At 24.9% G+C, this 239,685-nt stretch overlaps 29 protein-coding genes across 44 annotated transcripts; 13 read left to right on the forward strand and 16 right to left on the reverse strand.

Annotated features, from left to right (window-relative positions):
* Positions 1 to 343: 343 nt before the first annotated feature.
* Positions 344 to 3,790, reverse strand: LOC112593512 (protein ABHD11-like). The gene is made up of 4 exons (XM_025337921.1): positions 3,344 to 3,790; positions 2,152 to 2,325; positions 1,907 to 2,077; positions 344 to 840 (listed from the first exon to the last, which is right to left on the reverse strand). The coding sequence occupies exons 1-4, from the start codon at positions 3,581 to 3,583 to the stop codon at positions 517 to 519; spliced, it is 909 nt and encodes a 302-aa protein (XP_025193706.1). The 5' UTR covers positions 3,584 to 3,790; the 3' UTR covers positions 344 to 516.
* Positions 3,791 to 6,431: 2,641 nt separating this feature from the next.
* On the forward strand, positions 6,432 to 17,239 carry LOC112593511. The gene is made up of 27 exons (XM_025337920.1): positions 6,432 to 7,006; positions 7,521 to 7,628; positions 7,694 to 7,831; positions 8,740 to 8,826; positions 9,510 to 9,614; positions 9,698 to 9,853; positions 11,298 to 11,354; positions 11,422 to 11,526; positions 12,258 to 12,419; positions 12,484 to 12,576; positions 12,636 to 12,740; positions 12,819 to 12,983; positions 13,283 to 13,420; positions 13,513 to 13,602; positions 13,662 to 13,788; positions 13,877 to 13,934; positions 14,015 to 14,190; positions 14,250 to 14,439; positions 14,561 to 14,752; positions 14,819 to 14,929; positions 15,361 to 15,488; positions 15,561 to 15,741; positions 15,814 to 16,165; positions 16,230 to 16,340; positions 16,685 to 16,798; positions 16,866 to 16,946; positions 17,015 to 17,239. Exons 1-27 carry the CDS (start codon positions 6,908 to 6,910, stop codon positions 17,159 to 17,161), a joined length of 3,576 nt encoding a protein of 1,191 aa, XP_025193705.1. The 5' UTR covers positions 6,432 to 6,907; the 3' UTR covers positions 17,162 to 17,239.
* Positions 17,240 to 20,145: 2,906 nt separating this feature from the next.
* LOC112593611 (ribosome biogenesis protein NOP53) lies at positions 20,146 to 22,675 on the reverse strand. Its single transcript, XM_025338095.1, has 7 exons — positions 22,405 to 22,675; positions 22,147 to 22,305; positions 21,662 to 21,861; positions 21,266 to 21,576; positions 20,967 to 21,190; positions 20,616 to 20,882; positions 20,146 to 20,386 (listed from the first exon to the last, which is right to left on the reverse strand). Exons 1-7 carry the CDS (start codon positions 22,515 to 22,517, stop codon positions 20,305 to 20,307), a joined length of 1,356 nt encoding a protein of 451 aa, XP_025193880.1. The 5' UTR covers positions 22,518 to 22,675; the 3' UTR covers positions 20,146 to 20,304.
* Positions 22,676 to 24,969: 2,294 nt separating this feature from the next.
* On the reverse strand, positions 24,970 to 30,545 carry LOC112593768 (ecto-NOX disulfide-thiol exchanger 2). Its single transcript, XM_025338309.1, has 11 exons — positions 30,432 to 30,545; positions 30,209 to 30,371; positions 29,917 to 30,115; positions 29,509 to 29,857; positions 29,141 to 29,365; positions 28,857 to 29,069; positions 27,650 to 27,756; positions 26,968 to 27,090; positions 26,717 to 26,854; positions 26,085 to 26,229; positions 24,970 to 25,189 (listed from the first exon to the last, which is right to left on the reverse strand). The coding sequence occupies exons 1-11, from the start codon at positions 30,442 to 30,444 to the stop codon at positions 24,999 to 25,001; spliced, it is 1,866 nt and encodes a 621-aa protein (XP_025194094.1). The 5' UTR covers positions 30,445 to 30,545; the 3' UTR covers positions 24,970 to 24,998.
* Positions 30,546 to 33,282: 2,737 nt separating this feature from the next.
* Positions 33,283 to 35,258, forward strand: LOC112593691 (40S ribosomal protein S28). 3 transcript variants are annotated; one of them, XM_025338199.1, is made up of 3 exons: positions 33,283 to 33,423; positions 33,488 to 33,695; positions 35,145 to 35,258. In XM_025338199.1, exon 2 carries the CDS (start codon positions 33,497 to 33,499, stop codon positions 33,692 to 33,694), a length of 198 nt encoding a protein of 65 aa, XP_025193984.1. In that variant the 5' UTR covers positions 33,283 to 33,423; positions 33,488 to 33,496; the 3' UTR covers position 33,695; positions 35,145 to 35,258. The 3 variants fall into 3 exon arrangements, with proteins under 3 accessions (XP_025193984.1, XP_025193983.1, XP_025193982.1); XM_025338198.1 differs by having other exon boundaries at positions 33,284 to 33,426; positions 33,491 to 33,695; XM_025338197.1 differs by having other exon boundaries at positions 33,284 to 33,420; positions 33,485 to 33,695.
* Positions 35,259 to 35,946: 688 nt separating this feature from the next.
* Positions 35,947 to 38,371, reverse strand: LOC112593692 (translation initiation factor eIF-2B subunit beta). The gene is made up of 9 exons (XM_025338200.1): positions 38,041 to 38,371; positions 37,687 to 37,758; positions 37,506 to 37,592; positions 37,163 to 37,292; positions 36,920 to 37,068; positions 36,689 to 36,845; positions 36,436 to 36,630; positions 36,174 to 36,367; positions 35,947 to 36,108 (listed from the first exon to the last, which is right to left on the reverse strand). Exons 2-9 carry the CDS (start codon positions 37,752 to 37,754, stop codon positions 36,021 to 36,023), a joined length of 1,068 nt encoding a protein of 355 aa, XP_025193985.1. The 5' UTR covers positions 37,755 to 37,758; positions 38,041 to 38,371; the 3' UTR covers positions 35,947 to 36,020.
* A 2,047-nt stretch (positions 38,372 to 40,418) lies between these two features.
* LOC112593834 (39S ribosomal protein L51, mitochondrial) lies at positions 40,419 to 62,058 on the reverse strand. 2 transcript variants are annotated; one of them, XM_025338424.1, is made up of 2 exons: positions 61,979 to 62,058; positions 40,419 to 40,972 (listed from the first exon to the last, which is right to left on the reverse strand). In XM_025338424.1, exon 2 carries the CDS (start codon positions 40,963 to 40,965, stop codon positions 40,477 to 40,479), a length of 489 nt encoding a protein of 162 aa, XP_025194209.1. In that variant the 5' UTR covers positions 40,966 to 40,972; positions 61,979 to 62,058; the 3' UTR covers positions 40,419 to 40,476. The 2 variants fall into 2 exon arrangements, with proteins under 2 accessions (XP_025194209.1, XP_025194208.1); XM_025338423.1 differs by lacking the exon at positions 61,979 to 62,058 and adding an exon at positions 41,086 to 41,190.
* LOC112593832 (jouberin-like) lies at positions 42,666 to 50,542 on the forward strand. Of its 2 annotated transcripts, XM_025338419.1 has the most exons (15): positions 42,666 to 42,706; positions 42,764 to 42,862; positions 44,971 to 45,059; positions 46,223 to 46,293; positions 46,384 to 46,594; positions 46,765 to 46,862; positions 46,929 to 47,139; positions 47,205 to 47,472; positions 47,561 to 47,755; positions 47,830 to 48,037; positions 49,121 to 49,233; positions 49,290 to 49,522; positions 49,774 to 49,933; positions 50,005 to 50,261; positions 50,323 to 50,530. In XM_025338419.1, the coding sequence occupies exons 2-15, from the start codon at positions 42,776 to 42,778 to the stop codon at positions 50,528 to 50,530; spliced, it is 2,409 nt and encodes an 802-aa protein (XP_025194204.1). In that variant the 5' UTR covers positions 42,666 to 42,706; positions 42,764 to 42,775. The 2 variants fall into 2 exon arrangements, with proteins under 2 accessions (XP_025194204.1, XP_025194205.1); XM_025338420.1 differs by lacking the exon at positions 42,666 to 42,706 and having other exon boundaries at positions 42,776 to 42,862; positions 50,323 to 50,542.
* Positions 54,852 to 62,153, forward strand: LOC112593833 (serine protease Hayan-like). Of its 2 annotated transcripts, XM_025338421.1 has the most exons (7): positions 54,852 to 55,052; positions 59,865 to 60,845; positions 60,908 to 61,068; positions 61,128 to 61,234; positions 61,395 to 61,657; positions 61,744 to 61,910; positions 61,986 to 62,153. In XM_025338421.1, the coding sequence occupies exons 1-7, from the start codon at positions 54,980 to 54,982 to the stop codon at positions 62,151 to 62,153; spliced, it is 1,920 nt and encodes a 639-aa protein (XP_025194206.1). In that variant the 5' UTR covers positions 54,852 to 54,979. The 2 variants fall into 2 exon arrangements, with proteins under 2 accessions (XP_025194206.1, XP_025194207.1); XM_025338422.1 differs by lacking the exon at positions 61,986 to 62,153 and having other exon boundaries at positions 61,730 to 61,817.
* On the reverse strand, positions 62,060 to 67,073 carry LOC112593670 (palmitoyltransferase ZDHHC16). The gene is made up of 9 exons (XM_025338175.1): positions 67,063 to 67,073; positions 66,324 to 66,465; positions 66,045 to 66,236; positions 65,859 to 65,976; positions 64,854 to 65,035; positions 64,673 to 64,784; positions 64,424 to 64,616; positions 63,232 to 63,350; positions 62,060 to 62,149 (listed from the first exon to the last, which is right to left on the reverse strand). Exons 1-8 carry the CDS (start codon positions 67,071 to 67,073, stop codon positions 63,233 to 63,235), a joined length of 1,068 nt encoding a protein of 355 aa, XP_025193960.1. The 3' UTR covers positions 62,060 to 62,149; position 63,232.
* LOC112593620 (major facilitator superfamily domain-containing protein 10-like) lies at positions 67,011 to 69,713 on the forward strand. Its single transcript, XM_025338104.1, has 9 exons — positions 67,011 to 67,623; positions 67,686 to 67,789; positions 67,859 to 68,017; positions 68,366 to 68,548; positions 68,623 to 68,731; positions 68,829 to 69,049; positions 69,120 to 69,210; positions 69,277 to 69,414; positions 69,488 to 69,713. The coding sequence occupies exons 1-9, from the start codon at positions 67,401 to 67,403 to the stop codon at positions 69,595 to 69,597; spliced, it is 1,338 nt and encodes a 445-aa protein (XP_025193889.1). The 5' UTR covers positions 67,011 to 67,400; the 3' UTR covers positions 69,598 to 69,713.
* Positions 69,714 to 71,862: 2,149 nt separating this feature from the next.
* LOC112593638 (phospholipase DDHD2-like) lies at positions 71,863 to 81,906 on the reverse strand. Of its 5 annotated transcripts, none has more exons than XM_025338134.1 (14): positions 81,808 to 81,906; positions 76,216 to 76,455; positions 75,956 to 76,080; positions 75,760 to 75,886; positions 75,499 to 75,689; positions 75,254 to 75,430; positions 75,040 to 75,187; positions 74,500 to 74,738; positions 74,267 to 74,434; positions 73,950 to 74,109; positions 73,677 to 73,871; positions 73,474 to 73,619; positions 72,914 to 73,110; positions 71,863 to 72,240 (listed from the first exon to the last, which is right to left on the reverse strand). In XM_025338134.1, exons 1-14 carry the CDS (start codon positions 81,890 to 81,892, stop codon positions 72,030 to 72,032), a joined length of 2,409 nt encoding a protein of 802 aa, XP_025193919.1. In that variant the 5' UTR covers positions 81,893 to 81,906; the 3' UTR covers positions 71,863 to 72,029. The 5 variants fall into 5 exon arrangements, with proteins under 5 accessions (XP_025193919.1, XP_025193923.1, XP_025193922.1 ...); XM_025338138.1 differs by lacking the exon at positions 81,808 to 81,906 and adding an exon at positions 80,705 to 80,731; XM_025338137.1 differs by lacking the exon at positions 81,808 to 81,906 and adding an exon at positions 80,169 to 80,212.
* On the forward strand, positions 76,486 to 81,790 carry LOC112593639. Its single transcript, XM_025338140.1, has 8 exons — positions 76,486 to 76,828; positions 77,887 to 78,092; positions 78,158 to 78,281; positions 80,287 to 80,497; positions 80,694 to 80,841; positions 80,926 to 81,052; positions 81,252 to 81,428; positions 81,639 to 81,790. Exons 1-8 carry the CDS (start codon positions 76,645 to 76,647, stop codon positions 81,770 to 81,772), a joined length of 1,311 nt encoding a protein of 436 aa, XP_025193925.1. The 5' UTR covers positions 76,486 to 76,644; the 3' UTR covers positions 81,773 to 81,790.
* Positions 81,907 to 89,178: 7,272 nt separating the features above from the next.
* LOC112593750 (dipeptidyl peptidase 9) lies at positions 89,179 to 94,981 on the reverse strand. Its single transcript, XM_025338276.1, has 16 exons — positions 94,818 to 94,981; positions 94,155 to 94,646; positions 93,961 to 94,096; positions 93,761 to 93,904; positions 92,908 to 93,016; positions 92,661 to 92,837; positions 92,080 to 92,248; positions 91,851 to 92,010; positions 91,568 to 91,782; positions 91,320 to 91,455; positions 91,082 to 91,254; positions 90,905 to 91,024; positions 90,690 to 90,842; positions 90,466 to 90,608; positions 90,300 to 90,411; positions 89,179 to 89,291 (listed from the first exon to the last, which is right to left on the reverse strand). Exons 1-16 carry the CDS (start codon positions 94,836 to 94,838, stop codon positions 89,199 to 89,201), a joined length of 2,553 nt encoding a protein of 850 aa, XP_025194061.1. The 5' UTR covers positions 94,839 to 94,981; the 3' UTR covers positions 89,179 to 89,198.
* Positions 94,982 to 99,936: 4,955 nt separating this feature from the next.
* LOC112593707 (F-box/LRR-repeat protein 7-like) lies at positions 99,937 to 130,466 on the forward strand. Its single transcript, XM_025338224.1, has 5 exons — positions 99,937 to 100,237; positions 107,196 to 107,291; positions 116,593 to 117,321; positions 126,883 to 127,062; positions 128,937 to 130,466. The coding sequence occupies exons 3-5, from the start codon at positions 116,613 to 116,615 to the stop codon at positions 129,470 to 129,472; spliced, it is 1,425 nt and encodes a 474-aa protein (XP_025194009.1). The 5' UTR covers positions 99,937 to 100,237; positions 107,196 to 107,291; positions 116,593 to 116,612; the 3' UTR covers positions 129,473 to 130,466.
* A 1,244-nt stretch (positions 130,467 to 131,710) lies between these two features.
* LOC112593549 (25S rRNA (adenine(645)-N(1))-methyltransferase) lies at positions 131,711 to 133,305 on the reverse strand. The gene is made up of 4 exons (XM_025337994.1): positions 132,919 to 133,305; positions 132,661 to 132,822; positions 132,322 to 132,579; positions 131,711 to 131,930 (listed from the first exon to the last, which is right to left on the reverse strand). The coding sequence occupies exons 1-4, from the start codon at positions 133,278 to 133,280 to the stop codon at positions 131,711 to 131,713; spliced, it is 1,002 nt and encodes a 333-aa protein (XP_025193779.1). The 5' UTR covers positions 133,281 to 133,305.
* LOC112593551 (mediator of RNA polymerase II transcription subunit 21) lies at positions 133,275 to 135,486 on the reverse strand. Its single transcript, XM_025337997.1, has 4 exons — positions 135,308 to 135,486; positions 134,382 to 134,490; positions 134,226 to 134,326; positions 133,275 to 133,465 (listed from the first exon to the last, which is right to left on the reverse strand). Exons 1-4 carry the CDS (start codon positions 135,347 to 135,349, stop codon positions 133,298 to 133,300), a joined length of 420 nt encoding a protein of 139 aa, XP_025193782.1. The 5' UTR covers positions 135,350 to 135,486; the 3' UTR covers positions 133,275 to 133,297.
* Positions 135,487 to 135,644: 158 nt separating this feature from the next.
* Positions 135,645 to 138,594, forward strand: LOC112593550 (zinc finger CCCH domain-containing protein 11A-like). Of its 2 annotated transcripts, none has more exons than XM_025337996.1 (5): positions 135,645 to 135,980; positions 136,525 to 136,644; positions 137,119 to 137,238; positions 137,439 to 137,547; positions 137,960 to 138,594. In XM_025337996.1, the coding sequence occupies exons 2-5, from the start codon at positions 136,582 to 136,584 to the stop codon at positions 138,076 to 138,078; spliced, it is 411 nt and encodes a 136-aa protein (XP_025193781.1). In that variant the 5' UTR covers positions 135,645 to 135,980; positions 136,525 to 136,581; the 3' UTR covers positions 138,079 to 138,594. The 2 variants fall into 2 exon arrangements, with proteins under 2 accessions (XP_025193781.1, XP_025193780.1); XM_025337995.1 differs by having other exon boundaries at positions 135,651 to 135,980; positions 137,942 to 138,592.
* A 215-nt stretch (positions 138,595 to 138,809) lies between these two features.
* Positions 138,810 to 141,636, reverse strand: LOC112593548 (crossover junction endonuclease EME1-like). The gene is made up of 11 exons (XM_025337993.1): positions 141,427 to 141,636; positions 141,221 to 141,352; positions 140,721 to 140,774; positions 140,433 to 140,567; positions 140,219 to 140,362; positions 139,850 to 140,013; positions 139,729 to 139,764; positions 139,537 to 139,668; positions 139,247 to 139,445; positions 139,082 to 139,138; positions 138,810 to 138,989 (listed from the first exon to the last, which is right to left on the reverse strand). Exons 1-11 carry the CDS (start codon positions 141,574 to 141,576, stop codon positions 138,873 to 138,875), a joined length of 1,320 nt encoding a protein of 439 aa, XP_025193778.1. The 5' UTR covers positions 141,577 to 141,636; the 3' UTR covers positions 138,810 to 138,872.
* Positions 141,637 to 143,951: 2,315 nt separating this feature from the next.
* Positions 143,952 to 148,818, reverse strand: LOC112593696 (ubiquitin domain-containing protein 1). Its single transcript, XM_025338208.1, has 5 exons — positions 148,630 to 148,818; positions 147,535 to 147,771; positions 144,750 to 144,872; positions 144,524 to 144,642; positions 143,952 to 144,191 (listed from the first exon to the last, which is right to left on the reverse strand). Exons 1-5 carry the CDS (start codon positions 148,706 to 148,708, stop codon positions 144,045 to 144,047), a joined length of 705 nt encoding a protein of 234 aa, XP_025193993.1. The 5' UTR covers positions 148,709 to 148,818; the 3' UTR covers positions 143,952 to 144,044.
* A 256-nt stretch (positions 148,819 to 149,074) lies between these two features.
* On the forward strand, positions 149,075 to 156,584 carry LOC112593771 (MMS19 nucleotide excision repair protein homolog). Its single transcript, XM_025338314.1, has 18 exons — positions 149,075 to 149,300; positions 149,829 to 150,067; positions 150,134 to 150,278; positions 150,565 to 150,752; positions 150,828 to 150,983; positions 151,348 to 151,570; positions 151,637 to 151,749; positions 151,839 to 151,953; positions 152,303 to 152,596; positions 152,687 to 152,837; positions 152,930 to 153,124; positions 153,909 to 154,020; positions 154,415 to 154,583; positions 154,654 to 154,814; positions 154,873 to 154,985; positions 155,731 to 155,887; positions 156,073 to 156,318; positions 156,380 to 156,584. The coding sequence occupies exons 1-18, from the start codon at positions 149,219 to 149,221 to the stop codon at positions 156,491 to 156,493; spliced, it is 2,973 nt and encodes a 990-aa protein (XP_025194099.1). The 5' UTR covers positions 149,075 to 149,218; the 3' UTR covers positions 156,494 to 156,584.
* A 2,513-nt stretch (positions 156,585 to 159,097) lies between these two features.
* On the forward strand, positions 159,098 to 161,900 carry LOC112593513 (PRKCA-binding protein). The gene is made up of 9 exons (XM_025337922.1): positions 159,098 to 159,303; positions 159,697 to 159,828; positions 159,887 to 160,001; positions 160,112 to 160,240; positions 160,323 to 160,596; positions 160,690 to 160,823; positions 160,881 to 161,074; positions 161,179 to 161,473; positions 161,565 to 161,900. Exons 2-9 carry the CDS (start codon positions 159,782 to 159,784, stop codon positions 161,739 to 161,741), a joined length of 1,365 nt encoding a protein of 454 aa, XP_025193707.1. The 5' UTR covers positions 159,098 to 159,303; positions 159,697 to 159,781; the 3' UTR covers positions 161,742 to 161,900.
* A 501-nt stretch (positions 161,901 to 162,401) lies between these two features.
* Positions 162,402 to 163,796, reverse strand: LOC112593514 (periodic tryptophan protein 1 homolog). The gene is made up of 2 exons (XM_025337923.1): positions 163,165 to 163,796; positions 162,402 to 163,103 (listed from the first exon to the last, which is right to left on the reverse strand). The coding sequence occupies exons 1-2, from the start codon at positions 163,683 to 163,685 to the stop codon at positions 162,440 to 162,442; spliced, it is 1,185 nt and encodes a 394-aa protein (XP_025193708.1). The 5' UTR covers positions 163,686 to 163,796; the 3' UTR covers positions 162,402 to 162,439.
* Positions 163,797 to 165,958: 2,162 nt separating this feature from the next.
* Positions 165,959 to 173,863, reverse strand: LOC112593515 (ester hydrolase C11orf54 homolog). The gene is made up of 7 exons (XM_025337924.1): positions 173,617 to 173,863; positions 172,158 to 172,256; positions 171,379 to 171,554; positions 168,035 to 168,202; positions 166,684 to 166,780; positions 166,348 to 166,517; positions 165,959 to 166,266 (listed from the first exon to the last, which is right to left on the reverse strand). Exons 1-7 carry the CDS (start codon positions 173,717 to 173,719, stop codon positions 166,126 to 166,128), a joined length of 954 nt encoding a protein of 317 aa, XP_025193709.1. The 5' UTR covers positions 173,720 to 173,863; the 3' UTR covers positions 165,959 to 166,125.
* Positions 173,864 to 177,143: 3,280 nt separating this feature from the next.
* LOC112593577 (manganese-transporting ATPase 13A1) lies at positions 177,144 to 181,185 on the reverse strand. The gene has a single exon (XM_025338046.1). The coding sequence runs from the start codon at positions 180,600 to 180,602 to the stop codon at positions 177,165 to 177,167; it is 3,438 nt and encodes a 1,145-aa protein (XP_025193831.1). The 5' UTR covers positions 180,603 to 181,185; the 3' UTR covers positions 177,144 to 177,164.
* A 659-nt stretch (positions 181,186 to 181,844) lies between these two features.
* Positions 181,845 to 187,105, forward strand: LOC112593612 (guanylate kinase-associated protein mars). Its single transcript, XM_025338096.1, has 9 exons — positions 181,845 to 182,059; positions 182,554 to 182,636; positions 184,744 to 185,233; positions 185,371 to 185,461; positions 185,597 to 185,761; positions 185,853 to 186,006; positions 186,107 to 186,208; positions 186,302 to 186,559; positions 186,649 to 187,105. The coding sequence occupies exons 1-9, from the start codon at positions 182,046 to 182,048 to the stop codon at positions 186,930 to 186,932; spliced, it is 1,641 nt and encodes a 546-aa protein (XP_025193881.1). The 5' UTR covers positions 181,845 to 182,045; the 3' UTR covers positions 186,933 to 187,105.
* Positions 187,106 to 187,153: 48 nt separating this feature from the next.
* On the reverse strand, positions 187,154 to 218,219 carry LOC112593800 (FGGY carbohydrate kinase domain-containing protein). Of its 4 annotated transcripts, none has more exons than XM_025338349.1 (11): positions 217,715 to 218,219; positions 200,227 to 200,407; positions 199,717 to 199,828; positions 197,104 to 197,347; positions 195,787 to 195,914; positions 195,515 to 195,694; positions 194,689 to 194,890; positions 193,249 to 193,399; positions 191,414 to 191,488; positions 190,814 to 191,130; positions 187,154 to 187,291 (listed from the first exon to the last, which is right to left on the reverse strand). In XM_025338349.1, the coding sequence occupies exons 2-11, from the start codon at positions 200,398 to 200,400 to the stop codon at positions 187,207 to 187,209; spliced, it is 1,668 nt and encodes a 555-aa protein (XP_025194134.1). In that variant the 5' UTR covers positions 200,401 to 200,407; positions 217,715 to 218,219; the 3' UTR covers positions 187,154 to 187,206. The 4 variants fall into 4 exon arrangements, with proteins under 4 accessions (XP_025194134.1, XP_025194132.1, XP_025194131.1 ...); XM_025338347.1 differs by lacking the exon at positions 217,715 to 218,219 and adding an exon at positions 213,080 to 213,292; XM_025338346.1 differs by lacking the exon at positions 217,715 to 218,219 and adding an exon at positions 200,522 to 200,597 and having other exon boundaries at positions 193,249 to 193,396.
* Positions 206,264 to 210,477, forward strand: LOC112593802. Its single transcript, XM_025338353.1, has 2 exons — positions 206,264 to 206,441; positions 209,626 to 210,477. The coding sequence occupies exons 1-2, from the start codon at positions 206,382 to 206,384 to the stop codon at positions 210,169 to 210,171; spliced, it is 606 nt and encodes a 201-aa protein (XP_025194138.1). The 5' UTR covers positions 206,264 to 206,381; the 3' UTR covers positions 210,172 to 210,477.
* On the forward strand, positions 217,258 to 228,017 carry LOC112593801 (ecdysone 20-monooxygenase). 3 transcript variants are annotated; one of them, XM_025338350.1, is made up of 11 exons: positions 217,258 to 217,495; positions 221,256 to 221,390; positions 223,446 to 223,583; positions 224,514 to 224,712; positions 225,016 to 225,206; positions 225,294 to 225,489; positions 225,559 to 225,715; positions 227,197 to 227,363; positions 227,442 to 227,520; positions 227,595 to 227,792; positions 227,857 to 228,017. In XM_025338350.1, exons 2-11 carry the CDS (start codon positions 221,258 to 221,260, stop codon positions 227,962 to 227,964), a joined length of 1,566 nt encoding a protein of 521 aa, XP_025194135.1. In that variant the 5' UTR covers positions 217,258 to 217,495; positions 221,256 to 221,257; the 3' UTR covers positions 227,965 to 228,017. The 3 variants fall into 3 exon arrangements, with proteins under 3 accessions (XP_025194135.1, XP_025194136.1, XP_025194137.1); XM_025338351.1 differs by lacking the exon at positions 217,258 to 217,495 and adding an exon at positions 220,460 to 220,486; XM_025338352.1 differs by lacking the exon at positions 217,258 to 217,495 and adding an exon at positions 220,626 to 220,644.
* Positions 228,018 to 239,685: the final 11,668 nt, after the last annotated feature.

Here is a 239,685-nt window from a genome sequence, read left to right on the forward strand (position 1 = left end):
TAAGGTCATCAAATAGTGTAGGTTATAAATAATAATTATCATTTTTAAATTTACTTTAAAGGTTTTTATAAAATACAAATATGAAATTTTTACTGGAGCAATTACTACTCCTATCATACAATTTAAGGGAAATTAAAATAATAGAAAAAAAAAATGAAGTCATTCACTCACTTTTCTAGCTGTTGCCTGTTGATGGTGTATCCAAAATTACATTTTCTTATTTACTACATATCCACTATAAGTGATACAATTAGAATTATTTCATAATTTAGGTAAATTATACTTGTTTATTCCAAGAATAATATGGTTAACATGGACTACATACTATTTAATATAAACACTCTAAAAAATTTTTTTATTTTATTGTTTGAATAATTATCATAAAAAATGATATTTAACCCATAATTAGTTATCTGAAAATAGTTACACAGACAATCACATAGGGGCATATTAATACAAAGTTTGAATTTCTTTATATTTCCTAACCTGATAATGATATTTGTTAAAATTATATTTCTATACAGTAGCTAAAAATTGTGACACTAATTTTAAAAACTCCTGAGGTTTTTCAGCATGTAACCAATGACCGGCACCAGTTATATAATCAAATTTAACTAAAGGGAATATCTGTTTGATGGCTTCATGATCTGATGGTTTCAAGAAAAGTGAATTTCCGCCTCCAATGAAATATGTTGGCCCATTATATGTTGATTGCACAGGTGGAAACACAGCAAGCCCTTTTTTAAAATTAACATTGATAGATTCTAAATTTATCCGCCATTGATATTTTTTGTTCACTTCAATAAGATTGGTTAGGAGGAACTGTCGAAGTACTGGACTCTGTATAACATAAAACAAAATTTATTAATAAGTAAACAATAAATAGTTGTTAATATTAATATACTATATTATTTATCTCAATTTCAACTATTTTATACTAACTAACTGAGTTATACATCACTATATTAATCAAAACCCCATGCTAACAGCAACACAGAAAGAGTAATGTACACATACACAGCAGGTAACACATATCACTACAGAAAAATTAATATTTCAAATAATTCTTTAATTAATAATTTTTTTTAACTTTTTCATTAAATAAGTTATCTAAACATCAAACTCTAGAGTTTAAAATAAAAATCACATAAATTGGTTTGGTATAACTTTAGACAAAGCTATCCAAAGAAATCATCTCAAATTTTAATAATATTAAGGTTAAGATTATCATACATTAAATTTTAAATTCCAATCTTAAAATATTTTTAATAAAAATATTTATTTTCACGTCAACATTTAAAAAAACCTTAGATTTATTTCTGTAGCTGACTTGATGAAATTAAATAGTTTTTTCTTACTAATTGTTAAAAAAATTACAGTGAAAAAATAAAAATTAATTCAATGTATAGATAATAATATTATACTACATAAAAAAAAAAACTGCAACATGAGTTAAGTTTACTCATGTTAATTTAATATTTTTATAATATTTAGTAAACTAAAACATATTGTGAAATATCTTCCTTAAAAATCTATATCTCTTTGTGGTACTTAGTAGTTTAAAAAACATAAATACTAAAAATTGTTAGGACTAATATTATTTACACAGAGCTTTCTCTATTGCCGGTTAATCAGGCAAATAAATATAGTAAACAATTGCTTAATTATACCCAACAACCAATTTCATAATTCAACAAAGAATGAATAAATATTATATGTTTAGTATACTATATTTATAGTATATATATTATAATAATAATTAGCAGTATAGTTATTCATAATGATATAAATATACAATAAATAATTAAGACTAATATCATTTGAAAAATAGATAACCTTAAAGGCTTAAATAATTATTATTTGAACTGACTAATTAAAGATTGATTATAATTATAACTTAACATACCTCTATTGAACTTTTCATATGTTCATCTGCCAATTTCCGAACTTTTGATATAGGTCCATCAATATCTAAATTAACACCTCTTAAGACATCTATAATACTTTGAATATCACTCACTTCTTTGCTGTTAACTGGTGATATATCGACTGGTATTAGGGATTCCACGAGTTCTGGCTAAAAATATTTTGCTGTTTATTTTTTAGCTGGTATGTAATTAATACGTATAGTAATATTAAAACAAACCTTACATAGATGACTGCTAAGTACATCATTGTTCTGCCACCCATGCTATGACCAATTAATGAGGCTTTTTTCACACCTAAATCTTCCATTAAAAATTTAACATCTTCAACCATAAGCCGATATGATTGCTCTAAAGTATGTGGTGAGTCTCCGTGATTTCTTGAATCAACAGTAATTACCTTGAAACAAATTATAATTTAAGAACATTTTTTTATTTTATATTTATAAGAGATTTGTAATAATTATAAAGTCTTTAACATTAATAAAATACATATATTCTCGCATAAAATGTTATGGGTAAAAAAAATTAAAAATTTAAAGTAACAAACTAATAGGTAATTTTTTATTAATCTAGTAACTTAAATAATCATTATTTTTTAATATACCAAAATATTTCAATGCATCAAACAATAATTATAAAAAAAAAAAAAAGTAATAACAGGAAACAATTAACCATCATATAATATATTAAATTCATTAAATAAAATAAATTAAATAAGTAAATTAGATAACAGAAGTCGAGACAGAAGTATTAAGGAGATAAAAAAACAATGAATAGTTCTGCCTGAAAAAAAAATGATTTAACAACCAGTTATAATTCTGAAATTAGTTTTATATTTTGTTTGGCAATTTATGAATATAAAATAAATTTTTTTAACAAAAAGCAATAGTTTATATGAGGTGCTTGTATTAGGTATCTAACTAATAAAAACTAATTGAATATACAGTCACTGATTGTATTTCAAATTTAATCTAAGGTTAGTGTTTAACCTTTTTACTAACTTTTATTAATATTATATACATTTTTAATCTTTAATTCATTAAAATGTGTTAAGATGAGACTAAAAGAATAAATAATAATCATAATTGATAGCATTACAAGTCTAAACTTACAAAATTTTAAACTTAATAATTAGAGTTAATTTTAGATTTATAAAATGTTAAGACAAGAAATTTTTCAATAAATCTATATAAGCAAATAAAAACACAATATGACAAAATTTGATGGTAACTACTACATTTATATAAGTATCTAATTACTTATTAAATTAAAATGGTTAGTTAGTTATTTTAATACTGAAAATATAATTATAATATTTTATTATACAAAAATATTAATCATATTTTTTTAAACATACTGTAATTTTTTTTAAACCAATAGGTAGATATGCATTTTATAAAAATACAAATACATACTTTTCTGCGGGTCATATTGTGAAGGGATTTTGACAAACTGTTCCAATTGGACTTGCAACCAAACAGACCGTGCATGATGATGATGGGCGGTTTTTGTCCACCATCGGCAGCCGATTCGTATGATGTGAACGACATTTTTATGGGTTCCAGTTTGGTGCTCAACGATCGCCAACATTCCGAAGCCATTCGGCTTTCCTTAAACAAACATGTCCAGGGCAGTAAAGCCTTGGATTTGATCATAATGGTATCAGAGAAACTTCGGAGTGAACTCGATGCCGTACGGTCGACTATAGATGGATAGTGTGTAATTAAACAGGAAATCCAACCGGAAATTCGACGACGTCCAAAACGTCCAATTCAAAATATTGAAATGAATAATGAATATTAAATAAGATGATGTAATATCTTGTAAACTACCTATAATAAAATAATAATCGTAATTCGTAAGAACGCTATGAAAAACTGCTGTTAGATTAGAGATAAAAAAAATATGATAAAAGAATTTGCTGATTATGTCCAAACCTATTAATAGTCATGGTTTACTGATAGCTGAAAGCCGGTTTCGGTAGGGCCTTAGTTTCGGTGATTTACGAAATTTCATTCTAAATTTTTTCATGGATTCATCTGAGTGGTAGCGCAGTGCTCTCTACCAACGTTGTTTCAAAAAACCACCATTGATGGCCTCTTAATTTTCGCCAACACGTGGCGCTGCAGTATATAACTTTTGTTTTGAATTTGAAACCAATTTTACGAACTTAACACTTTTGAGTTCTGAGTTCTGACCAATATGAAATTTACTTTCCAGTATCTTGCAATAAACAACTAAATCGTCTTCATATTTATTTTACACATCGGTAGGTTATCTGAAAAAAAAGGACATCAGATAAAAAACCTTAGCGCAATAATATCTTTTTATTTCGGAGGAGAAGGTTCAGTTCCCTCAGCTCCTCTCTGGCTACGGCCACTGCAGTATACTATCGAGATTTTTTTATTATATCATGAATATATCACGTATACTCTGGTCTTTATGAATCTACAAAAAAATTAGTTATTGCGATTTCTATTTTTATTGAAAATCAAGTAAAATATAGTTTACCTACCTAACTACCTACATCATTATTTTCATATTATTATGAGAGCATATTATACACAATCATTCTTTACAATATATAGATTGTAAATTTTCAGTAATAAACAAAATGTATGATAAAAAATGTTCTTGCGATCGAAAGAAATGTTAATTAATTGCGTTAAAACTTAAATATAATTTCCCTTTTGCGATGAAACAAGTTTTTAGAGTGCTAAAGGAATACTAAATTTACAGCAATTATGGTAATATTATAGTGGACACAATCAAATTATAAATGTCTATAAGACTTATACCGATTCCTATCCGATATTTTTATTCATACGGAGACAAAGAGTTCTAATCAAAGTGTTAAAATTTATAATTTAACAAAGTAAAACCACGTATATTTTAACTAGTCACAATGTTAGGTAGGTACATAATGAATGTCTTACAAAAATACAACTTATACAATAAAATAGTTATTTTTCGGGTAATAACTGTAATACGAATTGCGATGGCGTCATATTTCACAAGAAAAATGTTTGTTCAATTCTCAACAAAAATTTAACAACTAACTTGTCGGATATTGGTTGAACTGCTCATATCTTACACAACGCAATGTAAACTTGTACAGATATTTTTCTAATCTACATTACATAATACAATTTTAGTATTTCATATTTCAAAATAATTCACTACTCATCCCATTCACCTAATTACCTTACTTTTAACTCATTACGAAGTAAAGCTTTTTTTTAAATTTGAGATAAATGTGCAGTGTCAGAGCAATCATCGGGGCGAGTGGGGCACGTGCCTCACAATTTTGGAGCCCCGTTATTTATAGTGTTCCCACCTGAATGAAACCAAAAAAAAATCAAGTTCACTTTTGAATTTTAATCATAAGTCTTATTATTACCCAACATACCCATACCCAAGTATCACAGTAAATTTAAGTTGACTTCTACCAGACTATTATTGTTGGATACGTTAAAAATACAATATTTGTTAAAACTAAAATGTTTGACATTTTTATCGTTGTTATCTGCTTATCGCATTTGATGTAGCCAATTATATATTTTTGGATTTTTGTATGATGTTGAAAAACTTTATGTCCCTGATTAAGAAATTTTAAATTGTTTCAAAAATTTGGAAATACGTTAGAGAATGACATAAAAGATTTAATTGATAAAATACTACACCGCTTCAAGTACTAAATGTCTATGTGAAATAAAAAAAACGAACGCATTTTCCAACTTGAATATTGCTTTACGAATCATGTTAACAATTCCGTTTACGTCAGATGGTACAGAGAGAATATTCTCAAAATTAAAACTTATTAAAACATCCTATTGACGAAGTATTAAATTACAACATAGGTACTTATTGGACTGTTTGAACTTGCTACAATTTGTATAGAAAAAGAACTTCCAAAACAACTAAATTAAGAAGATTTAATAAATGATTTTGCATCCAGAAAAGCTAGAAAAATTAAAGAATTATAACTGACAAATGACAATATTTTATTTTAACAATGTAATTTAAAGTATTATAAATTGTACAGCACACTAATTATTTTAAACTTCCTTTATAAATTAAAATTATTACTCATCTATTAATTATTAATCATTTAATAATATCTAAAAGTAGTTATTAATAATATTTTTTTTTTATATTTTATAATGACGACGATTAAGATAATACGTTTATTTTCTATGCAAATAATATGATAAATAATATATTTATCATTAATTGTTTTGATTTTATTTACATACCTATAATGTACAGTAATTATTTGTTTTAAAATCCATAAACAAAATTACCTTTTGAATTAATTCTTAAATTAATTTAGAATGGGGATGCAATGTATAAGATAGGAATGAGGGTCCCACATTTTTTACTTGACCCGAGCCCTATAAAACCTTGCGTCGGCACTGTAAATGTATGACACTATATAATTACTATAACTGTTTATAACACATTATGATAAGTGAGCATTTCCAATGCTCATACAGTCATACTTTGATACTTCGGACTTCGGAGTCAACATTCGTTAACATAGTATAGTTAACATAATTCATATTCTCGATTCCAGTACTCATCCATTTGCTTTCATGGCTGTTATGGTGTTTTGACTGTTTTCTTGTTCATTATCTCAATGAATTTAATTGATATTGTTATCAATGTTATCACCTACTATTACTGTTGCGCTTAGACCATATTGTATATTTGTATAATATGATCTAAGCTGTTACGGAACTTCGACAAATACTACTATAGAATGATACTATTACTGAGTAACTGAGTACTGGAAGTGTTTTGAACGTTAAATGTTAAATTAAATTTCTGTTAAATCAAATACTCACATTGTTTGCGTTATTAAATAATATCTTAAATTTTTACTTAGTATGAGTAGTATTGTTTTTTGATCCTTATAATTTATGCCAAAATAAGATTAATGATGATTGTTGATTGAATGTTTACGTATTACTCCAGCAATGGATAACAATACTTTTGATGTCAATCTTGAAGTCGACTACGACCAAGGATCGGTTAAAAATTTCGCGTCAACAAATAAAATCAGAGATGATTCTGTCGTGAGAAAATATTTTTAAAATTATTATAACAATAGTTGTCAATTATCAGATTTCATGGTTTTTGTAGTATGTTACTTTTATAAAAAAAAAATTGAATTAGTGTTGCTATTAGTTATATTAAGATAATTTTGTATGAAATTACAAAGATGTATACATCTTCAACTCTCGATTTTAATTTATACACAAATTATCTAGATATAAAAAATATTGAATTTACTTTATATGCTATAATTTTTAAAAATTGAAATTATTTTATTCATTATTCAGTTCATATTTTGTTATCCTTATTAAGCTTAACATATTATTTATTAGTTTATATGCTACATTATATAAATTAAATAACTTGCATGGTTATTTTCATATAAATTACAATTATTATTATTTAAATTAAATTTTAGGTATGTTTTATTATTGATTATTGTTAATACTAATTTATTATTGAATTTAAAAAGAACATATTACATAAAAAAAAATGATATTTTAAGTGTTACTAAGTTTTTTTTTCTGTTTTTAGGTAACATGTGGTAAATGCAAAAAACAAATGTTATATCAGGAGTATAATTTTAAACATCGTCAGATTCATTATGACCTCTGTTGGATTATGGGCGTTGAAGATGAAATTGTACACTTTAAATTTAAATATTTATAGATGATTTATAATTTTTTTAATACCATTGTATTTTATAGGATTTCACAGATACGTCAAAAGTTCAAGCAATATTAAAGAAATCTAAAATTAAGTCAAAATTTATATGTGAATGGTGTGATGCTGTTAAAATGACTATTTCTGGATTTGCCAACCATCTAAATAAATGTAAACATATTGTAAGTACTTCCCTAATATTATATTAAATTTATTCACGAATTAATTTAACAGGTAATATTTTTGTAACTTTTGAATAAAATGTTAAACTATTTTTAATAATATTATTTTTTGAGTAATAGAAAAAAAAATTTGCTATTATGTCATATTTTATTGGGCAATTTGCTGAAATTCTCATTGCTGATTCAGATTAATAATAAGTATTATATGACATTTCATTTAAGTAATTATAAAAACTAATTAACTTTTATTTACCAATTTTTATGTTTTTTTATTAATGTTATTTTATACTATTTAAATTTTAAGAGTAGTTTTTCCATGTTGAAAAGTTAAAGTTTAGTTTTTGTTTTTGTTTTACCTCTTGCTATATGTTATATATCTATTACTATAGGAACTATTTTAAACTATAGAGCTTGTTTTTACTTTTAATTTAACAAAGATACCTACAACAGCTTCTACAGCAATAGCTATTGGATTATTGATTTTAATTTATAATTTGACAATTACAACATAATAGCAAGGTATAAACACTTTATTTCCATGGTTTATTTTCTGTAGTTTTTTTTTTTTTTTTTGTTATCTTTTAAATTTGTTTTTATAGAGAAAAATAGTTTACTGACAGTTAACTGATACAACATATGACATTTTTACAAATAATTTAGAAAAACATTTGTTTTAAAAATGAATGGTTATTTTAAACATTATATATTTTTTACATAAAATTTTCACCAGAACAATTATTAGTAAACTTTTCACTCTTATTAACAACATAACCACATTTATTTAAAAATGTTCTTGAGTCATGATAAGTTTCAACTTATGTATTATAGTTCTATGGTATATAATATAAATATATATATTTTTTTACAATGTGTTGTATCAACATTTAAAAATTAATTTTCTTTTTTAGACTGTTTTGAATAAAAATAATAAAGTTTTGAACAAGACTAATGTTGGTCTTAGCACATCATCTATTACTCATGATAATGGCCCTGAGGTAAGTAATTAAATTAATATATATGTAACATAGCTAACAGAAATATTAACAATTTTTTATTAGCCTCTGCACCGATTTGTTATGTAGCGCAAGACTTAAGTAAAAAAAAATAGTAATAGTAGTGTTCAAACTGTTATTGAAATATTGATATTTATGATTTTTTCATTATATTTATTACAGTGAAATACCTTATTATGGTTATCCACTTTTCATACATTGTATCCATTCCATGTAGAATGTAATAAGTCAATAAGTGGATAATCTACTATACTACAAATACTTACATTTATGGCATCATTCATAATTTCTATAAGTAATGAAAATAAAAAAAAAATTGTGTTTAAATTAATTGAATGGTAGAATATATTTTCATTGTTAGTTTCTAAAAATAATGTTTTATTCTTGTAAAATGTGCTACTGTACACAATTATGATTACTAATTTTAATATCCTAACAGCGTCTTATGATTTATTAATAGTTTTCATAAGAATTAAATTAATATGTGTATTTTAATATTTGTATTTACGCTTTATACTAAAATATTATAGCTAATTGTTTTTTTTTTAGTGGTTACATACTTGTATCATAACTTGCTTCTGATTTAGGTGTTACAAAAATGTAGATAGAAGTAAATTCAAAAATATTATATTATTTATTTAAAACTTTTTGTCATTTATGTCTAGGTATCATGTGGTCGTTGCAGAGATAGTATGACATATGAAGAATACAAAAATAAACATAGACATACTCACTATAATTTATGTTGGTTAGAAGGAGAAGAAAAAATAGTATGTTAAAATATTACCTTTATTATTTAATTTAAAATTTATGTAAGCAAATGCTAAATAATTATAGAACATTTATTTTTTAGGACTTTTTAAATGAGAACAAATTAGTTGAATTACTCCATGAAATTTTTCCAAACTCTACTGCTAAAAAAAAGTTTGTATGTGAATGGTGCAAAGATATAAGAAGAGGTGTGGTAGACTTTGCTTCTCATGTAAAAAAATGTACCATTGAACAAATGGTAGGTAATATTTTTTTCAACTTTATTAACCACTTTTACTTATGAAATTTTATTTACATGGATATATTTTTGGGCTGGTTTCAGTTAAAAATTTGTAAAACATTTATTATAATGTGAAAAATGTGATGATATGTGCATAATCTAGCAGTTGTTTCAGTTCAAGTTTGGTAAACTCAACTTAACTTCACTGCTAGATCAAACTATAGAAACATTTTTATAAAAATAGCATTTTCTTCATACCTATTATAGACTATATGACTATAGGAATTATTATTTTTATATTAATATTATTATTATTATAGTATTTACATTAAGATGGTGTATGTTAATCATATGTTGACTAGTGAATTTCGACAAGAAAAACACGAAAATAATAAATTTAATAAAATATTTAAAAATACTTCTTATTTTTTCATTAGTTAAACCAAAAAAGGAAAGTCTCACATATTTTAAAAACGAAAAAAGCAAAAAAAATTGAAAATTAATACTACATACCAGTGGTTGGCAATAGGCGGCTCGTGGGCCAAATCCAGCCCATGAAGGAAAAATAATTGGACCACAAAAAAATATATTTTTTTTAATAATGCTGGTTTTCCACGCATAATATATGTTTTATCTATTTTATGATGTATTTATAGATTACGATGGTGTTTATCGTTTATTGCTGTTTACAATAATAGTTGCGATAACACAAAAATTATTAACTAATATCTGAGTTTTTACTTGCCCTCAAAATTTTTTTTGAAATTTTCTCGACCTTCATAGAATTTAATTGCCAACACTTGCTATATACTTTTAATGAATTTTCAAAACAGGTCAAAAAATTTCATAAAAATTTAAAGTGACTTATTTTAAATTCCATCAGTTTGAGTGAAATAAACATTACTATAGAAAAACTTATTTTTATTCTTTTACTAACAAATTTCTAGATGATGTTACTCAATTCTAAGTCTGTCAAACATACTATAAATCATTGCTTGTAATAAAATTTCTCATTTCACTTTTCAGCGGACTGACATATCCTGAAATATTACACTTCCTTCTCTATATCATCACAAAATAACTAGTTTCATGCAAATTTCGTTAATGTAAAACTGACATTTACGTTTTGTTTATGGCTCAAAAAAAAATTATTGGACAAATTGTAAATGTGTCAATTGATGATTACAATCATATATAATCTGTTTTACCCAATCTTTGATTAATGTATTTTATCCACACATCAAACATAACCAGATTTATAAATTAAGCTACTTGTTAAATTAAAAAAAAATCAATAATAATTGAAATTGTAGCAAATTTGAATTAGTTATATCGTTTTCTAAGTGCAAAACAATGTTTATAATTCTATATTTTCAGTGGAGTGAAGATATTGTCCTTAGTGTTTTATATAAAAATAGTTGTCACTTGTATTGGTTTTTTATTTAAAAATACCTTTTTTTAGCTTGTACATCCCCGGGTTTTAGATGAAGAAAAATTAAAAAATAAAAACAATTCCACGGTATGTATATTGTTTGTATATTTATTGGATTACAATTTTTAATTAAATTTTTTCCTCATTTATTAAGATAATTTGTGGTTGTTGTAATAAAAGCATGAAATTTGAGGAGTATGAAGACACACATAGTGCAACTCATAACAATCTATGCTGGATAATTGGTGATGAAAAACCAGTAAGTAATTTTTTTTCCAGTTGTTTATTTATTTAAGATAGTATGGTAATATAGTAATAAGTTACATCTAATAAATAATATTACTCTTCATAATATACATTTGTATATTTATTACTGTTTAGTAATTAATGAATGTATCATATTTTCTTTTTCTTTTTGAAACCATTAATAGGTTTAAATTTTAAAATAACTAACTAGTTAGGACAAATATTTTAATAGTCTTCATTTTTAATAAAATTATCATTATTTTTATATTTTTTTGACAAAAATGTATCTTATTTAAGTGGTTTTTTATTTAATTTGAATATTATTATATAATTATGTTTGTTAATTTTGTTGTTTTTAATAACAATGTATTATATAATGTATATTTCAGTAACTATAAAATTTCAAAATCAATTAAAATTGTTAGATTTCCCAACTCGTATTATTATTTTTATTTTCGAGGTCTTTTCCATTATCTGCCACCCATTTTATCTTGGCTTGCGCACAAACCACCTATTTTACTTACAATAGTATTCAGGTTACATGGATGAGTATTATACTGGCTATTCTTAAATCTTTGGGGTGTAACTCAATCTTCATGAAAAGTGATACTTTTGATTGTAAAGGGAAACATACACTGGTAGGTCTAGCAAATGTTCTTATATGGTAGATAACAGATAACAGAACAGATCTTTGGTTTATATTTACCTAAATAATTGAGATTAAACTTTTATTTTTATTTTTAGGATTTTGATGATGAGAATGTTGTACAACAATTACTACGAAAAAAATTACCAAAAAATGCTGCACGCCAAAAAAAAGTTAAATTCATTTGTGAATGGTGTCAAATAGAAAAAAAAAGTGTACCTGGTTTTGCTAGTCATGTTAAAAGATGTGAATCTAGACCGGTAAAACTGTTAAATTAATTAATTAAATATTAAATAAATATTATATTATTTATATTGGATATAGGATAAACTGGAACTTTTAAACGAAACAGAAAATGAAAATGATATAACTAAAAAATCTGGTAAAGAAATTACAAAAGAAAGTGACGATTCAATAGTAAGCAGATTATATTTAATTAAAATGTACATTTTCTAAATCATAAGTTTAATATTAAGGTAACTTGTGGCCGCTGTAAAGAAAAAATGACTCTTTATGAATATCGTACTAATCACTATTCTAAACATTTTAATTTATGTTGGATTGATGGTGAAGAAAAACTTGTAAGTATAGTTTGATTAAATAAACTATATTATAAAACTAATATAATTATAATCTGTTATATATATATTTTTTATTAGGATTTAGAAAACTATGATACTGTTTTGAATAAATTGAAACAATTCATACCTTTTAGTGCTGTTCGTAAACGCTCAGTTAAGTTGTGTTGTGAAGATTGTAAAACTATTAAAAAAAGTATTTCCGGATTTGCCAGCCATGTAATATTTTGCAATAAAGCTCCTAGTGTAAGTTATATTATTAATTTAATTAGTGCTCTAGAAAAATATTCAAATATATAATTGTAGTTTTATATATAAAAAATTAAATAATTGTTGTAATTTTACCATGTATTGATTATCTAAATATAAATCCATTTTAAAATACTTATTTTTAGACTGAGTTTAGTGAAGAATTCATGTACATTTTTTTTTTTTTAAAACCTATTAAAATAGCAATTCTTAAATTAAGCAAATATACAAAAATTTGCATAAAATAAACACCAAACATTTACTTTCTCTAAATAAAACAATAAATTATTTTTTAGGACATAACACAATTATTAATAAGATGTGAAGACTGTGGAAATAAAGTTAAACCATCATCATTAATAACTCACAAACAGAAAAATTGTAGAGGTGTGAACAACATAGAAAATGGTAATGACTTCAACATAAATGAAAATGTAAGCTGAAATGTAATTTTTCTAAATAGTAGTAACATTGAATAAATATAATAATGTATTTAATTATTGCTTATTATATTTTATTCTTTTAGTCTAAAAGAGATTACAAATTGCGGCGTAAAAGAAGACCCCCAAATGTGTTAAGTTTTCATCCAGATACTAAATATATTACTGAATATTATGTAAGATTTTTATTTTCATTTGATATAAAAAATATATTTCTTAAATAATTTTCTTATAGGACTTTATGTGTCGTTTGTGTGATTTTATTACGATTAGTGTCAATGATATTGTGGATCATATTTTGAAGGTTCATGATATTGTTTTAAATAATAAAAAAAAAGATAATTTAGACAATTATACAATTAGTAAGTTTTAATTTTTGTATTGAATTTAACATTTTATTATGCATTGATTCTTATGTTTAATACACTGTCATTATTTTTTTTTTAATAGATAAATATCAAGTGCACAGAAATATATACTTAAAGCCTTTATTAAACTATTATAATTTGTAAGATCAAAATCATAACTTAATTAGTAATAATCTATTATTTATTTATTAGTTATATTTAAATCACTTTTAATTTTTAGTTTCACAAAAACATTTTGGAAAGATGTTTGTCACAAAGACTTTAAATCTGATGCTTTGCTCTTAACAAATGATGAAGCATTGAAGTATATACCATCTATTCAACAATCTTGCAAAATATTAAATTCAAATGATGAACATATATGTGTTGATCTTTTCAAGTCTGTTTATGTTAACGGTACATTATTTAGAGTATAAGGTTTCAATATTTTTAAATAATTCTTAATTTATTTTTAGGTATGCATTGGCTGTTTACTGGTGGACCTAATTGGGCTATGTCATGGTGTCCTCTTCCAAAGGAAGTACAAACACAGTATTTGGCAATATCATGTCATCCTAAACCAGATCTAGAACATAAAGAGATGGATGTTTACAAATATCCATCTCTTGTGCAGTTATGGAAATTTGATTCATTGAATAATGTTATGTAAGCACTATTTAGTAGAGTTTTATTTTTAATTCTATTCAAGTTTATTATAATAATATAATCATATTATTTGATCATCAAAAATTATTGCTTCATACATATTTTTATGTTTCTTTTTTAGTAATAAATCCACTTCTTTTACACCACATATGTCCTATGGTATAGCTCATGAGTATGGTGCTGTATGGGATATGGCATGGTGTCCTTCTGGAGCTTATGAACCCCCCCAAAAAATAGGATTGTTGGCATTAAGTACATCTTGTGGAGATTGTCCTGTATTTGCTATGCCTTTTGTTGATGAAAACTCAGAAATGTATTATTTTAAATGGAGAAAAAATGTATTATTAAATAAAAACTAATATTAAATGAACCTATTTAGGTTATCTATTTACTTGGCCAAGCATATAGTAGCAAGAAATTTTGAATGTGAATGGATTGAAGGCGGTGTACAATGCACAAAAGTTTGTTGGCAAGCAGTTTCACCATTCAAGTAAAAACAACTTTTTTATGATTTTTTACATTATAATATATTTCATTAATATAACCTAACATTTGGTAAAAATTTTCAACAATAAATAGTAATTTACATCAAATCATATTTTTAACCGTGCATTTTGATATTCATGATAATTTATAAGAGAATATAAAATTTGATTTTTTTTCTAAACACTACCTTTTGAGTACTGATATTTCAATTATCTAAACTTAAAAATCGTATCATTTTATTCCATTATATTATATTATTGTGAAGTATATTTAGTTGATTATTTTACAATCAAAACAAGGAATTATTGAAAAAAAAATATTGTTAATTGGAGGTATGGTAAAGGAGTGTTGTATAGAGTTTACATTTTTCAAGTGTTGCAAAATCTTTTTAATTTAATCTGAAAATGCTATTACATTTTAACATTATTTTTTCAGAACTCTTATTTGTGGATATTCAAATGGTGTTGTGAGTGTGTTCCATATAAATTTTAAATCAATATTTTTAAATAATGATATACTTTATCCAAGTCATACTTTTATAGCAAGTAAAAGTAGTATAACAGGTTAGAAAATCATTTATAATTTTATACAAATAATCTAAATTGTTATTTAAAAAGCATATTTTCATTTTTAAGGTCTATCCATGAATTATTTTAATACTTCAATTTTGGCTACTTCAGCAACTGATGGAAATGTTACTTTATGGGATTTAAAGTCTACTGAAAACTCAATATTTCAAAAGAAATCTTATTGTCCATCTGACTGTACTTGGCTTCAACAGTGTTACACATTGGTATATTGTAGTAAAGTTGTAAAGTAAGTTATTTGGTTTCATAGTAATATTAATGATTATTAATTATTGGCTAATATTTATGTATTATTTAATAGCCCTGTATTCTCAAAAGTGCGGACTATTAATTTTTCAAACTGTGATGATGATGTTGAAGGTTATAATCCCGAGTTATATGTTTTAAAAAGTGTAATTAATAGAAATCAAATACTCGATAACTGTGATCTTGTAAAGAATGACGAAAAAATAAATTCTAATGATACTAATGAAAAAAAAGCTCTTAATGAATCCAATTTAAGTAGTGATGATGAATCATATAAATCTGTTGATTCAAGTACATACAGTGATCAAGATAAATCAAATAATGCAGGAAAATCTGGAGATATACCAAAAAATACAGACGAAGAAGATTTTTACGGTCCTGGTTTTTATCAAAAGAGTACTCATTGGGTTTGTAATAAAGTTTTGAATGAATTTTATGTATTATAATAATTAATATTATAAATTTTTTTAGTCTGTTTCTACTTCAGATTGGATGAATGTTATAGCAACTGGAAATGAAAATGGAGTTATTTATGAAAAATTGTTTCTTTCAGAAACTAATAGTATAAAAAAGGGAAACTCTGTAAGTTATAAAAAACTTAGTTACAATAATGTACTAATTATAATCTTAACATAAAAACAAATAACAACAATCACCTGTCTATATATATTAAATAATAAATTATGTAACTGAATATGTAGAAACACTACATCAGTTATATGATTCAAATAAAGACAAAATACCTATGTAAAAGCATTTTTTTTTTTTAGAAACCAAAAACAAAAAAAAATCTGAATTAATTAGAACTAATTAAGTTGAAAACTTTACTAAAAATATTTTTCAAGATATTATATATTAGTTTATATTTTGTACTAATCAATTTATTGTTTTGAACAGTAGTATATGATAATTATCTATGATTCCAGACAATACTTCAATTAATGGTAAGACAATTATCTAATGATAATACTCAATCAGAGTATTCTAATGGTTATCGTTTTAAAGAAACAATTGAAAAATTTGGACTTGAATCTAAACTTGTAAGTGTAAATTATTTATTTTAATACTTTAAATCCAAATTTTTAAAAGTATTTATTCTGTTGCTAGTTTCTTTCTGATGAAAATGTACCGAACAATCAAGATGATAGCAAACCTTTGTTAAGATACCCTCTTGACAATATAACCAAGGTTAAAATAAAAATAATTTATTGCTACAAATCATAATTATAATTAATAATAGTTTTCATTATTAACAGGTATCTTGGAACCAAAATTTTAATTCTTTTCGTTGGTTGGCGATTGGAACTCAAAGTGGTTTTACTCTTGTATCACCATCTCAAGCAATACCCAATAGTTGTATTGATTCATTTTATAAAATAGTTTTAACTCCTGTTAACGACTGATGATATGACTGATATTTCTATGTAACTTTTTTAGCTAAATTTTAATTTTTATGATTTATTATTAAAAAGAAATACCATTCAAAATATTTATTTTTTATTAGATCATAATTAATGTGAAATAAATTAAATGTATTTATAAAATATTGATGTGTAAAAATGAAGGTACTGATGCAATTATTAGATAAATTCACTTATTTTCATATTTATTATTTACTATCTAATTAACTGGTGCTTCAATCAGTTATTGAGTTAATTAATTTTATAATTATAAAACTATTTTTACTTTTTTATCTGTCACAATAACCAGGTATATTTTAAACATAAGTGCATAAAGAAAATGCTAGTTCTAAGTCCTCCTAAATCATGGAAATTTCCTTTAAAAATCATACAGAATATTATATTATAAAAATACAAAAAATAAAAATCTATATAAAAAAAAAATTATAGGTGATAACAATTAAAAAATTACAAAAAAAATTTTCATTCAACTATTTTTATAATATAAGTTCACAGTATTTTATTATTATATTATCCCCAAACTAGTTTCTAAATTTGAGATGACTGTTTTAAAAGACAGTTAAAAGAAACTATATATTAAAGAAAATATCTCAAAAAGTGTTTCCAAATATTTAAAAAATGATCTAATTGCTTCCACCAGTTTTTTTACTTACGAATAATCATTCTCTGCAATAAGAAGAATTAACAATCATGTCGCGCCGGGACAGCACGTACAATTATGAGCCGTTTGCTGCCACGACTCGCGGTGTGCTGAGGATAAAAGGGGTTACTCTAAGCAGTATAATATATACAATTATAAAAATACAGGGTAATAAAAAACATATATTTCACCACAATGATTAATATAATAATTGATTAAAAAAGGGCGCCCAAAAAAATTATCGAAATATCGTAAACACACATATTATATATAGATAAAAATAAAAAAGGGGAAACAGTATATAATTAGATTCACGTAACGTGATACACAATAATATTAAGAAATATGAAGTATAGACAACCAAAAGGACGACCTGGTAAATTCCGCACTTTCTTCCGGATATGAAAATATGATCGTTAGTCCACTGACGGATGATGCTGGTCCAAACGATGAAGTCCGTCACGTATATGGTACAACCAAAAAAAAAAAAAACCACCAAGGTTTATAGCGGCGGCACACAGCGACACGCACAAAATTATATATATAAGAAAACAATGTGAAGGAACAACCAACTAGGTTGCCTTCCAAAAAAAGGTTTTACGTCGCAACACGCATGCAGGCGACGGGGCACACACACAGATATGTACCGTCCGGTGGTTGCAAAAAGACACACTGACGACGTATAGTATTATATTATATTATATTAAAAGGTCGACGGGCAAAACCAGCCGGATCCATATCGGTCTCGCGACGATTATATCGCACATAAGATAATTATGAGACGATAGCGGAGTTTTGTGGCGGCGGGAGGGAAGATGTACGTTCTTCTGAACCGGCGGGCAATTAAAAAGATACCGAGTTCGAACAAATCATCTAAGATGCAATATGATACAGGAACTGTTTTATAAATTAGCAATTCTTAATATTGATAAATATATTCAGTGATCAAAATAAAAGTTATTTTACTTTTAGTATTAGAGTAGGTTTAATAAAATTTTCTAAGAACATATTGTATTTATTTAATTATAACAATATATTTTTTTATCATATATTAACTCATAACCTTCAAATTTAATTTTATCTTTCTGTTAATACTATAAAATAGCAAAAAAAAAAAAATTATTATATAAATAATTATTCTAAATTAAATCAAAAATGTAGTAGTGTATAGTAAAATTATAATAAAAAATATATAAGTTTACAAAAGTTAACAAGAAAACTATCAACTTGTTAACCATCTTCAATAATTAGTTTTGTTCATTTATTGGAAATAAAGGTACCTAAACATTTCCAAAGTTATGAAAAAAATTATTATTATCCCTAAAAGGAATAATCTGTTTAAACTGTATAGGAGTAATTGACCATTAAACTTTACTTCAATTCTATCAAATGCAATAAATAAGAAAGTAGAACACTAAGTACAAAGTATTTTTAAGATATTTTGAATTAAAAAAAAACCTTGAAATTTTAGGTAAAAATCTAATAATTTGTTACTATATAATATCCATCATGGGTGACTTATTAGCATTTGAATTAATACACCGAGTTAGTTGTACTATTTAAATTATGGTCTCCTCAAAGATTTGGCAAAATGTAATTTTTTGGAAGGTTCATTGTATGAAAACAATTTCTTTATTGTAGAGAATTCATAAATGTTAATTTTTAAATTGGTAATTTAAATTTATATGTCAGGTCTGAACATTTTTCTTTGTTAAGGGTAAACAGAAAAGAATCAACAAAACCTATTACATATAGATACCATAGAATATAGTTAGAGCTTTTTAGTGCTATTAAAATATCAAAGTAGGAACTTGTTTTTTCTCATTATTTATGCAAAATATAATGTACAATGCAATGAGTTGTACAAGTTCAAATATTTTTTTTTACAATAATTTTAATTATTTATTTTATTTTTATTTAATATAATTTTAAACTTGTTTCAACTTAATAAATAAGAATATTTTTTTTAGCATATTCATATTTAGTACATTTTTAATCAAAAATTGAATGATAAATTAGTTCATAAATACATAAATATTTCATACACTTTTAGTACATATAGTTAAACAGACTAAATTATAGTATAATAAGTATTATACTATGTATTATATTCCCAATCTTTTACACAATTTTATATCACCTTGAAAATAGTTAAAATTCATTTATTTTAGCTAGAAAAGATTGGTAAAATACACTATTGTATTATACAGTAGACATCATTTAATTTGTTCATTGGATAATCTAGACAAATTAAAACACTAAATCACATAACGATAAAAAAACTATTCTGCCTGATTTGTCTGGAATAAAAATCAACTACTGTACATCAAATAAAGAACAGTAAGGAAAACCTTTATTAGTAGTTATAACCAATATATTTAAATAAAATACTTATGTATGCAAGATTTTAACTTTCAATATAATAATAATGAATTATGACGCTAAAAATATATTATTATTTCTTCATCAATAATAAATCATTAAATTATACGCTATACTTTGCCAACATGTCTGGTGTTACTTTAAAAGCAGGATCCATAAATGCTTGTACCTTTTTCTTATTAATCCTAAAAAATAAAAATAATAATAACAGTTAATTAAATGATAAATAATAGATAAATTTTTAACACTATCAACGATCACTAAACATTTAATAAATCAATGGTGTCCTAATGGTCCCTTTAACATGATTTAATGTCCAATAACATGTCCATTGAATGTTAGTGAAGTATTAAATTATCAATATTTCATGTAAATTTTCAAAATTTTTAATTCTGAATAAGTTTGTTGACTTACTTAAGTTGTTTTTTACCAACTGATAATATATTACGCTTTTGTAAACTTTCAAAACAGTCTTTGAATATATTTCCTTGAGGTTCAGTTTCCCTGAGAGTACCTTTTAAATCTTTTGGTAATGCAAAAGCGTCTAGCGATTCTGTAAACTTGTTGGTTCCTAGACGCCTGGTGCTAACATTATTTATTTGTCTTTTTTGTAATCGTTTAAGCTTTTTTTTATTAGTTGAATTTTCCAATTCATCCAATTCTTCGTTAATATAACGTAATCTAAATATAAAAATGTACAGAATAGTATTATTTAACAATTTACCAATTTTTGTTTATAAATTTGGATATATATGAAAAACCTACCTATAAAGATCTGAAATTTTTTTCTTTTCAATTTTAGTATTCATACGTTGTCTTTCTTCATTACGTAATCGCCTCTGAATCTTACGTTTTTTAGTGGTCTTTTGATTATCCCTTGTAGTTGGTGGATTAATAGCTTTAAACTCAGAAGTGTCTTCAATTACTTCTTTAACTGAATTATCTGTAAAGCCAGGTAGACCTTCAGTTAATTCTTCAATTATCATTTGCTAAAAAAAAGTTAACAAATTAATACAATCATACTATTTAAATATTAAAATATTAATTTTATAAAATAAAATTACTTCATGTTTATCTTTAGAGACTTGTTTGAATAAGTTTCGTGTAACTCTATTGATATGAGCTTCATGCTTTATCAACTCTGTTTCTTTTTCAGCAATATTATTCAATAGTGAAACATGATCCTCAATTGTGGGATTGTATGAAAGACCCGGATGCGGACATTTCATATCTTCAACACTGCATGTACTTTGACTTGGATGAGACATTTTTTTATTACTTAATTTTGGAAGAACTTTAGCATTATGGTTTAATACTTCACTTGGCAACCATTTAATAACATTTTTTATAAGTTTTTCTTTTCTTTGTCCTGGTTCTATTAAAATACAAAAATATATATAAATATACTTATATATTATCAAAATTCATTTAATTAGGTTTGTAAAATGTAATAAACATACCTCTATAACTTGTCCATAAATCTTTATCAAAGACATCTTTAGATGAATTTTCTTTTAGCTGTAATGTTTTAACTTTAGACTTTAAAATTTTATTTAATTCCTTTGCTTCTTTTTTCTTAACAATAGCTTTCCTTAATGGTTTAATGTTCTTGTCAAAATCTTCATCCTTTTTATTGATCTTTTTGTATTTTTTAACATTTCTAAATATAAAAATTTCAAATAATTTAATTTAGATATTTTTATCTTAACATTTTAATAAAAACTAATAAAATAATTTTTTTTTTAATGAAAAATAATATGAGGCAATTTATGAGTGTAACAATGCTTAATTTATATATTTTATTTATTAATTAAAAAAATTTAGCTACATACATATTTAAATTAATTTCAATAACAAGGAATTTTTTTTAAAACCATAAAATGTTTTGAGATGTAATAAGCTATAACCCAATCCAAGATATTTTTTGTTGTAATTTCAAGTTTACCTTTGAGCAAGTGGTGGAACAGCAGATGTTGATTGTAAGCTTGATAGACATTTTAAAGGCGCGTTCAAAGATTTCTTTTTAGGCTTTAAAGATTTTTTTTTCTTTCCACTTGTATCAATATGAAACAACTCTTCGTCTTTTTTTTCACTGAATGGATCTCTTTATGAAAGAAATAAATTTAAAATAAATGATTTATGAGGATTTCAAATAATATAATTTCATTAATATGGTATCCTTTCGCCCTTGTGTCTTACATACCCTAATCGTTCTTCGAGTCTTTTCTCATCTAGATACGTGTCAACATCAGTCACGTCAATTTTCCTTCGCCAATCTCGTTTCAATCTTCTTCCTCCTTTTTTTTTTGTTTTCATCGCTAATATAATAGTTAAATTTAAGTTTGAAAAGAATTAATACGTATGAGAATTCAAACTAATGACTATATTATAATATGTGATACAGTTATAAAATATGAAATCATGAAAACATGAATATTGAACAGAGAACAATGAGCAGTGAGTTCGAGAATAAGATTCACGTGGTTTATCAACGATAAGTGATAACCACGTTATCATTATAAGAAAAATAAGTATTGTAGCATTTTATTTTTTTAGGTACATACCTCCTTTTTAATTTCTAATCATGGAGTACAAAATATTGTAATGAACGTGCTGCGGTTACGTGGTAATGACTTTAAAAGCAGCTATAATAAATATTAAATACCATTTATTAATAAAAATGGTAAAGCACGGATCGCAGACAGTAAATGATAATTTAATATCATGAACTATTTTCCTTGGGCTTAAGTGTAACGTTCTCTGATATCCTATACGCAATAGCAATACAACAAAGATATCATAGTCTGCGACTTACGCATTCCAGTTAAATCCAATATACAACAAGGGGAAGTCCGGAGTAAAGTACAACGATATTAATTATTATATTGCATAAATTTATAGATATGTCCATTGCCTGGTAATTGGTATGCCCTGTACCTACTCATCAATGTACGTCATAGAATCGTATAAGAAATGATTTAGGTATACTGGAATAATGCAACTCTTTTGGCGCAAACAACTACGCAATAGTTTTAACCAGAATCCAGATAGATGCATCTGAGCATAATTATTATAATCTAAAGGATTTAAATATTAGGTATCGTCGTCCGGTATTTATTTAGGTGGGTCATCTGGGCGCCATAAAATAGTGGGATCATCGCACGTACACATACATTTGGGGGCGCACAAACCATGGTGCAAATCGCTTGACCAGAAAGGTTTACACCAAGAGTAATGGGGAAAAGACCTATATTTATAAATAGAAGAGCCCAAAAGGCAAGAATGGGACTTTTTAGATGTGATTTGTTAGTGTTAGACCGAGCACTTTAAAGACAGTTTTTCAGAATTTTATTATCTGGACTATAAAGTTGTTCTAAATTAAATATACATTTAGAAAAATGTTCTAACTAAATACCTACTAATTTATTATAGTGCAAACTACTGCACACTTCAAAATACAGTTGTTTATACAAGGAACGTTACAATAGTCTTAATTCATAACTAATAATTGTCACAACCATAACCAAATAATATCAATATGTCAAAATAATCATTTTTGGACAATCACCCCGACCACTATGCTTAATTATATCACAGAATAAATTAATTTATATTTTATGCTTGTATAATTAAATTAATAAATAACAAGTAGCTAAATAAATGTATAGATTCAAATACTCAATGTAGTGTAGCCTATCAGTTCTGACTCTCACCATCATAATTTATGAGTACCTATTCTAAAATATTGGATTTGGATTTGAAATTGCACTTAAACCAAATTTCAGTTTTACCATATCCAGTTATAGTATAAAATAAAACCTATTTTTACACATAAGTAAAAATATTTAAATATATAATCTCAATAATTTTAATAGTCATAAAAATAATATTAATTTTAAAAAAGATAAACAGGTATATCAAAAAAAAAAAAAAATTAGTTTCATACTTACCTATATTTGTTTGTGAAATGTTTAATATTGATGATGTACCTACTAATGCAAAGAAGTACGGCTAACTGTGCTAGAAAGTTATATCACTAATATCACATCTAACAAACTCGATATATATGAAGCGCCTAGATCGAGAATGCTAAACATTCAATGATAGGCATTACTAATAAATTTATTTTAAGTTGTAATGAGCCACTATAAGAATAATTAATCTAATAATATCATCATGATTGAACTGAACAATTTATAATATTTATATTTATTGTAATTTCACATTAATATAATTTAAGTGATGCAAATACAAAAATGGTTTAACTTTTTAACTCAAAATCAGTTTACATATCAAATATTAATGAATAATGATATATACTAGGTGCTAAATTCTAAAACTAGGTTATGATAAAGCATATAAATTCATGTTTGAACCAAAACTCTGAATTATTAATACTTATAAGAACACTACAAGATAAATAATACTAGTTATATTAAAGTATATTGTATACAATTTAATAAAATAAAAGAGTGGACAAATAATCAATTTAATACAAAGTAATTAATAATTATATATTAAAATGTTTCGTAGAAATAATTTAATTTTACAATGTCAGTATGAAGAAAAAGATAATAATTAGCATAATATTATGTTAAATAACAATATAAATTAGTCGTATTATGTTTTTATAATTAGATTGAAGAAAATAATTGTGATTAAAAAGGAAGTTAATAATAACTAAAAGAATACATTACAAATTATAAGCAACTTTTTCATATAAATTATTTAAAACACAAATGCAAAAACAACAAATTATTACAAATTAAAATAAACAAGTACTTTATAATATCATAGTTAACTAAAATTGACTAATTTCCAAAGAGATATATCTTCATGTTGAAAATTTTCAAATAATATTTGGTTGGTGACTAGAAGATTTTCTATTTGTTGAGAAGTAACGTTTTTATCAATATTTTTGATATAGTTTACAACACTTTCAACACTTGTTCCAAAAGGATGAATACTTAAATATATTGCAATATGACCTATACACCAATAAAATACATTTTACATAAAAATAATCATTTAGATAAAAATATTTTTTGAAGATGAATCAAATTTAAATTTTTAAATTGTTCAAATTTAAGATGAATATTATTCAAACTTAGTCAAATCATAAACAAATAAAAAATAAAATAATTTAAATATTTATAAAGTTGTTAAGTTGTAATTAAACAATGTTCACATTTAACAAAAAAAAAAAAAAACAAAATTAATTTGCGTCATATTAGAATATTTTAAACTTGAAAGAATAATTTATGCTAAAACTATTCAAACTGTTTATGATATTTGAAGTTGAACTTAAATTTTTCTTAAAATTAATTGTTTAAAATGTTAAAAGTTTAACATGGAGATGGCAAACCTTTCTGTAAAATAAAATATTTAGGTTGAATTCTAATTTTCTTTTAACTAATTTGATGACCCTTATTTGTCTTGTTAAACCTAAAAAATTCCTACAAATTATATTCCATTGGACAATTATGCATATCATAGGTTTGTTATCCTTGGTTAAAGATATTTCAGGGTTTAAAAACCGACCTCTATTGTTTTTTATAAAAAATGAAGTCATTATCAGTCATACATTGATCAAAGCAACAATTCAACCTTAAATTAGTATTTTTAAAAAGAATTTATTTTCAAAATATGAACTTTGATTTTCAATTTACAGTCAATTTTACATTAAACACTCTATTCAAGCTAAGAACTATACTTAGAATTCTACCATGCTCATTATGGATTCATTTGATGGCAAGTGAATATATGGATAACTTTGTTGTTACATAACCAACCCTCGGAAGTTACTTCCAAGTATTTCTTAACTTGATAGGGTTTAAAATGCAGATTATTAATAATATTCTTTAAGTTAAAATTTTTACCTACCAAGTAATTTTATTTGATGATCAGAAAAATGATTTGATCCATTGTTCATTTCTTGTGTTTTATTGCTTAATATTAACTGATTATCAATTGAACTTGAATTGGACTTTTGAGCATCGGAACATTTTTCAGTAAGAACATTTAACTCCTATTAAATAATAATTTGATTATGCTTAAAGATCATATATTAATACATAATTTTTACTGTAAAAAACCTATCAACACAGATTTTAAAAATGAATAAAACATATTCTTTTTATAAATATTTAATTATTATTTTTAAAAAGGTTAAAAATGTATATAAAATAATTATTATTCAATTAGCAAATGAAATACTAATTACTAAATAATATGAATTACTAAACCCTAATAAATATTAAATTAGAAAGAAAAATTTTTATAAAAAAATAAGGTCAATAGAAATAAATAATAAAAAAAATTAAACATAAATCTTTGTAATTTGGTAAGTATTATAATATAAAACTTATAAAAAATAAAACTTCTTCGTTTCTAATAGAATATATAATTTGAAAATTTTGCATACAAACTATATTTAAATAAAATAAAAGTATTTGTTTTACTAAAAAGGAAAATAAATGTACCTACATTTAAAATAATTATATAGATATATTTACCTGCCGAGTAGATAATAACTGTTGTTGTAGATAATTTATTTGAATATCTTTTTGATCAGAAGTTTGTAAACTTGCTTTCATCATTCCAATTTCATTTTTATAAGCTTCCAATTCACATTTTAGATGATCATTTTCATCCTATAAAGAAAAATATGTAGGTAAATGTATAATGACTAGCAAATAATTATAATGAAACATAATTTATACACATTATACTTATAAAATAATATTTATAATAAAATGCAAATAACCTGTAACTGTATAGGATCAGTTTTTGTTTTTGTCTTTTTCAAATTGCTTTCATCATCAGATAGATCCATTTCATCTCCACCAATCATTTCATCTTCATCATCAATACCCAATTTGGATAGAGCCTAAATATTTAAAATAATTAATTAAATAATTTAAATATAAAATATTAGAAAAAAATTAATGGATTTTATGTATATACTTTTGTTGTAGCAGGTACATTACAAATTTGTAGGTAAAGATATATATTACGCGCGATCCCTAATTTCCACATCAATAATAAAAAACTCAAGGTAAACAAATAAAATATAACACCTACCTAAATTATTTGGTACAATACAAATTCCTGTTAATAATACTCGTAAAATATTACAGCACACAGTTTACAAAGACATGCAAATGAAAAATATTTTATATTTTATATTATCATGCATTAATATGAATAATAACTGCAAAATAATTCATTTCATCACACAATAAATTAATAATGTAATAATACTTATATATTTTAAGCGACAGCTATTATGTAAACAACATATTATAATAGTTAAGTGTTTAGTATGAATTGTAAATAAACAATATTCATATTTTATTATAGATAGGCAGTATACATTTTAGCTAACTAAATTAAGCAAAAGCTATTTTATTTCAGTGTTTGTCTGTTTTAGTTAGCATAAAACCTACCATTGCCTGCTTCTTCCATGTCTCAATGTTCTTTCGCTGCGCCTTTGTGAAATGATCCCAAACCTTCTTGTGTGACGCAGAAGTAAACACTTTCTCGATCTGGGTGACTTTATACAAGGACAATAACACAGGCGGTTAACATATTAAGAAAAAAAAGAGAAGGTTTTTATGAATCAGATATCTTTAGTTGTTACTTGTTGAATTTAAAATATATTACGCCATAGTATTGTAATCAATTTTGTTTAAAAATGAATATATACAGTAATTTTGTTAATAATTTATATCAATCAACTATGTTTAGAAAATTAATAACATTCATCATAATTTTAACAATTAATATTAAAGGTATAGAAATTATTTATTTTTTGAAAAAATTTAGATTTTAACAAACTAGAAAATTTACTTAAAAAGTAAAATAATTTATTAATCACTATCTAGATACATTTTTATTATCTTATTTTTTTATCTTTAAATTTACATTACAAGAAAAATGTTTATGTAATAAATAACTTGCATGTCTTTTAAAAAAAGTCATCATAGAATAGAAAATTATAAGAATAATGTGGATAAAATTGGAATACTTAATATATAAATAATTTTCTTACCACCATCAAAATACCTTAACATAATTAAAACCTTTGACCCCATATCATACTTACCTTTAATAATTGGGGAGTATAACAATAGTTTCTGAAATATACGTATATAATTTTTTTCAAATTGTATGGAAATAGACTACAAAAATGTAGTTCCAATATCCATTATTCACAAACCTTAATTCAACAACTATAGTTATTTTGTGTCTTAATTAAATCAATGTATTTATATTCATCATTACTTTAATATCATAGATGTACTAAATTTTATTTTTCAGTCATAAGCAATACTAACCTTTTTAAATGCACAATATGAAATCATAATATTTGTAATGTGAACCTTGAATATTTTAAGCTGAACCAAATAAAAAAAAACCAAATACCTGAATCTAATTATTATAAAAAAAAGAAAATTATGAAACCTGTCATGCAACTAAAAATAGCTCTTATTGTAATTGTTTTTTTTTTAGCTTGTTACAGGCTGTTATTTACTTTTTCTTCTTAGTTTTGACTCTTGTCATCAGTCGTTGTTCCAACAAGGTCAATGGTTAGAAGTTCTCTTACACCCAAAATATACTAGTATATTATTAAAATAATAAGAGAATACTTACATTGTAATAAAATTGCTTGCATGCGACGTTTAGTAAGGTCTTTTAGATTTTGTAGTTCTTCTTCAAATTGGTTTTTTTCTGATAGTAAACGCCTCACATGAGAATTGGTTGATTGAATTATTGAATAAAATATATTAACATTACGTTTGTTACAGTCTCCTCGTTCTAACCATGTAATAACTACTTGTACAGCATTTAAAAATGATGTATCAGCTATAAAATAATAAATATAAGTATTAATAATAAAAATTTTAATCAACTATAAAATCTTATTAAGTAATTACCCTTAATTTCTTCACTAACAGATAAAGCTTTAGCTTCAGTAAAATGTGGTATTAAAGGAGGAGATGGAGGAGGATTTGACCGAGTTTGTTGTAAACGCCTTTCTTCACGCATTAAATGTCTTTTTTTCATTTCCCATTCATACTGATCATCACGGGCTTGAGCATAATCTACATGTAAACGTGATGCAGATACCAGCTCTTGACCTTTCATCACTAATCGATATCCTAGGAATAATAAGTATATAATCATTAATATTTATAGTCATAAAGAATTTAATGAATATAATATATAATTAAAAAGAAAGAATAAATATTCATTGATGCCAAAGCCTAAAAAATAATCAATTAATGCAAATTAGTTGTTTTACCTGAGAGTTCTAATGCAAGGTCAACCGAGCATTCATTCTCAAAACGTATATGACAAAATTTTCTATTACTTAAACGAATTGTCAATATTTCTCCATAATTGGTAAAAATTGATTTCATAATGTCTTCAGTAATACTATCTGGTAAACCACCAACAAATACGGTTCGACAGCCTGGTGGCCTTTCTCTAGAAGTAGGCGTAGGAGCGTTTGCAGGAGGTGGGTATAATGTACACAGTTCTAATTGTATAATGCGTTTGTCTGTCTGAATAACATTGGAATCTGGCACTCTTGGTGTTGCATGATTAACAATCATTGAAGAAGGAGTTAGCATTCCACCCATGACACCATACTAAAAAAATTACTCATGAAATAGGTACTATCTTTTAAAAGATATAATTTTATACTAACTTGTCCCATAAACATTGCAGAATCCATAACATTTAATGGGTTAATTAAATTAAATGGGTTAAATTGAGGCATTATTTCATTCCATAAAGGAGATGTTCTAACTGGTACAGGAGGTTTATTGGAAGAAATATTTGCATCAATAGGCAAGTCTATTAAGGATGGTGGTTTATCTCCATGTATGTCAGTAAATTGCAAGTCACTGAAAATAATACAATAATAGTTAGCATAATATATAAGTTAAAATTGAACATTTTGTAGTAAAAAAATTATAATTATGACTTATGGTAAAAACCTTCTTAGATTTCTAGCTCGTTCAACTATTCTTTCCCATTGATCATCAGAATTAATTTTCTGGGCATCAGGTTGATCCCACCGTCCTCTTTTATTTTCATTTGGTCTATTTCGTTCATCTGTGCTTACAGCTTCTGTAATTTTTCTTCGAAAAACTGCATCATCTACATAAATAAAAAATATTAATTATCATACTTAACAATGTAGTAGGTAAATGTTCGTACAATATGAAGCCATTTTTCAAGACACTACATGAAGTGTAGTGAAAAAATTTAATTATTAGTAATGTATTGAAGGGCAAGTAGAAAAAATAATCATAGATATTAATGAACAATGGATAATTTGAATATTAGTTTGATTCAAACAAAATTATGTAAGAATAAACACAAGAGTAAAAATCAATAATTTATCAAAATAATTTTATAAGTACAATTAATTCCTTGATTCTTGTAAAATATATAAAATATAAATATCATAAAAGATCATATTATTATTATTAGTTATCTAATATCTATGTACTATGCTCCTCTGTCTACAATCATTTTGACTTTAGTTACTACTTTATGACATAAACATGATATATATATATCTAAATAGTTTTTTTTATCATATAACATGGAGGAAAAAGCAAAAATTAAAGTAGATGTTTATTTTTTTATTTAAAATTCTTTCACCATTAAAAAATATTGTTGAAACAGCATTAAAAGCTAATCAATTTCTTGTTGTCTTGTTTAAGAATGTATAATTATTAATTACAATCCTTAAAAGGATCGGAACAAACTTTAGAAACACACTGTTTAAATCTAAAATTATTATGATATAAGTTTAATAATATTTACCAAAATTACTCAAATTGGCACATGCTTTGTATAATTTAAAAAAGTAACATTTTTATTTTTATTATTACTAATAACTAGTATACAACTATGATAACTCAACTATTACATATTAAATGTAATAATATTAATCAGTATAATATATGAAGATACAGCAAGTCTTTAAAGTAAAAATTTTCTCAAGTTTTATAGCAAGTTCAGAATTATATTAAAATGGAATCGAGGTTGGAAGAAATATTTAGAATTTTATAAAAATTAGGCGTTTGATCTATAGATCAGGACAAAAAAATAAAATATAGTGTATATCACAGACGTTTTCATTTAAATAAAATGTACAGAGTGATAAATCATTTAAGCTAGAATGAGTGATTTGATAATAAAATGTAATTCATACGTAAACATTTAAATTGGATATAAAATTTATGTAAATTTAGGTTATTGAACAAGTTTTTTTAAAAATATCGGGTGAAATATTTCTATTTTTCGATTCAAAATCCACAGGAAAATTTTCCCAGTGAGTGGACCATATATTAAAAATATAACACTTAACATTTTTAGATAAAATGTCTGGTTTTTTTTATGTCTATATACACAATGAGTTATTAATAAAAATGCTTCAATTCCCAACTTTGAAGGATGATTTTTGATAAATAATTAGATCAAGTTTGTACTTTGGAGAGATCAACTTTGAAAAGATAACTTTTTTTAATAATCGGAAAAAACAACCAAAAAAAGAAAGAAAAATTGGATTTTTTAAACGTATCAGTTTTTGACTTAATTTATTTAATTATTTTGCTATAATTCAGTACTGAATGAATAACCGCAGAACTCGATATTGTCATTAGGTAAGTATTTACATTATCATTTTTTATAAATAGTAAAATTTTCAAAATATTTTGTCTCATTGAAGGTAATAGGTTGGATTTAGTTGACACTTTGAAAGGCTAAAAATGAAGTATTCATGATATTTTTAAAAGTAATCAGGAAAGACAGATATCCACAGATAATTTAAATTTTTCACCATGAAATTAAATACTAAAACGATGAATTTGATTTTTTACACAATATCGAAACATGTTTTACCTGTACTCATTTCGACTATATAATGTAGTTTATTTTACTTTCTCGCATACATATGTTTCTGATATATTGAAATTTAGGTAATTAAGGCAAGATAGGTACGACAACTTTTGGTTTATGCTGACCACATTTTTTCAGTGAGTTAAAATCTATATAATTATTGACAACAGATTACTGCAGTAATGTATCTATTTTGCCTAAGCCATACGCCGGATAATTTTTTTTAATGTTAGTGTGAAGTGTGTAAAACAATTTATATATTATTAATATTTATGTCTAATAGCTACTTCATATTTACTAATGTTTACCACGATTTTCAGTGTAATCTTAAACATATAAATTATTATTTTTTATTATATTTTTGAATATAATATAAGTAATCAGAACTCGAATTGGAATGGTGTGCAGGGGGCAGAGCTACTTTACTATTTTATTTTTTATTTGCGTATCCCAACTATTATTTTTAATGAAATGGGGAGATAGCGTAATCTAATGCCCATATTAATTGTTCATTAAATATGGATTTAAATAGTTAATTATACTGTAATTACAAAATAATTGTATTACGTGACAATTAATTGTAATAGTTCAATATTTAAGTGAAAATAAATTCATATGTTTATTACTACTAATCAGATCTGTTGGTATATATACGTAAAATATTCAATAGAAATGTAATATTTGAAAAAATCTAGTATAATTAAAGGGTCAGGGGGAAGCTTTTCATGAGGTTTTTGCATTTGGAACCCAGTTTTTAAACTATTAGATTGAGTTTCTCTACATCATTTTTCTTAATTCGAGCATTAAATACATAGAATAAAATAATACATTTTAATATAAATCACTGTTAATGTTAAATACATAATTTATTGTTTCATATAATATTTTGAATTACTCAGTACCCTTGATATGTTATACACGTTTTTGACGAATAAATTAGGTTGAAAACGAAAAGCCAAGCCTAAAAACATGATTGAAACATTGATACATTTTTATTTTGTAAAAGAAACTACATTCATAGGTTTGTTGAGAATCTAAAATGTAGTATTCGGTATTCTTGAAACGGCAACACTGAATAATGCAAGTCACACTAATTTTGTTTTATGGAGTTGTTATCTTTATAATTAACAATGATAAATTTTTTTATAGTTCCGTGTAAATGTGCGGTTCAGACAATTGTGTTTTGAGGTTATCATTCTATCTCTAGTCTATATTTTCAATATTTTGAATTTTGATTTCGGTTTTTTTGCTAAAACAATTTCAAATTCAAATATTTCTACTTTATTTGTCAACTGAGGATTTAAGATAGTTTTTGTTAATTAGTCTGCATTCTTTAACTAATGTTTATTTGTTGGTTACAGGATTTTAAAAAAATGGATAAACCAGTAGTATTATCGAGAGTTTTGAAGGTTTTGGGCAGGACAGGATCGCAAGGTCAGTGTACGCAAGTTAAAGTGGAGTTCATTGGCGAACAAAATCGTCAAATCATAAGAAACGTTAAAGGACCTGTCCGTGAAGGCGATATACTTACACTCCTCGAATCTGAAAGAGAAGCAAGAAGACTTCGATAACGTAAATGTTTTATATTTTATTTAATTATTTTTCTTATAAATCATTGTGAAAAAAATACATTCAACCAACTAACCAATCCGCAGTTTAATGAGCTTAGCCCCTATGATTTGTAGGATACAAGCCTTGTAATGTAGTCATAAAGACAATAAAATTCATATAATCATCACAATAAAAATTTAGTTGGGGCGCTTTTCATTATATTTTATCCAATAACTGTAATATAATTATAATTTTAATAGTTTAACCTAATCTTATACATATTTTACAGTTCACGTAGCCAGGGGCACCTATGTTTTTTGAATTACCACCTATGACAATTTTATTTTGAAACAATACACCCACCAACAAAAATATTCTTCTTCAAAACAATATAGAGCAGAAATTACTTAACTGTGTACAACAAGCACATTAGAGAAAGCAAAGGCCCAACTGCTTATATATATATATATCGTTTAAAGGTTTAATATTTTAAATATTTAATAATACCTAAACATATTATCTTCTCAATTAATTTTTACATGTTGTATAAGTGTAAATAGCTTTTCATTACCCATGGGCTATATCGCCTAACATTAATGCCAAAGTTAATGATATAATTTAATCACATGATGTTTTATAACAAAATATAAATATTAAATACAGTTGTGTACTTGTGTGTATTAGATGTAATGTATAACTAATGAATACCTAGTATTTAGCCAGTAACAATCTGGGCATGTTTTATTTATAATTGAACGTAGTAAAATATATAGAAAATTGAACTCAGGTTCCCATTATACTTCACATTATACTCACCCACTCACTATTACATTTGTTATAGACAAAATTAACTTTTAGCGCCTCTACATATAGCCATGCTTATAGCACAAATCATAATTATTTATGTTTTATATTATTTTTTACTAAAAGTTATAACACTATTATAGGTTCTAAAATAATAACTTTACAGCTTTACATTTAAATTTGTTTGAGTTTCAATTATAAATTAAAAACCATTAATATGTTAAATTTAATTTTGATTTTTTAAATACATTTGTATACCTTTAATACTTTGTTTAACTCGAAAAATTATTTGACAGCTAACTTGCATGCAGGGATGACTCATTATACTTGATAAGTTTACAAATATTAACTTAGTGGGAACCACAAACAGTTATCTGAATACTACCCAACATTAATTGGTTAACATCCAGTACATTTTCTTAAATTTAACAAGTGTATATTAGATCCGCTATACTTTTTAAATATTAAATGAATACTTCTAGGCCTTGTTTAATGTTTATTAATGTCATAAACTTCAAATTACTTACACTTGAATATATTTTAATATAGAAAAGATTAAATTTTACCTATTTATGCTGTAGCACTTCTTAAAAATATTTTTCTTGTTAATATTTTCCAACATATTTAATAATTTAAACTTATATTTTAATTAATTGTTTTTTTCAGATTTTTAATGCAAGTATATTATCTTGAATATGAAGTAAAGAAGATTAAAATCACAGAAACAAAAAAAAATGTAATAACATAAATACAACAAAATAAATACATGCATTAAAAATAGTGGTTTTTTTTTCTTTTATTATCAAAAACTTATTTCTTAGTTTTAGTATTTTACAATGCAATTTTTATTTTATTATATTCAAAATATTATAGTAATATAAAATTAACTGAAGATTTAGAATAGTGGTTCTCAATTTTTTTCCAGTGCAGCATTTTAAATAAACATTATATTTATCAGAAATGAAAACTTTAGAATTAATAATTTAAGAAATATGTTTACAAGTTTTTACCTCACACCTATTGGGAGACACTAATATAGAATATAAAATCTTTCAATATTCAAAAAAAAATTTGCTGACTAGTTTTGCTTGGTCTGTACATTTTTCACTAACGACTTGGTGATGCTCAGTTGTGATACATAGTTGTCAAATATAAGCTTTTTACTTTAAGAAAAGTTGGAAAAAATTGGGCATTGCCATTGTTATATAGACGTTTAAATGTGCAGAGTTGATATTTTATTTTGAAATAAAATATGGTTTCAAATTGCCAAATAACCACCAGAATTTTACTTAATTTTTAGCTTAAATATCAATCCTCAACAAAACTTAAAAAAAATAATGTTCAAGTTATGGAAAGACTAATGATTTATTTATTATTCTACTTCAAATTCAATATGAATTTTGATTTCATTAGTTTGATATTTGAACAAAATTATTTCAAATACAATGTTAATTACTTTTTACGAATAAGTTATTATTTTTTTTTTTTTTAACATACAATATTCACTGTTAACACAATAACATACCATTGAGAAGTAATATTTCATTTGTTTTGAACAGATAAATCGTAATCAAGTGGATGATATATTTCAGATAACAATCTGTAAACATATGAAGGAGAATGGCCACCACTAAATAAAAAAAAAAAAATTAATTAATAATATTTAAAGCAATAATTTTTATGATAGGAATTTACTTATTTGAAATAAATAGAGTGACATTTTCTGGAGGGACATAATCATATGTAGGATTGTAAACATCAACTTTTGATACTACTGAATCTGAATAATTCAGAACACCAGCTGGTGAAACAAATTCATTGAATGCATCCTGGTTGTATGAACATAAATAACGTGAACTCAGTTTATACATTGGTGCTAAAACTATTACCTAAATAACCAATTCACCAAATCAGTATAAAATAAATAAACAAACAAAATTAAATAAAATAATATTACCGGAACAGAGTAATGAGCTGCAGCTAAAGCAACAGCATGACATCCATTGAATGTTCTAAGACCTCCATTAGCCATAACAGAATCAACTCCAATAATTACTTTGTTCACTCTAGACATTATGCCAAACATTGTAGAGTCTGGAATTAATGTTGACTGAATCTTATGTTTTGAGAGATTTAATGCTAATTGTCTACCCTAGAAACAAACTAATTCAAATAAAATATTCAAATTGTTTAATTTAACTTGAATTCACATGATTTAAAGGAGAACATTCTGTTATGAATACTTCAAAAATTCTATCCTTAGCAGCTTCTTTTAAAAACATTTCAACTTCAGATGATTTTCCAACAGTGAGAATAATTTCATTAGAATGAATATGTTCAAGCGCTTGTTTAGAAATATCTTCATTACTTAAAAAAAAATACTAAGATTATACTTAACATACTATAAAACATATATATTAAATACATTTTTCTTTTTTTACCTAGATTCTATCTCTATTTGAAATTCATCTAAATGTTCAAAAATTGATAATTTAAGTTCAGGGACAATGCTATTATAGTCATCAAAATCATCTTCAGATGTAACTATTTTATGTAATGAGTCTTGTACATCAATTTCTTCTTCAGAGCTCTGTTTTTTATTTTTATTTCATATAATTCATATTCATAATTAATTAGTTACTAAATTATATCTGTTTAATACATATTTTATAACTAAAAATTACTTTTCGAGCAGCAGTGTATTCTTCTCGAACAATGTTTAATATACGTCTGATAATATTACCAACAATAAATTGTAGTGGTAATGCTGACGTGATTTGGAATCCATATTCTCTCAATTGATTTAGTAATTCTCTAAAAATTAAAAAAATATACTTTACTAGAATATAATAACTAATATGAATGTTCATATTGTAGAACAAATTATGTAAGAACTCAATATTTAATTTATTTAAATAAAAATATTATTCTATATTTGTACTAAGTATTTTATTGGATTAAATACAAAATAAATAAAAAAAAAATTTAAAAAAAATAATTCTGCAATTAATTAAAAATATTACGTACATAGTCGTTGACCAATTGATTGTATCAATAAAATGCCTAAAAAGCTGAACAGTTTTTTCTGCAATTACATAATTACTTTCCCATTTCCTAAAATATATTTAATACATATGAAAATTTAAACATTAATAATCTGATTTTGATTAATATTAATTATTACAGTTATTAGGTAATTAACACTTACTTTATTTTAAGATTTGAAATGTAATTGTCTATTAACATTTCATGAGTTTTTCCATCAATGTCAAGCATTTTTCTAAATAAACAAAAGATTAATTAAAATAATTACAGATCATAAATCTGTAATTTATCACACTTAAATTAACTACTGCTATTTACATTGAAAATTGATTTAAAAATACTAAAAAGTAAAAGTATTTGTTAAAAATCTGATGTTAATACTTAACACAAATAATTTAAATGAAATTTCGTAAATTGTGTGGTTAATACAATAATGTAATAGTTATACCATTGATACCTAATGAATAATGATAGTATATTGTCATAAACTAAATCAATGAAAACATGATAATATTACCTATTATTGTGTGATATTTTCAATTTTGTATTTTTATCAGATGCACGTATAAACGAATCGTGAAACGACAATAGTGAACAGACCACCACACCACTAATAAAATTTATCCTCCAGAGCTTGTCGTTTGGTTAGTGGCTAGTGGTTACTGAGTAGTGAGTACTGAACTACTGACTACTGAGTTAATGTTAATCGTTCAAGTGTTGCTTTGTTGAATACTCGTCAGTTGTCACTTGAATAGTTGAATGTTAATATTGTTAATCAACTATCCAGTATCCACTATCCACCCTCGAGTCTTGTCACTCGTCAGTTGTCTCCATCTACGTAGAAATGTAGAATCAAATGCGCGGTGGATAAAACGGTTTGAAGTGGGGGAACGCATGCGCATATTTGACCAAATTTCGTACACTATATTATACACTACCGGTATTTATTTAAAAAAAGTATAAATACTATAAATGACAAATGTTGAATATAAATTATATTACTATAATTAGTATAATTATCACTAAAACATAGAATTTTCTACACTCATTAACAGCGTTCTGAAAATTTAGATATTGCTTGAGGATTAAGTTGGAGATATTTTACATTCAGACCGTATAGTCATTAGTCATTAGTCCATAGGTGATATATTAAATATTTTATCCCAGTGCAATGACCTTAATGTCTTTAACCTATAAAATTTATTTATTGTAAATATTATGGACATGTATAAATTTGAAAAAATACCTGTGTTGTGTGTAAGTACTAAGTTATTGTTATTATTAGTAAGAAATATAGTTATGACCTAATAAAGCTTTGTGCTATTGTGCCTATCCCTAATATTAAGATTGGTAAATGTTGACTAAATAATTTAAAAAATATTCAATATTTAGTAAACAAATGTTCTGTAAAGAAAATAAAAATAATTATTTAGCCACCAAAAATCGAGGAAATATAATCACATTAATTAATAATTTACTGAGATCACTTATTGTATCAAATAAAAAAGCTTATTCAAGTTTAAAAACATAAAGTTAAAAGATTTTATTTTGTTATAAGTTATAAGTATACTTAATAACAATTAATAGTATATAATTTTAACAAATGTCAAATACCATAGATGTTAATACGGAAACATTTATAGAAAATATTAAACTAATTGTGGTATAGAAGTATATTTGAATTGATATAGGTAATTTATTTTTACTTTAACTTAAAAGTTACAATATATCCCAAAATTCATAATTTAATTTTTAATGAAATTCAAAATTTATTTTTATGTTTTAATAACATGATAATTTGTGTAACCTACCTACCTAATGATAGAACAAATGTATATAAACTAAAATCATATAAATGAGATTAAAATGTTTTACAAACATAAAAATGTTTAAATTTAATACAATGTTAAGCATATATTAAAATGTTGACATAAAGTTATAAAAACATTGAATAGTCAATAATATGTTCGTTATTTTATTTTTAAAATACTCCTTAGCACATATTATGATATATTTGAATTCACAATATTGTCTAGGTTTAATAAACAACTTCACTAAAATAAAAAATATATTTTATTTGTTCAAGAATATTTTGGTAGGTATAAAGTATTATAATAATATAATATACATATCTAAGTGAATGTTGTAAATAAATCAGAATATTATTTTTATAGGTATATAAAATATTATACATTATTCACAATTAAAACATTAAATACTAAGATAATTAAATAACATACTACGACATAGGAAAAAAATTGTTAGATTCTCTATACTGGTTAATATGGTTAATGAAGGCATATTTCCACATTTTGAAATTCATTTTTCTTAATTTATTGCATATATTCCAATGACTAATATTGTTTACTCAATTTATAAAAGTTAAAATGTTTATAGTTATTGAAAATATTTTTCTTTTACATAATTTGAAATCATTATGATACAATATTATAAAATAAATAGTACTTTTCTGTTACTTAAGACTACTTTATTATGCAAAATGTCATAGTTTTGTTGCTCAAAAATCAAAATTTGCCACTTTGATTTGACCACCTTATATTCATTTTAAAAATTATACTTAATTTTTTGTTTAGTGTTTTAATATATTTGGAATAGTCTAATATAACAAGAATGTATCAAATAAATACAAAATAATGAATATTTATTAGTACATTGCCAAATTAAATTTATATTACAATGCTTTAGTGGCTTATTCAGTTTATGAACACAAATACATAAGTCCCAAAGTGAGTTTAGTAAGTGACAACTACTATATTAGTAACAATCTACAAATGGAGTTTATTAAATTTTTAACAGAAGATTTCATAATAATTTATAATACAAAATTTCATGATTCTATAACTGTTCATTATTTATTAAGTTTTTCTTTCTTTAAGTTAAATATAAATAATTTTAAATACTAATATTTTATATTGTTTAACAAATTAAATAATTATTTTTCCATTCCAGTTCTAGTTTTTCTATTCAAGAAAGTATACAAATATTTGATTCGTTTTTGCATTAGGCTCCATTTTGTAGGTCTAGCCAATGGATACACACCGTGTTGTAACATTTTTCTTTTCCTTAATAATATTTGAAACTCATTGCCTTTTACGCCTCTCAACCACGATGGTACATTGTATAGTACTCTGACAGGATGCACAGATTCATCTCCTAAAATATCAATGTAGTCGTTTTGTCCAAAAAGAGCTCTGCGTTCATTCCAAACATCTTTGGGTCTATATATGGGCATTGGTAATTTATTTTTTTCATCGGCTGATCGTGGCAATAACCCAGATTGGAGAATTTTATCATCATTATAACCATATCGTCGAATTAATGGTCGAGCACCTTGTTGGTCTTTCCAATATCGATGACGAACTGGTTGTATATTAATTTTTGAAAATGAAAATTTCAGCGTATTTACTAATGTTTGCATCATTACTTATCTGGAATCAAAAGATAAATAAACTAAATAAAGTATATATTTAAAAATAATGATATTAGGAAAGTTTTCATGTCTTAAATGTTTAAATTAACTTAGAAATATTTAAACTCTTACATTGTGAATTCCTATTTTGTTGAAGGAAGAATAAACTTAAATATTTATTTATCTTGGAAGTTAGAAATTTAAAAACATATAGTTTAATATTTTGGAAAACACGTTCTAAACTTTTAAAATGTATTTATTTATTGTATTCATTATCTGTTTTTATAATATAGAATTGTAAAATGTGATAAATTGATAAGAGATTATTGGTTACTATTAGATATGTATATCTTCTAAAACCATGGTATATAACACGGTCTGGTGGTATATTAACGTAATAATTTATGACCTATGTCTTGTCATTACTTCATTATTAGTTTAAAAAAATTAAAAGTAAAAATCTGGTCCTCAAAATGATCAATATTTGGAAAAATGGCGAATACTATAATACATTTTAAGTATTTAACTAAATAAGATCAAATCAAGGGGTATTTTCAAATTCAAATCGGTTTAACTTATTAGTAGAGTTCGGAAGTTGATGACCTTAAAAACATTAAAAAATTGTTAATATTTGTTTTAAATTAGTAAAAATATTTTTTTTTTTAAATGTATAAATCTATAAAATTCTTAATAAGTTAGCTTACAAATTACTCAAAATTATTACATTTTACTAACTATTATTAAAGCATATTTTATATTGTCAAAAGTAAATGAACGACAATTATTAGCTAATAAATATTTATATTTCCAAAAACTTCTCTCTACATTCACTGAAGTGATAGAAAAAAATCTGAAATTCTAATTAAAAATACAAGAAATTAAACTAAAAAAGAAAATATAACAAAAAATGACTTAAAAATTAAAAAAGCCAAAAAATGCAAAATAAAAATTAGTTATTTAGATTCACATGTTGATGTAACACATTTGTGGTCAGAGTATCGTTTCCAAAAAAAAAAAATACATCAACTTCCAAATCCTACTTATTAGTATTTAAGAGGAAATATCAGTAATACTATAACCTGTAATGCTATTTCATTTGTAATACCATAAAAAATGAATATGAAAAATTATTTACCATGAATTATAAATTGTTATAAATAAGATAAATCCAAATTAATGTAACTAAAATTATAGGTACTCAATAAATTATAGTTAACACTGTTAATTTATTAGTAATTACTATATATCAAAATCACCTAAGCTTTAATTAATATTTAATTATAGTCTTATTCAATTATTTTAAAAATCATTACTAATTTAGTTTATTACGTATTATTCCATATCAATCCTTATTTATTACAGCCTACAGGCTAGATATAATTAATTATATATACCATATATTTAAAAATTATTTACTAAAACTAGCCAAAATAGTCAGATTATCCAATTATTTATAGCATTATAGCTAAGAAAAAAATTACTTCTTAGTAATAAAATATGTCTTTATTTCATAAAATATTTAATAAAGGTAGCTTAAAAATATATTTTAAAAAAGTTTTAATATTTAAAATGTATATATTACCATGAAAATATAAACAATCAATTGTTGCTATGGTGATATATCAAGTATGACTACAGTTTACACATTACACAATCACAACAATAAGCCAACTATTATTAAATGTATTAAAATGGTTTTAATGTAGACAGTTATTGTTAATATTAATAAAGTTATATTAAAATAGCAAAAAAGGTATGAATGATTAAATTTTAAAAAGTATTGTAAATTAAATATATTTCTTCAACATAGGTATTATAAGCAATGGACAAAGATCCAATGATTGAACTTACTGAATTCCATAATAATTTATATGGTCCTATATCAGATTCTAGAGAAAATTTAATTGAAGTAAGTTATATTAAATTTTTTTTTAAGAAATAAGATAAATAAGTATAATTTCTATTATCTATTACAATATTATTATGATATATAGATATATACTCATTATGGTGACTTGAAAATCTCTTTTTCATAGGATAGTATTTATTTTTTTATGCATTGTCCTAATGCCTTTATTAATAATGTGTAGTAGGTACATGAAATTGTACAAATTTTTGAAAATATTAAGGGCTAATAAATTTTAATAATTTTTTTTAAGTTGATTATTCATAAATAGTTAATAGTTTCAGTAGCATACGCAGGATTTTAGTTCAGTAAGAGTTTTCACTATGGATTGATTAGATACCTGTGAAGGCTCTGCCCCCTCTCAATTTATAGCTAAACTAGTAAATATAACCAACATTTTATAGCACAAAATAATTATTTTCTTCTCTTAGAATAAAAAATATCTGATATTAACATATAATGTAATACATACCTACTATACTATAAACAAAATAAAATAACTAAACAGTATTCATACAATTATAAAAGTAATAATTTTATAAATTATATTAATTTATATTTTTATATTAAATTTATAATAAATAATTATTCAAAAGTCCATAGTTCATAGACAATAGACATATGATTTAACATATAAAAAAATTTTGGGAGGAGGAAGAAATTTTGGAGGAGGTTAAAACCCTAGAACCCTCCCCTGCGTACACCACTGAATGGTCTAAATGATTTGACATAATGCATATTAATACAAGATATGTATTTTGTTAGTTTGGTATGAACCACAGTTAAATATAATGTAATGGCTGCATCAATCTACATAATACAATTAAGTAATAGCATAAAACATTGCTAATAGCTATTAAAAATTAATATTAGATGGCTATATAGTCAATTTATTATCAACGTTACAATTACATTATAGAATATAACAAGTCACAAATTAACAGATAAGCAATTGTAGTTTTAAATTTTTGTGTAATATTTTTAAATTGTAAAATTTGAAATTTTATTAAAATTAAATACACAGGAAACATATTTATAAATGTTTTTATTTAAAATTTTATTTTTTTAATAATCATACATTAAAATATTTCTCATATCTTCAAAGTATTAAGTTTAAAAGTATTTTAATCACAAAAACATATACCTAATAAGTTGATATAGTAATAAAACTATAACTTCAAATAACTAGTTTTTTAGTTGATAATAGATACAAAAAAATAAAGTAATAAGATAAAAAAATCAATTTATAAAGTTTATCTATAGGTAAAATATAATATATATTGGCCAATTATCTCAAGGACCAAGGTACCTAGAGATTTTTTGAATTTTTATAAATAAATTTAATAAAATATATACATTTATACATACTATTATTATAATAATATAATATATTAATTATTAGATTTAATTTCTGATATATTTTGGGATCAAATAATACATAGTTTATTTTATTATTATTTTTACCTAAGAATATTTTCAATGTATATTTTTATACTAAAGACAATAAAGTTTAAGTTTTTAATAAAAAAAAAAAAAGGTTTATGAATTTTACGATAAAATAGCTTAGTTTAAGGAGTTTTCCATAAACTTCAAATATTAATTTAGTTTTTTTTTTCTTAATGACCTGAGGCTAACTACCATTTGATCACTCATGTGCCAACAGCTTTTAATTAACATTTTTTTTTAATAGTATAAATAATATTTTTAAGAAAATGTAATGCACTAAATTCATTTCCCAATATCCATCTACCCACGTTCCACACATTTTAATTTTGAGGCAATTACCTCAAAAAATTTTACTTAAGCACCATAGGTGTAATTAGGGGGACTTAGCCTCCAGTTCAGAGAATATACTTCCTCCCTCAAATGCAGACAAAGCCCTCCATGAGTTGGTACATGTCTACTCTTAAGAGAGCTATAGCCCTCCCCCCAAAAAAAATTTGACAACTCTACGCCTACCTATGTTAAGCACGCTACTGAAGTAGGATATTAAATAAGTTATAAATATGTAATATTTTAATAGTCAAATATTAAAATAACATACTTATAATGATTAATTTTGTGTGAATACAATTTTTTTGCTCTTAAAATTAAAATTATTTATTTTTCAGAAACCACCAGAAATTAAACCAAGAAAAAAGAAATTATTAAGCAAAAATGATATTCAGTCTATGGGATCTAGTTCCAGTAGTAGTGAGAGGTTCCCATTTTTTTAATAAATCATATAAATTAAACAAACATGTATTATGCAAATAAATAGAATTATAACCCATTTGGCATTGGCCATTATAATTTAAATTTATACAGTGTGTAAACGGTAATCGAGAACATTCAATATCTTTGCGTAGAGACCTGATATTTGAATTCTGTTTTTTTGATAGTTGTTATGACATAAAAATACACATTTTTATGGTCTTTGAATTTTTTTTACTTAAATAGTCACGCGCATGCGCATGTCAACTTTTTTTTTTTAATGGCAACCCCCTGCTTTAACCACTAATTATTTTTCGCCTATTTTTTTAATGAATTTTGGTAGTTGAATCAACTTTCTAAGTCCAAAATTGACCAAGTTACAGCAATTCAAAAAAAAATGCTCTCGATTTTCAGCTTTTTAATTGTAACTCTGAAATTAATTATTATAGGATTGTTAAAGATTGACATTTTTATAACTATTTATTACGGTGATATTAATACGTTATTTTAACTTCAATTACTGAATAATTTTCTCTTTAGTTTGTGTAATAAATCATAACTTATTATTTCAGAAAAAACGTAAATTAGTATGTTGTTTATTTCTTTACATTTAATGGATCTATTAGAACGTATTAATAATTAATAACAAATTCAATTCTTATTTAAGTTACCTATTTATTTAGTTAATAAAAATCTTGAAAAAAGTTGACATGCGCGTGACTATTTAAGTAAAAAAAATTCAAAGACCATAAAAATGTGTATTTTTATGTCATAACAACTACCAAAATAACAGAATTCAAATATCAGGTATCTACGCAAAGATATTGAATGTTCTCGATTACCGTTTACACACTGTATACTTAGAATTGGATTAATAGCTAATACCATAATATAACAAAAACAATAAATAAATACTTATTATAAACAGTTTTTCAAAACAATTGAAATCAAAATCTAACACAAATTAACTTTAATATATTAAATATCTCTTTTCTTTGATTAATGCAGTGTTTTATGTATTTATAATTAATTTAACTTGAAATTATGACAAACAACTTTATTGTTTTAAACCATTGATTTATTTGATAATATTTTATAATTAATGATAAATTGGTTTTACAATATGTTTATTATTTAATTACAAAAGATAAAATGGGTAATTTTATACAGGAATGGGTCGGAATTGTCATCATTTAGTCAAAATTCATCACCATTGTCACAAGGTTGGCAAAAAAATAAAAGTAAAATTTGTTTTATTATTATTTTATATTAATGAAGTGTAAAATAAAATTTCAATTTAATTTAATTATCAAACAATTTTGAAATAATAGGTAATAGTGATGTACCTATGCAAATACCTGTACCTCGTCCACGTTCAATATCAAGTACTAATGGATCTAGTATAAGAAGTTTATCTGCTAATAGTCCAATATCACACAAGAGTAGTTTAAAAGACAGTCGATCAATAACTCCAGAAAGTGTTTCCATTGAATTAAGTGACAGTGAAATCACAGATAATTCAAGCAGAATAGTGCCATTAAAGTACTATGAATTCAATCAATAAATATTTTTAACTTTGCTATTTATAAATGATATTTAGTTCTAAACAATTTATTTAATGATTCATTATATTGGTTATAATTAAATAATAAACATCGCATAGTTTGATGTTTTTAATAGTATAATTTCTAAAATAATATACATTTTATTAGAGTTAAAAAAAAAGAAAATAAAGAAAAAAATGGTATGGAGTCGTCAGCTGCATTAAATAATGTTGCTTGTTTAAATAATTTTAATGAAGAAACAAAAAGTAAGTAATTTTACAACAATTTTACAATGAATTTAATAATAATGAATTTTTAAAATTAATACTTAGATGAAAATGAAAATGTTAAATTAGAAATTTATATTCATCAAACAGATGTATTAAAAGTTGATACAAGAATAAGACATCCAAGTGTTATAATTTATATTATCGATACAACTACGTGGGAATATCTAAAAATAAGCGATACAAATGAAATAAATCAAGAAAAAACTTACATTAATCCAATTTTAACAAAAGAATTTGATTTCAAATATCACAAGTAATATTTAATTATTAATATTTTAATTTAAATGCATTAAAAATAAACTTAAAATGTATGTCTAGAACAATAATACCAAACTGGGATGAAAAAGTGGTTTATACTGAACAATTTAAACATATTATAACAGCAAATACAGTAATATTATTTGAGATTGTAGATTTTACTGGAAGTATTCGACCTCTAGTATCAATGAATAATTGGCATAGAATAGCTTGGGCATTTATAAGACCAATTGGATCAAATGGAATTACAAATACAGGAAAACAAATAAGACTACAATTATACAAACCTGGCCCAAAACCGAAGTCTTTTCACAAAAACTATCCAATGGTAGGTATCCATAATGTATAAGTATAGTATAATTTGTAAGTTAACTAGATAAATATGTCAGTATATATATATATATATATATATTTAGGTAATGCATTGGTTTAAAAAAGGAATTCTAAAAAAATATCCTAGCACACTTTATATTAGTTTGAATAAAGTAAAGAACTTAAGGGTAACTGATGTGGTATCAGAGAAAAATCAACAAGAATTAACTTCTATTAAATCTAGTTCACAAAATGATCTTAATTCTGACTTTATCAGTACAAGTCAAGAAATGTTTCAAGTATAAATTAATTAAAATTTTAGACTCCATCTGTCAATAAATAAATAAATAAATAATTTTAATTGTTTTAATAGGAATACAATATTAAATGGAAACGTTTTCCTGGTCAAAAATGTAAAATACCAAATTCTGAAATAGTGAAACTTCAACCAAACTTAGAAGGATGCATGTATTTAAAATATAGTTATGATGGTTTAAAGCTAGCAGTTGCTACAGGAAAAAATATAAATATCTATTCAGTACCCGGATATAAATTGCTTAAACAGTTAATTGGTCATCAAGGTATGTTATAATAGAACCTTATATGGGTAATTCAACTTAATGTTTATAAATAACATAATATACTTGTCAGGTCAAAATGTTCTTTTAATACTTTTTAAATCATATTATTATAAGTTTTATTAACTTTGGTGAATTTACTACAACTCTAGGCCTTTAAATAGTATTATTTCCACGTAAAAATTGAAATATCCGTGTACATTATAAATTATAGAATTATAGGTGAATACAAAAAAAATGTATACTAGTTTTTAGTAATAATGGATTAAATTTCTATATAATATGTATGACGTGTTTTTTGAAATTGGTTTTAGATTCATCAAATTATAAATATATATAGGTACCTATATAATTATATAAATATTACGATGTTTTTGTTATTAAAATTCAAATTAATTTAAAACAAGAATATTTTTTATGAATAACCTCATGTTACAACTTACAAATTAAATATATAATTTAATAGGGTTGACGGTATGACGGTATCAGAACCGGTATTGATATTTGATATTTAAAATCAACTACTATGGTTATTATAATACCGTTAAACGTTATACCGATGACTAAACGTCAAACGATATTTGATCAATCATAGAAATAAACTGAAAATAATATCAACTCTATCAATTATAATGTTAATCTTAAAATAAAATACTAGGTTCGTAAAATCTAAAATTTTAAATAATTTTAGTAAAAAATCATAGTTTTTATCAAAAAAGGTAAAAAAATATTGTAATTGTAAAATTCATTTCATTTTGAATCTTAAATTATAATAAGTATCTACCATCTACCAATTTAATGAGTTAAAAAAAAAAAATTATTTAGGTATTTTAAAAATAACTAATAGTTACTAATGTTAATGCTTCTAATTGCCTAATTATTGATAATCATAGAAAAAAGTAAAATAGATAATATTTACCTATGTCATTAAAGTTTTACACATTATAGAACAAATTAATAATTCCTTGAATTTCCTAGGATACTAGTATATAATCAGATTCACAATAAAAGAATCACACTACATTATATATTTATATTTTTTTTTTTATCTGTACGATTTACAATAATTTTTTTATGTTTTGATAGGTTTGGTATATACATTAAGATGGAGCTATGACAATAATAATTTATTAACAACTTCTTCCGATTATACTGCTTGTGTTTGGACACTAAAAAATTACAACCAAACAGAATTTCAAGTATGGATAATTAAATAGATATTATTAAGTACTAAGTGTTAGATAAATAATTTTAGATTCTTCCGCATCCATCGTATGTATATTGTGCTGAATATAATAAAGCGGTTATAATAACTGGATGTTACGATAGTATATTGCGATTATGGACTTTCACCCATAATAAATGGACATTGTGCCAAGAAATGGAATTCCACAAAGGTTTCATATCAAGTATTACTCTATTGGAAACTACAGTACTTTCGGCCGATAGTCATGGGTTAATTATTGAATGGACGCTCGAAAATAGTAGGTAGGTCATAAACTTATATAAACATTTAAATTTATTTTAAGTATTAATAAATTAGATTAATGTAAAATGCGTTTAGATCATATAATTATGTATGACGTACAGTGGGGTTGGAGGTGCAACCTTCACGAAATGTTTTCAAAACAATTGTGTAGATTAATTTGATATTTTTTATTTTTACCAACAATTAACACCTGCCCGATAATTAAAAAAATATATAAACACCTATATATGATATTTATACGTAATTTTAGACTTGAATTAAAAAGAATTATATCAGTACCCGAAATAAGACAAGTCATAATAAGTAATATAGTTTTACATCCAGCCGGAAAACGGCTTCTAATTCAAACCAGAGATAGTATTTTACGAATGATGGATTTACATACAACAGCAATCATACAGTGGTTTAGGGTAAATATTTACAGTTTATACTTAACTTGGTTCATATTGATCTCGAGAAATACAATTGGTAACTTTAATAGGGCGGTGTAAACAATAAAGTACAAACAGGATGTGTATTAAGTCCTTGTGGTAATCTTGTGTTTGGCTGTGGCGAAGACGGATTAGTTAATGTTTGGGAAGCAAATACTGCTAAGCAACTAGCATTTTATACGAATCGCCAAGATTTAACAACAGCCACTAGTAGTGCAGTAGATTACCATCCACATGATCATATGATAGTATTTGGAATATATACTTCAAATAAAAATTCGCCCATTTATGTTGCTCAGTATAAAAAGTAAGTTATTGGCTGTTTATACATAATTATGAAAAAATCTAAATTTATAAGTACATTACAGAGAAAATGAAACAGACATAGGTTTGAGGTTTTTAATTCCAATAGAACATAAACAAAAAGTTTTTGAACACATTAATCACCAGACAGCAGAATATGAATGTTTAAATAAATTTAAAGTAAAAGAACATGATAATCGACGCATGATGCCATTAGTCAATATAATAAAGAAAATGGACAATGTTTTAAATTCATTTAAGATAAAAGAATAACACAATGTACTTATTAATAATACCAATAAATGTACTTATTTGGCAGTAACGCCAAATTAATAAAATTATGATGGCCAAAATATTTATTTTTGTAACTGATTATAATATTTTTTATGTTGTATTTTTATTGAAAAATTTAATATTAATAAAAAATTATTTACAAATAGCGTTTTATTAATAAATATACATTTTTACCTATTTTAAACTAGATCAAAATAAATCCGCGAAATAACAGAATGGTTGTAGAATGATTAGAATGTACACATGATCTAAAGACAAATTGTTAACATGTTAGTACATTTTAGATTTTAAGTGAAGCGATAAACTTAGTATGTGATGGATAATGGTTATTAACAGAGTTAGGATATTTTAACTGTGTATATATATTTATATACATTATGCATGACCTATGGTTTTAGAAAATAGCTTAACATTTATCTAAATACTAATTAAATAATATTATGTATAGTAAAGTCTTTGATTATAAATAATAAAATAAGGTAAATATAACAATGTAAGTAAAATTTCTAAATTCTCACAAATAATATTTTAAAGAATAACTAACATAAATATTTTTCGATTAAATATCAAAATATAAACTTTAAAAATTCATAAAACTATTGTGCTTATATAATTTTGGTTTCACTATGAAATACTTATGAGGAGCCTTGTATACAATTTTTAAACCTTAGCTATAAAAATTTAATATTTTATTAATTACAATACATAACTATTATGTTAAAATTTCAATTTTAAACTCATAAAAAAAACAATGCCAATATATTTTTGAATTTCTGTAAAAGCAATTAATGAAGAAACTTGTAATACATTTTCAAGCTTTTTGTATTTTTATCAAAACTAAAAAATATCTAGAAAATGTCATCGAATTTATAGAAAATAATAATTGAAGTAATGATAGAATGTTTTAAGTTTCTACGGTTAATACTTGTATCTTTGAAGTACAACAAAAGACCAAAAATAATTTGTGAAAAAATGTTATTTTTCGTTAGAATAACCTATATTGGAAAAATATGAATTTCAGTTGCTTATAAACAATAATTATAATGATATATTTCACTTAATTTTTAATTTCTATAAAATAAGCTTGTGATGAATATTGTATCAAAATTTCAAAATTTAGGTAGTAAGATGATAAAATTAAAAATTATATGAACATTTTATAAATTTTATAGACATACAAAATAGTCTGTAACTTTTTAAGAATTCCGTGTAAATTTTAATTTTGAATACTTAAAACATGTTGACTCGTTTTATTATTGTATTTTAATCTCTGATTTTTCAAATTTTGTTTTTGAACTTATAGGTATCAACTAATTGTTTAATACTTTGCCTAATTTTAAAATATATTCCAGTCATAAACTGTCTATATCACTCGTGATCATTAAAATTCATATATTTATCTAAATTTATCAATAATAACATCATTAGGTTCTTCTTTAATGATTATTATTCGAACGTCATTTTAATCGATAAAAATTAGCATAAAAAACATAAAAACTTTAAATTTTAGTTAATTGAACCCTGTGTGTTACTATAACCGGTGTAATTGAGGTGAATTAATTCCTCAAAATCAAATTTAAATGATTTAATAATATCTGAAAACCGATAGATATAAAAAAAATACTTAAAATTTCATAATAATTCATAAAATTCTAGTATGATTGTTGAAAAATTCAATAATTTTAATCGAAACTTTGACTCGATGCCATTTAGTCAATTTTTATTTTAGATCTATGGTAAAAAGAACCAAATCGACTTAAAAAAATTCGGTCTATCCAAATTTGGTATTTAAAACACCTGATGCCATTTAAAAAAATGCAAGTTGTATATTGCGTATGCGCACACGGAAAGATCTAAAAATGTAAAAATCATCAAGAAATGTGTATTTATGTATTCCTTATCTCCTCCCGAAAACCACATATTAATCCGATGTCACTGGACAGACTTATTTAGTGTTACCTTTAAAAGGAACCACGCTGTATAATGCAAAAATATATACTGACCTTTTAAATATCAAAATATATTAAATGTATGAGTTAATTTAGAATAATAAAGTTATGTGTATAAAAGGTTATAAAACAAAAATAAGCAAAAAAAAAAATTGTAAAAGTAAAAAAAAAACTATAAAAGAGGCATAACAAGTAATATCAACAATCATAATTATCATTATAATATTTTATAATAGGTAAAATAAACTAAGAGTCGAATTTATAGCTTGATATAGCTTCATACTAGAATGATAGAGAAATAAACACCAATAAAATTCAAATACATTGATGAACAATAGGCCAATATTATAGTCAGGGCCGTCTTTAACCTTTTTGAGGCCCTAGGTAATCTACATGGGCCTCTACAACTTGGACAGAATACTATATTTTATTAAAACAGGTAAATAGGGAGATGGTAGATAAGAAAAAGTCTAGATTAATTTAACTATAAATGATTTTTATTTTTTCATTTCACATTAAATTTAAATACTTAGTATAATATTAACTTTAAAATAATCCGGAAATTTTGAAAATTCTATTTTTATTGAAGAAGCGCCTTTCTAGGTTTAAGATTGGCAAAATCGTTAATAATTACTTCTTTGAAGTCTATGTTTTTAAGCATATCACATTATATTGACATCAATGACAAACTGTTAAATCTTTCTTGTAGCATTGTACTTCTTAATTCATTTTTAATTCTTTTCAATTTGGAAAAAGAGCGTTTTCCACTACAGTTAGTTACCATTAAACTTAAAAATATTCTTAATGCAAAATTTCTACATTTGAAAATGTGTCTTCAATTTAATTTTTTTTCAAAAGATGATATATTCCTAGTATATTTTCAGTTTCTTCATTTGGGTAGATTACTCGTCTCAAGCTTTCAAGCCTATATATTTACCTGACGCAACCATATTATGCTTATTGTAAACTATTTTTATAGATTGTAAATATCCTATTAAATGTTAAAAATAAAAAAAGATAATAAATATCGATTGGTTGGTGATCTGGCAGGAATTAGAGGACCCCAACAATCGCGGGACCCTGGGCACGTGCCAAAAGTGCCCAATAGAAAAGAAATGCCTGATTATAGTGCTATAGCATTGCTAATAAATGCCGTAATAATATAAAATGATGTCGGGTGGTTATTTTTAAACATCTGTACTTCTATAGCAGTAATATAAAAATTGTTCTTAAAATGTCATTACTACTATAGCAGTGATATTTTAAACGCAATCATTTGAAAGAGGAAGTTTTACTGACCTTATAGATTCCCAAAGACCCGCGGACACTAGAAAATATTAATAAATATAATATCTTTCTTTATTTATAGTTTGCAAATATCTATAAATGACAAATTAAGGTCGAGTTTGGTGAACTTTTATTTTTTGTAGTGTCCATTAAAGTGTTAGGCCGTTTTTGAGTTGAAATATAGTAAAAAGAATTTACGTGTACCGAAAAAGTTAAAAGTTACATCTTTCATCATCAATATATGAACTCGGAACTTAAGAGCGGCTATTTTGACATAAAATGTTAGCAAATGTAGTTTTGACAGAGGTCTGTATACGCTCAGAATCGTTTTATTACTATGATGATTCATCATTATTTCTATAAATTTAATAACAAATGAGTCAAACAACTTCTTAATTTACCTGTCTTATTATTCCTATTATATAGGTTACACAATATTTGGTATTTTTATTCTGAATTGTATGTCATACTCTGAGATAGAGTTAGTTTTTAAATTTTTTATGAAAATTCAAAATGTACGTTTCAGCGATCTCTATAGAGATCTGGCGCCAACGTTTTAAATCTGCAGAGGTGCGTAAACATGTTTTTCAAGTAGAATAAATTGCATTATACTTGCTGTGCTCTCTTATGTTTGTAAGTAGTATTACAATTTATAAAAATATGATATTTACATTATTCAAGACAATATTTTTCTTTTTTCAATTTTATCAAATAATACTACTTATTAAATTTTAAATTTCGGAAAATTAACATAAATGCTAAATAGCCAATAGGTAGATACATAATTTTGTATTTAAATCTACAAATCTAAACGGATATAGTGTATATTATGACTTGTAATGATTATTATTCAAGGTTTTTCCAAAAATACGATAATTCATTTCCTATAACAGGCCTTAATAAACACGCTATCCTCGTTTATGAACAAATGGTGGGGCATCAAGTATAATTGAATATCTACACATAAAATGTATGATTTAGTTTAGGGAGGGGGGGAACCAGAATGGATTTCTGTTCATTTTGTTTATTCGCTATCAATTTATTGCAAATGGTCGTTACTCGTTAGTTACGTTATGTAAGTCAGCAGACTAGTAGTGTTGAGTGCTGTATATTAAATATTATATTACACACAAATAAATAAATATAATTTATATATGTTATCATTGTTCTTACGAGTAACGAAAGTAATAAAATGCGTTATATACATATCTGGAAAGCAATCGGTGCTTTGATTTTTGTGAATTATTGTCAGGCACTTGAGCAAGGTACGTCGTGTGAAGAATATTTTTTAATTTCTAAGACATTTATCAAGTTCAATTTCAATGATATCTATGTATTATCATCATATTATATTATACTGTTGAATATGGGCACATATTAGTTTTTATTATACATGCACCTACATAGATGCTACATGTTTATACAGAATAACAGAGGTGATACGAAAAGTATTATAGTTTATTATTATTTTGCGATTATAGGTATTTGATTGTACACACTACATCGATACTCATCCTACTTAAAGTATAATTTGTGATAAAACATTCAAGTTACCATGAATAGATTAGTTAATAAATTTAAACCACGATTATAACTGATTACTTAATACTTAATTGAATAAAAATATTAAATCGCGGTCAGAAAATTCAATAAACCACCCACCCCCAAAATATTTACTGCACTAAAAATTGTACATCTCTTCAAGCAGTCAAAAATCAAACCTTGACTGTGTATAAAAATATAGGTAATACATATATAAGATGCTTATAGTGTATAAATAAATTTCTCAATTTTTAGTTTTTTAATTAATAGTATCAATAATCAATTATACATTCAAAGATGGTTATTTCCAAGTACCGGGGACGTAAATATACTTATCATATAGTAGGGTTTCGACCAATTGTGGAAAATTTAAAATGGAATTACTGAGTCTCTAAATTTACATTCCCGGTTTGATTTAAATCATTTTTACATGCTACATATCAATCCTATATGCGTAATGCATATACATGCAATTATGTGAATATTAATTATAATTATAATCTTGCTAAATATTTTGTTTTAAATTTAGATGATGTTAATATTGTAATTTGGACTATGGTCTGTAATCATGTAAAATTTAAAAATAAACAATTAAAATACCTATATGTACAATAATTAGGTATAGTAAAAATATGTATGAAAATGTTTAGTATTTATCATGTTATAATTTGGTAAGAACAGTCTGTAGTAACTGGGGGAAAAAAATTGTAATTAATAAAATCAAATCAGTTTCACAATTTCCTGTAACATGTTTATTATTTAGGATACAATAATAATTGCAAATGTTTGATAGTTGCATACACACAGGAAATAAGCTTATATACTATCTATTTGTGAGTGAGGGTTTAATGATTCGTCTACTGAAACAATAAATTATTTTACAGACTGACAGACGTTAATCAATAAATATTTTAACTTAAAATAAAAATAACTTTTAAAACATTTAAAGCTTTTTGCATCGATTACATTTGTTTTAAGCTAATAAAATACAGGACCTATCAGTTCTATCTAGTTAGTCTAATTGTTTAAAATCTGAAGTAAATAACTAAGATACAGAGACATTGTCTTGTTTCATTCGCATCGATACATAACTATATGATATAAGCTTATTATTATTTTTAAAACAATAATTATCATATTCAAAAATTTATTTTTATCAGATTTTAGAACCTAAAACAGGTTAAGAATTTGGTCTAATTATAAGCTGGTGGTTACTTTAAGTGTTCCTCAAAAGTATTTGAAAAATAACTTATAAAATAAAAATATGCGTTCAAATTATACGTAAATAAAATAGTAACACTGGAAATGTTTCAGAACACATTTTAATTTTTACTATCCCAATAACTGATAAAGATTAAAAATGAAATTTAATTTTTATGAATAACCAAAAAAATTAAATATTTTGTAAAAAAATAATTAATTAAACATTAACTGGAGAGGTAGGTTCGTATTTTAACGTTAATTTATCTTCATTATTAAGTGTTAATTTAAGATACGTGTACAGCTGTGTATTTAAACAGTTAAGTGTCATCATAATATAATATAACAACATAATAACTTTTATGTCTACATATACAAACGGATATACTTATGCATGCATACGCGGCCATTAACAGCATTCCAATAGTTATAATTATTCTAGTTTATAAAACAACAAGTCCATTTATATGCTTATTGCGTTTTATATATAAATATAAATAATGGATTTCATATTTTTTTTCCTAAAAACGATTATAATATGCATTTATTAAATTACGTATATAATATACACACTTAACATTTGGCTTTAATTTTTATCATACTTCATAGTAAATATAAGTCCGTCAGATTTTGTGTTAACTTTACCTAAAGATTAATTGGATGTCACACTGATAGACCACACTTGTTAAAGCGATTTACCTTTGTGTCCCAGATAACACCAGACTTCAGGAATCCTTAAACTTGCTAATGAGTCGGTCTAATTTCACAAAATATACCTCCCCTCATGATAACAATAATGTTCTTAGCTAATATTAATCAATAACTATTCATGTTAAGGCTACCCTATTCTATCATGTAAATAATGTTCACATATAATTTGTAAAATTAAATTTGTGAATTCTATGATATTTGTTATATATTAATGTTTAAAAAAAAGCAAATAACGTTACTTTATGTAATTAAAATTAGTAAAGGATTATGTATTTTATACAAGCCATAAATTAAGGTAGAATTTTATCTTATTAAATTTTATGAAAGTAAAAAATGTGTTTTTTACTCAAATTTCTAATATCATGTGAAATTTTAATTGAGCCCAGGGGTACCGCCATGAGGTTGTGCTGAGTAGTAAATTTCGTGAACATATCTTTATATGAGTATTTGTTACCAAATTTGTTTGAGTATTATTACTACATTTTTTTTATTAGAAATATTACAATTTACAGTTTGTATCTATAAGCAAACTTGATAGTGGTAAGGAATTAAAAGGCATGAGATGGAAGACGCCCCAATACTTTAAAGTAACGGTTCCAAACTTTTTTTCGTTTTGTAGGTACTCCTCGTTAACATTTTTAAACTTTTTCACTTAACTACTTTTAAAATATTTAAATAAAAAATAATAAAACATTTTATGTTACATTCTATATTCCATATTTATTAAATAAATTGACGGTTAAGGTTTAATTTGTGACACAAATTTTCATGTTTAATAACATATATAGAATATTTTCGAAATAAATTGTTTTAAATAAACAAATTCAACATTTTCCACCATTAGTCAATTTTTTTTCATGTACCCCTTGAAATCATCCTGCGTACCCCAGATTGGGAACCGCTGCTCTATAATACTACTACCTAGAATAGAATTATAAAAGGATAACATTGAATTGAGTCCTGCTAATATTTTTGGGTTATCGGAGTTGAGTTTGACCAATATTTTTAGGTTATTGAAGTTGAGTCCCTTTTTTTTATTGTAACAATAAGTATAAAGAGTCAATTAATTAAAAAATATTGAAAATAATAATAAATAAAAGTACTTTTTATCAATAGAATAATTTTTTATCGACCTTTATAGAAAAATACTAAAAAAAATTAAAATTTGTCATGCCTATGAATATTTCAAAAAGAGTTAAAATTTGTTGGAAATATTATCATAATATAGGTATTGAAAATAATAATTTGGAAATTTCAAGTACATACTTATTTTATTATTTTTGAAAATATAACAAAATATTAAAAATTCGTCACTGACTATATAAGTACCTAGTTATGACATTTTATCTTTACGGACGTAATTCAAAGATATTAATATAATAAGCATTATAAGCTAGACTCAATTAAAATACATAAAAGTAACCAAGGACTCAATTCAATATCACCGTTTTAAAAGAATACCATCTGGGTTACTTCTCAGTAAACACTTATTATCTTTTAGACTTCGATTATCTCCGAGGTATTGTGTCTAGGATCTATTTATAAACTTTAGAAGACTGAAAAAAACTTATTCGATTTTTAGATTTTTTGTAGAATATTTATGTATGTATAATAAACAATTTTGTAGTGAAATGCTTAAATGGCTCCTCACATAGATTTCTATTTCTGTTTAGGATTTTAAATTAAAAAACCAAACTTACCAAACTTAATTAGTTAAAATGAACTTATTAAATTATTTTTATACATGTATAATTGTATGAAACATATTTGAAATGAAAAACATCATAGGTACTTAATTTTATTTTTTTGAGAAAATATTTTAAAATATTTATGATAATTTATAACTATTAATAATGCTTATCTTTCATCGGGAAATAGCATGGGGACCTGAATAAGAGGGTAAATCAAAGGATTTGCATTTGCCTCCTCTCTGGAGCTTAAATATAGTTTTGAAAATTTTAACTTTTTTTATTGTTTAAATAAAAATTTCATTAATATTTTAATTTCTATATAGATTTATTCTTTTAAACACACTTTTTGCCTTTATTTTGTAGTTAGCAAATTATAAATTATATTTTGAATGCACATTTTGGTGTTAAATTTTATTATGCCCTTCCCTGATTCATTTACTGTGAGTAATATTTATAAGTTAACTAAATTGATCATATTAAATAACAAAAGTAGATTTTTAAATAAAAAAAATAATAATGTTAAAACATTTTTTTTTTGTCAATAATATTAAAAAATTTTAGGAAAAAAACCAATTAATTTATAGAAAAATGTTTGTTTTAAAAAAATCATTTTTATATATTTTTATATATTATACCTACTTAGGTTTATTAGAATTTTCATATATATTTAAAAACATTTAAAAACTAAAATATTCATGTAACATATTTTTATAATATAAGTATAACTATACATAACTATTAATAATTAATAATTTTATAAGAATATAATAATTCATAAATTTTGGAAACATTATTAATTATTTTTCTTATTTACATTATGCATATGATAAAGATAATTTATTTTTATGTTGTATCCTTTTAATTTGAATTGAAAATTTAATATATTATACATGATATACTAATATAGTGATCTGTATAATTTATTATTCACAGAAATTGGTGATGAGTGTACAAACAAAAATGGTATTGTCGGATTTTGTCAATATAGAAGTAAATGTTTCAGAGATGCTGATTTAGGAGCTATATGTAATTCTGAACAAACTATTATATGTTGTGCTAAAAATGTTTTGAAAAACAAACATTTTGTTTCAAGTAATGATCAAAAAGAAGATCGGTCAATACAACCTCCATTAAACTTTAATCCTGACTTCTTTCATGCACCTATATTACAGCAAAATCCAATTACAAATATAAATTTTTTTGACTATCAAAAACAAAAAAATCCCAATTTCATAGGCAATGTTTTACATCAAAGTTTAAATACTATGGAGTTTATTGAAGACAGACCTTATCAAAACTATGAACAAGATGTAGTTATAAGACCTAATAAAAATAGAACTACATCTATTAGACCAACAATTGAACATGGGTTTTATAGCAGTAATAATAAACCAAATTCAAACAATGAAAATATATTTGGCCATGACCAAACCACTAACATACCTCAAAATTATTATAATTATCCTAATTATGAAACACAGAGACCTGCAAGTCAAAATAATAATTTCAATCGACCATACTATGAAACATACTTACAAAATCAAAATAATAATAAATATCAAAGTTCTGTATCTCAAAGACCGAATTATAATCAATATGATAATCAACCATACCAAGGAGCATACCAATCAAATCAAAATAGTAGACCAAATTATTATACAACCACTAAAAAACCAGAGAATATTTATAGCTTAGGAAATAATGAAAATAATTCACCACTTCCAAACAGTCAAATTAATCATAGTGGTTATGAAGAAAATAAGAGGCCTAAACAAAATCCTAATTATCATAAAACTAGTAGCAGTATATTGTTTCCTGACGATGAACTTGACACAAAATTTACAACAACCACCAAAAAATATTATGAATATCAAGATAGCTCAAATGCAAATAGAAAACGCATCAGTGAAAAAAGTAAAACTAAAATTAGGCTAACAAACAGAATGATAAGCATTAAATATTAATTTTTATCATAGAATGTGAAGAATATTCCAAAACACTGAGAACAACTGTTTCTGTATTACCTCTTGCGATTGACACAGCATCGAAACCAGTATCAATAGAAAAATGTGATTCAAAAGGTGTTGGATTAATTGTCGGTGGAGCTAAGTCTGAATTAGGAGAATTTCCACACATGGTATAATGTGGATAATAGAATACAAGTTTAATATTTATTTATGATTATATCATTTGTAGGTGGCAGTAGGTTTCCGCACAAGCTTTGGAAATCCATGGAATTGTGGTGGTACTTTAATAAGTGACCAATTTGTGTTAACAGCTGCTCATTGTACGCATAGCACACTGTAAGTTAATAACTTCTTTAATTTAAAACTATCAAATAGCAATGAAATAATCAATACAAACCATTAACAATATTGAATTTATAGAGTTACACAACTTTACTTTTTCTATTATATGAGTTTTTTTCAAAACATATGTTAACTAATAAATAATGTTTAACAGAGGTACTCCAGTACGAGTAAGATTAGGAGATCTGAATTTACAAAATGATAACGATGGAGCTCATCCAGTAGAATTTTTGGTGAATGAAATCATTATACATCCTAATTACAATAAAACATCTAAATATAATGATATTGCATTATTACGTTTGGATAACACAGTTAAGTTTAATGACCACATTCGACCAGCTTGTCTTAACAACAATGAAAATATCAATTATTCTCATAAAGTTACTGCCACTGGATGGGGAAGCATTGAATATGGTAATTTAAGACATTCATTATTTAATATGTGTATTATCAATTTTTAATTTTAAAAATAATGTAAAATAATAGTTAATTTAATATAGGCGATCGTTCAAGTGATGATTTATTAAAAGTAGATTTAGACTTAATAGATAATCGGCAGTGTAACAAATTATATGAAGCAGAAAGCAAAACAAGAACCTTAAGTAGAGGTATTATAGATTCTATGTTGTGTGCTGGAGATTTAGCAGGAGGACATGATACTTGTTTGGTTTGTTAAATTATCATAAACAAATAGAACTTAAATTTAAAATATATTTTTAATGAATAATTACTTACTATTTAGGGTGATTCTGGTGGACCACTTGTAATAAGATCAGAAAAAAATGCATGTGTTTTCAATTTAATTGGGATAACATCATTTGGAAAATTTTGTGCAACAGAAAATTCACCTGGTGTATACACTAAAGTTTCAGCATTTTTACCATGGATAGAACAAATTGTTTGGCCCTAAAAATAAGATAACTTGTGTATTATGATATAATATTCATATTTAATAATAACTAATTTTTTTATGTTTATTTAAGATTTTTGTAAATAATTAAAGCTATATCATTTTATTTTATATTTTTAATGTTATTCATATGTATTTGGAAATATCAATAAGATCCATTATCTTCTTGAAGAATAAAAAAAAGAATATATATTGTCTTCCAATTGCAATGTTTCAAGAATATGTAAACATTCAATGTGTTTTCTTTAAATTTCACTAAATATTATTTAAGATGTTCTAAAAACTACATACAAAACTACTTATTATTACAAATATCAAAAAAGTTTAATTTGTGAGACATAACAAATGTATATTACTTTATTTATTATTAATATCTAAGTTATTAATTTAAATTAAAATTTGTATAGACCCTTCAGAAAAACAAATACCCTTCTAAGTAGAAGACAAAGGTTAACATACCATCTTTAGTTGCCTCAATTTTTCTTATCCAAAATAAATTAATACCATAGTGTAAATGGAAATATAAATACCTAATATAAGTTAATTTAAAACTAAAAAAAAAATGTTTAATTATTGATTAAAAAGATAAAAGTTTTTATTCAAAATAAGAGATTTCCATTAAAAAACACAAATTGTAATGTTTAAATTACAAATGTCATAATATAGATAATTATGAAAAAAAAAATCCATTTTACAAAATTTGATACATATACATCATAGTTTAATAAAATATCTATGTACAATAAATTTTACTATAGTCTTAAGTCTTAACATGTGGACAATTTTTCTTTTAAAGCACTTGATATTGAAAATATATTATAACAACTTTACAAGACTAAACTTGGTTAAAAAATATAGTTTGAATGTGCATCTTAGTTTATTATTGATTTTAATTTATAATACAACATTTCTTTGCACAAACACAGAATGATGATGAAAACAAGATAAAGTATCCACTCTTAGAAAATCCTATTAATACTATTTTATAAATTATTCATTTTATATTGCTAACTATAATATTACCTCATGATACATAATCAAACATGTAATTATTTTCATAAATATATTGAACACTTACTTTACATATTTAATTGTTTATGATAATAAAACACTTCATATATATCATTTTTAGTTGGCCATATGAATCCATTTCCTATTGGTTTATGAGTTGAAGGAAATACAATATGTCTCCAATTTCTAAAAAAATAACCATATCATTTGTTTTAATTTGTAATTTATATGGACAAATAATTTATTTCAACAGTTTTAAAATACAAAAGTAATTAATAAGGACTTCCTAAAACCTTATCTTATAGTTTATTATTATTAGCACCCAGAGTAATATGCATTACCATGTTTGTACCACAGAGTATTACCCTATGGTTTGTACATAGATGGGGATAAAATGTGTATGGTTTATATCGCGCTGAATTCAAATATCAAATTCGTCTTGCATATTTTGCATATTTAGAGAATTATTGCATTAGTTCATAAATTTATATAACAAACATATTTAATATTTATTAAATGATAAATCAATTTTACTGTAGAAAAAAAGCTGTTTTGTTAACATAATTTTTCAGAAGAATTTTGTTAAAATATTGTTATAAAAATTGTCTTAAAAGCTATTTTAGTTTTAAATATTTTAATGACAATTCTAAAAATTAAGATTGATAATATTTAAAATATTTATTCATAACATGTGATTTTAGTTCTATTATTTTTAAAGTTTATTGTTGAGTTTTCAGAAAATTTTAGATTTATAATAAATTATTACTATTCTTAGTATAAAAATGGTGTTTTATTTTTTTATACATATTTTATGAAGTATAACATAATGCATATAATTGCATATTTAGCCACTTTTTGAATACATATTTACATCATATTTGACAGTTTTTAATTGCATATAATCCCGGGCTTTAATTATTATACTTTAAGAAAATTTATATACTTCATTATCTATGTTTGTAGTTTTGTACATAAGTTTTAGGAAATATTTTAGTTTTTAAATTATAATATTATACCTATATACAGCTCACTCGCTTAAAAATTAAAATATCTCACAAAACCAATGTTCAAATACAATAATGATCTTACTTTCAAGTTATATTATAGATCAATACATTAAACCTAACAATACAAAATTGATTCTGCTATATAAAAATATGCCATTTTGTATGTTTTAGTATATGAGGATATACTATATCATCATAACTTTAGCATTTATATAATTTTTAAATTAAAATTCAAATATTGTTTAAATTTACCTTCCACTATGAAGTCCAAGAAAGATAATCCAATTCATTTTCATACCATAATCATAAACATTAACATATTCAAAGTTTAGTACTGACAATCTTTCTGTTTCAAATTTATTTATGTGCCCTTCAATACTTGTTTCACCATAACTTATTAATAGACCATGCCACATAGTTAAAATAGCTAATGCAATAAATACTCCTGAAATAATTTGTAGTATAAAATATAATTAATTACTCAATTTCTTTAAAAATTACCACAAGTTATAAAAGTTATAACTATAATACACCAAAATCTCCATTCTGCTACATGGTCAACTTCAATTTTGTGGTTTTCATATTCATCTTGAAGTGTTAAAACCCAATCTGTCTAGATATTGAATACAAATATTTTTAATTTATATATTATAATTAGTCTAAAAAATTAAGTTTAACTTACTTTTGGTAAAGAAGTATTAATTTTAACTGGATGCCCTACTAGATCCTCTTCTTTATAGAATACTTCTGTGAAAACTATATTAGCACCAAATGTAATCAAAAATAATGAACCTAATGTCATATACACCATGTAGAGAAAAAAGTAACGATGGTTATAAAATCCAACACAATTGTTTAACCAAGCTTTAGAATAAACTTAAGAAAAATATTTACATAATATTTCAAATATCATATACATATCTGTTATTTAAAAATTAATAATAAAAATAAGTGTTGAAAGTATCTATAATCTAAAAGATGAAAGAATTTAGAATTCAAATTAAATCATTATAATATATATTTTATACATGTATATCCAAATTAAACAGTGTAATCACAATTTTAAGTAATCCTATACATTCTAGGGAGATAACCTTATATTGAAATTAATTTTTTGATTGAATCTAGGATGACCTGAAATATTTACACATTTTGTAAAAATTTTCAAATAATTAATACTTTCAAATGTTTATACATATTTTATCTAAATGTTTAATTTATTTTTATTAACTATATTTTTAGTGTCATTAACTAAATGTATTTTTCTCATTCAATTTAATAAAATGTTGATACAAAACCTTTCACTTCTGTTAGAACAACTAGGTTTTTAATTTTATGATAAAAACCATATTGTATTTATACTTTAAATTCTTATTTCATAACTCAATAGCAATTTATTATAAGTGTATAATTATTTAAATTTAATAAAAAAACATTTGATCAACCCTAATCATGTACTAAAACTAGGTGTTACCATTAAAAACTTCTTGTTACATATTATAATACATGGGCCCAATAAGTGTTAAGAATTTAAAATTTTTATAAATTATGTATTTTATAGTATTTCCTTGATTCAACAAAAAACTTAATTTAATAAAAAGTTATTGGTCAAAATATTTAGTTTTCACACGAAATTATAATTGCACTGTATATAGTTTAAATAATTGATAATATTATATAAGGATACGACAATGATGGTCCATTTTGAGAATACATTTATTACAAATTGAACAATGGTGTGTACGAGGTGGCTTTGGATAATCACACTTTTTACAAATTACTACATCATTATATATTAAACTGTTCTGAAAATGAACAAACAATTAATATTCTTATTTATGAACTAGTTATTAAGAATAAAAACATTGTTTACTGAAGTAGGAAATCCAGGTGATGTAGTGACTCCCATATAATAATGAAATATAACATTTATTAATAACCAATTTCCAAATATTAACAAGAATACTGTTAAAAGTTTATTATTATTCCACCAATATGGTACACCAATCCAGTACGCTATTGCTACAACAAATGTTGTCAACAAAATCACTAAAATAACCATAATCTAAAAAAAATGAATTTTAATAAGATAACATTATTAGAATTACGAAAACATTTTGTTATCGTAAAAATAATATAAGTTATAACTTACTTTTCCCAAAATATTAGTATATTTATCAACAATCTTAAATAAGGGCTCTAGTAATAAATCACATGCACGTTCATAATTTAGATTTTGATTATTTACATAAGTAAGAAAATAATTTTTAAAGTGATACCATGATTTCTTAAATTTTGTCCTGAAAAATAATTCAAATTTAGAGATACATTATTCATTAATTAATGTACTAAAATAATTTTTGTTGGCAGTATTATGTTTTATTGATTAATTTAAATAAATAAAAATTATATTATAATTACTTTGTTTGCCTTAAAATATACATATTAATTATTGACTAATCAATTACAAAAATAATAAAAGCTTAAAACTGTAAATCAATGAATAAGTTTAATAAATTGCTAATTTAATGTAAATTATTGAAGTTACAATATTACTTATATATAGTTATGGTTGTAAAATATTAATTTTCAATTTTCAATTTTTAAACCATTGATTGTAAGAATTAGATAAGGGTAGATAAACATAAATCATAAATTGTTTTTAAAAACATGGATTAAAGAATACATTTATCTTATCAATCCTAAAACGCGCATTTCAACTTTTAAATAAGAATGTTGATTAAAATAATAATATTAAATTTAACTACCTATAATTTATTGAGTTATTTGAATTTTTCTTTGAAAATTTTATCGAATATTCCTTGATATATTTGTGCTTTTTTCATAATTATTGTTACTTTACTATTTTTTTTCTTATAAAAACAAAAAACATAAAATGCATTTATTAACTGATAAACAACTTTCTAGTACTAATAGGTATTAACAAAGTGAAAGTAAATATTTCATTTTATATCTAAAAACTGTAGTACTAGACTACTAGTGTGTAACCTACACAGTGTAGGTGTAATTATTGTTATGTAACAGGTGTCTGGTGCAAAGTCTATTTTTTAGTTTTTACTTTTATTTTGTCTTACCAAAATCTTAACATTATATATTACTATTATATATAAATACATCACATACTGCAATTGTATTTTGTTATATCCAATTATTCTTTCATATTAATTCTTTAATGTAATTGCAATATAAATTTTTATTTAACATCCATATGGCAACAAAAAGCTCAGAAAATGTTACTGGATATGTGGTGTTTATTTCATTATTATTTGATTTACTGGCATTTACCATGATATTGCCACTTTTTCCATCATTATTAGACTATTATAAACAAAATGACTCTGGTGGATTATATCAATGGCTGGAACAACATATAAGTGTTTTTCAAAAAATTATTGGTGTACCAGATAAGTTTAATGGAGTTTTATTTGGTGGTAAGTAATGTGATTAAATTTCAAAACATAATTTTAAACTAACACAAAAATGAATCGTATAGGTATACTAGGTTCATTGTTTTCATTTTTACAATTTGCTTCTTCGCCTATTCTTGGTGGAATAAGTGATGTTTATGGACGTAAACCAGTGATGATTATATGTTTGGTAAGTTTCATGCATTGATCTTATATTATTTTATATACTTATTTATATCTAAAATAATATTTATTTTAGGTAGGTATTTTATCTTCTTACATAATTTGGTCAAAAGCAACAACATTTTCTTTATTTGTTTGGTCTCGTATTATTGGTGGCCTCAGTAAAGGCAATGTTAGTTTATCAATGGCTATTGTTACAGATGTATATGTACCAGAAAAACGTGGAAGAGGAATGGTAAATACATTTTTTCAGTTTAAATAATTTTGTTAAAAAACTTTTTAAATTTTTTAAAATAAATATGTTTAAACTTTATTTTAAGCTATAACGATAACAACTTGGGTTACAATTATTAGTGGTTAAGTGGTTTATGTATTATAGTTTATTGTTTGCATTGTTTTATCTAAAATATTGAATAATATAATAATAAAAATAAATTAAATAAAATAATTATAGAATTGTAATTTTATATTTATACATTATTCTCATATTTTTTTTCAAAAGATATAAATATATAATTAACATAATATAAAAATTACTTGTATTATAACTTCTATTTTTTTTTTTTAATTTTTACTTTTTTAGGCAATGATTGGAATAGCATTTTCAGTGGGATTTGTATTTGGCCCTATGATAGGAGCAGCATATGCTAAATGGTCTCATGGTCAAGAAGGGGATTGGTTTGTTCAACCTGCTTTACTCGCAGTTGTTTTAACTATTATTAATATAATATTTATAACATTTGTATTTAAAGAATCACTTCCAAAAGTAATGAATATATTTTTTTTTAAATATTAATTTAAAATTGTATGCTGAGATTTTTGTTTATTCTATTATTCTAGAAAAATAGAGCTTCTTCGGTTGCTGGAAAATTATCAGAAGCATTTACTTACATTAATGTAATAGATTTATTCAAATTTAAACTTTTAAATGGTGTTGTTCCATCTGAAGGTAATAATTATTAACTTAATTCTTTCATCAATAACCAATTATACACACACACATACACATATATATTTATATTTTTTTTTTGTTTTTTAATTTTTAGATATTAAGAAGTTACGTACTTTGGGTACTGTCTATTTTATATATTTATTCTTATATTCTGGCTTAGAATTTACACTAACATTTTTGACACATAACAAATTTGGATATACTTCAATGCAACAAGGTTGGATGTTTTTTGGTATTGGTATTACCATGGCTATTTTACAGGGTGGATGGGTTCGAAGAATACCTCCAACACACACAGCTAAAACTGCCACCTTGGTAAAAAATTTTAATTTTAATTTAACTAGAAATATTAAATGCTTTTAAAATGTATTGTTTATTATTGTAGGGACTTTTACTCATAGTTCCATCGTTCATATGTGTTGGAATGGCTGAATCTCCTCCTCTTTTAATTTTTGGTTTATTTCTTTATGCTGTTTGTAAGAAATAACTTATATTTCTTAAGATTATTTAACTTTTTAATAAATTATATTTTTTTTTTTTAGCTACTTCTATTGTTGTTCCGTGTATGACTACATTAGCTTCACATTTTGGATCTAATGCTCATAAAGGCAAAGCTATGGGTACATTCCGTTCTTTAGGCGCTTTAGCTAGAGCTGTAGGACCAGTTTTTGCTTCAATATGTTAGTTTTTATAATTTTTAAGTATTTTTTAATTTGAATTGTAATTAATTATATTTATTTGTTTGTATTTTAGTATATTGGTCAGTTGGTCCAAGGATTACATATTGCATTGGAGGCATTTTATTATTGCAACCCTGGTTTTTGTTAAGGAAAACATTAAAGAACACTAAAGAAAAAATATGATTTACATTTTTGTTATATTATTGTTTTTATATTATTTTAAGTAAATTTATTTATGTATTTATATATGTTGTGACATATGTGCAAATCATGGCTATATTAATATTATTCTCATTTTGGAAATATTAATTGTTAATGAAAAAATTGATTATAAATATTTAAAATTGTCATCAAAAATGAATATATTATTAATTTTATAGTTAATAAATATTTGTTATTGAACCAAAGACTATTGTGGCATATATAAATAAAAATTATCGAAAATTGTTGAATTAAATCTGTTTAATTTTAGTCACTTGGTTTTAAAGATAATATTGAATTAAATAGTTATATTTTTATAATATCTTTTGAAATATTTGATATTTTCTACTATTTAATTAATAATATAAACATTAAAATAAAAAATCACAAAATTTAAATAATAAAATTGTTTTCTCAATTTTTTTTTTTTTCATGTTGATACTTACAACGAGAAAAAAAGCTCTAATATTTATAAAAACTTCTAATTTTTTATTTTAAAATCCAGGAGTTAGCAACATCAGCCGACCTCTTAACACATTAGTGACTGAGGTCAATAACAGCGTTACACCAAGCCACAAATTACTTAGGTAGGTAGTAGCCAGTAGGTACATTATAAATAACGATACGTTTTTTATTTTGTTTTTATTTAATAATATTATTCATGGGAAATTTAATTTTTCTACCCGCAATAATTTTTTTGATTCATAATTAAAATATTATTTAAATTTAGGTATTATAAATCTATTTTTACTGTTTTACGGAAACTAATCACTGAAAGAAGACATTATTAAATTGTGTTTCAAATAAATTGATAATACAGTCAACTCGCGATATAACGAATTTCAAGGGACCGAGAAAAAAATTCGTTTTATCGAAAGTTCTTTACATCGGAATTTGTTATATCAAGATAACCTATTACATTTCTTATCACTAGATTTTAAGAAAAATTCAAAATTTAAATCAATAAAAACAATAAGGTACATATTTATTTTATAATTTTATTTCATATTGCATCCATATGTATAAAATACCTACATAAGTCATATAAGTATGTATTTATTGCTTAATTTCATTATAAATATGTAATAATATTGCTAAAAAAAATATGTTATAAATGTTGTAATAACAATATTGCTTTTCATATAATAATATTGCTGTGCATTACACTTAGGTACGCATTTATTATTTTTAAAATAGCAACATATTTATTTTTATATATTTTTTATAGGGTTTTATACTAGAGACATGTCTTAATTAAAATTAAATATTCGTATTAGCAAGTTCCAAACTTGTAAAAATTCGTTACATCGTGATAGTTTTGATCAAAAAAGCTTCGCTATATCGAGAGGACCAAAATATATTACGTTTTTTCGTTATATCGCGATATTTTCAAGGGACCGCTAATTTCATTCCTTGTATCGAGATTTTCGTTATATCGCAAGTTGACTGTATTATAATTTATTATTATAACAAAATAATAAATGCAATATTTTTGGAAAAAAATATAACAACCTACTATAACATTAAAAGTAAGATAAACGAATTTAATAAATATATTAAGAAAACATTACTTTGAGAGATAGTTTCTGGCACTTTTACTTGATAGTTTTTTGTATACCTACAACGATATAATACCATTAAATTCAAATTTAACGTTCCTATAAATTATAACAATGACCCATTCAGCATTTAATGTATAATAAAACGGTATTTATTAATCCACCTTTTTTTTTTTCAGCCTATTTATTTTATTTTATTATTTAGTATTTACCTGTTGATAGAATTGTGTGGCACGTGATTTTTTTCAGATAAAAAATGCATTTATTTACTTGATAAGAAAATTACTTTTTACTATTTTTCGCAAAATATTCTTATAATTAAGTATATTGTTAATAGAATAGAATAGATATAAGTTAGTAAATAGTTTTAAAAAATAAAAAAAAATGTTGGCTAAGTAAGTTAGGTATATGAATTATGATATCTAATAAATATAATAATATATAATATACATATCTAATATCTATATGAATTTAAATATTGATTTATCAAAACATAATGTAAATATTTATTTATAGAAAGTAAAATGTAAATAAATTTCTTATCAGCAGGCCAGATTAAATGTGTTCTTGGCCACCATTTGATGTCCCCTGTATAACATAATAATTTAGAGAGTGATTTAAAAAAAATAAAATTTATTAAAACAATACAATTATTTTTTAAATATTTTTATTTAACAAATTTATGCATTTTTAATATTGCCTCATAGATCATAGTTTAAATAAATGTAATAAACTAATAAACATTAAATATCACAGTTTCACAGTAAAGAAAATGTCTTTCAATTAATCTAAATTTTACACGAAATAACATTTTTACAACTATTTTATAGATTATTTTTTCAATAACTGTTAAAATTAACACTTATCATCATAAAGTGATGACAATGAGCCAAAAGACATGTTAAATCCTGGTGGTTCCTCGAATTGCATACTAGTTGGATAATTAGAATTGTCACTATCATGAATATCAAATGGAAGTATTGCATGTTGAATTTGATTATCAGGCGATACTCCCTGTATTGAATAAATTTCTTTCAAGACTAACAAAATAGTGTCTTCAGATTCCCTACAAAAATAAAAACATAAAATAATTAATCTTTTAAATAAATAATGAGTACAATGAACTTAAAAAAAATTAAAAAAAACAATGACTTTATAAAATTCCACTTAGTTGCATCAAACTAATACTTTTATTTGAGATCAAATTTAATTATTTAAATATAGCACTCTCGGAATTGATAAATAAATAAGATATAAATTATGCCTAATGGATCATTTAGACCAGTGATTATCAACCAGTTGTCACAGACCAGTAGGGTTTTATGAACTGGTTTTGGATGTGCTGAGAAATTATTGAAAAATTAATAATTTATACATAATATAGTATGAAGGGTGATCAGAGATTTAAATCACCCACAAGTGCGGTTAACAAAAAAAAAGTTGAGAACCACTGATTTAGATCCATAATAAAAAACTCTGAAAACACTTCATTTTCAATATTTTTCCATTGATGGAAAAGGGTTAAAAATAAGAATGTTCACTTTAAAGTTTAAACACTTAGCCATAGTGAAACAACATGCTAACACATAAACTGCATGTTGTTTATTTAAACTTTGAAAAATACTATATTGAACTGTATAATAATAATTTAAACATGTTTACATTTTTGTAATTAAAATATAATTAATTTATCAAATATATATATATATGCTTAATTAATTTGTAAAATATTTACATACCAATAACATAAATGACTGCCTACAGCAAATAAATATTCATTAAAACTTTCAATTGGTGCTTCTTGTAAAACAAAATCAACTCTATTTCCTTTATTTAGAATACCAGGTTTAATATTTTGGTATTCAGAAGTTCTCTGAAACGTACTTGAGTTACTTGTAGAATCTGCTTGTTGAGTAAGTGATTTTTTATCTAATTTCTAATAAAAATAGTAATATTTTTAATAATTAAATATTATAAATCAAATATACAATATCAGACCTTGATTGAAAATACATAAAACAATGATAAATAATCTTAATGCTAAGTATAAATGTTAATTTGTATATTTAATTATAATTTATAAGCAATTGTTTTTTTAAACTTTAAATTTTAAGTTAAAAGATATCTTTAAGTATTTAAGCTCTATTTTAAATTTTTAAATATTTAAAAGCAATCGAGTATTAAAATAAAAAATATTAAATAAAATAAAATAAGATAAAGTTCGTGTAATATTAGTATAATAAAACTGTATACATCATAAAATCAAAATTAATATTAATCGGATAATGAATATACTTACTATCCTAGAGTCATATTCCATTGAACGATTTGAAGTTCCTTTAGAAAACATAGCCAACTGATAAACTGTATTCCACGTATTTTTCACAGAATTTACAAGATGTGTTTTTAAAGCAGCTCCCACATGTGCCATAGTATCTTTTAGTTCTAAATATATAAGATGTTATAATATAAATATACCATAATACTTTTATATTTAATTACCTAAATGCATCCTTTTACGCCCTTTGTGATGTGGTACTTGGAAAGGAGGTATATTTTCAAAAGCAGTATTAATTAATGGCTCAATACGGTAAGCTACTGGATCATATGGGTGAAAAATATTTAGAAATCCTGGGCAAGTAGGAAATTTAAAATTTTCTCCTAAACTTTCAATACCTCGTACTGTTACAAACATACCTGAATTATGCAATAAATTATTTAAAACAAAATCAGTAATAAGTTAGTTATGGAGTACTTAAATGCTAAACAATTTACCAATAGGTGAACCAAAACCAAAAAAGTAATCGAGTTGAAATTTTAGCTGTGGATATGTGATATATGGTTGTCCAGTACCCGCTTTTCCTAATGTTACATATGATGTACCACGACTTAATTTAGTTTTTTGCTCATGAACAACTGATGCCACAGATGATTCCTATTAATTATTATAATAAAATAAAATATAGGTTGTAAATTATTTAAAAATATATTATACTTTATGCTGTATTTAATATTAAATAATATATGTGTATTGATTTTACAATAATACGTTTTTATTTATTTTACGTCCAATAGTTATATTTCACACTTACAGTTTGTTTTGCTGGACTTGGTGGTTGCTGATTACAAAGTAAATCAAATGAAATTAAAGATCCAAGACTGTGACCACCTATTGAAACATGTCCATTAAAATTTGGATTTCTTAATAGATACTGACTATACATTCGATTCATTTCATTTCCAACAGCATTTATTATGGTCTGAAATTATAAACTTGTACATAAATACAACAATTTTTATTATTTTTTTTTTTCAAATAAATCACTTGACAAAATGTGGGACTTGTATAAAACAAAACATCCAATATAGTGTCATTGCTAAAGTTCCTGAGACGTGGGATTGATGGTAATGTAATTCTTTTGAGTTTACAATCAATATCTTCACTATGCAAAGCTAAATGCCAAGAAACTGGTAATACTTCAATTCTACCAATTTTTTCTGATTGACATGATGTTTTAAAATGTGACTGTGTTAACTGAAGAGCTAAACTTCGAAAATCGTCCACTAAAAAATTAATATACAATTAAAGAATATAAATTATCAATGTATGAATATGTAAATTTTTTTAAAAGTTTCTAAAGCCGGTCCAGATGGAGGTAACTTTTTTCACAAAGCATAGCTTTTGTAGGTTTTTTTTGATCTAGACCACTTGCCTTCCAGATATAAAATGCTATAATTTGGTATCCAAAAATGACGCAGCAATTTTTGCCTCTATTAGGACTCAGCTTAAAATTGTAGTTTCTAGTTTAGTTTACTATTCAGGTTTAATTAATGGTATGTTTCTTTTATGAGAAATATGACATACCAACTTCATAAATTGGTCTCATTTTTAAATCACAGTAGGACCCAATTCCGTGTACAATAAATAATAAATGATCTACTTTTGATGGTTCATCACTAGGAATAACAAATTCTTCAAACCCTCGTTTGACTATGCATTGTTTTAATGAAGACTGTAAATTATTTTTCAATAAACAGTATTCTAAAACTATTGTTTTAAATTATATTAACTATCTTACTATATTTGCTGCTTGATCCATTTGATAACTTTGAGTTTCTTCGCTATTGCTTAAAAGTGTTATAGATACTCCATTATGTATTATAGCTGTAGGACTATGAAAAACTACTTCTTCGTAATTACCAACTGGAACTCTACGTCCCCATTCATTACTTTCCCAAGCGATTTTGTATTCTTCCTAAGTATAAATATGAATAAGTTATTTTGTTAATATCATATTTACAAGAAGTGATAATGTAACATTACCTCTAAAAGAGTAGCTGTGGCTTCATCATAAGGAATAAAATTAGATCCATTGCTATTACGAAGGAACCAAGAACAACGTCGAACATTAGTTGTGTTATCAGACCAATAAACTGGTTTACGAATTCTTTGATTCAAGTAAACATCAAATCGGCTACCATCTGTTGCTATAACTGATTCATTACATTGATCATCTAAAATAAATTTAACATAAAAACGATTTAAAATATTTGAATTTAAATAATATATTGAGTACATTCTTACTTAAAATAAAAGCTTGTTCAATTGCATCAGAATCTTTTTGACTAAATGGAACCCATTTATTTTTAACAGCATATTTGCAATAGAACCAATGCCATTTTATAGGTTCGTAAGTATATAATAATAAATCCTGTAAAAATTATACTTTCAACACTATTATTTATTAAATTTACAGTAATTATATTTGTCGATATTTTACTTCTGATGTATTTTCTGGAGCACTCTTGGTTTTAAATGGTTTATTTAAAACCATATTAGATGTTTCTATAACTGTTGAATAATTTTGGTTGTTTAAAACATTACTAGTTAATGGTTCAGCATTATCTGTCAACATAGTTAAATTGATACAAAAATGTTGAATATATTTCTAAATATTAAAATAAATTTTAAACTATAAAAACCATAGAATTTTAATTTATTATTTTTAATATAAATGTATAATAATAATAATGTAATAACCTATATGTGGTGTAATGATGTTATGTTGAATATTTCCCAATGTTTTCTTTGGTGGTACAATATGAGAATTATATTCATCGAGATTAGAAAATCCAGAATTACTATTTAGATGTTGTTTAAGTTGTTCACCTGCAGTTCTTAAACATTGGGATTGGGATTCTTCCAAATTCACTTCACTAATACCTTGTTGTAATAGAGAAAAAGTTAAAGATTCTTGGAATTGGTTAGTAGTATTCTTATCTAAAATCAAACAAAAATATTTGGTTTCTTCTTATGAGGAAAGATACATATTAGATATAGCTCATCGGAAACCTATCCTTCACAGATAAATATTTGAAACAGATAAAAATTAATAGAAGTATATAAGCAAAAAATAAGTCTAAATATTCTTCAATAGCCATTGGTTCTGTACTATACTACTATATCATAATGGATTTACTGAATTTGTTCTTACTATATTGTACAGTTCCATGTATAATTGCTAATAATATAAAAATCTTAACGGATTGGAAAAAATCAACTTTGCAATGTATGAATAACTTTTTTGAAAATTCAGGATTTTTGACAACAGATGATACTTTGGTGACTATATTTGGACTAGATGAAAAAGAAGGTATGTATATTCTAGATTAAGCTCTATTTAAAAGCGTTAAATTAAATTTAAAAATATGATACAAAATAATTGTTTTTATTTAATTATAAAAATAGATAAGAATAATAGGAACTAATAAGTTCCAAGATTTGGGACTTATGGTAACTGCATATTAATATTGGATATAGTAAATCACAACAGAAAAAATCTATAAATAAAAATCCCGAAACCATATAATATTTAAAATTATTCAGGAGAGTATTTCAAAAAGTGTTATGATATTATTCATTACTCAATACCTATACTTTTTAACATTTTTCAAACTATATTAAAAACAAGATTGTTATATTTTAAGAATTATGAATCTATAATTATAACTTTTTTAGATGGGGGTAATTTTAAACTCCATGGACATTCCTAAACACAACATAGTACTATCATGATAAAGAAATTAATCATTGTATTTTACATAATTTGGAGGTTTTTAAAAGTTAAACTGTAAGGTATAAAATATTTTATTTAAGAAACAATTTATTTTTATATATTTGTTTATGTCATTCATATATAAATTGACAAAAAATAAATCATTTAAAATTTTTATTTATTTACCTAATTGGTTCACAGGGGTATAACTTAAAAAATATCTTTTTAATACATTTTTATTTATTTTTTTTAAATATTATATGGTAATCAGTTCCATAGGAAAATATTTATTATTTGAATAATACATATACTGAGAGGCCTAAAAAGAAACAAATTAAGAAAATAATTGTCATTATCAAGAATTAAAAATGCAATATTGATATAATCATGTTAAAAAAAAAAATTATAATAAAAAGATTTAAACTTTAAAGTTTGAATTACGTCTACATAATATATTATATATTACTTTGGTTTTTTTTGTGTAAATGAGTCATTGTTTATTTTTTATGACATAACAATATCCTGTGAACCTGTACATTACTTCTTATCTAGCAAAATGTGTTAGTTTAATAACTAATACGTTATCAAAAACTTCCTGGATATATTTTACGAAGTATAAAATTGTTATACTCAATAGTCACGTTTCCTGTTTACAGATAATGTGGTTCATAATATAGTTCTGAGAAATTTTAACGAACTGATGTCTCAGTACCATAAAACTGATAATCTATTACAAGAGCAAAGTCAAAAGTATTATTCTAAATTAATAGACACTCTGAATCATTTAAAGAATCAATTTTTATTGTTTGGTGAAAAATCAATGTTTAATAATGAAGACTTTTTTCTACAAAACCATACTAATGTAGCTTCAGAATATTACAATGGTAAATGCTAAACTGAACCAATACTAATAAATATTTATTTCAGGTAGAAATAGTATGGTGTAAAGATGGTAAATGTGAAAATTGTAAAGAAAAAATGCCTAAACCATTAGCAATTGTGAATCAAGTTTCAGAAATTAAAACCATTGATGAACAAAATCAACAAAAAAGTAATTTAAACTAATATAAAATATTATTATTAAATTTAAAAATAGAGAAATTATAAAACGCTTTATACTTGAAAGTATTGAAATTAGATAACATAATAAGTATATTAATTAATCATTATTATAAGTGATTCTAGTTTGCTATATACATTAATCTGCTATCTCAAAAAAAAAAAAAAAACAACACAAATTATTGACCTTTAAAATGCGATAACTGTTATGTAAGATTTAATGTGTTATCATTTCACAGTTAATTTAAAATACAAAGGATTAATATTTTTTTTTTAATTCAGTTTATTATTGATTTTTAAAAAATAGTGCATACAAATATTCAGTAATGCATTTAAAATATATTAAAATACATTTTTTCATAATTCCATAAAAATAAGAATAAAATAATTTTTTTAATTATTTTAAGTATCCTTAAAATTCAGTTTTACGACTAAACTAGATCGTTTTTATGCTGAAAATTATAAAATGTCTTTGATTATAATCATTAACTACAACTATAGATACAATTTTAGACAATGGAAATCTGGTTACTTAAGTCAAATAAATATTACATACCTTATATTTAATAAGGAATATGAAGTTGAAAATATAATGGTAGACTGATATAACTGATATATACAATATATCTTAAATAACATATATTAATAAGCATGTATTTTGATAATATTTTTATCACGTGTGATTAGTTACGGAAATATGATGGTTAATGATGTAAAAGACAATAACCTTGAGCAAAATTCACTTTTGCAATTTCATAAAATAATGTTACCTACCATGAAAGAAATTAATAGGTAAACAATTAAATATTAATAATTTCTACAATCTACATATTACTTGAAGGTAAACATTGGTACTTCTAAATTTTACGTAATAACTTATAAATTACATACACAAACATTAAATTATAAAAAATATTTGATATAGTATACCTACTTGTTATGCCCGATTTTATTTTTCATAAATTATATTACCAGATGATTATTACACAGTTTTCTCTCATTTTATTAAAAAAATATTAACGTTTTAAAAAATATTCATTTTACATAATTTAAAACCATTAAAAAAAACATTTTTTGGTCTTTTAATATTTTGAATAACAGTATACATTTAATATTCTGAGTAGAGCAATTAAATTATACATTTTACAACAATATTTTTTTATTTTTTTTTTTTTTTTTTGAGTATCTGTTTCATCTTTTGGATCAGTAAAAGCTTTAATATCTTAAATGTTAAAGAAAGTGATTCTAGTGAAAATACAAAAATATTTAAATAAAAACTATGTTTAATAAAATCAATTTTTTTATTGTAATTAAAAAACAAATTACCATACACAGCCTATATTGATAGAATTTTTTTAGGAGTGTTTAGTTTTACATTTAATATATTTGATTGTTAATTTTGAGGGTGGTTTTTGGTAGCAAATTAAAAGTAGTTGGTACTTAAGGGGGTCAAAAGAACAAAATTCAAAACAACTAAAAGAAATATTTATTTTGGGACTATTATTTTTAAAATTATATAATTCTAAAAATTAATTTTTTCAAGAAGATATACCCAATGAATTTTTTTATCTTACTAATGCAAACCGTATTAAAATGTACATTCAGCAGTTCTAATTTTTTTTTTTTTTTTGTTAGATTTTATACTAGAGTAAATTGACCTACTATCAACCTTACTTAATAGGAATTACATTCCATGTTATTTTATTGAATTTTACAATTTTTTAATTTTTCAACGAGTTATGAATAATTTTAAATATTAATATTTAACATATTCAATTATCTTTTAAAAATTAACATATCATAAAAATCCAACAAGAGAATATAGACAATGTTCTAAAATTTAAAATGATAATAGGTCAATTCACTATAATAAACTTACCAAGAAACAGCTCAAAATTGGAACTGCTTACACAAATTGTTGTATGTTATACGTTAGTAAGAGAAGTTAGATGGTGGCAATATTAATATCCTATGTTATTAATTATCATATTTTGTAGATAAAGCTTCTGATAAATCATGGTCAGATGAAATGATGGATGGAGGTAAAAGTTTTAGATTAGAACTATCTCCTTATTCTATTTTAACAGGAGTGTCAGGAGAAACAGTTAAGTTATATTTTAGAATCATTCATAAAAGTTGGATACCTTTAGAATATAACTTTCATTGTTATGATCAAATGGGTCTTATAAAATCAGTTTTACCTACAAGGTAAGTGATAAATGTATAATATCATACTATAATAATTGATATAATAATATTAATGTAAAATACTAAATTAATGTTGGATACTAGAATTTCAATGATTTTCAATGAATTTTAATGACCAAAATGTCCATTAATTTTAATAATAATAACAAATTATCCTTTATTTATAATACACCAATAATATATGTTAATACTTTAGTGTAATACTACCTCCAAATAGTCCACCATTTGATGTGATGGTAATTTTAGAGGTAATGGGACCAGAAGGATCAACTGACCAAATTACATTTTCTGTTCTTCAACCAGAATTTGAAACCATAAAAATTGATTTTTACATCGGAAAACTAGTAAGATCTAATAAAAATATAAATATAATATATATTTATATAAATTTGCATTAACTGATGAATAATTAATATAAACATTTTCAGACAGGAGATACTACACGTCCTACAATCGATTATATATTTAATGGGGATTGTCGTTTTGCAGATACTCCACATACTTGTGCATCAGAAAAATGGAATATTGAAGTAACTATTCAAGATGAACATTCAGGTGATAATTAAAAATAATCAAGAAATTTGAATTTTATATAATATTTTATAATTCATTAATGAATAAGGTTTTTTTTTTACTATTAAAAAAGTAAAAAAAAAAATTTCATATTACACAGCTAAACTAAATTCATGATAGATTTTAGAATAGAACGATGGATACTGTATTTATTTTTTAAATTAGACTGTTTTTATTTTAGGGTTAGCTATGATATCATCAATACCAAATAATATACGGTTTCGTAATGAGTTTAATATTGGGACCAAATTACCAGTAGTTATATATTACACAGCAACATGTTGTTTTCCAAAATTTGAAATCATTGCTGTAGACCTACGAGGCAATACACAGAAAAAAACAATAGATGCAGAAAAACGTAAGTATAATAATACTAAGTACATAAACTCAACACTTATTAGTAGCTACTGATATTAACTTTAAAAGCTAGAAATTATTTATAACTAAGTGGTTCAGTTTTTTTTGAGTCTAAATTCTCTAGAGCAGATGTTTAAAATTTTACTCTGTAAAATTTACTTTTATCTGTACAGTACAATTTGAATACCATGAATTACATTTTATGTTACAGAATACTTAAATATTGCAGAAATTGCATTAATAGTTCTATCAGCAATAGTTTTATTACTTCTTATTATATTTTTAATTTGGAGTATTATAAGATGTCAACGAAGAAAAAGCAGTCGTGATTTTTTATCAAGATAAATACCTATTAATAATTAGGCTTGTAAAATACTTACCTGTAGTATTAATTTGTGGATGTAAGTTTTCATTTATAACATTACTGGATGAAATATCATCTTTATTTTCATTTATGTCAGACATTTTCAAATTTCTGGTATTATATTCATTTAATTCAAATTCTACACACAATAAAAACTTTGTAATTCAAATTTGAACTAAACCATAAATTAAAAGTATAATTAAGATACACTGCAAGAAATAAGCATAGAAATAATTAAATATGTTTCCGAAGAAAATTAAGTACAAAATAATGTTTTTATACTTCTTAAGTAGTTAAGATTCTATATAGTTAATAATAAGTACGTCATTACTAATGATTAATGACGAATGAATTATGTATAATTTAATAATGATAAATGTATTAATACTATTAATATTATTATTAATGTGATTACTGATTACGAATTGAAAACATACAAATGAATAATGATAACAATAAACACAACGTAATCCATGGGAATACGCGATTATAGTTGCAATATTTATTTTTTACAGCATCCTGCGATACCTTGAATTTCTCTTATCTTCAATAACATAAAATTATTAGTTAATTTTGTTATTACTTTTTATCATAATATCATGGACTTTTAAGCTTTAAAGTCGTCTATGAATTTTATTCATATGATTTAGACGATTCATTGAATATCATAAATGCATAATACTAGTATCTAATACCTCGCCCAAAGAAAGTTAAATTACTTAGAAGACTAGAGACATTGTTTAAAAATTATCTCTAAACAATAACATATGCCTAAGGGCTAAGCTCTTCTGAGAAAATATTCTATACTATCTATCACAGAATTAATTTTGTGATGTAATTACTTAAGTAGATATGTTTATTTTAAAATTTATAGATTGTAATCTTAGTGATCATACTCACGTCTAAAATATTTAAGACAAGTATTACCTAATACCTACACCTAACCTAAGTAAATAATGTTATAAATTATAATCATGCTCGTGTCTCAAATCAAAAATATTAAAGTAGTACCAGCAAAACTTATAAACAATACTTATACTAAAGCCTAATCTTATCTGATAAAAATACCAATACGTTTCTTATAAGATTTTTTAAGGTACCTAAGTACTTTGCAGCGTGACGTCAGCTTGTCAAGGTTGCACGTTGCACATAAACGTATTGTTTGCTAACATACTTAATTATATTTTAATTTTTAACCATGGACCGTAGTGATCATTAATCATTACATTCAATAAACAATTATTATATCATAGATTAAATACACTATAGGTACTTAATCAGTGATTAATCCATAATTACACTATTTTGAATTGGCTAAGTATCGCACTAATAAACTATAAAATATCTATGGCTGTTATAAATATATTGATGATTAATAGGTATTTATTAATTATAATAGTTAATATTATTAGGAAATAGGAATTAAGAGTTGATAGTTGACACGCATATTAAATAATATTATTACAATACATTGATAATTATAAAAGTACTTGGCAGGGTTGTTTTTAAGAAGGGGCCAATAGGTAATTATTCCGGGCATGGCAAAATTATCACAGGAAAAATAAACAAAAAATAAATTTTTTCTTTGTAAAAAGAAAGATTTATTATAAATTTATCTTTTTTTTTTTTATTCACATATACATACATTCCTTCAATTTAGTTTAATCTAACCTATGTGCAGCAAATTGTGCTGCATGCAAGGAAGTTAATACATTTTTAAATTTTATTCAAAATATTTATACATTTTTCCCACATTTATCCATTGTTAGAACTTACTTAAAATAAACCAACTTTGAAAAATCTTTCCAAAACAAGATGATCTGCTCGAGATTAAAAACATGTTAAGCTTTAAACTAAAATTAGGATAGTGTTAAATAATGACATAATATCAAACAATATAAATAAAAAATCTAACACTCATAATGAAGCTCAAGGCTTACTTAGATTAATGAACTGTTTTGAATTTATCTGTAAGTTACTATTTCTAAATAATTTACTTTAGCGATTCATCATGGTTAGTAAATTATATTTATCATCAGTCAATATTGATGTACGTACAGTGTATGATCATTGTTTATTTTATTTGTTTATTTAGATAAACGCCAAAAATGGCTTCATTACAGCATAATATATATACAATAACATATGACATACGTTCTATAGGTACTTATATAAATATTAACTTAAAATAGGATTTATTAAATTACGATTAAGAACTTATAATATATAAGAATTTAATTAACCATTAACTCATAAATATACAGTTGATACTTACAAATTAAAGAAATAAATTCCAGATTTCCCATCCTCAGAATTCTTTCTAAGGGATTATTATATCCATAATTAGTACGGTGGGTTTTAAAATAGAATGTAGAGCAATTAATAAAATATGTTGTATAAATCTCCACTTTGATGATATGTTTCAATATTATGAAGAACTATTAACTAGTCATGATAAATAATCTGAAAATGGTTAAGAAATTATGTATAAACATAAAAAAAGGTTAAAACATAATGAAACAACTAAGTACATATCTAAATCTAATACTAATGAAAATGAAATCAATTTAACAGGTGGTTTGGAATTCAAAGTAAATACATATTTTGTGATTCTATAATAGAAAAATTAATAAGTCGAAAATGAGCTCATAATAATGCTAGAAGTTATAACAAAGAATAGTGTTGTTTTATGTTTAACATTTTTAAAGATAAAATCATCAGAAGTCCGTATAGTTTAGCTGAACACTTGTGCTGAATGTATAAAAAAGATTTAGATGAAAAATTTATTGACAACTAATGTGTTTTATTTTAAAGCTATGTTCAAATCATAATAAATTCTCTATTAACTTTAATTGCTATTTTTATGTTCTTAAAAACAGAAGAATCTGAGAACATTACCTGTATGCGAGTGACTATATGTAAGTATTGTTTTACAGATGTTTTTATGTACTCCTTGTTAAAATTGTATCTCTGATTGGTAATTTTAAACTCTACGACGTATAAAACATATTTAAGATCAAAAATACCTATCTAAAAAGAGATTAAACGCTCTTGCAATTTTAAATATTGAAACCGGAATAACAAAATAAATAAAATATAAAGATATCATAGGGTTGATCATTTGCTGATTTTCAACAAAGAATAAATTTCAGAATAAATCATATTATTTATTATTATTAATTGCATATTTGTATATATCATTCATTATTATTTATTAAAAACATTAAAGTAGATAGTAGGTAGATAATACTTAAGTCGGAAGATTGTTACTTATATTTATTATTTACTTATGTTTAGTAGGTAGGTACTATATATAGACTATATAATCTGCTATTAAAAATGTATAGTGAACGCATACCTAGTTCAAATTTCTAAAAATTAACTACGAATTATATTGTCAATGAGATGAGGAAACATAAAAATGAATTTATTTTATAGCCCCCAGTGGAAAAAAAATATTTGGCCACCACTAGATACTTTGTTATAAAAAAATAATATATGTTAAAATAGAGCGCCATAAATGTTGTGCCCGGGGGTGCAACATTCCTTAAGACGGCCCTGATACTTATACTATAAGTATATTAACTATATTATTATACTATAAGTATACTAGTAGCAGGTGAATTATGCATATTAATAGAGTTTGTTAGAAACAGCGTTGATTATAGAATAGATTATTTTTAGTCTGTTCTATAGTCAATAGTAACAACTAACAAGGCTTGAATTAGAGAATAGTGCTTTTAAAAAAAATAATATTTTTACGTACCCCTTTTTACTTTTAATTTTATCCTAGTTAATAAAATATTTAAATCTTCGGCTACGTAATTTTTTTTGTATTTTTGACCCTTTTATTTTGTATGAATCCGGCATTGGTTAGTTCCTTACTTATAATTTCCTATATCATGATTTTTTCTTGATTTTTTTTTCGGTGATATTGAATTGAGTCCATGCTACTTTTATGTATTTAAATTGAGTTTGTATAGATAAAATGTCATAATTACCTATATTGCACATCATATCATATTATACCGGATACGCAACGATAACGGATATTCGTTAACGGCCCGGTAGTATAAACTCGTTCAAAATCAACCAGTCGTGCCGAAAACTTCGTAAATACACAATTAGTTAATACTTACTTAATTATCAAATTATTACAAGTGAAAAATGGAGTGTATAATTAGTGAAAAACTAAAAACAATTATTAAAGGTTTGAAGTTTCAATTTTATAAAATGTTGCAAGGCGAGGTTTAACATAGACATGTTGTAAAAACTTGTGTAAATGTTTTTTTTTTATATTATGTTAGAAATTTTTTTGGGAAACTACTCAGCTAACTTCCACGTGGCGTCTCCTGGGTAACGCTAATAGACTGATGAGACTCAATTCCGATAACCCATTAACCCAAAAGTATTTGTAGGATTCAATTCAATGCGTTATCCTTATTTTTTACTTCATATTTTTTTTTATATTTTTATCGAAACCTAATATTTTTTCATGAATTTTTATTTCGTTTGTCATTGGACTTACTCAATAAATCAATTTGGACTCCAACTTTTAAGACCTCAATTTATACCCTGCGGACAAACCACTAAACTTGTTTGTCCTAATTTAGTAAAATTATATTTTTTAACGTTTTAGAACTCATCCTAATTCTTAATGTTTAAAAATTCAATGATATTTAAAACATTTTGATAATTAGATAGTTTTATTAATTTTTAATACGTTTAATGTACGTACAAATTACCTACTGGCTACTATTATGTTATAATTAGGACTGAGGTTTTAATTTTCTAAAAAATCCAATAAAATAATGCAAAAATGACTTCAAAAACTGCATTTAAATTATATTTATTATAACTTAAAAATGGAAAAAAAATTTAAAACGATGCTACCTACTGTGTGTATTATTATTATTTTTATATAGTATTGTCCCGTTGTTACTTCTTTAGTTCTGTTGTACTTCTGTTTTCTTAATTATTCATTCTAAAATAATAATTTAAAAAAAAAATTGTTATTGACGATAAATTGTCATGCTATATAATTTATTATTCGTACCATTGGTAGTTTGCCGAAAGTTTCTTATTAACCTCAATAATTTTTGTTTATTTTATGAACAAATTGTGAAAAATACACTCCTAAAATCGTCAAAAAATGTCTTAAAAATGCATTTAAGGTTAATTTTTTTCAAAAAAAAAAAAAGCAAAAAGAATATTACTTTAAAATAATCAGTATTTATCACCCAAAACATACTTTATACTTACAGACACCAGAAAAAAAAATATGCCTTTGCATCAAAATCCCAGCCCTAGTTATTATACTTATAAGGTACTTACGAGTTACGACCTATCTAATATCTATAGAATATAATTTAAAAGTACCTACCGAAATATGTATATACGATTTACCTATAATTTATAATATTACAGTAGGTAGATATATTTTAATTGTTTTTAAATAATATTATTATTTATTACAAAACCACTAAGTAAGTATTTCAATAACTTGTTGAAACTCGAAAACAACAATAAAGGTCGATATATTTTATTAGCAGATTATAGATTAATATAGCAGTTATTGTCAGATTATCTTACGCAACGTTTACAAAATACGTAGGTAGGTTAGATACATGATGATGACGTGTTACTGTGTTGATAAAGTATGTATTACGTGGGTAAATGTGAATTACGTTATTAACTTAATATTAATATAATAATTAATAAGTATATAAATTCATTGATGAATATTATTGTTGGAACGTTCAACGTACCTACCTATATAGCTATACGAAAATCTGTTTTGAACGATGGAGATACTGGAGACTGATTGATGCAGAACTCCATTTATTTCTATGGATAGCTAGTGTTGGAAAATGTAAAAAGATTAACTTTAATAAGATAAAACAGTAAAAATTAGTTTTAAATTAACATTACAAGTTTAATTATTGTTAAGTACAGAATAATGGTGGTTTATGTGCGTATAAGCATAAGTCATGTCCGGATAGGTAACGACAAAACAGAAATCACGGACCATAGAAATGATTGTGGTAAATTTTCTGCTTAAAAACATGATAAGTATTGAAAAAAAAAATATTGTAAAACAAATTATTTTTATTTTATACCTTAGCTAGATAATATATGACTATGAATTATTTGTTGGCTGATTATAAAAATTAATTTTTATCAAGATTTTTTATAAATTGGATTTTATCTCGATCATTTAAAATTCTGCATGTATTACTTGATTTCCATAAATCTAACATATCAGATAAAAATTTGATTTTAATCTTAATTTTAAGAATTTCTCTGTAGTTTTTGAAAAAATAAAAATTTATGGCTAACTAATTATATTATAAATGTTATAAGTTATAACCTTATTAAAATAAGAATATGATTTGTCATTATCATAATTAAAACTGTATTAATCTGTATGGGGTATATATTACTATTTTAGTAATAAAATATTACTTAGTCATGTATTTTATTAAATAGGAACTTTATTATATCTTTTAATAAAAGACATTATACATAATTGTTATGAATAATAATTGAATATTCAAATTGTATGAAATTATTTTTCATTAACATCATTTAGACATTAAAGTATTCAAATATTGGCTACTCAAACTCTACAGTTGGTAAGTATTAAACATGAATTATAGTATAATTAATATGAATATATTCATTAAATTTTAAATATTGTTTCATGAAATTTAATTTCAATGAATGTCATAATTCAAAAAATTATAAATTTTATTCTCCCCGAGTTTTAATAAGTGACTTACTCTAATTTACCTGTTTTTGTAATTTTCTGAAATATTTTGTTTAGAGTATTATTATTAATAATTTACCAAAAATTATGTTTTTTTTTTTATACAATATAAAACCATGTTTGATATTTGTATCATGAAATTTAATTAAATTACTAAATAAGCCCCTAATAAAGTTGGCTAGGTTTACAATTTCACAAAATTATTTACTAATATTAATTTAACATAATACAAAGAATTATGTTAATTTAGTAAACAATAATTACAATTTTTTTTTGAAGTTATTTACAATAGCTGTATTCAATTAATAATAATTTAAATATAACAAAATCACAGTAAAAATTCTGAATTATTTAATTTTAAGTACAATACAAAATGGTAGTATAAAATTATAGTATCTATATATTAAAAATGTACAATAATTATTTAAATTTATAATTTTAATATAATCTATTATTATACAGCAATGAATTTTTATATAGACTTGATTACAAAAGTTTTAATAGTTGTTTTTTAATATTTTTTTGTTTTGTAAATATGTGCTTTGATAAAAATTAACTAGATTTAACAATAAATTAATTTTGTAAACAAAATAATAATTATAATAATAAAAAAAAACAATATATTTTCAAGTAAAAGGTTATAAATAGTTTTGTAAAAATGATAAAAATGTAGTATCATAATGTTTTGTTGCATCTAAACTTCTTAAGCTATGTCTTTCATTTGGATAGATCTAGAAGTAAAAATAAAACATAAAACTTTATTAGATAATTTTAAATTATTAAAAAGAATGGAATTAGGAAGGTAATCATCAATGTTGAATTTTAAGAATATTATAAAAATAAAAAAATAAAACCTAATGTTTTTTAAGTATTTAAGTAATGGTTTTAAAACTAATTTAAGCTAATAGAGTTAGATTGGATGGAGTTTTATCAAAGAAATTTTTAAGTTTTTTTTTTCTACCAAAGCCTAACAGGATTTTTCTTTCAAGGTTGTCCTTCTTAAGGGAAGTTTGAGATAAGACCTTTACCATAAAAAAATATGTTTGGATAAAATTGTGAAATAAATAATAAGTTAATAAAAATATTATTTTAAATAATATTTTCAGTAGAATCTAGAATGTGAAAATTTTTTAGACCAGATGTCATTTGGATAACTGAAAGTTTTTTGAGAGTACTTACACAACCAATATATTTTTACATTTTGTTATTCAATCTTTACTTAGTAGTTACAATAAAAAATTGGTGTTTAGAAAGAGAACAATTTAATAAAATTAAATAAATTTATAAGTGAAATCAGTATTTGTATTTTGAGAGTAAATAATATTTTCAATTTGAATTTTAAACAAAGACATAAGATAGTTAACAAAATATAAGTTTAATTTTTTTTATCTACTAAGTCAATATTTTATAGGTATAGTTTGTACTTAATTATTATAATAGCTATTTAAATAATTTTTTACATTATCATGAAATCTTTAAAAAAAAGTTAAATTTTTATCAATAATCGTGGTATACATAATTTTTCAAAAACAAAATAATTACAGAGTAAAGACTAATGTCCTTTCAAAATTTAAATGATTGCTAGAATGTATTTCTTTTATTCAAATGTGTATCCGTCTGGTTTCACTACCCTTTACAACTTACAATTAATTGATTAATATACTGTCTATAGACTACTAAATTTATCAGACAATCAAGTTTTTACAATATAAATAAAAGCCTTAAGATATAAAACATACCTGAAGTTGATAAGGTTTTCCATATTTTACAAGTGTGTTAATCAGTAAACTAGTATGAGAGAAATGAACATTCTCATCAATTAGTCCGTGTATAATCAATAATCTGTTTTCCCTGGAAAATTAATTTGTATAAAATAATACTTTAACATATTTCAGAAAAACTTACTCATCTGGTAAACGACTGACATAACTTAAGACAGAACCATTCATATACCCAACAGAATTGTATTGTGGCAAATCCATGTACCGTTCTGTATACCCAGTATCATACATTGCCCATGATGTTACAGGTGCTCCAGCAATAGCTAACTGAAATAAGCACAATTAATATAAGTACTATTTGATATATAATTAACAAATGTCTACTGTTCAATTTAATACACAATTTACTTTGAAAATATTTGAAAAAGTAGCAAGTCCCATAAGACTTAGATACCCTCCATATGACCATCCGTGTATTGCTAACCGATTCATATCTATATATCCAAGGTATTCAGCTAACCACTGAAGAACTTCTATTTGATCTGAAAGTTCTACAGTGCCCTTTAATCATAAATAAAATTTAATAATTGTTCATAAAATATTTTAATATGATAGGTACTTACTAATCTTCCTTTTAAATGACTTTCAAAAATTAAACCTCTATGTCTTGAGCCTCGAGAATCAATTGCAATGACTACATAGCCTTGAGATGCTAACATATGCATTCTGATATGCCGTGCACCCTACGATAAAAATATACATTTAATTAACTAATAATTATTAATAAAATATAAATTTACCTTAAATGTATTAGTTACAAGTTGTACTTCAGGTCCACCATAAACATGAAGAATAGTAGGATATTTTTGACCGGGTACAAAATTATGTGGTTTGAACACCATAGCAAATAATACATCTCCAGAACTAATTTGGTGTGTAACTAAAGTAGGGCTCTGAAGAACACTATTAATTTCTGGATTTAAAAAGAAAATATTATTAAAAATAAAAATTTAATTTAAAAATTAGAAAAATATTTACCTGAATTTTCCACTAAAAATCCAACTGATAGTAAATGTATACCATCAACAGTCATATCATTATGTTCTATTCGAAAAACTTGACAAGAAGGAGGTTTCCTTATATTACTATAGACAGCCACACAAATTTCACAATTCTGAATGAACAAGAATAATTTTACAATAATATAGTTTTAAAATTAAATTGATATTGAACAAGATATATTCTATTTCCTTATGATATAATTAACTCATTGTTCATTTAGTTACCTTATCAATATCAATTTCATAAGAATAGCCTGGTTTAGTGAGCAGTTTAATGTTTCCAGGACTCTTTAATGATACTGCATATAAATGTTTTTCTAAAGGTGACTCTCTGACAGCCATAAAATACACAATTTGATACTTTAAATCAACCCAAAGTCCTTTACCGCATACTTCCCAGTTTCCACTGGTTAATGCTAGTTTAGACATCATCATGTTGTCTAATAAATAATTAAATGCAGAGTTAAAAAAACACATAAATGTAATGTAGATGATTTAAATTATTTACTTTCACTGGGATCTACATTTTGTATACCATTTTCATGGGATACCTTTGTTATTATACTAGTAATTAAGTATAAATGTCGAAATCCTGTATCTTCTGTAGCCCAAATCATAGTTACTTCGCTACTACTTGTAATAGGGAACATATATAATAGATCATGCACCTATAATGTATAATTTAATATTTAATGTTTAAAAATGAAATGGTGAAGCAATATAAAAATATTTCATACATTGACCCAGACATTAGAAGTCTGTGAATATATAACTTGAGGTGGAACAAAAGTTGAGTTCTGTGATGAATTCATTATATTAGAAGAAGCGTGTTCAACAAAATTATCAATAGATAGAATCATCAATTCAAGTCTTTGTTGTCTTCGATCCAAAACTTGAAGCCATATTCTAAAACACAGATTTTTAAAACATACATTCATAAAGTAGCTTAAATATTTTAGAGTATTTTTTTTTCGTATGGTGCTTATGTTTGGGTGTAGGTCCGAAGGCCTATAATTCAGACACGCCTTTTTGAAAGAATTTTTAGTTGGGCACCCGTAAGTTTCTGCCATGCCCAGTTAGGGAATGGCGGCCTTGCCACTTAGACAGCTGCTTGCCCAGAGAGCTATGCCGCCTGTAGCCAGGATTGAAATCGGCGACGATATGGCGTCACAATTGACGCCTTAGTCCCTTAGCTACTCTGTCCCAGTTTTAGAGTATTGTATTTAAGATTTAAAATACATATATTAAATATTAAAATTAAGATTAAGCAAAAATGACTTAAATTAAAAATTTGCCAGAATAAATAAGTTGTACTAACAAATCATCATTAGGTGTCCATCCAACTCTAACTAAGTACTCCATCCAAGGAAACATATGAGCCAATGGATACTGAAGTTCCATATTTTTTATATTAATAATTTGACATTCACTATCTAGTTGGAATTCTACTAGTTTTATGTTAGACTTAGAATTAGCAGTACCAGCTCTAGGAAATCTATAAAAATATGGTTACATTATTCAACACAAAATAATTAAATGTATTGTTCAATTAGTAATTATCATACCTATATTGTTCAATTTCACCACTACCAGCAGAATTCGATGATGGAAAATTAAATATTTTAACTTCACTTTCATCAACTTCTTCATATAAAATCCTGTAGACATTGTCTTCTAAATAGAATAAAATTAAAATCAAAATTATGGTAATTAAAAGGGTAGAAATGCAAATTTTCTTGCTTCTTTAGTAGATTATTTTTTTAGTAATCAACAAATAAGTAACAATACATAAAAGAGATCAAATTATCTAGTATAATATTTACCAAATATAACTTAATAGTTTTAAAAATATTTTAAGTATGATATGTAGCTGTCAATTGGTATAAATTATTATTTAGTTAGTATAAATTTATTAGGGACGAGTCAAACTGAAATTTTCAGTAACAAAAATCTAAACTCCAGTTTAACATATTTTTAAACTGAACAAATTTTTTAAGATTTGAAGTGTTTTGAGTTTGATAACTAACTTCTAAAATAAATATTATACTTGAATTATATAGTAAAATTAAAAAATTAGTTAAAATATATGATATAAATTATTTATTTATTTTATATCTATAGTAAGTGCACTTTTATAAAAATAACAATGTCATTTTTTTATAAAATTGAAACATGATAAAATATCATTATTTAAGATAATTTCAAACCATTCTATGGTATTGTTTAAAAAAAAACTTTTTCAAATTGTATATGCATGGTATGTTTAATAAAAAATATCAAAATTAAGCAATTTAAAATTTAAAAAACTAAAAAATTAATTTTATTAGTTTACTTTTTAAAACTCTTTTACCAAACTATTAATATAAGATTATGTTGTTTACATTATAAATAAAATAAAATATTTTCATTGAAATTTACCTTTATGTTTTTTGGGTTGCCACCAATAACCATGATAACGATTAAATTCTTCTTGCATTACATAGGAAGGTACACCTGCTGCCAATGGATCATCTGATAAACACCGCCCACCTTTATGGGCATATGTCAATCTTTTGGTACTTCCTGAAAATAAATAGGTTTAAACAAATTTAAAATTCATACAAATATAATTAATTTACCTGTAGCTATATGAGTTACCCAAATATCAAAGTTACAAACATATGCAACAATATCAATATTATTAGGACAAATTTGAGGTGAAAGCTTAGCTCCAGAAGCATTTGTTCTTAATTCAGTTGGATATAATGAATTTGTCTATTAAATATAATTTAATGTAATACAATAGTTTAAACAAGTTTATACAATTGCTTACTGAGTATTCATTATCATTACATTGGAATAATGTACTAGCAGCAGGGAAAACAATTCTGCCAGATTCACTATTTATTTCATAGGACGTAATTCCAAATGTTGTCAATCGTTTTCTTTCAGATAATAGTTGCTCTTCTCGTGAATATCGACCACTCATTATTACACTTGGGAAATTGGATTCAATTAAAGGTTGCCACGGTAGTTGACCAGCAACACTTTGATTTGGTAAATCAACATAGAGAAGAGTTTCAAATTCATTTACAGGAGCACTAAGAAAATATACCCTTGTTTTTCCATTTTGTAACCGTCTAAATGACACATGCGAGATAGACATCACTGATACAGTAGAAAGACGATGGCGAAAGTCACACACTGTTTGTCGAATTTCGGACCATGTCTTTTTTGCTCCAGGATTAGTAATTGATTGACCATTTTCTAAAGCATTATTATCACCGTCAGTTGTTTTTTTATTAATCGCAGGACTGCAGTTGCCCTGTTGGACAGTAAAAATAAATAAATACATTTATTTAAATTACATAAAGTATAAAGTGTATTTTTATAAGACAAACTAAAGGTGTAAATTAAATTAAATAATTTGATACATCTATGAAAATATATATATAAATTATATAAATTTTGTATTATCTAAATATATTTAATTTACCTGGTCGTTAGGTAACATCATGCACGGAATATAATCGAATAACTAATTACAATGCACTTAGAATCATAACAAATAATTATAAAAATATATTACACCATAACAAACGGATTTAAAACAAAAAAAGTAATTTTTTTTCTAATTTGTAAATTGGCAACAAAGCTGTAAAGGCCTTTCACCATATTTAAGGTTAGATATAGTGGGGAGGATTGGTTTGTCATTCGCCGGTTGAATTAAAGTAGGCTAACTGCTGTTAGTAGGATAGTGTTATCAATTATCAATTGTTTTTTAATTTTTATTTGTATGTAATTATAGAACACTGATAAATGTATTATATTGTGATATAATCATGTAGTATTGGCTATTATAGCCTATAGGTACTGAGTAAATTAAATTTATTCTGGGGACTGTAATATTAATATTTTATTTGCATTATTATGTATTGCATAAAGAGTGAAGACTATAATTTTTCTAGTTTTCATGGTATAATTTATTGATTGGTATCGACAAAATTCACGTTTATAAATTATAATTGTTTATTATTAAAATTCAAAATCAATAATTTATTAGAGCAAGAATAAATAAATAAATTATGATTTGAGACCATCGACCATCGACCGACGTGCGCCGTGCGTACCTTTTATAAAAAAGTAATAATATTATGATTTATGATGAGTAATAAGTTACCTATTAATTTATTATTATGATGATGTTACATATCAATGCGATATGCATGAATTAAGATAATATTGTTTTATCTTATTTATATAAATTGTATTACATCAATTTTCTGACAAAATGACAATAGGAAATATCTTTATATTTTGTTTTATATTATATTTTTATAGGTATCTGTGACCTTTCACAACTTACTACAGTCAAATTCGCTTATTACGATCTTCAAGGGACCAAAAGAATTTGATCATTATAACCGAACTTCGTTATATCCGGATTATAAAATGTAACAACACATAAGATATAAAACCAATCGTATTTGATTGGAATCGTTTTACCCGGAATATCGTTGTAAATGGCATCGTTATAAGCGAATTCGACTGTAAATTGTATCTATTTTTTTTTTTTTAATATTTCAAATTACAAAATTGCAATCAGTAGACAGCAATACTGAATATATTTACACTACTAGAAATAGGTACATAAATATCTATTTCTGCTAAATATACTTCAGTACCTATTTCTATTAGTTAGGTCAAATACCTGGTGCCAATAGAAAATACCTAAAAGTTTTATTGTATTAATGGTAAGTGGAAACTAATATTAACATTAACCTTTACTATATATTATATAATATATATAATATATATACCATATTACCACTGTTGACTGTTACTAGGTTACCTAAACAAAAGTTATACAGCTATAATTCTGTATAATATATTAATATATACATGGACGCCCATAGGTAATATTTTAGGAGGGTCAAAATAAAATATGTTCGAATGTAAGATAATAAAGATTTAATGTTATTTTTCACATATAAATGTATACACTATTACACTATACATGCATGTTATATTTTTATTTGTATATATATATATATATTGTATTAATAATAATTGTCATACGAATAAATAAATAAATAATTAAATAATAATTTTAATAAGTATATAAAAAAATAGAAATTAAATAATTTAATTATGTATATTATTCTGTATCAGTAAATAAGAACTGTAAATTTCTTCGTTTTATTCCAAACATATTAATGACATCCTGAATGAAAGTATCCTTGTTTGCGTTAGGTTAAAATATTTGTAGTACCTATATTGTGATCTTTATAGATTTACCACAAATTATCTGCGATAAATAATTTTACGTATAGGTTATACGGACTACAGAATACGACCTATCTATGATGTTAATATACGATAACAATGAGTATATTTTTATATTTATTTCATATCTTAAAAGTGATTTCAATGAATAATTTGCCTCGGTAATAAGGTAATATTGTGGTAATATTTTTTTCCAGGAGGGGCAAGTTCCCTGTCTTGCTCCCCCCCCCCCCCAATGGGCGCCCATGAATATATATAACATAATTCGTATCTACTGAGTGTAATCGGACTTTTCACCATAACTCATAATGTTTATAATTGTATAAAATACGTTTTTAGGTTACTTTAGTCTTTAGGTATACTTGTAAATTATAATTAAGAACAAAATATTCATTTCATGAAATGGAAACCATTATTTTTCATTTAATTTTTTTTTATTTCATCTATGTACATTAAGAAAGAAACTACTTATTCATTAGCAATAAAGTAGAGGAGTGTCGATTACCCGCACTAATTGGGACCGATGGGGGAACAGATGATCGATTAGTAAATAATGATTAAAAATAGAATTTAAAAATTAAAGTACAGTATGTACCTATAACGTATTAGTGTATAATATGAAATTATTATACATGAATTTTTAAAAGTAGATACGTACTATAATTAATTTAAAATTTAAAAATATAAACATACATAATATAAAATAAGCATTCATACATTTTTGTATTTATTTAAAATAATAATTATTTTGTTTTTTAACGTTTACAAACCAACTAAATATATATTCTACAATAAAATGATCCGTGGTAGATAAAAAACCATACATTTTTTTTCTGTTTTTTTATTTTTAATTATATCTATTATAAAAAAAAAAAAAAACTAAAAAAAAATCGTAAATTTTACATATCTATATAAATTGAAATTTTAAAAATAAAATTATGTATTATGTATAGAAAATGTCAATATAAATATTAAAGAAAATTTGAGTACCTAGGGTTATTTATTTTTTAATTGCTTGTACGTATATTAAAAAATTGATTTTGATGAAAACTGATTTTGCGTAAAAATTCTCGTTTTTCTCAATCATTGAGAAGATAACTAGCCAGTTTTTTCAACTTCCTTCTTAAATTATCAGCAATATTCACTTTTCTACCCCCAAAAAAGATTTTGAGGTTGTAAATCTAAGCATTTTTACTGCTTTAAATTTCAATAGATGATAAATGATAAAAGACACAAACATATTATGAAATCATTACATTTATTATTTTGGTCAATGCTCAGAATTTAAAATAACATAAACACATTGAATTTTTGAAATATATTAATTATCCTTAATTCGTGGAATAGAAATTATTCATATATCCGTGACTGACTTTTTAACAAATGCGATTCCTGTATCCTATGGTAATCCCTTAATACGTTTCCAGCGAAAATGGCGCAGAAAAAATATTATTAACAAAGTATAGAAACTTTTATTCAAAAACATAAATTAAATTGAGTTCATGTTAGAAAGTATATAGTACTAATAGCTAATCCATTCTCACACACCGTAAAAATTCTAAACTTTTTTAGTATTATAATACTATATATTTATGTATACTGATAGTAAATTATTTATTTTCTATCTCTTTGAAAAAACTTCATTGTAGCGTTATAGGAATTCAACATAGCACTGTTTGATATATAATTTTAAGTTTTTGAACTTTCATGGAAGATATATTATAATGATTTAGATTTTTTAAGTTTAATATTATATAAAATCCTCGTTATCTATTTGCTTGACTGTGTCATGTCAAATTGAAGCTTTCATTGTTAGATTTAGAGTTAGTAACCTAGGTCCTAGATACAACAATCAGTTATGACACCACACTTATCTTCTACCTACTCTACATATCTGACATGATATATCATTATCATATAATATCGAGTACACAAAAAAATTAATCATGTATTGAAAGAAATGTCACAATTAATTTTTATTCTTTAAAAATAATTTTTAGATTAATAAAAAAGTATTTAGATGTAAAAAAAATAAATAAATGAGAGCTCTCTCAAATAGGATATTCCTAGAGTTAGAATATTTTGATCCTTTTAGATGTATAGATTATCACCAAATTTAATATTCAAATAACTTAAAGCTTATAATTATGGTGTTCTTTGCAATAAAAAATCGAATCATAGGGGAGAGACCTCAATATGCTTTTTGAGAGAAATGATTATTATTTTTAATAATTTTTATTTGATTTGTGTCTTGTAATTTGTATTTTAAATTGATAAAAACTAATTATTTAATAACTATAGTAGTATTTTAGAATATATCATTATTATGTAAAATTAAAATAGTCAATAGATATATACGTTTTTATTTTTTTAATCAAAGATAAATCTGTACATATTATAAATAAATACAATACAATTTAATTTAGTATATACAAATAGGTAGTGTTAAGTGATTTAAAATGTTTTAATATAATATTATTAAACTTAGGTACATGTATAAATTACTTTAAGAAATTATTTTTAATTCTCGTAGACAATTAAAATATACATAGGTAATTCAATGCTCTAAAAAATATGATAAAATATAAAATTAATTAATAAGTGTATAAAATATAATTAAAAATGTAGGTACAAGTCCCTAACCTATTCATTATTAGAGTTAAAGTAGAAAGCATTTTTGAATTACTACCTTTTATTTTTAATATATTTTTAAGTACTAAATAAACTGCTTAAAATAAATATAATTAGTGAAAATACTTAAGAAACTTTTTTTTATGAGTATATTTAAATAATACTGTTCTTTATATGATTCAGAATCGGAATATTTCAATAAAATTATATATACGTTATTTTTTCTTGTATATAAAATTAATAGATTATTACAAAAAAATTAATATTTTTTAATCCTTTGAGCTAATCTTTGAGTATCTTACGCTGCCTAGAAAGTTTCCTCATTTTGTTTCTATTGACAATGGTTACTACTTATAAATTATAATACCTACTACGATTACTATTATATATGTTTATCGAGAGCCTTTATAATTAAAAATGTGTTAATACTTTGAAAAGTACGTAAGAATATGTTTTAAAGATTGAAACTATATTATAATTTATATGATGAATACAGAATGTTTTTTTAGGGTAAATATATTTATAATAATTTTTCTTCATAATAATATATATATATAATATAATATAATAATTCATATAAAACATTAAAAATCAAGGTATCCGTCATTATCGTTTAATATTATGTGGCTGCACTGTAACGTTCGTTGGCCCTCTCCTTCTTGTTTCCTTACAACATGACTACAGGAGTCTGCAGACTGCAATGGCAGTCGTCAGATGCCATAGTCGTATACGTATACTTGTTCCATTTTGTTGTGCTGGTCGTTTGTTAGGTAGGTAGCAATAGTTTCGCGTTTCACCGTTCATTCCATTAAGTGATTTCTGTAGTTCGTCATCCGTTTTAAAATATGTATTAAACCTGTAAAGAATTTAGTGCGAAATTTAATTCAAATATAATTTACGCATGTGTATAGAATAAATAATTAATTCGTGTGTTTGTGATATTCGTGTTTATAAAGTGACAATGATGAAAACTGCAATGATTTACTACAAAAATATTGGGTAAATATACATACCTACCATATTATTATTATATGTTTTGAAAATATTAACTGTAATAAATTAATTGAATATGTAGCTTACTTTATTTCATACAATATTAACTAAATGAGTTTAAATAAAATAGGTTTTAAATTTATAAATTATTATCGTGTTGAGTTTAGATATTATACGTATTTACTACGCACTATAATACATTAATATATGTTTTATATGTTATAATATCATATGCAAATAATATATACATATACATACACACATACATATGTATATATGTATATATTTGTTTAATAATTTGTGAGTAAAGTTTTTGTTTATGATTTTATTATGTTATCAATAGAATGAAGGTATTGTTTATTCTTTACTTGAATATCATATAATTTTATAAACTTAAGTATAAAGATTAAATGTGCATTTCACAACCAAGATGGTTTAATTAATTTAATTACTTATACTATTAATATGTTTTGAACTAATTAAAATTGTGAATTTGCAATAGGGATGGAATACACTAATATAGAGATGCCTAATCATCCAAATCTAAAAATTCGCTTTATTCTTATTTAAGGTGTCATTAAATACCTTCACAGATACCTATTATTATTTTCAATAAATAATGTACATTTTTGGACATTAATACATCTTAATTTTTAATATTTTTTAGATACTTACCATTAAATATTAACTTTACAAAGACGTATTTTAATTTTTTTTTTAATCGGATATTTCCCGTCGAGTATTATCCGCGATTTAAATACAAATAGTTAGAATAATTGAAATAAGAAAATTATTCTTCTTTTCAACATAATATGTTTAATTTTTTTTTTTTAAATTTACTTAATGTCATTGATTTTGATAACATATCATCGGTATTTTTCTATTTTTATGCCTGGGCGAGCACAGTAACAAAAACAAATACCAGGTTATTCGACTTCGATATCGTTTTTAGTTTCTTTTTATTTATTTAGTGATCTAGCTTTGGAGGTTTTGAACATTAAACTATTACAATTTGATTAAACGTTAAAAAAACATCATTTTAAGGAAGAAATATTCAGTGCATCATGATGGACGGTCAGTTGGAAAGACTCGAGTTAATGGTTAAATCATAGAAAATTTTGTAGATAATATACTAAAATTCCTTTGTCTGATATTTTTTTATGATTCTTACACAGCTTTCTGACAGTGGTTTACCTATTGACCCAAGATAGGTTTTTATTTTATGTTTCGTGCATTTTATTACCATTTAAGGTATGTATAAATTATAAATAATAGAATTTTTTAACATAAAAGTGCTTCAAAAGTTAGATTTTAAAATTCGATTTTATATGATTACCTCTTTAGTGTACCTTTTTATTTGTTATATTTATTATAATATCAGTTTCGTGCTTAAATGGATCGATAAGGTCATATTAATGGGTTCTTTGGATTATTTATTTCGTAAATATAAAAAAGGAAACAATAAATTGACAACAATGTTTTATTATTATTTAAATTTGAAAGCGATTATAAATCTTTACATTTGAGTATTTTACAACAAAAGTGGCGTGTTCAAGGGGTAGTTTTTAGATTACAACTCTCCCTCTCAACCATCATGTGTCTATAAGAAGTAAAAAATGAATATATCCTAATGATCCTTCCCTGTTTTTAAAAAATCCAAGCACTCCATTATATAGCGTATTTTTTTAACATTTGACTTAATTATTACATAGGTATATTTGACGTACATCATATAGTATACTACTATATCTAAGTTTTTTATAATCCTTTTTCTCATATAATTAATAATTTTAGGGCTTAACATTAAATTATAGTATACTATAATTTATATATTTATTTATCTGCTATCATTATTTACATTTAATTCATTTCGAACATCTTTACTCTAACTTAATGAAAAACTAACAATTTAAAAATTACGTATTTATTAAATACATATTAAATACAAGTATGAAATACAAATTATTAAAAGTCAACATGATTTGATAAACTATGCTTTCTGTTCTGTTTGTAGTTAAAACATTAGTACTAACAATAACACTACTACTATCTTTTAGGTGATGAAGCAATGAGATGAGATAGTGTCCGATATAACTTTACATTATAATGAAATATTAATTAATTGTTAATATCAGTATAAGCTAATAGTTATTTGACGAAATATTTCATTGGATAGAATTGATAGAAAAAAAGTTTATTTTAATTCTAGCATATTTGTATACTGTTTACATGAAATTTTATTGTTGTCATACAAAATAAATGTTGGTAATACCAAGAAGACATACTGTTTAATTGAGTTCAAAATTATCAAAAGAACTATTAAAATAATGTTATTATTTTGATTTAAATGATTATTATCAATTAAATAATAAATATACTTAAAATCATTAACTAATAGCCAGTTGTCATTAAATATATTATTATAAAAATATTAAATATTTAAGTATATATTATACGCAATATACTTAGATATTCAGTATACATTTATCATTTAAAAAACAAAAATTTTTATGTCAGCTTAATACTATATTTATATTATATAATAATAAGAAATAATGAATAGTAATGGAGGATACCGAATTGCTGTGATTATTATCAAAAAAGAACGTTTGTATAATACCAAGCAAGTCCATTCTCTTTGAAATATTATATTTTTACATACTAATAAGTTATAAGTATATACAAAAATATTTTTTAAGACTAAAAAAATAATACCTATTATAAACCAAAATAAAAATAATAAAATATTTACTCAGGTTATTTGTATAAAATCATTTCCAAATTATGTCCACATAACAATTCGAATAGTTGTTTATTGTATTATAGGTAGTAAATATTATGTTGGGCTCCCCGTTGAGTTCTAGACCGATAAGATTTCTCCGCCACGTGGAGATTACTTGTATTTAATACAAGGACGTCCCTTGGTTTTTTGAATAATTCGGTTTTGAATTTTAAATTAAGGTAAAGATATGTCTGGAAACTATCACATATTGAACAGCAGTAAACCATAAAATAAAATAAGAATTAAAAAATGTATAAGGAAAAAATAACAATGATGCATGATAGAGGTTATTACACATAAATATAAATATATGATGCTCTTTTCAAAATAAAAATTTATTAATTAATACAATATAGTATTTAGTAAAAATGTATTTTAATTACAAGTTAAATAAGTCTTTGAGAAAATGTAAAATATATGTAATAAGACTGCTGTGACTCAAATAAAATAAAAGGTAGATTATATTTAGTATTTTATTTTTTTTTTATAACTGCAATATACGCGTATTTATTAACTTTTGTAAGTTATATTCTTTTTTAATTTGATAATATGTAAAAAAAAAAAAAAAATGAAAATGAAAAATGAGAAATTATAATAATTATCTACAGTTATTAAATATAAATTTATTTGAGTGCTTAAATCACAGACATTTCATAAGATTTTCTAAAGACTTGAATTTTTAAAGTCTCGTTTAAAGTTACTAGTATTAAAGTGTAATTGTCTGTTATCAATCATCATGTTTTTAGTAATCGATTATAATTATATTCAAAATAATATACACTTTTTTAAATAGATTTATTTAATATTAAAAATTATATTTTTATGGGGAATTATAGTTATTTCGGTTTTTGAATAAATAAAAATTTAAGTAATATCATTTTTGTAAAGAGTTCAATAATAAACTATAAATATTTATTTGAAAATTTAATGAAATAAAGACAATTTATAATTGATGTATAAAGAATTATTTTAAAAATAAAATTTTATGTTAATACAGTTATTGATGACGAAGGCCCTAAATAATTTTTCTTCGTATACAATTTGTTACCTATGTAACTAGTTAGATGGACACATCTAAAGTTCTTTAAGAAATATTTTTTTTAAATTTAGTTTAATATTTAGGCTCAAAAATTTAATAGAATAGTAGTTTTGCTTACATACACAAATCTTTGCGGTTTTCATTGTGGCTAGGGCGTCTTATCGTGAGAATACTTCTAGGAATTTAACTACTTAATCAAGTTATATCCATTAATTTTCTTTTTTTTTTGAAAAACTCTATATATGTTTTTTTAAAGATGTTAATAGTTATTATTTTTTCCCACAAATTGGTAATATTTCTTGTTTTGTAATGAAAAACAGAAGAATACGTATTTAGATAATTAAAATGATGAGTGTAATCTCATGATATTATAGAAGTACAAAAACTATAAAACGATGCATAATGACTTCGAAGGTGGGAGACGCAATATTTTCAATTACATATTTATGTAGGAAATAAATTAAACTATTTTGTTTATTATTTGTAACAACCCATGTAGAGTGCATGTAAAATTTGAAACACTTGAGCTTTCAAGTAAATTACTGTGATGGCACTATATCAGTAATTCGCAGTTCACGCTAAATCTTCAAAGTTCCAACATTAAATAATATAATCATTTTTATCAAGTTGTATAGGGATTTACAATTTTTATATAGTTAACATATAAATGTACGTTGTAAACTTTATAAGAAAAAAAGTTGATGGATTGTTTAATTCTCTAATCTACGAAAAAACTTCAGATTTTTATAGACAACAATTCCAATCAATATTTATTATCATTCGTGTATTTTATTAATGAAATTATTGACAGAACTACTTATAATTGTATTAGTTATTATTTTGTTCGTCCAATAGTACATATTTTATCAATAAAAATGAGTTATTTTAAATTGATATTTTTGTTTGAAAAAAATCCAAGGTTATTTGAACTCCTAATTCCATCCCCTGTTTACGTCCTTAAGTTAGTTTTAAATAGGATGTGTAAATATGTTCAGAATACAATGTGTAATAGGTACATTTTGTTTTTACGGAGGACACTACGAGATTTAATGTGATTTTGACCTAGACTTACGATGCTGAAAGTCGACTACATTGTATACTCTCGTTTAAGTCTTTGAAATAGATTCTAAAATTAAAGCGAAGCGAGTAACATACGTAAAAATACCGAGTAGTAAAATATTTTTTAACTTTAGAAAGATATGTAGTAGAAAATTAAATCCAGATGATAATTTTTGGGGAGGAAGGAAATTAAAAATAAAAATAACGAAATATCTTGACATAAATTTTCAAAAAAAATTATTTAGTTTTTTTGTTGTTACTCAAAAATGAATAAAATTAAGGTATTAATAAAAATTTCACAAAATTTCTTGAAATATTTATAAAAGCATTTACTAATCTATTTATTTTATACCTATTTAAAAAAGTAGACAATTTAATTTATTCGTGTAAGAAATAAAATATACGGACGTGTTTTTTTTTACTTGAGTACCGTCCCCTAAATTTATTTGCACCGGTTTTGTATTGGAATAAAAAATCCAGATGAAAACCATATTATTATTATTATTATTATTATTATTAATACAAAGTGAGAGAAGTAGAAATAAAAATCAGAACCTAAGCGTGTATTTATGTTTTGATAGCCTGAAGCTCCTAGTGTCGAGATCGGATCGCGGGAAGGCCTGCTGTTGTATGCTCATATATATGTGCATATGCGCATAAAATAATCCATCATTCCAACATTCACAAGCGCACGCACGTACTCACATGTAACGCGCGCGCGCGCGCGCACACACACACACACACACACACACACACGCACACTTACACCCGTGGGCAGCCCGTCATTTTAACCTATGGAATGCCACTGCACCCAAACAACATTTTCGCCTGATCTCCATTTCCCCCACTACCTTCATTCTTTAAACATCCTTTCTTCTTTACAATAATTTTTGGAATTTTTTATATTTTTAATCTTTTGTTAAATAATAATAAAAAATTGATAAAAATTATGAAATGATATTAAATAATATAAGTACTTACTACAGATTACAATAGTACTATAATCTTAACTCTAAAAAAAAGAATTTTTTATTCCTGATAGTTACAAATATTTTTCTACTTGTCAACCATATTTTGAATAATTGAATAATAATATGACGTACGAATTATAATTATGATTTATTATATAACTCGTTGTTCGGCCCCTGGATTTATAAGATAATTGTGTATGTGTGTTTGTGTGTGTGCGTGTCTGTGTATGAGAGAAAAATGTACTGATAAATATCTCAAATCCTAAAGGTCTAATTATTAGTCAGGGACTGGTTGTTGTGATAAATTAATACTGTGGACGCTGAACCATAAGATATGCAAATATCTAGGCGCGTCTGCTGACCGTGTTATAATAATGCGGTGTTTCTTTATAGAAATGTTTATAGAGATTATAGGTAATGGTCTGTTACAACCTGAATAATAGTATAGCTTATAATTTAAAAACATTTAGGAATATGAAAAAAGTACAAATTTAATTTCTATGTGTACAATATGTCCGTAATATATTCATGTATAATACCTATTATAATATCAGATTGTGTGATAATTATAAAGGTTAATAATAAAAACAATTTTTTTAAATAAAACGAAAATTTTTAAAGTTTGTACTCTTAAAAATTAGTCATACTTTTATAATATTTAAAATGAAAAACGTATAAAGGCCCTTACACACTAGGAAAATAAGTTGGCGCGGGGACGCGATTTTAAATCGCCGCGAACGTTCGCTTAAAATTTAACAGCTTGTATTAAATTAGACCATTTACACTACGTAAAGCGAGCGAATAAAATCCGCGATCAATCGCACATGCATAATTTTGGGCGTACATTCGCGACGATTTAAAATCGCATCCGCGCGTGAACTATTCACTTAGTGTGTGAGGGCCTCAAGTGCAAGTACTACGTAAAAGATATCATTAGAAAAAATATTAACAAATAATATGGCAATTTCCGTGTATTTATGTATATATTGCGTAGGACAGTCGTGTATATTTTATTGGCTATAAATTATATTGTAACAAGTACAAGTATTTGGAATCCAATTGTAAATCCTGTTTAGTAATTAATTTTTACACTTGTTTTATTTTTATTTTTAGATTACAATAAATTCTTACTATAATATAAATATTGCAATGGACAATTGGAATTGTACGGATGTGTGATTGATTACCCAGATGTCTAGCGCCAATCAGGTAATAATTTAATATATATTTATATACTAAATTATAATCAATATTACGATCACCTTCACAATTATTTACCTGTAACTATACGCATGGGCGTAAAAACCGGATGCTCGAGACTCGGGTAATATAACTGAATGCAGATGAGACCTGGTGAGGTTACAGTGAATGTCGTGTCTTTGGCTTTTGATCGATTTATCGCCAAACGTCACTCCATCTCGTTGCAATGTCTTTGTACCTATTTCTTATTTCTTATTCCATTATCCAGGTCTGTTTCACCGTTGTTAGATGTATCCGGAACAACACTATTCCGTAAATGCAAACTTGACCATGCATATGGCATACTAAATCTCCTGTATAAGCCATCACTGTAAAAACACAGTATCCAGTGTATTTTATGTAGAATAATTATATTTTAAAATGAATTGATTACCTATACTAATTACCTAATATTTAACTAATAATTATTGGCTTAATTTAGTTTGATGTTGATGGCAGTATATTTATAATTTTTGTTTTGATAAATCTAAAAGTGCAATTAAAAAATAATGTTTATTGTTTGTATACACATATCATCTTTATATCTGTATTTTTTCATGTATATGAATGAACAGAAGGGTTTTATGTTATATAATTATTTGGTGCGACATTTGAATAATTTCATGATATTTTGTCACTAAATTGCTATAAATACCTTTCCCCGAATTGTATAATAATGTATTTTTCAGTGAAAACTTATGATATTGATAGCTTGCAATAATAATTCTATTCTTTATTAATTTATGGTTGTTTGAAAAAACTTTGGTTACCAAATGATATGTGCAGTATACATCAATTGCATAGACGGTTCAAATAATAAATTGTTTACGATTCAGCGTCTGATGCACAGAATGTATACTTGTTGTATTACAAAGGTACATTTTAATATTTATAGATTAAGTAATAACTAATGTATAAAGTTGGCTGTTATTTATTTGTATTCTGAAACACAAAACGTTTTACAATTATCACAATGTATCATCTTGCTTCCGAGTTTTGACAAGTCGAAAACAAATGCTTATTGATGAATTTCTATGATACCGTGCATTGCCATGATCGGGACTTGGCTAACTCATCCTATAAATATATAGGAGTTAGTGTACCGTAATAGCGTGCCAGAGACTGCTGATCTATGCAAGTTTTACGCATCGGTGGAATATACGTTCAACCGCTATTATATCTAACCTGAAAACTATATGTATGAGAACAGAAATTTTTACTACCATAGAGTTCGACTCACTGCACGATACCGATCGCTCCTGTAGTTCTGCGTAGGATGACCGTATTATCTTTTGAATCTCTGCACGAGCAACACTTTAAATAATAACGACAAACATAATAAAAAAAATAAAAAAGAACATGTTGCTATTACATTGTGAACGCATTCCCTTCGGGTGTTTTACATTGTGTTAAAACTTTTTTTTACTATTTTACGACTTTATATTATTATTAATTTATTATATTGCTCCGATTAATTTGGCGCATATTAAACTTACATACGTAGGTAGATGTTATCTTGACACACTGTGATTTGTAGTTTGGGTGGTCTTAGGTATTCTAATGAGTTAACGAGAAGAGCAAATCGCTTGGAGGATAGGAGTTTGATAAATATAAAAGAACCATTGTTATTTATGTTGTGTAGGCAAAACCTTATTCATTTTTTTGCCAAAATTTAGGAATAAATGCCAGTTTTATGTACTTTAATAATTAATTGTGGTATTTTAAACTTTCCGTAACAAAGATATTTTTATAAAAATAAATATTCAATGATGAAAACTCGTATACAGTATATGTCTTAACTCTTAAATACATTTTACATATTTTATTTATTATATTTATACGTATTCTATACAAAATTACTGAAAAGTGAATAAATTTACTTTTATAACTAATATAATTACTTTTTTCCACACATTAAATAACAATAACATATAATTTGTAAAACCTCCCAAGTTGTACGGTGAGTTTCTGTTTTCTTTTGGTAACATCGGAAATATGTTAAGTTTGTTCCAGTAAAATAAAAAAAAAACCCCCATATGAATGAAATGACGAATGCATTCTGTTTTTGTCGTATATTGTCGTACAACATAAAGAAACTTGTCAGCTAGAATTTATTCAATTCACTAAGAACCCCACTCGAAAGAACTGTATGATTTCGAATATGTCAGATTATCTTCGTTGTGCAAAAAAATCAAATATTTCTTTTATTCTTTTACTCGTATTTCCCACGGAATTTATGACATTGGATGAACTTAAGTTGGTATATACTAAACGTAAACATTTTTTAATATATTTGAAATACATGAATTAATATTTATAACATACATATTAATATATTATGTAAATTCTATAGTATAAACCTTAACCTGAGTATTTAATATATAGCAAATAATATAGTTCTTATATAAAATATTTTAAATTATATTTTAATATATTTAGGTATAGTTTAAGTAATTACTACTCATTGCACATATTAATCTATTAATGTTTATATTAAGTACAACCTATACTAAAATTGTTAGTTATTTAAAAAACATGTGTACATCTTCACTAAATATTTTAATCGTTACGCCAACATCCGGTATAAGTTGTAACAATGATTGTTATTTATCTTTTTTTCCGAACTTCATGGTTAACAATAAGATAAAGTTTCTAGTATAAAACTTCATAGTTGAAAAGAATAATTGAAAATAGCGTAGCTAAGTTAATTTTTTAGAAACGGTGAAGAAGTATGTGATACCTGTAGGTAACAGGTATTACTCGGGAATAAGAAAATCAAAAAAAAATTCTTTAGAAGAAGGGATCTTGGATTAGTCTCGCACATGTTTTTCATATTAGTCATAAAGGTTCAGCCAACCATGTTACAATTACGTATAGTATATATTATATTGTATTATTACTAATATATAGTATATATCATTATAGCCTATATAGTATTATGATATATATATTTATAATACTGGAGAATTATATAACTATATAATTTCAGTTTTATTCTCAATTTTATAGATATTATTTGTCATTTAGTAAATTTAGTATCTACTATTATACATTTTAAAATATTAATATTATAATTTTGTGTGAATATTTCGTACAATTTATAATATAATATAAATGTTACTGAAATGCAATAATTGCTCTACTTGAAGTCGTGACTGCAACTATACTGGCAATCCGGTATTCCTTTGAAAATAGGAAACTCACGTTCATTCACATGTTTCGTACATTATCTACCGTATATATAGTTAACTACTTTATTGCAATCCAGTAGCCGTAATTTTTAACTCTGTTCGTCTCGCGACACATAATAAAAATCCAATCTTTATCCGTTACGCATTAATTACTCTCCCATAATATATTCACCCATTAATTTGCTATCGACCGAGCATTTTCCATTGAGTGTACGTGTGTTCACGACCATTGAACTCAAAAAAATCTTGACATGTTTTAAGTAAATAACCAGTTTACACATACGCATACTCGTGTGCTCGCGTTCACACACACACACACACACTTACACATTCACACACATAAGTGACTTGTTACTTAACAGCATTGCGATTACTAATGTGCAACTAGTAGCCACATATGGTAAATTACGTTTTCATGTACCCAAACTCCACAGTGGACCACCAAAATAGGAATGCGTTGGGATTCTTTTAATGGCCCATAAGTTTTTCTCTTTTATTCCATTTCATATCAACTGTGTCAATGCGTCATTGTTGTTTTTCATTTTCTTTGTATGCGTTTTTACTATTATTAAGTATTTTTTTCTTATATATATATATATATTTTAAACTCCTTTAATACGGACTTTCCGACAAATTCCTAGTCTGTGGAATTCCAACCATACATGGTTTTATCATAAAGTTAAACTCAAAAACATTCTACCTTGAGATGTTATACAAAATAAATAATAATCAATACATTTATATACGTTTATAATATGATGATATAAAAATGAAGATTCGAGGAAATAAAATTATATAAAGAATTTAGTTGTTATAGAACATGTAAGGAATTTAGGTTAAGTATTATAGAATGTTGGAACTAGAAAGCAGAAGTTTTATTAGTGTGCGTGTGTGTTTGTGTGATTTATTAAGAAGCCGGTGCACCCACCACTATTTTCTATAAGAGAGAAAGCAAATATTCTCGTATAAAAATATGCAATAAAAATAAATAAATAAACTAAAAGCTATTTTAAATAATTTGATAGATTGAATTTAATAAAAAAAATAATATTAATTTAATTTTATGAAAACTATAGCAATGATGCTTAAATTTAAAAAAAATGGTAGGTATGAAATATATATTATGTACCTATATTTACTATAAATATATTTTTTTGACAAAACGTGAAGTTACGCATGCCACTTATTGTATTGTTGTATTCAATATCGGTTGTTTCTTTTTGGTGTATTATTAAACGTGGATAATTTTTTTAGAAACTCTTTTAAAAATTACTATTCATAACTTTTTAACTTTTGTGTTTGAAATATTTATATTTTTAACATTAGACAATTATTATAAACAGTTGATATTTTGGCCACTGTCTATAATTATAACTATATTTTAGATGAGTTGATTTTGGGTACAATAAATAGATAGATAAATAATTTTGAATTTAGTGAACTATTTTTGCTTAAAATTCACTTTGTGTGTCAAAAATGTAATTAAATTTAAAACAAACTAATAATCCTATTACATTTATTCATTTATTTTTATTAAATCCTCATCATTTTTCATGTACAAAGTCATTATTATTGTAAAGGCATAGGGGTTTTTTTTTTTTTATTTAAAAAAACTACTTGCTTATACTTTTTTATTACAATTTGAGTGAGAAGTGACAGGAGGCTAAGGATAAATGTCGGCTTACTATCAGAATAGTCGCATGTTTGATCTAAATCTCAACCAAGCCATCATGTCAATGTTTCATAGTTATAAAATCTATTTGCATACTTAATAACACACTGCGTATTATATAGATTATTATAATAGGTAGTAGACATATTTTGTTTAGCAGTGGTGTGCACTGTACATGGAAGTACTAAAATAATATTAAATATTTAAAATGAAATCATAATATTCGTAAGCCGGAATAAGTAAGAAATCTTTGTAAAATTACTTTTATAAAAATTTTATATTAGTAAAATAAACCGTATAATCAATTGTTCTAGAGAGCACTAGAATAATATATAAAATGATTTTAACTTTAACTCAAGCAACATTAATCTACTCTATTATTACTAGGTATACTTAATGAGATATATTTAAATTAAGTTTTGAATGCATCATTTTTTTTAATGTTGATTAATATTTTTAATATAAAAGTAAAAATGTCATTCAATTTTACACGACTATTTATTATTTATTATTTTTTTTATATATTAATTTTAGCATTGCGCAAAACTTATCTAATACTGCAGTTACAAACTATGTAGAGTTCATTAAGTTAGAACTATATAATATTTATAAATTAAATACTTGAAATGAATGACAATAATGAATAATATAGCATGAACTTATATATTTCATAGATTGTAATATATAGTTATTGTGGTGTTTATTTTGGCTATTATTCTATTTCCTAAGTGATTCTATTATATTATAGATAATTATTATATGATTAGTTTGCATTATACATAAATTATAATAGGATATTCAGATATTTTGATATTTATTTATCACTATTATATGAATATATATTTGATTAAGTACCTAATTTGTTTCTATCTAGTTAATATACAGTAGCTTTTACAATTTTTTATATAATACATAATAAAACAATTTGATTCCAAGCTGCAAATTTATTTTATTAGCATATTAATTATGATGATAACAATAAAATTAATATAATAGTGGAATATTAATGATATTTTCAAAAATTATTTCGTATAAAATTATTTTTAATAATTCATTACAACTAACGTATACCTAAACGGCTAAATACAGTTCTATTTATTTGGTAATTTGTATAAGGTAAAAATAGATATTAAATTAAAATTTTACATTTGTAGATAATTTATTAAAAATAATGCAAATAATACCAAAATCATTACTAGAATAATGTATATTGTATTTTAAATCATTTAATTATAATATAGGTACTATTATAGCTATATACATATATTTAATGTATTGTCAATGTTGTATCACCTACTTTGTAATAGGTAGCCAAAGGTAGGAACTGTAGGTCTATACATATTATAATATTTTAGAAATAAATAAATATTTTAAATGTTATTTTATTAGTATAGAGACATTTTAAAATTAAAATATTAAAAAAAATAATAAGTAGTATTTTTTTAATTATAATATTCCTAGCATATTTTAAAATTTTAATTTAGAATATTATTGTAGAACACGAGTAATAAATAAAAATCGTACGTTATTTATAAAAATTCTGATTAATTATTAAAAAAAAAAGCAATTCCAAGGATATTCTTCATCACTATTGTACACACGATGTTTAATTATTTTGTTCCATCGGCAGTAACTAAGTAATTAATAAAGAAACCGCTATCACATAGACATATGTGTTTTTTTTTTGTCGGGTTTTGTATTGGTAGAGATCTTTGAACCTGGCGAAAAATCGGTTTGGCCTTTAGGCACCTGCATTCTTTGGGTTGACTCCCTTATGGTTGACTCTCATTAGACCGAGTTGCCTCCGGTGGCACATACTCATGATATACACGAATCGTTTTGCCACGATTGCCGTAGTCACGACAACAGGATGGAAAAAAAGAAGAAAATACGTTCGCAATATTTCTTATTAAACAATCAATCTCAATTTTACCATCTACCACGTTTTTCATGTTATTTTTATTGTATGTAAAATTTGTTCCACTTTTTGTTGATATCCACCCACAAGCTAAATACTATAGACTGTTGTAAGGTGTTTTATGTACTAGTGTATTACCATAGTTATTAGTTATTAGTGTTATTACACATAAGATGCTTATTAATCAGAGATCAATAAAATCACATAATATATATTTAATATTTATAAGAGACAATGGAATAATATGGATAGCAAACACCACATGATGATTAAATAAACATAAATACGATGCTAAGTCTATACTCTATAGAATATACGATAAATAATTTTTATAATTTTAACACATATTAAAATAAAAATACTAATGTATACCTAATCATTTAGACAATTTACAAATATAAATAGTGATAGGTAATTATAATATTTCTTATTTTATGTGACAGCGAATGGAATATAAACTTATCACTCACGTTAACATCAAAATTAATATTAGTTTGACATTAGAAATCAGAAAAATTTATATTATATAATGGAATAATTAGAATTCTATATAATTATAACTGAGTAATTATTATGTATAATATTATAGTCGATAATTTGGTATTTATTAACACATTTATGGAAATCGACCTATTTGAAGATTTGATGAAATGTATGATTAAAACTGTGATGGAGACACGTAGTGAAAGGATTTAAATACTTAAATCTTAATAAGGCAATAAAACTTATGTCTCTTTAGAAATTAATTTCGATTTCGAATATTGATTCCTATATAATAATTAAATCAATTTTTTTCGTGTTTTTTTTATTTGTATTTACTTAGTGTTCAAAAAAGTCTTATAAATTTAGTCAATTTTATTATTTGAATAATAAAACAATAATTATAAGTACTTTTATTTTTATTATTTTTAAATTAAACTTATTTAGGCCTCTACGCGAGTTTTCTCTGTGAGACTTAGTAATCTTTTTTATTTCAAAAATAATAATAATAATAATAATATAACCATGTACATTTACTATGCTTTTTTTATTTTAAATTTTTGATAAATTATTATAAATACATCAGAAACAAAAATTTAAAAATTTAAATTATATAATGATTGATAAAAATTTAGTAAATTGAATGAAAACCAACCACAAATATTTAGTTAGATAGGTTTGAAAATATTTTCATATTTTGGAAGTCAAATGATTTCTTTACGTGTTAATTTTATGATAATATAATTTATTTAAACTATAGTCTATCTGTTAGAAACTATTTACGAGATGTAACAACTATTGAGTTACTGTTTAATATTATGTAAGTATAACTGTTGTCTGTTTTATAAAAATTCTTTATGACGCGGTTAGTTTCCATACCAATATTTTGTACACACATTTATTTAAAATAACTATGTTGTCTATGTTTAACATATTGTTAAGTTGAACTAAAGAAAGAAAATTAATTGTATTTTTTAATTCAGAAAGAAATATGTAGAAAAATTAGTCCACATCATATTCATTAGTATTATGTATAATTAAAAATTTAATGACATATCACTATAAAAAGTGTATACCTATTACTATTTCTATACCTCTATTCATTAGATCATCATGGTTTACTTGTAATATCAGCTACTAATTTAAAGGGTATTTTATTACGTCGGAGTTATGTATATTAATTAACCCCTGATTCTCTTTTCAAAAGCTATTTTTATTATAACATAAGTATATTTGTATAAATTATATAAGTACTTAAATACGTAAAAGTAATATACAACTATTTAATTTAAGTATAAAAAAGATTTACCTATAACGTTCTAACTTGCATGCAATTAAACTTGACGGTTAGGTAACACCGGTATTTTATATTTTTTCGCAGCTTTTCTTATCAGTAGTAAATACTTGTAATATTATTCTTATCGCTGATGATGGACAAAGATCAAGATTTATCACTCAATTTGTATCAACATAGTTTAAATTTATATGGATAAAATATTCCTTGTGATTATATGTAATTCGATTAGTATTGTTCAATTCAATTACACTAGAAATTCGAATTGTTGTAAAATCTTGATAACTCTATTATTCATAATATTCATATAGATTATAAATAAAATACTATCGTGATAATCATACGTGTCTTTGATCAATTTAATTTAATAAAACATTTTATTCTGAAAAATAATATTTTTTTGTTTTTATTATATCGCTCTATATATTATTTAATTATTTAATATAATGCAGAATGAATTACAGTACTGACATAATATAAAGTGCAAATATCGAGTCAAGTGACAGATATGAATCATCTTTTTCCTAAAAAAAAAATATTATATTGTTATTAATATTATATTTTTTATTATTACTATAATCGTATACTGACCAACTTTTTGAAAATATTTTTGTGTATTTGCAAAAATAAAATAAACTAAGGATTCTTATTAAAACGAGTTAAAAAAAAAAAAAAAAAAACTAACGCCAGTTTTATTTGTTGTTAAATTTTTACAGGCAAACATTAAAAGTAAAGTATGACGCACGCAAGTCGTTTATCGCCGGTAATATGCCCTCTAGCAAAGTTGGGACGGTCGTCTCCTGGTTCTCTGGAGTTTACACCATCCGTTCGAAACACGCCGTTTCACCACCCGTACACGGTACTAGAAGCCGAGACTAGCTTTACGTACAGCCCGACGCTACGGTGTAGTTCGCCGTGTTTGGACCAAGGTTACCATACGTTAGTGACCGGCAGTGGTGTCGGTGATTGCGCCAATCTGCCACTTCACTCTACAGCTACCAAGCACCGGCGGTCGCAGTCACGGACGGTCATCGGTTCGAACTTCGATCGGCTTCGAGATGAGCTGGTGCTCAAGATATTCTCGTATCTAAACAGCGCGGACCTTTGCGCGTGCGCGGCTGTGTGCCACAGATGGGAGAACCTCGCGTGGGAGCCTGTCCTGTGGCGGACGATCGCGCTGTGCGGCGAGAACACCTGCGGCGACAAGGCGGTCAGGTGCGTGTTGCGCCGGCTGTGCGGCCGTACCAGGACCGGAGCGTGTCCGGAGGTGCAGAGGTTGTTTCTCAGCGACGGCACTAAGATATCCGACAAGGGATTGACGGCGTTGGCAAGGCGGTGTCCCGAGCTCACGCACGTCCAGCTCCACGGCAGTCCGAACATCACCAACGCGGCCATATCCGAGTTGGTCGCCCGCTGCCCTAACTTACAGCATCTGGACGTCACCGGTAAGTGGCATCATTAATTATTATTTACATTACTGTAGAGTATAGACCATGTCGAGGGGACGCACACATTACAAATAGTCATGCGATTATTTTACCAAGGTTTTTCTATGATTTTCCTAGCCAGTAAATATTTATAAATAGGTAATAATATAGTCATGGTCTGTGATAATAGTTTATATTTAAGTGGCCAAACATTAAATTTAATTTGTAATAATAGTTGACTTTGCGTGTGCATCCTATATTGACGTATAGTATAATTTATTATTTTTATGTAATAATATAATATATTAATATATGTTTGTTGCATCGATAAACGAGTATTTCTCGGGAAACGGTTGTCGACGTCCAGAGTCCAAATAAAGGGAAGGGGTTGGGGAAAGGGGTTGCAACTCCGGGTCCCGATATTATTTGGGTCTCAGGGCCCCTAATTAAATATTAAAGTGGGCACTGTGAAATTGTATGATATTACATTGATTTTATTAGACATTTACAAAAATGTATTCAAATTTCGTAATAGAATTTAAGATTATTATCTAATCGATAAAATAAGCTATTAACTTTTAAGATAAAGTTGGCCAAAAGCACTTTATTATTTGCTTATCCCATCCTGTCACCAAATCTTCAATATTTGTACTAATTAGCCGACCTGTTATTTGATCACACGAACTGCAACTGCTGTAGCTTATAAACCGCAATTATCATAAATATCAAGGGTTTTTGCGAGTGCTCAGCTCTTGTTTAAACATTCTAAACGCGTATATAATATTATTGGTAAATAGTAAATACCTTTCAGTCTACAGTTTATCTTTAAATAATTTTTTTTTTTTGTCAGTTTCGCATCATTAGTACAATCGGTATAATAGTTGTTAGTACTCTATCGACTATTGTGATGATAAAATAGACAAAACTATGATCAAACAGATGTTGAATGAAAAAAAAAGTATTGTGTTGAAGTGTTGCGCTGTTTAGTATTTGTCAATACATTTTTGGCATTTAAGGATATTGATATGACTTGTAGTTGAGTTCTTCGATTAATAGAAATTTTCTTAGATTTCCCGAAGTTATTTTCGAGTTTGATCCTTTTTCAAAACAATATATGAATGAACGCGTTTATAAAGGGTCAGGGAATGTATCTTATATTTCGATGCAAATTTGTTACGAAATAATTGACCTATCGGGAAATAAAGTTTCATTAAAAATTGCAAAAACTAAATATTTTGGTCTAATTTTAGATTTTAGGTACTCCAGATAGAGATCAATTTGTTATTGTTATTAGATACATACTGTTATAAAGGGTTAGTTTTTAAGCGATTCTTAACATACATATATTTACATATATTAAGCTATGCTGACTTTTCAATGGCCGAAGAAGTAATACATTTTTTTGGAAAATAATAAGATAAATCTGTAACATTTTAGAGGTCAATCATACGACAATGCTAATAACATTACTGGTATATATGAGGGTTTACAAGCTCAAATAAAATAAAAATGCAGTGTTACTTTATTTTCCTTGTTTTGTTCATTCCCTAAATTTAATAATGCAGTGAAATGCTGTTTAGAAGCAATCAAATTTTTTTGGTGTTGTTCAAAAATTGTATACATATTTTATGGTCTTGGCATATAGATAGAATTAGCTTTTTACTGGTATATAAAAATTATCACTTAAAATATTTTAAAACTTACGAATTATATACTTAGTCAATAAGTAGGTACCTATACAAAAAAATGTAAAAATAAAAATATGGATCTGCGCCCTCCTCTTTATAATATTTAAGTATATAATCATCGTCTATCAATCAACATGAGTAAATTATAACTGTGTAAGAACTAAGAAGTATTTTTAACGTATAATAAATAATATATCATGTATAGTTGTATAGATTATAACTGCGCAGACGGAATAACATTTGTTGCTTTCTTTCGAAACGTATAATAGATATCATTTATTATTGCGGTATCAACCATCAGTGCGTATAAGTTATTTCCTGCCAATCGTTTTCGTGTATTATATAGATAAATGTTATGATATTAAGATATGAAATCTTGTATATTCGATTTTAAACTGCAGTATTGGGTGGTAGATGTATATGTAGACAGTAGACATGTCGAGTGAGTGAACGTAAGCAGACATTAATTTATGGGCGTTTCATGAGTGATTTCAAGACATTTATAGGGTTTCTTTAGGGCTTATTTCTGATACCATATAGTTAAACAAATTTAGAGCTTAAAGATTTTTTTCCAGTATGTAGGTCATCTGACATCTCTTAATTTATTCTTATAATACATTCTTTAATACATTGATTACTATTCACTAGAATTCCGATTATTATTGTTAGTGTATCCATGAAAGACTATATAGATACATTATGTTAGAAATTATTTAAAAAAAGTAAAAATACTTAATTAATAAACGAGTAACTATAGAGGAATATGATGTTAAAATTACAAAATGTTTTCATACAACGTACGTTTGGATTTAAGAATTGTGGCTTACAATATTTGAATAAACATGACTTGCATTTAAAAATAATATAAGCTGTAATTTTTATAGTTAGAATTTAATATAATATGGTAATAATTATTTAAGGTTAAAATTCAGTAGGTACATGGGAATGTATGAATTATTCATCGTGACTAGAGTCTAGATATAATGTATTTTTGATAAATTTCGAATTTAACTAGTTCCAAAATTGCCTATGCTGTACTTAATAAAATATTGTTGTTTACTGAATGTGATTTGAAGCTTAAGATACTATAACATAATACATTAAATACATTTAAAAACGAAAAATATATTACAAGTAAACAATTATTTCTTAAGAGGACGCTACACCGTCTGTGTTATCTCAGTCTTGCATAGATATATTCAACGTTCAGTTCAGTAGAACCCATCATGTGTTGTTAGCTTTAATATTAAAGTGAATTTACTTATCATCAAATTTAAAAGTTAAAACATTATCAGTGATTTTGCTTTGGATTTTTTTTTGATATTTTAATTTTTAAACTAAAAATAAGTACTTTCAATTTGTAATTTTACATATTTAATATTTATACCTTGCTTCAAAATTAAAACGTTGAAAAATTACAACGCTAAATCACTAAAAATGTTCTTTTAACTTTGACTTTAAGTTAACTGACTCTAATATTAAAACTAATAATACATAATGGGCTCTACTGAATGCAAATTTGCTATGTTGTATGTATGTAATACTGAGACAATACATGTGGGTGTAGCTTTCTCTTAAAGATAAAAAAAATGTCTTATGAAAACATATATCATATTATAATGTTATGTATTTATAAATATATCATAAATAAAGAACTTTATAGTGTTAACGGAGAATTAAAAAATATATTGGTAAAATAACTATAAATATAATTAAATAGATGAATAGAAATAAAAAATCACAATGTTTAGGTTTTTGAGTATAGGATAATGGGGTGACAATTATTTACAGTTAGGTACAATAGCCCTCGGGCGAAAAATTCTTAAATGCGACCTCGTCTTCATTAATATACGCTTATATATAAGGTATATTATATGTATATTGCGTATGAAATATATACGTTACATATTATATCAAATGAAATCATATAATATTAAAAATTAGCTGAAAAACCCGTTGAATATCAAATTATATAAAATAATTGGTTTAATAAAACGTATAATATTATTCTACTTTGGTTGATTTTCTGATAAATGTTTACAAAGTTATTTTAATAATAATAGTAAAAAAAAAACTAACAAAATATGATCAACAATAATTAATGACATCTTTTAACACTATATAAACATATACTACTATACCCATCACTCGTTTATATATAATGTGAATTATAAAATTTATGTATAAATAATATATTATACATTTTCTCAAAATGTCATTCGGTAATTAAACTCTAGTAGAACTATGGCGGTATAAACATTCGGCTGGTCATTGACAAATGATTATAATTTATATAATACATAATACGCACTGCCGATAGCGGCCAAGGACTCTTCTAGACGTGCGGACAGCTTCACATACAACACACACACACACACGCATACGAGACACGCACAATATAATATATTATTATGTATACTTACCGACTATACAATACTATATTCTTTGCGGATCGATTTCGTAGAAAATTATACACATACACATACACACACACACGTGTATGTGTATACGCGTATGGCATATATGTTATCTATATATTATATTTAGATGGGCAGGTAGGTACATTGTACATTTGTACGTGTATATAAATTGTATATAATATAAATTATCCTTCATCACAATGATGTCTCGGTGTATGGCGTATGCCAAGAGAAAAAAATGTCCTAGCGGCTAGCACCGCCACATTAGGACTTTTTTTTTATTTATTTATCCTGCACGCGTGTTTGTCTACCGACTGTTACCTATACTGAGATTATCCTGCCACCACCAGCTGGTATACCACTGGTATGGCGAATAATGCTCGCACGAGGAATTTTTTATTGACTAGTCCCTACTTACAATCTACTATACATATTATATGTAATACAGACGCGGCTAGCGTTAAAGTCGTTTAGAATTTAGCGATGGTAATCTACTGTAAACAAGTATTATTTATGTATGTATAAAGTTCATATAGTTCCAAAACAGCTTAACCAAAAAAATAAATGTTTGTTTTGCTTAAAAAAAATAATTATTTAATAATATAATAATTTTTCTAAAACCGAATTCCTCCCAGTCCTGTAATAAAAACATTTTTATTGTGTATGATAACACATAATTTGTTGTTTTGATACCTACTGGCATTTGTAAATGATAAATCAGATAAATTTAGTACTTACTAAAATGGCTAAAAATGTCTAAATAAATTGGTTGTGAGTTAAGTAATTGTTCTGGCTTTTAATACATGGAAACATAAGATATATTATGATTGGATGATCTATATAATAATATAATAATGATAAAAAAAAAATAACACCACCCTGTACCTGTCAAAAATTTCGATTTACTATTAATCAGGCTTTACATTGGAATCATTTATTCAGTTTTCGAGTTTTAGATATTATAAAAAATGCAGGTGTTTAGGATTATTGAACTTTTTTATACGGTTAAATATAAATTTATTTAGGTTGATAACAGTGAATTCTGGTATCTGGTTTAAAATAATAACCATGTTTTATATCAATTATGATAAGTTTTTTAATATGAATTTAAAATAGTTATCAGATGTTATTTTTTAAGTAAATTTAATTTAAAAAAATTATATTAAATTAATATTTACATTAATCGGTCTTTATTTTATACTGATAATAGTTTTTGTTCTTTACTTATGAATTATAACACTCCAAACATATTTTCGTTTTTGTTATTTTTGATTAAAGATTAGACAATACAATTATTATTATTTAATATTATGAAATAGAATTAAACAATAATCTAGGTCTTCTTTGATTTTTAATTAAAAAATAATAAATATACATAAATTTAAGTTTTAACAATAAAATACATAGTTTGATGATACATTAAAATTTAAAATACAATGATTGTTTTATATTTTTTTCTATCAAATATATTATTAACTTATTATACATTTCCTACCATATTCATGCCATTGTAAAGTTGTAAGTGGCATACATAAAACTAATAATAAAATTTTATTTCAGAAAAACAACGTTCAACAGACACCAATAATAGTTCTATTCCTAATTCTTAGTAAATAATGATTGAGTATCATAAAATTGGGTGAATAAAAGCAAATTTGTGAAAGTTATTAATTTGTTGTCCACTTTATGTATGACCAATATATAATGCTTGTAATTATATCATTTAATTTTAAGATAATAATTCAGAGTTTAGTATTCTTTTATTTAAACATGCTAAGTATCATTTTAGTGGTAAAAATATATACAAATTAATATACGTACCATTTAATATTTTCATGTGATTTAATAGTTTGGGATTTGTCGGTTTTGGGTTATTTCGAGTATTTACTGTTTCAATGGGTATTGTTTATTTTTTAGGTTAATTCGGATATCTGATTTCGATTTACATTCGACTGCTAAGTCTTGACTATAATCGTCCATTTTAAATACACCACTAGTAAATCATTACTATAACACGAGTATTTACTAATTTAAAATTCAAATAGGTAATGTTTAATAATAGTTTTACAGTGTATCATGTGTGTCTAGGCAAAAATATATGTATACTATGGCTTTTCTCAGACGACGGTTTTAACGGAGGACCGTATTACTTATAGCAAATAGTATAGTCATAATATATTATACATATTTAAACATCAATATAAATTCTGTCGTTCTATTCTGAAAATTATATTATCACCCCGTAACTCGTACTCATTCGCAAATTATATGACTAGGTAATAGTATATATTATAAATTGTTATTCTGTGTTATAATGCTGTTGTGCCGAAGCCCGATTCTGCAGCTATTTTATATAATTCTTAAGTGCCGTAGTGATATTGCTATTGAATATAACCCATATAACTTCATTGACAATTGACATAGGCTGCACATTATTGTTTTATGTAGTATAAACCATCAAATAATGTGTGTAATATATTTAAGTACCTAGGTACCTTATATTAAAGTAACTTGCATAATGCAGCCGCACCTTGTACACTATACTCGTATACTGCATTACTGTTATACACACAGTCTGTACCAATATCGTATACATTCATTTATCATAAATCTTAATGATTTTTTTATCTTGTTTTTTTTTGTGTATAAACTGAATGTCCACTGTATATTGGTGCATTCCCGCCCACATAAATTCTTTATCGCCCTTGGTTCTACGTCTCCTAGCTGCCATAACTTTAAATTTGACGGAAATTAATAACTCAACTTTTAAAAGATAAAATATTTACACAGATGATTGAAGCTTTTGTTCCTGATTATTCATATAAAAACATGTATACCTATTAACGAATTGTGATAAATTCTCATGATCATATGAAATTCAATTTTCAAATTTTATTTTATTTTAGTTATAACTTATAATAATTGAAATTTATCTGTCTTTATAAGTTTTTAATTTTATTTAAATCAATTTCGTTTAAAAGTAAATCCAGAAAAAATTACCCTTGCTATTTTTAGTAAACTTTATAGAAAATTTCCCCCAGTACATTGTTTATGATTATTCTCCATTTTTTTTTTATATATATATTTAAATTAATCTATTAAATAAAATTATTTCTTTTGTTTTAAATTTTAATGCGTATCAAAATAAATTAAAATACATTTTTAAATATTTAACCCAACATAAAAATTCCTCAGACCTGTGTGTTATATTAAGTACTCATACTATGTACTAAACTACCTGTAATGGGTGTATTTATGTACGAGTATATAGAAATTAATAATATAGTAATAATTATTAAACTAATATCATATAATACGATAATAATAATACGAAATATACATATTATTAAGTACATTCATGCATATGCCATACATTACTTCTTATAACTATATTAATAATTATTGTTTTTAAGTTCAACCTTTATTTAAAATAAGCCATTTATACTAACATATAGGCTATAGGTACGTACCACTACAACTCATTCAAAACAACACAACACTTGGGCATAAACTATATATTATGGTTCTGTACCACTGGTATATTTAAAAATATTGTTTGGAAATATATTTAGTTGATCACGGGAAAAGACATATCGGTAAGACTGCATTTTATATATTACGATGATGACAAATCGCAATACAAAAAATATTACATGCATATTATGCATACCTACGTCGTATTCATTAATTATTATAATATGTATTATGTAAAGTAATTTGCTACGACGTTTTTTTCCGGAACACTGCGGGACGTTTAGTCTTTAGAGACTATATTATTATATTGAAGTAAATCTTGAATTTCAGACATTCGACAAGTTCCAAACATTTTGTGACGATTCTACATCTCATCTATATATGTGTAATATAAATGTGTTTTAAAATTTCAAGAAATCGTAATTTTTAATGTGTAACCGACCGTGAAGCAATGCAAATCACATTGGCGCATGGCGGCGGTAGTTTCTTACAACAATAATTATTATTATATACAATAATGCAGTTATTCCCGCCATCGCACTTTCTACGTACACACACTCGCGTGGCGTTTACTATAATATGAAATGCGAATAAAAGGGCGTGGTGAAACCAGTCGTCTCGAGATACGATATCCCTGAGAATATTGTTTAAGGAGTTGCCAATGATGTCTACATAATATCTTTTGGTTTCCGACTATTGTGCAAATACATTTTTATTTTTCAAATTATTATTTATTTACATTATATCTAGTATTTTTGGGCTTGCTTATGTGAATATTTAAATTTTTAAAAATAAATATAATTTTCAAACGTTTATAATTGCAGGGTATGACAATTAATTTCGTACATGTATACTTTATGTATCCAATTAAACATTCTTTGATTTTGTTTTGTGGGAAACCATGTAAAATACATGATATTTAAAATATTCACTTTTATGGAAAGATAATGAAAATAAGAAATATAAAGAAATAAAAATAAGAATATGTAATATCTATATGATTTAAGTAATATAATATTATTATAAAATAGCAAATAAGTAAAGTTATCAAATTTGTATTATATTCTACTTAAAAATTTCTAAAATATAGGTATTAATATAATCTGAGTACCTATGTAAAAACAATTTTCGGTTGGAAATATCAAATTTACAAGTATAATAAAAAATTGTTTTTCAACGTTTGTATAATCTTACATACAATTTTTGGTCACCTAAATAAAATAATTTAAACATATACTATGTACAAATACGGGATATGATACATAATACGTATAGTTTATCATATATTACCAGAGAAAAGACTTTTCACTAAAAAATCATAGTAAATTTAAAATTATTATGCACTTAGAAGTTAGATAAGTTTAAGTAATTTCAAATATACGCTAATAATCATCAACTAAATCATTTTTGTTCTACCGTCACTTACTATCTGTAGTATTCAACAAAAATAGATCCAATACATTATTTGATTAACTTTGTGTTGTTCTATTATAGTGTTATTTAAAATATCCTTTCATTATTTTAATAAAAAATAGTTTCTATAAAGTCCTTACGACAAATTCTCTACGGTTTAATATATAACTGTTAACTTTGATTTATGAACATATTTATCGATTAACTTCCAAAATATGCAAATATATGCACTAAAAATTATTTTTTATGAGCATTTTATTACAAATGTTGTGAATTGTATCATGTGATAAAGTCAACCAGACAAAATATGCAAGTACGTGAAAGTCCTTACTCTATATATTACCTATATGGCTATATGTATTTTTAGTATTTCTTCATAAGTACTAATGTATAAATATAAAATCTTTTTAGTCTATGTATGAAAAATAAAGTTCAGTTGTATTATTATTTTGTTAAAATAAACAGAACTTGTACAGAATAAATATTTGATTTCTAATTTGTTCTATAAATTAAACGTTAACATGTCTAATTAATAATTATTTATAGAAAATTTGTTATTAACCGTGAAATACATTTTATTTTAGGTTGTGTTAAAGTAAGCACCGTTGGAGTATATAGTCGTCCGGAACCATCACTGAGACTGTGCCTGCAGTATTTGGACTTAACTGACTGCCAGCTTGTCGACGATGCAAATCTGTGTGTGATCGTTAGTAATTGTCCACAACTAGCTTACTTGTACCTGCGGCGATGCACTAAAGTAACAGGTAATTATACACCATATAAATTTCAAAACATTCAATAGCTACTATAGTCAAAAATACTACATTCTTAGAACAATATTATTTGATTTAATCCGCAAGTGATTAGCATAATATTATACTATATTATTATCATATGCGGGTATACTTTTATATAATTTTGGTACAATTTAAATGAGTGCATATTTAAGGTCTGTATTTTGTATTTTTGTAAATTTTTTAGTTATTACTTGTTATGATAATATTATCATAGATTTATTGCAACTAAGCGAATGACAAACACAATGTATTATGTATATATTTAAAAACTATTTATTTTTCAATTTAATATTTATATATATTTACAGAGTTAAGATATTGATTTTACGATAATATTTTACATGATATATTATATTTAATCAATTTTTAATATTATTGGTATCTTTATTTTGCTATCGGTTATTTATATATAATATAATGTATATGTAAGCAATATATCCTTTGTTGTTGAAAGATAAAACATTTTCCATTCAAATTTTGTCTTGTCCTGGAAAATGTGGAATGCCAGTTATTCGCATTGCATTCATACTTGGGTAAATACTCCACAAATAAGAATTCTTAAGCTGTGGATCCGGTTTTAATTCATTAAGACGCTTTTTATATTTGCCAAGAACGTGTGTATATAGGTATAATGCCATAAATTATATGCACTATAACCATTTTATTGCAGTGCCTCTTCAACTCTAAAACAAAAATAAATCGATGCAAATTTAATGACAAATACAGTTCCCGCACGTGTATATAGTATTATACGTATATAGTAATTTGTATAATATATATTATAAGTAGGTTTAATTTTATCAGTAGTATAACTATTATAGAATTCTTCACTTTCAATCATGAATCAATGATTGTAACTAATTATTTATACATAAATACAATTAAAAAATGTGAATTCTAGACTCTAGATACGTATATTCGGTGCGACGGTGCCTATTATAAGGTATACCTTTATAAGTAAACGCATTATATGAATAAAATTATTTCTTTCAAGAGTGTGACACATTATGTACGATATGTATACAGGAAATAGCCAATACATATGATATATTTTTACTTTTTTTAAAAGTATATAATATTATTTCCACTTATTTACACGTCATGACGGTATTTAACATCAATAATATTGACATTATAATATGATCTATTAAATTAAAAAACAGACATTACGATCACTATTTATTATACAACAATGTAATAAGTACCAATAGTCAACACCATAATATATGCTCACCTTTAATTTTTTTATTTTAATAATGAATTGATTCAAATAATTGTTTTTTAAATTTTTAAGAATACGTACCTACTTAAGAACTTATTTTCAACTGTTGGGATTAGATACATAATAATAGGTTTGGAAGATACGAATGCTATAACAATGTGAAAATTATAATAATTAGTATTTAATAATTTGTAAAAATTTCCAGAGTGTAATTAATACTGGATTCAACATTAAAACTGCCTATGCACTTAATATTTTGTGTAAAATACCATCTTCAAGAATAACTTAATCCTCAGTTTATATATATGTTAATAATTTAGAAACGATTCGTTAGAATTTCATTTAGATATACCAACATATTAACATATTCTACGGTAAAAAATTATTTTACTGTTTACTGTTTGTTCTCGCAATTGAAAATATGATTATTAGCCAGTTTAGGCACTAGCTTAAATGTTCCTTGAGTCAGAATACTCAGAATACGTATTAAATCATAATTAAAGCCTAAAGGAAATAACTGGGTGAACCACTCTATGTTAATGCTATGCTCAATATTAAAGTACCCATTTAATGTTTCACCGTCACGTGATGATTATATTATTGTTATCGTATTTTGCAGACGCCGGTATCAAGTTCGTGCCCAGTTTTTGTTCGGCGCTGAAAGAGCTGAGCGTGTCGGACTGCCACCAAGTGACCGATTTCGGGCTGTACGAGCTGGCCAAACTGGGCGCACTACTGCGGTACCTGTCGGTGGCCAAGTGCGATCAGGTAAGCGACGCGGGACTGAAGGTGATAGCGCGCCGGTGCTACAAGCTGCGGTACCTGAACGTGCGCGGTTGCGAGGCGGTCAGCGACGACGCCATCACCGTGCTAGCGCGGTCGTGCGCCCGGCTCCGCGCGCTTGACATCGGCAAGTGCGATGTGAGCGACGCGGGCCTCCGGGCGCTGGCCGAGAGCTGTCCCAACCTGAAGAAGCTCAGCCTCCGCAACTGCGACCTGGTCACCGATCGCGGCATACAGCTGATTGCGTACTATTGCCGCGGGCTGCAGCAGCTCAACATACAAGACTGTCAGATATCCGTGGACGGGTACAAGGCCGTGAAGAAGTACTGCAAGCGGTGCATCATCGAACACACCAATCCCGGTTTCTTCTAAACGGCCACGTTGTATATACTTGGGTTGTACACCGAGTGATCCATTTAACGTTAAACAGTAGACACTTGTTATTTCAAAGAACTATCAATGTTTTTGAAAATATTTTCTCTCGTGATTTTAAATTTAATAATTTGCATTTAAGTACTCTAAAAAATAATCTGCTTTGAATTGAGGAATCGAAAATGAACGTTGTCATAAAAAAAAAATCGAAAAATTCTTATTTTCATATAAAAATCTTGTTAAAAATATTTTCAAAAACGTTAATAGTTTTTGAAATAAATAACATGTGTGTCATAATAAATGGACCAACCGTTAAACTTGAGACGTGTAGGTACATATAAGGCGGCGCGGTTCTGTAAAATGTATGACGTATGTGTATTAATGTCTCATAATGAATAGAATAATAATTATAAAAATTATATAAAATAATACGTAAGTCGACGTGGGACGGGTACGGTGATTAAAATTATCTATTTAATATTATTGTTTAGTCGCAAATAGTCTATTATTTGGGGCTCTTTGAGGTTAGGTTATTCATGTAAGATTAATAAATAGTACCTATCGACCTGCAAAATACCGCAAGACGAAAAAATAATATAAAATTTGAAATTTGAGTTTTTCGCTGTATTTGCATTTGTGCTAGCGAATAATATTATATCAAATTTTAAATCATCGTCACCTACGTCGATACGTTCAATTAATTTAGTTATTTGTAAGTTTAAATGACGAACCTTATAGCTGACACTGCCTAAAAATGTATTACTATTAGATACATATTGCTATATCAATATTTCATTATGATGTTGCAACTAAACTCTCCTGATAGGTACCTATGTAAAAATTGTAAAAAATATATACTCGAATCGTAAGTTGGTAGTTGGTTTTGTTTTTTTTCTGTCATCTGTGTCTCATTCTATGATTCTGATTTTTATATCAATTTTATACCTATTTAATATCGACGTGACTAGTATTGCAGGTATAAATTTTAACACGGGTACCTAAAATATATTGAATTGATTTTATAATTTCTATTTCACATTTTCTAAGATTAAATATTTTTTGTGACCTGATTAAATGTCAAATTATTATGATATTATTCAAAGAGATTTGTTCGTAAATATTCACGTTTTGCAAATTCAGTTATATTATATTATATTATATTCAGTCATATTGTGATATAATAATAATTTATTTATCTTCAGATTTGTTTAGTGGCTATAATTTTTAAAGGCAATTTTTGTTTTTTTGTGATATACATCATAAATAATGAGAAGTAACTTGTTACTATCGGTTTACAATCTAATTAGTTATCATTGTATACTATTTTAAATGTAAGTTATAATTTGCAATTATATTTACATAAACGCGAGAATAAATTTAAAAAAAAACATGGGTTTGTCAAGATATTGCATGTTACCACAAAAATTATAAAAATATTTGATTAAGAACTAAAATTAAATGTAAATATCTGTTTAAAATGTATAAATATAATATTGAAATATGGTTATTAATTGATATTATAACATATCGTAATATTATTAATCTTTATTTTCAATCATAACTAAGGTGCCATCTAATTTGTCTAAATGTTGCCATTCGATTTTTGAAGAAAAATAAACTACTTATTATTTTAATAGTATTTTGTTAGAATGTTATTTTAAGTGGCCAACATAATATTTAAATGAAATGTTTTCATGTTATTAGACGACTGTGTTTATTTATAAGTCTGATCACAAATTAAAACTTTTATAGTTTATATATTATAATGTTGTTTGGTTAGAATATAAGTTATATTGTAAATTCTTTGTATTCATTTAAAATAGAATACAATTTATAAATATATTTGTATAAACATTATCGATAGTGTATAAAACTGCTAGTATACATTTTAAATAATTGTATATTTTTATAATAACAAAATTACAACTGTTTTTGTTTTAATTTAATTGTTTTATTAATTGCAATTTATATTGTATTATTTCTTATACAAAATATCAGTATAAGTCCTTGCCAAAATCACACTTCCTTTTCTTTTATTGATTTAATATTTACATTGAATGCTTGCTTAGTGTATAAGTTTTTAATCTTACATTCATTCATCACACAAACAGTGTGAATAATCGAGTTTTAATGTAGGTACAACGTATATTACCAGATGTATTATAAAACAGATTTATTAAAATAAAACCAAAATATTCATTTATTCGTTTTAGTTGTAAAAACTTTATTAAAAAAATATCAACGTTTTTTGTAAATACAAGGTTTTAATTCTAATATAGGTAATTTCTTTTTTAATGCTGTTTTACTTATATCTTGAGTTTTTTTAAAATCCATAAAGACAAACATTTCAATTGTCTGATCTAATTTTGTTTTTTCAAATCCATATTTAGCCAAATTATCAATAAAGGTATTAATATTATCAAATCGGCTTTCAATTTCGGCTATCTTCATCAAACCTCTAAAATAAAACAAAATATTATACATATAATGTTATATAATTTTATGAATACTAAATCAAAAAAATAATAAGATTCAAAATTAAAATTGTATTATAATATACACTTTCTAAAGTCAAGAAAACCTCGATATAGATTAGTTTTTGTCAGACTAAGATGAAACAACACCAGTCATTTACTTCTACGTAGTCAAATATCTATACACTTTCATGTAGTGAAGTTACTACCTCGAGAACAAATCGGTAGTCAGCCACCCAAGCAAAACTTGCACTAAGTACACTTAATACTTTACAGAATAATATCTTTTGTACAAAATATATATACAAATCACCTTGTTTTTGCAACATTAATATTCAAAACTTGTTTCACCACATTAAAATAATTTTAAATTACCCAGTTTTCAAAACCCTATTGGCTTCTTTAATGAATGATTGCAAGTTTGTGCCCATCAGAGAGAGACAAAAAATTGCTATGTCAACAGACCCATTGGTTAAGCTAGTGTGAGCCATATCACCAGCAGTTACATACTGATTGACTGCAACTAAATCAAATGAATGAACTTTTACTTTAGGAAATGTCCTAGCAAGTTTAGCATCACCACAACCAAAATCTGCAACTACAACAGGCGAATTGACATTGGACTTCTTTAAACTGTAAATTAAAAACAATTTTATCGAGAAAATGAATTAATAAATAGAATTATTACAAAGAACTGTAATAAATGCAGCTTACATTGGATTGATTTGTTTAATTATAACACTAAGCGGTTTGACAGGCCATTGAATAACTTGTTGCATATAACCATTATGATAGGCTTTAAATGCACTTGGTTCTTTTTTGAAATATTGTAAAGCTTCTTGGCTGCTAGATGAATAAAATTGTTCATTTAAATATCTGAAAAATGTTTTTAATGTTAATACAAAAATATATTAAATAATCAACTATTTGTATAAATGTATTAATAATATAAACTAGTTAACTATTATATACCTGAATCTTGCACCTTTTAATTTATCTTTCATCTTCTTAATGAAGGAAACAGGTGTTTTGTCTCCATCGACCTTTTTCTGTTCTTTGTATAAACTAGGAGTAGAGCTTTCGGGTGCACCTTTGTAACTTATATTCGTTAATTTTATTAAATTGTCATTTACAATAGATTGAGTTGATTCCACTTTAGCTTTAGGATTTTTTTTTTCATTTTTCAGACCAACTTCAATTAATGCTTTTTTTGATATCTTCTTTTTTTTACCTTTTTTTTCTGTTAAACGTTTTATTTTGTTTCTTTTAATTTTATGGGTTTTAGCGATACCAGAAATAGCTTTAGCAACATTTTTTTTATTTTTAACTTTCATAGTAAAATATTTTTTTATTAACACGTATTGTTATCACTACTCTGCTGAATATCTAATTGCTGTTGAGCAATATCAGAAAGAGCGGCTTGTATCTGTTCAAGAAGAAGTTCACCTTTTCTTACTACTTCTTCCAAACGTTCAGCAGCTAACTGATTATCCTGTTCTAATCTCCTTAAACTTGCAACCTATAACATTTAAAATATTTAAATAAATATGTGTACTATTATTTTCTTTATAATTACTATACATCAGCGGTTATCAAACTGTGGCACGCATAAAGTTACGGATACATAGAAGCAGCAGTTTGGAAAATGAATTTATATTATTTATTATTTTTATTTACACTTGGTAACACATCTGATATTATTTTATGTTTAGTGAAAATAAGTATTAATTATACCAAATATTATTTTTATATACAGTAGAAACTCGATTAATCATCACTCTCTGATATCTGTAATTATCAAAAAATACAACAGCAATCAAGGTAAACTTGCTTCAGTGCCTAACACTAATTTGTATTGCTGCGACTATAAAGCGTACAAGAATATTTTGGAATATCTAACATATTATTATAATGTAATAAATGCAATAAACATAATGTGAACTAACACTTTTAAATTTAAATAATCTGTAACTAACAAATAGCCTGTCTATGCATGAATTGTATGATATATTTTTTTTTATAATTATTTATATGAAAATAATAAAAAATACACATTGTAAAATATATAAAAATGTTAAATGCAAAATTTCTGTTAACTATTAAAGCTTAAGTCCCATAACTGATGGTTAATCGAGTTTCTACTGTATTATAATAATTATTATAAATGTATTGACATTATGAATAGTTCTATTTTAAGTTATCAGTATTAGGTACATAAATAATTCGTATTTTAAGAGTACTACACCAAAATAAAGTTTGAGAACTTTAACTATACATACTTGTAAATCAGTAGAAGTATCGTCGTTGGGCAGCGATTCAATTAATGCGTCAATATCTTTAGCACAACGAGTTATAAGTGAAGAAAATAAACTTGTATAATCTAAAACAATTAATTATCAGTACTTTATCAGATTTTAAGCTCTAATTATAAATACCTTCTTGTTGTTGTGGTGTTTGAGATCCGTTTCGGTCAAAGTTAGAAAACTTAGATGGTAAAGCACACTGTTGTAAAATTCCAATGCTGTTGCAGAAGTTATCTGCTTGCTGAAAAATTGTAATTAGGGATTAAATTTATAATTGAAAATGATTTGATGTAATTAAAATATACATAATATATAGTAGATATGATAATAAATTATTTTTAGGTTCTTTTAATTACTATATAATGTCTAATTGTTTATAATTTATAAACCATGTTGTATATTGAAAGATTTAGATCTATCCATTATATCTTCACTATACTTCATGATGTCTGATGACACTAAAGACAAAAAACATTATACTACATACTCTGTACTTTACAAGCATAAGAATCAAATCATACACATAAAAATTAGTTGAAACCGATTAAAATAAATAACGGTTAAATATAAAATATCATCAATTTTATGAATATTAAGTCACACATTAATCCACCAATGTATGTAAAATTGTTGTTTGACGCTGTATTATGACATCAGACATAAAGGATACACGCCAATTTCACGAAATCCATAAATAAAAAAGAAAATTATCATAATTAAAGGAGAATACGTTATTAATTTACAAGACTGAACTACATAAATTGCAACTATTTTCAACATAATCAAATAGAATTTAAGTAATCATCCACATGTTATCTGGCAGAAGTTTTAACTATAAAACATTTTGAATACATTTGGTGAGAGTTAATTAATAGTCATTTATATTTTATTTGTAAAATTATTTACACTTCAACTGATAAATCCTCATCCATTCAAACGTTTTTTATATTGGTACACAATTAATATTTAATAGATTCTTCATCAAACAATAGGTAGGTATACTTATAAATAAATAATTATTTATTGTTCGCACATGGTAAATTTTCACTGTAACTTACTTGATTAACAATGTCTTGGAGTTGGGTGAGACGATCGGCCATTTAGACGACGGCAGCGATCAGTGACGTTCTCGACCGGAAAGCGGATAGCAGACAATACTACACTAAATAAACGCCGAAACACCAGACAAGTATCACAGATAATATGAAGACGGCTAATAGAAGACACGCGCTCGTCGAGACACGGGATAATGATGAAAAACAACAGTGGGTGATAACAGCGTCGGCGAATTACAAAGAGGTTCCGTCCGCGTCATGTGATTTCAACGTCTACGGGCTAGGCAACGATCCGTGTCGCCGCGCCGTACGGTGCCGTTTTCCGGAAAACGCCGATAACGCACGACGAGCTCAGAGCGGCATATTTTTTTTTTATATTCCTTTTATTATTTCGTTCACTTTGACTGGTATTTCGCTCAACCAAATTTTTAACACTAATTACATCAGTAATCGTAAAAATTGCAACAAACAAAACGACGACGGGATTTTCGTATTAATTACCGTCCGCTCTTTCGCCCGGCGGTTTCATGTCGAGTTTGATCGGCTGCGGACATTAACGTCGCCTCCGCCGCTGTGAAAAGTCGAACGCACCCCAACAGTACTCGAATCTGGGGAACAGGAACCACCGGACCACAGCGGCGGCATTGAACAGGGGACACCACCGGAGAGGAGACAGGTGAGATGGGAATAGTGTAAAAAAAACGTATATCACCCACCAACGACTTCCTCAGTTCGGTAACGTAACTTCAGAGGCGCGCACGTTGTATCACATCACCTCTTGTCTCGTTTCCGTCGGCGACAGTTTTACGCATTATCACCTCACCAGGAACGTAACACACCCTCCACGCACGCCTACTGCTAGTATAATCTTTCTCACCGGGTCTCCTTCACAGAACATATTCTGTGATCCAATGTGCTTGTGCCTCCGCCGGCGGAAATTTTTAGTCGGTGACTGTATTTGAACTATTGGTCATTGGTGGCATTTCATCACGACCGATGGGCAGTATGTGGACGGCTTAACGATATATTTTTTTTTTGTCGCAATCTTGTCTTACACACTCACACATTCTGTCGCCACCCACTTTAGCTTAAAGTACCTACAATTACGACAATATCCTTAATAATATGTTTCAACACTTTACCTACCTGCTTATTGACCCCATCTGCTTGTGTAGTTTAGTGTTTTTAACTGTTTTAACGTGATTTTTTTATTTCGACAGGACTGATCATACAAAAACTAATCCTTCGAGAGACTCCACTCAGGATCTCCAGAAATCATGGAAAAGGGTGACAAGAAAAACAATGACTGTTACTTTTATTACTATTCGACTTGTATGAAGGTTGGTTTGTATTATACATAAATCATTAGTAAACATCACTAACTGTTATTTAGTTAAAAAAAAAATGTTTCCATCATTATTAATACTTACTGATCAGATACTAAGTGTTATTAAATAATTCTATTTTTATGGGAGACTTATATTTTATATTAGATTTTTAAACAATATTTTGTAAATTATCATAAACATCTTACTAATAATTGCTCATGAGAATTTTTTATATTTTTAATTCAACATGATTCATATTTTAGATAGAAATTTTATTTAATAAAATTGCGAAGAGCAATATAAATATACAAAACTATAACAAATTTATCTAAATTGATTAATATTATAAAATTTGGTAACTTAATCTTATTTAGAAAAGAAATTACAATACAGTATTTATCTTATAAAATTAGTATTTTGTTAAATTATTAAAATTTAAATAACTGGTATATCTAAAATATATTTATCTTATATGTAATTTTATAGGGAGATAAATGCCCATTTCGCCATGAACCACAAGCGTTAGGATGTGAAATGGTATGTAATTTTTGGCAAAACGGAAAGTGTGAAAATGATCATTGTACATTACGACACATGGAATTAAAGGTAATTACTTATTAAATTCATGTAATAGATTAAATGTTTCTTTGAATACTTTTTTAATTTATTTACTATAAGTACTAATATATAAAAAAAATTTTAAGTCTGTGAATGTTTAAATAATTTCCTTTAAAACTTTATTCTATTATACAATTTTGTAATATAATCATTTATATATTTATCTATTATTTATTTATTTTTTATAGAAAAATCGGAAAGCAATTCCGTGTTATTGGGAAAAACAACCAACTGGATGTCGTAAGCCATATTGTGCATTTTTACATACCAAAACCCGAGATCCATCTCAAGATGCAGGTATGCCTGAATGACTCTGAATTTTAGTACATTGTTAATTAGTTTTATGAGCATTAAACATTTAATTTAAATTGAATATCTATTGAATACATAAAACATCATATTAATAAAAATTTAAATCCATTCAATATTATTATTTTAGTTATTTATTTATTATAGCATATTAAAAGTATATATTTTGATAACTCATTTTTAAATAATTGATCACTTAAATTTGTATAAATTAAATAAAATTAAAAGATTATTAACTAAGTCTAAATTAAGTTGTCTTTTTTATAAAATATATTCAATATTTCCTAATAGGACAAAAGGATTTATGGATTAATAATAAAATTCTATATCAATGTGTTTCATAAAAAAAAAAAAAAACCAATTTTTATTTAATGTTGACTAGGGGCTATTGCGATTGCAGCTAACACCATGGCTATTGAAAATAGTTTTCGCATAAACCCAATGGCTGGTGTTGCACTTACTGCTGGTCCTGAAGCTGCATTGCGACAACGTTATGACCAGCCATTACGAATGAATTGACAACCAATGAACGCAAGTACGGCATCTACTGTTTATGGCAGTTCTGTCGTCACACTGCCATACGTATTCAACAATAATCAATCTACTGCTGCCATGTTTCTTGATCATTGCAACTTCAATGCGTTTATGTAAAATTCAATATTGGTATTTAAAACGTTCTCAGTACTGATAATTAAAAAAAACCTCCCTTTTCCTAGACATTTTCATAATCTTGGTTAGGTACAAGGCAGAATTGTTTCACTCAACAAATGCAATATTCAACAACTTAAAGCCGAAGCTTGTTTATTTATTTATCTTTGTTTTTCTATCTGAACATTTTATTATTATTTTAAACTATTGTTATTATTTATTTTATTTTTAAGTAATTTTTAATGAACATCATGTTTTGTCTGCACTGTAGTTCATATAAAAAATGTGTTGCATAATTCTACGTTTATTCAGCTCAATTTCTATTAATCTGGTTACATTCTAAATGCTTTGTGAAAAGTCATGAACTAATGCTTTTTTTTTTTTTTTTGATCTTATATTTATATTAATAACTAATAATGAATAGAAAATTATAGTTTTTGTTTTGTTTAAAAATTATCTAAATAGTATTAAAAATGTAAAAACTAAATTTATATACATAATTCATATATTATTATGACAATGAATTAGACGTGTCTAGTCTATGCACACTTTATATTATGAAACTAAATATAATGAAGAAAAAAAAATAATTACCAGTAATATAAGTTGTTATTAAATAGTTTAGTTTATGTTGTTTATTTATAATTTTTTTTCAATATTGTTCACTATTCTTGGGATAATGTAGTGCATCCAGTATTATCTGTGAAAAATGTGTAAATTTTTTTGCTCAGTTCTGGTCCAATACGACGATTGGACGCTAGTGGGCCGAATCCACGGCGAACCTATAATTTATATTCATTTTTGATTTCTCTTCTGATATCTAATTTAAATGCAAATATATTTTATGCTATTTCACTATTTTAAACAGACTTACTGGAATATCCTGTAGCAATGTTTCTCCTTCTAATCTTGAGCTGCAGTTATCATATGCCTAGATTAAAAATGTAATATTACTTATTATTCATAAATACACAAAATAATTGATACTAAATGCATTAAGATAAAATTTTTATAAGTAATTTGTTTTCTCCTTGCTTACTTCTAATAATGCAATAGGTGACCCATATGCTGTTGCAATTGCTTCACTAGTTTCAAGACCACATAGTGGGAATTGTGATAGCATTTGTCTCCATAGTTGAGTTAATCCTGTACCATTTTTATCTACTGTTACACAATTTCTTGTATGACCAGATGCATACCAATCACATCCATCTTGTTCTTCTTTATATTTATTCAATCTTAAAATAAATAATATGAATTTGATAAGAACTAACCTCATCAAACTTAGAAATTATAACTAATCACTTCAAAAAAAAAACATTTAGTTACTTGTATGGCTTTTGTGCAATGGATTTTGTTAAATAAAGAATTGCCAACCCTAAATCATTTTTATTTTCTACAAAGCGAAATGAAACTTGACAACTCAACATCATCTGTTCAAGGCTATTCAGCACATCTAGACTATAAAAATATTCAAGTTTAATAAGTATACACTTTTACATAATCCCTATTAATACATACCCAGTAGTCTTCCCATTTCTTTTAGATTTAATTTTTCTATAACAAAATGAATAAAACACATACAAAGGAATTTTTTTGTTTAATTAATGTTTCACTGTAGTAAATATAATATAATACATACTTAAGTTGATCAACAGTACTATATATTATGATTGAAAGTTGTTTTTTATGTAATTTAATATCATTTATTTTGTTTAACAATTCATAAGATGCAATGAGATTTTTAACATAATCAAATTCCCAAATTAACAATATAAAATTTTCATTCTCACTAACAATATCAGACTGAAAAAATGTTAATTAAATTAATTCAGCAATTTTATAATTAGTTACTAGTTAGTAGGTAGTTATATACTAATGTTTATGTTGTTTATTTTATGTTTTAAATAAACAATAAAAATAATATATCTATTGAAATTTATGATGATGCATATTTTTTATTAATAAGCACTTAAATAATAATCTGAGTTCCAAATTATTCATTACTTACTAGTTGTCTTGACCACATTATTGAATTTAATATGGTTGTATTTGATTCAATTTTATATTTTGCGTCTGTAGATTCTATTTCAGATATTATTTGCTCACTATACTCATGATTCATCAAATTTATATCAATGTGAACAGTTACATACTAAAATTTCATAATACAAATTATTTATGAAAAAATTAGAAAAACATACTGAACATAAATATGTTTATACCTTCATACATTCCTTTGGACTTAAACGTTTTAATTCTTCCGCTAATCTCTTTTTTGCATCTTTTCTAGCTTTTTCTTCCTTTTTTCTTTCTTCAATTTCTTCTTTTGTTGAACGTTTTTTCCGTTTTGGTTCTATCTAGAATATGGAAAATATATCTTTAGTAAAAATGTAAAAACATTAATTATAAATAAAATATATGAATTGTATTTATAATCTATATGAAAAAATACAAGTTTTTATTAAAGGGAAAAATAGTTTTTAAATATTTTTCATTTGTTTTTAACTTACCTTTTCAGTTGCTTCTTCATTGTTTGTAGGAATATTAATACTTGGTTCTGTCCTCTGTTTATGATATAAAAAAAATAAATATTTAATTTCATCCTTTATTCATAACAAATTAAAATTTTTAATGATAATTATACATTAAATTATATTTAACACATTTACTACGTATTGAAGTAAAATTATGTCATAAGGATTGTTTAGAAACGTGTTTGACACCATTTGACATTCAATATGTATTAAAAGTTAATGGTCATTAATGCATGTTTTAAAATAAGTATTCACATGCCAGTTAGACATACGATTATATTATAAGAGCAGTTTATTTTCGTTATTTTTGGAAAAATACATACACAGTCAATGTGTTTAGTTTAAGTATACAAGTAACAAGTAGTAAATTTATTTTAAATAATACGAAAGAAAATGTTCTATGTTATTTTTATTTGTCACTAATAAACTAGGTATTTTTACACTTGTATAATTTTTAATTAATATTTCATACTTACAGGTACACAAGTATTTGATTCAGAGTGTTTGACTAAAATAGAAAAATCATTTTTATTAGTCTGGACATCTTCTTGTACATGATCCTTATGATGTAAAACTTTTTTTGGAGATATTATTTTTTTTCGTTTTTGCTAAAAAAAAAACACATATTAAGTAAAATTTTGATGTTAGCAATCATGCAAAATGCATTAAATTCAAATCGTACACATTGTATAACTTGTTGAAAAAATTCTGGTTCTTTGGAAGCTAACAAACAGTCATTGTCTTTACATGAAGTCTCATTTGTTGGACAATCATCGATTATTGACAAATCCGAATCCGATATTGTATACGTATTATAATAACCTTCATCCATGATATTGTCAAAAAATTTAAAAATGTAAGTCACAAAATACAATAAACTACGAAATCTAAATTCTCAAATAATCAAATGAAGATTTAAAGAACAAAATTACAAATTTTACGAAAATTGATAAGTATTATCTTTATTTTAGTTTACGCGCCATTTTTTAAAGCTCGAATATAATATTGTGATAATCGAATTGATTAAGATATTTTTGTATTTATTTTAAGTTTTAATTTATATTGGGTTCACGCCGTTCACGGTCTTCTAAAATCGTGCATTAATTGATGGTTGAATTAGTTGCTTTCATCGAAAATATCTTTATAAAATAACACTTTATATTTTTTTATCTATTTATACATTTGTTTAAGCCTTTGACAGTTGAATGAGACGTTACTTTTTACATTTAACATTGACTGAAAGATTATTTTAAACGTACCAATTATAGTTATAATTATTCAAGCTAAATCACAACGAAAAGTGTAATAATTAATTTTGTTTATTGGTAGGGAGATTTTTAGGTCATCAGCGAACAATAAATATTTATAAGATTTGAAGATATCTCCAATATCGCCAATGAATTAAATAAGTAAAATTAAAGATAAAATATGATCACCCTGAGAACCCCAGATGGAGCATTTGCGTTATTGGATATGAAGGGAATTCAATAAATTTGAAAATAGCCATTGGACTAATCAGGACTGATAAACAGTAACATAATTAATGAGGTTATTAAATATTTTCATTATAAATGTATAGCAATTAGCATTGTTATCTGTTATTGCTCCCTGTAGGTATTAAAATATGCATACAGTGACTAAGAGTTTCTAAACTTATATAATTACCCAGTTAAATGCAGAACAATTTATTTTATAAGAAAAGTGAGAACCATGTCATTGGACGATTTTCTCCAATCGTACTAAAGACCTTTCTAAGATTTGTGTAGATTGCATGTCCTGACTATTTAACATAGAGTGAATATGAGTATAATACTATTAAGATTGATTTTGTGGATTTAGATTTACCAAAAACCCTTGCTTTCATACATTTTTTAAGAAGTTTTGGTGAAAAATTAAGTTTGAATTTTGGACGATAATTGGTAACCTCTGATTTATTGTAGACCTTTCAAAGAGAAATTAAATAGCTTTAATTTTCCATTTTTTTAGGAAAATACCAGATTATAAATATAATATATATTACTAAGAAGATTATGATCAAATATGGAAAAAAAAATGGAAACATTTAAATTGTAAGTCATTATTAAGAGTTTAAATTACAAAATGTAATTTTATTAAATTAATATTTCTTTAACGGTATACAAACTTTATTCATTTAAAGAGATTATTAGTCATTCATAAAAAAATAAAAAACAAAACAAAAAATAAAAACAAAATCGATTATTTATTTTCCATATTTTTAATTTAAATATAAAAATTATTACAATACAGGTATAATATTATACTTAATCCCATTTACAGTAGATAATGTAATTTTGTTTAAGAATAATTTTAAGTAGTCATTAGTCAATTGAACAATAATCATGTTGCTTTTCACTAAAAATAAAGAACGTGATTTGAATAATACTTAATTTTTAAAGCACTGAATATGAAAAATTTCAGCACAATTATAATATATTTATTTGTTATTTTTAATATTTAAAAACAATATAAGTTAAAACATTATTAAATATACTGACATTAAATTAAATACCATTTACTAGAAAAAAACAAAATACAAAGTAAAAAAACTAAAATAGCATTTTTAAATATTAAAAAATATATAAATAAAAACATTGAATTCAAACATAATAATTAATTAGTAACAATATTTTAAATAAGTTTAGAAAATATTATAAACAATTGTTATGAATAAAATGTTTATCTTAAATAATTTATCTTAACACTTGAGTATAAAATGTATAAGGAAATGTAATTTATAGCTTATAGATATTAAGTTTGATCATTAAATTTTGTACTTTTACCTATATTTTGTCAAAATACTATACCATGATCAATAATATAAAAAATCGTTAAAAATACATGAAAGTAAAATAAAACCCTTAAATTCAATACAAAATATAAATTAACATTATTAATCATAAAATTATAATGCCAAGATAATTTAATAGTAAGATTTAGTTTTACTTGTGTAAGGAAGTTTTGTATTGATTAGATAAATGTTATATATTTTACATTTTACAAGAATTTATTTTTTACAACATACCTATAATAAAGAAACTGATAGTGTAAGCATATAAAATTTCACAAGTGTTTATTATTGAAATAATTTAAATTTAATTAAAGGGTAACCAATTTAAGTTAATTATAAAAATTGTGAAATTTTACTGAAAATTCTTTAAAGCGTTGAATAAACAATAAAATATAACAAGTGAAAATGTATATATTATCAATATTTGTTCCTATTTGAAAAAGCATAAATTTATAAATGATTAACTATTACAAAATGATAGCAATTAGAATTCAGCTTTCATTTGTTGGTTCAGGATTAATAATTACTTGAATTACATAACTTGGAAGAATTCTTGCTTCATCTATATGTAATTTATCACCCAACAGCTTACCACCAAAAAACCATCTTTGATGTAAAGGTTCAATGCCTTGTTTAGCCTAGAAAATAAAAATAAATAACTAAAAGTTTTATATGAACATTTTAAAATTAAATTATTACATTTAATCAAAATAATTTTAAGTCATTCAAAATTGTTTTTGGTTTTTTTTTTTTTTTTAAATCACACATCAAAAAAAAAAAAAAAAAAATAATTTCATACTTAAGTACTCAATAATTTTATTTTAAATATATAATATTGATATGATCACAGGACCAACTACCTAAAATAGGAATTCTAACATTATTTTTATTCTTTAACTTAGTATTTTAAAATAATAAGATAATTTTTAAATCTTAAAACAAATAAATTAGAATACTCTAAATTACTTACTTGCAATTTCTTTTTAGCTTGTGCTATTGTATCTCTTGTCATGAGTGGCATTTTTATATCTTGACAATTGGATGATAGACGGAGTTTTAACATGATTTCAGAACCTTCATCTGAGGATTCTATGCAATAAAAATTTAAAAAAATAAATTATACAGGCTTAGTGTAGTTTATTATAAATAGCTTACAATAATTTAATGATTGTGAATATAATTTAATTAATTTTTACCTGTTTGTTCAACTGGAGAATCTCTTCCACTCCCTTCTTTCACTATATTTATAGGATAGGAAAGACAGTATACTGGAACTTGATATCTTGTTCCTAACTCATCATAGCACTCAGTTAGAAATCCTTGCAACAGACAAATTACATATTATATTGTTATGTTGAAACATGTAATACAAACAAATGTGAAAAACTTCATGCATTTAATAGCATTTAATATTTATAGTTATTAACAAAATATGTATTTTTGACTTCAATAGAAGTAAAAATGAGCTAAATAATTTACAATATTTGACAGTTGTCTTCTTAGCATAAACTAATAATTTATTTATTTTGTATATATGAAAAAGCTTATAAATTTAATAAGGGTTTTATTCTAAACATTTAATTTTTTTAGTTTTTAATATTGAAAGAAAATTTATTAGTTTTATTAAAGCATCAAAAATTGATTGTTAAGAATAAATCATTTAACTCTAATTATAGTGAATTGATATAATAAAAAATTTAAAAATAAACATATTATCCAGGATCTTTATTAGATTTTTTATCTATTTAAATTTTAAAAATTTAAAATACTCAGAATTATAAATAGAATTCTGTGTCAGTTGACACAAAATAGTATCACTAATATATTTTTTTCCACACTTATTCAGTTACATAGGCATGCGCACGGGTAAGGCTGATTGAGCTTTAGCCCCATTTGAGCCTTTTTTATAAGAGGGTGGGCACTTGGTACCTAAAAAAGTAATGAAGCATTATAGCCATGGAAAATTGATAACAAAATAAATCAAAATCATAGATATTTGCACGATTAGAGATATACTGGTTGCTCATAGGCATGATTTTTTTCTTGTATGACCATGGTGGTGGGGAGGGTGGGTAGTCAGATTGAATTTAGCCATACCTGACTCAGAAGTCTGCGCACGCCTATGTTCAATTATAAAAATACATACCCATAAATTTGGTACTTAAACATTTACAATTTTATGGTTGTTTCAGATTTAATAGTTAATTTGGGTGTTTTTATATCATTAATACTGGATAAAACAGATTTTATATTTTTTTAAGGTAATTCTAGTGCAAATAGTAGAGGATTCAGATATTATTTAAAAATAAAGTATTTAATAATACTTTTAATAATCATTATTTTTAATCAATTTTTACTAACTGATATCAATGCTTACTTGAATACATACTTAATATATTATACTCAATAGATCACTAATTTAAGATCTTTTTAGAAATTTATTTTTAAACATATTTAAATATTTAATAAAAAATTGAATTTGCTTTTTTTCTACCACTTTTGAAAGAAACTTTATCAGCTATAAATAAGTTTTGTATAAATTAAAAATATAAAACAAATGTTCATTTTTTTTTTTTTTTTATATAGTTAGGTAATTTATAACTTTACTGAAAAATATTGCTTTTTTTTTAGCCTTAATCACTTGTAGTGTTTTAATTATTCAAAAACACATTAATAATAAATTTATTTTTAAATTTCTAAATAAAACTGAAATAATATAAATATATTATATATTTTAATAAACAATATATGTAGATTAGTTTATATTTAAATAACAATAAACACAAAAATATTATATTTTTCAGGATACTACATATATTCAGTCTTATATAATATTTAGTTTGTATGGTAATACTGTAAGGTTATTTGTTATTCTTACATTATACTTTTGTAATTTAAATTTTGATATTGATTATTTTTACTTATAAAATACAAAAATAATTAATGCTAGTGCTTGTTTTTGCTATTTTAAGTAATATTATATTTAATTTATAAATTATCTAATACAGTTTATTAAATTTTCAGATTAGCTATTGCAAGAAAAATTAAATTACAGCAACATAACTATGTATAATATTAATAATAAAAATAATTTAAAACTCAACGTTATAGTTAATAAATTAATTTTATAGCAATAATATTTATTTTTAACACTAATAGTTTATTTTTTAAAGAATATTTAGAGCAGCAATGTTTTATTTTAAATGATTTTTTTATAATAGTTTTAAAGCTTCAAAATTCACATTATAGTCATCATCAATCCAAAAAAATAGTTCTAAAATAGATTTATTTATTTAAATAATTAACTTGATTATTTTATTAGACCAATACTGTTTTTTATTAGAAACTTTTAAATGAATAATTTAAGTTTAATTGTGTGATATCTAGTCATTTCAAAATACTTCATTGGAACACTGGGACACTATATTTAAAACGAGTAGTCATTTTTAACATTTTATGTATTTTAATTAGTACTAAAAACCAAACAAACAACTTATTTTCATTAATTTATCTGAAAAAATGTCACTAATTAGTTGTTTAATATATGAAAATATATACAATAATAAAAAGACAAGACAAGGAATTTAAACTAGTTTTCAAAATGTATATCACATAATTAGATCAATCAGTATTTAGTATGTTGGAATGTAAATAGCCATTTTAAATCCTTTAAAGTGTTATTTTGTAATGTTCTAATAAATGGAAAATGCAAATTTATTAACAAATTAATTAGGTATCTATTTATCATGAAGTTTATTATATCAATCCACTCAGATGTAATAATCAATTGTTTAATTTTGATTTTTATTTTGACACATATAAGACTATTAACTGTTTTTAAAATATTTATATTATAATTAATATTATAATCTTAATGTCAATAAATGCAAGATTGATTAATAAAGATTTTCTAAAGATACTTAATAAAAACTTAATTGAAACATATCATTGAATAAATATAAACATCATAAAACTATTTACCGTTAGGAACTGAAATGTTGGCACCATCTAATATAGCTTGTGCCAATTGAAAATCAGTCGTTTCAGCAGCTGCAGTAGCTGCTCTTAAAGCATCCCATATTTCCTTACGTCCTTCAAATGCTGGAGCTGTATCCCAAAATTCATCTCGTTTGCTCCTCAACTGACCTTCAGTTAAGGGAACATCAGATTTCCAACGGATAGTTTCATGGCATAATGGATGATTTTTTCTATTAGTACCTACAGAAAAAATTATGTTTACAAAATTGCATTAAAAACAATGAATTAATAATAATTTTAAAGACAATTGTGATTTAATTGGAAAAAAGTGAATTAAGTTGGAATATGATTTCTAAAAATATTTAAATTAAGTATAACAAATGAAAAAACTATTAGTCAAATTAAAAATAATAAATAATAAATATTAATGATAATTTATTTTTAGTACTAAACATTTATAATCAGTCTTTTACATTTACTAATTACCTATATCATGTGCAATTATTTTGTAGGGAGTATGAATATGATATTGGAATAGTGATGGATAATATTGATAACTAAAAAACAAGAATACTTAATTACTCATTTTTTAGCACAAAAATCAGACTACAACTTTTTGTAAGTATTTACTATATAATAAGAATAACTAAGGTATTACCCTATGCAGTTGGTCTCTAAACTTATGAAGAATTTCAAGAAACTGGAAACCAAAACAGGAGTCAGATCTTATCATATGACTAATACAATTTGGATTACAAAAATTAAACAATCATGGTAGTTATTAAAATATTATTTTTTCTTTATAAGGATGACAGATAACTAAGAACACACCCTATTTAAAATATGAAATAAAAATGTTATAAAAACAATGAAGACATAAAATTACATAGGTACTTTGATTTTAATTAGCATTAAAAATGTATATTGAATATTGTAGCATTTTACCTATTTAAATAAACCATATACATGTATTATAATATATATATATATATATCTTATGATAAATAACAATTGTAATTTGCAATTTGTACTAATACCTATTTAATCAAGCAAAATGTTACAAGACAACAATACAGGTACAGATAATTAATAATCTACCAGAACTCGGGCGAGATCCATTGTCCGAGGATGCATTCCTTCCCCTGCGATTTCTTTGTAAACCTAAACAGCCTCCCATATTGTTCGAAGAAGCCTTGGATTCATGGCAGCCTTACATTTAAATTGAGCTAGTCGGCGTTCGTAGAATATAATATTAATATCCAACAATAAAATTTGTGTAGAATGTACAACGTTCAATAAATATAAATCACACGTAAAATAATAATTATGTAAAAAATAGAAAACAATAAAATTTTGTAGAAAATGAAAAAACAAATAATTATCAAACATTCAAGCCCTGATAAAAATTAATACTTTCATCATGGAAATCATGTTCTTTACTTACTCCATGAATGAATGGGTGATATATTATGTTTTGTAAAGCACTTATCAACTAACAGCTTATCACTATATTTTTTAAGCAGTTGTGTTATAATCGGTCGGGCGGTCGGCGGCAATGTTGATTGTTGATTGTGAAATATAATACACTATTTTATAATACAGACAATACAGTATGCGTGCACGTTTTTTGGTAAAATCTCTCAAAACCATTTAATAAATAATAACATTTTATCTCCAAAACTTTAAAATGACGTATGTATTGAACGAAATTTTGGATGTTGTAAAAAATGGGAATGGTATTGATTCTACATGTGATGTAGTTAGCAAAGGTAATAAAATATTAATTAAAATTTGAAATATACTTAATAATGTTTTATAAATACTATTGTAGATTGTAGTAAGTCTTTATAAGGTTATTATTAAATTATCATTTTAAACATATTTTACCAAAATTAATATTAAAAGAAAATAGTAAATTAACCAATATAACTTTAATATTTGAAATGTCACTGTAATTAATTAATTACCAATATTTAAATATTGTGTTAATTTTAAATGAAAAAAAAATTTTTTTTATGTAGTTTTCTAGTTTAGTATAAACATTTATATGTTATTATTAAATCCCATGTATATCATTATTTTTAAATATTCAACAGATATACAATTATTCAATAATAATATTATATTAATTTGAAGATCTTTACATTTTTTTTAAGTATTCACTCTGAAATACTACTATAACTGATAATATCTAAAAAATAATTTTTGAAGTCTAAATTAAAAATTAATATTTAATTTAATTTATTACAGCAATTTAAAACAAAAAAACAATTGTTAAACATTATTATTATTTTTAGAAATATCAAATAAAAGATTAACTTTTCTCCAATTTGTCGAGAGTTTGGAAGACATTTTGACTTCTACAGATAAAGACATTCGCCTAAATGGAGTTAAGGCATTTGTAACAGTTTTAAAGAGATTACCTTTGGATTTTTTTATACCTGAAGAGTTGGATTACATAAGTCAATTTTTGTGTGAACGTTTGATTGATCATCATTCATTTGTACCAATTGTTTTGGTTGGAATTGAATATACTGTAAGACTATAATTAATTGTATTTTTTTAAATAGAATTAAATTTGAATTTTTTAAACATAATTTAGGTACAAATGAAAAATATTAGCAAACAACTGATTATAAGGTATTTTAATACAATCATGCCTCATTTTCATTGTCAATCACAACTTCAAAATGACCGAAATACATTCTATTGTATATTACAATATATATTTTTGAATCGACTAGATGGTAATAATAATTATCTACTACTTTAATACTTATCTATTTTAGAATATTCATTTTGTAACAATATTTCAACTTTTTTAAATCTGTAATGTATATAAATTTTTAAATTTTTTATAACTTTTTTCTACTGATCACATTATTTAATTTTATAAGCAAGATTGCTTTCATACAATTTTATTATACCGAACAATGTAAATTCTAATAACATTGATTTAGATTTAAATCTGAAATGTTCTTGTTATATCAGTAGAAATAAGAAATGAAAATATTTATGGATATTTTTTTTTAGATTTACGTTTTATGGGACCCGATTTCTTGTATTTTGTTATTTCTTCAATGGATGGTGAACGAGATCCTAATAATTTAATACTACTCTTTAGAATACTACCTCAATTTTTAAGAAATTTTCCATTAGGTCATTTAGCAGAGGAAACTTTTGATGTTATTGCCTGCTACTTTCCTATAGATTTCTATGAAGTAAAAATTAAAATATTTATTTATGATAATAACTTCTAAGTTATTACAAATTTTAATTATAATTTTGTTTTACAGACAGAAGAAAGTAAAATAACTAGAGATGAATTAGCAACTAATTTATCTCGATGTCTTACATGTGTAGAAGAATTTGCAGACTTTTGTATTCCTTTGGCTTTACAAAAATTAGAAACTAGTTTGAAAGTTGCAAAATTAGATTCATTGCATTTATTGGTAAAAAATTATAACAATTTTTAATAATCAATTATAATATTAGTCCCTTTATCATTTTTGTGAACTTTTTATTTACGTTTTGTCATAGTATTTCAGATGTAACATGAAAAAAAAATACATTTTAATTTTAATACTCAATACCAAATTTTAACTACCAATATTTCTGATATATTTAATTATTATACTTAATGTATTTCTTAATTTATTTTTAAAAATTTATAAAGTATAATATTATTTGATATGTGAAATTTATATTTAAAATTATATTTTTGCATAAATATTATGTTATTTATAAATAGGCCTTGAATAGTTTTTAAATTTGATATATATATATATTAAAAACTAATGCATTTTATTATTTTAGAAATTATGTTGTGAGAACTTTGATCCCATAAAAATCAAATTTCACATTGAAGAAATATGGCGTATTTTAAAAATGATAATAATGGCGGATACTGAAGATTCGGCAGATGAAATTAGAGAAGCTGCTATCAGTGTTTTAACTGCACTATTGTACTCACTTACTATTATTAAAGGAGATAATGAACAAGAACAACTATCAAATTTCTTAGATATTATTCTTAAAAGTTTGTATTTCTGAAACTTAGTTTTTAATTTGTTTTATTTAATTCTTTTATTTTTTTATTTTTTAGGTTCTAATAGATTTTTATTGGACACACAAGCAACTCTATTTATACCTTCAATTAAACTTCTTTGTAGTGTTGGAAAAACTTCAAACTATGCTTGTCTTAAGATAGCAAATAAAGTAAACCTAATTTATAGTTATTTATATTTTTAAATAAAAAGATGAATATAACTTCATAATTATAGATAATTTATTTGTAATTAATACAGGTGTATTTAATTCTTCTTGACAAAAGTGATGTATCACGATCAGAAATTATAAGAATCATAGAAGCTATGGGATTAATTACAAATATGTGTTTACAAATGAATATCGATTTATCATGTAAGTTACTAAATGACATGTCAATGATTTTTTTTTAAAGGTTTCAATACTTATTTTATTGTACAACATTTATAAGTTAAATTTTAATTATACCATTAAAATATTTATTATTTATATGCATACAATTTTTACTCAAATTTATGTAAATATGTCACTGATTAGAGTCTTAGTTTAATTTTTTTATTACTTCACTATTTTAAATTTCATCAGCTATATTTATATTCTTACAACTTCTTTATTTATTTTAAATAATATTTTCTGTTTGTGTTTTATTTCCAATCTTGAATATCTAAATAAACTCTTATTTTGAAATAAATTATTGAAAATAAAATCATGGCTTTATTTTTAGCTATACCTGGTCTGGAAAAAAGATGGGAAGAAATATGTTGTTACTTTTTACTTTATGCTCAAAATGAATTGCCAGAAATAAAAATTTCTGCTTTGAAAGCATTAAAAATATCAACTAAAATACTAACTAATTCTCAACGTCAGAATTATTACTGTATTTTAATTACGTTAATCAAATCTGATATAACAGATTCTGTTAGAAAAGAGACATTATCTTGTTTTAAAGAAGCAGCAAAATATTTTAAAGAGGAAATAAATAGTGAAATCGTGCAATTTAACTTAAACATTTTCAACCGTAAGTAATTTTTAAAACATAATAAATAAATTTGAATATTTTATGAATACTTTTGCTAATAACGTTAATTGTCTTTTTTTTTGTTTTTAGAATCTAATGATATTATATTAAAATCAAAATGGTTAAATGCATTATGTTGTTTGGGAAATGAAGAATATTTTTTTACTTTAATTAACGACATTCTAAGTGCTAATTTGTCAATAAAACAAGCTGAAACTGAGATAGCTTTAAAATGCTTAAGGTGAATAACTAGATATTTAAATATAATTTGTTATACAACTTGTTGAAATTATTATTATATTATTATTGTTATTTTTTTATATTTTATTTCAGAGATATAGTTAAAAATATTGAAAACATCAACTTGTTACATCATTTTGCTTTAAAAGGTGGACTCTTAAACTATATTTTAATAACTTGGATCAATGGTATCAAGAGTTGTGCTGATTTCAATATATTTAGAAACGAAATTGTTTTAGAAGATGTGTCTTTTGTTATTAATTCTATTGTAAAAGTGATCAATACCAGGTAACTTTTATTATTATTTTACAATATTTTCAAATCTGAATTATTGTAGTTATCATAAAGACTGTTGATGCTTATCATTTGTTGCTTTCATATAACATAATTTAGTAAGAAGATTAAATTACTTTTTACATTAGATTATTTGCAAATATCATTTACCATTTTCATTAAAAAATTATTACTAATTATACCTTGTCCAGCAAATGTATATATTATGACCTAATGAAAATCAGTTCTTTTGTGTATCTCCATAAAACACCTTATCACTAAGACTATCTCCACTATGGTGAAGATGTGTAGAATTGATATGTTCTCTTGCTGGAAAGAGTATAGCATTAACTTATTTATTTTTTATTAAATTTTCATCTATTAATCAAATTATGATGAAAGGGATTGTTTAATAAACAAAATTAATGGCGATAATGTGAACCTGGCAGCCAGCCCAAAATTACTTTAAAATCTATGGTTGGGTAAATGATTTTCCCTAAATGATGCTCCTAATATAGTTACAGCTGATTGTTTTAAAGTTAATTGATTAAATTAAATACAGATGGTACAATCCTGTCTGATTCCAATATTCATGATCTTAACTCTGTCTGAGGCTTTTGTTTTGATCTCTTAACAAGATATTTTTTACAGTAGCAGGTTGTTAGCCCACCGTTAAACCCCACCATGGGGACTTGTCTGGGCTAATTACCTGTCAATAATTAGTGATTATGTTTATATTGAAATACACCCAAAGGCATTGTTACAATAATATTAACAATATGTATATGTTTGATTTTAGTGAACAACTTCAAATACTTAATCAATTCAATCAATATTTCAATGACATTTTGGATACAAAAATAAATTATAAAACACTTTCTGATACACAACAAGACATACATTCATATATGGTATTTAATGATTTTAAATTTAGAAATAAAATTATTATTAATTTGTTCCCCTTTATTTATTTGTTCATAATATGGTAAAATGAAATAAATATTATTCAAATCAAGAAATTTTAATTTAACTTCTTATCTGTATTTTATAAATGAGTTTTATTTCACTAAATTATATTAGTGTTTATAATCACTATTAACAAGAATAATAAAATCATTAAAATAGTAATTAAGATCATTGCAAAAAGAGATTAAACTAAGCAGTTTAATTTACTATTACATTAAAATTGGTTTATTAGAATATTATAATGACATAGCTTTTTATTTTATTATTTGGAACAGTAAACTTCTGATAATTTTGGAATAATAATCACATTTTATGTTTTAAAAATTCTGATTTTTGCAGGTTATTTTATTAGAAAGTATTCTAAATTCATTAAACAAAAATATCAAACTGAAAAATGTGACTTTATTAATTGAAAACTGCATTGAATTATCAACATATTCTAATAATTCAATATGTAGTTTATCTGCTTCGCGGTTAACAGCAACATTAATTAATAAATATATTGATGGTATGTTTATCAATAACTATTATAAAAAATTGTAAAAAAGCTGTTTTATTTCTTACTATTTTATTTTTAGGTGATGAAAATGATTTCTTAATTGATAAATTAAAATTAAATTTAGAAAATTATTTAAATTTATCAAGCTTGTATATCAATAATGTGATAATTCAAATATCATGGATCACTAAGTCTTTATCTATTAAAGGTCATGGTAAAATGCTAAAATGGATTGACTGGGTATTAAAAAAATATAATTATTTAATTGATAAATGTTTACTTAATATATTATTTTTAGTCATTGGATTTATTGGCAGACCCTTTGTATGGGAAGATGATGACACAATGTTTTAAAATGTTAACACAAACAGATGATGGATATCTTAATAAAGAGTGTAATTGTTCAGTTAAGTTAGTACTCTTGTATAATTTACTTCAGTAATTGTATAAGTATTTATTATCTTTTATTTAGTGACTCTTGAGTCAATTTAAATTCAATCTCTGAATGGCTTATAATATATTTATATTTTTACTCATTTAAAATGTTTCTATTGTTAAAATATTACATTGAATTAATTGTTTTCATAAACATTGCATATATTATATAGCAATAATAATTATTATAACATGATATTATATATTATTGTTTTTAACTTATTATTTATTAGCCAATACCCACATATTATAGAATGATGAATGATGATAATAGATTAATAATATGAATAAATTAAAATTATTCTTTTAAAAAAGTTTTAAAAGAAATTTATAAATTTTTTAATTACAACATAGTAACTAAAATTGTTAATTTTTGAACTTCAATTTCCTATAAAAAAAAATTATGTTCATGTATTTTAAATATTTTAAAATTAAGAACATCTTAAAAAATCTATTTTTATATTTTCAAAATTTTTAACCTAGATAAATATTTTTATAATAATTTATCAAAAATAAACATTTCAAATGTCTTTAAATACCTTAAACTTGGACCTAATATTTTCTGAATTTCTTTGTGTATAAAAAATAAAAATTTAAGTAACAGTAAAATAATTAAAATTTCTGCAATTAATACTTTTTTAATTATAAAAAAAAAAAAAAATTGTATCTATACAATTTTTCACATATAAATTTGACTAAATTATTTTTTTTTTTTTTTTAGATTATTATATAAACAAAGAATATTCTGTTATGTTATTGAACCACTCATATCCAGGTATAATACAATGTCTGAACCTGTCAAAGAAAATTATCTCGTTAGTATTTTATACCAAATGGATGGTAACACATATGTGACACTTTCACCATATTTTTCTAAGGTAATCTTAAAGATCATTATTATTAATTGTTAACATTATTATTATTGACTTACTATAAAGGTTATTAAATAAATTATATCTTTACATTAATATCTAGTTTAAAATTGTATAAATAATAATTTAGTTGATACAATTTTATACACATAAATTATTTGTTTTGTTTACTAAACAATTTACTGTTACAGATATTACCTCTATTACTCCAACTATTATCTCCTGAACAAGATTATGTCTTACAATCGTTACAAACTTTTCGTAATCTTTTAGAATCCAAAACTCCAGTATTAGAAGATTATTTGCAATCTTTTGTCCCGAAATTGCTAAACCTATCTCAAAGTTCAAAGTTTATGAATATAAGAATAGTAGCTTTACAATGTCTGTATAATTGCTGTGACTATTCTTTAATAAATCTTTTACCCTTAAAAAGACAGGTATTAATTCAGAAAAATTTTAATTAATTGTATTTCAATTATAAATTATGATTATTTTTAGGTTATTTTGGAGTTGACAAAATGTTTAGATGACAAAAAACGATTGGTTCGTAAAGAAGTGGTCAAAACAAAATCTCGATGGTTGTCTATAGATGTATTGAATGATGATGATTAACATTGAACACATTTAATTCTTTGTTTATTTATAAATATTGTCAGGAAATGTATAGTATTCAGTTTGTTAAATTTAATATTGCTGTTTGATATTTTTATTTATTTGTCATATATTGATATGAGTTTTCAAATAAAATTTTCATACAATTTAAAATAAATAACCTCTAAATATAACTAGATTCATTATTCTAATGAATTTAAAAATGATATAAGATTTACAATATGATAGTATGATACTTTTAAATGTTAATAAATTAATAAATTTAAAATGTGGTGAGATTAAAGATTGTAAGATAATTATATAAACAAAAATTAAGGAAATCAAGCTATTTACAACTAAACTCGTGTTTTTTCCAACTGCTCATCACTCTAATCCCCGTCTAAAATTATTTAATTTTTTATTTAATAACAAATTATTAACAATATCATCTTAATGGACCCTCAAATAATTTTAAGTTTATCTTCTAGACCTATTATTATTATTACTTTATTAATCATAAATTCATAATGTTTAAAAGTTTTTCGAATTTCCTAGATTCTTAAATTAATCCTGATGTAAGTATGTTTTCAGTTGTATTGTTTGTATACTATATATTATTTGTAACGGTCGTCATTTTTTTTTATTTATGTACATAGTTGTAATCATTGAGCTGTATTAATTTAGATACCTATTGGAAGCTATTAGAAAAAAAAGTGTAGTGTAGACTTATTCACATAGTATATCCCTTGTTTAAATTACCTCTTATTATTTATATATATTTTTTTTTTTTTTGAACTTAAGCCCGGCAACTAGGGCCATTAGCTGTTTGTAGGGGTTATGAACTATGGTAAGGGGTAAGGTTGGTACGGTAAGTTGTATTTTTACGAATGTTACGGTTGATAGCAAACACGTGTGTGTGTGGCAAGGTTTTTAACCACTATGATCCCGAGTGGTCACCCATTCGGAAGCTAGTAGCTGTGGCCGTTACTTACTCTCAGTTGCATTCCGTGACTGGTAGCAGCCAACGCGCCACACCAAGCCACTATTTATATTTAAAACACGCAAATGTGCATGATAACATTTTAATAAGCCACCGAAATTTCTCTGCAGTCTAGAAGATATTGAGTGTTCTACGTCATTGAGTTAGTAACTGTAATGGATACATAAATCATTGTACTTATATACTATGCAATGAAAAACTATTCTGAGCAGAGATCATCTGCCGACTGTCAGTTGTCACTGGTCAGTCTATATTTTTAAGAATAATTTGTTAAATATTTATATTGTTGTTAATAATTTTATTCTAATAGTAAAACAGTAGGTAGTGTAAATTAATTGTTATAAAAAAAAAATAGTAATAAAATTACTAAAATATTATTTCATCTTATATTACTAGCTTTTATAAATTTATAAGTCAAAAATAAAAATATATAACAATTTATAAATGTATATTATACAATATGTAAATGTACTTATATCACATTTATCTCATATTTTATTAGTAACTACCAGAATACTTTTTACAGATTTTTAAATTAATATTTATGAAGAACTGAAAATGAATCAGATACTTCTACATCACCTGTATAACCTGTTATAATATAAATGTAATGCAATTATTAAATAATTATAATAATATTTCTATATTTACTATTTCTTTCATATTATGAGTGGAGCAATGAATAGGTATATTGATTTAACAATGATGTGTTTTTTTCTATCTTTCATCATGTTCTGGAGATAAAAGTACTTAATTTTCAATTTGAGATTGGTTTCTGGTTAGTAACAAATTAGATCTATATAATTGTTTCTTTTTTTTTGGGTGGGGGGGGAGTAAATAGTAAAAGAAATTCCTAGTAATTTTTAAAATAACCAGAATAAATTAGTGTAAAACAGGCATTTTTACATAGAACCAGTATTCGACAAAATCGTTTATGTTTTGTTTTTTGTAGTAATTCCAAAACATAAACAATAGAATATAGATACTGAAATTTTTACCAAACGTTTATATTATTATTTTCTATATATGTTAATTTTTTTTTTATTTTGTGGTGAGGAGTAGAATAGTATTACGTGATTCATCCCTTTTGAGATTATCTGGCCAATAACCATATCACAATATACAATCCACATTTTTTCCGTGTACTATGATAAATTTTTGCTCCAAGATTTCTATGAGCAAATGAACATTTGTTCATAATGTTTTGTTTAAATAACAAATAATTTATAGAACAAAGTTTATCAAATCAAAGGTATTTTTTGAAAAAATAAAGATTTTAAAGAAAAAATGTCTAGCGAAAAACTAAAATATCCACTGGAAGTTGGAAAAAATGTGATGAGAAACAATGGTAAAATTTAGAAATTAATCTCATTGGAAGAAGTTGACTGGGAAAATATTTATGTAACAAAAGTTAGTATTCCATCTTTGTCACATAGACCTTATGGCTTATTCTAAATTTCTAAAAGTCTATGCTTTGCCAGCTTGTATATTATTATCACAGAATATTTAATCATTCTGGGTTATCATCTTATTCTGTGTTTTGATATGATAATGATTATCACGAACTGTATACGTAGTATATCTTATTTTTTATAGTTCTGTGGCAGAATGTTTGGTTTATCATATTTCATGTTAGATAATTTGATTAAAATGATTTAATTCATTAGTATTTTGTGATTAGATTAATATTTAATACTTAAGTAAATATTAAATTGTTGTGTGTTAGAATTTGGAAGCTAATGATTAACGACTTGCAAATTGCAATTAACAAGTCACGGCTCGTGAAGTCATAAACTCGTGAATGAGTAGCTATGTCTGCAAAAACGTTTAAGTAATAATTATTTGACATAATTTAAACTTAAGTGTCCATTTAGAAAATTAACTATAGTGTTTAAAATTCGCTACTGTCTGAAATTTTTTAGTCCTTACTGTTTTATATTAGATATTATTATTTGTTTCTCAATTTGTTCACATTTAAATCGTAATTTTTTATTAGGTTCTTGATTTGTATCGTTAGAGATTTCACAATACAAGCTATGCATATCTTATATTTTAATATATTACATAATTCTATAATTGTATACATTTATATAATATAGTATATTTAAAGTTGTAATTTTCATAATATCCTCTTTCAGCTGTTAGTATGAATTCATAATTTATTAAATCTAAATAATGTATTAAATTATTATTGTTATTTTTATTTTATTGCATGTTTAATTAGTTTCAGAATACTATAAAATAAGTTAAATTATAACTTTGCATAAAAAAATAAACTATTCAACATATCAAGAATTTTCTTAGTTACAATGTATGACTATGAGTATGGCGATCTATGTTTTGATGAAGATAAAATGTAAGTTTAAATATTAACTTAATTGTGATATTTTTATTTTAAATTATGATTTGTTTAGGGGTATGAAAGTAACTTCTGGGGTTGTAACAATTAATAAAGATCCAACAACCAATCTTATAGGAATAACAATAGGTGGAGGACCACCTCACTGCCCTTGTATATATGTCATACAGGTATAAATTATTTTTCTTCACTTCTAGCAATTACTGATTTAGTGATTTATAATGTATTTAATTTTAATCATTAATCCAATATACTCATTATGTAAATCATATTGTCTTAGGTATCTGACAATTCACCAGCTGCATTAGATGGTACACTAGAAAGTGGTGATGAGCTTTTAGCTATTAATAATGAATGTGTACGTGGACATACCAAGCTACAAGTAGCGCAAATGATACAATCAAGTGTTGTGAGTTTAAATAATTTTATCTTTTCATGTAAAACTAAACTTTTTATTATATTTAATTTATGTTTATTTATTTGCATGTAAGGATCGAGTTATTTTAAAATATAATAAGTTACATGCTGATGCCCGTCAAGGTAAAACTTTGGATATTGTATTAAAAAAGGTTAAACATAGACTAGTTGAACGTATGTCTGCCACCACTGCTGATTCTTTGGGTATGTCTCGTGCAATATTAGTTAATGATAGTCTTGTTAAACGTTTACAACAGCTGGATGACATGGAACAATCATATCGTCACTTGGTTGATCATACAGAACGTGTACTTCGTGCATTTTATGCTTTGACACAATGTTTTAAAGGTACTTATAAATTATTTTTGGATCTTATAATTAAAGTTATTTTATTAATAACCTATGAATTGTGTTATTATTATCTGTATAAATTTCTTGCAGAGTTTGGTGATACATTTGCAGAAATAGGTGCTAGAGAACCACAACCTAGAGCTAGTGAAGCTTTAGTACGCTTTGCTGAATATCACAGACGAATGGAGCGTCAAGGCCTTATGCTAATCAAAGCTCTAAAACCTGTAAATATTAAAAAGCTTACATTGTTATTTTAATTATAATTTATAGTTCTGGAATAGATATCTAGGTCATTTGGTACATACCTGAATAAAGCTATTCCAGATACTAAGCAGACAATACGAAAATACGCTGATGTGAAATTTGAATATTTATCTTACTGCTTAAAAGTTAAAGAGTTAGATGATGAAGAGATAACTTATTGTTCAGCTGATGAACCTTTATATCGCATTGAAACAGGAAATTATGAATACAGGTATAGCAAATAATATTAATTTGAGTGTATCTATTGATAGTAACTGAAGTATATTGATTTAAAAAATGTTTACATTAAATTTATAATCATGTTCTTTTGTATAGACTTGTACTGAGATGTCGACAGTTGGCAAGAAAACGATTTGCTGCTCTTAGAGAAGATGTTTTGGCCAAAATTGAGCTATTGGAAAATAAACATGTGCATGATGTTGTTGGTCAATTGCATGCAATTGCTTCACATATGGCTAGTTACAATCGTGAAATAAGTTGGATGATGCTTGGAGGTAATAACGTTAGTGAACCACCGCTCTTTCCTATTGAAATGGATTTGACATGTAATGCATTTCAATATAAGTCTGTTCAACCAGTTAGTGAACTTAACCAAGATGATTTTAATGATGTAAGAAAAATATTTGTTTTATTGAAACTAACTAATTTATTACATATATTTACTCAATTATACATAAATTGATTATTAATTTAATTTATAGGAAAGTATACACAATCAAGTTGACAATCCAAGAGTGTACAGAGATTTGCCAATATTACTTAAAAATAATGATTCTGTTTCTGCTTTGACAGAATTATCACAATTATGTTTGGATACAGATGACACTGATAATGAAAATCATACATCATCTTCTCCATTGCTTTTAGATTTAAAATAATTTTCTTTTAATATAATAGAAAAATATTATATTTTTATCTGTTAATCTAATCATTCCTACTCATTTGTATGCATTTAAATACGCTTTGTACTAGTCACTTTTAATATATCACGCTTATCTATATTAAATAAAAAAAGAAATACTAAATTTCTAGTTTTTATTATTATCACTAGGGATGGGTTTGATCAGTTTTTTAATAATTATTTCTACTATATGTAGTTTCACAACACTGTAGTAAAAATTTTATTGAAATAAAAATTAGTATTACGTGATATGTTTTTTTTTTAATCTTGTTTGTGCAAATATAATAGTAAAATATAGTTAAAAAGTTTTAAACAGATTAAAAATAATAGTTTATGCTTAACTCTAAACATGGAACATACATTGTACATAATTCAGGCATTGAAAAGTGTCTGCTTATTGAAGGCTGAGATATTTTTTCATTAAAATCAAACAATAATTAATTTCATAATTATAATAAATCTATATTATTATTTTTTGAATAAAAAACAAAATCAATATAGCGCAGTTGGATAACAAAAGAAGCTTTTCTGAGAACATGTCTTCTATGTTTATAGTTCAGTGTATAACAATCAAATAATAGATTTTTAATATATTTGGAGATTAAGTTGCAATTAATATAATACATTAACAACATTTTATGGAAAATTATCATATTTTATTAAAAAAAATTAAAATTAACATGTCTTTAAACTAAAATCATTAATATCAAATAGTTGAAACTTAGATGTACCACTTCCACCAACAGCCACTAAAAATGGGTTATCTGTACATCCATCTAAACTATGCAACGCACCAGAAAATTCTCTTATTTTAATTAAGTGTTTATTTTCTCTATCCCATACCTTTAAGGTTTCGTCTGTTGAAGAACTAACAATAAATTTCTCCCAGACATAAATTCCAGTGACTTCATTCTCATGACCTCTATACTTCCATAATGGTTTATCAGCTCGACAATCATAGCAAATTAGTTGACCTCTATCAGTACCAATGTAACATAAAAATCCATTGGATGGATCCCAATGAACTTTTTCTACTTTACCTTTAATATACCAATTTTTATATGTATCATATGTACGACAATCATAAACATAAAAATCTGAAGAACCAACTGCGAGTGTTTGTGATTCGAATGGATGCCATTTAAGTGATTGGACATGATCTCCAAAATTTTCCATTCTTGTATGAGGTTCATTTGTTTCTAAATCCCAAAGTAAAGTAGTCTCATCTACCGAACCACTGGCAAGTATATGAGGTAGGTGTTCATTCCACGCTATATCTAAAATAGCATCAGTATGACCATAATTTCTCTCAGGATTTTTTTTCTTCTTTCTACCCAATCTGTAAACACAAATGAAATACTTAATATTAATTTTTTTTTTTTTTGTTAAGTTATAGTTACCTAAATGTAGGTTCCAAACACCCAATTAAATCTAAATCCCAAACTTCTATCACAGCAGACATGGATCCCATTGCACAGAAATTCCCAACAGAACCAAACCATTCCAAGCATAATGGTGGATGTTTCAAAATTATATCGTGATGAATGTAAAAATCTTTATCATTGTCATTATAAACATAGACTTCAAGTGAGCACTCAGTTTTCTTTACATTACCTACTAACACAAGATTGTCATCAGGTTTGAGGATTTCATCTAGTTTGTCACTATCGGTATCGGAATCATTAAAATCAGTATTATTATAGACGGCCAGACCACTAATCGACATAGCTCCTGACATATCCATTTCTTCTTCGTCATAATTATCTAAGCCGTAGTCTTTTTTATCGCTCTTGCTTAACTCTTTTTCTTTGGGTTTGATTTCTGTTAGTTCTTTTAATTCTTGTTGTGATAATTTTATCGTATTTTGATGTAACGACACACCTTGTTTCACCCATTTCACACATGGAATAAAACTTGTCATTGTTTAAATGTTTAATAATGTTTTTACTCAAAACTTTAATGATAAATTATTATTTATTTATTATTTATCATCGCATAACATAACGAGTTTATAAAACACGTGATGACTGAATTTCAGAATATAGTGATAGTGAATATGATTAATGTGAACTGCACTTCTATATCTACTATCAGTACTATCTTCAGTCGTGATATAAACAATTCAATATTAATTTCTTATCTTTCCTTACAGAACAAAATTTTATCACAATTATAGATAGTATTTTCAATTTTGCCAACGATTTCGGGTTTATCTTTTTTTAGTTTTTAGAGAGCTGTTGAATGTTGAATATGACGAGTAAGGTTTATAATGTTTATATTTTATGATTTAATAGTTGAAAATTCTGGAGATGATTATAATTTATAATCATGGCTAAATAACCTAACCTAACCTTAGCCATGATTATAATATTGTATTTTAAATTGTTTTTGTAAATTAATGTATTTTTACTGAATTGTTAATTTATATGTTAGATTTTAATAATGTTGAAAGATTAATTTTAAATTTTAATTTCCAATATTCATTGAAATTAATTCTAGTTTGTGATGTGAATTATTATAGTGGGATATTTTTTCTATGAAATTTCATTACAATTTATTGTTAAAAACAATATAGGTTTGAAATAAAATTTAAAATTAAACAAGTTGAAAACCAAACATCAAAATCTTAAAATAACTCATCTAAAATTGACAAAAAGTGATACTCTAGTAATTTGTTTTGTCATAAAAGTCAGTTTGAATGTTACATCTATTTACCTGTCGTCCCATGATTCTTGGAAGTTTAAGTTCTAAACCTAATTTACTCATCATTTTATTTAAATTTTTAAATATTGTATTGAAATTCTGATTTGCATTTTATCGCTTTTTTCTTAGTACTTCCTAAGTTCTTTTAAATATTTCCTTGTGAAAAACTTATCCATATTCAAGATTTCAAAAAATTTCTTTTCAATAAATTAGTCATTGTTAAATTAGTGAAACTGAAACTATTTATGTGACACAACTCGAGACACAATTCAGTATAACATGTAAAATTATATTTTAAAAACATTCAATAATATAATAATTAGTGTGTTTTGAAAATTTCGCATAATACTCATGGGTCACGAGTCACAACAACTCACGACTAAATCGTCGTATACGAATTATTATTTGATGCTAGGATATGATCGATTGGATTGATCGATAGTAAGTCGAAATACGAACAATTATTATTTGTATTCGTGGAAAAAATTACTTATTACTAATTGTTGATGTTCAACATTGGATCTTTATCACTATTTTTATTATTATTATTTATTCTTTCGACTGATTTTAATTATTCAATTTTACTAGTGTATTATATCATTCTTGAGTTTTGATGAATGCCGACGTCACGTAAGGTCTCGTATCTCGAGAGTATTTAAATAATACTGAAATGGAGCCAATAAGGAAAAAATTAAAAACATTGGATCCTTATTTTAAATCAGATTAATTGAAGGTCAGTATTATCATGAATTATTAGTAACTTTTTGTTACTTACGCATTGATTAAATTGGTAGGTATATTTAATTTTATAATTAATAAATTACAAATATTAAGCCACAAAAAACTATTATGCTATTATTATTTCGTTGTATTTAAACGTAGGTAATAGTTTTGTAAATTTATTTTATCTATACTGACTACCTATATTATTTACAAAAAAAAAAAACTATAAAGTTTTTATAAAAACTACTACTTGTAAAAACAAAGTTTTAAATCGTGCTACGTATATATTCACTATAATTTGGATGTCTAAATTAGGTCCTATTAACTATTATACCGAGTTAGCTCGTGCACTTGTGTCAGTAATTTATAATTTCTTTAACGAAGGTTCTATTTTATAGCTGCAGCAATGCAAAGTACAATATTTCTTATTTTATAAGTAGGAAGTATAGAAAGTAAGGTAACAAAGATAGTAAAATTAATCTGTAACAATAGTCGGTTAAATCTTAAAAAAATGTTTATAGTGGCACTCATATTTAAAATTTTCCGTAAACAAAATATTTTATAAAAAATGTGAGGAATATTATAATTTTTTAAAAAATAAACGTAGAATTAGACATTATAATTAGATTATATTTATAATTTGAATAAGCTCTTTAGTAGTTCGGTAAGTTAAAGTTGTCCCTGCCGTATACTCAAAAATGTAGGTACTAATAATTGCAAGTTTTTGATAAATAATTCAAATGATACAAAAAAAATTAAAATCTTGTATACAATTTGTAAAAATACCTATTTTATCTAGTATTTACACAATTGTAAAATTTATAAATAGATAAAAAGTTTTGTTCGGCTAAAAACCCCTTGAGAAAAATGTATCGGTAGAGATATACCATACTGATTACTGGATCGTTAATAATAAGTTTTAGCTTAAGGTTTGACTAATCAATTTTAGTAAACTGCTTGGAAACGCCAAAATAACCAGTATATTTAATGGTATTCGGTTCCGTATCGTTGTGATAATGTCCTCCTTGATTGTGATCAGAATACAAGTGGAAATGTTGAAATCTTAAATTCAACCCCTAAAAATGTAAAAAATATTTTTAATAAATATTAAATACAACCACATAGGTTATGCGTAGAAAAATAATTTTTGAAATTACAGGATTATGAGAAACGATGCATCCAACACCTGCCAAAGGAGGAGATAATTCAATGAAATGTACCAAATTTTCTAACTCTTTTTCTGATTTTGAAGGTTTTTTCATAAAGCTTGGTTTAATGACATGAACTTTCACTTTTCCATTTTCAATGAATATTACTCCGCCTATCGCTATATTTATACATGTAACAAATAATAAAAACAAATTAATAATATTCAAAATTCGTAGTTATTAAGTATAAATATGTAATAAACGAACTAAAAATATGTATTTCTAGGAAATATAGAATTACTTATTAATGATTATAGTAGTATCAAAATTAATATTAATCCCTACCAATTATCTCATCTCCAAAATGCTTCACTAATGCTTCTCTAATACACATACTAAAACTTAACGGTCCTTTTCTTACTTCGCAAACAATTTTTAAAACCTAAAAAACCATTAATATTAAGATCATTAAAGTTACCTACTTTATTATATATAATATATTATATCAAATCAAGAAACATAAGATAATTAAAGTTAGGTCTACGATAATAATTTATTTCAAAACCGTATAACATATGGATATACTTATATAATAACGATACCTTTTATAATAATAATATTATGAGATAAAAAAAATTTCAATTTTTTTGTTAGTCATACCGATCAATCAATTTATGCAACAACTCTTGAGAGTGATAGCCTATAACCTAAATGATTTTAAAATTCTTTTTATGTTATACCACTTGAAATATTAAACATATTAATAATACATCTATGAAATAGCTACAAATGATTTATTATTGAACAGTCAGATAACCTATATCGAAATTTATGATTTTTTTTAAAAACTGTTAATATATCCAATCACGGAATTACACAATCAAGGATATGTAGTACACTAGTGTGTATTGTAAGTAGACTCTATGATATTTGGTAGATATAATACAATAAAAAAAAAGTGGCAAATATGAATAGAAGATAACCGCTGTCTGCTTTACAAGTATCAAGTGTAATTATCTCGTACTTTTCGTAGTAATTGAGTTAAGTCATTTTAATGGAAGTAACAAGTGTTAAATTTGAATTCGATGATAAATAATTGTATATGAAAAACAATTATAATTTATTTTTAATTATTTATTATTAAACTATAAATCTATTTTTACGTTTTTACGGTAATTACAAAAAATCGTTATTAAATTTAGGGTTATATAAGTGAATATAATAAAGTTTAAATATATATATTATTATAATAATTAAATAATAATAATATAATTAATACAATATTTTCAGAAAAAAATTAATCAACTTATCGTAGTATAAAATTTAAAATGTATAACTTTAATAGGCATATAATAAACAAATCATAAAATATAGGTAGGTACTAATAAGGTACTTAGTGATATATAGGCTGATATTGACGACTGTCTCCGGCTATCTGCTCGTAATTGTTTTTCGCATACAATGATATATCATTGAACTTAAATTTAACACACCTGTAATAACAGTGATTGACTTTATATCTATTGCATAGTTAAGCGGTACCCATTTGCCTATACTTTTTTTTTTAAATTATCTTTAAATTGATAATTTAAAAAAGATTTACTAAAATAAATTTATATACTATAAATAGTTCCTATTTTGATTACTTATTTATAATTAAAATATTAATAGGTTTTTACACATATTTTGTACTTACTTCTCCTTTAAAACCGTTACTAGTAAAAAAATTGGCCAAAAATGAAAATCTCATTTCGTCGTTGGGTAACATCTTATGGCAACACTCTGGGTCGTCATTAGATTTCGTCATGTGAGCGTGTGTTCCGTTTTCCACTTGATCGCCAGTCATTTTGACATTTACCACACACTTTATTATAAATTATAAACTTCATGAAATAAAATATTAGTAAATTTCATTATTTTGATAAACTATAATTTATTTTTTTTTTTTTTTTGTTATACCTACTTAATAATAAAATGTATAAAACAAGCTCTAGTTTCTTTTGTCATTTTTAACTTGATTTAAATGTTCAATAACCTTTTTCTGTTTACAATAATATAACATCTCAGTGAAAATACATGATTTTTGTATTATGTATAAAATAACACATGATAATTAATGATGTTAATTATATGTTTATTTATATAGTAAATAATACATCAGGTATAGTATTTAAAAGGTGATGGTGATATTTTGTCTTATGCAATTTATTGATAATAAATTGGAATCTTTATTCTACATAGTTATGCACTATACATACTCACTTGCCTTTATTCAAATTCTGAGTATGGAAATTAATGAATACCTATAATAATTGAACTCCAGTTTTTTCTAATTAACTTAAGTTTTCATACTATTTATCTTGTTTAGATACAAATTTTTTACAATAGAGAATCGCCATTTTTATAGTAAGTTGTAAAGTACCTATTTAGTTTTTATTTTAAAATATTGATGTAGATATATGTAATATAAATAAAAATCAAACATCTAACTAGCAGTTGCTAAATTATTATGCATCTTAAGTAATATTATGGATTAAATTTTATGTTTAGATTAATGATATTGAATATTATAGTAGGTAAATACTAGGGCAGTAAAGTTATTGCATTAAAAATAATATAAATAATTATTAATCAATAAAAAGAAATATTATAATATTAAAAAAAAAAAAAAATTAAATGCATATTACATCGCACGATAGATGATTTTTTAAGTTTTTAAAATCAAATGAACGTCTGTTATCAGTGTTATTACTTATTGCTCAATAAATTCTTGTATCGAAAAAAGTTTTTTTCTACCTCAGTGATTGTAATTGGTGCGTATTTTAAGTATATAGGTTAGAATGGTTAGATCGTTGCTGATCAAGTATTTTGGAAATCCCTCAATTGACTGTATTTCTCCACTTAAAATGTTTAGATATAATAACAATTGTTCAAAATCCATATTTTTTTTTGTAAAATATTTTTGAATTTCTGGTTTATAAAATTTTTTCTATTTTAATTTCAATTTTTTAACTATAGATAAAACTTTGATTAATGGAACATATTGGATTTCAAGCTTAGTAATTTCTGTTGATATGAAACTGTAATTGGAATGAATGATTACTAATTTGGTTTTCATAATTGTATTATCTAAAATAAGATGATTAGCTTCTTTGTTAAATTAGCATCATTTGAATTTATTAATTGTACCTATTACTTTTTTTGCTTCTACAAAATGTTCACAATAGTAAGATGCAGCATTTATCCATGTTCCTTGTTAGTTATTATGGGATGAAAAGATAAATTAATACCTACCTGGAACTTTTTCTTTAAACAGTATAGTAAAAAATATTCATTTTACTTAGGCGAATTTTGGAAAATATCTAAAAAACTTCTAAAAACAAAACTTAAACATCTAATGTTTTCCACAATTCTACGAATATCGTAAGATTGCAGATAAATTATGTGAACTATTTTTGAGTAAAAAGCTTTAATTAGGGAAACTATTTTAACTACATTAGATAAAAACAACAAGCCGTCATCATGGCGTATTCCATTCGACCAAAATTAACATGGATTTGTCAAAAAGTTTATCTAGGTGTTGAAGAGTGGTTAGCTTTTTTCCGCTTTTTTGCATAAAGTAGTGACAGTTGAAATTTCTTTGCACGTGTACTATTCCAAAAATGACCGAAAATGTATGTTGCTAATTTTATGCAAATGTTTATTACTTGAAATCACTGCTTTATATAAATCAAACAAAAATTTTAATTTTTTTGTACTTGTAATAATTTTTTGAACTTTAAAATATGTGCTATTAGTTTTTTTAATCACTGATTTAGAATGTTTATCGGTTTTAACATATTGTGTCACAATATATCGTCTATCGACACATACTTGCACTTCACACATCTTGCAAAAAAGAATACTTCTATCAGAAGAAAAAATAGTATAGCTAAATTCAGACTCATAATTTTTTAATAGGACTGATTTACTTGGTATGATTTTTGGCATTTTAATGAAAGAATTGACGTGACAAGTGACAACGTTTAACAAACCACTATAAATCGATCACAAGTTATAAATAACGATATCAGTAGGTACCTGTTTTTAAACATAACTATAATTGAAGATTGTCGACAGAATAGGACAAGTTTTTACTTTTTATCTTAACAACCAAAATTTGATAGTCATGGTGTAGAAATATTTATGAACAGCTTAGCAAATATATAACATAGGTTTGCGCCTTTTAATTTTTATTTTATATACCAACAAGTTAAGTAATCTTAATATTATAAAAAAAAATGATGAAAAATAGTTAAAATTGCACTAAAAGAAAAAAATCGCATTTATTACGATAATATTTTATTTAAATTTAAATTCACAAAGTACCACCAATGGGTGGTCTTTTCACTTCAGACATCACTTATGCTTATTGTAAACTGTTTTATAGATTGTATAATAAAAATATTTTATAACAAAAAAATTAATTTACAGTAAAACTAAACATATTTTAAGCTCACTTAGCAATGAATAAAAGCATCTACAAAAAAAAACACGAAAATGAAATAATTTCATTGCCCTAGTAATTACTAATTACTAATTAGTATCGATACGTGTAAGAATTTTATTTTAAAATTTAATGATTAATATTATTAGTGTATTATACTGATATAATCGTCTGTAGTTTATAGAATATTAATATAGTTTATATTTGATATAAAACTACTGTTGAGGATTATTATCCTTGGTACAAATACATAAAGTTAAATAACTTAGAAACATATGTTTGAGTTTTGATTTGTTAAAGTATTTATATCTACTATATAGATAAATATATATTTAATATATTTTGGGATTTACAGTTAACAGTTAAAAAAAAAAAGATTGTAATTTGAAAAAAGAAATTTGTATTGATACGGGACAATTCTTAATAGAAAATCAAATTTAAATATGAAAAAATATTCTCAGACTAAATTAAAAAATTTTAGAAATTAGAACCTTAATAAACATACATTATGTAGGTATTACGAGCAGGCTAAGTTAATCAATCTGTATACTTGCCTCACTGTCTATTCCCAAAAATGGATAAGGGCCGGCACAAGCTCCAAAGATAACCAAAGGATCGGACCCAGTAATTTGTTTTAAATCTTTAATATTGTACAATTTTTCTCGTTTTATTGAAGGTATCATATTAGTTATTTCGCCGATGTCAAATACGTTTTCGTTACCACTTAGTCCTACAAATTAATAAAATGTATACAGTACACATATATATTTACACCTAGGTAATGTCCCAATGGTAATCTAATTAATACAAAAATAACATAGTTGGGCATGGCCCGTTTCCGTCAAAAAAACTTTGGAAACTAATGATTTTAATTTTTAAGCAATATATATGTTGTGGTACGTATAAAGTATCGAAATATGTGATATACAATTGTTTATTATTTAAAAATGTTAATTTAATCGTGTCTATATATTATTATTATTATATACTTGTATTATAATTTATATTTTTAAAACAGTATAATTATTACTTGTATTATTATTTGAAATATCGAAATATTTAAATACAACAGATATGCGAGAATGTGAGATGATATTGTATAATTTTTAAAAACTCTAATTTAACTATGCCTATATTCGAATAATGAATTATTATTATCTACTTGTGTTTTTTTATATTAATAAGAATATTTTCGTATGATAAAAATATGAAACATTTGTACATGGTTCCCAAATAATAATTGGTGGAAACGTCTTTTTTCACAAAAATAAATTTTGGCGGAAACGGGAAACTTTCATATAGCCAATATAGGTTGGTATATATTTATGCTCACCTTCGGAAACTAAGTTAAACGGTGGTTGAGTTAAATCTGGACATTGAACTACCTCTGCACTAGCATTTTCATAATTTTTTAATAATTCAGGTAATATGGCTGAAATAGAAAAACCAAAATATAAATTTGCATTGTTACTATCATGATACTGTAAGTATAGGTACCTACTTAGTTTGATATTTACAAATTCCAAAAATCTCAATGTATTTTCAAAAATTAAATAGATACATCAATAACATAAGGTATATTTTATACACATTACTTAATATTTGTATAAGTTATCTATCTATATAATTTCGGTGAATATAGGTAATTATTTGTAAATTTTAATTTTATTTTAATACCCCTAACTATTTAAAAACTGTTTTTTAACAGGACTTTTTATGTACAGCAGAGCAGAATATATTAAGTACTTAAATAGAGTATCTTATAATTTTTATAATCAAATATCTTGATATATTTTGTCCAAACAGTAATTAAAATCCAATAAAATTGTCTGAAAACATCTTTTAATTGTTTAAATATCTATTTTCGTTACTGTTTAAATTATTTATGAAAAACCTTGCATTAAATTTTCAATACTTATAAAATATTAACATTTCATATATTTTTAACTACAAAATTCTATTTAAAATTTCGTGGTTTTGAAGAATTTAGTCAATATTTGAACTTTAAATGCTTATATAAATATCAATCGTGCATACAACGTATCTTATATATTTTTAAATACTTAAATTTATTACAACAATTAGCAAGAATCCTCGAATTATAATTTTTTATCGACATTTAAAAGAAAAAAAAATTTCAAATTTCGAATGCTTATAAATATAACTCAAAAAATTAAAATATTTGAAAATTAAAAATTGGTTTTACGCAAGGTTTTTAGGTTAGGTTTTCTTTAATTTATCATTTATTTTTCTTAGTTAATTTTAAAAGTATCAAGAACTTTTTACTGTTAATACTTAAGAATAATAACTGGATTTAACTTGCTATCAGAAACCATCTTTCAAGTTGAAATTCAAAGCATTTTGATAATGATAGATAGGTATATAAACAAAAATGTTATACATCAAAAAATAAAAATATCTGTCTATATTTTTTAATCTGTTCCGTAAGTTTAACTCCCGAATTTCTAGTAAGTTTAACCTTTATCCCCGAGTTATTATGTATAATAAATGTAATTAGTTAATAATTAGGAATAAATAAGATTAAATTAAGACATACGAGATATATAATTATATTATTTAATAGACAATTGTAAAACAAATTAAGCAATTTAAGTACCTATAGACTATAATGAATATTAATAAAATGACTTAATAATAGTATTAGACATAAAAGATAAATATCATTTTTCATTTTGAAAATCAGACTACCCTTATTAATAATAAGTTATTATGTATTAAAAAGCAAATTAAATAATAATAAGCAATAATATTGAAATACTATAGGTAAGTACCTTTAACAATGCAACTTAAAGGCGGTGTGTTTAGTTTGATGTGCACTACGGGCAATTCATTTATGTTTAAGGTACTTGGAAAATTGTAATTCTCGGTAGCCATTTCAGAGAAATTTTTATTTATTTTTTAAATCGAACAAAAAGTAATTAATAATTCACGGTTTAAAACGATTAGCATAGACCACGGACATGAATTTCTAGGTTGGTGTTAGCCACTGTCACCTATATTACTGCCGGCATTTGGTATTCTAGTACTTATATAATTTTATAAATAAAACTACTTTAGTTAATATTACGGCATCATATATAAAAACACGCGAATAAAAAACACGATGAGAAATAAGTGAGTACGTAACAGTAATTATTATCATTATTCATATTAACAGTCTTGTACCATAGAGTCTATGTCTTGTACAAAGATAACCCATAAAATAAGGTGAGATAAATAGATAACACTTAAAATTTAATTTTGTTTTTTTAATTGATCTTTTAAGCCCGGCAACTAAAGCCGTTAGTTGTTAAAAGATAGAGTAGGTCTTTAAGTTTTGTATAGGGTATGCAAGGTTATAGAACACGTATGTGTATGTGTGTACGCCTTGGATTCGTCCTTAAGAAACCAGGTGATTACCCATCCAAGAGCTAGCAACGCCGGTTGATGCCGGACACAAGTGACTGTGGCCCACCACCGCGCTACAACAGTCCTCATAACCAGGGCCGGCTCTAGCTTTTTCAGCGATCAGTGCAAAAATTATTTGGCGCCCTTCACATTCTTTTTAAACATTAAACAGGAAAAATTAAGGAAATTAGTTAAATTCAAAAAAATATACTTTCTTAGTTTAGTTATTATTATATAGTAATTAATAATTATCAATATAAAATATAATTTATTATTAGTAAAATACTTTGTTACAGAGGTACTAAATATAAAAAAAAATCTAATGTAAGTTCACTTTTCTTGCTTTTTTATCTGCAAATACTTTAATTAGTTCCGAGAAGTCCAAATTTTGAGCAATAGCATATTCAATACTCAGTGTAGCTAATAGTTGACCTTAGGTAGGTTTTTATTAACTTAAGTTAACCGGACTGTGACCGGTATGGTAAATAAAATTCTTAATGAAATCCATATATTGGGGTATAAATCCTCTAATTGATTTTTTTTTAAATTAAGTTAGATAAGTACATCGAGGGGTGAATTGCAATCGTTGATTTTGGTGGAGTGTTATGTGCTAATTAATTCGTCGTAAAGAAAAATTGTTTCAATATCACTTTCTAACCCATCAGTCAAAGCTATTTGGAGATCAGCGCAATATTTTAGTAATTCATCCTTTTCAAAGCTAGATATTTTACTGAAATTATAAAGAAATTTTTCTAAAATTTTCTAATTTTAACGCCTCTCGCGCCTCCCCTGATTTTGGCGCCCCTGGCCGTCACACACGTCGATCGTAACTAAAGTCGGCTTTGCTCATAACTATGTTTATTTAGATAAAAAAAAAAAATGAAAGAATAGAGAATTAATATTAAATATGGATATCTGTGGATTGTAATAATATTTTGGTTAGACTTATAAATCATCAGTGCTCATTTTTTTTTTATTTCAAAATAAAATACATACATATATATATATTTTTGAGCGCTTTGCTTTTAGAAAAATTATTATTTTTTAATAATTCAAGATGTATTTGTTTAAATTATAAAATTAAAAATAAGTAGTAGTATTTATCATAATATTATGAATGTTATGTTTTTGGAATAAACAAATCAAATTAAATTAAATTAAGTCATCTACCATAATTCTAATAGTAAAATAAATGACTTTATAGCAATATCAAAAATCATTTTATAAAATTTACTTTGTAATATAGGCTCTGGACTTTGACAGATCATCTTTATTCAGAACCATTTAAGTATTCAATGATTTATCATAATATTAAAGCTTAACACATGTATCAACATCATAACAGTAATCATTGATTATAAGAACTAGTATTTATAATTAATGCACTAACTAGGTAATAACTTACCCAACGATGAGGTACACTCAACTCCTACTATATAGCAGAGAGGTTGCTTAATTTTTAATTTTGATATTTTTACAAAAATTTATTTCATAATTTTCTTTCTGTGTTTTAGTTTAATATGCTCACATTTTTCATTGGATTAAAATGTATGAACTTGCCGTAAAATGTCTTACCTTATAATATGGTCCTTGTTAAAATTTGCAGATTAAGGGAGTTGAAGGTTTAATTAAATACTATTATTGATAATTTATATATTTATTTAAAATTGTCAACTACATGCTTAATATTTGAATATTAATAGTAGATAAAATTATTTTCTATTAGATCGAATTCTGGATTTAGTAGTTACAGTAACATTTCAAAAAATTTCATATTAAAGGGAAAAAAATTAACGTTAGATAGTAAACAGTACCTACTTATTCAGTTATATCTCTGATTTACCTTTCACAACAATAGATTATATTACTGACAGGTTGTATTTGTAATAGTAAAACCATTTGTATTGGATAGGATAAGAATACTAATAGGAAAACAGTTCTAAAAAATAACAGTGACTTGTATTGGATTTGGGATCATCATTATGTCAATATATAAAGGTATATTATTTAAATTCTAATTGTTTTAAATTGGTTTCAATGAATTTCAAACCTAACAAAGATAAAAAAATATTCTCTTATATTTTCTATGCTACCTACCGAATTGTATTTAATTAATTAGGTTAAAACTGCAAAAAAAAAGATTTTACATACAACACAATTATAGAATAGACTATTCTACAATTAATAGTATAAAGAAATATTTTTGAGAATCAAACTAAATCTATATTCTATTAATTAAAAAATAATTTTTTCCTTTTGAAATATGGAAGTTTCAATAGATATATTAGAATAAATATATTTTATTTTACAAAATTGACAAAAAAAATAAAAAGCTATTGCCGTTTTACTATTTTTATTTTTATAATTTTTAGAATGTTTACTTATTGGAAGGTTTCATAGTTCAAGTATCTGCATTCATGTAGTATTTGTATTAACATTTATTATAAATATGAATCTTTATCTGAATAAGTTTTTCAGTAAATTATTATTTTATACAAAAAGTAGAAATGAAATACACCATGTCTTCGCTAATGAATGAATATTGACTATTGGTATTATCAACAAAATAACATTATAATAAATGCTGTGTATTTTATTGTGAAAAAACTAATATTGACCAATAAATTATAAATAATGGATATTAATAGGTACAATAAAATCATTTTTACATTCATTTTATTTATTCCTAAATTAACAACATATTATATCATAGTTTTATACAATATTGCACTTAACACAAATACATTTTTTTTCTGTGAATTTTTTAAACTTTTATTTATAAAAAAAAAGCTGCTGTAAAAGTAATTATATTTTTTATTACTATAACATATTTTTTTAAATTAATAAACTCATATTATAACAATACAAAATAATGATTTATAAATAATACATTTATTATTAATCATTGCATTTTTAACATTAAAAAATATTTTTATACAGGCACTTTTTTAAATTTTCCTTCACCAAAAAGCCATAAACATAATCGATCCATTATATAAGAACCAAAATAATCTAAAATAAGTACAGTAATTAAAATAACTCGGAATTCATGAGGAAACTGAACAATTTCAAATTGCTCATTAAGTCCTTGTAAAGTACCCATACTTAAAAACAATATTACCATAATTGTCCCTACTGTACTGTAGAGCAATGGTTTATTTTCTATTAAATTTTCCATGAATGGTCGTCCTCGATAATTGACTGAAAAGGTACAAATTTGCAATGCCATGGAAATAATAAATACTGCGCTGTTTACCACATTAGGTTTAAATTCGTCTACATCTGAATCTGTAGAATCTAAATTTGTACTATTGGACAACAATCCATCATTTGAAGATGGCAAAGTAGCATTCACAGGATCATTTTCAGCATACACACTAGCTTCTTGGACTAAAAATACTAAACTACAAAAGTGTATAATGAATTGTAATAATACAGTTGATATTGTATAGATGTTGAATATATTAGGCAGTGGTCTTTGTTTGGATAAAACTTTCAAAGGACTTGACCTTGAAATAAATAAAAATGAAGCTGCTAACAGCAATCCTTGCAAAGTAGCTTGAGAATCACTAAATTTTATACCCTTAACATAAAGAACTGACTGGCTATAAGCAGCAATAAGAGCATTCAGAGCTAATATTTTAAACATTTGAAGTGTAGTAACTAAAGTACAACGACCTTGCTTAATCACGTGACAAACACAATTTACAGATGAAAATTTACTTGTAAAAGGAGCAGCAATACTAGCATCTCCTGACTTCACCACAGTTACAGATTCTTCATCCATTTCTTTCATTAATCTTTTCATTTGATCACCTACACTTTCTCCTGGTTTTCTTGATTTATTGGCAAATATATCTTTCTTTAATTTTATCTTTTCTTTACCTCTAGCAAGTATAGCAATACCAACATGTGCATGTTTCAAGGCACCAACATCATTAGTACCGTCTCCACACATCAAAGTACAATAACCTAATTCTTTTAATGTTATTATAATAAATTCTTTTTCTTTGGGAGCCACTCTAGCAAATACACATACATGTGGTATAATTTTTTTCAATATATCTTTGTGATTTTGATTAAGAAAATTTAATCCGTCTCCTGTCAAACATAAATCATATGAATCAACTAATTCTCTAACACTTCCATTTAATGGGACTTGAATTTTGTAACTATCACTTATCCAACACCATGTTTTGTTGATTTCTGAAAGTGTTAAAATGATTTGACTTGAAGATCTTGTGAAATTTAATTCATTAGCTACATAACATGCAGTTAATGCATTATCCCCAGTTATCATAGTTACCATGTGTGATGAGTTTAAAAGTTCTTTTATAACATTTTCTGAATCTTGTTTTAATGGACATGAAACTACAACAAATCCAACAAAATTTAAATCACATTCCAAGTCTTCTCTCTTTAAATTTTTTAAATCATTTGGAATGGTAGTCATTTCTTTTCTAGCAAGCGCTAATACTCTAGCTCCTCGTCCAGCTAGTTCAAGATATGTACTGTCATAGTCATTAGGAATATTTAATAACATTGATTTCAACACTTCGGGGGCACCCTTGACACTTGCTATATGAATAATTTTATTTGCTGTCTTTGTACATTTATAAGCTGCTAATACAGACATTCTCTTTAAAGATGAAGAAAAGTAAAATCTATTCAATATTTTTAATGGTGGTATCTTTGATTTCTTTGGTACAATAAAATCATTTTTAGTCAAATTCCAATTTATTGCATTCAAAGAGGCTTTTTCAATAGGATCTCCTACTAATGTATCTTCCAGTTGAACTAACGAATGACAAGATGCTAAAACTTGAATAGTATGTTCAGGGGCTTCGTTCATTGGAATCATATCTTTTTCAACACCAGCTATACCTTCAACAATTAAAGCATCTTTGGTTAAAGTGCCAGTTTTATCAAAACAGCATATTTCTACTTTGCCAGCAAACGGAATTCTAAAAGGTTCAGTACAATATATTCCAAGTTTGGATAAGGATAAAATTGATGAATTAACAGCTAGTGATAATTCAACAGGCAATTCCGGAGGTATAACAGAAGTGAGAATAAGGGTACATTCAAGGAATAACTTATAACGGCTCCTGTTTGGATCTTCTGTGCCTTTAATCCATAAATAATAAGCTGCAGCAATTGCAAAAATTAACAAAAATAAAATAAATGCTAAAGTTTCCATATTATTTGCAGTGACATGCTTGACACCAAATAATATTGTTTGTAGTAGATTACCTTGTGATGTGTTGAATCCTGTTCGTAACACATAAGCAATACAGCCATTATCTGGAGGGGCACGCACATTTGATGATGTTTTCATAGGAGAAGTATGTTGAACTACTTTTGTACCACTAAATAAAATATGCAATTTTTTATCAGATTCAAAATCTAAATTTCTACTATAATCGGCAATATTTTCAATTGATTCTTTCATCTGTGGAATAGATTCACCAGTCAATAAGCTTTCATCAACAATACACGAACCTCTTAAGAGTAATAAATCACAAGGAACAGTTTGGTCATTATTGGTTCTTGTAATAGATACAATATCGCCAGGTGTAAGTTCGTCACTTAATAAAGATTGCCATTTTTTATTGCGATACACGTGCAAATGAATTGGTTTATTACCCATATTCCTGATTTCTTCCATGTTACGTAATTGTTGCTTGACTAAGGTACATTCAAATAGTACTAACATAGCTAAGGTAAATAAAGAATAGTACCAATACTTATCAAAGCACCATAATGCAATACAAAATACTTGAAACACAAAAAAAGGAGCTGTTGCTCTTTCTATAAATAAATCATTAAACTTTGGTAATTGTATATTAAGTCGATTTCGACCATATAATTGTACAGCTCTAGATAACTGTTCATCACTATTGTAGCCTTTACAATTTCTGTATTGTTCAATTGTGTTTGAAATTGGAAATTCTAAGGAATGAAAACATTTCTTGTCATCATTCCATATATATTTGATTTCTTGGTATCTAAACCATGTAACAGTTTTCAAGTCTTGGTCTTGAAATGTATTTAACATCACTAATTCGGTGAATCCATTATTAGGAGTGGGTAATACTTTGACCAAAGCAGCTTTCTTTGGGGATGTGACACGTCGGCATGATAATAAACATCTAAATGATACAGACCAGTAACAGCTTAGTGAACACAATATTTGGGCAATACCAATGGCAAAAATACCAGCAAAAAAGAAATCAAGAAGATTGTCAGTGAAATAACAAGCAGATGACCACGAGATATAAAGGACAACAAATGGAAAGATGGCTCCGTGAAACGCAACATGACGGGGCACATATAGAGACACTGAGTCAATCAGATTGTCAATGGCCATTGCCACGGCGTTTGAAGTGGATGAAAATAAAACAAAACAATTAACGATTAACTATTGATACTGACTAGCAAAAAAACAACGGTACCTTGAACGCGTCAGAATTAGGACGAGTGGTTTATGTTCAAAGTAACTGGATGGTAGGCGAACATAGTGTGTGAGCATAGAATGAGCGCAAATTGGCGATTAAATTACGTACTGAATGCTGATGATAATGACAATAAAGACGTACTGATGTTTGATGTCCGACCAGCGACGGTGATTTATTGACTTAATGTGATGATCGTCGATTCGTTTCTACTCTATCAAGAACGCTTGACGACGAAACCGGACCGGTAACAGGTCGATAGTACATCAGTGTACCAGTAGTCGTGAATTAGCGACATAGCTTAATAATAATTTAAGTTAAAATAGGAAAGGCATTCCATATTTATTTTGATTAATTGATTTGGTTAAAACGAACGATTATTGTAACGCTTGATAAGTAGTAGAAAATTATTGAGCGAGCAATTGAAAAAATCATTTACCACTATAATTATTACAAATTAATACTGCATTACTGCTAAACAACTGCTTATAAAAAATAGTGTTTACTGTATAGTGCTTACGCCGACGATAAGTGATAAGAGATCTGGAGATAGCGAAACGGGAGAATGTTTATGAATCTTAACCTAAATGGCATGGCCAATGCGGCCAACCTCAAAACATGACCGATAGTCGGCGGGCGTAAAATATGACGACATAATAATATATACATAGTTCCATGACGAACTTGCCTGATAGATTAAAATTTTTATTCACGCGTTTGTTTTTCTCCCGTAAGCAGGTTGCACCGCATCGTCCGCATCACATTATGCTCGACGACGATTGGTTGAAATTCGATTTGACGTGATTTTAACGGTTTTGGTTCTGTGTTTTGAATTTCCAACAATCGTCAATATTATTGCCGATAAAAACATCTGAATCGTAAATTACCTAATGCGTGATTACTGTTCATTTTGTATTTGTTCATTATTACAATATTGTCAATATTGCATATTATTTATTATTTGATATTTAAATATTTATTATTATTATTTACTTCGCATTGCATAGTTTACTGTTACACTTTTATACACTTATTATTTGTAATTGAAATTAATTATTAATTACCATCGTATACCAGTATTATTATAATTTATACTAATACTGGTTACGATTATTTTTAACATATATTTTAAAGTTTTCATTAGCTTTTTATAGTCATTTAACATTTTGATATTTTATTTGTGAATCATTTTTCTTCTTAATATAAGTGTCACATTTTTGTATACTTATGTCAATGTAACGCAAAATCACAATTATTTGAATTGAATACGTGCTATAATAAAAATTAATATTTTTATTTTGTATGTACCTCATTGTTGTTACATCACAATATTGTGAGAATATTGACAATCATCTACTATGACGACAAAAAAGTGAGTTTTCTGTATTAATTTTGAAACTGAAAAGTAAGGTACATACCTATTTATATTTTTAATATTAATTATTGATTTTAATAAATAAAGGTACCTACTTTTCATTACCTATATTTATAAAATAACTTTTATTTTGTAATATTTTTTAAATTAAATTAGTAAATAATGTAAATTATTTTTCATTTTTAGTGTGTTTAGTATAGATATTTGTTAATCTATATCTATTTTAAGTTTTACACATTTGTCTGAGTTTTATATAATTTTAGGCAATTAAACAGTACTAAATTTGACTAACAAATATAAAATACATTGTTCAAATTTAGGTAAATAGTCTACTATGTATTATATATAATATAATATAATATATATACAATATTAATATAGATAAATACAATAATTGATACACTATTCTGTGTATTTGTAAAAATAAAAATGTAATTTGTCAATTTCTCTTTGTTTTAATAATTTAAAATTAAAATATGTTTTTTAATCAGATCTCAATCCTTAATGAAGGAAAACAGAATTCCAATAGGAAAGAAAAAAGAGAATATAGAAAAAACTAAAATACTAAAAAAAAGTAAGTTATACCTATTTATTGCTAAGTAAAAAATTATATTTACATTTATCATAAATGTGTATAAATATGGATTTCATCTACAAATATTTTATCACTGGCTATCTCTTGTCATTATTTTCTAATGCCTACATAAATTTTGATTTTAAAACTATATTATAATGTTAGTACTAAAGTATAAAAAATATTTTAAATAATCAATTAAGAAAACTGAGTGAGTATAATGCTTGAACATCTAGATAAATAGTATAAACAAAGGAAAATTTTAACATTTCATCACAGGTTAAATTATCCATACTCTTACTCGATAAAAATTTGTTCTTCTGCACAGCTCTATATAAAATTATGCTATAGTGGAACTAATCTCAATGACTGGCTGTTGAGTGGGAATATGTAGAATTGACATGTTTTTTTCTGGACAAAATATAAATTATTTTTAACATACATTTTTTTTTTTAATAATATTTCTTTTTATAGTTTTGGTTTATTATTTAAATAATTTTACAAAGCAATAGAAATTAGAAATAATTTATAAACTATTATGAGTAAATAAATTACTTCTTCCAAATTGCTAGTTGCTGTTGCATATGCAAATAATTTAGCTTATCAAAAAATATACTTATTTAATTTCATATTAAAAGATCAAAGAATAAAAATGAATATAAATTAATTAGACATAAATTTCTCAATGACATCAAAATATGATTAAGTAATCATTCAAAATATAATATTATAAAATAAATAAATACTTATTATTACTTTTACTCTGTCTTAAGTTAAATTATGGTAGATACCTATTATAAAATCAAAATTATCTTATATTTATAATCATATAATGTTAACAGCTCTGTTTGTATCTTATATTTTTTTTTTTATTATTTTTTTTGATCAGTAATTAGATGTGATGCATTTATTATTATTTTTATTTTAATGAAGATTTTATTAAGCTACTATTGTTTAATGAAATACTTAGAACTTCAATTTCAATATATTCATTAATAAGTAGGGCTCAGATTTTGTAGTAAAATAAATCTTTGAAAAATCATTTTAAGGAGCCAAAAAAAAGCATTAATTAAATTTAATTCTACAGAACAAATTTAAATTATATATAAAATTAAATATTAAAAAAGGAATTTAAGACCATATATTTGGTCAAGAAGTTACTTTCATTAAAACTCAATTGGGTGCTAATAACGATGAAAGAGAAATTATTTAGAACACTATACCTCACTGTTTGATATTTACTGGTCAACTAAAGTATTAGAATGTGCTATAAAAATACGCAGATATAATTCATATAATTTTAAAACTACAATTTTGACACAATAACAATAGTTATTTTATCAGTCATAGATTTATTACTAGTTTTTTCATAAATTTTATAATTTCTGGCAATAATAATATAATATTTTTAGTCTATAATTTATAAAGAAGTTAAATTTTCAAGAAAATAAGTAAAAATAAACAAATAAGGGAAAAAGCAATAAAAAGCAGGTTTTATGAAAAAAAGCAAAAAAAAAGTTTACTTCATTGAAATCAGAACAATTCAAAATGTATTTATGTATAATAATTATCTTTTTATTACACTCCCCTAAAAAGAAGCATTTTCTACAAAATCTGAGCTCTATTAATATGCAACCATATCTGTTGAAATAAATTTTAATATTTTTTGTTTTCAACTTAAAATTTAATTTAATTTTCAGCCTCAGGCATTCATAATTAAATTTAATATTTTATAAAACTATTGGAAATGAACTCATTTAAATTTGATTTAAAGAATCAATCATTAATGTTTCTAGTATAGTTGAAATAGCTTATATTTTTAATTTACCATATAAGTTCATGTTAAAATTACATAATAATATAAAATATGATCTGTATTATTTCAAAAAATAATTTTTTTACACATTACAAATAAATAAATAAATATATCATATTTAGCCAATAATTAATTTTGTAGGAACGGTTTTTGTTTTACTATTCTGTCATTCAAACTCACAATAAGTTAGAACTTAGTATTTACCTTACCCTTTTTAATGTCAGTAATAAAATATATTAGACATCATTTAGGGAGCAACAATATAAGTGATTTAATAACTTATCGTTTTAGATGAGGAATTAGAGTTGGTTGAAGATCATGCAATTTCAAAAATGAAGACACTTAAGACATCAAAAGTATCTAAGAAAACAAACAAATCGAATGAATGTAAACCACTTAAGTTGATTAACATTAATGTTGAATCTACTGATACATCATTAATGAAACCAATGAAAAAACCAAGAGTCATTTTAAGTGCAATTAAAGAATTGAAAGAATTTGAAGAAAAGTCTAATACTAAAACCACATTGAATAAAATAAAAATTGTTAAAGATAATGCTCCAACATTGAATGAAAATGAAAATAATTTGCAAGAGGAAATTGACATGGACAATCTTAATAACACAATTGACAAAATGAAACCAGTAGTCCCTGAAATTGTATTGAGTCCTTTTGTTTGTACAACACGTGGCCATAAGTGGAAACCAAGTCCTCGCAAACCTCCAAAATTATCTGAGTTGTATGATAAATATGAAGATAACAATGTTGCTGATAATTATAGGTAACATATTTGTTTAAAATATCATTTAGTTGTTTAATTTTTGAATTTGTATAATTCTTGAAAAATATTGAGTGTTTATTAGTTTTTTTTTCAAGTTTAATTAGTACTAAATATTTATGTATTAATTAATGTTAAAGGAAAAAGTTGGACAGTAAAACTATTGAACTACAAAATAAAGTTAAATATTGGGCAGAATTATCTTCTGAAAATAGCAGCAATATTCCACAAGTAAATTATAGTTTAAATAAAAGTGTCAACTACAGTATATGCTTTAGAAGTACTATTTAAACATACATGTGCAAATCCAATACATTTGTTCTATAATTTAATAAAAATGATTTGAAAATATGTTTTGTTTTTTAGTCTGTCAAAGATGAAATAGATGTTGTATGTGGACAAACAAAACTTTTGACAACTGACAAATTTATGCAAATGCGTTCTTTGATAAATGAATTTGATAATAAATCTGGAGCAATGCTTATAACCACAGACGATTTAGATGGATTTTGGGATATGTTATTGTTACAAGTAATTATAACCTTAATATTTATTATGTTATAATGTTATAAATAATGACCATTTTAAAATTCTTTTTTTAATATATTTGTGTATGTATTAGGTTGAAAAATTAGAAGGCCAATTTAGCCAACTTGCCATATTGAAAACAAATAATTGGGCTCCATTAAAACCGATTGCTAAACAAGTAATTAACAAACTACCTACTTTAAATAAACGACCAGTGGTAAAATCAAAATTTGCAGATTTTATTAAGAGTAAGTTTGACTTATTAAGTGTCAATTTATTTTTATTTTTAGAAATGTACATGCCCATTGTATTTATTTTAATATATTAATAATATTATTTTTTTAACAGCTCAAAAATTAAAAGAAGAGAAAAGTACACTTAATAATGAAAATTCTAATGACAAAAATAATTCAAAGTTCAATGAAATGAAATTGTCTAATAACACTTATCGTATGTTTTTAATTTTATTTAATTATATAAAATAAGTATTAATGTTTGTCTGTTCCAAGTATTTTAATATGTATTTCAAATTTCTATTTAAAGTTACTTCTAGTACTCCAACTTCTTCAAATCAGAAAAATTTAAGTTTTACCCCCGTGCTATTGAAGACTATGGAGTTATCATATGTGGCTCGTAGGTCAGGTATGACACCAATAGTTCTAGGTACGCCACATGTATCTCCATTAAAACCGGCATTAAAAAAGGTAGAAAATGAGAAAGGCACAAAGCGTAAGAACATTCACTTTGAATCTCCTAAAAAAATTGTTAATGGATTCGTAACACCTGAAAATTCGTGTGATGGTAAATATAAAATATTAGATGATATTTACTGTGGATTTTAAAATTTATTTTGTACAATATTAATATTTTTGTTATGAACACATTTGTAGAAAATATCAAACTTAAAACCATTCAAAACAGAGTTGTGACTCCACATACTATAAAAAAAACTAAAGTAAACCAGAACAACGAAGTAAAATCTCGGAATAAACCTATTGGAACATCAATTTCTAACCAAACTGGAAATATAACTAACTTAAAAAATACTCTTAAAGCTCAGTCAAAAATGAAGAAGACAGTAACTAAAACCTTGCTTGATATGGAAGATGATAAATCATCAATAAGGCGTTCTTCAAGACTGGCCAATAAACCTTCAAAAAATTACAAATGTTAGTAAATAAGTGATATGGTTTTTGTATAAATCCTTTTTTTTTATTTGATAAGTTAACAAAATGTTGAAATTTAAAACATATTATCAACAAGTAAAACACCTAGTAATCAAGATTCTTGACTAAAATGAAAAAGATTAACTTGTATTGTATTTTATTCTGGTGTTTTTCTGATTTTTTATTAATTATTCATCAAACATTTATTTATTTTTAAATAAATGTGTAGTTATAAAAGGTATACTGTATTTATTCTATTATTTTACTTAAAATATACTATTTTCATGGATTTCTTGACATAATGGTCTTGTACATTTTCTGATGTTTTAGCATTTCCAAATAAACTGAATATTTTCTTTTATGATATCTGTAAATATATTAAAAATGCATATTATGTTATGTTAATAACAGTATTTTAAATTTGATTAATAACATGTGAAATGTTAAATTTATACTCGTATAATATATTATCTTATGGGAAGTGACATATGGATAATTACATGGCTAATATATATATATATATAATCGAGTGGATAGTTGACTTTTCTTTCTAAATTCTACATTAATTATGTAATATTTAAATATTAAGGTATTCAAAATTTAGTTTTTGAAATGGTCACATTAAAGTAATGGAGCTCTGTTTACTTTTAAGAAAGGAGTGTTTCTATCATATTTCATTAGTTCGTAGTTAAATATACTACTCATCTTTTTTTTTTTAAAATCACAATTATTGTTTCCTATGAGCTCATGGCTAATGTTAATTGATCAGCTGGCTATTAATATAATATTTAATTAATTAATATAATAAAATTATAGAATAATATATCTATAATCTTGTTGTTAATAAATATATATTTTTAAATTGCTATAAAAATTAATGAAATATTCAATGATATAAATTATAAGCGAATATTCGTGAAGTTACAGAGTGCAAACGCCAAACAGTAAGTTGACTGTTAATTGATACTGTGATATAAATTTTGTTCATCTGCAAAGTGATCTAAAAAAAGATATGCATTATCAGATGTACCAGAAATCCTAAACAGTTAAAAAAATCTATTATTAAAAGTAGTTAACATTAAACAGTTTTGAGTTAAAGTTTTTATAAAATTATTTTTAGTAAAAATCAAACTATGCTCTTGATACGCGCTTTATCATAGACAATAATATGGTAACTCAGAATTTCGTTATCTTGTATATTTTGATAAAAATGAAGAAAAATATACCGTCCTGTTGTATTCCATAAAAAAAAGGTCAAGTGGAAACCTAGCTCTGCTGTACATTAGGTGTCAAGTGGATCATTATTAAGTGACAAGTGTTATTAGTGTATTCAATTTGGATTCAATTAAATTTTATTGTATACGAAAAATAATTTTGCGCGGAGACTATCTTATCGGCCTATATAGATTACCAAGAGGCAAGAAGAGATAATATGTTTATTTGATATAGCATTTTTATTTATTTAAGTAATTCATTTTACTTTTGGTATTATCCAGTGGGGCTTATTGAAGGTAGGGCACAAATATTTTCCTCATTTCCACAATCACAACTTCGAACTTACGTTTTATCATATGTTAATAAAATATAAAGTCTGTGCCACGGAAGACGGTCGACGATAGCAATACGAAGACGATATGACAGAAAAAATTTCGTAAATCGTAATAAAAATAGAATCCAGACACAATCCAATTGTGCTCGGCAACGATATATAATTCGTGTCGAAAAGGAGAGGAAATTTAGTAACGTTGATCGGGCCATCGGGGCACAATGAATTTGTGCTCGTCGCCCACCCAATGACAACATTTTTATATTTTATCGTTATAGTATGAACTACTTATGAAAATCTTGTATTACATTTTCAAAACTGAAATACAAAAAGTAAAGATTTTATGAATTTATAACTACGAAATAGTTTGTAATTTTTTGCGATTTTTATGAATTTTGTAAAATTTCAACTTTAAATGCATATACAAATAATTATACCCGCATGTATTTTAATATTTTCATACAGATATAAGAATAATTTTTGTGAAATTTTGTAACTATTACATTTTTAAGAATTTTAATCATATTAATAATTATTTATCAACATTTATAGAAAAAAAAAATTGAAAATTTCTCACGCCTATAAATAATTCTAAAAGAATTAATACAATTTTTAAATTTTATTGTACATTAAAAATTATAATATAAATATTTGCTGAAAATTTCATGTATCTATTATTATTTATTATTATTTTCAAAAATTGTTTGAAAAGAAATAACTATTTTACAGTTGAGTATCAAATGTCATAAATATTTTAATGTAGTGTTCATAAAAAATTGCCTCGACTTTCTAGTAAATTTTTTTTCTCATATTATATAGGTTTAAAACTAATAAACAACTTTGCATTACATTTTTAAATCTTAGGTGTAAAACCAAAAATTTGTATTAATTTTAATTAAAAAGTAATTTAATACTTTTTTTGATTTTTGTAAATTTTTATTTGATAAATAATTTTTAATAGACATTTAAAAAAAAAATATATTGATAATTTCTGTTACCTATAAGCTCACAATTAGTCGAAATATTTTAAAAATTATAATATTTATCATAAATAGAAAATTATAACATTAACATTAGGTGAAAATTTCAAGTATTTATAAAAATAAGTGCTGGGAATTATTAAGTTTGATTTTTCCAAAGTACAAACTAGATCTAATTTGTTATCCAAAATCACCCCCATTTTTGAAAATTGAAGTATTTTATCGACAACCTTTCATGTATATGGTCCACAAAAAGCACATTATTGTAAAATCAATACATTCATTGCTCGGCTCAGGAACTAAGTAAACATTTTTGTTTAACGTTTTTTTTTTGTTTGTCGCTGCATTTGCTGTGAATTGTATTATTTTATTTTAAGATGTTAAAATTTTATCTCTGACCTCTTGTTGATTTACGATAAGTCGCTTCAATTTATCATGATGTTTCTGTGCTTGTGTTAATAACGATATTATAACTATATAAGTTCTATATGTATTTATTAATACTACTAATAATAAAATAGTTAAATTAATTGCCTAACTTAATTAGCCGAAGTTTATTACAGTAAAAATAAATTAATATGGTATACAAATAATACATTAATAACACATAGGTACAATTTTTAAGAAATAATTAGAAATTTGGCAGTGATGAAATTGTTTCATTTATTTTGTTCATTGAGTAGTTATTCCTATTCAAATATTTTTTTTACTTTAAGTGTACTTCTTTATTTTAGATATGTTTCACGTTGGATATTGTTCAATTAATAAATATTATTTTTGGGTGAGTGGAATAAAATTCTGATTTAAGTTTTCTGTTTAAACAATTTGCAACAATGTAGTAAATAGCTACTAGTTCGTCTTGTAGCAGATCAGATGAAAATTAAACTTACATTTTTTGTGATGAAAAATTAGTCATCGAATATTAATAAATATTAATTTACTTATTTTTTAGTACCTATGGAAACCAATCCGAATAGTTGCAGTATGAATGTGTGGTGATAAACAATTTTTATTGGGAATCAATTCAGTACTTATGTAGTGCAGTGATGCACATAGGGGAAGAATTGGTTATGGGATAAAATCTTCCCTCCCGGTGGTCAGTTTATATGTTTTAAATCAATTTTTATAAGAATAACCCCCTCATACATTTAAAAATATATTATGTCCGCATCAAAGTGGTGTGGAACTCTCACCAAGTTTTTTATTAATAACAGAGTTAAATTTTTATTTTCTCATTCAAGTACAGAATGTTTTTTGGAGTATTTTGAACTTCGATATAACCCCATCTATAGATGTGCTTGATGTAAAATTATGTAAATCATATGAAGGTATAGTCCTAAATAGGTATTGATGTGTAACTCACGCCTGCAAATCTAATGAAGGGTGTACGGTACGTGCATCGCTGGCCATTAATGCGATGGCATCTCTGAGTGACGATGACCGTGGATGGAGTTCAGCTGGGGACTTGGACAATGTCGACGCAGCAGCGGCCAACATGGCTGAACCGATCAGGACAGGGTCGTCTTCCGTAGAAGTACGTACTGGTAGCGCGGTGACGTTAGCCTGGCACTGTAAAAATACCCAGTTTTGACTGAGTCCACCGCACAGAAGGATCTCTTGGACGTTTAACGATCCTCCGCTCTTCTCCTTCATCGATTCTATGATGTGCTTGGTACCATACTTGACCGAAATATACAATAATTAAATACACGCGATACAATACGATCGGATAGGTGTTAACCATTTATTAATACGGCATTGTCACATTTATTTTTTCGATAAATTTTTTTCGGTGGTTTTAGGAATCTAGTTTTTGTATGAACAATATTGTAATAGGAGGCGAAATTATAAAAATGATCATAGTCAATTAAATAAATTATTAATAATAATAAGTTAGCTAATTATTATATCATAGATAAGTATTATTATATCGTTTAAACTTTAAAACGGTTACCATACTTACGCAAAGTGCCTGTATCGTTGCCAGATAAATAAGTGCCAAGTTTTCTTGGTCCACGGATAGCGTCAACCCGACCATCTAAAATACAATAATAAATATAATATATTTGTATTGAGTTTAAAAGTGTAATATAAAGTGAAGTAGATAGTAGATGATAGGTAACGGATGTAGATATGCAGGGTAGGTATCGTTCATATGGATGACCTTTTCTACGTAATAAAAACGTCAGAATGTTTAAAATTAAGTCATTTAAAGTAAAATTCACAGTGGACACTAAGCTTTTTTGAGCTAGCCTGCCTCTATTAGAAAGTGGACTTAATACTTTTTTGTGGCATATTTAAGTATAGTATTGTCTATTATACATATAGTAGCTGTATCTCTTGTAAAGTAATTTCACTTTCCCCTCACCCACACCGCATATCAAGTTTCATACACATAAATTTTGCATCACGTAACTAATTCACCGGTCGACTATAGTATTATTAAGAATGTGAATTAAAGTGAGATACGTTTAAAAATATAAAGCGGTGATTTTATCTGCACTCCAGTACTCTGATTTTTCACGAAGACTTTGTCAGCACAATAAAATACTGCTAAGTCTTTTTTTTAAACATGTGGATATTTTTAAACATAGATAGGTACATCAACACCCACTATTATTACAATAATGTTCCATTTATATTTATAACATATCTACTAGATTACATATCTAGTTGTACCAATAAAGATACATGAAAAATGGGAACTCTGTTAAATGAATAATTTACATTTTTATTCTATCTATGATATGAAGATATTCAATACGTAAAATTCTGGACTTTGTACCTATCTATTGCATTAATATGGTAGCCATATAGGCCATAGGACCTTCCAAATTGTGTGTGAAATAAATTACAGAGATCGTGTAAGAATCAATAAAATATACCCACTATTTTTGTCACATAAAATTTCAAAGATCTTATATATGAGGGGTGATTACTTTTTTTGTCACGCATTGTCAAAACGATATAATTACAATAAAAAAAAAAAATTCACTTGTCAGTTTTAGAGTTTTAGTAGCAGAAGTCAGTTTGTGTGTTGTATGAAAAACAATAATCATTTCATGTTGACAGGAATGAGCAAGATTAAAAAAAAAAAAAAAAAAAAAAATTGTAAGCATTAATGATTTAAGAACATTTTTATGTAGTATCTTCTTTTTATTTGGAACTTAACTTCATCTCTTATTCATTATAGTTTTGTAACAGCTCATCATTGGGTTATATTTTGTTTTAGTTCCCAAACATTAACATTTTATAATTAATATTTTAAATTACATTATTTACAAATAATAAAGAGTATTTTTCACTATTATTCTTCATTATATTATGTGTGATTTAACGATGGAATAAAAATGTTTTTTTCATGCCGTTAAAATAAAGCCAATGTGATAGTTGTGAAATTCTTGTTATGTGGGTTCGTTATTCTGTTATAATATTATTTATTAATTAGCATGTTAACGTTGTATTAGTCTTACAAGTGTATAACACAGAAAATTTATTCTTAGAAGTTTCCGTTTAGCTTAGTTTAATATTACAGAGAATTTAGGCGATTGAACTATTATCAAACTTAAGGTAACAATATTTTACGTAAGCATCTACTTACGTCGTTTATTTCTATGATGTACAAACACAGATAATGTTCATACTTTTAAATTTGATAATAGGATAATTTAAACTGATATTCACATTAAAATAAAACTTACTATGCTAAATTTGAATTACTGATCACGAATTTGACATGTTTTGCACTTGTAAGATGGATATAACAAATCTAGTGTTTTCTTATAAGCTCTCACGTACCATTCCTTTTAGCGTGGGATCCGCCACGGGTGATCGATTGCCATGAAAGTCAGGATACACATGAAAATCTTCTGTTAGTCTATCGATCGCATCCAAACCTCTGTCTGTGGTCATTTTCATGAGTAACTCGTTCAAACAGTCTTCCGCTCTTCTGATATAAATATGGATAAAATAATTTAAATGGTAAAAATTGTATTATTAGGTAAAAAAAAAATTAAAAACTTTAACTACAAAATCGATTACTGCACTGTATAATTCCAAAGGATAAAAAAAATTCTGCCTCTACTTTCCTTTTTAGTTTTAGAATATATTTTATTTAATTTTTTCGTCTAACAAACTAAGTTTACGTACAGCTCGCAGCAGCAAAAGGGTGCCTCAATAAAATTTACTAAGTTAATTAATATAATATATTGTGATTTTTAATCAATTTTTTTTTAATATCTGATTACTAATTAAAGTAAATGTCAATTCTTAGGTGGTTATTCTTTTCATAAATTAAAATTAATTACTTAACACTCTTTATATTAGTACATAAAATTTTAAGACGTTAGGGAATGAGCTAATTTATGTACTTATTTTAAACATTTAATTTAACAATTTTTTTTTTTCATTATTTCCATCAGAACCATTCTCTCCATAAATTAACCAATTGATATAAATCTACAATAATTGCATTTATTGCATCTTCCGTAATGAGGTTCTGCTGAGGTTATGTGTAAGTATACAGATGCATTATCAGGGCTGGGGAATTGTAGTTTTTAATAAGAATAAAGAGCAATGATTAATATGTAAGTGATCTGTACATAAATTTATGCTTTTTACACTTTGGGAAACTAGCTACAATTTAAATTTTATTTTGTATAATTTGTCATAATATTACACATGGATGTATATTTTAGTATAATAGATATTTGAAAAAATTAAAAACATATTTTTAAAATTTTCAATTTAGTAGTAACTTTAATCTGCTAATGTATCGAACGGGTTTGGACATATAAAATTACATTTAGAAAATAGTCGTTATCAAATTAAAATTTTAAAATTTTGAGCTGTATTTGGGCTGATATGACAAAACCGCAGATTACACTACGCCATACCTTTATTATATTTATTTGCTATTCGCAACATGTGCAATAAATTAACTTAAGTTGCCTGTCATAGCTCAAATTTTTATTTAGGTACTTAATTAAGTTTTTAAAAACATCACTAATAAATAAAAAAAAAAATAAAAATATTTTGTATAAATATCATAGTTCATTATATATTTATTTAAAATTTTTGTTTAAATATAATATTCTTTTTTTGTTTATAAGTGCATCATTGTATTTATATTTTGGTATTTTTAAGTATTAGAAGTTCTTCACCCATATTATTACTACTCTAATTATTATTTATTATATCATGGTAAAAAATAATGCACCACTATGTATAGGTACTTACACGCCATCCGTAACGTTCAGATGTTTGGCCGCCGGATGGGTGTTGATCACGTGATCTATAAGTTTGCCCGTGGCTGATTGGCCGCCTTCCAGGAGCCACAGACCGGGTACCATGGCACCGTAGTACGGTCCCCAGACGCCATCCACAAATACTTCTTGGTCGCTGAGCAACATGTGACAAGTCGACGTACCTCCAATCATCACTACAGAATCATTAGCACAAATATAACTAGGTAGATATATTATGTATAAAATCTCAAAGAAAAATAGCGTAGCTATAACATGGTATAGGTATAATTCCTGTATGATATATTGTGTATCTATATAGTTAAGTACCTAGATAAGTACTTAAGCAACAGGGTCCTTCAAATTTTGTGTATCAAAAATGGCGGGGATTAAGTTGCCTACTTATTAAGATTTATATGCAATCCTCAATTATTTTAACAAAATTAAAAACCTTTTTTATATAATTGTATAGACAATAGATAATAAGTCTCTACTGTAGATCTTTATTATAGTAGTTATTTTATTTATTAAACATTGAAATGTTTAGACATGTGCGGTACGGGGTTGATAATAAACATTTTGAATAATTTGAATTAAGCTATGACGTGCAGTCATATTTATTAAATAATTTTTTATACTTTTTTTTCCAAAATTTTTGATTGAAATTTATTATTAAAAATAATTAAATCGCAGTAAGTACCGATTTTATATTCAGCTAATATTTAGATTTAAGGATTAAAGATCTAGGCTTAAAGTACATAACTTAGATCGAAAATCGTAATACCTACTTACTAATTAGTATCTACTTATATAATACTCACCCAATCGATGTTTAAAGTCTGTTGGATTTTTTGACCCAACTCCAATCATTCCCAGTCCTCCAGCATGTGCATCAATTAACGATGTGGCCACCGGAGTCCCAACAGTTAGTCCCATTTCTCGGGCAGCGTTCTCGGTCAGTCCGTTGCCGCAAGGTTGTCCGGGCTCAATTATTTCGTTGCCTGTTAAAAAAAAAAATAAGGTGTTGATTTAAAAGTATAACGACTGTCTTGGTCGCTGATAAAAATCGATTTGTTGTAAGAGTGTTGCTAACCTATTTTAGACCAATTGTTTTGGCTCAAGTCATCTAGACCGATTTCTTCGAAATACGAACGATCCCAGTAACCATCCAACGTCTGCTCTGCGCAGTACGTCCATTTGCAGACGACCGTACACAGTGATCTGTAAATAAAACCACCTATTTTATACAGAAAACCATCGATGTAAATTTATATTTACTATTTTGCTAGCATAATACACAGGTTATTCGAAATGATTCATTCGTTTCAAAATGGTTGTATATTTTTATTTTTTAGATTTAGGCTAATATAATATGACATAAGTTATTCATGAGCACTTCGTTGCTTATTAAAATGACGCGATATATGTGATTTAATTTTTTTATTGTTCAATTTGTTTTTATTACTCGTCATTAGTAGATGACACGATTTTCCTTTTATACCTTAATAGCTGTTCTAGTGCACTTCGTTACTCGTAAAAAATACAACCTTTTATATAAGATTTTTCAAAATTTATTACATCATTAACTAACATAGTGAGTATTGTCGATCCCCGATCCATCGCGTCGCATTTGCCTGCCCGTGTATTACTTAATTTTTGCTAAATATCAATTATAACTTTTTTCTTTTTCTTTTGGTTCTATGGGCTAAGGGTCGTATGTGGTGTTAAATTGTCTATATCTGTCATCAAAAATTAGACTATCAATTAAAAAGAGATTTTTTTTCAAATCCGACAAGTAGTTTCAGAGATTAATTCATTCAAACAAATTTAACAAACTCTTCAGATTTATTCTATTATTATATAGTATAGAAACATTAAATAAAATTATGATATGTTAAAATAGGAACTGCTGCTATATATAGTCTATAAGCAGGTGCAGAATATACATGCAGTGGTTTTCAACCTTATTGGATTTGCAACCTATTTAAATTATTATTTATTTAAATTTATAATAAAAAAAAAAAGCTGATTAATACTGGTTTATACGTGCCGTAAAAAGTAAATATAGACCAAATTTGAATTAAATATTACTATTACATAAGTATTATATACGTAAATTCAAGTTATATAATTAATTATCATTTTAATTTATTGTGCTATTTGTAATAGATATAATGAACTATACTATATAAAAAAAAAAAAATATTAGTATTATACTTATTTTATTTATTACATATTACAATCGAATAAAATATATGTTTACTATTTATGTACTTCAATTACTTATTAAAAGTATACATTGTAGTCTCTGGCTTATTTTTGAAGCTCACGTGAGTATGTGACCTATACATTGGTTGCAACCAAATGGTTAGAAATCATTGTTTAATAATACATTATTATATACACCAACCTGGAGATAGCATTCGTGGCTTTCCAAGTAAGGAAGTCGGGCAAATCGAAGAATCTACCCACTCTTTGCCAAAATGTGTTTTTTGGTAGATTATTTTTTAGCCAAAGGATTTTCGGTGTTTCCATTTCTAACGATATTTTACCTCCCACATACTTCAACACTCGATGATTTGTTGTATTTATGAAATCCGCTTCTTTTTTGGCCCTATGGTCCATCCATAGTATTACATTTTGTTCTCGTTCGCCTTTAATCATATATTTATGTACTTATACAAATGTAACGATAACGCGGTATTATAATAACTTGTCGTTGGTTATAAATTAAGTCAAAACGTTTTTCGATATTCTAAATTATTTTTTGATTATACCTATTATATTAGTTTGGTAATTTTTAAGTGTACTATTATTATATGGCATAATTTGAGGTGTAGTGTAACTTTAAATGTATAGTGTTTTTTTCAATAATTTTGTTAATAACATATAGAAAAAAACTTTTTTTTGATTTTTAATAAATTTCTTTACGCTTGTTAAATAATTTTCTTCTACAATGCGGTTAACCAAATTAATAAAATATTTATTGTATTTGTATTTTGATTTAAAGAATCTAAGTGTCTAATAATAAATTTTTCTTTTGTTTTTCTAAATTTGTTCTAACATACAAATGAAATGTAAAATAAATGTATGTCCTTAGTTATAGTAAATGAGGTATACATTTAGAGAACTATAAGCATGCATATTAAGTTATCAAAATCGATCATTTTTAAAAGTGTTTTTTTTTTACAGTACTGTTAGAAGTATTATCACCTAAAAATTTGTGTTAGAATGATTCAAATTAAGCTGTAAATTATTTTTTTTACGAGTGAAATAGTTTATAAATCGTCCGAATTTATGACATATTATGTCTAAATTGTTTTTATACTTATAGACTATACATTATATTGTATTAACTTAGTACATGTTTAGGAAGTTCGAAGTATTTATATATAAATGTAAGGTCATAGTATTGAGTACCGCCTTTATTGGATGCTTCCGGCGTATGCAGTTGTGAATACAATTCGGTACAATTCATTTAAGAATTTAAATAAATAAAAATATTTATAAAATAACTTTGACTAAATAGTATTTTATTAGTTACTGAAAATAGTTAATTATTCGAGTAAATCGTCATTATTTAAATATTAATATATTATGTAAGTGACGTATAAATATATACTGTATAGTCAGCAAAATGTCTTCGTGAAGGATTGTCGGGGATGTGGAGTGAAGCAAGGTGACTTATGATGGGGTTAGTATGTGTGTTAAATTTTTTGTGTAGTTTAAGGTAGGCAATTGTAACTTGGTTTACATATTTAATTTTCAGGTCGGAGTAGAGTATAAGGTTTTATTACTAACAAACCAGGTAGAATTTGTTATAGTGCGTAAGCATATGGGTTGGAATTAATGTATTTTTTGTATATTAATATACCGTAATGCTATACTGGAAAAATCAGCGCTTTGTAATTGTAAATAAGAATTTCGTGTTTCAGGTTTAGTTTTGATCGTAGTAGAGGACGTAGTAGATGTAATCTGGAGTTTAGTTTCTTTCTTTTATCGAATATGTGGTCTTTCCAGGTTAATCGATTGTCAAAAATGAGTCCTAAGTATTTAATTTGGTTGGTTTGTGGCGTTTGTGGTAATATTTGATTGTAAAATTTGACTGGTGGACATTTGTTTGGGCGAAGAGAGAATGTAGTGTAACTAGATTTGCTTGTATTAATTTTTATTTTCCATAGCGTTAACTAATTTTAAAGTAAGTTGAGGTGGTGTTGAAGTTAATAACTTGCAACTGTCGGATCGGAATCAGAAGCTAATATATTAGTATCGTCAGAATATGTATTAAGAATAGTGAGTGAGGATGTGGGTATATCTGCAATGTAAATTAAATATAAAAAGGGAGAGAGATCACTGCCTTGTGGTACTCCTGCGTTTACACTAAATTGGTTTGAAATTGAGTTATTTAAATTTATTTGGAAATAACGGTGGTTGAGATAGAATTAGAGTATTAAATAATTTGGGGTTGGAAAGTTTGTTTTTAGTTTGTGGATATGACAAATACTATGACTATTAATAATTATTTTTACGGAGTCTTAATGAGTAGGTAGATATTGGAAAAATGAAAATAAAAAATAAAATGAAAAACATTTTGTAGATGTAATTTAAAGTTGTTGAAAGTTGAGTTGAAACATTTATTTTAATATTTCAAAAGGCGTTAGAATAATAATGATATATTCCTAAAGGAGTTTTTTTTGCTCTTGGTTTGAATTCCAAACTATAGGTAAATCATTTTTAATTAATGTAAAATAGTATTTTCTAATGTAAATACTTTTAGAGAAAATAAAGGTTTAAAAACCTTTAAAATAATCACCCTTTATACAATAGTTCTATTTATTTTTATACTATTTAAAGGAGACTATATAAGTTACATATTTTATGTAATGTTAATAATTTTACTATTATGCTTCTTTCAAAAATAATTTCTTAAAAAACCACTGTTTAGTTCATCTATACCTATAAAGGTATAGATGGGTACATTTAAATTTATGTCAGTTATAAGTTATAACAAATCAATTCTTACCATTCTTGCTGACTGATAATGGTAGTCCATCGTTGTCCACAACTACTAAAGAACACGTAGCATCAAATCCGATACCTTTAACCTTTTCCGATGGTACACCTTCAGTGACTTCCTAAATTATGGCATTACGTATATTATATAAGTCGTGTCAAAATGTTTATCATACAATGATATACTATATGGATATGGTATTGACATTCCTATCTTCACTAAACATATATTATTGAACCAATTAAACAAAGGAAAGAGAAATGATAGTTTCACTCACACAAAAGCTTCTGTGCGTTAAAGAAACTAATACTTCAATAAAGGAAAAAAGATATGTAACGATGTTATGGTTAACAATGGTATCAGTTGTGTTGGATTATAAATTTTTATACAATGACACGTTCATAAGTTTATTATCAATATAGAGTAAATTGTACACTAAAGGACATTGTTATTTATTATTTTCATATGAATAATTTGTTTATAGACGCGTTGTAAAATGATACAGTTCTCATTCCTTACCCGCACGACTTTACAGCAACTACGCCATATGTCTTCGGATGATTGTTGATAAAAGTTTTCTTCGGGATTCCACGTTTGAATAATTTTGGTAGACTTTTTTAAAATTCTACCAGTATTGTCTACTAATGCCGCCCGAACACTTCCCGTCCCGACGTCCACTCCAATAAAATACATATTGTTTCTAAAATTAAGGAAATAAATAGCTACAGATAAAATAATAATAACAAATCAATAAATTAGAATTATTTTAAATTTGTATTGAACAAATGTATTATATTAAAATATTAATACTAACAAGCAATAAATATAAAAATGTTTTTTACGCATACGTCGAAAGGAAAGCGCGTCAAATACCTTCTATGAACTTACAATTCAAAATGTGAATGAATTAATGATCACAGCATAAAACGCTAAACAAGATTTTTACTTAAAGAATAAACTTGAATATCCGGTTAAGGCATCGATTATAAAATGGTAAATTTAAACGTATACCTTCAATACGTAATTAATAATAATTAATATTCATATGTATTATACATAGGTAATGAAATTTTAAATAATAATAATAATCTTAGGAAAAGAAATCTGACTCACGAACTTATGGGTACATAATAATATAATTAATTTACATACAAACATTAATCACTTGAAAATATAATAGGTATTTTTTTTAAATATTTGTTTTTATTTTATAGTTTTTTAAGTTTTTCCTTTTTTTAATGACAGTCTATATTATTAAATTCTTTATTTAAAAAAATCAAATAATTTTATTGCATTTCGATTTATTAAACTTAAATTTTGGACGAGTAATTTGTGATTTAAACTTTAAAGTTTAATTGAGCAGAGTAGAGTTATTTGACTGTACTCCGAAAAATGTTAGAACAACATCTCTCATTAAACTTTTGAATATATATACATATAAAATATAAAGTTATGATATAATTAGCTAATCATCTGAATTATTTTTTATATTTAATGAAATACTCCGAATAAAGATTTGTTTTGGAATATAAAATTAAATGTATGACGTTATTTAAAAAAATAAAAATACATATTTAAAAAATAATAAAGATAAAAATTATAAGCTTATGTACTCGTATTAAAAAAACATATTGTTTTGTAATGATTTAAAATTATGTAAAAAGTATTAAAAAAAAAAAAAAAAAAGATAGAAAGATAAATTTTAAAATAATGAATGACTTTGAAACAAATGTGACTTAAAAGTTAAAATATTATATTTTTGTTACTTATTCAGAATTTTACTTTGAGCAGCGTAGACGATTGTATAGGGTTATTACGTAAAAGTATTTTCTTGGTACACAACGGCGTCAATTATTTATTACGTAGTAAAAAGAAATGTATATGGTGTTCACCGATAAGTAAAAATAACACGAAGAGTCATGCGTATAATGATTGGCGATACTGCCAATATAAATTCGAATTTATCGACTAAATACAAGACGATTCTAATAGCATACCATGATTTTCATTTCATTGTGTATTAAGTAAGTAAAATTTTGTAAAGTTTACTTGAGTAAAAGTATTAAAATAGTTTTTAAGTACATTCTCAAATTCGTACTTTAAACACTTCTGAAAGTAATACCAATTTAAAATACATTCTCAAAATATTGATATTTTTAATTACTTTTTCTATTTTTTATAAGCATACTATTTTTAATTCAGTTAGATTAAAATTGTTCTAAAAATAAATAATGAATAAATGCACAAAAATTATAAACTATTACAAATTGGTTAGAAACTTTATTTTCATTTAAAAACACAATTTAAAATGTAATAGTTTTCAGGCTAAAATAATAGATTGAATTCAAGATTTCACTATAGTAGATACTTAAAATTACTAGGTACTATAATAATTATAAAATACTTAATCGAACTTTCAAATTGAAATTTAATTATCTATGTCCAATAATGCGGTATAAAACGTTAAATAAATTAAATGCTAAAAATCAAAATTGATTTTTAAGTAAAATTATTTAAATTAAATTTTTTTAAGTTTTTGTGAATAATTTTTTTAAGTATCTGCATTTGTACTCAAATATGTTTTATAGTACTTTTTATTTAAAAAACATGTTTTAAATACTTCTTGAACACTCGCCACAGAAGACAAACGTCTAAAACTTCTCTAGATATAATATTTGTTAATTTAGAATCAGTGCTAAATAATAAAGATATAATCAAATTTAAATATTTATGTTATAGCAAAATAAAAATTGAATCAATTAGCAGTTACTAGTCATCTCAATATTAAAACGTCCTAAATTATATGAACTCATCATTTATAGCATATCTACTTGCTACTACAACAATCATTAGATACATTGAAAACAACTAACTTGTACCAAAAGTCGTGACTTTCTCACAAAATGTAAATTATATTATGGTAATTACCTCTGGGGTGTCATTTGCGGTAAACAGGGTATGCAAATGCAGCATAGTAAGGGATAGTACATATTTTATCGATTTAATATTACAATAAAGTTATGTCATTAATTTTGAATTGTAACAATATGTAATTTCTATGATAAAAACAACAAAATTAAAATATTAAAAATATAAATTATGTTTCAAATTCAAATCGATGGCTGATATTTGTAAATAAATATGTTTTATATAATGATCGAAACGATTGAAATATTCGAATATTGATTTTTTTTTTGCCTTGACTTTAACTCAACATAGACCACTGCGATTTAATTAATTCAAATTTAAAACGATTTACGTCTAAGGTTCGACATTAATAGAATTAGGCATTTTATAATATATTGCAGAGTTGTAAATACTTTTGTTTACGTTTTGCATGGTCGTCAACTACTTCAGAAAAAAAGATAATAGTTTATTAAAAGACTTTGAAGGCAACATGAAACTTTATTAACTGCAATTTTAATCGCGATATTTTTAAAATTAAACGCAGGGCATATACAATAAAGAATTTAGCAATTGAATAATTAGTTATGAGTGTTATGACTTTGTTATAGAATGTTTATTGTAGATGTAGAACGCACATTACGGTCAGATGATACCCCACGCATAATTCATGATAATTTTAAATTTGAATGACATTTAAAGCTAAAATATGTTATTAAAATCTGGAGAAGTCGCTTTGCTCAGCATGAGCGTTTGTCATCATTAAGTAGGACACTATTATGATGTTATACATATTTTGAATTCAATGATAATTCATTGTATAGTTACGACGAAAGCCGATTTTGTGTGAAGACGGATTGTCAGGCTATATTTCTAAGGATATTCTAAATTTTTATTACTGTTACTGATTTATTTTTATACTAGTAGGTAGTAAGATATTTTAAAATCATTTTGAAATAACTTTTACATTAATATTAACATACCGTAGAACGGTGTGAATAGGTTCGTATTATAAGTTTAGTTTTTAATGTTATTATAGATATTGAGTTGCAAATTTCATTTGTTTTTTTTTTCAAATAACTTTTTTTTTTTGATATTTCATTTAATAATTTTATAAATTGAAAATTAAATTCAAATAATTTTTCAAATTTCAAAAACTGAAAAAACAAAATTTTTTAAAAAACAGGTAGATTATATTATGAAGTTTTCATTTGTATTAATTCATAACTAAAATGTCCATTAAAATGTAATATTTAAATTTATTAATGTGTATTGTGGGCTATGGTTTCTATTTATAGTATTAATATGAGGCCATATTATTATATTATGGTTGAAATTTATTTAATATTATAACATTTAATTTTCTATGTTATAGTATGAATTTATTAAATCATAAAAATTAAAATAATAATTATTTCATAATAATGCTTATTATAGAAGAGATGATTTTTGTGATTAAGTATATTAAATCGAAATTTGAAATTAAATAGTTCGAAAATCTCTAAAAATATTTACTTTACTTTTCAAAATAGTAATATCAATAGACAATATATATATAGTGTGACCACGGTTTAAGGTACCATCAAATATCTTAGCTGGATGACCTTGTATTGAAGTAAATATTTATGCCTAGGGAGTATTTAAATACACATTTATTTATGGTTTTCAATTTTTTTACGCTTTTGGTAATACAACTTACACTTTTTTAAAGGGAACACTTATTTTTTTTTTTTACATATTCGAATAGATTATTTTTTTTAAAACGCTTTTTGTACAAAAAGTTTTTTTCTATTTACAAAACTGACTAAGTTAGAGAAGTTAAAATTTGTGGTTATACATAAAAATTTCGTATTTAACGAAATTTTCACTTAAAACCACTGGAAATAATAAAATAAATGTTTAATTTTCCTTATCTGTTTACAAGTAATAACTTAATATGCAATTTTTGACAAAATCTGTTTTTTTTTTATTTAGTGTAACTCAAAAATAGATAACCGTAGAAACTTGAGATTTTCACTTAATGTTTATTTAATTATTTTCTATTTACGATAAAATTTTAAAATGTTCATGGTATTTTTTTTATGAGTGTCAATTTTTTGTTCTTGGTTTTTTTCTGGATAGAAATGCTTGAAAATTTAATACAAAGTTCTTCATAATCTGATTATTTCTCATTTAAAAAATAATGAATATAATATATACACACAGTATTTTTTTTATATGCATTGGAATTAAAATTTTCTAAATCACAAAAAATTGCAAACTATTTTGTTATTAAAAATTCTTTTAAACTTTTCTTTTTATATTTAAGTTTAAAAATGTAAAACGAGATTTCTTATAAAGAAGTTTATAATTAAACCTTAAAATCTAAATGAAATTTCTTATTTAACCGATAAATAACGATGTAAATTATTTTGTTATAATTTAAAACCATTATTTGTAGGAATTAAAAACTTTTTCGTACGTTTTATTATTATAAATTTTACTATATGCAATGGCATTTTTGATTTATTTTAAAGTATTATCTAAGTTACTAGAATCACAGATACTATTAATTTTTTTTTACTGTTTTTTTTTTTACGTTATTTTTAACAGAAATATGCTATTAAATTTTGAGTTATATAAGTTGACATAATATGGTTTGAATACATATATCATTATAATAATTAAATACTAATAAATGATAATATAATAATTAATAAATGCAATATTTTCAGAAAAAATTATATCATACTACAATATTACTAAAATTAAAATAAATTACTTTAATAGCTATATCAATTAAATATATCTTTAGGTTGATAGTAAATCTTAGAACAGAATTATTATCCATTTGCAATAATAAATGATACGTAATTTAATTTAAATTTAACACATTAATAATAGTGACCCACTCAACATCTTATGTATTGCAGAGTACCACTCACCTGCATACCTTTTTATTGTAGATGACTTCATGAGTAGGAGCTTTAAAAGAATCCCTTATAAATTTGAAAAAATGCAATACTCTACATTTGTCAAGTTAAATAGTTATATTTACAAACATAATCGATGAATTTTTTTTTGAAATGATGAGCGTTAATGATTCTGGTTTATTATCACACGTCAGCCACCCATACATATTACGTACAATGACTGAAAACTGTTTAATTTTTTTTTGTATTTTTAAAAATAAATTCCTACGTGTATATAAGTAAATACATAGCATATAACAAAAATTTGTAGATATGTAACAGCATAATAAGTAATAAATAATCGTATAAAAAAAATAAATAAATGATATTTGTATCATATTCTTAACCTCTATAAATTAAACTTGAGATACGTGGTAATTTTTATAAATTATTTTTATTGCAATTGTTTTAAAATTATTTTCATTTCTATAACTTGACACTATACATAGCTATCGCCTATCAGTTTAAACAAAATATTATCCTACATCACCCAATCCTCCTACCTACCAAAACCACGTTGAATAGGTTTGCATTGTTATAGGTTGTTTCGAATAATTCAATACGACTTTTACCAGATGTGTGTCTAATTTTCTTAATTATTATTTTTTTTCGTTTTGTTACAAAAGCAAGTATATAATAAGGTATTTAAATGTTTTACTTATTTTTCCCTAATATTTATTCACTAACTATTTAAACAAAGCATATGTTTAAACACTTGTGCAATACTGTTTTACAAGTATAAAACCTAGTGATTTTTTATCAAAAGTTTGTTCAAACAAATATATCACCGCATCGCACAAGATAGCGATAATTTACAGTATGGGAAGTTATCAATTATGTGTGGCCGTCATGGCAATAGCTAGTTTAGCCACAGCACAGGTAAAAACTAACTAAATATTATACAGAGTGATTCGCTAAGTATACTCATTGCTTTTTTTCCTTCGATAATGAACAATTAAATTCTGATGTTTGAAATATTCTAGTTAAATAATGTCATTTTTAAATACTTAGATTTTTTTATGACATTTAAGGAGTGTTCTGTGGTGATATCAACTTTTTTCCAATAAAAATCACATTTTTATTGCAAGTTATTAAGTATAAGACGTTTTTATAAAAATTGATATATTCAAATCGAAATTCGAATGAGTAGTTTTTGAGTCATTTAATGTTGTATACTAAGAATAATAGCATAAATAGGTCCATTAAAATAGCTTTGAAAGATATGGGGGGCTATTATGATGATTTGAACATTATAGTAAATACCTAGTTTTAATCTATATCAGTATTTTATACTCTTTAAAAATTATTTGAGTTTAATATTAATTTATTATATACCATATATAATATAATCTATCTATGTATAATTAATACCATAACATATAAGCATCAATAGTTTCAAATATTTTATTTATTTTATAGTTTACTAAAATTATTTTTTAATGAATATCATTCTTAGGATATGCATTTGAATAATTCAGAATCTACACATTCAAACTTTCATTTAGATTATATAACAACATTTTTAAAATATAACTTGCTAAATACTTTAAAGTAAAGGTTGATTCAGTACAATGTACTCTTTAAGTGATGTAATAAATCTAAGCCCTTGTTATTTATACTTCAACGTATTAAAAATCAGAATTTAAGTTAATTAATTACTAAATAAAAAATAGTAGTGAACATATTTGATAAATCACCCTGTACGTATTATAATTAAATATCATTAATATTATTATTTTCTGAAATACACATTGAATATTAATATCCAATTTAAAATATGGTTGACAAACATGGAATGTATCGCATGCCAGACACGGCCTGTACACGTTCTGGCGATGCAGTAATGTGCACTAAAAATTATTATTAATAATAACTATTAATAGTTTTTTTTTTTAATAAAATCTATCGAGTATACATAGCGTAATATATTACTTAAATAAGCAATGTTCAAACGAATTGCATAGATTGGAGGAGGAAGAAAAGTATATATTTGGAACATGATGTTTCAATTTGTTAAGTTTAGAATCACATCAAATATATATTTATTTTGTTTTGTAAGACACGTCTTTTTATATATATCTCAAATTTTAATTTCAGAACTTTGTGTTCGTTTTTTACTACGTTTTTGATAAACTGTTTGTGTTATATACATTATCAGTGTGAGTAAAACTAACGATGTGTAAAATATTCAACGACTGTGGTTTTTTTAAAAGCCGCTTTAAATTTGTCTACCAATCGTTGTACAACAGTCTTGTTAAATATTCATCTATAAACTTGTAAACGCTGATACGGATTAACACATACTTAATACGCTTAAAAACAACGATCTGATTTGGTTCAACCTGAAATATACGTAGGTATTTAATACACAACAACCCGAGTTAAATGCGTAAGCTTTATATATTTGAATAAAACTTCTAAATTTTGTATAATTAGAATTATTGGCGTAAATAGAAGGGAGGCTTGTGGCGAAATTAAATTCTCCCTTTCAAATTCAATCATTTCCTCACTATAACTAAGTAATAATGAGTAAATGTAACTTTTCCCTATAACTTTGGAATAAACCCAATAAAAATAATTGAAAAAAAAAAAAACTATTTAAAGCATTGTTTTTGTGGTACAGTAACAGTATATGTATGTTTAATTAATGATAATAAATATTGACGATAAGTATTATTTTACTAAAAAAATCATTATTATTACTTATTAGAATACCTAAATATACCATGGCCAAAAAATAAAACTTGGATATATCAGATAGGGCGTGACCCGTTTCGCCCAAATTTTGTATTAGTAAGATTTCCATTTTGCCCAGACTAGTTTATACCAATTTAAAATTTAGTTGGCAATTGTTCAGTCAAGTACTGTTGTACATTATACTTAAGTATTATTTAGCGTTACCCAGAGAATACCATGAGGAGGCACTTTATTCTCCAAAATTTTATACGACTCTTTATTCTCCAAATTTTTTTTTTAAATTTTAAATTGACTTTGCGTTAAAAAAAATGTTAGTATTAACAAGTACATTAAATAAATTATTTAAAAAAAATTCACATGCAATCAAAGGTTTTAATTTTGTCACAAATATATTTGATACTTACACACTATAAATTTCACATATAAATTTAACTATACAAATTGTATAAACAATATTGCCGTTATTTTGAAAAATAAACGAGATTTGATGTCAGAATGCCCAACTGATGTCTGATGATAGAGTTATTAAATATTGTGATTATTTAATAAACAATTATATTTCTGAGGATAGTACATTTACTCTTAGTCTATGGGCATGTAACACAGCGAGTGTACTGCTTACGATGGATACGTGTGAGTCTCCTCGGGGTGTTCTCTAGGTAACGCTAAATGATACTTAAATATAATGTACAACAATACTTGACTGAACTATTGCCAACTTAATTTTAAATTGGTATAAACTAGTCTGGGCGACATGAGAATCTTACAATTACAAAATTTGGGCGAAACGGGCATCTGTACGAAACGGGTACGGTCATTTTTGGGCGAAACAGGTCCCGCCCATCAGATTTATGATTAAAGTTATAATTTTAACAGTACCTAGGTATATTCTATCTTTTTAAATATTTACAGCTAAAAATGACTATATGTCTAATCATGCATTGAACGTTATTTTATTACTATAAGATGGTTAAATATTTTATTGAGTTCATCTATATGGACTAGATTACCAAATTTATTTATCTTCATTATCTATAGTCCATACTGATTATTTAACGATATAAATATTGATAATACTGTCAATTTATTTGCATAATAAAACTAATTTTTTTTTTTTGAAATAAAAAATATACCATGTTAAAATAAATTCTATTTATTACGTTTAAAACTGTAGTTGGATGGTTAGGTTTGTAGTTTCCTATAAAAATTAGGCTATTTACAATAATTTAGCCCATGGTTGGAGATTGGGGGAAAATGTATTATTTTGATTGAACTAATATTTACTTATAATCATTTATGCGATGTCAGAGAATTATTCCGTGTAATATACGTATATACCTATATTTTATGTATTATATGTGCACAGAAAACTAGCTACGTTGATGTGTCTGCTGCCTACCCCACTGCCGATGAATTCAATGAGCCGAAAGACGAGTTAGAATCAGAAATAGAGCACCATCAATGTGATGAATACAGATCGAAGATCTGGGACAAAGCATTTAGCAATCCAGCGACTATGGGACTAATGGATGTAGTGTTTGAAACAAATAACGAATTGGGCGCCGACGAAGTGTGTTCAGACACGATTCGGGTCCTAATTAACTTCATCAATGTGATGGCCACCGACCAAAGCGCTCACTTCTCGACAGGTATGTTGGGCAAGATGTTGGCGTTCATTGCGAGGGAGGTGGATGTGACTTCGGACAATTTCAAAGAGACAAGGCAGGTGATCGAACGCATCGCAACAAATGTTGAGATTCGTAACTATATCAGGAACTTAATCTTCCGGTCCATAAACTTGATCAAAGAACCAGAGATGAGAAGTCGACTACTTAGAGTAACTAAAGCTTTCGAGAGTCTGATTGTACCGTCCAAAGACGAGAAAAAGTCAACCAGAAGATTAAGGGGTTAGGCAATGCTCCCGCCAAGATAGCCATGGGTACCATGGATAAGATTGGAAGTTTCTTACATAATTTCTAATAAACACGTCCATACAATAGATTAGTGATATTTATATACATTAAGTGTAAACTCTTTACAAATATTTTAATATCTTATCTCACCTCCTTCCCTCACCGAAAGTCATTTTAATTTTTTGTACAATATCACACATTAGGTATTATTTGATTCACCACTCATCGTTATTATTGAAATAAATACTATCGTTATTGTTATTTTTATTTTTGTCTCTTAATATACTCAACTGATTAACGTTTAATACATTATTCATTTGTCCTGAAAGAATTCCTTGTGATTTTTAATGCTATTTAAATGTGCATACGGGAATCGCGAACCTGATGTGCAACAAAAAAAAAAGTTTCACTATAAAACAAAAATAGACTATCATTATAATATTATTAACAAGAAGATTTGGACTGTGAAGACAAGACGAAAACAATTAAGTGATTGAATAACAAATGAAATAAGTACATCATATAGGTCGTATTTATAGGATTATTATTATTATTATTATGTTTGATTGAAACATCAGGTACCTAAAATAAGAGGCGTTTAAACCTAGAAATTTGTTGTTTGTTATTACTTAAACTGAGAGAGCTTCCGATAATCAATAATTAGGTACTTTTCTTTATTTGATCACTTACAAAGACAAAGTGTAGTTTAATTTATAATTTATAAGCACATTTAATGTAATAATCAAAAATCTAGTAAATATATGTTGTATTTTTATAAATACCATTTTAGCAGGTAGCATTAAAATAAATATTAATGTTTTGTTTAATTGTTATTAATTGTTATGTATACACTAAATTAATAATTGTTATTGTGGCCTGGTATGGCGCGGCAGTTGTCTCAGTCACTAATGTGTTTTGATGTCAAGAATCGGCACACACACACACACACACACACGTGTTCCAACCGTACTATACAAAATTTTACAAACTTTACACAAAAAAATCTACTGTTCCTATCCACAACTAATAGCCTTAGTTGCCGGACTTCAATAAGATCAAAAAAAAAAAATAATAAAAAAATGATTGTTAAAAACTTAAAAATATCTGTTACTATACTGATGTTTAATAATATAATAAGCTAGGACCTATATACTAAGTTATAGATAGATATTATAATTTTAAATATAATAATTCATTGTAGCCTGTAGGATGTTGTACTCGTGTGTATTCCGATGTGAAATATTACACATTTTACTTTCGGAATAATCCAGTTTATTCTGCTAAATTTTATGTAAGAATGCATTAACTTATTATAAAATTTATAACATTTGACGTTTAGAATATGTATAGATTTCAACTTTTTTTTTGTTAATATTTTTATTTGAAAACAAGTTATATAATCATTTTAAAATTATTAATTTATAATATTATTATATAATTTAATGCATCACATAATTTCTTTATTAGACTAAATTATAGTAATATGAAAAAAAATTGTTTTACGCTGAAATTTTAAATTTTGTTTAAAACCTACAGGCCTCTTGAGTAGGACCTTGACTACAGTTAGTCCAGAAAATGGATGGTTTAGACAATACTCTCCATATAATATTCATCCTTAAGGTTAACACGTAGAAGTATTTAGCTAAGATTTACAATACGAGTGTTAAAATAATGTTACATGTGTTGCCTTCACGTTTTAAAAAAATATAAAATAGGAAATTTGCGTTCAGAAATTACAATTTTGGTTATTATTTTTAATTTTAAAAAGAATTGATCAATTATCAAACTCAATGGTAAGAATATTATCTAATGCATCTTATATGGGCTTTTATTGATTGTAAATTTTAAAGCGAATAGTAAGTATTTTAAAATTGTAATTTTTATACAGTTATACATAATTATAAGCTTATAACTTACTTGAAAATTTAAATATCAGTACAATTTTATGAAGCGTTCTAGATAATATTTTTACCTTTAAGTTTGATGAATAGTTGATTCACTCCCATATTAAATTTCAACTGCTGTAGATAGCTTTGACTTTAAGTCTTTAACGATCAATAACCATTTTAAATTGGTGGTGATTGAATCATTGAAAGTGTAAAATGTCGATAAATTTATTTCACTCGTATTATACAAGTTATTATCCCTAGATTTTTTATGTTTAAAACTTTAATCGTGTTATTTACTATATATACTATTATGTACTATCGCCTATCAGGTTACAATCGACTACATGAAGGAAAATTAGCTTAAGTCAAAAATGAATATGATAACGCATATGTGTACAGGTTGTAAAAGTACAATAACATTATATCTACGAACATATAATTTATTTATCCATTGTCTCAATTCCATTTAAACTGTTCAATTTAAATTTTGAAATTTCTTTATGCAGATTATAATTAGTCTAGTAAGGTAACTAGAGTAGATGTTATTTAGCTTTTCCATGTATTAAATCCATAAAATAAAACAAAATAATTATATAAAATAATTCAACTATGTCATAAAAATACATATTTTATGTTAATAATTAAATTTCAGAGGTTATTAGTGCGTAATAAATCTATAAAAATCAATATTAAACTATTTTCAAACAATATACGATTCATTAATACTTATTACACATAACATAATTTATTGAAAATATTTTTTTAATACATTATTTTAATATTTAGATATACAAATATATAACAATAAAATAATATTATATTATGATATTTAGGTTTAAAAAATACATAATATAATATTGCAATTAATAGATTGACGTGCAGTATACCAATATAGAGTATAAAGTATAGATTACACTCATGAAAACAAACAATTATGTGATTATTTACATTTAGCTTAATTATAGACTGTTAAACATTTTAAAAATTATAAATAAGAAAATAAAAAATATTTACTTACAATAATACAATTATAACCGTAATAATATCGTATTACTAAATACCACGATGGTCGATGTATACAATGATGGTTAATGACACTGTGTAAGAAAAAACTGTACTAAATAATATTCACAGGCAGTGTATGCAAAAACAACTGACTTTTAATCAAATCACTGCTGACAAACTTAAAAAACTGCTATTTGGCCTGATAAGAGTTAATTAGTACGGTTCAATGTCCGTTAAAAATATGTAGTACAACTAAATATTTAGATGTACGTACAACACATTTTTTCATGTAATCACTGATTTAATTCATTATTGCCATCATCATTTTTTTAATTTTTTTGTTTATGAGCGCTTGAAGACTGAAGTAAAGATTTAATAATTTTTTGTACATGAAAAGCTTAATTATAGGATCTTTAATAAGTATTAAGATTAGTATGCGAATTCTATACCTTTATAACATATCTTAGACTTTTACTGTTTCATATAAATTGAAATTTTAATACATTGCTACGTTTACAGATTAATGAAAACATTAACGTAAAATACCCTATTTATTTTCAAACAATTTTTGCTATAAATTTATAATTCAAAAATTTGTAATCATAAAAGTTAAAAAAAAATTACATTTATTTTAAGCTATTTATACATTTTTGAAGTAAATTTTAGTAATTTATAATATAATAAATATGTTGTATTAGACCAAAATTAGTTTACCGTACTAAAAATATAAATAAAAATTACAATAAATAATTATAAAAAATTATAATTTTATGTTTTTTTTTTTAATTTCCTAAAATATCTTATGTGGGATTTTATATTAGTTTTTAAAGCTTTTGACCAAGAATAAAAATAATAATAATTATATATGGTTAATAATAATTTTATCGCTGAGTGATCTTATGCTAATTATTTTTAAAACTTTTTACTAAAAAACTTATGAATTACAAGTTATCTTGTATTATACATTTTAAGGAATTTAAATGGATTTTAAAAATTTTAAAACAATATTTATATTTTTGTTATTTAACTTGCTCATTAAAAAAAAAAAAAGTGAGCATGTATTCTTAATATTTATCAATTAAACTGTAAAATTTACTATTAAGAACCTATATTTTTATTAAACATTTATAGGTACATCGTAAAAAAGTAAAATTTCAAATGTCTAGATACATATTAATTTTAATTTTTTTTTATATCATACCTATTTACTAAATTCTAATATAAATATTCGGTAAGGAATGTAAATCTCTAGAAGTATTTATTTTGAATAGAATAAAAAAAAAACGAAATTGATTTTTGTCAAATACTGGTTCTATGTAAAAATTAATTCTCGTGTTTCTCAATTTTTGTTTTTTGTTTTAACTGATTATTTTAAAATCTACTGGACATTTTTACTTTTAAATTTCTAAAATATCGATTGGATTAAATTTTCTATTATAAATTACATCCAAAATTGAAATTTGAAATGTCTTTACTGTAAGTTCTAAAAGTTAATGTCTAGTAAATAACTAAGTAATTAAACTTGCGTTATTGTAAGATCAAAATAGACATTTATATTTTCGCTCAATACTTAATGTGTAAAGAGATATTTCATTTTTTAAATGTTGAATAGTATTAATATAGTATAATATAATGTCTTGAAGTTAAAATAATGTTAATAATAAAAAAAATATGTATCTGTTATAATATTATGGCTCTCATCTCTGAAGTACTACAACGTCCATAAAGTATAATGGACAGATTTTTGAACTGGATTTACATTGTTCATTATTTAGACGTTCAATTTGTGATAGTTATTAAAAAAATAACGAGTTGATTTAATGTTATAGATTTTTAATAAATAGTGAAAATAAATTATTAATTATAATTCGATGGTAATGTGGGGTAACTTTGTATTGATGAGAAATGACAGTTGGTTACATCATATTATTATGTATACTCATTCGGTTAAATAATTATGTTTCGTTTCCATTGTTCAACGTACAAAATTAGGTCAACGATCTCTTATTAAATATTTATTTTATTTATATTGGTATGATGGAATTATGGTGTAATTAAACAAAATTATAAAAACTATAAAAGCTACATGTCATCGTGTGCCTAATATTTATTTTCCTAAGGATTAGAATTTAGAATTGCATGAAATCAGTGATTTTATTTTCGACGAAAAAAAAATGGTATGTGTTTAATATTTATATAATTTTTTTTTTATTATTATTATTTTTACTATTAAAAAAAAAAACAGAGATTTAATATACTTTTTATAAATATTAATCTGTACATAGCACAAAAAGTAAGACTTAACAAAAATGATTTTAATTGTATAAATAGTATCTTTATTTAATTTATTTTAAAATTACTAGAATAAGATACTTATCTTTCAATTAATGATGATTTGGAAATTATAGATTAATTTACTATTTATTTCACTAATAATTTTATTGCATATTTTAATAGCTTAAATTATATATAAATCCCAATCTTAAATTATTCTTGACTATTGATTTGTATGAATACTTATAAGACATTTTACCGGACTTTGGTGTGTGATATAAGTTGCCTTATTTGTATAATTTATATATATATATATATACACTAAAAGAATAAGGTTTTAATGAAATTATATGTGTATATATATATATGCATATGTACTGCTTACACACACACCCACACATATACATATGCGTCAAGTCACCTAGACAACAGGCGCGTTTGATTAATGAACTAACAACCCCTACACATGTTGAAAGGATTAAATCCAACGACGTCTGGTCTTTTTTTTCCTATTCAATAAAGTGATAATCGTCAAAAATCCTATGGGGCTGCTGACATTTTATTGTGATGTGTCGACATGATCATATAAAAATAATAATAATAACAATACCTAATACATCCATGTGCTTACACGCCTTACACACACGAAATAATATTAAAATATGAAAACCTTCAAGCTGATTACTATGTTTTTTTTTTTTTATTTAACATAAAAAGGTAATAACGAACAAGTATTATCATAAGCATAAGCACGTATGGTATTCAATTATTATAAAGAATGTTCGTTAAGTTGATTATCAGCTATTCCAATCTCATGTTTTACTAATGTTATGTAATGGAAATTGTTAATTAATTTCAAAGACACTGATAAATTAATAATAAACAATTATTACGAAAAAAGTAATGAAGATTTGAAATATCTAAGTATTCAATATATAAATTCGTCCGAAATACTTTGAATAATGCAGTTACCTGCCGTATGCGCCTTAAATCGGAAAACACAACAGATTATAAATTAATTATTTATTAATAATAAAATTTATTTCTACGATATATTATATCTCTCTCCCCTTCTAAAAAAAAAAAACAAAAAAAATACTAAAGACCACATAATTTAAGCGTGGAAAAGCTCATAAGGGTACCAACTTTAAGAAAATAATCAATTATCTTTATCTATCATATAGAGTAATATAAATTTAATTTAATTTCTTAACCTTTTAATTTTATTTGTGACTACTTTATAGTCCTTAATGAAAAAAGAAATATCTATAAATAACTACAAATTATCTATTTTGTAATTGAAGAATATAACTGCACATATGCTATATGCATTAATATTATGAAATGCAAAATGGAAGAGTATTTGAGGAACAAGCCTAATCTCGGCAGTTCGTAGTACACTGGATTTTATGTCAAGTTTTATTTACATAAATAGTTTATTCGACAATGCAATTATAAGTGTTTTAATTTTATTTGTTTAATTATTTTCATAACTTATCAGAAAAGTATCATCACAAATTGTAAGAGATGTGCATTTATTTTTGTATTACTACTTAATTAAAAAATAAATATATCTTATGTAATTTTAAAATTGTTATCGAATTATATATGTATTATAGAATATTATTAGTATAAAATATATTAATCTTATAGACACAAATAAACAAATTATAAGGTAATATTCGTATATATGTGTGCGTGTGACTGATTTTCGCATCAAACGTTTCTCGAAAAAAAAATGATCTTGCGGGGTTGTAAGTACCCGTAACGCGGTAATGCACGAAATAGATTCGGGTAGTTGTATTGGTGGTGGGCGATGTGACCTTGGAACCAAGTTAAAGGAAGTCGTTATGATGGTGGAAGAAAAAATATAAAGAAGAATGCGCTAGTGTACAAATGTCTGTACAACTTGAATCTTGGAATACGATATATAACAACGGTGCGCCTCCAGAGTCGTCTTATAGTTCGTCTTGCTTTCAGTGCGGTTTACGTACGATCGATGGCACGCGCGAAGAACGGTACTTACCGACCTATGTTCACATGTCCGATAGATTTTTGTTCGGTCTCAAAGAATACGAACAAACCGTAACCAACGAATATTTATGCATCGAACGCGGACGAGCGTGAAAAACGTGCACGTATAGACGCCTTGCGAGTGAGTACAGAGTATACTATATTTATACATACACACACACACACACACACACACACATATATATATATATATATATAATATATATATATAAGTATAATTATAAATTATAATATAAAAAGAATATAAAACGTCATTGTATTTCTTTTTCCTCGGAACAATTAAAAAAAAAACTTATGAAATTCATATTTTTTTGTTAAAATTTAACTCTCACATACTTACTCAGATTATTTTCATCTCATCCGTGAAATACGATCATTCGTGTATACACACGTAAATACATTTTACTGTTTTACTAAAGAGCATAAAACGTGTATAAAGATGTTTACGATGTATGTGCAATGTACATAATGAGATTAGTACATTATGTCGATTATCTTTATGTCTAGCTGTTTAGGTAAATAATATTTATTGTAATTAAGTACGAGTTGTAACACGTCCAGTAGGGTCGGGACTGTGGTCGTTCATGACGTGTATGCATACTATATTATACGTCAGACAGCAATAATAATTATTAATGTCTCAAGGTCTTGCATGCGCTTATCTCGTGGTTTACAATTCGTTCAATTTGTTTCTATGTTCTTATACTGCTGGCATAAAGGTATACGTATAGGTACAACCAGTAATAGTGTAAAAAATTGATAAGTACCTACTACAACAGAATAAAAAAAAAAAAAAACGCACGTGTATAATCACTATAATCACCTAATTTGTATTTAAGCTCACGCACGCACGACGATGACGACGGTTCTTAGACATGATAACGCGTATGAATGATATTAATATTATGTTTATAAACGTCACGTCGCGTAATCCCGCGTGCAACCCGTTTAATTGACACTTGACGACTGGCTAGTAAATTCAATTTAATTCCAGTTGTGATGGCAAGGAGCCACCGCACCGTCATGCGTCACGATGTCCAATTTGTTACATCTTGTAATTCGAGCACTAGATTTCAGACTTTGATTTTAAAGATGTTTCATAAACGTATTATTAAAATTTTATCTTGGGTAGACAGGGATCACATTTTTTTAGGCATAAACCAAATCCAAAAGATTTTTTTCATATATCCTTGCGTATTCTTATATATAATGATGATAATAATAATACTTTTGTTTCTATTATTCATTTTAAAAGCACTTTTTATCTACAAAATAAGATTAGTATATTTTTTTCTATTTTAATGGACTTTTGAATGATATCTTCATTTTAATTCGTATTTCTCTACGGATATTTAGTAAAGTCATACCAGGGTTGTCTAGTTATTTTAGAGCATTACCAGTTTTTTAATCTATAAAAGTTAGTCCATAATCATAAGAGTTTATCAAAAAATATAGCCATATAAGTAAATAATAATTATGTGGTGATTGCTTTCATCTCACTCCATAAATATTTGCCTTTATGGATCTAGAGAGACTAAAAAGCCCTACAAAATATAAAAATTATTCCATAAAACTTAAACTGTGCTCTATACTTTTATAAATTTGAGCTCCAGTTATACATTTATAAGCCTCAAACTAAGTTTATTAAGTTATGTTTATGAATGTATGACGAGAATTAAGTTATTTGGATTTAATATATTTAAAATTGTCATAAGATTTTTAACAATGTTTTCCGATTAGAATTTAATCAAAGATTAAATAGAGTCGGCGTCGCAGTCGCGATCGTCTGTATACTGTAGTATTATTATAGAAACACAAGAGGAATGTTTATATTATCTTGTTGATATATTAAACATATGGGTATGGCTTCGTATCTTCAATAAACATACACATAACAGAAAGAGAAACGATGTTCTCTCTTGCACAGAAACTTCTGAGTGACAAAGAAACTAATATTTAAATAAGAGAAAAAAGAGGTGTAACGATGTTGTGGTTAACAATGGTATTAGTTGTGTTGGAATACGGATTTTTATACAATGCCGTATCCATAAGTTTAATACCAATGCATTATCTTAACTTTAACTTCAGAATATTGTACTAAGTATCAACAATGCAACACGATTTTTTGGCGTACGTACAAGTATATCAGTAAATTTAAACAATTATTTTTTTGCTTATTGATTATTTACTGATTAGGTATTGGATTTAATTTATTTAAGCTTTATCAAAAGCTTATCTTTGTATTTTAATTGACGAATAAAATGATTATTCAGTATACCTACATACGCGTATATCAGTAAATTATATGAAGGCATTTTAATGAATCCAAAAATATTACACAAAAACACTTGAAATAACTGGAAATATTAAATATTACGAGTATATAAATTAAGTATTAGTGACATTATACAAAAATAAAATATTTGGCCAGTAAGTTTGGCGCATAACATTATTATTTTTATTCAAAAATATATATTTTTATAAAATATTTCAAATTAATTTACCTGGTCAAAAAAATTATATAATTTATATAGTGTTTTAGAAAACATAAACTATTTATAGCCTAATATAATATTAAATACATTAATATAATATTATAATATATTCAATTTTAATCACTATAAGCACAAGATTTAATAATATTTTATTTGTTTACACCATGGTAGGTATTTACTAATTTTAATTATTTACAAATTTGGAATTTAGTCGATTCTTCTATTCCTTTTTTACTGATAAAATGGTATATTGATCTAAGTAACAGTCTATTTATTGTCTAAAATCACCTGGACTAGCGAAATCGAAATTAATTTTTTTATAGTCAAATTAAATGTTTTGGAACGCCCTTTAATGAATACTGCCTATTTCAATCAATTAAAAAAACTACTTCAGCCGATTTCAAGTTATATCATGTCGTGTTTCGTTTCGTATTTATAACACTTAAAGTAACAAAATGTTAGTATGTAACACGTTATCAACGCTTTACGCTATACAAGATTAATATATTGAATATTACTTGACACGATATAATACTACAGAGTAAATTATCAACTATTGTATATAGGTATTAATTTTTTTTAATGCATTCCGAGAGTTCAATGATATACAATTAAAAGTAAGATATTTGTATTAAAAGTTAAAACTTTTGATGAATTTATAAAATGTAAATAAGTAATTTATTAGTGTGTTATGGTTAGTGTGGTGTGTTGCGTATCTTTTAACTAATTAAAATTTAACAGTAAAGACAGAAGTCGAAACGTGTAATATAATTTGGTATTTACTTTGAATTTAACGTTTCTGTCAGTTAATTATTGTTTTGTGTAAACTAATTAGAATATGTAAACATAATTTTTTTGCGTATTCAACTTTTTTCTATACATTAATATGTTGTGAACAGATGAATAAGTATATTGTAATAAATTATAATAATACTTTTAATGATGATATTCGAACAGAAAATATATTTGATGGATAAATATCATTTTGAATTTATTTAGTTATAGTTTTATGAAATAGGGTTTTAGTTTCATTCAAAGTAGGTTCTTATCATAGAAGAAAAACATAATATAATCGTTACACTTTGGATAAAAATAAACTTTTATAATAAATAATAATGAAAAATGTGTTCAATACATTTACACATAATAATCAAATAATATCATTATTATAAACAAGAAAGTAAATTACGTATCTATATCATCATTCTTATCCTAATTTTGTACTGACCTCTCTCTATAATTACGTACCTAACGAATGTTCTTGATTTTTTTATGTAGGTTTCAATCCAATTAAAATATATTTTACATTAATCATTTTTAACTCAGATATACATAGTATACTTACTGTAACGCTAAAACCGTTTAAATAATTGTTATTTTTCGCAGGTATGGTGCTACAGAAAAAATATTGGACCAAAATCGAAGGTGCCTATTGTATAGTGGTCGCATGTATCACGGCCTTGATAAAACTTGTGTTAAAGTATGTCGTTGGTATTAATTCGAATTTTGAAAATCAGTCCGGTAAGTCTAAGTAGTTTTAATATAATTACATTTTACAAGTGAAATGATTTTTTTTAAATAATAAGACTTACTTTACCTAATCTATAGCTAAGATCTTATTGTAAAAACATTGATAAATATTATCTAATTACTGTAATACTGTAATGTAGATGTAATTGATTTGAGTTTTAGCTGTATATTTTCACATAAAAAATAAGTACATTTTTAATAATTTAATTGAAATATTTAATTTGTGTATTTTTAGTTTGGTTTATGGATTTTTAAATTACAATGATATATAATTTTGTAATTTAAATTTAGTATGTACCTATTTGCTATATTTTTTTGTAAGTTTCAATCTACTATTTTTTTACAGAGTCGTTAATAAATAATAAATGGTTAAAAATATCATGTTTTTTTAGAACTTTATAGATACTATTAAAAAAGATTTCCTTGTTTATTGTTTGTTCATGAACATTTTTTCGATGGTTCTTGACATTGAAAACATTTCAATATTGTAGCCAATTTCGATAACATTGTTTATAAACATTGATGCACCTAACTCGTGTCTAAAGCCAAGCAATAACTTACACTATTCTTTTGAAGTCATAATAAAGTATAAACTATTTTAATGTTCGGTAAGACACAATTTATCACTAATTGTAATATAAATATAATCTAAGTTAGATATTGTTATTAATATAGAGCTTTTGGAAAGGGACCCGTTTTATAAATAAACGTCTGATATTTCGGGTCCTAGTTGATATTTAACCATAGTATACTTTTGAGTGAAGAAGACAGACGCAGAATCGCATTTATTTACATGGAAAGCATAATATACAATATTATATTATAATTATCATAATATTAATTTATTAGGTTAAAAAATTAAATCAAAAATGTTGTTAAATAACTGTACTATTAATATAGCATCATGTTTATTCTTTTTTTTTAAACAATTTAAAATAAATAAATTAAAAATGATAAAAACATTTAATTTTAAATCGATTTCAATAAAATAAGTGGTATGAAAATGTATGTAAATAATGATATGTGTTAAATTCTAGTTTGTTAATGATTTAATTTTTAGTACTATACATAATAAGTAAGTTAATAATAAGTACCTATAAATTATAATAGACTTACATAAATATAAAAATGTACATATACATATTAGTATATTACATGTATATCTTATGTATTTTGTTCAACTAAATAATACTAATATGTAATAATAATTATAATATCAATTAACAGGAGTAATTTTATAAGGTAGTTGGGGGTATACAATCCTTCTCGCGAAAATTAAACCCATGATAGTTTATATCTATACTCTCTAGACGTAAAACTAAATTGCATGTAAAATATAGTTGTATTATAATGGTAAATATTGTAAAAAATAATATTTATAATATAAACTATTATTATTAAAAAATAATAATTTAAACTGTTATGATTTAACTATGGCTACAAAACTTAGAGCTACGTAGGTATACACAATTCGTATGTTTCGTTTCTAATTGTTGAGGTACCATCACTGGGTGACTTCTCTGCTCATGCCTCCTGGTTTCTTAATTTTATCAAGTTTGCCTATTGTACGAATTGTTTATTCTAAAGATTGTAAATTTTCATATTTTAAATAAATAATAATAAAAAACTAATAAATATCGTATTTATAAATTATAAAATATTATATTATTATTATATAATATTGTTATGGTCAAATAAATAATAATCACATTCCTTAGTATAAGTCCTACATGTATAGTCGTAGTAAATATTGTTCTTAAATCTACCTTTTTGTACTTGAATAATGAATATTAGGTGTATATACTATATACTGAAATACTGAATTAGGTATGACTACATTTTATTGTGAAAATAATAAGACTTATTCATAATGCACATGGTTAAGTGTTAAATTGAACTGAGATGTGACGATATTTCTTAAAAATCAGACAATAAAGTCAGTTTAAAATTAATATAATAGACTTTTGGGTTTTGAATGTAGAAAGATTTTTTTATTCAAGGTCAAGGGCTTTAATGCATAAGTCAATGACATAAATAATGATTTAGTTTTAGATGCTCAGCAAAAAATTTACAAAACAGTTGCGGATATTCCAGGACCAAGGTCATTGCCTGTATTTGGAACGAGATGGATCTATTGGAAATTTGGTTTGTATAAACTGAATGCCGTTCACTTAGCATACAAAGGTATATACTATAACAATAAAGCATAATATAAACACAATATGATTATTTAATTTAGGGTCCACGAAAAGTTATGTATCGCGCACGCTATTGAAGGGAAAATATAAGTCATTCAATTTAACATGAATATTTATGATGATAAAATAAAAGTTTTTACTTTAAATTAAGTAGCAAATTTAATTTCAATTGGTGTGTAATGTAATTATCTTAGTCTTTATTTAATATGTATATTATACTGCTAAGTAATACATTCAATTAATTATTCATACAATTATTTGAAATTATCTTATATTTAAATGAACATAACTTCATAGGATTATCAAAAGTAGTTGAGTTTAAACTAGTAACCACTATAACAGCATAAATATTCTAAGTCATTGAACAAAAATAATTATATTCGCTTTACAATAATAATTGTTTTGTTTGCATATTTCTTTTAATTGTTTAAATTAAGCTAAAAACCCCCATTAAATTAGCAGTAGTAATTTTTTTTTGTAAAGTAATATCATTTAAGACTTGTTTTTAATGCGACTTAAAAATAAAATAAATATTACTATTCAAGATGTAATTTAGGTAATATAGTTTTTAATTGTAAATTAGTACTAAAAGAAATTCGTATTTTTAGCAATAAATTCATTACATTTAAGTATTAGAAAACTTATATTAGTTATATTATATTATATTTAACACTTATTTTTAAATTATTTGCTAAATTTAATACATATTCAATTTTGTAGTAAATTTACTATCTTCGTGCTAAATAGAACCCAATCAATATTATTATTTATTAATTATTATCATTCATTACTTAAAAACTCAAGACTAATTTTGAGACTACTTAACTTCGGATATATAAATATTTAGATTTATTATTATATTGCATAAATCAGATTACATCAGTAATTATTAATCACTTTGTTAATAATTCCACAGACATGTTTATCCGGTATGGGGATATTATTCGTGAAGAGGCACTGTGGAACATACCAATCATAAGTGTCAAAGACAGAGATTTCATCGAAAGAGTACTTAGACATAGTGGAAAGTATCCTATTCGTCCTCCAAATGAAGTAACAGCGAACTATAGAAAGTCTCGTCCAGATCGTTACACAAATACAGGGCTTGTGAATGAGTATGTACTTATACATATTGATACAATTGCTTTCATGGTACTTTTAAATATGAGAATATTCAAATTTGAAGTTAAAGTTTACATAATAGGTTTAAAAAATATACTCGAAAATATGTTGTAAATTGATTAGATATAATCAATACAAGTTATAATCATAATTATTTATATTGATAAAAATAATCTAAATAACAATAATTTTTTGTTTCGAAAATGATATCATCTAAATTTATAATAGTTGTATATTTTGGTTTTTTATTTATTATTTCATATAAAATAATTTATTAATAATCACACGTATTACAGACAAGGTGAAGTTTGGGCGAGGTTAAGGAATAAATTGACACCGGCACTTACTAGTCCTAGAACAATACAACGTTTCTTGCCAGAAGTTAATCAGCTAGCAGATGATTTTATTAACCTAATTTCCCAAGCAAGAGACAGCAATAACGTGGTCAAAATATTTGAATCGTATTGTAACAGGATGGGATTGGAAAGTATGTTTATATCGAATAATAATAGTTGTCATCACTTATGAGTAATAAGTAATTTAATCGATTTCCACGATGTGTTGTCCATCATAGGCACGTGTACGTTGATTTTGGGTAGGAGATTCGGATTTTTAGATGGAGAGGTTAGCGAAACGGCTACGCGCCTGGCAGATTCTGTGACCAGCCAGTTCCGAGCATCTCAGGAAGCGTTTTACGGGCTTCCCTTCTGGAAATTAATACCGACAAAGGCATACAAGGAATTTGTAGCGAGTGAAGACGCTTTATACGAGCAAGTACAACTTGTAGGAAAATTAAAAATATACGATCCGATTAAACGTTTTGTATTGTTTGAATTTAGCATCGTGTCAGAAATCGTAGACTCGGCACTGATCGATGAGGAACAGTCTTACACAGATGTACGCAGTGTGTTCGTATCTATACTGCAGACGTCAGAGTTGGACAACAGAGATAAAAAAGCTGCGGTTATCGATTACATCGCCGCTGGAATAAAAACAGTAATATATCATAAAATGACGTACCATAATTTACAAATATATTTTTTATGCAAATGATAATGTTATATAATGCTTAATAATAGTTTATTTCGCGTAGAGACATTAATAGAAATAATATAATACTAGAATTCTAACAAAAGGTGAAAACAAAACAATGCATTATTGTGTTAAATCAGTGTATCTCGAATAATAACTAGGAGTAAATATGAATTCTCTAGAAATATTTAGGTACCATAAAACACTATGTATATAATTCGGTTATTACGATTTTAATACTTTTGACAGTCATTGATTATAATTAAATTATCTACATGTAATTCACCCATAATATTTGTATTATTTAATTTGCAATAAATTGTTTTGAGACAAAATTTATGAACAAAAATATTTTCTCCAAGTACTGATTTTCTTGTTTATTGCTATTTATAAATATTTATAGCAATATAGTAGGTATTACCATTGTTGTAAATAAAGACGAGAAGAGCTTGGTGAACTTAGATCCTCCAAAACTAAGCCAAGTTTTTTCAAATTGAATAAATATTAAGTGAATCTAATATTTTATACGATTTTGAAATTAAACCCAATATAAGTTATTGAAAATAAAATTATAATTAAAACTTTGTTTTTCTGATACAGTTTTTTTAATAGGTAATATAAATACAGATGATAAGAAGTGTTGTTTTTCCGTATAATTTAGTAGGACTATAATACTCCCCGACTATATAATATTTTACTACAGATATAACTGATATAAGATATATGTGTTTGTTAGCTCTTCTGTTTACTTAATAGCCTAACTGATACAATAGTTTTTAAATATTTTAATGGAAATTACCTATTTAATGTATGCAAGTAATCATTTTTTATTTGTGTATCAATAACGATAGATGGTGATGTGAGTAGTAATGTGTTACTTCCTACATTTTTTAAATCAATTTAATAATTGAAGATTTAATTTTTAACAAAAAATTGGGTCTATTATTATTATTCTGGTTTCATATGAGGACACGTAATATACATAAGATATTTAAAACAATAAAAACTGTTTTCTCGTATTAAATTTCAGAAAATACTTCAACTGCTATATGAATTTATAAAGATATTACATTGTAAACTTGTGTGTTCACAAATAAATATAATTATTGCTTATTATAAATAATTACAGCATGGTATACCTTTAGAGTTTCTAAGATGTAATGTGAACATTTTGAAAAATATTCATAGCATTTATAATAAATATTTTTTACAAGTTTGACGTATTGATGTCATTAATGTTATTTATTTCATAGACGAAGCCTAAAATAGTATTTTTTAAATTTATTGTCTACATTAAAGAAACCCGATGCCATTAAACAAATTTAAGAAATAGTGCTTAATGGCCTTAATGTATATACATTTGTATATAAGTACTAACGACAATTTATACCAAGTGAATCAATAATTTTAAAAATGTAATAAAGTTTTATACGTATGCTTTTTAGTTGGGAAACACCTTAGTGTTTTTATTGTACTTGGTCGCCAAACATCCAGATGTACAGAAAAAAATATATAATGAAATATCACTATTGGCTCCAGCAAGTACACCTATTACTGCTGAACATTTACACAAAGCCACATATTTGAATGCGTGTATATCCGAAGCTCACAGGTAAAATCGTTTTAATATTATTATATAAATAATATTAGTTATCAACGCTCATTGATGTGTTTTGCATTGCCTATTAAGACTTCTACCCACTGCCCCGTGTATTGCAAGAGTTTTGGAATCGGAAGTTGAGTATGACAATTACCGATTACCATCAGGGGTAATTATTATATTGACATATCATAATATAGTATACAATTATACTAATAATTTTATTTTTTTATTTTATTTTAGACTGTTGTGTTATTGCACACGGGATTAGCGTGTTTGGACGATAAAAATTTCATAGACGCGACTTCGTATAAACCGGAAAGGTGGTTGGACGATTTGACGAAAAAATCACCGTTTTTGGTCGCACCATTCGGTTATGGCAAACGAATGTGTCCTGGGAAGCGATTTATAGAATTAGAACTTCAAATTGTTTTAGCAAAGGTTAGTAAGAAAGTTTACACCTAGTTAAAAATAACAAATAATAAATTATAATTATGTTTTAAAGATGGTTAAACAATTTCATATCGACTTTAAAGGACAACTGAAAACTGAATTTGAATTTCTTTTGACACCCAGCAATGCAAATTTTATTCTACGAGATAGAAATTATTGATGTCTTAAAATAGTTTATTAAATTAACCCTACTATAATTTAATACAGTACCTGCATATGTATATTAAATAATGATTAATATTATAACATTAAAATATTTATTTTATCGTACTGATCTAAAGTTAGACATATTATCATACTATATATTTTTTTGAATATTGATTATTAAGTATATTTATATACATAATATGTATTTGTATAAACTATACATTTGTGTTTATGTATATTTTTATAATCATTATAGAGAAAATACATATTAATATTAAAGTTAGGTTATTGATTTTCATTTCTCTCTTCAAATGTAAGCAAGCAGTTTCTGTTTGTAATAATCTTGTATTAGTTCTAATTATTATGTAATGTCTATTCATAATGTATATCTTACAGTAAATTAATTTAATAACCAAATATACGGATAACTGTTGTTTAAGAGCATGATATATGCACATATGCACGTGAACCTCAAATAATATTTACTGAAAAATGATGTAAGTATTTTTGAAAAGAATAATAATGTATAATTATAATTATTATTTATTTTTTGTACAAGTAGTACTTCCGTCACATTTATTTTCACATAATATTACACCTACACAATTTCAGGCATAACGTTACGTATTGTTGCAACCTGCAGTCTTGCAATGGCAGCGCAGGTACCCTTGAATATCCGCAACAACACTATTCATTAATCACAAACTACTTTTCTAAGTATCAACTGTCTACCATCAAATAATTTGATAACATTGTCCATGTTCAACAGATTTTCTTCACAAGAAGCTATTTCTTGGCGTGTATAATTTTATTTAAGAAAAACATATTTCTTTCCATGGATGCACTGCTAATTTCTAGCATTGAACACATAGATTTAAGTAAACTATTACTGTTTCATTAGTTAGGTATATTGAAATATTTATTTTTAAGTTTAATAATTATACAACTTTATCTTTCATAGCCTAAGGCAGAATGTGTTTCGTGAAGAATTTCAAATAATTTGTCAATCTTAAGGTAATACAATATGACATTTTTTCATCAACCGGTGTAATAAAGTGCCATTACCAATTATTATTAGAATGTTGTACTTACGTATTATACTATAGTTCTCTATTGTTTTCACAGCCAATAGTCATTTCAGATCGATACATACTAAAGTATAATCAATTATAGAATTTTTCATTAGATATGATATTTTCAAGTATAACCTAACTAATGTTAGAGTTCCATTATATATGTAGGTACATTGGCGTAATTTGGGAAAAATATCAGGAATTGCAAAAATTATAAGCCCGGGGGGAGGAAATTTATACTTATGCGAGGCCTGCGTTATATTTGAGGTCACAAGTGCGACTCTTGAGACTCCTAATTACACCACTGTGTTATATAAGTACCTTAGCTATGTCACATAATATTTTATTAGTTTACCCACGAATTACACATTTTTGATTGCTCTATTTTATAATTGAAATTTCTCATTCTATACAATTATTAACATCACTCACTAGAAAATAATAATAATCCCCACATGTATGAATAAATAACGTTATTTTTCAATATGACGTCATTTACTGTAACACAAACATATGTTATTGCATAATTTCAAATTTATATTTGTATTTCCTTACCAAATTCATATTGTTAAATTTATAATTTAGTTATAAATTATTAATATATCATATTCATAGCTCAATAATATTATTCAAGTATCAAAATTATACGAGTTTAATTTATTAAAAATAATATTTTATGTTAATACTTTCTATTTGCCAAATAATTGTTATTTATAAAATATTATAAATAATAATGAGTTATCAAAGAGTTATCATTATTGTTCACTGCTGAATAAAATATTAACCATATTAACCATTGAGTTATATAATTCAATCATAATATTATTAATATTTCTTAGTTGTCTTTTGTATAATATATAATTATGTTTACTATCTATACCTACAATGAAAAAAATACAATACATAGGTTATGGATATTTTATATGTAATATAATTTAAATATATGAACACATAACTAAGCGAATAGGGGCTTTGATTCTTGTTTACTTCACTTATCAAACCCTTGAGAGTTGTGCCTCTGTAACCTTGAGTCGTTTTCTTTTTTGAAATTTAAAATATTAAAAAATAAAATAAGTGGAAGGTAACGGATAAAATCATTTTTTAAACAATAAAGATTTAAAATAAAATGTTTATTTAATAGTATTAGGTATTTATTTATTGGTTGTTAAGATAAATATATTATTTATGAATATTTGTGTAATATTAATATTTAAAATTGGTAATATTTTATTTTAATTTTTAATTTTATTTTATTGATAATAAACGCCCAGATTATACATTACAATTAAATACTTATAACTATTATACAAATCAAATGATTAATTATTGATAAGAAAATAATGTAAATTATATAAGAATAGGATAAACATTTTAATCTGATTGGGTTGTCATTAGATAAATCAAAATGTTTTAATGAATTCTCTGTAATTAGCGTTCTATTAATCGTAGCAAAAAGACTATAATTCTGCCGGTAGGTATTCGTATAGAATGTTTGTGATACAACAAATTTTCAAATTTAACTCTAGGGACATGGAAAGTTATTTAATTCAAAAGTTCTGAACAGTTGATTTGGTAGTTAAGTAATTTATAAAGCCAAAACATAACATTGAAGTTTCTTCTTTTTTCAAGTGATTCTATATTAAACTGATCTGTTAGTTGCTCTAGAGAAGTACCTATTTTGTTAGTTTTAAATCCTAGTACACATAGAAATCGATTCTAGATATGTTTAATTTTATTTATTAAGTTAAATTGACGAGGGTTTCAAATTACTAAGCCATATTTTAAAATATATTAAACTAGAGAGAAGTATAATACTTTTAAACAATTTGGATTATTAATCTCCGAGCAATTACGATGTACGGTATGCTTTATTACACATTGAATTAATATGATCAATAAAACATAGGTCACTCGACAACAGAATACTTAAATTTTTAATTTATGATACTACTTATAAATCCACATTATTAATTCTATATTAATAATTAATTAAATTTAATTTACGACAAGAATTGTGAACATTTATCTATGTTAATATTTACGAGTAGGCGATTAAATGAACACCATTCATAAAATTGATCTAAATCATATTATAACTTTTCATTATCATTAGTTAAATAAATTAGTATATAGAGTTTAAGGTAATCAGTGATCATTAAGAATTTACTGTACTTAAAGATGTTTTTGGCGTTATCCATAAATAACTAGAAGAATATAGGTGATAAGTGTCCTCCTTGAGGGACCCCGGACATGACATTGATAATCGATGAAGTAGAAGTATCTACCTAATTTAACTTGTTGAGTTCTATCATATAAGTATGATTTAAACCATTTAATTAATGATCCAGAGATGCCATTATACTCTAATTTTTTTACTGAATAGATATATCAATACAATCGGACGTTTTTTTAATGTCTGTGTAAGCTATATCTACCAATAAACCTTTACTGACTAAAGACTAAAGTTCTGTATAGTACCTACACCAATAAATTTGTTAAAGTTGATTAGGCATAACGAAATCTACATGACCATTTTGTTCATCAGAAATTATATTAATAAATACTGATATTGTTTTAGGTACTAAATAAGCGTGAAATAGGATGGTATTTTTTACCATGTTTCGGTTACCTGATTTATGTATAAGATAAATATAACTTGATTAATGTTAATGAGTGAATTATTTAAGAATACTAGATCAAGTTATGTTCCTTGAGTATTTAGTGTATTATTTAATTTATATAAATTTAAAGAAGAAAAACATTCACAAATTAAATCTGAGAATTTGGATCTACGACCGCTACATTTTAAACCAATAATATTACTTGTGAAACGAACACGAGGTAAATTATAATGACAGTACAATATTAAGTTAATTTCAAAAAAAAATTTATTTAGTAACCACTTAACTGTTTCAATGTGTGTACTATGAATGCTAGATGGACTGCTTGGTGGTAAATAATAAATCTAAAATTATAACCCCATTCATCTAGTACAAATAATTGTTTAATAATATCTGGTTTTACATCAATAATTTCGGGATCAAAACTTTCATCAACTAACTACTTAGCTACACTACTACTAGTGCAATTACTCGTTTTATTAATAAAATATATTATAACGGTTAAAGTCGAGTTCTGCATCTAAAATATTTGAAATTAACCAAGTTTTCAGTGAATACAAAATAATCATAAGTAAGTATTAGAATGTTACATCTAAAAATTTTAACTTAGTACATAAACCATAAATCCCTTACGTTTTGGTAATAACTACTAATTGATTCTTTATAAATAGTTAGCCATTTGTTAATACTACTATTATTTAATTTAAAATGAAAACACAAACGACACAAATTATGAATTTTTAAGGTATGATGATTTAGTTTTTTGGAATACCATCGACATATATAATGATTGAAAATGAATCGCTTTCTAAATTTTCGGACATATAACTTCTCCTACGAGTGCTTTCATTTGACATTTTTGGCTACAAGTTAGGTCAGCGTTTATCCAGACATTTTTCCATTTATCGAATGATCGTTGAACTGCTTTATATTTTGCATTGGAAACATCATCAAATTCAATTAACGAATACCTGGTAGAACGATTTTTGCACATACGCTTAGCTTGTACAAAACTTAAATTTAAAGCAAGATCGGATAAGATATTTTTAGCAAACAACAAAGAATTATCAACAGATTCATTGTTAAATTAAAAATTATCACATTACTTCAATACTACTTTTAATTATTCTATTTTATGCTTCAGTTATTATTTTCTCATTCGATAAATTATTGTTCTAATTATGATTAGTTTTGAACGTTACGATTTCGCTACATAAATTACTTATTTTATCATTTAAAATTATATTTTACAAAATCAAATCGATTAATTATATTCCTGCATTTTTTTCATTTATATATTTTTTGTTTGTATTGTATATTTACTTAAAATACTTAATTACTTACTTAAAATAATCCTGGACCCAACTAGTGTACTCTGCGATTAGACCCTAATACTTAGACCCAACTCGAATGCATCGCTTTTCATGAACGTATCCGATTTAATAGTCTGAGGCGTTGTGAGTTAATAATCAATAAGCGATAACAGAGTACAACTAATCAAATAACAACCGCACTGAATGACTGTTGAAACTGAACTATTATGTTCATATTTTATAAAAATATAATATCAACTATTATAAATGACTGTAATTAATATTTATTATGTAAAATCAAATTTCTGTTACGATTTACTATTAATAGGTTAAATTTATTTTATCATTTTTATAACTAATATCAAAATAGGTACTTGATTATTAATGACAACTTAGTAGCTATTTAATAATCAGTTTGTTTAAGTATACTAAAGATTTAATTAGTGAACAAATATTTAAGAATTTAACTTGCATCTAAATAATGTGATACACATATGATCGCAATTTAATTTGTTAATTTGTCATACTAGTATGTCATATGCAAAATTCGGAAGGTATACAATAAAAACAATTTTCTGCATAATCTGTAATCATTAATTTAGTACAATTTATTCAAAAATAAAATCAATTTATATAGAATTCTTAATGAAACCTTATTGAATCATTTATTATAAAGGTGTAAGTTACACACAAACGAATAACCATAATGAAATACATTCGTTTTAAAGAAAACCCATGGTTATTGAGTGTTACTATTCTCTCTGCTTTGGCCACGCCGTATGTTTCTCGATTAACCGTTTTTGCGTCACTATTTTCGAGAATTTAAAGTATTGAGCAGTTCGACGACATATCGCGAAACGAGTCTCGTAAGCGTATAAAGTTGCGATTCTAACCCGATAAAAAAAAAAAACATTGTGCGTTTACCACGTAAATTACGAGCCATGTATTATGTTTGCTTTATAAATGAACATGGTGTTGACCTTCGGGATCAATTATTTATAGTATATAAATAGAAGCTTAGAAATTGGAATTATAATTGAAATTATTCCGCATACATTTTTTGACTGTATTAGTGAGTCTGAACTAAGGATTAATCAACATCTATAGACTACAGCATCTGGGTTATGTTCACCTAGGTTATTGAGTTCCTTAACTGATGGACGAACTCATGCAAATTTGTTTTTTGTGTTTCATAAAAGAATTTTTTCGGAGAATTATTAAGAAACCTGCATTTTTATGTAAAGTTAATTTTAGATTTTCTTCCATTTCCGTAAATATTATCATATATCCGCACGAGTGTAATATAAATTATTAAAATATCTGTGATTATAAAAAATACTTACTATAGCAGACCATTTAATATTCTTCATAAGTATACAATTTTACTACAGTCATAAAATGTTTATAATTTTAGATTATAAACTGTGAATTTTCTATTTTATACTATATGTTATTTTCGTTTTATAATAAATTCGATGAAAACAACAACTATAATAGGCATGTGTTCATACAACCCCACATTTAACATAAAGCACTTTCGCCCCAATCATCATAAAGAGAATGAATCAACAACAATATAGCAGACGAAGGGTGCATTTTATACATACTAGGGAAACATTCCAAGCCGTTGAGCGTTTTCTGGAACACGTAGTTTCAAGTTTGAATAGTTTTCATGTGTACTGTAGAAATATTTTTTATACAGTTTACCTAAAACAAAAGGGGCTTAATTTAAATTTATCTGAATTGTTAAAATTGATTCGATTCAAAACATATGTAATATGTAATCACTGCGGAAATTGTTAAATTGTTTTAACACCGTAATGAGTACTTATAGGTATATCTATACCTATAGATATTATTTTTTTAATTTTTTTTTTTTATTGATTTAAAAAAATTACAATCTGTGAAACGTTACACAATAAGCAATTTAGATAATATAAGTACAACAGTGACATGAAAACTTGAATAGGAAGTGGCTCACTGGCCACATCTATAATATTACTTAATATTTGTTATTTATATTTTTTTTTAGATATTAATTAGGAAATAAAATTTTCAAGATTATTATACTTTTATATTCAAATATTTATAGAAATTAAATAAGTTAAATTGATTATATATACGAGTATATACGAAATTTTATAAATCTATAAAACTAAATTTAGAAAAAAAAATATATATTTTAATATTTTTTTTTTAAATATTTGTAATTTATAAAGGTTTTTATTATTTAGATAAAAAGTTATGTATATGAGATTAAGCAAAATAAATATCTTAAAATTAATTCAAATAATAATAATAATCGCAATATTTTACTTTTTGTGCAGGATAGATTTTTAAATATATTTTTCTCATAAAAATTTATATACTTGATAAAATTATAGATGTAATGAATATAAGAAAAATGATTTATTTCAAATCGTATGAAGTTCAATTCAAGTTGTTGCAATATATGTATAGAAACTATATAGATTTAATAATTTAGCTAGGTCACTATAATATTATATTAAGAACATAAATAGTTCTGTACTCTCAATTTAATTACGGAAAACATAATGTATAATATGTTAATGTAAATATTCATTTGAATCTCAAGTACAGGAATAAAATATAGTCAATAAGCATTATTATGTTTAGATTGTTAAATTATCGCATACCTTTTATTAAAAAAATAAATATCATAACAGTCATACGTTGTCATAACGTTTTCATATTATTGACTGTCGATTTAATATACATGATGTCTTACGATGCAATTGTAAATACTCGAGTGTTATTAGAAGATATTTTAGTGTGTTAATATTGCAGATTCTAGCTCCGACTACTATGGCTAATGAATAACTGAGAATTTTAGGTACCTATAGTATATGTAATTATTTTATATGTACGATGTCATATGGACATTAAGCTTTATCAGTGACGGTAAAAACGTTATTGTTACTGAGACAAAAAATTTTTATTTACACTACATAATATATATCACATATTTTATTTGCTCAATACCACAGGGCTCTCCACAAAATATTAATAATTTCATGGAAATTTCAGAATATAGAATCTAGTTCTTGTTCTAGTATTTAAAGCCTTTAAGGTATAATGATTATACATTTAAATTAAATTAGACAACTCAATTCATTGTTATTATCTAAATAAATAAAACAGTCAAATTATAAATTTTAAAAAAAAAACCGAACAATTTTCAGCCAACAAATATTGGAACTAGTTCTGGTTAAGGTTCTAGTAAGATTCTAGCTCCAATATTTTGAAAAGGTTCTAGTTCAAATATCAATTAAGTTAGTTTAATTTATTTCTAATTTCAGTTCTAAGCCAGCCCTGGACTACAATTTAAGCCGGAATAGTCGAATTGCACTTATTACCTATCAAAAAATGGTCGAATTGCACTTGGGTTGAAAAAAAGTAATGGTCGAACTGCATTCGGGTAAAAACAGGTAGTGGTCGGACTACACTCATCAAAAAACGAGTTAAAATTTAAAGCGGGTTTACACCATAAATATTCACGTGTACATGCAAACTTGTTACGAGTCGAGTATATATATAGTGGAAATCTGCCTTTATAAAAGTTAAAAATATTACGAATCTTCTTACTTCAAAAAATGATTGTAATGAAAAAAAAAATATATAATTAAGACAATAATTGTGTTTGACGATTTAAAAAAAAAAAATCTATATTATTATATTAACATAATGGTATATTGGTATGTATTAAGCAATCATTTTTAACCACGCCTATGATAAAAATTATTGTCAGTCTTAAGCCTGCAAGTGGGAAGGGAAATGAGTGTTTTATAAACGTTTAATTATTTCAAATGCATGGTTTTTTTGTTAAAATACTTTTTTAAGCTCAAGTGCAGTTCGACCATTACAAAATGTATTCTAATTACTTTTTCAATCGTTCATTCGAAGTATGTTACAAGACTGAATTCAAACTTAACATTTAATATAACAAACAACATAATTTTGAATCAAATTTTTTAGATTTTGATGGATAGTATCATTCAATAATACCTAATGTTATGTATAGAGTTTTAATAATAATTAATGAACATAATAAAAATACTTCTCAGCTTATGAAAAAATGTTGAACATTTACAAAAATTAATTAATTTTGTAATTTGGGATTCAATTGTTTAACTTAATTTAAAAAAATAGATACTTAACTTTAGAGTTTTTAATAATTTTCATATATTTTAAAATATCAACAGAAATAGACAAACATGCATACCAAAAAATAATATATTATGGACTTAAATTTATGTTAACTGCATACTACCTTTTTAGATATTAAAAATAAATGAATTAACTTAGAACATTAATTAAAACTTAAGCATGGTTTTATTTCAAATATTGTACAATTTTTGTTCTAACACTAATGGTCTAAAAAATGTTGCTCCAAGTATAATATTTCTGTGATAATAATTAAAAAGATTTTAAGAGTCTGGCGAACGAAAGATCGCTTATTTTAAAGTTGCAGAATAATTTTTGAAGATAGCTAATGAAAGTATAAAAAAAATTTGTAAATATTATTTATTAACAGCAAACAGATTAATAATTAAATAGAAGGTACTTAATCTAAAATGCAAGTTTTTGCGGTATAAGCTAGATGTAATAGGTAAAAATGGACATATTTTGTTATTGTTGAGAAATAAAAACTCATATAATTAAATCAATTTAAAAAATTAAATTTTTTTTTTTTAATTTGAGATATTTAATATCAAATGTTATTTGTAAATTACAACTATTCACAATTGGATTTTTCTATTTTTTCCATAAACAGAGATACAGATTGTTAAACATAAAAAATTAAAAAATAATTTTAAAATATTAATACTAATAAACAGTATAAAGTTATATTTATTACTTTGTTAGAATTAAGTATTAAATTATTTTTATCTAATTAGTTCTCACAATTTATTTAAAAAATTCTATATTTATTTCAATCAAAAACAATGAAACACTAAGACAGTTTAAATGATATTTAATTTATAGACAATTTATTTTTCTGAAGTATTGTTGTAGTGGGGTTTCATTATTGAGCGATTGACCCACTTAATTTTTATTTATTGTATTAAGTATAAATAATAATTATTATTAAAACCTTGTAATTATTCTATTAATAGTTATAAATTATAATGATCTATTATACTATTATAAATTATAATTTATAGTATGCAAAATTTAAATTGGTCGTTTTAAAAATATGAGTAGTATGGATTAATAATTCGGTATTCATTAAACACTAAAATAATATTAAATTATTGTGTAAACAGCTGTTTAAAGTATTTACTAATTATTTATATTTAACGAATAAAGTTATGATTAATACTTACGTAGTTAATTTATAAATATAGTAAAACTAAAAAAAAAAAAATAATCGCTGTAACCCTAAAAAAATTGTTTAAACATATTATTAAAAAATAAATTAATATTAGTATTTGTTTATACACACCATAATAGTATTTTCAATTAATCCAAAAAGTTTTTTTTAGTATTATAGTTTGTAAATTATAGGTTGTAAGTGATAAATTTTGGTTGAAATAGTTTTCAGCTTACATTTCAGCTTTAAATTTTATTTTTTTAGAGTTAAGAAAAATATTAATTTGGTCAAATATAATTTTAAAGTTAAATTTTTGTTCTTGTAAAATTTAAATTAATTATAAATGGAAAATTACATTTTTTTGTCCAAAGATGTAAAATATATTATACATATTTTGCTTTAAATGATAAAATAACACTAAAAAGTAATTAATATAAAAGAGACTTTCAACGCATATTTGAAGGATGTTATATTTTCTTCTTATATGCCTATAAAATATAGGCATATATAGCATACACTTTACCTACTTGTATAATATACATCATATGAACAATAAGCAATATTCACTATACATATTAGTATATTAAGCGGATATAAACTTATCATGTATTAACAACATATGTATTTAATGCACGATGAATAATAAATGATTACTATGTATATAAGTATATTCAATATTGCATAATTTATTGTGTATGTATTAGATTAGATTATTATACGGTATGTCTTGTATGCTTATACAGATATACTTACAATAATTTCATTAATTTTTATAAACAATGCAACATTTTATCGAAAATGTAATGCCTTTTTAAAAATAATGCTTAAATAATATTAATATATTTTTATTAGGCACTTTACTACGGTGAGAAATATTAATGATTAATTTAACGATATTTTTCTACATGCTGTAAATTACGGGTTTTTCATCCAAAACATGTAAATCTATAGTTATATTTTATCATATTCCTCAATGTCATTAACTCCAAGATTTTCAAGATAAATTTCGTGATGAAAAATAAATTAAGTGCGTACAATTCTACTTAACGAATGAAACGTAATTTAAAATGGTATTTAATATACCTATACTTATTTTTAATTTTTATTGGATATTAAAATTGATTTCAATTTTCATGTAAGTCTAAAATCTAAATGGAACAAAACAATTTTTTTAAATAATTCTACAATTTCTTTTATTCATCTAATATATCATTTCATAATAACAATTTAAAACATATTGTATTATTTAACTTATTTATTATTAAATTCGTGCCTATGTGATGCGAAATCATACTAAAAAATAATAATAAAATTACTTTGATGGCCATCTCAACGCTCTATCGAACAATTTTACATTAAATAATACTTATAAAATTCAACAGGCGTAATCAT

The sequence above is a fragment of the Melanaphis sacchari genome, unplaced genomic scaffold, assembly GCF_002803265.2.
Source record: "Melanaphis sacchari strain LSU unplaced genomic scaffold, SCAv2.0 Contig20_pilon_pilon, whole genome shotgun sequence".
NCBI lineage: Eukaryota > Metazoa > Arthropoda > Insecta > Hemiptera > Aphididae > Melanaphis > Melanaphis sacchari.

Coding starts and splice junctions, on each gene's coding strand:
- LOC112593696 (XM_025338208.1), bottom strand. CDS start 148,708: ATGGGAGGCTGTTTAGGTTTACAAAGAAATCGCAGGGGAAGGAATGCA. Junction 144,643..144,749: donor TTCTCCAGTTGAACAAACAG/GTAAAAATTAAT, acceptor TTTATTGCATAG/AATCCTCAGATGAAGGTTCT. Junction 144,192..144,523: donor AAGCTAAAAAGAAATTGCAA/GTAAGTAATTTA, acceptor TTTATTTTCTAG/GCTAAACAAGGCATTGAACC.
- LOC112593511 (XM_025337920.1), top strand. CDS start 6,908: ATGGATAACAATACTTTTGATGTCAATCTTGAAGTCGACTACGACCAA. Junction 12,741..12,818: donor TTGATGGTGAAGAAAAACTT/GTAAGTATAGTT, acceptor ATTTTTTATTAG/GATTTAGAAAACTATGATAC. Junction 14,753..14,818: donor GTTGATGAAAACTCAGAAAT/GTATTATTTTAA, acceptor GAACCTATTTAG/GTTATCTATTTACTTGGCCA.
- LOC112593707 (XM_025338224.1), top strand. CDS start 116,613: ATGACGCACGCAAGTCGTTTATCGCCGGTAATATGCCCTCTAGCAAAG. Junction 117,322..126,882: donor ACAGCATCTGGACGTCACCG/GTAAGTGGCATC, acceptor ATTTTATTTTAG/GTTGTGTTAAAGTAAGCACC. Junction 127,063..128,936: donor GCGATGCACTAAAGTAACAG/GTAATTATACAC, acceptor CGTATTTTGCAG/ACGCCGGTATCAAGTTCGTG.
- LOC112593638 (XM_025338134.1), bottom strand. CDS start 81,892: ATGTCTGACATAAATGAAAATAAAGATGATATTTCATCCAGTAATGTT. Junction 75,188..75,253: donor TGGATCAAGCAGCAAATATA/GTAAGATAGTTA, acceptor AATAATTTACAG/TCTTCATTAAAACAATGCAT. Junction 73,872..73,949: donor TGGTTTTGGTTCACCTATTG/GTAAATTGTTTA, acceptor TGCATAATTCAG/GTATGTTTGTAACAGTACGA.
- LOC112593833 (XM_025338421.1), top strand. CDS start 54,980: ATGCGTTATATACATATCTGGAAAGCAATCGGTGCTTTGATTTTTGTG. Junction 61,658..61,743: donor ATGGGGAAGCATTGAATATG/GTAATTTAAGAC, acceptor AATTTAATATAG/GCGATCGTTCAAGTGATGAT. Junction 61,911..61,985: donor GAGGACATGATACTTGTTTG/GTTTGTTAAATT, acceptor CTTACTATTTAG/GGTGATTCTGGTGGACCACT.
- LOC112593512 (XM_025337921.1), bottom strand. CDS start 3,583: ATGATCAAATCCAAGGCTTTACTGCCCTGGACATGTTTGTTTAAGGAA. Junction 2,078..2,151: donor TGTACTTAGCAGTCATCTAT/GTAAGGTTTGTT, acceptor AAATATTTTTAG/CCAGAACTCGTGGAATCCCT. Junction 841..1,906: donor ATATGAAAAGTTCAATAGAG/GTATGTTAAGTT, acceptor TATGTTATACAG/AGTCCAGTACTTCGACAGTT.
- LOC112593551 (XM_025337997.1), bottom strand. CDS start 135,349: ATGGCCGATCGTCTCACCCAACTCCAAGACATTGTTAATCAA. Junction 134,327..134,381: donor AACACCACAACAACAAGAAG/GTATTTATAATT, acceptor TAATTGTTTTAG/ATTATACAAGTTTATTTTCT. Junction 133,466..134,225: donor ATACTTCTACTGATTTACAA/GTATGTATAGTT, acceptor TAAATGTTATAG/GTTGCAAGTTTAAGGAGATT.
- LOC112593550 (XM_025337995.1), top strand. CDS start 136,582: ATGGAAAAGGGTGACAAGAAAAACAATGACTGTTACTTTTATTACTAT. Junction 137,239..137,438: donor TACGACACATGGAATTAAAG/GTAATTACTTAT, acceptor TATTTTTTATAG/AAAAATCGGAAAGCAATTCC. Junction 137,548..137,941: donor AGATCCATCTCAAGATGCAG/GTATGCCTGAAT, acceptor AATGTTGACTAG/GGGCTATTGCGATTGCAGCT.
- LOC112593800 (XM_025338345.1), bottom strand. CDS start 200,553: ATGCGTAAAAAACATTTTTATATTTATTGCTT. Junction 199,829..200,226: donor GTTGCTGTAAAGTCGTGCGG/GTAAGGAATGAG, acceptor GCCATAATTTAG/GAAGTCACTGAAGGTGTACC. Junction 191,489..193,248: donor ATCCCACGCTAAAAGGAATG/GTACGTGAGAGC, acceptor ATTGTATTTTAG/ATGGTCGGGTTGACGCTATC.
- LOC112593577 (XM_025338046.1), bottom strand. CDS start 180,602: ATGGCCATTGACAATCTGATTGACTCAGTGTCTCTATATGTGCCCCGT.
- LOC112593768 (XM_025338309.1), bottom strand. Junction 29,366..29,508: donor CCTTGCATTAGAACTCTCAG/GTAAAACAACTA, acceptor TATTATTCCTAG/GATATCGATTAGTGATGAAA. Junction 25,190..26,084: donor TCATCAAATAAAATTACTTG/GTAGGTAAAAAT, acceptor ATTGGTGTATAG/GTCATATTGCAATATATTTA.
- LOC112593612 (XM_025338096.1), top strand. Junction 185,462..185,596: donor ATAGCAGCAATATTCCACAA/GTAAATTATAGT, acceptor TTTGTTTTTTAG/TCTGTCAAAGATGAAATAGA. Junction 186,209..186,301: donor ATTGTCTAATAACACTTATC/GTATGTTTTTAA, acceptor TTCTATTTAAAG/TTACTTCTAGTACTCCAACT.
- LOC112593771 (XM_025338314.1), top strand. CDS start 149,219: ATGACGTATGTATTGAACGAAATTTTGGATGTTGTAAAAAATGGGAAT. Junction 150,753..150,827: donor TTCCTATAGATTTCTATGAA/GTAAAAATTAAA, acceptor TTTGTTTTACAG/ACAGAAGAAAGTAAAATAAC. Junction 151,571..151,636: donor CTTAGATATTATTCTTAAAA/GTTTGTATTTCT, acceptor TTTATTTTTTAG/GTTCTAATAGATTTTTATTG.
- LOC112593514 (XM_025337923.1), bottom strand. CDS start 163,685: ATGACAAGTTTTATTCCATGTGTGAAATGGGTGAAACAAGGTGTGTCG. Junction 163,104..163,164: donor TGTTTGGAACCTACATTTAG/GTAACTATAACT, acceptor TTGTGTTTACAG/ATTGGGTAGAAAGAAGAAAA.
- LOC112593639 (XM_025338140.1), top strand. CDS start 76,645: ATGGATTTACTGAATTTGTTCTTACTATATTGTACAGTTCCATGTATA. Junction 78,282..80,286: donor TGAACAAAATCAACAAAAAA/GTAATTTAAACT, acceptor CATATTTTGTAG/ATAAAGCTTCTGATAAATCA. Junction 80,498..80,693: donor AAATCAGTTTTACCTACAAG/GTAAGTGATAAA, acceptor TTAATACTTTAG/TGTAATACTACCTCCAAATA.
- LOC112593549 (XM_025337994.1), bottom strand. CDS start 133,280: ATGAAAGTTAAAAATAAAAAAAATGTTGCTAAAGCTATTTCTGGTATC. Junction 132,823..132,918: donor TTAAAAGGTGCAAGATTCAG/GTATATAATAGT, acceptor AACATTTTTCAG/ATATTTAAATGAACAATTTT. Junction 131,931..132,321: donor AATAGGGTTTTGAAAACTGG/GTAATTTAAAAT, acceptor GTTTTATTTTAG/AGGTTTGATGAAGATAGCCG.
- LOC112593670 (XM_025338175.1), bottom strand. Junction 66,237..66,323: donor ATACTAATATTTTGGGAAAA/GTAAGTTATAAC, acceptor CATTTTTTTTAG/ATTATGGTTATTTTAGTGAT. Junction 64,785..64,853: donor TTAATACTTCTTTACCAAAA/GTAAGTTAAACT, acceptor TTCAATATCTAG/ACAGATTGGGTTTTAACACT.
- LOC112593750 (XM_025338276.1), bottom strand. CDS start 94,838: ATGATGTTACCTAACGACCAG. Junction 93,017..93,760: donor GCAACCCAAAAAACATAAAG/GTAAATTTCAAT, acceptor TATTCTATTTAG/AAGACAATGTCTACAGGATT. Junction 91,255..91,319: donor ATTTTTAGTGGAAAATTCAG/GTAAATATTTTT, acceptor TTTTAAATCCAG/AAATTAATAGTGTTCTTCAG.
- LOC112593548 (XM_025337993.1), bottom strand. CDS start 141,576: ATGGATGAAGGTTATTATAATACGTATACAATATCGGATTCGGATTTG. Junction 141,353..141,426: donor TTCAACAAGTTATACAATGT/GTACGATTTGAA, acceptor TTTTTTTTTTAG/CAAAAACGAAAAAAAATAAT. Junction 139,765..139,849: donor AGTACTGTTGATCAACTTAA/GTATGTATTATA, acceptor ATTTTGTTATAG/AAAAATTAAATCTAAAAGAA.
- LOC112593801 (XM_025338350.1), top strand. CDS start 221,258: ATGGTGCTACAGAAAAAATATTGGACCAAAATCGAAGGTGCCTATTGT. Junction 225,716..227,196: donor TCGCCGCTGGAATAAAAACA/GTAATATATCAT, acceptor TATGCTTTTTAG/TTGGGAAACACCTTAGTGTT. Junction 227,793..227,856: donor TTCAAATTGTTTTAGCAAAG/GTTAGTAAGAAA, acceptor TATGTTTTAAAG/ATGGTTAAACAATTTCATAT.
- LOC112593834 (XM_025338424.1), bottom strand. CDS start 40,965: ATGATGCAAACATTAGTAAATACGCTGAAATTTTCATTTTCAAAAATT.
- LOC112593515 (XM_025337924.1), bottom strand. CDS start 173,719: ATGGCTACCGAGAATTACAATTTTCCAAGTACCTTAAACATAAATGAA. Junction 168,203..171,378: donor TTTTGGGAATAGACAGTGAG/GCAAGTATACAG, acceptor TTTATAATAAAG/TGTGTGGTAAATGTCAAAAT. Junction 166,518..166,683: donor TTTTGGAGATGAGATAATTG/GTAGGGATTAAT, acceptor GTATAAATATAG/CGATAGGCGGAGTAATATTC.
- LOC112593611 (XM_025338095.1), bottom strand. CDS start 22,517: ATGAAAACAAAAAAAAAAGGAGGAAGAAGATTGAAACGAGATTGGCGA. Junction 22,306..22,404: donor AGACTCGAAGAACGATTAGG/GTATGTAAGACA, acceptor TCTTTCATAAAG/AGATCCATTCAGTGAAAAAA. Junction 21,862..22,146: donor GTTCCACCACTTGCTCAAAG/GTAAACTTGAAA, acceptor TTTTATATTTAG/AAATGTTAAAAAATACAAAA.
- LOC112593691 (XM_025338199.1), top strand. CDS start 33,497: ATGGATAAACCAGTAGTATTATCGAGAGTTTTGAAGGTTTTGGGCAGG.
- LOC112593620 (XM_025338104.1), top strand. CDS start 67,401: ATGGCAACAAAAAGCTCAGAAAATGTTACTGGATATGTGGTGTTTATT. Junction 67,790..67,858: donor CAGTGATGATTATATGTTTG/GTAAGTTTCATG, acceptor TATTTATTTTAG/GTAGGTATTTTATCTTCTTA. Junction 68,732..68,828: donor TGGTGTTGTTCCATCTGAAG/GTAATAATTATT, acceptor TTTAATTTTTAG/ATATTAAGAAGTTACGTACT.
- LOC112593802 (XM_025338353.1), top strand. CDS start 206,382: ATGGGAAGTTATCAATTATGTGTGGCCGTCATGGCAATAGCTAGTTTA. Junction 206,442..209,625: donor CTAGTTTAGCCACAGCACAG/GTAAAAACTAAC, acceptor ATATGTGCACAG/AAAACTAGCTACGTTGATGT.
- LOC112593832 (XM_025338419.1), top strand. CDS start 42,776: ATGGACAAAGATCCAATGATTGAACTTACTGAATTCCATAATAATTTA. Junction 42,863..44,970: donor CTAGAGAAAATTTAATTGAA/GTAAGTTATATT, acceptor TTTATTTTTCAG/AAACCACCAGAAATTAAACC. Junction 49,523..49,773: donor TGGACGCTCGAAAATAGTAG/GTAGGTCATAAA, acceptor ACGTAATTTTAG/ACTTGAATTAAAAAGAATTA.
- LOC112593692 (XM_025338200.1), bottom strand. CDS start 37,754: ATGCTTGACATTGATGGAAAAACTCATGAAATGTTAATAGACAATTAC. Junction 37,069..37,162: donor AATACACTGCTGCTCGAAAA/GTAATTTTTAGT, acceptor AATAAAAAACAG/AGCTCTGAAGAAGAAATTGA. Junction 36,631..36,688: donor AATGTTCTCCTTTAAATCAT/GTGAATTCAAGT, acceptor GTTTGTTTCTAG/GGTAGACAATTAGCATTAAA.
- LOC112593513 (XM_025337922.1), top strand. CDS start 159,782: ATGTATGACTATGAGTATGGCGATCTATGTTTTGATGAAGATAAAAT. Junction 159,829..159,886: donor TGTTTTGATGAAGATAAAAT/GTAAGTTTAAAT, acceptor TGATTTGTTTAG/GGGTATGAAAGTAACTTCTG. Junction 160,597..160,689: donor TTTGACACAATGTTTTAAAG/GTACTTATAAAT, acceptor AATTTCTTGCAG/AGTTTGGTGATACATTTGCA.